Source organism: Hyaena hyaena, unplaced genomic scaffold (assembly GCF_003009895.1).
Source record: "Hyaena hyaena isolate Hyena2069 unplaced genomic scaffold, ASM300989v1 scaffold_647, whole genome shotgun sequence".
NCBI lineage: Eukaryota > Metazoa > Chordata > Mammalia > Carnivora > Hyaenidae > Hyaena > Hyaena hyaena.
The window spans coordinates 877,032-1,133,168 of NW_024081281.1; the positions used below are offsets into that span (position 1 = coordinate 877,032).

The window sequence follows — 256,137 nt, forward strand, 5'->3', positions numbered from 1 at the left end:
AATTCCCGATAAACGACGTTTATGTTCGTTGTCTATCTGTCTACGATGACTTGAACATGGAGGCAAACATGAGAGAATGACTACGAGATTAATAAACTTGGGCGGATCAGAAGGAGGAAGGGGAAGGAAGCCAAGCAGAGAATGAAAGCACGACGCCCCAGTCCAACAAAGATGGTAACGGTTGTGGTGGCGGTCGTGCTAAAGCTGGCACTGACTCACACAGCACCCAGGTGTAGACAGACCCTGGAGAGATGTCTACCCTCTGAGAACCTGCTGCAGAATCCACATCCCAGAGCCAGTAGGCACGTCCCCACATCCCAATATTGCCCTGCACCTGCCATGGTAAGGAAGGACTGAGATTGGGTCAAGTGAGCTCTTAGGGTCTCAGGTGCCCAAATTCCAATCTGAGAGCCCCAGCATGCACCGAGAGCCGCGCTCAACCCCATCACAGGACGCTGTCATCTCCGAGTATGACTTCCTGCCTTGCTTTAGTTATCTACTTCACAACAAAGCCTTTATCGTGTGTAAGAATGCCAGAAAATGTATAGGTTAATTTGTTTTTTTAAAGGCTCTGAAACTCCAAATGTTGTCCTCAGCCACCCCCCCCAGCCACCCCCACCCCCCACTGAAATGATCAGGTCTCTTTCCAGGAAGAAAAGTTCACTTAAAGAAAGCTTTGTGAAAGCTCTGCTGTTTCGTGTCGGGATTCTTCCACAAGCAACTTTACAAGCTTTGGAGGAGATGCCAGCAAAGGCAGGGCCGGGTTCAAGACACACAGGACGGGGGGGGCAGACACTGAAGATACGCCATGGGTATACATACCAGCCTCTGCAACAGTCTGACCTGCCTTGGCTCCCTGAGAGCAACCTGTAAGAAGAAAAGAGCCATGAAATATGATTGTGAGGCCATTCGTAAATGAATTACACGAGGAGGGTTAAAACCGAGCCAAGCTACGGGAGAGATTATCCATCCTGAAAAGTAGATTGGACCCTTAATTAAACCGCTGCCAGGCCAGACTAGACTCACCCCCTTAAGTCCTGGTTGGCTGCTTGACCCATGATGTCACTACCTCACCTGAGGGTTCTTCTATCTGTTACAACAGTAAGTATGAAACAATTGAAAACAAAGAATTCATCAGAATATCCAGATTTGGTTTCGCCGTATTTCTGACTTGAAAATAAACCTCTTTTTTGTCTATTACAATGAGCGAATGTATTCAGTTCTACTCTGATGGGTTCAATTCTCCAACTCAAAACTTTAGGACACTCTGCAAGCAAAACCGAATTTACCTTGAAGTTTCTTACTGTACTTTTTCTGGCTTAATTATGCTTTCCCACATGTGGAAGAGGGGCAGGAGAAGGTGATAAAATCCTCATTGAAAAAACATTGTATTAATTAATCAGCCACTATGGACTCATTTGAAAGTCTTATTAGCTGATTGTTGAACATCATTCATAGCAAATCACTGTTTAAACAAAGTGTTAACTACCATTGCTGTGGGTAATAAATCATCCTTTCCAGAGGACAACTTGATAACGTAGATCAAAAACTTGAAAAATACGCCTAGACTTTATGAGTATCTTTTTATAACAGAGCTACAATGTGCAATTTACAAATATAATTCATTCACTTAGAGCGCACCAGTTAGTTTTTTTAGTATATCCACAGGGTTGTGCATTCATCCCACCATCAAGTTTTTTTATTATGTCAAAAAGAAAGCCTGCACCTCTTAGCTGTCACCTCCTAACCACTAATCCACTTGGTCCCCGTGGGCTTGCCCATCGTTGGCTGACGTTTCATAGGAATGGACTCTTACGGTAGACAGTCTTTTATGACTGGCTTTTTTCACTTAGTGTCATCTTTTCAAGGTCATCTCTGTTTTGTTTTGTTTTTAATTTTTTTTAATGTTTTATTTAATATTGAGAGACAGAGACAGAGTACAAGTGGGGGAGGGGCAGACAAAGAGGGAGACACAGAATCCGAAGCAGGCTCCAGGCTCCGAGCTGTCACCCCAGAGCCTGACGTGGGGCTTGAACCTGCAAACCGCTTGATCATGACCTGAGCCAAAGTCACATGCCCAACCGACAGAGTCACCCAGGTGCCCTGAGGTCATCCCTGCTGTAGCATTTGTCAGTACTTCATTCCTTTTCATGTCCAAATACTATTCCTTTGTACAGATAGACCATATTTTGTTGATCCATTCACCAGGGGATAGACATTCAGGTTATTTCCATTTTTTGGCTTTTATGAATAATGCTAAACTTTTTGAACAGATATCCAGGAGGGGAGTGCCTGGGCCATACAGTAAAGTTAAGTTTGACTTTTTAAGAAATTGCCAAATTGTTTTGCAAGGTGGCTGCAACATTTTTACATTCCCACCAGTAGGCATGTCTTTAACTGAAAAACCCTACTTATAGAAAAGTACTGTGGGAGAAAAAAAAAATAACAGAAAAAAATAAGAAAATTCTTTACAACTTTTAAAACAATTGTTAATAATTAGAAATGGCATAAAATATTTAAAAAGAGGTCTGGTTAAGTATATTATGATACACAGATCAAGCACAGAAAATAATGATATGTATCTATATTTATTGGCATCAATAAATGTTCACTTTACTGAACTTTGATGCTCGTCACCAAACATTTATCTAGCTGTCTACAGGAGTATTGCATTTCCTCGGTCCGTTGTGGGAAGGCAGGGCCATGTGACTGGCTCTAGCCAAGAAGTTATGAATACAAGTAGCATTTGTCACTTCTGGGTTAAATGATTTAATTGCAGATGTACCGTCCCACAGAACTGCTTTTTCTTTCTGGCACAGTAATTAGCAGTGTTTGAAATGGTAGCTGCTCCTTCAAGCCCAAGTTCCCCACCACCGGCCCAGGACAGACGAGTTGTACATGCTCGGTATCTAAGACATTGAGATTTCGAAGCCATCGTTACCACAGAATGACCTAGCCTCTCCTGATGAATAAATCCATGACTCGTTTTATGTGATTAAATCTGGCAACAAAACATCACATCTAACATGATCTCGTTTTGTGTAAGTCCACGTGTTTGTATGTGTAGAATGTGTACCGAAATGTAATGGCTGTTACCTGTGGTTGGCTCAACTTTTTCTCTTTACACTTCCCTGTATTAACTCACATTTTGACAAATTCCTGTGTTTTACTTCCATAACAGAAAAAAAAGACCAATAAAGAGATTTCCATTTGGGAAACTGAACTCATAACAGTAACTGCTTTAATCCCTATCCTCTCCTGATCTCCCTGGGGAAAAATATATATATATGTGTAATATATGCTATTATAAATTATCATCATAAGCCAGTACAGAGTGTCCTATTCCATAGAGCACGGAACAGAAGAAATGCCACAGGACTCACACTGACTCCTACTGCCCTGACTCCAAATGAGAATCCAAGAATGAGTAGGATACACTGGTTTCTCTTTCTAAAACGAGGGGGGATGTCTGAGACGCTCTCCACGGAGCTCATAATAAGCATTCTGGGCCAGCCTCCCCCCCCCCACCACCACCACAACCAACCACTGCTGCAGGTTCATCTCAGGCCTTTCCCTTCCTCAAACCGTGGAATAGTCTGGAGATCGCTGAACACAGCTATGGTCAGAGGGAAAGCCCAGCCTCTCTCAGGTATTATGATCTGTGATTGATCTAAAAAGTATTTTCTTTGAAGTTCCCTCCTCTGTAAAATAGGTCCTCCAAGAAAATAAACAAGCTTTACTGAGAACAAGAGAAGTTGGTTTTTCATTCTTGAGATGACTATCTGATGTCTCAGGGGATCACCATGGCAGCACTTCAGTCCAAGTTTAAACGAGACTGAACCAGAATCAAAACTTTCTGGTACAGACAGACTCCTGGTGCCAGCTAGGATTGGCTCTGGAAATTACACCAATGTCATCAGCATTGTTTTTAGTTAGGAATTCCTGATCCCTTTTATTGTTCAAGGGTTTCCCATTGGCCTCATAAGAATCTGAGAGTGGGATTCAAGACCAGATACGTAGGGGCGCCTGAGTGGCTCAGTCGGTAAGGCATCCGACTTTGGCTCAGGTCATGATCTCATGGTTCGTGGGTTCAAGCCCCACGTCGGGTTATGTGCTGACAGCTCAGACCTGGAGCCTGCTTTGAATTCTGTTTCTCCCTCTCTCTCTGCCCCTTCCCTGCTCCTACTCTGTCTCTCATTCTCAAAAATAAATAAACATTTAAAATTTTTTTTAAAAACCCAGATATGTAACTGATTCCAGCTCATTGTCAAGGACTGCCATGAGCAGTAATCTCAAGAGCTTGGGGCTCCAAATCGTAGACTTTCCAGATGGCTCAAATAAAATTCTTTGCTCTACTGAGCTGAGCTTATTTCTCAAGCATCAGAACAGAAGATGTCCAGGCTGCAATATTTACTGAGAAACATAAGCCATGATCCTTGCCATCGAGGACCATACTATGTAACTTGAAAGAAAGCAACGTGCTCTTGCAAACTTAACTGACAGGGTAGTTTTTGTAAGTTACAAAGGAAACAGACAAAAGTAGAGTTTGCTCTGCTCCCAGTGGCCCTTGAGAAGCTTTATGATGGAGGTATGGTAGAACCAGTCATGCAGGGGCTTGGGGAGTGGGGTGAAAGGGCAGGAGAAACTGATGGACAATCAGTACAGGAACTATGTGGAGAAATAGCTTCAGAGATCTCCCACCGCCTCTCCAACCCGTATGGGCCAAGCAGCAGGGTAGAGGGTAGGTGAAGGTTTCCTTTGTGCAAAGAACGTAGCAATCACAGTCACAGCTATGGAGTCTAGAATCCCCCATCTGCATGATCAGTTAGTCCAGCTCGAGGTAAAAGGTGGCAGGTACTGCTTAAATGTTCACAATCTGAATAGCAGGGAGTGTTTTTTTCCCCCAAGATTTATCACAGTGTTGGATCACGAGTAGAAGAGAAGAGAAATACCCTTGGAGCATTCCAAAAAGTCCATAAATGGGAAGGGCATGGGGAGAGAGGAAGACAGTGAACTCTAATTCTAACCAGGGTGAAAGATACCCAGAATATGTAGAGCACAGGCTTCCCTCTTAGCAGAGATGCTTTAATGACCCAGGATGACTCAAGAGAGGCATAAAGACAGGCTTCATTCCCTCTCCTCTTCCCTTTGAGCTCTATCACTAGGTCTGTGACCCCAGGTCCCATAACAGATCCAAAGGACGCTGCATTTGAGCCAACCTCAGCCACACCACATCAAGGGACTGAAGACGTGAGTTCCTACAGGGCTCTGTGCTAGGAACCTACCTACCAGTTGGCCACCATCCCTGAAAATATTCTGAAATCCTGACACCAAGATCCAGGAACTCATATGTCAGTGCCTCAGATATCTCTTATAGGCACTGAAACAAGACCTAGGCCTACAGGTTGGAAAGGCACTGGAGTCACCAACTGTCACCTGGACTGAGGATAATTCACCTGAGAAGACCCCTACTTGGGTAAGTCTACATGGCTCACACACAGAAGTTTTACTCCTTGGGAGTGATGTTGCTATAGGTAGTTCAGCTATTAACCGTTTTCAATTCACGGTGCCCATAACCTCAGCCATGGAAGAAGAAACTTCACCTTCGGGTTACAATGCCAAACAATTTCCACGTAGGTTTAAAAAAAAAAAAATGGCCACTGGGCTTAGGCAATTCACTGTTTCTTTTCTTCACCTGTGAAAAACAAGGCTGATGGACTTTGCCTCTAGGAAAATAAGGAGGGGATTCAGGACACCCTCCCACCACCACAAAGAGCTCAGGCCTCCATCCCAGGGCCCCACCTTCCTAAATGCAGCCAGTCACTCCTTAGCAAGAGAGAGCTCTCTGGGGTCTCCAAACCGAAGCCTGAAAACGCGGGAGGCGAGACTGCTTTCAGTGGAGCATCCAAGGCTTGGGAAGGAGTGCTGGTTGGAAAAAGGACCCAGTTGTCTATACGTCCTTATCCTCTCTCCCCCTCCCGCTCAAAGAAACGAGAGATGGCTGGCTTGGCAGTGAGTAAATGTCTGCACTCTCTCCGGAGATAAGCTCCTTCTGGTTCAGCCTCATGACTCCATTTCTCCAATCACGCCCTTGCACATGAAGGAGACGGTACAGAGTGGCCTGGAGCCCACAAAATCTCGTATGGACTTTACTTGTTAACGAGTTAAGTCCAAAAACAAGAAAAAAAAAATGTGTCGTCTCGATTCTTGCTTCGTGTTTCTGACTCCAAAGGTTTGGTGGCACGTGACAGATCATCAAAAATTAACACTCCAGAAATTCTCAACTCAGGGGATCAGAATAGTATCCCACCACAAGCCTATCCTAAACACTATCCACATGCCAGGAGCCACAGATAAACATCACATCAAGACAAATTCCATTAGGTTATAAGTATGAAAGTGGCTTTGTCTTTGGAGGAGACCTTGAAAGCCTGGCTTTGGCATTGAGCACACCTGGGTTCTACCCCGGACTCCGCATATATCACTCGGGTATGTCTCCTGTGGGCAGATTTCCATGGCTCTCCTGGAAAGTACGCACCCAGAGACTTTCCTTACCGTGGTAGTCAGAGGTTTAACCAGGCTGTCCAAAGACAACAAAAAGTAGCTCATTTTACTTTAGTGCTTACTGAATACACGTACTTTGCCTGAATTAACCCACTTCATCCTCGCAACAACCATAAGAGCAGAAGTGGGTTTATTATCTTACTGTTACTTAGAGGCTAATAAAATGTAAGCTTCAGGATCTCTCACTTGTGCGGTCCCTTAACAAAGGGGGACACCTGTGGTGTTTGTAAGCCTATAAAAACGAGGCATTTGTTGTGATTTATCGTCCTAAATAAATGTTCACTTTGGCACCTAATTTTGTGGCCGTAATTTGATATACCTTTTCTCCGAGAGGGCCCTGCCAATTATGTAAACTTTATTTGCCTCTGAAAACCTAGATCCATTACCCTGCTGATGAGAGTAACAATTCTATCCTGCAGATGATGAAACTGAGGCCCAGAGAGTTTAAGTCACTTGTCCAAGTACACACAGCCAGTTAGTGCTGGGAATGCACATTTGAACGCAGGCAGTCTGGTTCGGGATGCTCTTACTCATACCCTTTTATGCTTCTTCTTATTTTTACACAGAGCCACTAGCAAACTCTTTGGGACATTTTGAACATGCAATAATTGGTCACTATCATTATTTTGTAAATGAAAAACTGCTTTTGCACCAAGAGGAATACAGCCCTATCCTGATTTAAGGAAGCCACATCATTTTGAAACTTGGGAAACAGATAAACCTGTAACAGGCTGATTTTATACAAGAGACTTCCCTTTTAACATTATTTTCCTGGAAGGTTCTTTTAAAGCAGTACTATTCTAGGTGTGGTCCGCAGATCATGTGTATCAGGATGCCCTGCGCCCCACCCCAAACCTAATGGATCTAAACGGATGGGAGTGGGGGCTCGGGAGTCTGCATATTTAACGAACTCCTGAGTGTCTTGTTTGAAGATCACTGGTCACCAATGCCCCACTCTGGGTGACATTGTTTACAAATGGGGCGGAGGACCAGAGGGCAGAAAGGAGCTTGAATTTGAGGTGTCATTAGTGATATGGCCAAATGAAGAGAAATAACAATAGCAGGTGCAATTCTAGCGAACAGACAAGTTCATGTAAGTTAAAATTTACATAAAATTCACCTACTCATTTACAGTAAAAAATTAAGTTTGTATATCACTTTGAACCCATGGGGAATAAGCATCAACTACACGGCCACAGACTCTTGTTTTAAGTATATTAATTCCTTCAATCTTCAAGCTCCTTTTAATTAATTTCATCATTGTCACTCTCGAGATGAGTAACTAGAGATGCACAGACAGATGAAAAGTAACTCTCCAGGAAGTGCAGAGCCAGGATTTGGACCCAGGAAGTCTGGTTCTGGAGCCCGTGTTCTTAAATCCTACGTCTCACACACACACACACACGCACGCACGCACGCACACACACACACACACAGAGGTTTGTTCATTTAATAGAGATAAAAAGGTAAAATTGCAAACTTTCATAGGACTTCGTATCTTGCAGTTTTTGTCTGAGTTAGTCATTTTCAAGATGAATAAATAGCGCTGTGGTTTGAATGCAGCAGGAAATCCTTGAAATGGGCCAAAGCCAGTCTGTGCAGGGAAAGTTTCGAGCTCACTTGCTAAGCTCACTTGCTCTGGCCGATGCTGGCGCCCTCATCCCTCCTCCTCGCTCCCTCCTAAACGGAATCCTTGTTTCAGTTCCTCCCACACTTTCCTCCCTCCACCCCTTCCACAAAAGTTTCAAGCTCTTTACCCCAAATTCCTTCCCTCTGCACTTCAGCCGTCCAAGCCCAGCAGCAGGAGCTAATGTAAGTGCGGACACCAGGCCAAGCCCTCCAGGCTTATTAACTATCAACCCTTAACACCCTAGTATTGCCCACATTTTACAGAATTGGACGTTGAAGCCCCCAGTGACTTGCCCAGCATCACAGAGCTGGCTAGTGACAGGACCAGGAATCGAACCCATGCAGCCTGACACCAAGCCTGTGCCCTTGATGACTTTACTACCATGTCTACCACTTATTGAGTGCCCGCTGCACACCAGGTCCTTTACACCAACTAGCAGCTGAATCCTTACAAGTCCGCTCGAGAGGAGGGGTATTCTCTGCGGTGACCAACAGACAGCAAGGCCCAGAAGGATTACGCAGCCTGTCCAGGCCACACAACTGTAAAGGGCAAAGCAAAGACCAGGTTTTCTTTTCTGGATCCAAAGCCTGCACTTTCTCCACTCCACCTCTCACCCTCCTGGAATTTTTATTGGTTATTGGTTATTCCTCCTGGCAACCGTACAAGCAAACGATCGCCTAGTTTATTCTGCAGAAAGCACATCCATGTGCAGAGTCGACCAGAGAGGACCCATTTTCCAGATCTGCTCTTCAAACCAAAGTGCTGGAAAAGGCCAGGGCCAGTATGCCTACTTATCACCTGTTCCCATCGTGTGAAACATGCTTTAAGCTAAACAATTTTAAAATAATTTAAATGGCGCATGCGTGAACAGCACCCAGAGATGCAGATAAGCATTGCCTGCTTTAACTGGGACACGGCCACTTCCCCCAGGAGGTCTTTACATGGATATCTGTTGTCAGTTCGTCTTATGTTTTTCAATAGGCTTTTCTGTTCCTCAGACATGGCATTGAGCATTCATACATGTATGATTTATTCACCTGTGAGGTTAAGTCTTTTTTTTTTTTAAATATTTTTATTTATTTCTAGGAGAGAGAGAGAGACAGCGTGAGCAGGGGAGGGTCAGAGAGAGAGGGAGTCACAGACTCTGAAACAGGCTCCAGGCTCTGAGCTGGCAGTCAGCACAGAGCCCGACGCGGGGCTCGAACCCACGAACCGCGAGATCATGACCTAAGCGAAAGTCGGACGCTTAACCGACTAAGCCACCCAGGCGCCCCAGGTTAAGCCTTTTAAAACGTGAATTCTTGGGGGGCACCTGGGTGGCCCAGTTGGTTAAGCGTCTGATTTTGGCTCAGGTGGTGATCTCTCGGTTCATGGGTTCGAGCCCTGAATCGGGCTCTGTGCTGACAGCTTGGACCTGGCGCCTGCTTCGGATGCTCTCTCTCTCTCTCTCTCTCTCTCTCTGCCCCTCCCCCATTTGCATTATGTCTCTCTCTGTCTCTCAACAATAAATAAATGTTTAAAAACAGTTAAAACATGAACTCTGGCAGATGGACAGAATATTAGCTAGGGGAAGTGAGCCCTTGGTGTTTGGTCTTCCCCCACCACCAGGCCACCTTTAAACTGCGAACCCATTGATAAAAACCTGATGGGAAAGTCGCGTTACCCCGGTTTTCAGATGGGGAAAGTGGAGGCTTCTGGGAGTTTGGAACTTCTAAACTGCTTTTCCCCTGGAAAACTAGGAGCAACAGCAGTAACACACAACCACTACATGCGTCCTAATGAAGAAACTTTGTAGCTAACTGGGGGCTCTCGCTCAACAATGAACACCGTCCACAGCAACAAACCAGCAGAAATCCGCGCAGATAACAGGAGTCCAGATCTGGTCGTGCAGGACGTCAGGTCCCAGACACAATTCTGCAGGAAGTTCACCCCGCGGGCGACGGCCAAGAGCGGCCGGCAGATGGGGGAGCTCGGGAGAAGGCCGGGGAGCGGAGAGGAGACGGGTGCTGTGCGACAGGAGGCGGGGTGGTCCCCCGTCCTCGCGTCCAGGACCCGTCCACCGGAGTCCGTCCGACAGCCACGCGCCACAGAAGCGGGTGGGAAGGGATGGCAGCCCGCGCCCGGGGCCGTGTCTGGGTCCTCCCGCCTCTACTTACTTGCTCCGAAGTGTCACCCCGGGGCCGAGCCTCCTCCGGCGACCCCGCGCAGAGCGGCAGCCCCAGGCACAGCCCCAGCAGCAGGAGCATGGCGGGGGCCAGAGCGCGGCAGGGTCCGGCGGGGCGCGCTCGCTCGAGGGCCCGCTCCGGGGCTCCGCGGCTGCACCGCGGCCGGCCCCGCCTCCCCGCCCCCGGCCCGCCCCGGCCCGCCCCGCCCCCTCCGCGCCCCGCCCCCGCGCCCCGCCCCCGGCCCGCCCCGGCCCGCCCCCTCCGCGCCCCGCCCCCCGCCCCGCCCCCTCCGCGCCCCGCCCCCGGCCCAGTCGGGTCTCCACTGCCCCAGGGGGTGGCTCCGCAGGCCGGCCTCCCTGTGAGCGCGGCTGGCCCCCGGGTCCCCTCCGCGGCCCGCCCTTCAGCCCTGCCCTCCTCGCCCTGTATCCCTCTGTCGCCTTCTGCCGCCCCCTTCCGGGCTTATGACACCTGCCACCCCATCCCCAAATCTTTCTCTCCGGCAAGGTGTGCAATGCTTCTTCCTGGACTAGCTAAAATTCCTGTTGCAGGAGAATACGGGAGTGGCCAGCCTGACCCGCAGGATACAGCCCACAGCCCCCCCCCCCACATGAGCTATATATCACCCCCTCACCTGCTGTGTATACACCCCCTCACCTGCTGTGTATACCACCCCCTCACCTGCTGTGTATACCACCACATCCCCGCACCTGCTGTATACACTCCCCACCCTTGCCTGCTATATATACCAATACTCTCATCTGTTAAATATACCCCCTTCCTGCCGTATATGCGACCACAGCCACTCCCTACCTGCCAGCATAAAGCCAACATGTGACCTTCTTACCTCTGCCCAGAGAATGGCATATGCCTCTTGGCATCCTGCACTGATGCATAAAAGCCAAATTAAGGGACACTAATTAGTAGTCTAATGCAGAGGGCACTAGCAGTGTTGTCTCCTTTGATGAAGTTCTGGCTTAAAGGGGCAGAAAAGGAGAGGCTAGAATGGGCCCTGTGTAGTAGCATCTCTAAATTTTTGGTTATTAATCATGAAAATAAATATCGTTGTGGATGTCAGTTACAAACTATTGGTGATAATTCTGTCCTGCCTTAGGAAGAATGATCTGGCAGGCACCCCCACACGGGCTTTGAGAGCCTGGACACCAAGTTTTTAACTGGTAAACACACAATGTAGCTACTAGAGCTGCTTGTTTCTTTCAACTTTCAAAAGACAATCGCTTCAAAGACATTTTCTCTGTCTTTGTAAGAATTATATTTAAACCCATGTGCTGAATGATACTGAGAGGTCGCAATAGCCCCGATGGCGAAGAACTGGGAAATGGCTAACTCAAACAATAGAACATCCATCCTGTGGAGTCTATAAAATTTTTTTTAAATGTTTTATTTATTTCTAGGAGAGAGAGAGAGAGAGAGAGACAGCGTGAGCAGGGGAGGGTCAGAGAGAGAGGGAATCACAGACTGAAACAGGCTCCAGGCTCTGAGCTGGCAGTCAGCACAGAGCCCGACGCAGGGCTCGAACCCACGGACCGCGAGATCATGACCTAAGTGAAACACTTAGTCGGACACTTAACCGACTAAGCCACCCAGGCGCCCCCATCCTGTGGAGTCTTATACAGCCAGTAAATAGAATCATAAGGTCTGTGGAAATGGCGGGGTGTGGGGGAAGGTTGACAGTGTAATCTAAAGGAACGTATTAACAGTATGGTTATAATTAGGTTAAAATACATATTCACGCACACAAGAACTAGGAAAAAGACATGGAAAATGAGAAGAACGGGTGGTTAGTTTATGGTGACACCCCTTCTTCTTAAAATACCTTATTTACTCTTATTGAAATGCTGTTTGTTCAACACAGACATTAGGAGAAGGGAAAGACCATGTTGCCATTGTAAAATAAAGGAAAATCACTGGCAATAGCAGTTAATCATGTCTAAGCCTGACCACCGACTAGGTAAAATACACGCAACCAACAAGAAGCAGCAGCAGGTGGTCTAGCAAGGTTTTAAGACAACCTCCCTCGGAAACAAGAACGCTGCAGAAGCGTCAAAGGCTTTTTGTTTTTAGTTCTTTAACATAATCTACCAATGAGGTTGCCCATGCACCCTGTCCCCGGGCTGACTCAGAAACTTGGCCGCGTATAAAATACGTGCACCCCTTCTCCTCGTCTCTAACTGAGGAGCATAGTCCCAGAACTTCTGGAATCAAAGCTTGCCTATTCCCCTTCTCCTCCCAAAAGACAAATACCTACTTATGACCCGAAGTTGAACTGGGGCAAAGCCGGATGATTTGAAAGGGGACAACAGCTACTGTTGTTTCGATCCTCCAGCCCAACTGGGACCTCATCTTTGACCCCCCTTCCTGCTACCCCCTCGCCGTCTCAGCTCTCTCTGGCCACATGGCTGCTCTTTCCACAGTTGTCATAACTGGTCTGCAGAGGTCCAACGTCAAGAAAAAGGACTTTTACTTCCCTCGTCTTGTAGGACTCTCCAGTTCTACTGTCCGCCATGGTGCTGATGCTTTGTCATGTTCGGTTTAAGGACGACTTTACCCATTGGATCGGAAATGCCTGGAGGAAAAGCATCTTCCACAACTTCTAGCACTGTGCTAAATACGTGGTTAGCCCTTGCTCAACATTTGATGAAGGAAACTAGGAGATGGGAGGCTGGGGGGTGGGAGCCCGGGCTGGCTGTGCTGGGAAACAGGGCTGGGCTATAGGCCCAGCGTGGCCGCGGTCTAGCCTCGTGACTTGAGAGGCTTTCAGAAATTCCTGGTATTGCAATACCGTAATAGCCCTGGCTTCTTTGTGACTTCTGAGCATCTGTATGACTGAATAGGTTGCTCTTTAAATGGTTTTAATGTTTATTTATTTTTGAGAGAGAAAAACAGAGAGTGAGCAGGAGAGGGGCAGAAAGAGAGGGAGACACAGAATCTGAAGCAGGCTCCAGGCTCTGAGCTGTGAGCACAGAGCCCGATGCGGGACTCAAACACATGAACAGTGAGATCATGACCTGAGCCAAAGTCAGACACCTAACCAAGTGAACCACACACACCCCCGCCCCGGGTTGCTCTTTAAAAACTATGTAGGTGTAATAAGACCCAGTGAAAGTTTTCCAAAACTGTTCACAAGCATGGGTCATGATTTATATTGGCCTTATAAATACAGATGAAAAATTAACCGTTCCCCCAAAAAGAGGCTGAGGTGCACCCTCCCATATTTGCCTTTTGAGCCCATGTTTCTCATTTCACCTCCAGAGGAGCTGGTTATCCAGTCTAAGTCTCCTGAGCTCTTAGAACCTCAGAGCTCACAGCTCAAACCTCCAAAGACCCTAAAGGACATCTTGCCCACTACTGATTTTTCCATCAAAGACATGTCACAGGACTTGCCCAGGACCTCACTCCATTAGAGACAAATGTCTGGCAAGGCCCCAGATGTTCACTGACAGAATCTAGTGTGCAGTTCAGCAACAAGGGCTTCAGAGAGAAGGACCCACATGCGTCTGAGACGCCTCTGTGCCAGCTCTTGCTAGGAAGTGGCTCCCCGAATCACTGAAGGATGGGCCAAGTTTCCAAAATGTTAGCATCAGACTCATCAGGGTCACAGGCTTTATCCTGGTCTCCTGCTTGTGACTATCAACCAATGGGCCAGCAGCCATGGCCAAGCCAGTCAAGGCAGCGACGGAAAAGGAAAAGGCGGGGGTTCTGTCTCTTCCTCGCCCTTGAATCTGCACCCCGAAGCCCCAGGCTCCTCTACCCAGCTTCGGTGAGAATCAAGCCCTCCCTGAGTCCTCTGGGCTCCCCCTTCGATCCCTCCCATGCCCCACGCTCTTTCTTGAGTATCTGTGAGGCCCCTGTCCACATCTGGGCCAGCCATTTCTCCCCTCCTTGCTCGCATCTTTTTATCTACTTGTATGGCCCTGTGTTTCTCTTGGATCCCTGACAAGTTTGTATAATTGCTACAGTTTCTTACAACCTTGGCTTTTCTTCCCCCTAAATTAAAAGGACGAGAGAGGAAATGGATTCCCTTCAACTCTGGCTCCATATTTTCAGGAGCACAGGATATTTGGGAGTCTACTCACACCCACTTTTTACCTTCTTTACCAACCACTGAATGTTATCCAGGGAGGAGATTTATGAAACCAGAAATAGAGAACACAGGGTTTCTAATTTCTTCTGACTGATGATTTGCTGAAATTATCGACTATTCACAAAGTGTATTGCATCATATCTTAAGTATCTGCATACAGATTTGATTCTATATTGGGAAGGACTGGCTTGCGCTCACATGTTCTGGTATACAGTAGACACGCATTATGTTTGATGGATGCATGAAAGAATGTGTACCTGTCATTATGCTCCCCTGTACTAGCTGTGTGCGATACAACAGAAATTGTAGACATGGTCCATCACTGGAAGAGCTGACCATTTGGATGCAAAGATGAAACTAACAAGCAACATAATCTGAGCTCAAACGTGAGATGGTAAGTATAGAAGAGTGTGGGACACAGTCCCAGAAGAGGGTGATTGGAGAAAGCTTCACGAAGGATGTGGGAGTTACTGGCGTGAATCAGATTTTGGAAGCCAGCGGAGAAGAGGGAGACTAAGGATATGGAGAAAGGAGAGGATACAAGAGTAGAAATGGCTTTGATGTCGGGAAAATGACCATACAAGACATAGGGCAGGAAGGTTCCAGTTTGGGGAATTACCTATAGAGTTTTCTTGAGCTGCGGGGTGGAAAAGGCGCGTTCATGATCCCCAAGTACGAATCCGCTGACCAGTAGCTCATGACAATGTTTTCTCCAGCTTCTTGCAAAAGGGGAAAAATGAAGGCATTGCAGTCCACCTTTTTAATAAAGTTATTTTTTTTTAAAGAACTGTCCTGTGCTCTAACGGTCTTTGTTATTCCCATCAAAGACAGTGTCTCACTGTGGGCTCATGGGGTGGAAGAGTCAAACGACTATATCCCCAGGGGAGGTCTGTATATTGTGGGGTGAGGAGAACGGTGAACCAGAACTTAGGAAGGTGCTTGGGGTGTTGCCAGGGGGCACGGGGGACACGCCATTGAAGCACCTGCCCACATACCCCACAAACATTGCACCATACCCCTAGAAGTTGTCAAAAAACTACCATTTCACTTACCCATGCCTGCTCCCTGTATCAGTACTATAAATTGAGTAGTTGAATACAAGTACTTTTTACAGACATCGGTGCCAGTGACTCTCCACCTCAGACTGATCTGGCTAAGTGACAGCGAGCCAGTCCGCCTACGCAGAAAGCTCTACCGATGTACGTGATACGCCCAATAATGAAAGCCAAAGAAATGTAAGCTCCGGCAGCAATCTCTAACAAATCTTCATCTCCATCTGCTCTTTGACCCATCAAACCCACTTTGGGGAATTTATCATAAAAATAAGCCCGCTCACATGCAAAAGGATGTAGATACAATGTTATTCGTTACAGCATTGCTTTCAATGCCCTGGGTCTGGAAACAATCCAGAAGTTCATTAATAGGAGTCTGGTTAAATATAACATGATACTATGAACTTGTAGGAGAGAATGAAGAAGCTTTCTATGTAGTGATATAGAAAGATACTGAACATATTATATAATTAAGAAAAAAAGCAAGTGTAGTATGAACTGAATGTGTAGTGCAGGATATACTGTCTTTAGTGTAAGAAAGGAAGAAGGTAAGATACATCATTGCTGAAGGGAATTTGCACAAAGGAATCCCAGGAAGGATGGACATTGAAGAGCAGTGTTTGAGGAAGGCAGATTGACGAGAACACAGAAACAGGACAGAATCTAGCACAAGGAAGGGAGATTCTGTTTTCACATTTAATTCATTTTTTATTTTCAAACACTGTAAATGCACTACCTATTCAGGATTAAGCAATCCGTTTAAAATTGTAGCTACAACAAAAAGAATAATAACAGGGGATGAGCACTGAGTGTTATGTGGAAACTAATTTGACAATAAACTATTTGTAAAAAAAAAAAAAAAAAAAAGAAAATAACAGAAAACCTGACTCGTGAGGTTTCTGTCCCATCATTCATCTGACTTGTGATTGTTGGGTAGATACTGACTACAATAGCGTACAGTGGGAGGGAACTGTACTCCCTACATCCAGCTTCACCTCCTGGGAGTTCCCCCAAAACATCCTCACAGACACACACACACACACACACACACACACACACACATGCTCAACAACTTCTGGTTTCCTAAACACTCTTGTTCATTCCTGCCCCCTTGCTTTGCATGGATTCTTCTCTTTTCGGGAATGCCTCCCATCGACTCCCTATGCAATCCTGCAAATGTCGCCTCCTCCATGGTCCTGGTTAAGGTGAAAAGTGCTATTATTCATACCTCCGATGGCCCTCACCTCTTTGTTTATGTGTCTGTCTTTCTCACTAAATCACGACCCACTGAAGGACAGACTCTGTGTTTCATTCATCGTTATAAATGCATTGTCAGTGTCCAGCATGTCATCCGAGCCTGAGAAATGTTATTGAATGAGTAAGGAAGACTCCGTTATAATGGTATGCTTTCCATACTGTACATTTCACTGAGCATTTCCATAACACCAGCAGGCAGGGCCAGTGACTCGATGCAAAACCGTAGACAAGCATGGATGTCCCTGCAGATGCACATTCCCAAAGAAAAACATAATATCGTCTCCTCAATGGCCAAAAACATTTAGCCCACAATTATCTCTTTTCATTACTTATTTATCTTTGTAAGAGCTATAATGACATTCTGGGGGGAAAACAAGTGTATTTTAGACTCTCAATATAATATTCTATGTTACACTCAATCTTCTCTTAGACTATTAGATTCCTGATAGACTTGAGGTCTACATGGTGAGAGAATCAAGTTTGAATCCAACAATTCTCCACTCTACCTCTAGTTTTCTATCCCAGATGCCATTGCTCCCCCCAGAAAATCTGCTTTCAGAAACCGCTACAGTCTGTCTCCAAGCACACACATCAGAAGCATCCCTTGAAAAATGTTAAGGTTTATACGTAGTAATAAGTTTTAATATTTCTGAGGTCATCAAAAGGCACAGTTATACTAATGTTGCCTCATTTCCTCAACTTGCACACACCACAAACCAAAGCCAGTCCTTCACTCTTTGGCATCAGCTGGACATGGCTCTTTGTCTTCTGCATCTGCATTACTATGAAATTCAAAGCCAGCAAATAGTTCTGAAGAAATATTTGACAGCCGAACAATGCTCTGTCCCTACCAAAGTGCTCATTAAACAGTGAGCCCTCTCAGCACAAGGCTAAGGACCATTTTTATTTTCTTTTGGAAGGATGCCCAGAGCAACGAGCGCTGTCCTAGTTTTCTGGGCTTTAACCTGGAGCACGGAAGGCCTGCGATCGCACAGAGGACCCACTGATGCTGTGATGGAGACGGACATCCAGTTCAACCTGCCTCAGTGCCCCAGGTTAATGCCCCCTCCTGCTACCGTCTTTCACTCCAGGGCCTGAAGACGGAGAAGCCAGCAAAACCTGCACTTGATCCACAGGGGGAGTTTTGTCCCCAAAGACCCACCAGATCCCTTCCTGGCCGAGGCTGAGAGAAGTCTGGAGAACTTTCCCTGAAGGCCACAGGTGTGTCTTCGGAAGGCTTCTGACTGAAGCCAAACAGTGTTGTCGTACTCCATGCATCAGATCTAACAACCAAACCGTCATCAGGGTCTTCCAGCGACACTCACGGGCTTGTCCCCTGCTGGCAGGCGGGAAAGCCTCTTGTCTATGGAACATACGCAGCAGGTTTGGATCCCACGGGTGCAGACTCGCTAAACAAAAACATGTAATCCTTTCTTCCCTGTATCTCGGGTGCTCCCATACTGAGTTCCCACGTTCCCACACAGAACAAACTTTACGCTTGCAAAATCCATGATAAAACATCAATATGGGTTTTTTAAAAAATTAAATTATTATTTTCTTAGTCAAGCTGTAAACAAATAATCCCTATTAGAAAATGGACGTTCACAAAGAGGATATTTGGACTGCAGATAAAGACATGAAAAGTCGTTCAACATCTTCAGCTGTCAGAGAAATGCAAATTAAAACCACATCGAACTATCACTACACACCTATTAAAAGCACTACAATAATATTAAAAAAAAAACAGTGACAATACCAAATGCTTGCAAAGATGCAAAAGGCTAGATCTCTCAGAATCAAGGGTGGAAATGTAAAATGGTGCAGCCACTTTGGAAAACAGTGTTGAAATGTCTTTTAAAAAAAAAACACTTACCATTCAATACAGGAATCCCACCCTTACACATTTATCCCAGAGAAATAAAAATACAAAACCTGTGAATAAATATTTGTAGCAGTTTTATTTGTAAAGATCAAAACCCAGAAACGTTTCATCATGAAACCCATGATGGTACATTCACCCCAGGGAATACTACGCAGCAATAAAAAGGAACAAAGTACTGATACATCCAACAACCTGAACGGATCTCAAGGGTATCGTGCTGAGTGAAAAAAGCCAGCCCACAAAGGTTACACACTGTATGATTCTATTAATATGATGTTCTTGAAATAACAAACTTCTAGAAATGGAGGAGAGATTAGTGTTTGCCAGGGTTGAGGGATGTGAGGAGGGGTGGGAGGGAGGCACTGGGGTAATAGTTTCAGGGACATCTTTGTGGTGAGAGAACAGTTATGCATCTTGGCTGTGGTGGGAGTTTACACAAATCTACATGCGTAGATTGTGAGAGAGGGAACACACCCATGTGTAAGCAGGGGAAGGGCAGAGGGAGAGAGAGAATCCTAAGCAGGCTCCATGACAAGTGGACCCCAACATGGGGCTCAATCTCACGACCATGAGATCATGACCTGAGCCAAAATCAGGAGTCAGATGCTTCACTGATTGAGCCACCCGGGCGTCCCTACGTGTATGGTAAGTTGCAGAGAATTAAACACACATGTGCATGTACAGCTAGGGAAATGGGAGTAAGTGTGTGGAGTACCAATGACCACCTCCCTGACTTTGATGTTGTGCTCTAGTTACATAAGATGTCCCCAGTGAGGAGACTGAATGAAGGGTGCATAGATATCCTGTATTATCTTTACAACTTCCTGTCTCTATAAGCATCTCAAAATAAAATAATAGTTCGTAAGTAGAGTTTAGTATAATTCTATGTCCTTGTGTAAAAGGGGGCTCTAGATGGAGAAGACAGTGGGCAGAGGAGGGAGGGTCTTTTCCTGCTACTGTTCCAGCCGTGTGTTTGTGTGTGTGTGTGTGCGCGCGCACGCGCACGTGTGTGTGGTCATCTTCTACCTTCTCTATATCATAGCTACCACCTTTATTTTTGATCTGTCTAATCAAAAATAGAGAAGGAGGTCATCATATTTTAGTGTATTCTATCAAACAGACATGACATATCTACTAAATGAAACTGTTGACTAACGAAATCCCACTGTATGCGTTCATTTCTCAGCTCTGCCACTGGCTATATAAACTAGAGTAACTTTTTTAAAAATATTGCCATGGTTTTACCACCATTTAAGTGAAAATGCCAGTACACGTTCCCCTTCCATCACGAGTCCCGCTAAGATAACCTTATAAGACACAAGCGGGAAAGCCAACTTGCCGACATTATGCTAAGTGTTGTATGTGACATATCTTATTCTCTCCTCGGGACAATCTCCACTGTCCTGGCTCAATGAAGGTGAAGGAACTTGTCCAGAGGTGGAGCTGGGATCTGATAAATCCATGACCATCTGAACCTCACAACAGCTACACGGCCCAAAGAAGATGAAAACACAAATTGAAAAAGATGTAAGCACTCCAGTGGTTTTTGTAGCATTATTTACAATAACAAAGAAATGGAAGCAGCCCAAATGTCCATCCATAGATGAATGGATAAAAAAGATATAACACACACACACACACACACACACACAACACACACACAGAGGAATATTACTCAGCCATAAAAAAGGACAAGATCTTACCATTGGCAACAACATGCATGGACCTCTTAGAAGGTATTATGCAAAGTGAAATAAGTCAGACAGACAGTCAAACACCATATGATTTCACTTGTATGTGGAATCTAAAAAAATAAAACAGATCAAAAAGCAAACAAAAAGCAGAATCAAATCTATAAATACTCAGAACTCATGGTTGCCAGAGGGGAGAGAGTGGAGGGAGGGGAAACATGGGTAAAAGGGAGTGGATTATACAAGCTTCCAGTTATGGAATGAATAAATCACTGGAATAAGCGTCCACGAGTGGGGAATACAGTCAATGGTACTAAGAGCACTGCACGGCGACAGAGAGAAGCTACGTTGTGGGGAGTAGAACATAACATATAGACTCGCTGAGTAACTATGTTTTCCACCTGAAACTAAGGTAACACTGTGTGCCAATTATACTTAAATAAAATAAATAAATTCAAAACCCCAGCTACGTAGTTTATATTTCCTCATAAGCTGCTGTACTTTTATTAAATATTTGGTCTTTGTCATATTCTAGTCTAAATCTTTAAAGTCACTAAATATATCATAGAAAATGCCACTGGCCATGTAATTTAACCTGGTAATGGAGTATCCTTTTATTTTTTTATTTTTTTAAAGGATTTTCTTTTTTTTTTTTAAACATTTTTATTTATTTCTAGGAGAGAGAGAGAGAGAGACAGCGTGAGCAGGGGAGGGTCAGAGAGAGAGGGAGACACAGACTCTGAAATAGGCTCTAGGCTCTGAGCTGGCAGTCAGCACAGAGCCCGACGCGGGGCTCTAACCCACGAACCGCGAGATCATGACCTAAGCAAAAGTCGGACGCTTAACCTACTAAGCCACCCAGGCGCCCCAGTATCCTTTTAGTTTTATACGGCCACCGTTTGACCACCTTTTCAGAAGGAATGCCGATAATGCTCCCCTTATATTAAGAGTCTTGTTGGGGTGCCTGGATGGCTCGGTTGGTTGAGCGTCCAGCTTTGGCTCAGGTCATGATCTCACGGTTCGTGGGTTCGAGCCCCGCGTCAGGCTCTGTGCTGACAGATAGTTCAAAGCCTGGAACCTGCTTCAGATTCTGTGTCCCCCTCTCTCTCTCTGACCCTCCTCTGCTCACGCTGCCTCTCGCTTTCTCAGAAATTTAAAAAAAAAAAAAAGAGTCTTGCTAAGATAATTTTGTAATCACAACACTATAAGATCGTTTTCTGTATTTGTACTGTGCATAAAGGATAGAAGACATCACCTGTGCTAGTCTCACAGAATTGTTGGCACAAATGGCAAAAATTTAGTGTCTTCAAACAACACAAATGTGTCCCCTGCAGTTCTGAAGGTCTGAAGCTAAAACCACAGTGTCAGGTGTCCTTTCTGGATGCTCTAAGGGAGAAGAGTTGCCTTGCCTTTTCCGGCTTCTAGAAGCCACCTCCTTCGGCTCATGGTCCCACATCAGTGCAACCTCTGCTTCTCTCATCACATGTCTCTGACCCTGCCCCTCTGGCTCCCCTCGTTCTCTTACAGGGACTCTCATGATCACATTGGACCCACCCAGATAATCCAGGGTCATTTCTTCATCTCAAGATCCTTAATCACATCTGCAAAATTCTGTTTGCCATGTCAGGTGGCCTATTCACATGATCTGGACATTGGGACGTGCCGATCTTGGGAGGGCTAGTATTCAAACTACCACATCTTCTGCATATTTACTTCATACCCTGCCCTAAAGTTGTGCTTCTGAGGAGAGAAGAAAAAGAAGTGTCTTCTACAAGAATTCTTTCTGTGGATTCCCAAAGATCAAGGACAAACTGATAGGTCCCACCACGTTCCAACATGAGTACTGCACTCACTCTTTGTCCCCAAGCCAGTTTTGTGCCTCTTTGCCCATCACCCTCCTTAAGGGTCAATGCTGGAAAGACAGAAGTAAGGGATCCCTTTGGAGAAGGCTGTTTGGTGGCCTTCGTGTCTCCCCTCCCCAAGCGGCTGGCTGAAGCCATCATGAGGGGAGAAAGCAACCTCCGAAGTGAGCAGCACATTCCCCGGGATACATGTGCGCACATTCGGCAACTGGCCTGGACTCGCGTGGTTTTTGTACAAAAGGACCGCGTGCAGATGCTCAACGTGGCCCCAACGGGGAGGAGGTGGAGTGGTAAATAGCAAAAATCCAGAGGCTGAGGGAGGCACTCTCAGCACCTGAAGGCCAGACGTGGTAACTAAGAGATCTGCAGCTGGAGGTTCCTTGCTGGAGAAAGGATCCAGAGAGGCGACGTTAGTCAGGGTTCTCCTGGAAAACAGAACTCATAGGATGGGTGCATATAAGAAAGAGATGTGTTATGGGAATTGACTCCCATGATTGTGGAGACTCGGCGAGTCCACAGTCTGTAGGGTGAGACTCAGACAGGTGCAGTTGGAGTCCGAAGCCAGTCTGCTGGAGAATTCCCTCTTAGTGGGGGAGAGGGGGGTGGTCAGTCTTCGTGCTACTAAGACCGTCCACTGATTGGATGTGGACCACTCACAGTGGGAAGAGCATTCAGCTTTATGTAAAGTCCACCTATGTAAATGTTAATCTTATCAAGAAAGCATCCTCACAGAAACATCCAGAATAATGCTTGACCATATATCTGGGCACTGTGGCCCAGCCAAGTAGACATGCCAAGTCGACCATCACAGTGCGTCTGCTGGGCTACAGCTGTGTCTCTCCTGGGCCTCACCTCCCATGTCTGTCCTGTGTCCCAGAGGACACCTTTGGTGAGACGACAGGGACCGAGGGTGTGATAGGGAGACAGGAGAGCCGCTTGCCCCACAGATGGCTTCGAGCCTAATGCGAAACTGGCACGAACCCAGGGACTGTGGGCGCTGCCGGCACTCACTTAGGGATTTTGTGTCCAACTTCTCCATCCTCGCTAGAAGTGGTGGTTGTACCGCACTGTGGATGCACTAAATCATTCACTTCCAAATGCTTGATCTATGTTGCGTGAATTTCACTTGAATTTGAAAAAAATTACTTCTACAAAAACAAAAACAAAACTCAACTTTCCTATACTCCAATAACCTTCGTACGGTGAATTGACATTTAGGGGAACTTGGAACTACAAATTTACAAGTACAGGTATGCTGAGGCGAAAATGTAGAGAAAATAAGGACACAGCGGAAATGTGTTTTTTCTGTGAAAAGTAGTCATGATGGGCACTCACGTTAGTCTTTCTTTTGCTTAAATTTTGAAATATTCCATAATAAGAATTTTTATATCCATAATTGTGTATTTTAATTTAATTTTTAAACATTAAGTTTTTTATTTTAATTCCAGTCTAGTTAACATGCAGTGTTATGTTTCAGCAACTCAACAATTCTACACATCACTCAGTGCTCATTATGCTAAGTGTACTTTTAAAAAAAATTTTTAATGTTTGTTTCTGAGAGAGGGAGAGAGAGAGAGAGAGAGAGAGGGAGAGAGAGCCAAGCACGAGCAGGAGAGGAGCAGAGAGAAAGACGCAGAATCCAAAGCAGGCTCCGTGCTCCCAGCTGTCAGCACAGAGCCCGATGCGTGGCTGGAACCCACAAGCCATGAGATCATGACCTGAGCCGAAGTCAGCCGCCCAACCAACGGAGCCACCCAGGCGCCCCGTGATAAGTATACTCTTAATCTCCATCACCTATTTCACCCATCTCCTCATTCACATCCTCTCTAGTAACCACCAGTTTGTTTTCTATCGTTAAGAGTCTGTTTCCTGGTTTGTCTCTCTCCTTTTTTTTCTTTGTTCTTTTGTTTCTTCAATTCCACATATGAGTGAAATCATATGATATTTGTCTTTCTCTGACTAACGTATTTCACTTGGCATAATACTTTCTAGCTCCAGCCATGTTGTTACAAATGAATTTCATTCTTTTTATGGCTGATAATATTCCGTTGTGTATATATACACACCATCTTCCTTATCCATTCATCAGCTGATGGGCCCTTGGGCTGCTTCCATATCTTAGCTATTGTAAATAAGCTGCCATAAACATAGGTGTTCTTTGGGTAAATGCCCAGCAGTGCAATTACTGGATCACAGGGTAGTTCTATTTTTAACTTTTTGAAGAACTTCCATTCTGTTTTCCAGAGCAGCTGCACCAGTTTGCATTCCCACCAATAGTGCAACGGGGTTCCCCTTTCTCCGCATCCTTACCAACATCTGTTGCATCTTGTGTCTTTGATTTTAGGTGTGAAGTGACAAATCACGGTAGTTTTGATTCGCATTTCCCTCATGGTGAGTGATGTTACATGTGTCTGTTGGCCATCTGGATGTCTTTTTGGAGAAATGCCTGTTCACGTCTCTATCTATTTTTAATTGGATTACTTGGTTTTTCTGGTGTTGAGTTGTATACATTCTTCATATATTTTGGCTACTAACCCTTTATCAGATATGTCATTTGCAAGTATCTTTTCCCTTTAGTAGGTTGTCTTTTCATTGTGTTGACTGTTTCTTTTGCTGTGCAGAAGATTTTTATTTTGATGTAATCCCAGTAGTTTATTTTTTGTTTGTTTGTTTCCCTTGTCTCAGGGGACATATCTAGAAAGATGCTGGGATGGCCGATGTCAGAGAAATTACGCGTGGGCTCTTCTAGGATTTTTATGACTTCAGGTCTCACATTTAGGTCTTTAACCCATTTTCAGTTTATTTTTGTGTGTGGCATACAAAAGTGATCAGGTTTCATTCTTTTGCATGTAGTTTTCCAGTCTTCCACAATAAGAATTTTTTTTAAAGAAGACTTATTGGGGCACCTGGGTGGCTCAGTCGGTTAAGCATCCGACTTCAGCTCAGGTCATGATCTCATGGCTCGTGAGTTCAAGCCCCATGTCGGGCTCTGTGCTGACAGCTCAGAGCCTGGAGCCTGCTTCAGATTCTGTGTCTTCCTTTCTCTCTGCCCCCCCAAAATAAATAAATATTAAATAATTTTTAAAAGAAAACCTTGATTCCACCAGACATGATGTGTTTGGCTCCCTGTAACAGAATACCTAATGACCAGTGGCCAACTTCATAATGATATTTATTTTTCTCTTAACAAACATGCCAAACAGAAGGTTGTGAGCATTGATTCAGCTCTCCCACCCACTGCCCACATTCTTTTTATCTTCCTGCTTTTCGTTGACTTATCATCCTCTTCCTTGTTGCCTCGGGGTCTCAAGGAGTTGCTGTAACTGAAGATGCTATAGCAAGATCCAGACAGAAAACACAGAAGAGACACTGTCCAACTGTATCAGTCCCTTTTGTCAGGAAAGCAAACACTTTCTCAGAAGCCACCCAAGCAACTTTCCCTTACGTCTTATCTGCCAGAACTGGATCACGAGGCCACACCCAGCTGCCAAGGGGATGGGAAGTCCAATAGAGGGCAAAGCGGCATCAAACTGTCATGATATGTATTAACAAGTCATGATTCATCACTTTCTTAGCCGGGTCTTGTTGGCCAGGAAGAGGGAGAAATGACTGTTGAGTAAGGAAGCAATATGTCCACCTCACTGCCTGTTGCCTATTGAGGGCCTGTTGCCTAGTGGGGCCTCCACGGGCCTCCATGGGCCTCACCGGGGTGCAAACTCCCTTCCCAGCATGCATCCTGCAGTGTCCATGCTTCATTCACTCCAGCCTTCTCTGAACCCTACAGACACGGCCATGTGGCCCCTGCTTTTGAGTGTTTGTTGAGGTTGGCACTTGGCTGCGAATGCTTTCCCCATGCTTCCCCCTACGGAACCCCTTCCCATTTGGGAAAGCTCCACTTTAAAGCCACTTTCCCTTTCCGGACTATTGCAGTCACCAGCATCACTCTGTTTTTCTTCATGGTTTAGTTATTTGGGCGATTTCACCTCTTCTATGAAATTCCTAGATTCTGCAAGGCAGAAACCACGTCTTCCACATTCTCGTAGCCTTCTGATTCACCCACGGTGACCAGTACTGTTTCTCATACATAATGAGTACTCGATACATTTTTTTGTTCCATCAAACCCTATAGTGAGTTCCTTTGTAAAGTGGAGAAACGAGTGATGATAATGATCATAAGGACCAGCACTTGTATAATTATAGATTCCAGGCAATATTTGAGATGCTTTGCAAAGATTGACCCTTCACAATAACTCTGTGAAGTACATATTATTATTCCCATTTTACAGATCAGGAAACCAAGGGAAAGAGAGGTGAAGTAACCTTCCCGAGGTAGCAGCTAACCAGTGACAGATTCTAAGGGCACAAATTCAAGGTGTCTGGCCCTAAAGCCTACACCCTTCACCACTCCCCCAGGATGGCCATATGTGCCATAAAAAGTCTAACAACATAGTTTCATGTAGAAAGTATTCAATAAGTATTGGTTGGTTGACTGGCTGGTTTGTTTAGTGTAAATAATTACCCACATCTTTTGTTTTGTAAGTAAAGTTTCTGAATAATACTTGTAAGTGAATCGCTCTTGTATATATTCATTATGTACATGTATCGTATATCAGAATTGTTCAGTAGTTTTACTACACGACTACTTACAGGTGTTTTTAGAGAGGAACACTACAAAAGTGGCTCTAGTGATATCAGATGTATGCTTTCTTAATGATGCTACAATAAAGCTTCTGATTATAGTATTTTAGAATGATGTAGTGGTTCATATCCACCAAGTGCCTGGTCAATATTTGATGTTCAAGTCCGTCCCTTACTTTGTACAACGTCCTCTGGATCAGCTCAAAATAGGCGAGCACGTTACGCCATCTAGTGGGGACCCATTCTGTAAAACATTTCCAGTGAGTCGCTTCCTTATCAGAATTGGATACTGCTCCCATCCAAAGCCACAGAATCACAATGAAACATAAACTTGGGATCTCTGCTCCAATAAGCAGCAGTTCTAAAATCATTCTTCCAGACTCTTCCTTCCGGACTGCTACCCCTTTTTTCCTGATTCTGCATAGCAGCTCCCTACTAAAAACACTCCAGTGTTTCCTGTAAGGGACGATTTTCCCTTATCAGTTGACCCCAAAGATTTATTTCCTTCAAGATATGATGAAACGGCTCCTGGGAAAGTCACGCTTGATGTCTGGTGCCTAAAGGAGAGGTGTGCAAGGTCAGGTGGAAAGTGCAGATTTGTGATTGCAGTAACCCTTCGTCAGCTGGTCACCTGTGCTATTTAGGTAAATGTCATTGGAATGTGCTATTCCAGCTGGATGGGGAGTTCAAGCCCCCTCCAACCAAGAGTTACACAAATTCTGGGGCTAATATCTATGGGAACATCTACTTTTGTTCCCACTGAGCTCCTAACCTCCACTAGCAGATACTATTCTACATGAAAATCTAGTTTCCTTCTTCCAAGCATACAGAAAGATCGCAATGCCCTGGCCCCTGAAATTAAGCGTGGCCATATATGCGCCTTGCTCTGGCTAATGAATGGTGAATGGAAAGGACACGTGTCACCTCTAGGTAGAAGCATTTAAACAAAGTACTCTTCGTCATTTTTCCATACTCCCTGCCATGGCTTTCTAAGCCTGGGTCTCTGAGTGAGGGGACCAGAGTGCATAACTCTCTGCCACCTGAGATGGACAGGTAGTAAATATGCCCAAAATCTGTTGTTTTAAGCCCCTGGGATTTGGGAATTATTTGTTACCTAACCATAGTCGAACCTATACTGACTTATACACTTCCCAAACTAATATTCATATTCTCTCTCTCTTTCTCTCTCTCTCTCTCTCTCTCTCTGCCTCCCCACTTCCCTCCCTCTCTTATTCACTGATTTATCCATGGAATATGCCTCCTTTGTTTTAAAACATTCTCTAAAATACCACTTTGAAACCTTTCATTAAGTATAGGAAACATTTTTAAATAAAGCGTCATACATTTTGTACTTAAAGATTCTCTGTCCACATTCCCATCTCACTCTTTTCTCTCTTCTTCCCCCAACTTCTGGTGCACACAGCATGTTATTAATCCCTTTGTCTTGTCTCCTTCTAAACCCCTTGTTCTCAGCTCTGTCAGATTCAATATCCTGTTTCTTTTTTTTTTAATTTTTTTTTTTTTTTTGAGAGAGAGATAGAGTCAGTGTGAGCAGGGGAGGAGCAGAGAGAGAGGGAAACACAGAATCTGAAACAAGCTCCAGGCTCTGAGCTGTCAGCACAGAGCCCGACACGGGGCTTGAACCCACAAACTGTGAGAAAATGACCTAAGCCAAAGTCGGATGCTTAACCGACTGAGCCACCCAGGTGCCCCTAAACTGTTATTTTAAAACAATGGAACATTCCAGATGCAGTCCTCTGGAAATATGGTGATGAGACCATCTCCACAGGACAGTCTGGCCCAGTTTATCACCAATGGACCTTTGTCTTGGCCCTGCAAATCCTGCCAATTGCACCTTAAAGGAAAGTGCTGTCAGGCTCTCAGAGTTCTAGAATGGCCTGGTTTTACCCACTTGAACTCCCCCTGCTCACAGCCTCCCCATCCAGGGCTGATCTTGCTCATTCTTCTGCCACAGGGACGGGCTATCTGCTCAGCTGCTTCCGACATGTGATTCCCCAGATTCCAACTTCTTTCGTCCATTTTGGTGTGTAATCTCCGAGGGACGATCACCTCATAATGAGCTTCCTCTTTAGCCAAGAGCTCTCATATTTGGAGAATAGTCACATCCTCTCCATCTTCTCAGTTTTGAATGGCCTTTTTCTTGAGCTGTGTATTAACTTTATGTCCTCACGTGATTTTTTTCAAATCCCTAACTATCCTGACTACCCACCATGGCTTACCTCGAATTTAAGTCCTTTGTGATAGTTCATGTAGAATTGGATGTGGTAGTCCAAGCATAGTCTACCTTATGCACTTAGCCCATACAAGATTGCTTGTAGAATTTATTTTTGCCTGTAAAGATGCCTTTCAATTCTCAATCTGTCTTCCAAAATAGTAAGCATCCTTCCCAACTCCCTGTCATCTGAAGTTTTGTTCAGTGTTTAATTCAAGTTTAGTTCAAGTGTCTTTTATTCGAACAGGTTCTGTGAATTTTAGGACCCTGTGTCTCACCACTAAATTCATCGCTGCAAGTTAACCTTAATCAATTCATCAAAGCTTTTCTGCCTGGATTTGTTCAAACAACTGGTTCTATAATTACCCAGTTGAAAAATCACTCTATTTTCATTTTCTACTTCATCCACGATAAGCACATTAAAATCCATCTGTACTTATGACAAATCTGGGTCTCCAGTTTAGAAACACCATGGTAAAAAAAAAAAGTAAAATTAGTTCAACTTGACATTAATCAAGCACTGTGTAATCACTGCTCCTTTAGGCAGTAAATGGCTCTTTGCCATTCACAAGCTCAAAAATCAAGGGGAAGAACTTGGCTATGACATAGGGGAGGTGTTCATAGATTATATGTGTTACCAGCTTCCAGCTCTGCTGAAGAATTAGTTTGCCTCTCTGTGCCTGACCTGGATCATCGGGCCTGTGTCTCCTCTGACTGCCAACGTCAACATACACTGGAGGATGGCTTCCTGCGTCCTGACCCGTAAGCATGTCTGTACAGCATTTTGTCCCCTTCCCTTGGTTCTCAAACTTCTCTCGTGCTCCCCATGCAGTCACTCCTAGGATTTCAGCGCCCAGGCTATGCCCTGCCCTCTGTGATCTGTTGACCCTCCAATTCCACTGTATTCCTGTCCCACAAGTATGAGCCTTACTTGTCAAAGCCCGTCCACACAGATATAGTTTTTTGTTTTTTGTTTTTGGTAAAATAAAGCCAACTTCAAGTTCCCCAACCTGGGGCACCTGGATGGCTCATTCGGTTGAGTTTCTGACTCTTCATTTCAGCTCAGGTCATGATCTCAAGGTAGTGAGATCAAGGCCTACCTTGGACCCCATACTAGGTGTGGAGCCTGCTTGGGATTCCCTCTCTCTCTTTCTCTCTTTCTTTCTCTCTCTCAAAAATAAGTAAAATTTTTTTTTAATTTAAAATAGGGGCGTCTGGGTGGCTCAGTCGGTTGAGTGTCTGACTTCGGCTCAGGTCATGATCTCATGGTTCGTGGGTTCGAGCCCTGCGTCAGGCTCTGTGCTGACAGCTCAGAGCCCGGAGCCTGCTTTGGATTCTGTGTGTCCCTCTCTCTCTGACCCTCCCCTGCTCATACTGTCTCTCTCTCTCAGAAATAAAGAAAACATTAAAAAATTTTTAAATAAAATAAATTCTCCTTGAAAAACCTAAAACAAAATGACTTTATTATGAGAAGAAAGGTATCAAAGTTCAAATATGTGTAAAAAAAACCAGACCTTCACCATATTATGCCTCATCTGAACCAATGAGCAAGCAAGTCAGGTGCAAAGAGAGCTATTCGTAAGTTAGTTCACTTTTGACTTTGGCCTTTTAAAAATGCACTCTTTTTTAAAATTTTTTAAAGTGTTTTATTTATTTCTGAGGAAGAGAGAGAGAGAGACAGTGTGAGCAGGGGAGGTTCAGAGAGAGAGGGACTTACAGAATCCGAAGCAGGCTCCAGTCTCTGAGCTAGCTGTCAACACAGAGCCCGACGCAGGGGCTCGAATCCACGAACCACAAGATCATGACCTGAGCTGAAGTCAGACGCTCAACCGACTGAGCCACCCAGGCACCCCTAAAAATACACTCTTTAACAATGAAGAAACTAGAACTGAATTCTATATATGCATGCTAGCTTTTGCCATACTGTTAGCTAAGCTACAATGACTTACATTCAGAGTCATGAACTTCAGGTTTATTGATATTCCTTAGAATTCTCTCTGAGCACTCCATGAGTTATTACGTGCTATAAGCACGATAGTACAGGAGATTCTCCTCTACACTTCCTATTCACTTACACAAATCTGAAAGCGAGTATTCCTGTGGCATTTGCAGGAGTGATTTCCATCCTATAAATTAGGAAGCTTTATGTAACAGCAGATACTTTCAATTCACCAGCTACAGCTGCCCAGGCCCAAGGCTGACTAGGAAAGCCCCAGGTTCAGGGCCCAGTGACCTGAATACACATTACCCTGATAGGGGAGCCATGGTGCCTCTAAACATGATGAGAGATCAAACGTGGTGTTTCTCTGAGACCTTGGGATTCAGAGATAGGCTATCAGCATAAAGAGAGAAGAGTGACCCAGGCCGCCCTTAGTATGGTCTGCTCTGAGGTCATTCTGAATATCAGATTACAATCAGGAGGTGAAATAGCTAGCGGAAGGAGTCATAATGTTGGAAATCATGATTATTTCTGGAAACAACATGCCGCAGGGTTTCAGGATAATGCTCAGAGGCATTATCTCACAGAGAATGTAAAGCTGTGGCACCCTTTCTCAGTGAGGGTTGAGCGGGGGGTCCGCTTGGCCGAGAGCTTGCCCAGCCAGTCCTACACACGGAAGGGGAAGGTTTGCTTTCTCCCTTCTGTCATTCCAGGAAGCACATTTTCCCAGAAGATACACCGCTGTGCGATTTACAGGATGCGGGAAAACCTGGACAGAAAAGTAGACACAACTCTTAGTTCTAGGCTCTTAGTTGGCATTCCGAGCTGGTTTTCTTTTGCCGTCTAGTAATGATACAGGTACAGCGGCAGACACCGTTTGCCTAACCCCCGCTCCTCGATTACCCCCTCATACAGCTGCCTGTGACACAGACTTTATATCCCCATTCTACAGACGAGGAAACTGATTTACAGAGAGAGAAAGTAACCTGCTAAAGCCACACATCTAGTAAGCAATAGACTCTTGAGAACCAGAGCATCATGGTAAAATGTGAAAGTATTTTGAAAAGTGAGAGAAAAAGTTATTACTTTTATCGCCTTCCAATAGTGAATCAAGCCAGGGCTGGTGAGTTAAGTGCCAGCCGTGTTCAGAAACCTGGTGGCGACCACTGTATGCAGTGCCTGCCTGCAGGCAGATGTTCAGCGAAGGTGTGGTGCGCGCCTTTGGGAAAATTCTGCAAGGCACATAGTACATCTCCCTGTAGAAGCTCCCAGATGACATGAGTGACGATTGTCAGCCACAGGAATCTGCCAAACACCGGTGACTGAAGTTGCAACTAAACGGGCTTTGGAAGATGGACAAGATTTTAACAGGTAGACGCTGGAGAAAGAGGGGGCTGTCAGGTAAAGGGAACCCAGTGAGGGTTTTGTGTGTTTAGAAATTATACTTTTCTTAATGTTTATTTATTTTTAAAGACTGGGGAGGAGCAGAGAGAGAGGGAGAGAGAATTCCAAGCAGGCTCCACACTTTGAGACAGAGCCCAACGTGGGGCCTCAACTCATGAGCCGTGAGATCACGGCCTGAGCCGAAATCAAGAGGTGGACCCTTTGCCGACTGAACCACCCAGGTGCCATTAAAAATTATACTTTTTCTTTCTGCAGTAGCTTTCCCTCCAAGGCCCTTCAAACAGTCAGTGATGGGAGGCTGTGAATAATGGCTGAGAAAGTCTCTTTCTCTGATAGAAGCGTGGCATTCAGAAAGTGTGGCTTGGTGACTCCCCTGTGGTGTTACCTGAGAGGCTCTCCGGCCCCCGCTTAAACCAGATGCTGTGCATCTATACTTCCTGAGCATTTGGATAAACGTCACTCAAATGCCCATTATCAAGCCGGGAGAGTTTGGTGCTCCACTTTTAACTCTGTGGGTTCCCTGCTGTGAATCTCATTGGCTTCCATGTTCTTGGGCCCTGTGGCCACGTGGGCAACTCCCCAATCTTCCTGAGAAAGGTGGAAGACAAGATCGATCCCAGGAGCCTGTAGCCACCTGCACCCCCCACTTCTCCTCTCTCTTAACTCTGCCTGAAATACAAGAGGTGCCTAAATACATACTGACTTCTTTGCTTTCCCTCTAAACCCCCGACATCAACAATTCCAATGGATATAAGACATAGGGGCCCCCCAGTCAGGTCCCCTCTTCCAGCCCGCTACCTCACCAGAGTGGGGATGACATTAAATGTAGCAGGAAGCCCCAGGCCACTAGAAGCTGGGCCCAGGATAAGACACACTTGCTTTGTCAGATAATTCTTCCCAGGGCTGGAGCTGCCTAGGTCAGGGCCGCACCAAAGAGGCCACATTTCTTGTTTGTTGCGAGGAAAATAAAATTCTGCCACGATCGACTCATATATAAAATTTCTTCTGCATCAGTCTGAAACATGGGGATGGTTTTATGTGCTATTCTTACAGGGAAAGTTTGATGACAAAGAATAAAATCTAAGGTACATTATGACTGCCCTAAAAATAGCAGCAGCTCTAAATAGTTTATGAAGGAAAACTTCATAAAGCGTTTAGCAAATGTGTAAGGAGGTGTGCCGATAGACGCCGAGTTCAGATTCACTGGCACAAATTTGAAAAATAGGAGAGGTAACTTTGTGGATAAAAAATGGTTCAATAATTATTTTTTTAAATAGTTTATTTTTGAGACAGAGAAAGACAGAGTGTAAGTGGGCGAGGGGCAGAGAGAGAGGGAGACACAGAATCCAAAACAGGCTCCAGGCTCTGTGCTTCAACACAGAGCCTGATGCGGGGCTCGAACCCAGGAAGATCTCACCTGAGCTGAAGTCGGACACTTAACTGACTGAGCCACCCAGGTGCCCCGTAAAAAATGGTTCAATAAGTATTAAACTCTATTTTTTGTGTGCCCTAAATTTCTTTACAAAGAAATCAACCTTTAATGATAAACGTAATGCCTAGGGCGCCTGGGTGGCTCAGTCAGTTGAGCATCCGACTCTTGATTTTGGCTCAGGCCATGATCTCATGCTTCATGAGTTTGAGCCCCACGTGGGGCTCTGCATAGACAGGGGGGAGCCTGCCCGGGATTCTCTCTCTCCCTTTTTTTCTCCCTTTCCCCTTCCCCCGCACTCACAACATGCTCTCTCTCTCACTCGAAATAAGTGAACTTAAAAAAAAAAAGGAATTCTGGGGCACCTGGGTGGCTTAGTCGGTTAAGCATCCGACTTTCGCTTAGGTCATGATCTCACAGTTCGTGGGTTCGAGCCCCACGTCGGGCTCTGTGCTGACTGCCAGCTCAGAGCCTGGAGCCTGTTTCAGTCTGTGACTCCCTCTCTCTCTGACCCTCCCCTGCTCACGCTGTCTCTCTCTCTCTCCTAGAAATAAATGAAACATTAAAAAATTTAAAAAAAAAAAGGAATTCATAACTAGAGCTAATGTTTATTGAACACTTAGTATATGGCGAGTATTTTATATGCTTTATTGTCCTTAACACTCAGGAGGACCCTGTAAGAAGGCATGAGTGACTTGGCCTGCTGGGCTGCTCTGACGAAATACCACACTGGGTGGCATACACATCAGACAGTTTTATTTCTCATGTTTCTGGAGTCTGGGAAGTTCAAGGCCAAGACTTAATCAGCCAACTGGGCTTCTGGTGAGCGGTCTCCTCCAGGCTTGCAGGCAGTCACCGTCTCACTATGCACCGCGTACTCAGCAGGAGGGAAGTGGGGGTAGAGAGGAAGAGAGAGAACTCTCTGGTGTCTCTTCTTATGAAGACACTAATTCTGTAGGATCAGGATTTTATGGGCTTTAAGAACCTCTTAGGCTTAATTATCTCCTCAATAGGCCCCATTTCCAAATACAGTGGCACTGGGGGGTGGGGTAGGACTTCAACACATGAACTTGGAGAGCACACAATTCAGTCCATAACGGTGGGGAGCTTTCTCATTCTACTGATAAGGCTCAAAGAGATTAGGAGACCAGCCTAAGGACTCACAACTAGTAAGTGAAAGAATGAGAATTAGGAACACAGGACGTCAGACCGAGGCACACCCATCGCCCCAAATGCCCCGGCTGCCTCTGCGCACCCTATGCTCCCTTCCTGGGTGGCATTCTCCCAGCGTCAGCCTGGACGAATCCTGCCCGTCCCGCTAGACCCATGGAGGTGCCCAGTACGCCTGACAGAGTCCATCAAGGGGTTTATGTTACATGAACCAGTTCCTTAACCAACGAACCCTTCTCTTAGCCACCCCCCCCCCCGATTATTTCTTCGTTTGCCGTTTGTCCATGTTTCATTGGTATAAACTTTGCTATACATTTTTCCCTTTGTATTATTTCCTGGGAATTTGTTTCCCAAGTAGAGGTAGTGTGGCAACATGTTGAGAGCTCATGGATTATATTTGTACCACATCACCGGTCAGACGGGGCAAGTCGCTGTGCCACCAAGCAGTCGGTGATCATCCATTTCCTCTAGAGCTCCCGGTACTGTTTGTACGACTCTGGCTTAATTTTTGGTGGAATACCGGGACCCCCCCCCCCACCCCACTTATCCAGAGTTCCAGGTTCCCGGTTTTGGTTTCCGTCATTTCAACCACGATCTAGAAGAAATCTTCCTCTGACACCTGTGAGAAGATCAACAGCAGCCTCACACTACGTGGCGACCCCTACGTCACCTCACTTCATGTCATCACGTAGGCACTTTGTCATCTCACATCATCGCGAGAAGGGTGAGTGCAAGGCCATGAGGCGTTTTGAGAGAGAGAAGAGACCACATTTACAGAACTTTGCTATATTGTTACAACTGCTCTATGTTATTCTTACTTATTGTTGTCATCTCTCACTGTGCGGAATTTATATGTTAAACTGTATCATAGGTACGTGTGCATGGGAACAAACTGTGTATGTAAGGCTCAGTACTATCCATGGCTTCAAGCATCCACCAGGGATCATGGAATTTGTCCCCACGGATAACAGGGGACTAAGGCACGTGTTCTGTAGTAAGTTCAAGCTGCTTTCATTTTCCTTATGAGTAGTGTCTACCGTGCGTAACGTAACATCTGCATGTCCTTCTCTCTGCTCATCATGTGCCCGGTGTGGATAGGAGCCGCGTCTTCTGTGGGGACGTGCCAGCCCCATCCTGCCTCCAGCCCCCTGGAGCAAGTCACTTAACCTCTCTGAGCCTCAGCAATTTCATCCATAAAGGACCGATATGGACAGATTACAGCTTTCATCGGTCCTAGTAAATCTTAACCAGTTTTGCTAATCATGTATATTTTACTAGTTCCATTGTTTTCTTTTTTAGGTGCTTCCAAAAAACTGGCTAGCCTCCAGCACACAGTAGGCTAGCCAGTTTTCATTACTGTTTTTGACATGAAATTCTTCAAACCATTTGCATTTTTGTTGTATATCACATGAGGCATGGATTGAAGTTGATTCTTTTTCATGCCATTATCTAATTGTTGGGGGAGCATTTTTTAAGGACTAAATTCATTCCCTAGTGTTTTGTTGCTATGGGGCTATAATATATTCTATATGACATGTATTTTCAGACTCACTATTTTATTCCATTGATCAGTGTCTATATTTTTAAGCATCAAACCATATATATATTAACTTGTGCTTTGTAATGTATTTTAAAACCTAAGTGTATATATTATTAGCTAATGAATTACTAGCTCCTTTAACTATGAGCATTAACTATTACTATTTTTAGGAGTAGAGTGTTCCATTTACTCATGTCTGCCTTTATTTTACCAGAGTTTAAGATGTTTCTTGTTATAAATCTCTGTCCTGACTTAATTTTTTCTATGTGGTTTTGATACAATTAGTAAAAAGGTACTTCTTTTGTGCTATTTTTAGTGCAACCACTAGTAAAGAAAAATGTAACTGATTTTGTGGGCTCCCCTGTGTACAGTGCCATTTGGTAAACAACTTTGCTACTTCTAGTAACTTTTTTTAGGAGAGTCTCTAAATTTTCTACATTAGGAATCACACCCTCAACAAAAACTAATCTGTGGTTTCTATTTTTAAGAGAAGTGACTTTTCTGTGTCGTGTTTCTTGATTTTTTCCAACTTGAGTCTTGGTTTGTTTTTTTTTTTTAAATGTTTTATTTATTTCTAGGAGAGAGAGAGAGAGAGACAGCGTGAGCAGGGGAGGGTCAGAGAGAGAGGGAGTCACAGACTGAAACAGGCTCCAAGCTCTGAGCTGGCAGTCAGCACAGAGCCCGACGCGGGGCTCGAACCCACAAACCGCGAGATCATGACCTAAGCGAAAGTCGGACGCTTAACCGACTAAGCCACCCAGGCGCCCCTACGTGTTATTGTTTTAAACAGCAANCAGGCTCTGAGCTGGCAGTCAGCACAGAGCCCGACGCGGGGCTCGAACCCACGAACCGCGAGATCATGACCTAAGCGAAAGTCGGACGCTTAACCGACTAAGCCACCCAGGCACCCCAAGTCTTGGTTTTATATACATGCGCACACACACACGCATACTTCCTGTCAAGTTAAAAAAACAACAACAACAACAAAAAAACTGCCTCCTGAGACTTTTAAGCGCTTTCACCTGAAACAGATTTTGTAATTTATTTGATGGCTTCTCAATAGCTATTGAGACAGTAAAAAACTTTTAGTATTTTTGTTGCTGTAGCTTTAATTTGATAAATTTTCTTGTAATGACAGCCTCAATTCCCTAGGCAAATCCACTTTTCACACTTATGGAATATTCTTTCCTGGTATGAAAATGTTGTCCAGGATAATATTGATTATTTTTAGTAAGATAAATCAGTTGTAAAACTTTTTTAGTGTGTAACTTCAGATTTGTGGGTGAAAACAACAGCTGCTTCATTAAATTAATTAAAAACCACAATATCACTTTCAGTATATTGTCCAGATATTGTATATCCTGTGAAGTTCCGAAAAATGGTCAGGCTCAATTATTTTTTTATGTAACTTTTTCTATTTCTCTCTCCATTTTTTTGTTCTATTTACCTCTATATTATGGGCTATGTTAATAAATCTTTTACATTTCATGTAAAATAACTCATAAATTTGACATACTGGTCAATTAATGCTAATACTGTACATCTTGGGGCACCTGGGTGGTTCAGTCAGTTAAGTGTCCGACTTCGGCTCAGGTCATGATCTCCCGGTTCGTGGGTTTGAGTCCTGCGTCCGGGTCTGTGCTGACAGCTCAGAGCCTGGAGCCTGCTTCGGATTCTCTCTCCCTCTCTCTCTGACCCTCCCCGGCTCTTGCTCTGTCTCTCAAAAATAAATATCAAAACAAAATTACAAAAAAATACTGTACATCTCATCTTCATTTTTAATTTATCATCATATATTCTGCATTTATTAATCAGATCGGTGGATCACTATCTTCTAATTAAAAATCTATTTTATTATCATTTTTCTTCAAACTCTTGATTTCCTAAAAAAATTATTTTAATGCTTATTTATTTTGAGAAAGAGAGACAGCTTGTGAGTGGGGAGGATCTTGTGAGATCATGACCTGAGCCGAAGTGGGACGCTTAACTGACTGAGCCACGTCGGCACCCCTCCAAATTGTTCATTTCTAATCTTAGGCTTAATTCTCTGTTCTGACTTTCTTTTTGTTAGAATTTGCTGCAACATCTATTTTAACCCGATACCATCTTTGTAACCCCTCTTTGTTTTTGAGTCTTTGAAATAAACAGAATTTTAATGCAGTATCAACTCTTAGTCTCTTTCTGTCCCATGGAGATTAAGTGTCCCACGAGGATGGCATATGGTTGACTTTTTTTTTAATTGTCAGTAACTCTTCCTAATCTTGGGAATACACTTAATCTATTTGCATTTTATATTCTACTTGAAACTACACTTTGAATTATTTTTGGCATGAGCTTGGGTATTATAAATAAAACTGTAGTGTTTTATGTACCATCCATACATATTTCAATCTGAATTTCTCTTTGGGGCGTTGTTTTTTGACTTTCTTTCTTCCTCTGCATTGTTTCTGAAATAAACTCTGAAACCATTTCCCTTTAAACAAGTTCCAAAGGCTGTCTCAGACAACGGTCATGTGTTCAATGTAACTCTCACAGTGAAACTCTGGGTTCAGGGGCAGCCACTGGCCGAGGTCAGAATAGGATCCACTGGAAAGAGTGCTACAGCATCATGTTTCTGAGACCAGAGCAGACTTCCTATTTCCACGCAGGTGCAAGTTCCCTCGTGTGGGTGGACTTCTAGAGAGTGCTCATTCCCAGCTCCTGGTCCACGGCCAGGTGTCAGATCACAGAACATTGGGCAGGAAGCCCTGGCTTCTACTGTGAGAAGGAAAACCAGAAAAGGCATGGGGGCTCAGAGGTCCCCTGTGTCCAAACTGGGGTCCACGGCATGGCCCTTGTTCAAGCAGATGTCTGGAATAGAGCCTCAGGAACAAAGACTCATCAGTAGGCTTCCCACACAGGTTGGGGATTACAGGTGAATTCGAGTCTACAGTCTCACCAGGAACACTGGATCCCAGTGATGGAGGGAAGATTGCCTCTCCTGAACCTACATGGTCCTGGAGAGCAAAGCCGTGGGCGGGGGAGGTGGGGGGGGAGGGAGGAGGAAGGCCACCCTTGCTGGATCTGTGTCTCCACTTACTCACCATGATATGTGGAATCAATTACTTATCCTTATTTTCTTCAATTATAAAGGAAGATAAATATAGCACCTACCTCTCACAGTTCTTTTATAGAAAGAAAAAAAAAAAGAGTTGAAGATAATACAAGTGAAAATGCCTGGCACCAGGAAGGCTCAATACATCTTAGTTAATGTTATGTTATTGTCTCTGGCCCACAAATGGGAAGGAATCATCCGCAGTGCTTCCTGGCTGGATTTTCTCTGATTCTGGAACTCAGGAGAATTGATTTTTCCACTGACCTGAGCGAGGCTGAGCAGGGACAGCCCCAAGGACAGACACCGTTCCTGAATCAAAGACGTTCGTGAAACACCCCCACAGAAGAGCATTGCCTTTGTACTTGGGGCAGCTGCGTGCCCGGTTCCTTTACTGCAATGGATCCTCAATTAGCAAAGACAGAGGGGGAAAGGCTAGCAGTGAATGCTTTGCTCAGAACACCATTGTGTTTCTTTCTCTCGACACTTTTGCTAAACCTCTCCGGCTTTCATTTAAATAAAAAGATATCGTTTCAGGAAACCGTACACTGACTTTATTCCTCTGACTTTATTTCTTGCTATAGTTCCCCACCTGGTCCATGATGGAGGGTGATGCTCATCTGTGGGTCCCTCTGTGTCTGAGATGGACAGAAACCAGCAAAAACCAAAGAAAGCACACACGTGTGGCCCTGACTTGTCCTCACAGCCCACTGACTACCTCTGGCTTTGCTGTTTGAATAACCTCTGGGTGTCCGATCCACCCCCACAGCACAAGTTTGAACTCCAGAACAAATATTTGTCCCGTTTTGGAACAAAGTTTGAGAGCTTTCTTCTTCTCTTTTCTTCTTTTAAAAAACGAACTCTTCTGCTGTTCCTTTGGACCGGGTTCAGCGAGGAGTGGGGTTCTCCCCCGAGACTCCACACCGAGAGCTTGGCAAAGCCATCCAGCAAAATGAATCGACTCACATGCTTCCTCATCTGCTTCTTCATTTCTGTAACACAAGGCTTCGAAATCCCCATCAGTGGACTTCCAGAAGTAAGTACTTCCAGAAAAGCTCTTGCTGGTGCCCTGTCCATTTGCCCAGTAGATAGTCTGTGGCCATTGCTATTCAAGGACTGTGGTCTGTGCGGAAAGGAAATTTATGATAAAATTCATCTGAGTAGGAGTGTTCACTGTTCTAATGACTGGAATTCATACTTACTTTGAAAGCATTCATGGGATTTGCAGTAGTATTAAGTCAAATTCAATGGAGCGTCCCCAGAGTGCCACATCTATAGAACACAGCTGCCTACTCCTTATCTAAAAAATGGGGATCCTTGATCTACCCCAAAGGTGCTAGAAGAATTAAATGACGTCTGTAAACTACCCAGAGCAACGCAAGCACTAGGAAGCACTTAATAATTATTAGCTGTGATAAGGATGCCACACCACTATCAGTATAAGGAAAGTCATTAACACCATTGTTTTTCATACCTGTGTGAACCATGAGTCCTGTAATGAGCACATTTTAAATATTCCTGTTGTGGGGGAGATGGCCAGTAGGCTGGCAGGTTGCAGGAATTATTTCCAGAGAGTTCAAGCCTTCCACTTTGGATCCTTGGCCATCCCCAACAGAAGGAAAGTTTTGGACTGAGTCATTCTGAAAGTCATGCAAGAGTTATTCTGGTGCCAGAAAAGTGACGTGTGTTATGGGAATATCGTAGGAGATGGAGAGGCTTTGCAGAGTGGATTTCCCACAAAAATGCCAAAGAACAGGATGGCATATTTGCAGGGGGAAAAAAATCACTCTGTCTGCTTAGAAACGGTCTTATTTTCCAACACGTTAAGAACCACCAGAGGGTGTTGGAAATCTCATTGACGGAGCCAGGGATCAAAGTCAAGACATCCAAATGTGTTTGTGCTTTTTCAGTCACTTCTTTCTGGCATTTTAAATTGGAGGAGTCCTATGGCCGCATTTATCCACTCGCACATTTGCTGATGCCAAGATCCAACCAATGCCTCCCCCAGACCCCACCTGATCACTGGGTTACAGTGACCCCCCACCGGAATGCACCATCGTCTTCTGGCAAACGAAAGAATGTATTCGTCCAACAAATTGGAGGATAAGAGCCCCCATTTAGTCACCTCTGAGACATAACTAGCAAACACAAAAACATTAAAGAAGTCATTTTGTTAAAAAATGGGATTTCCCAGATTTATAGGAAATAAGATAGCAGAACATAACGGATGCCCTTAGGCCTGTCCCTCGCAGCCTCCTTTGTTCTAAATCTTTTTTTTATTAATAGAAATAAATATCCTAAATTCCTTTCTAAGTTTGCAGAATATGGCGATTTCATGGAGCTGGCCCCAGGGAAATTTCAGTTTGTACCAGAGACGCGGAGGTTTCAGGTACAGTAAAGCTCAGTCTTCAAAGGGACAACGAGTGAAAGAGATAACGACTGAAGAAGGAGGGAAAAGATTAAGATGCTTTTCGCTAAATTTTCTCAGAGCTTTTTTGTTTTTTTATCACAATGGTCACCTTAGTTCCTTAAAGGATGCATAGCTATGTGTTTCCTTCTAATGTTAAGATTTTGGGATGATATTACTCCCTCATAAGGAGAGATTTCCTCTGAGGAGGGCATTGCTTCTCCCGGGGGAAGCAGACACTTCCCACGGAGCGCACATGCTCCTGGGGCAGTCACTGCAGCCCTGGGGAGCAGCCATGTCCAAGGCTGCATCCTAGAGGCCACCAGCAATAGCACAGGTGAGTCCTCTAATTCGTAGGGGTGAGTGTCCAGCAAGGCCAGCCAGGGTGTGGATTCTCCCACATGGAGCCTGTGTGCTGAGAAGGGGGCTGTTTCGTGGAAACCACACAAGGCTGACCAATGGCTTAGTTTGTGTGGGTGTGACTTTTGGACTCCCTAGAAGTCCAGGGTTTGGGTAGACCAGTAGTGTTGAAACCCCACAGGCAAGTTCTCATGCCATCTAACCACAAGAGAGAAAACCTCTTCCCATCACTGAGAACTGCATTCAATAAGTTCAGAAGAAGGTAACTGTTGACCTCATGATGTCACGTGACACCCCCCTAAAGCTCCATTCATCCCAAATTAGCATAACTAGCCTTATATCCAGCACCTGACTTATCCTATTGCAGTTCAACAGACATTAGATGTTCGCCCTTTGCTTTAAACCCATTCAGCTTTCCGTGTCCAGAGGACAATCTTCATGTGGGTAACTCCCTAGCATGGCAGTTGAAGTACAGGACTTTTCACATGCCAGTCACTGCTCTTGGCACCAGGGCTACCCCAAAGACGAAGTACCTCGAAATCCCTACCTTCACGTAGCTGAGTCCAATGGAAGAGACAGACATGCGTTCCCACTGTCTTCCTTGGAAGGAAGAACTTAGCCACCATGAAAACTTATTAAAAGAAGCTTACCCAGATTTGGGGGTGGGCATGAGAGAGCTAGACTGACAAAAATGCTCCCAGGCTGAGGTCTGAAGGATGAGAAGGAGTCGGGGGAACAGGGAGCCTGGAAGGCAACACACTTAGAGACCTTGTGAATGGCATTACCAGAGCCCCAGCGTCCAGATTACCATTCGACTAAGTCAAAAAAATAAGTCAAACAGGATAAAGGTGACATAGGCCACTCAGCGTGTGTTTGGTTGAATATTTTCACTTGAAAATATGTGTTTATATCAAAGAATGATGTGCTCGCAAAGTGGCTGAGAAATGTGTTCAGAGAAACACCAGTGGAGAAATAGTATTCGAGAATATTTGGCATTTATGTCTCGGATCCAGTGAATAAATTATAGATCAGTATTGAAGAGAAAAAAATTTTTTTGATGGAGAGAAAGGAGTTTTTGTCCTCTAGGTAATAAGTAACACACTTTTGAAGAATGATTATCTAACTTCTTTTCACAGAGAAGCATTTCTGGAGAATCTGGAGAAATGATGGTGAGTTTACTTTGATTTTGTTAAAAATTAATGCCTGAATGATTTTCCTGTTACCTATTATCTGGAGATCGATACGGTTGCCTCCTTTGTCTCTATCCCTGAGAGCATTTACCTGACTTTCGAAATAGCCTCTTGCCCAATTCTGGTTAGAAGTGTGTCTGAAATCCAGCATGAGAGTGTAGTGCACACATAGCCAGGACAGATGTCACCAGGAGCTGAAAATGTCGTGTCTCTCAACTGTCCCAAGTTTTGCCAACACCATGGGTTTCATCCAAGCATACGTATTCATTCCAGCTTAGCCGTTTTAACTTAAAACATGACACCTAACGGCTTTGGAGGTGGGAAGAGACTGTGAGATAGAGCTCCCAAACATGAAGTGGCCCGATTCCCTGAGATGTTCAAAGAAGTCCTTCCTGTGGCGAGAAAACATCAAAAGGAAGTGGTTTACGTTGGCTTCCTGCTCTGAACAGGCATCGAGAAGCATACACTGAAAGGGTGGGAAGGACAAGCTTGAGGTTTGCTGCCTGTTACTGAGTTGAAAGGCTTAACCTTGGCTAACGAAGTCTGGCAGATGACCTCTACTATCGAAATAAGCAAATCCTTTTGGAGAAACAAGCAAAATCTCATGATGGGTCACGTCATTGCCATGGTCCTGAAGAAGCTTGGCAGTTCTCAGGCATCTCCTGACAGATGTGGGCTTTTAGTACCTTGCCTTTGAGCACACTGGCATGCTAGAATTTTTTACACTGGAGCTGCCTTAAATCTGTAGAGAAGGATTGGGAAGGGAGGTCCGGAGCCCTGGACCAATCACTGCATCCACATAGCACTCTCTCTTCATACTCCATTTGCTGCTCACACCCATCAGTGTGTTATAGTTTGTATTTTGTTCTAATTGGGGGAAGGAGAAGAGAAGTGGAAGAAGATAGCGCTGAAACAGATAAGGCAGAAGAAGGCAGATGGCAGTGTGGGGACCACACAGGCACTTCCACCCCACCGTACCCTCGGCTGAGCCCCTCTCTGATGACACAGCCAGGGTTCCCTAAAATCCCTCAATCCTGTATCCTTTCCTCTGCTAGGGTCCTGCATTTGACGTTATTTCTTGAACTTTCTCGACATAACCTTGCTTCCCACAACCATTTTCTACTTGCCTTCTCATTTTAAACGTCATTATTAATAGTCTCATTGAGCTGAAAGGCATCGCAAGAGATCTTAAAACAAGGCAGGCTTCTGCCTGGAGAATAGTCAAAGTTAGGAGAATGCCTAATAATACCTGAGTTATAGGCCTCACAGCGCTTGAGGATTGTTCATAATAGAACGTAGTGCTCTTAACAAATACGTTCTGTATAATTTTCCCATGAGTACCCTTATGCTTTCTTACCAATTACAGGACGATGTTGATCAAGTGACTCTATATAGCTATAAAGTCCAGTCCACTATTACTTCTCGTATGGCCAACACCGTCATCCAGACCAAAGTGGTGAACAACTCCCCACAGCCTCAGAATGTTGTGTTTGATGTTCAGATTCCCAAAGGAGCCTTCATCTCCAACTTTTCCATGTGAGTAACTCCTATATAGACTAGAAACTGGATACCCTCTACTCATAGAATCAAACCCCCTCATAGCTAGAATGGACCTTAATGGCCAATGCTCCAGTCGCTCTCACTTTCAGAGCTGTTGACCCACTGGATGTGAAGAGTCATAGTGGGCTGGGTCCTCAGAATTTGTCTCTGTTCAGAGTATCAGAATTTGTGAAGGGTTTGCTTTTAATGCCTAATAAAGGAAAACAAACTAAGCTATCTCTCTGGTAACAATTCTTACTTGTATTTGAATGCACTTTCTTGCGGGGGGAGGGCTATATGCAGTTGCCCTGGCTTATAGGAAGCCAAATACGTGTGCAGAGCAGTTCCGTGTCACCTGTCATTTATTTCTCCATGAGGAAAAGACATGAGAACTACTGATTAAATCCAATCATGTGTCCAGTGATTGGATTCTTCTATTACACTGAGGACAAATGGCTTATTCAGGTTTGACTTGAATATCTCCTTAATGATAAACTCACTACCTCCCAGAGCAATCCACTCAATGGTTGACAGGTCTGTTAGAATTACTTCTCATACTTAATTGAAATCTGTTCCGTTTCTACCCAGTGGCTTCGGTTCCAAGCACAAAAATTTTTTTTTTCCTAATTCTCTACAAAATACATAGTGAAGTGTTGGAGGATGAAATGATATGCTGTCTGAGATTGGCTTCGAAATAATCGAGTAGGGGTATAGGTGAAGTGAGACCAGCTGAGTGATGACTGATAATGGTGTGACTCGGGGATGGAGTCACGGAGGTTTCTTATACTGTTCTATTTTTTGTATGTTTAAAGATTTCCATAATAAAAAATATTTCTCAACCACTCCAATGCTTTTTAAAATGAATCGCAGTTATCTTGTCCTGCCTGGTGGCTTCATTTATGAAGGCTAAACCTTTCTTCTTCTTCCAAGTGATTGGGTGGCTTCTACCCCTGATCGCGTAGGCGGCCACCCCCAGAATGCGTTCCACCTGCCCATGTTCTTCCCATGTCCTGTGCCCGGAACAGAGCACAGTCCTCTGTATACAGTCTGCCTATTTTTTTTTTTTTTTTTACTAAGATACTGATTGAGATACTTCTCATCTGCTTTGGTCTTTCATATACCAAAATCACCGATACCTGTGAACAAATAAAGTGTTCAAATACCATGCATGTTGGCTTCTAAAAACTGCAGAGTGTGTTAACCATATTTTCTAAACAAGGCAAAGTAGGTGGGGAAGAGGTGTTAGGTGACTTTGAATTGGAATCCTTTGAATTTTTTATATTTTTTAAATTTATTTCTGGGAGAGACAACATGTACAGGGGAGGGTCAGAGAGAGAGGGAGACACAGAATCTGAAGCAGGCTCCAGGCTCTGAGCTAGCTGTCAGCACAGAGCCTGATGCGGGGCTCGAATCCACGAACCGTGAGATCATGACCTGAGCCGAAGTCAGCTGCCCAACCGACTGAGCCACCCAGGCGCCCTTGAATTAGTATCCTTTGAAATGGCTTAGAAATCTATTTTTTTAATTTTTTTATTTATTTAAAAATATTTAGTGTTTATTTCTGAAAGAGAGAGAGAGAGAGAGAGCAGAGGAGGGGCAGAGAGAGAGGGAGACACGGAATCTGAAGCAGGCTCCAGGCTCTGAGCTGTCAATACAGAGCCCGACGCAGGGCCCGAACTCAACAAGCCATGAGATCATGATCTGAGCTGAAGTCAGACGCCTAGCCCACTGAGCCATGCAGGTGCCCCAAGAAATTTATTTACTTTTTAAATTTTAGGCTGCCTGCTCTAAAATCAAAAATGTAGAAGGAAGAGCTTTTACATAGCGGTATTACATGACACTGCGTCTGAAAAATTGTATTTAAAACTCTTCTAATACGTTTTTATTTTTCACCCACTTAACCAGCATTTATTCTAGGCATTGCTTCTTTCCGTTTTCCTTCATTCTTTTCTTTCTTTTCCATCTCATTTTATAGAAGATTTGAGGTGACAAAGGATAGAGCTGTGACATATACATTTACTTTGGTCTCTCTCCACTCAGAGGTGACTCTGGAAGACCAGAGCAGCCGGCCAGTTCTAGCACCACCATTCCATGAGTTGCCGAGACCTCCTCTCTGTTCAAAATATTTCTGCTTCTTTTACCAAGGTTTCAAATATTCTCCCATTAGAGATTACTTCCTTTGCTCTTAAAGACTTTTGGGTCCTTGAACCTGAGTCTGGACTGATGGGAACAGGGCAGACCTGGACACGTGGATCTAGTTCTAGCACTGCTTTTGACTGACTGTGTGACCTTGAGCAAGTAAGTTCCTGTCCTCTGGCTCTGATTTCTCGTATCTGAAGAGTTGGCCTTCAAGCGTGCCTCACCCAGCATGCCAGTGGCTTCAGGGACGAGAAAGTGGCCCTCACGCCTGCAGAAGGTCTAGCGTTCTGGGTCGCCTCCCATAATGCCAATAGTACTTTCAGTCATCAGAACAACAGAAGACTTCTGCACACGCTTCTAAACCCCTCCTTGGTGAGGGGCACTGTTTGTCCATGGGAGTGCCGTGGGCTCCATTTGACTTCTGAAATCCTGTAATTTGATGGCTCTGACCAATCATTGCTTGGTACGGATTAGATGACAGTCACTTACAGAGAGGCGGGTAGAGGCGAAGATGCAAAGGAAGCCAGAGGGCCTCAAGGGCGGTGTTAGAGGGGTAAACATAGATTCGCTAAGGGACCCCCACACCTTCCTCCATCTTCCTTCCTCTTTTCCACCCTTGCAGGAGAGCATGATGTGCCCAGGCTATTAGAAGAATCATTTTCTGAACGAACGTAAGCCAGATAACCAGTGATTTCTCAGTCACCTCTCGTGGGCACATTTGTAATTCAAAAGGGTTACCCAAAGAGAACAATGCTTAATCTGAAGGGCAAAACTTGAAGATGGGGAGCAATTTTAAACACACGCAGCGACACCCGAGGGAAGCTTTCAGGGTGGGCACCTGCCTCTTAAATCACACTCCCAGACAAAGGGACTCCTGGCCATGATGTAGGCAGATGTGTCTCTCCTTGTTACCGCTAGGTGTGAAACGGTAATTGCCCCCATTCACTAAATCCTCCAAGGTGGATTGTGTGTCCTTAGTTTGTTTGGCTAACACTGCTACTTGGGACAACTCGGTGGCCTCCTGTCATTTTCTAGGACTGTAGATGGCACGACATTCACAAGTTCCATCAGAGAGAAGACAGTGGGCCGAGCGCTGTACTCTCAGGCGAGAGCGAAGGGCAAGACGGCCGGGCTGGTGAGGTAAGGGCGGGCTCACTCCACGCTGCTCCCTCTCAATCCCATTTAATTATTAAAAATCATTCACTGCCGATCCTAAGGCCCCCACCATCCTCATTTGCCAACCCTGCGGTTTCCTCTTCAAAACTAAACACCTCGATCAATGATCACGGTACACGTGATAATGTGTGTGTTTACGTAAGGGCTTGCGCTGGGAGTGCATATCCCATTTGATGCAATAAGAGATTTCTTCTTTCTGGAACTTTCGCAAACATAAAGGATCTCTGGAATAAGTCTCAAATGCCACAGAGGAAATGCATGCGGTCTCTGGAACCGTCTGAGTTTGGGTTTGAGTCTCGGCCCCACAATTAAGTAGCCGTGTGGTCCTGAGCAGTTGGCCAGTAATCCATTAGCTTCATTTGTTATCATCTGGGAAATGAGGGGAATGATATCCGTCCTGCAGGGTCGCTGTTTTAGAAATGACACAGGTCAAGTTCCTGGCATGGAATAGGGATCGATAACTAGGAGCTTCTTGTAAAGGACTCAAATCTTTAAGAATCTCTGGAAGAAAACAATCAGGCAGGAGAGAAGAATAAGCTGTAGGTGGGATTAAAATTACCCAGAAGTTTCAGTGATGTCTATTGTACCTCCTGTTCATTGTCATGAACACTGGAGCAGGCACGATTTCCCAGAAAAGCCTAGATGCCCTCTGCATAGATGCAGGGTCTTGCTCTCCATCATGCCTGTGGTGACTTACGTCTGGGATGTTAAACCTTCAGGAGCAGAGCTCTCGATATGGAAAACTTCAAAACCGAGGTAAACGTCCTCCCCGGAGCAAAGGTGCAATTTGAACTTCATTACCAGGAAGTAAAGTGGCGGAAGCTGGGGTCCTATGAACACAGACTCCACCTGCAGCCGGGACGACTGGCCAAGCACTTGGAGGTGAGCCAGGAGGTGCAGGGTATGCGGTGACGTCATCTGCTATGCGTCCTATCCCCCACGGGTGCTTTTCTCCTGATCATCACTCTTTGGGGATGTTGGATGCATTTAGCTCAGGAAGACAGTGAGGTGCCCTGAAAAGCTTATGGGTCTGGGGTCCCCCAGGACACTGCCTTGTGGATTTCAGCGCCAGCCTAGCTCCTTACGAGCTGTGCTCGTTTCCTGGGGTGGCCAGCACAAATGACTGCATCTGGCTGGCTTGAAACAACCGAAATTTATTTTCAGGACAGAAGTCTGAAATCAAGGTGTTAGCAGGGCCTTCCTTCTAAAGGCTTGGAGGGAGAATCCTGGCTTCTCCTGGTGTGTGATAGCCACTGGGACTCCTCGACTTGTGGCTTCCCAGCCACACCGCTCCAATCTCTGCCTTGGTGGTCACGCCGTGTTCTCCCCTATGTGTCTCAAATCGCCCTCTGCTTTCTTCTTATAAGAAAACTTGTCCTTGGATTTAGAGTCCACTGAGTAGTACAGGAGGATCTCATCTCAAGATCCTTATCTTAACTCCATCTATGAAGATGCTCTTTCCAAAGGAGGTAACATGCACAGTTTCCAGTGATTTGATGTAGACATGTCTTTGGGGGTTATCGCGGGAGGAGTGCCCTTCAGTCATGACACTAGCCTTCTCACATGGGACGTGTTATCTTGAGTGCCCATGTTTTCATCTGCAGGAAGAGTATATAACATATTTTCCACATAATTTATAGGAATAGGTGGCAAATAATAGGGACTCAATGAAGTTAGTTATCTTCCTCTGCCCCCGCCCCCACCGCCTTACCAGTACGAACTCACCTTTACTGTCTGACATCTTCACCTGTTGGCTTATAACCCGAGACACTGCCAAAAGGGAGCTTGAAGCTTTGTGACTTCACGTGAACGTTTTGTGTAAGAGGCAGAGCAGAGCCCGAAGCAGCCCAGGGGAGCATACAATCCAATCTGCCTCTTCACTTGACAGACAGGAGATTGAAGCAGACTTGCCCACAGACAGAGAAGACTCCCAGGGATGACTCGATCATGGCGAAATTTGTGCTCTAATTTGGGAAGTTGCGTATCTGACGAATAGAACACACTTTCTTCTCATGACCACTATGTGGCACCAGCTTGCTATCGAGGTATATACCACTAGGTGTTTTTAGTGTCCCTTCTGGCACATACGGTGCCTTTGTGAAAGTTAGGATGAGATACCCTTCCTTCTGGCAAATGCTGCTGCATGTCAAGACACATGACTTGGCGAGTGGGTTATGAGCTACATCCCAGCATCCTTTATGGTCCTGGCACAACTCACCATGTGACCCTGGCTATTTTTTTAGGAGTGATGGAGAATGTATGCCCGTCACCCTCATTCTCTTGCTCAATGCTATGAATCCATGATAAATAGATATGATTAGCATCTTGCCTATAGTGACGCAAGTACTGAGGTTGTTAATAATATTAACAGTAACTGAGTTAATGATAGGAGAATTGACTCCTATGTCATTGACTCCTCCCCACAAGTTATAAAGTAGGTCTCATTAGCCCTGATGTACAGGTATATATAAATAACTTGCCTAAGGAAACAGAGCTGAGAAACCATTAAGACTTGGGACTATGTCTAACTGCATCTAAAACCACATTCTATGCTATCAGTCGAAGAATTTGAATTTGATTCCATGAAGATAATGATTCTGAACACACATACCACATAGCACATAAATCTTATGTTTCTGAAATTTTTGTTCATCCTTAAATTCCCTATGCTCTTAGGAATTCTTTGTTTTTAAAACAAGACAGGTGTTAGCAAGGGTGTTAGACCCAATGGCAAGTTTTCCGGGTTCTGGTCCAGAGCTGGCACTCACAGCAGTGGGATCTGGGCAAATCTGCTTCCTGGCCTTCAGTTTGTCATCTGTGAAATGAGAGGTTGGACTAGATGATTTTTAAGGTGCTTTCCAGCCATAATAGTCTATGAAATATTTCAGTTTCTAAAGAGGATTGATCTTATCCAAAGATACATTAAGGAGAAATCATAAAATTAGATCTTCTCCTTGTGCTTAATCCAGAAAAGGTTTCTAATCACCATTACCCAACCGGAAATACAAGAATCGTGAGGAACACATCCCTTTTTAACCCCCACTCTTAACTCCAGTTGTGTGTATCAAATCTTGGGGGAAACGTTTTATTCCAACTCCTGCATTCCTTACAGAAAAGCCAACAAACATGGCAAGTGACTCAAAGCCACCATGGACTTGTCCCAACCTGTCAGCTGAACCAGCTGGGCCATAGGCACACCCCCAAATGCATGGTGTCCTACTAAATTTGGGGTCCTATGTCATTAAGCACAGGATTGCTAATAGCCTCTGTGACACTCAGGGAAAGGTCTTCCTGCCATTTTTATGTTCTTATGGAGAGACTGAACTTTGTCCTGAGTAGTCTACACCTGTTCACAGAATCTTATGGAAGAATGAAAGCAATGGCCCCAGTTTTCTGTAAATTCCTGATTTTCTCCCTGTCCTCCAAGAGCTGCTTAATCAACTACCAGCAATGGCTGGATCAGACTGACCTAGGATGGCTGATCCACCTGATTCTGTGTAGATCTAGTCCTTACCAACACAGAGAATCTGGAGCCAATGGGAGACTTGGAGGCAAATTAAGTTCACATCTTATGCCGGAATTTGTAACCACCAAGAAGGAAAATGTTGGCTCTGCCTAGATAAGTGTCCAGGACTTTGTGAAAGCAGATGAAAAAGAAATCAGAGAAAATGTTGACATGATTCCAAAGCCAGGTACGTCAAAAGGAAGATAGCTCATCACTGGCGCAAATGATCCTAAATGAGGAAGAGGCAGTAAGGGAACCAATATGCACATGACTCTATCTGATGACCTCACATTTAAGTGGGTACGTGTGAAAGAAAGGAAATCTCATGAAAAACAAATAGGCTACTGTGGCATGGGGCTAACAATAGTTTGGCGATAGCTACTGAAAAGAAGGAGCAGAAGCTATTGGAGGTCAAGAAGCAGTGTACAAAGTATTAGGAGCATGGGCCCTGGGTTTGAAGCCACTTATATAACTGGATAACTGGATATCCATAACTGGATCAGCCACTTATGAACGGGGTCACTCTGAATCTGTTTCTTCAACCACAAAATGAGCAATAACAAATAAAATGATAATAGATAGTAACATTATTGGTAAGAGTTAAATGAGTTCATACAAGTGAAGTGCTTAGTGGAGCATGTAGAGTCTATAGAGAGAAATAGAAGCCATGATTAGGTTTTTTCCAACGATCACCCCAAGGGATTTCCTTCTACTTAGCTCTGCCCAAAGCAGGTAGATAGAAAAGAAATGAAAAGGCCCAGGACAGGTCTATAAAGTAACTACAGAATCATTTAGGAATGGCTTTTCTTCTGGCTATGTGTAGCAACATGGATGGACCTTGAGGGTGTTATGCTGAGCGAAATAAGTCAGGCAGAGAAGGACAGATACCATATGTTTGCACGTATAGGAGGATCAGGAGGAACTTAACTGAGGAACAAGGGGGAGAAGAAGGGCGGAAATGGTGGGGGAGAGGGAGAGAGGCAAACCATGAGAGACTCTTGAATGCTGACAAAAACTGAGGACTGATGGATGTGGGGGGGAGGGGGGATGGGCATGGAGGAGGGCACTTTGGGGATGAGCACTGAGTGTTATGTGGAAACTAATTTGACAATAAACTATTTGTAAAAAAAAAAAAAAAAGCTAAAAAATAAAATAAAGAAAAAATTAAAAAATTAAAAAAAACAAAATGGAAACATAAAAAAATAAAATAAAATAAAATAAATGAAGAGAGAATGGAAAAAAAAAAGGAATGGCTTTTCTTTTTTTTCCCTTTAACAAAATGAATACTCTTATAAACGACAACAACCCCCCAAAATAGAATAGGATAGAGATGGGGCATTAAACCCAGAGGAAGGATGTACTAGAAAGGAAGCACTGAGTTGCCCATCACATGAGATGGTGGTGAGATGAATCGTATCCCATGGAAGTTAAGGACCACACAGAAGTGATCATGGGAACGGGCTGGGTTATCTCTGGGAAGACCTGAAGATGAGAAACACAGCAGAGAATGTAGTAATTGTACTTTTTGCTCAAAAAGCCCTGAAAGATATTTGTTTTCAATTTTTTTAAGGTTTTATTTCTGAGAGAGAGAGACAGCATGAGCAGGGGAGGGTCAGAGAGAGAGGGAGACACAGAATCTGAAACAGGCTTCAGGCTCTGAGCGAGCTGTCAGCACAGAGCCCGACACGGGGCTCGAACACACAAACCGTGAGGTCATGACCTGAGCCGAAGTCGGCCACCCAACCAACTGAGCCACCCAGGCGCCCCAAAGCCTTGAAAGGTATTCTGATGCTTCGAGTAATTTTCTTTCCTATCTCCAGGTAGACGTGTGGATTGTTGAACCTCAGGGAATAAAATTTCTTCATGTTCCTGACACATTTGATGGCCATTTTGATGGCGTTCCGGTCCTGTCTAAAGGACAGCAGAAGGTATCATGAGTATTGCCTATTGCAAAGGATCTAAGTGGCTACTACTGGCTCATGGGTTCTTTTCCCTTCCTGAGATCTGGGGAGCAGAAAAGAGGTCAGGTGGTGTTGAACTCTGGGAAGGAATAGAGATCCCTGGGGAAAATCTAGGGCCTTCCACAGGGTATACAGAACACAACTCCCAGCTGTTTCATTGCGTTTTGCCCAGTGACTTTCCCTTTTGGGACCCCATCTCCCTCAAGTCATCTGCTTGGCCACTAGCCAAAAGACAGCTTTCACACAATATATGGTGGATCTTCCTTAGTCATGGTGAGAGATCCTCAGCTTAATTCTCTTTGCTTCATGACCAATAATAACCAACAGTGGAGGGGTCCAATTCCTCTAAGAAACTTTCACAAACTCATTCTCAAAGCTAGTAGCCATCTCTCTGATGGGAGGAAGGGAGGCATTCTTTGACGATCTTAAAAAGTCCTAAACCCTGGGCCACAACGCCACAGGCTGACAGATACCCCTCACATGCCCGGCACTGTCCCTTGCATTGGAAATGGGACGATCAGTGGTTCCTGGGTATAAGGTGACCATGAAGCCACGGGCAATCCCTCTTTACCTGTGTGCGGTTGTCAGCCCTCCTCTGGGGAGGGATAGGCACAGGGCCTGGGCTCTGACATCACCATTCTTTGCAGGCACATGTTTCCTTCAGGCCCACTGTGGCGCAGCAAAGGAAGTGCTCTAATTGCTCTGAGACTGCAGTAGATGGTGAGCTGGTGGTGATGTATGATGTGAACAGAGAAGAGAAAGCCGGTGAACTTGAGGTGGGTAAAAACAGTCTAGGAGAAGCACTGTGCTGAGGCCAAACAACTGTTCCTTGTTGAACAAACGCCCTGGCTTCTGGGTGGCTCCTCGCTGCCAAGGCAAGTGTTGAGTTGTGTAGATCGGACTATAATCATATTTTCCTAAGCGTTACTAAGCATTACCTTTTCATGTCAAGAAAACTAAATAGAGGCTCGTTGAGTTTCATGTCCTTGTCTCAGGAAAGTTCTAGGCCTTCTATGAAGGACAGTAGAAAATCACAGAATGGGAGTTTTGGATAACCTTTGAAGGTCCTTTGTAATTAAACTGTCCATAAAAGCTGGGAGGTTATGGAGCTGGGTGGATGGAACAGCCAAGAGGAAGACTCAGGCTACTGGTGAATTCCAGGGCCAATGTTCCTTGTGAGATTTCTCAAGTTTCCTTTCCCCTTTCGTCATGTCTTAGGTGTATGTCTATATTTCCCTTGTGCTCAGGTAAGAGCCCACAGAGGGTAAGCAAAAGCCTGTGCTTCTCTCCAGCACAGGGACATCGAGAAGTGTCCATAGCTCCACCCTCAACAGCTAGCCACCGTACTGTCGATAGCAGCGACCAAAGGGCAGTGGAAAGGAACTGGGGAAGGCGGGCGTTAGAACCTGCAGTAGAAGACAAAGACAATGACCAGGAATCTGGGTGGAGTGGCCTTCTAATAACTTCAAGAACAATCCAAACCTGGCACCCCGCGTGCTAGTAAAGGTCCTTCATGATCTGTCCTGCTGATTCTCTACCCTAATTCCTTGAATTCCTGAATTCTCTAGTTCTTGTGGTGCGGGACCACTTAAAGAGCCCGTAGGGTGTTATATTTTCCTCACCCTTGTCTAGAACTCTCCTCCCCACTCACACCTTACCCCTAAGCGCTGCCCAGCTCCTGCACTGGCGGACCAACTCTAAACTCATCCTCAAGACCAGTGTAGGTACCATTCCCTTGGGAAAGACTCCCCCATGTGAGCAAGATCCCATCCGCTGGGCATTCTCTGAGCCCTTTATTTTCCTCATCGTGGCACATGGCACTTGATGTTTTTGCCTCTTTACTTGTTTGTATCCTCGGCCAGCCTACGAGCCCCGTGAGAGCAGAGACTGCCTGCTTCCCAGCTGGCCAGCAGGGTGCCTGGGACACAGGCTGTCCGTGAAGACTGGGTGGATGGAGGGGAGTGGTGGAAATGCACTGGGGGTTAAACTACCCTCACGGGGAAAGAATGGGGGAGAGAAGGAAGGGGAAGGGAGAGACACGGGTGGCCTCCAAGCCTCTGTTCTCTCCTCTACGACCAGCATGCTTCCACGCCTCTTCTCTCTTAGTCTCTCAACCCCCAGTCTTCCTACACGCTAAACACCGGGTTCTGTTTTCCAGGTATTTAATGGGTATTTTGTCCACTTTTTCGCTCCTGACAACCTGGACCCAATTCCCAAAAACATCCTCTTTGTCATTGACGTTAGCGGCTCGATGTGGGGAGTAAAAATGAAACAAGTAAGTATCCCCCTTGTTGGCAGTGGTGCGTGGGACTCCCTGCCTTCCTTGGTCGCCTCCCAACACTGCAGTCATTCAACGCACCTGTTCCATCAGGCATCGCCTCGGTCCCCTTGGGTGTCCCTGACAAAGCACCACAGACACGATGGCTGGTAAACAACAGACATGTGTCTCACAACTCACCATTCTGAAAATATTTCATCTTGGTTTCTTCTCGCACTGATCACTCTTGTGTGTCACTCTTGTTCTTCTGCATAACATTCTACTTCAACACCGTGCCATTGTTCATTGATCCTTATAAGCGCATCTTTTCTAATTACACAGCAGTTCCTTGAGGGAGGCCATTCTCTGTCTCATGTCTTCCAGGCTGGAGTTCAATAAGGGCTAATCCTGTGCTAAATGATACAGATGAGGTTCTATAGAGCCAACAAGGAAATTTTTTAAAATGATTATTTATTTTTGAGAGAGAGACAGAGACAGAGAGAGAGCAAAGGGAGGAGGGGCAGAGAGAGAGGGAGACACAGAATCTAAAGCAGGCTTCAGACTCTGAGCTGTCAGCACAGAGCCAGACACAGGACTCAAACCCACGAGCTGCAAGATCATGACCTGAGAAGTCAGACACTTAACCAACTGAGCTACCCAGGCTCCCCTTCTTTTTTTATCTTAAAGGGGAGTGTATTAGGAATCAGGAGAACCACTTGTAGGTGATTAAAATTTTAAATAGTTTTGTCATCTAAATAGCTGCTTCCATTTAGAAGAGCTTGAGGAAACGCTTAGAAGGTGTGGAGAGAGGCACACAGCTCTCTGGGGGCAGTTGGTCATATGTGGCAGGGACAGCCAGGGCAAGGGCTCTGAGTCAGAAGTGTGCCAAGTGTTCAAAGAGCAGAGAGCAGCCCAGCAGGGAGGAGGAGGGAGAGGACAAGGGAGACGAGCTTCAAAAAGGGAGGGACCGGGGGGCGCCTGGGTGGCTTAGTCAGTTAAGCGTCCAACTTTCACTTAGGTCATGATCTTGCAGTTCGTGGGTTTGAGTCCCGCTGCAGGCTCTGTGCTGACTGCCAGCCCAGAGCCTGGAGCCTGTTTCACAGTCTGTGACTCCCTCTCTCTCTGACCCTCCCCTGCTCACGCTGTCTCTCTCTCTCCTAGAAATAAATAAAACATTAAAAAANAAAAAAAAAAAAAAAAAAAAAAAAAAAAAAAAAAGAAGGGAGGGACCGGGCAGATCGCATGAAGCCCATTAGGTCACTATGAGAACACTGGCCCCATCTTTGAGAGAAATGGTGAGCTGCTGGGGGGTTAAGGTGAAGGAATGACATGATCTGACATGCTTTAAAGCATATCCGTGGCCACTATGTTGATAACAGACTGGCGTGGAAGTGAGGGTGGGAACCGGGAGGCCAGGAAAGCAGCTATTGCAATAATCCAGGCAAGAGATGATGGTGGAGTGGACCTGAGTGGCCGTAGTGGATATGGCAAGGAGCCACTGGATTCTGGAATCTTTTTGGAATGTAGAATAAACAGAATTTACTAAAGCTGTGAGGTGTGAGAAGAAAAGAGGACTCCAAGATGCTCCGAGCTCTTAGCCTGAGCAGTTGGAGAAGATGGGCGGAGTGAGACTTTGTGGGGAACACTGGGGGTTCAGTTTGGGATTTGTGATGTTTGAGATGCCTATTAAGCATCCAAGCAGACATGTCAATGATGCTATTGACTATGCAAGTCTGGATTTCAAGCATAAGAAATCGACTGGGGCGCCTGGGTGGCTCAGTTGGTTGAGCTTCCAACTTCAACTCAGGTCATGACATCATGGTTCATGGGTTCGAGCCCCGCATCAGGTTCTGTGCTGACAGCTCAAAACCTGGAGCCTGCTTCAGATTCTGTGTCTCCCTCTCTCTCTGCCTGTCTCCTACTCGGTCTGTCTGTCTGTCTCTCTCGAAAATAAAATAAACATTAAAAAATTGTTTAAAAAATGAGAGAGATCAGATGTATAATCAGGACTCACTGGTATGTGCAAGGTATTTGCAACAGCAATGAGACTGACTGAGAAGTTCAGTGTAGATAGAGAAGAAAACCGAGAGTGAACTGAACCCTAGGATATTCCCATAGTAAGAATTTGGGGAGAAGAGGAGGAACCATCAAAGAAGACTAAAGAAAGGCAACCAATGAGAGGAAGAGAAAACCAAAGGAGTCTGAGGTTCTGGAAGATAATGAGGAAGTCGAATGAAGGAAGGTGGTGTGATCAGTTGGTTCAAGTGCTGCTCATAGATTGAATCTGATGAGAAGTGAGAATAGTCCATTGAATGTGGCAATCTGAAAGTCACTGTGACCTTGATGCAAGCAATTATTTTATTTTATTTATTTATTTTGAGAGAAATAGAGCGAGCGAGGGAAAGGCAGGGACAGAGGGCGAGAGAGAATTGCAAGTAGGCTCTGTGCTGTCAGCTCAGAGCCTGAAGGGGGGGGCGGGGCTCAAACTTATGAACCATGAGATCATGACCTGACACAAAACCAAGAGTCAGATGCCCAACCAAATGAGCCACCCGGGCGCCCCTTGATGAGGGCACTTTTACTGGAGTGATATGGGCGACAATCTGAATGGAGTGGGTTTGCAAGAAAATAGGAAGAGAAGATTTGGAAGTAGTATGTTTAGGAAAATCTTTTGAGGAATTTTATTGCAGAGGGAAACTGAGAAGGGATTTTTAAAGGGATGAGAAATAACAACATGCTCTTATGTTTATGGAAATGCAACGAGAGAGGGAAATTTTGAATGTAGGTCCATTGCTAGAGCCGTGTCCTCCAGTAGATAAGAGAGAATGAAAGCTAGTTCACCAGTGGAGGGATTTACATTCGATAGAAATAGTACTTGTTTTCCTATATTATCTGCCAAGAAGAAAAATGTGTGGGTACAAATGCTAATAGGTACGATCTTGTGGTGGTGGAAGTTTACGGAAGTCTTCTTCTAATTGCTTTAATTTCTCAGGGAAATTGTAATCCAGGTCATAAACTGAGACAGGAAGAGGGAGGTGTTAGTAATTTGAAGAGAAGGGAGATGAGAAATGGTCATTTAAGAGAGAGGGTGAGTAGCTGGGCTTGGAATATACATTTAATTTGCAGGTACTCCTAAGAGGGTACCTGAACTTTGTGATTCTTCACTAAAAGTGAGTCTAGTCAAAATGGTTGTGTGTAACAAAATAAACCAGTAAAAGTTTAAGCATCGAAATGCTGACAATACACATTCAGGGTAAGTGAGAGACAAATCGGTGTTGACTGAGATGGATTTAAGAGGTTTTCTGGAAGAATTACAGCTTGAGTTGGTACTTGCAATACGATTGGGATGAATTCTTGGTCTTCCTCAGTTCTTCTTGGGCTTCAAGCTTATGTAATGAGACCCCTCTTCATTCTTTGTTGAAAACAGACAGTGGAAGCCATGAAGACCATATTGGATGACCTAAGAGCTGAAGATCAGTTCTCTGTAGTTGACTTCAACCACAATGTTCGAACCTGGAGAAACGATTTGGTCTCAGCAACTAAAACACAGGTTGCAGATGCTAAGAAGTACATTGAGAAAATCCAACCTAGTGGTGGTGAGTGACTTTAGCCAAGAGCCCACTAAGAAACCTTCATAGGGCTCAAAACTTCATTCACTTAGAAAGTATCCTTTCCTATCACAGTGGTCTGCAGAGACCACCCCCAATGGCCTGCCTTAAATCAGACACTTATCATTACACGATGAGTACTGAGTTCGTGTGAAGGTAGAAGGCAAAACCCGTTCCACACAGCTCTGTAGCCATTTCAATCCTTCTCAGAAAGGGGTGTCAGCAAAAGACACCAGCCTTCATATGACTGTCATAGCATAAAATGCAACTGTCCACAGACCAGTGTCCCAGCATGTCAGTAAGGCTGACTTAGGTACCTTCAGTCTGGTGTTTAACAAAGCGACAGATGGGTGCTTTGAAAAGTCGAATTCATCTTTAAGGGAGTAGTTTGTACGAAGTGAATACTTGACTCCACTGGGGAATCTTGACCAGCCTGGGGGAAATTTGTGTCACTTGGAAAGTAATTGAAGGATCTGGGTGCTGAATAAATTACACATGAGTGATTGTGAGACAGATGAACCTGAACCCAGGATGTGATCGTTTTGCACAGAGCAAGAGTACATAACAGAACCGCACATAACGTTACTCTAACAGGAACAAATATCAACGAGGCGCTGCTACGGGCCATCTTTATCCTGAATGAAGCCAACAATTTGGGAATGCTGGATCCTGAATCAGTCTCTCTGATCATTCTGGTTTCTGACGGTGACCCAACAGTAGGCAAGTAGCATGTCACTTTTCTAGTGACAAATATTTTACTCTTGTTTCTCGGGAACGTGATTTGCTTAAAACGGGAAATCTAACAGCACTTGCCTGAGTGTCTATACCATTCTAGCCCCAAGCTTTCTAACAAGAGGCTTCTTTTGACCCGGAAGCGCTCACCGTGCTGAAACCCAGTCCCAGACATTTTTTGGCGATGCTCTTGAAAGCTCAGGCTTCGCCTGCACCATGTGGGGGATACTTGAATGGGGCTCATCGTAGCCTGCTGTTGCACACCTCTGGTGTGTGAGACAGTGTGTGCAAGTGTGTGCAATGCGTCTCCGTCCCCAAGTCTCCAGCACACCTCGGGAGCCTGTAATGACATGCACTACTGCTCTCCACATTCCCCCAGCCACCGTGGCAACTGGAGAAATTGCTCCTTTCTGATACATCCTGCACATCGACCTTCTTCTCCACAAAATGGCCCAATGCCTCCTGGCTTCTATCAGGTGCCGTCAGTTTTACCTGCTTTAGTTGTGTCTCTGCGCTGACAAATACAAGGAAGGTACATGCTAGATTGTGTTACAGTCTGACGTGTGGGCAATGGAAGGAAGATGAGTGGCCAGTCAGGAGAATGGCAACTGGAGTTCTAGAAGGATGAAAAGCAACCATTTTACTAATACTGGTACTAGAAGGGGAGCCGTTATGTAGTATTTCCTCCCTCTCGGATCAGATTACTTTTAGCATTCAGTTGGACGGGCACCTGGCTGGCTCAGTCAGTGGAGCACCCAAATCTTGATCTCAGGGTCGTGAGTTCAAGCCCCATGTTGGGTGTAGAGATTACTTTAAAAAAAAATAAATCCTTGAAAAAAAATAAAAAATAAAATTGAATGTGAGAATAAAATCATAAGGAAGAAAAGGAAACATGGTAAAAAACTAAGTCTGTTCCTCACTTCTATCCCTTAACTATCCAGTTCTTGTCCCTGGAGAGTCTTTGGTCACCAATTTCTTGTGTATCTTTCCAGAGATACTCTGTGCCTATCTGTAGATTACATACACATATATACACACTTAAATGTCAATATATATACACACACATACACGCATGTGTATATGAAAACACACCCTACATATACCAATCTTTACGTTGTTTTTTTCCCCTTTAAAAATGCATCTTTGAGATCATTCAAAAGAAATACATAAAAGTGGCCTTGCTCTTTCTAATAACTGCTTAGTATCATCATCGGAAGGACCTCCCTTACTGGCGTACGTTTGTTTACAATACGGTGCTATTCCCAATAATGTTCCTATATATGATGGCCCAGACTGCATTTCCATTTGTGTGAGTGCAGCCATAAGAAAAATTCCTAGAAGCTGAGTCTCTGGGTCAAAAGGTAAGTGCACTTTTAATTTGACAAAAATTAGGGGCTCCTGGGTGGCTCAGTTGGTTAAGCATCCAACTTCAGCTCGGGTCATGATCTCATGAATTGTGAGTTCAAGCCCCGTGTTAGGTGCTAGGCTGACAGCACAGAGCCTGGAGCCTGCTTCAGATTCTACGTCTCCCTGTCTCTCTGCTCACATTCTGTCTCTCAAAAATGAATCAACTTAAAAAATATATTTGAATTGACAAAAATTTAGCTCTACCTCCCTCTGTGGATTTTTTTTCAAAACCATTATAATAACGTGGCCCCCTCGTTCTTTTCCTTTCTGTCACCATCAACTTTAGGTGAACTAAAATTGTCAAAAATTCAGAAAAACGTGAAGCAGAGCATACGAGACAATATCTCCTTGTTCAGTTTGGGGATAGGGTTTGACGTTGACTATGATTTTTTGAAGAGACTCTCCAACGAAAACCGTGGAATTGCTCAAAGGATTTACGGAAACCAGGACACGTCTTCCCAACTCAAAGTAACTTTCTTTCTGTTTCTTTGCCATCCTTCACCCCAAATCATTCAACTAGCCATACCTGCTGTCTAAAAGAAGACTGCTGAGTTTAAGCCCACACTGTCATCATGTCAGCCTTGCTCAGCTGTGAGAATCAGAACCGAGTGCCCTCTCATGCAGCCCACCCTGCACGTATATCCACACTGAGAGTGAGGCGGGAGGGGGAGGTGGGGGACAGGGGTGGGGGGCTGGGCACATGCCTCCCCACCCCCTAAGTAAGTCTCAGTGAGGCATTATCGCTGCTCCTGGGCTCTCGCATCCTGCTAAATGGATCGTCCGCCTCATCTTCAAGGCCATGGTTTTCCCTTTAAAGTACACTGGCATCTCAGTGTCAACTTTTTATAACACAACACAGATCAAACTACAGCCTGGAAATTTCCTTAAATATAAAGGAGATAAGTTACTTGTTTATCTTGACTAAATGGATAAGAAAAAGATGTCTTTACCCCACCCTCTGTCAGTACAAGGTACCATGTGTCAATGGCAGCCACCACATTTAAAGTTGGGGAGAGGTGGGGCACCTGGGTGGCTCATTCGGTTAAGCGTACCACTTTGGCTCAGGTCATGATCTCATGGTTCGTGGGTTCGAGCCCCACGTTGGGCTCTGTGCTGACAGCTCAGGGTCTGGATCCTGCTTTGGATTCTGTCTCCATCTCCCTCTGCCCTTCCTCCTGTCTCTCTCTGTCTCTCAAAAATAAATAAACATTAAAAATTTTTTCTTAATTTAAAGTTGAGGACAGGAAAGAGATAAGGGGCAATTTGGGAATATCAACCCAGCTGACTTCTCTTATTAGATGTATTTATGAGTTATATACACTGGTTACAAAAGTTTTTAAAAATGCTGGGCTCTTAAGTCAAGGGTAATAGTTTTAATGATTTTTTATTTTCTCCATATGAATTCATCTGATAATTGTGAGTTTTTCTTGTCCTATGGCTTCCCACAGAAATCCCATGAGAACAAATTAAGAGATATGAGCTAAGCCTTTGAGGCATCTCAGAGAAAAATGCTTTAGACTTGCGAGGTGGTAGAAAAATAACGATTTCTCTGTTCTTTATGGATTGTAGAAATTCTACAACCAGGTCTCTACCCCACTGCTCCGGAATGTCCAGTTCAACTATCCCCACACGTCAGTATCGGATGTCACTCAGAACAGTTTCCATAACTATTTCGGAGGCTCGGAGATTGTGGTGGCAGGAAAATTTGACCCCGAGAAAGCCGAGCAGCTACAAAGCATCATCACAGCCACCTCGGTACTTCTGTTTATCTACTTATTTATAAAAATACGAATTGGCTCCCTCGATACAGTCTGTCTTGTATATTAACAGGCTAATATTTTGCATTTCAAGAATGTTGCACATAGAGTAAAAGCAATAATTGCAAGGGGAGGCATGACAATATCTATGCCATTGTCCTCAAACCATTCTGTAAATCCTTACCTTTCCACCCCAAACCTTGAACGTTTGCACTTACTTCTGCTCTTGTGCTCTTTTGAATTATTCTGCATTCCCCTTGAAGTTACGTCACGCCTTGATTCACGCTCAGTAGGTATGAAAAATGTGGATTGATTAACTATAGTTCTGTTCCCCTGATGTTTTTCAATGGAATCTTCCATCGTCCAGGCTAACACGGAATTAGTCTTGGAAACTCTGGCCGAAATGGATGACCTGGAGAAATTTCTAGCAAAGGACAAGCATGCAGATCCTGATTTCACCAAGAAGTTGTGGGCCTATCTGACAATCAACCAACTTCTAGCTGAGCGGTAAGAAGAAAAGGGTGTAGGGCCCCTGGGTGGCTCAGTTGGTTAACTGTCTGACTTCAGCTCAGGTCATGATCTCACAGCTTGTGAGTTCAAGCCATGCTGACAGCTCAGAGTCTGGAGCCTGCTTCAGATTCTGTGTCTCCCTCTCTCTCTCTGCCCCTCCTCCTCCTCCTCCTCTCTCTCCCTCTCAAATATAAATAAACATTAAAATTTTTTTAAAAAGAAGAAAAGGGTGTATATAACAAGGATTTGCAAAAGTAAGAGGTTTGCCTTAAACATTTGAAGTAATATACAAAAGGATTTGGAACTAAGAAAGGCAGCAAATTAATTCAGGATTTGGACTGTCAATGTCCACTGCCTTCCAAGCACTTTACGTAAAGCTGCGTTCAATCTTTTTCCTTTTTTCTTGAGGTATAACATACATAAAGTGTGTGAGGTGCATGAATGTTAAGACTACAGTTTCCTAAATTCTTACATGTGTCACCCATGTAATCACCACCCAGATCATTGGAGAACACTTCTACCTTGCACACGTCTGCCCTGTACACCTTCTACCCTGCACACGTCTGCCCTGCACACGTCTGCCCTTCAGTTCCCACCAAACACCTACCCCCACCTGCAGTGGGAATCACTGTCGCCATCAATTAGTTTCCTGTGATGAAATTCATTTCATGATACAACCTGTATTCTCCCATTTCTGGCTTCTTTCATTCAACAAGATATCTGTGGAGTCCATCCGTGTGGCCGGGAGTATCAGTAATCCATTTGTATTTTCTTTTGAAAACAGTCTATTGTTCAAAGAGAAATTTACGGGGTGCCTGGCTGGCTCACTTGGAAACGCATGTGACTTTTGATCTCAGGGTCATGAGTTCGAGCCCCACTTTGGGCATAGAGATTATATAAATAAATAAAACTTTAAAAAGATTATTAAAAGAAACAAAGAGAAGTTTATGATTATAATACACATAAGGATGGGTGACATACTAGTTACATATTTCATTGTTGGCTTCTTAGGTGACCTACTCTTAAACTCTACAGTGTAAAAACTGCACTTCTTTTTTTAAAAAATCTTTTTTTAATGTTTATTTTTGAGACACACACACACACACACACACACACACACACACACACACAGTCTGAGCGGCGGAGGGGCAGAGGGAGAGGGAGACACAAAATCTGAAGCAGGCTCCAGGCTCTGGGCTGTCAGCATAGAGCCCGACGCGGGGCTTGAAGCTATAAACCATGAGATCATGACCTGAGCTAATGCTGGGTGCTTTACCAATTGAGCCACCCAGGCGCCCCTAAAAACTATACTTCTAAGTAATGTTTAGCTCTTTGACCACATGCATCAGAATAACATGCAGGTGCTGAAAGGAGAATTATGATGCCCTAGCCCCATTCTCCCTATTAGATCAGAACACTGGTGAGACGGAACAGAGTCATGTGATCTGGGGGGGGGGGGCCAGAAATGAAATCCGGTTGTATGACCTACTCACAGAGAAAACCCATGATGTTCGTAAGATCACAAAACAGACATGGTGCTTTGAAATGAGCAAGAAATATCCCTGCCCCTTCACAGAAGCATACTGAGTGCATTCACAGCAAAATTACACACAGACAGCAAATTGCTGAAGTTAAATATTGATTTTTTTAAAAAAACGGTCCCTGTAAAACAGATCAGCACTTTGTCAGGGATTGGGGGGCAGGAAGGATGGGCAGGCAGAGCCCAGGAGACTTTAGGGCAGTGGAACTGCTCTGTGTGATACCACAGTGGCGGATGCAGGTCGTTACACGTTTGTCAAAGCCCCCACCACCAAAGACTGTCCACCACCATGAGCAAACTGTAATGTCAACTGTGGACTTTGGGTCATGACGATGTGTCAACGTCAGTTCATCAGTTGCAACAAATACGCCGCTCCAGTGGAGCATGTTGACAGCGGGGGGCACTGTGGAGCGTGGGAAATCTCCGTACCTTCATCTTGATTTTATTGTGACCCCCAATCTGCTCTGAAAAATAAAATCTACTAACAAAATATCCTTAGGACTGCATGGCTGAATACACTACTAGCCTTGTGCAGCCAGTTAGCTCTAGTTTACCTTGTGGTCCGCGGGGTCCTGGTTGAGCCCAGAATTGGTGGGTGGTGTGTGCGTGTGTGTGTGTGTGTATCTTCATGTTGTCAAATGCATCTACTTCCTAACTACAGAAGCCTGGCTCCCACAGCTGCCGCCAAGAGGAAAATCACAAAATCAATCCTGCAGATGTCTCTGGAACATCACCTAGTGACGCCGCTCACCGCCATGGTGATTGAGAACGAGGCGGGGGATGAGCGCATGCTGGCGGACGCCCCCCCGCAAGACCATTCCTGCTGCTCAGGTGGGTGTTTCTCGCGGCGGAGGAGGACGCGGGCGACCCTAAGTCGGGGTCCCCCCGCCTCTGCTCCTCTCCCCCTGCAGCCTGCCTCTTGCTCCCAGGCCCGGGGCCCCACGTGTCCGAGCTCTTCCTGCCCAGTTACCTGGGATAGTTTATCGCTTTGATCTTAGAACATTTTTGCTCACTTAAGTCCCGCAGGAATGCTTAAGACCTACCTATCCTGCATGCACGTTTTAAGTGAACATTGAACCCTGTCCCTCCATGATTAAATAGTTGCAATGAATGTACTTTGGGGCAAACTATAAATATTGAACTTTAAAATGTTTTTAATGTTTTATTTATTTCTGAGAGAGAGAGAGACAGCGTGAGCAGGGGAGGGTCAGAGAGAGAGGGAGACACAGAATCTGAAGCAGCTCCAGGCTCTGAGCTGGCAGTCAGCACAGAGCCCGATGCGGGGCTCAAACCCACGAACCATGAGATCATGACCTGAGGTGAAGTCGGAGGCTTAACGGACTGAGCCCCCCAGGCGCCCCAATGTTGAACTTTTAAAGTAACACTTTTACATCACGGTTTTAAGTGTATCCAATGAAATGGAATAAGTACTCTCCATCATCCATTAAAAAAATACATGAACGGGGCACCTGGGTGGCTCTGTGGGTTAAGTGTCCGACTCTTGATTTGGGCTCTGGTCATGATCTCATGGTTCAGGAGTTCGAGCTTCATGTCGAGCGCTTGACTGACTCAGCCCCCCAGTCGCCCTAGAACTCTTACTTCTGACATCCCTGTTATAAGAGCCTGGGGCCCCACGGCTAAATTTATCTAGGGGGAAGCTCACCCTAGATCAACAGGCAGTTGTAAGTGATTTTGTATCACCCAGATAAAATGCTTAGGCGGACTGCCATTTGTTTCCCGAAGACAGGGAGACTGCCTATACGTCAGAGAGCCAAAAGAACTTTTGGTAACCAGTAGGGGAAACTCGTTAGTGGAGAAACCAGATTTTTCAGACTGCTGTTTGGTGAGGAAATAGGAACAGATCCAGGCAGAGGCCGACTGTAACCCTGGAATTTGCCAGGGGCTGGCCTGGACGTCACCCCCTTGGCTTCTGCTGAAGACACAGGGACAGCCCCAGCCCCGTGCTCCGCGGAGAACCCCATAGCAGGCCCACACGGCGTCAGACAGGAGGAGCTGGAAGAGAGAAAATTCGGGGATAAAATTAATGCGAGAAAACCTTAGCTGAGAACCTCTGGGGTCTACATAAAACAGTCTTGAACTTGTAAGGAATCTCTATGGGAAAATAAGCCCGGAATCTAATACATGCAGCGTTTTCTACACAGGCGCCCTGTACTACGGCAGCAAAGTCGCTCCGAGTTCAGTCCCCTCGTGGGTCCACCCTTCCCCAACGCCGATGATCCCGATGCCTGTGCTGGGGGCTCAGGTGCTCGAGGCAACTCCTCCTCCACATGTGATGAGAGGTAAGAGACCTTCGGCGCCACGTCCACGTCCTAGCTCCCAGTCGGTTCACAGTCCTGTAGAGCATTTATGTAGGTGACCAAAGTCCTGGGAAATCAGGCGGCTTTTCCAGGCATCATTGCCTTCCCTTGAAAGATCATTCCGTACAATTTTTTTTTAATGTGTATTTATTTATTTTGAGAGAGAGAGAGAGAGAGAAAGCACAAGCAGGGTAGGGGTAGAGAGAGAGAGGGAGAGAGAGGAGAGAATCCCAAGCCAGCTCCATGATGTCAGCAGAGAGACCGACTCGGGGCTGAAACCCACAGATCTTGAGATCATGGTCTGAACTGAAAACATGAGTTGGACGCTCAACCAGCTGAGCCACCCAGGCGCCCCATTGTCCTGCATATTAATCAGCTTGTGCCGCCATAACCAGATACCCTAGCCTAGGGCGTTTAAACCTCACAATTCTTTTTTTCTTTTTAAAACTTTTAATATTTAGTTTTGAGAGAGAGAGAGAAACTAGCTAACTTAGTTTTCAGTATTCTTTTCAGTGAGAATGCAGTGCATCCTCGGGGTTTGCAGCCTGCTGGATGATACGGGAAAGGGGACCGGGCTTTGAGAGTGAGACTGCTTGTTCTGGGGTCAGACTCTGCCCACGGGACAGTGCGCCGGACTCTGAAACCTCTTCAGGTCTCAGTGAGCCCGCCTGTAAGGTGGGGATGATGATAAACTGTATGATGGTTATGAAGTCAGTTCCGGGTTCCTAGTAGAAGCTCACAATCAAGAAGTCTTTACTCAAGGGTGGCTGTTGTGATGGACCTGGGGTCCCTGCAATGGGGTCTAGTTGGGTGGGAAGGATGGGACTCAGCTCCAAGTACGGCATGGGAAAGTGGGAGCTTATAGACAAAAACAGGGTGGAGGCAGTGGGTAGAAAATCACCAAGAGGAAATATCAGGAGTAAAGGGGATTCTGACCAACAGGAAGGCAGCCAGGTGGCCAGACAGCACCTGGATGACGATGAAGGATGAGGGACCTGGTTAGATACCAAGGGTGATCCATATGGAGGATGGGGATTCTAGCTAAAGCAATGTAGTCAGAGCCTTGCTAAAAAGGACAATGCGGAGACAGACATGTTAGTCCAAAAGTTGAGGCATAGTTGAAAAAGTCGGGGGATCCCAAATGGAGTTTGGTCAATGAGAGAATCTCGGTCACTCCTTCATGAAGCTGCACCTTTCTTGAAGGTATAAATAAGACCACGATTTATTTATAGCTATACCAAGCATTGCCTAATTCAGTGCTTTGGCCATAGTTGGGTTTTTTTCCCTCACCAAATATTTGTTGAATGATAAACAAACAAACAAATAAGGAAGATAGGCCAGAATAAGTTGTCCAGTAATAAAGGACTTCTTTCTTGAGTAACTTGATGCCTCGTTGCTGCTGGATTTGATTAATATCAATCTGCATGCCAACAAATAATATTATGTCTTCTTTACCTTTATGTACTGTATATGGTTATTTTAAAAATACATATCTCTTTATCTATCTATATAATACTCACTGTGTGTATATACACATATGTAGTGTATGTATGCATAGTGTATATATATGTTATATATATACATGTATATGTAGTGTGTATTGTGCATTTCTTATTCTTTGTCTTTTTTTAAATCTCTGGCCTGATAGCTTCAGAATAAGTATACACCACATTTGTATGATAACTTAGAACTCTGACTAAGCTCCATAGGGAAGGGACAATGGGTTTGGGCTACTGGGTCCCCAGCGCCGAGAACAGAACCCTGCAAATAGTAAAGGCACCATAGATATTTATTCTTGTCACATCAAAGGTGTTCAGGAGTAAAGGACCGTGTGCAAAGCCATCTTCCTCTCTACGGTTTTGTTTGATTTCCTTTTCTGTTTATTTTCCAGTTGAAAATGACCCACACTTCATCATTTACCTACCAAAAAGTGAAAAGAACGTTTGTTTCAATATTGACTCAGAACCTGGAAAAATCCTCAACCTTGTTTCTGATCCAGAACTAGGTAAAATTAAAAGATACTATATTGGAACTAAACAATTAGATCATTACCATGCTGCACTGTCACTATGTGGGAGTTCTTTCTTTCTCCCCTTAATAGAAGTCCTATACTTTTCAAGCTCTAATAATTAATGAGAAGTGAATTATAAATATATTCCTAAGTGAACTACAGTAGCCAAGAAACTGAGTGTAAACTAGCAGATCTTATCGTGATACAATTAATTTGTATAGAAAGACATAGAAATAAAGTGAGGGTTGCATAGAAAAAGTGTTACATAAGCCGTGAAGCAAAAAATAATAATAATTTTCCCATACTGTCAGGTTTTATAAATTTGAATTATGGTACGCATAGGGCAAAAGAATGGTGCATGGAGAGACCAAAAAAAACCACGTTTTGTTCCATAGGGATTTTGGTCAACGGGCAGCTCATTGGTGCCAAGAAGCCCCAGAATGAAAAACTCAGAACCTATTTCGGAAAACTGGGGTTTTATTTCCAAAGTGAAGACATGAAAATAGAAATCAGCACTGAGACCATCGCCCTGAGCCGGGGCTCCCGCACGTCCACCCTGTCCTGGTCTGATACGGCTCGCAGCATTAATCAGAGGCGAGTATTCTCACGTCTGGACTCGGGCCTGCCCTCCACATGGGACTACATAACAAATCCAGAAATCCGTGATATAAACCAGAACTTAGAATCATCATCTTAAATGTGAAGACCTTGAGGTTCAGAAAGACCTTTGTTACCTGCTTCCCCGTTCCCGGCAGCAGGGTCCATGTCTTTTGGTCACTGTGTGTCTCAGTGCCAGCCTACAGCCTGGCACATAGTAGGTACTCAGTAAATATGCATTGGAAAAGTGTATGAATCCATCAAAAATCCACAGTCAACTCCATGTCAGACTGTGCCCAGAAGCACTGTGATTGTATCTTATGAGTAATATTTTCCCATTATTACCTGTTAATTGTTTTAATTTTAATTTTAGGGAGAGCATGAGCAGGGGGAGGGGCAGAGAGAGAGAGAGAGAGAGAGAGAGAGAGAGAGAATCTTAAGCAGGCTCCACACTCAATGGGGAGTCCAGTGCAGGGTACAGGGTTCGATCTCACCACCCTGGGATCATGACGAGCCAAAATCGAGAGTTGGATTCCCAACTGACTGAGCCTCCCAGGCTCCCCCCTGTGAATTGTTTTTCTACAAACATATAAATTGACAGAATTCCAGAGCTGGGAGTGAAAACATTCAGTGACAAAAATGTTGTAAAGGACTTAGACCACTAGCGAGATTGTCCAGGGAGGGACGGCCAGCTCGTGTTGGGTGGGAGGAATGGTGTCCTCAGCAGTGCATTCTGGAAACGTTGACCCCATTTTGGCTTTCACACCAGGGTGCTTGTCTCTGTGAAGAAAGAGCAAAGTGTGACCGTCACCCTGAATAAAGACATGTCCTTCTCTGTGTTACTCCATCGCGTTTGGAAGAAGCATCCAATCAATGTAGACTTTTTGGGAATCTACATTCCCCCCACAAACAAGTTTTCACCTAAAGCACACGGACTAATAGGTATGGTGTCCATCGACCATCTGGCAAGTGGGGGGGCGCGTTCTCAGTCTCGAACAACTTTGGAGGTTAGAACTTGGGACAGTGACAGCTATGGACTCAAAAGAAGGGTTGGAGCCACCCTCTGTGACTGGGGCTTGACGTGTAGAGGTGGCTGAGCGAGGATGCGAAAGGGCCAGTGCCACTGACGGAAAGGTTCTATCGGGAGCCAATGCCTCAGGGTGAGGCCAGCACTTCCACGGGGTTTCTGTGCAAAGACACGGCAGAGCAGGGCAGTTTGGGGCTGGCCAGCTTGAGTCATGTGGGTGGGCTTTGGGCTCCACCGTGCTCTCCACGTACCTGGAGCCTGAAACGACTTCCTCTGGGCCGTGCGGGCCAGCGAGCGGAGGTCTAGCTCCGGACGGCCAGCTTGCACACCACGGGCACGCTCCCGTCTGCATCCTTTGCCGTCTTTCACAATTGGGTAGGGAGGGGGCGGTCTCTCCCCAGCCGGTCAGGGTTTTAAGATGTCAAAGTCTCATATACAGAAGGTAACACACATGATTAGCACAACCCCACGTTGCCGTGCCGAGTGACTGGGTCAAGCTGTAGCCAAGACCATTTGAGGGTGCGCATGAGGGTTTCCCAGAACCAGGATTTCAGCATCACTGAAGATACAAGGGCAAGTTAGAGAAACATTTCCATTTTTAGATTATACATTGAAGATTCTTTTTTGATAACTGAAGAGAGGTGAATGGGTTTGGGAAGTCTGTGATAAGAAGCCGGACATCTAGGTCAACTTTCCCTCCTTTTTTTTTTTTTTTTAATGTTTGTTTAGTTTGAGAGACAGAGAGCTCATGTGTGAGTTGGGGAGGGACTGAGAGAGAGGGCAGAGGGAGAGGATCTCAAGCAGTCTCCGAGCTGTCAGTACAAAGCCTGATGCAGGGCTCCATCTTATGAACTGTGGGATTATGACGTGAGCTGAAATCAGTCGGCTTCACCGGCCGAGCCACCCAGGCCACCCAGGCGCCCGAACTTTTTCAGGAATGGTTCCAGTTTAAGCATAGGACTATGACATCCAAACTCGTTTCTATGATGTGAGCGATGCTCGCAGGTGCTCACCTTCACCCCAAGCCATCAGGGCGTTCCTTCCCACCTCTCGTCCAGGCGGGTCAGCCTCGTGTGTAGAATGACCGTGGGGTGAGCAGCCTGCTGTGCTCTTGGGAAGGGCCCATCCCTCCCATTGCTCTGCCCATTTCCTCTCAACATGTCTTTCGGCCCCAGAAATTCTAGAGGGAGACCTAGATGCAGTTTGGGTCAAGTGATGATAAGACTGTTGTTTTTATTTGCCCCTGGGCTTCTATGTAAATCAGTCTGAACTCTGTGTGGCTAGGCCAGTTCATGCAGGAGCCAAAGATCCGGATCTTCAATGAGCGGCCGGGAAAGGACCCCGAGAAGCCAGAGGCGAGCATGGAAGTGAAAGGACACAGGCTGATTGTCACCAGGTAGGCCTTGGATGCGTATCGCAGCGACCCAGAGCGCTCCTCCGGGGTAAACTCACACAGTGAAAGCGAAGCAAGAAAAGCTGTTTCAAGTGCTCCCTGTGTCAGACAAAACAGTTCATCAGGGAGACATACACACTCTGCACAAGGCTGCTTCAGGGACGCCGGCTTGATGCAAACAGGGACCTTAAAATGCCAAGAGACATTGAGCCATCGGTCTCCGCCCCATGCATTATAAGCCCTTATGGTCACAAGTTGGATTATCGATAAAGCTGATCAAAAGAGGAAATCACACAAATGCCTGTGAACCATAGTGCTAGAGAATGAATGTATATATTTTTTAAATCTTTTTCTTTCTTTTCTTTTCTTCTTTTCTTTCTTTCTTTATTTTTTTTTGAGATAGAGAGCGAGCATGAGTAGGGGAGAGGGGCAGAGGGAGAGAGAGAATATTAAGCAGACTCCCTGCTCAGTGCAGAGCCCAATGTGGGGCTCGATCCCGCAACCCTGGGATCATGACCTGAGCCAAAACCAAGAGTCGGACACTCGACCAACTGAGCCACTCAGGCACCCCTGAATATATGATTTTATGTAAGACAGCAGCCACTTTCTTGAGTATGACTCTACTGAACGCATTTTTGTGTAGTCTTTCTTACACAAACCATTTCCGCGTGCTTCGTTCCCAGGTGAGGACTCCATACTTGGAGTGTGGGTTAACATTCTTCTCAGTCTTTTAAATTTCTTCCAGTACTTTACAGCCGTCTCCCCTGTGCTTATCTGATAACAGTTTAAAGCAGATTTTTTGCTTTTGTTTTTTTGCTTTTTAAGGGTTTTTTGTTGTTTTTTTTACAAAGCCATCGACTTTGCTTTATAAGAAATGACTTTCTTTGCACACTAAAGGTCATTGGCTTCCACATCAGCAAGTGAGAACATTGCAGTAATAATAATTAAGCTGTACACACCACCACCAAAATGGATTTCTGAAGTCAGATGATGAGCTCTTAGTGAGGGCACCACTCACTAAGAGGATTCAGCTCACTGGAGACCAGTGAGTTACCAGTGGGCGTCAGTGAGCATGTTTGGTAAGGAAATGGTGAGCACGGTTCACGGTGGAAAAATACATCATCTGAGGTTGGTGAACGCACACCTGCTTTACTCTAATGACAAAGGTAACTGCTGGGCCCCCAGTCCATCAATTGGAAGCACCTCGAAATGCGGAACGGAGATTGAGTTGTCCGGGGCTTCGGGTTGGAGGGGGGTGGTGTGCTTTCAGAGGTATTTTAAAGCTCATTAGTGACAATGTACCATACAACTTTTTTTATTTTTTTATTTAAAAATTTTTTTAATGTTTTATTTATTTCTGAGAGAGAGAGAGAGAGAGAGAGCGAGCGAGTAGGGTAGAGTCAGAGAGAGAGGGAGACACAGAATCTGAAACAGTCTCCAGGCTCTGAGCTGTCAGCACAGAGCCCAATGCGGGGCTTGAACCCACGAACTGCGAGATCATGACCTGAGCTGAAGTCGGATGCTTAACCGACTGAGCCACCCAGGGGCCCCACCATACAACTTTTTAAATCATTGGCTTCTTCGTCCTGTAAGTGAAGGCATGGATTTCTCAGGAATAGCTGGCATCACCCTTGGATAGAACGCTCACCCTCGTGGTGAAGGTTCATTCAGCAGGGGACCTGTGAGGTTCGCCCACAGAGGTTCAGCATCTGCTTCCCGCTTTCTTTCCACTTGAAAGTTAACTTGCACTCTTTCCCTTGCTGGAAGAGTCTATATATATGGCCAATCTCCAAAGGGTTATTTGAATTGTCTAAGGATACAATGCTTATTCTTTGCCCTTCCAGCACCAAGACCAAAAGAATGATGGGGGGGAGCTTGGGGAGGGGGATGGGTGGGCACGAGCAGATGTGGCGCTGGGAGGGGCATGAAGAACAGCAAAGGAGAGTGTCTCCTTTCCAGACACGCAGGCCGGCCCAGCCTAACCATACTCCCCGTCTTCCCCGCAGAGGCCTTCAGAAGGACTATAGAACAGACCAAGTGTCCGGAACAGAGGTGCCCTGTTGGTTTGTGCATAACAGCGGAAAAGGTTTCATCGACGGACATTACAAGGACTACTTTGTGCCTCAGCTTTACAGCTTTCTCAAAAGGCCATGAAGATTTATGGCTTTGGAAAGGATATGTATATACGGCCCTTCCCCGCCACCTGTGCGGTAATTCTTCAGTCCGAATAATTAAACGCTAACCGGCTGTGGTGGTGGTTTAGAAAACCTGTTAACACATCCGAAGAAAATAAATACGTTGCAAAGAAGATTCAGGATTTTGTCGAGTTTTCTGATGTTCAGATGCGTGAATCAGGTCACACAAGGGAAAGCTGGTTTGGAGGCTCGGACTGGCATCCAGACAGAGCCCTCAGTTTGGCGTTTCCTGTGATGATTTCATTATTCTCGAGGGTCTGGGCCTCGGCCCTGTACGCTGAGTGTATGCTGATGCCATCAGGCACATGGGATGTTCAATTACGAGAAGGTTATTTGGCGGACATGGAGTAAGAACAGTGGAGGTTAGTCGATCTTAAGAGCTTTGTGGCGAGAAATGCTAAAGCCCTGTCACCAGCTGCCGGGGTAGGCTCGCCAAGGTCCCTGCGATGGCCCCGTGTGGTTGGTCGGCACTCCTTCCAGTGGTGGCCTTACAGACCCTGTCATCCACGGAGGCTGTAGCAGTCAGAGTGCTCCAGAGAAACGGAACTGTGCATATATATATGGTGCAGCTGGGCAGGGACAGAGATTGACTACAACAGTTTGTTCACATCATTATAAAGGCTGCTCGTTTCAGACCTGCAGGGCGGGCTGACTGACGGGGGAGGAGACCCGGGGAGAGTCGAGGTTTTGATCTGCAGGCTGTCAGGAAGGAAGGGTGCATGCTGCCGAGGAAACCCAAAGGCAGTCAGCTAGAGAACGACCTGTCGCTGACGGCGGGGGCGTCCTGTTTGTTGTACGCAGACCTTCAACTGATTGCACGAGGCCCACTTAGGGGAGCCCACCTGTTTTACTCAGTCTGTGATTTAAGTATACATCTCATCCAAAAACACCTTCAGAGAAGCCCCCCAAATCGTGTTTGACTCACTCCGTGGGTACCCCATGGCCCAGCCAAGTTGACATATATAGTAAACCATCACAAGGCTTTAGTTCACCAAGGTGTTTCTCAAAGCCATGCTGCAGGTAAGATAGGGTGCAAATGGGCAGGCGTCCGCCTCCTAAATTACAGCCTCTCCTAACAGTCCTGCCTTCCTGGTAGCATTCTGAGGTCACCTCAGAGATTTTGTTGTTCCCAAATTCTTCGTATATTTAAAATCACTTGGGATGTAACCTCACATGGCCGACTGCACCTCATGCTAATTGTACCGTGAATTCTGAGACAATCACAGGTTTGAATTCTCTGGAAGCCCCTATGTAGCAACACATCTCACAGACTTAATGACCTCGAACACAGAGGCTTCCTGAGTTCCTTACAGATCTTTTGTCTTTAAGCAATTCCCGAGAGTAATTTAAAATCTTATATGATTTGGGGCGCCTGGGTTGCTTAGTTGGTTAAGCGTCCGACTTTCGCTTAGGTCACGATCTCGCGGTTTGTGGGTTCGAGCCCCGCGTCGGGCTCTGTGCTGACTGCCAGCTCAGAGCCTGGAGGCTGTTTCAGAGTCTGTATCTCCCTCTCTCTCTGACCCTCCCCTGATCATGCTGTCTCTCTCTACCCTAGAAATAAATTTAAAAAAAAAATCTTATATAATCTTATATGATTAGACTGCATTTTGAAACAAATTAACTAGCAAGTTATGTCCTAACAAAAGGTTAATGGCATTTATAAAGCGGAATCAATAAACAAAAAATCGGACTTCATTATGTCTGCATTAATATAGTGGATTTGGGTGATTTGGTGCAAATCTGATTCGTTGTTAAGTCTGTACTTTCCTTAAACTTAACTTCCCTTTAAAAATCAATTCCTAGAATTAGGATTGTTTTTCAAAGGCCAAAGTGGTAAAATTGCACTTAAAAAATGTTTACAGGTGCATTTAAAAAAATATTTTAAATGTTTATTTATTTTTGAGGCAGAGACAGAGACAGAGACTGAGAACAAGCAGGGGAGGGGCAGAGAGAGAGGGAGACACGGAATCTGAAGCAGGATCCAGGCTCCGAGCTGTCAGCATAGAGCCCAACACAGCGCTTGAACCCATGAAAGGTGAGATCATGACCTGAGCCGAAGTCCGAGCCACCCAGGCACCCCTAAAGATCCATTTTTATGTGGCTTTCTCTCTATGATTTGGCAAAAGTCATTTTTTTTACTTCAGAAAGGACACAAAACTGCCTTTTTTTACACACTTAACCTGTACGTACAAAACCAAGTTTTTATCTTTTGGTCTAATTGTGAAATATTAAAGAAATGTGATATTTCTACAATGCAAAGGTAATCTCAGTGCAGAAGAGGTAAATGGCATTGCCTTTTAGCTTTATCCACGGTCCCCTATGGTACAGTAAAAGTCTACTGCATGTTTTCCATTTGCTATTTCAAAAATACTGATCTTAAAATGCTAATATTTAACACAGACTTAAAAAGTGGGTTCTTATAATTAACTCTTACTTGGTAAAAATTTAGACTTTAAAACTACTATCTTTATTTACGTTTAGTTTGATTCCTAGTATTTCTCATGTCCTCTGCAGTTCTAAAAATAACAATGAAGATCTTAGCTGTATATTTATATGCAGATATTGAACAACAGAGTTCTACTGAACAAACGAGATGTAAAGTCAAATCTATGCTATTCAATTACCAAAACTTTTATTAATAGCTGGTGTTCTGAATCATAAAACTAAAATTGTATTGATATTGTCCATGTGTCCCCATCGAGACCAGAACTATGCCTTCTTTATATAAACCAATTTTGAATTACAAATGAATAATCCATTTTGAATTTTGAATGAAGGAACCAAATTAATAGGGAGAGTTGGAAAGGAAGAGACTCTTCCACTCATTACCTCTTGATTAGTTTCTGAAAGTATTATGCTCTCAGCAAGGAAGGAAAGCAGTCTGACAATTACCTATATTAAGTTTGCTTATTAATTGGAGCACTTTGCAACCCACTAGGAGTTGATTGGTATTTAATTTTGTAGAGGAGTAGTCTTCAACATAAACGTCAGCTGGTGCGTCACGGAGCTCCTCTCTGTCGGGTATTAATCATCTTTAGGACTCATGTAGCCTATCTTCAAAGCTTTTCATAAATATCAATCTAAATGTTTTCCTCAAACCAAGCAAATATCTATGTCTTATTGTTGAAGAAATGAGAGCCCACGTTTGAAGAAAAAAGTGATCTATTCCAAAGAAATAGCTAGGGAAAAAAAAAGGAAATTAAATTGTCTCAAGGTATGGTAAAAATGAGTCATGAATCAGGAGTTATTTTAGTACCTCCTGGTCTGAGGTCTTATGCAAATCATTCTACATGCTTTAAAGGATCACTTAATACCATGAAAAGTGGCATTTTTCTCTGCAGCTTTATCCCAACTGAAAGAGACAGAAGTCACTCGAATGACCCAGTAGGATCAAAGTCAAAGTTACCTGGCTGCCTAAGTACAAAAATGCTTCAATAATGCTCATGTGTGCTGGATACATAAACATGCTGTAAGAAGTTAGTATTACTATTCCTAACACTTCTTCACACTGGCCAAGTCTATGGCGGTGACTTTTTATGGAGTATCTATATAAGAGAAAGAAAAATCAAGAATGCTTCCCTTCAATTGTATTATCCACTTAATATCTCTGGGAGCATTTCAGTCAAGTAAGCCAACAACCAACTTACCAACTGAGGCTGATTCATATTCTAATCCCACGATTCTACTGTGGCAGAGGAGGCACTGAGCTGTATCCTGGTATCGGTCACTGGTCTCTTACGGAGGCCCAGCGAGGTCAGGGTGGATTTGTAAGTAGCTGTCCCAGAAGATCAGGTTTGTCTTCATTGGCCAATCATGTCATTCGAATATCAGTTCGCCGAACACTGTCAATTCTTCCACAACACGCATCTTGGATCTATTCAAGCTTCTCACATTTCAATCTCCAGCACGTACTGCAATGGCTTGCTTACTGGAGACACTCGGTAGTAAATGTTGGTTCAATGTTTACTCAAGTATGACAGGAAAAACAGAAATAGGTGAGGAAAAGCAGAAAGGCAGGCAGTCTGAGCCAGGGGCATTCCCAATGAAAACTCAGGGAATTTGGTTTCTCAAGACATGATTACCAATAATTTGACGGGACCTCAAGGAAATGATGAAAAATAGTTATCTAAAAAATGAGAAGGGGCGCCTGGTGGCTCAGTCAGTTAAGTGTCCGACTTCAGCCCAGGTCATAATCTCACGGTTCCTGAGTTTGAGCCCCGTGCTGGGCTCTGTGCTGACAGCTAGCTCAGAGCCTGGAGCCTGCTTCAGATTCTGTGTCTCCCTCTCTCTCCGCCTCTCCCTCACTCATCCTCTGCCTCTCTCTCTCTCAAATATAAATAAACATTAAAAACTTTTTAAAAAGTTTCCTTTCCAGCCCGGGCCCGGCAGAATGGCTACCACAAAGCAGGCTGGTGAGAAGAGGGGCCGTTCTGCCGCCAGCGAGGGAGTGGCTAGAGAACACAGCATCCACATTCACAAAAGCGCATCCAGGGAGTGGGTTTCAAGAAGCGTGCCCCTCGGGGACTCAGAGAGCTCCAGAAACTTGCTGTGAAGGAGCTGGGAGCCCCAGATGTACGCACTGACACCAGGCTTAACAAAGCTGTCTGGGCCAAAGGACTAAGGAATGTTCCGTACCGTGTCTGTGTGCGGTGGTCCAGAAAACATAAGCAGGATGAAGATTCACCAAACAAGCTCTATACATTGGTTACCTATGTACCTGGCACCACTTTCAAAAATCTACAGACTATTCATGTGGACGAGAACTAATTGCTGATTGGCAAATAAAGATATAAAGCTGCCCCCAAAAAAAAAAATTAAAAAAAAATAAAGAAGCTAGGCATAAAAAGACCTATTGTCATGATTCCGCTGATATGAAATGTCCAGACCAGGCAAGTCAGAGACGGAAAGCAGACTAGTGGTCGCCAGAGGCTGGGGAGGACAGGGCGAAGCCACAGGCACAAGCTTTCTCTGCAGCGGTGACAATAAGATCAAACAGTGACTCTGGGTGCACACTTCTGTGCATGAACTAAAAACCACTGAACTGTACGCTTTAAGTGGGTGAAATTATACGGTGCATGAACTCTGTCTCAATAAGCTGTGACTCTCTAGTCTGACTTTTTAAAACGCAATTAGATTTATAGTTCAACTTTACTACTGAAAATATACAGTATATGAAGGATTTCCTCCTTACGATTCTGAATTGTCTTACATAAAACACTTGACGATAACATTCTTTTAATGAAGATAAAAAGTCTTTAAGGCAATATTACAAAGGAAACAAAACCATTAAGAACAAAATTACATTGTCTTGAAACTTCAGGAGACATAATTAGATTTTTCTAGAAGCTTGGCTGAACAACTATACAGTAATATTTAAATAAGTCCATTTGCTTTATACAAAAGAAACACCCTAACACAGTAGAGTCTTATAATGCCTTGGTGAACACCAATTTGATGTTTTAGGATTTTAATGTGTTGACAAATTTTCAAACTCAGGCAAGTTTAGAAATGTCTTCATATTGAATTCCTTCAACTCTGCGTCCTTTTAAAGGGCCCTACAAATTAAAATAATTGAAGAAAAGATTAAAAACACACCTATACTTCAAAGACAAAAAAATGACACCACACTTAAAGATCCAAGCTTGACCTGGACACCCCTGCAACACCATTATGGTGGCGAGCATTTCCAGATGACTGTGACTTTTCACACAGTCTGTGGCATTCTCATTAGGAAGTGGCACGTTTTCTTCAATGATGGGTGAAATGCGTTATCCCTACGTGTTGTGGCAGGGACCTGCTGGCCGTTCCCTGTCTCCTCTGCTCCCTGGATCCCTCCCCTGGTCCCTCTGGGGTGCGGCCACAGAGGTGAGCAGAAGCGATGGACGCCATGGCACCTCCGGGCCCAGGCCATGCGGCGCCCCCGTGCGGCCCACCATGCTCAGCCTTGGCCTGTCTGAAGCACAAGAACACGGGAACTATGAAAGTCACTTGGTGAAGGTGATGGAGAAACGAGGGAAAAATCCCGGGCTCCTCACAGATCATCCCTTGGAAAAGAGCTGTTCCTGGGGCACCTGGGTGGCTCAGTCAGTTGAGCATCTGACTTCAGCTCAGGTCATGATCTCGTGGTTCATGAGTTCGAGCCCCATATCGGGCTCTGTGCTGACAGCTCAGAGCCTGAGCCTGCTTCGGATTCTGTGTCACCCTTTCTCTCTGGCCCTCTCCTTCTAGTGCTCTCTCTCAAAAATAACGAAACTTAAAAAAAAAAAAAAAAAGAAAAAGAAAAGAAAAGGAAAGAAAGAAAGAAAGAAAGAAAGAAAGAAAGAAAGAAAGAAAAGAAAGAAGAAGGAAAGAAAGAAAGAAAAAGAAAAGCGCTGTTCCCTGATCAAGAACACCCTGAACAAGAAGTCAAACTCTACCACGTGTGGGCCACTTGGGGGTTTCTTGTTCAACAGCAAATATTGTTTAGGCAGTGCACGTACTCAAACGTGCTGTATAGTTTGGCTTTGGCAGCCAGGTTGGTCTTTATTACTGAAAACGAACCCAACTTTAAATGTGTTCGCCTTCTCTGTTCATGTCCAAAAGAAAGGGGAAGACTGGGTCTTGGGGAAGACCACCTGTCACCAAAGTGGATACTACCTGGGAACATGGAGGCAAGAATGTGAGCCCAGGGCCCAAATCGCCCAACTTCAAGTCCCACCTTCGGCAAGTGACTTAACCCTTCAGCGCCCACTGTCCCCTGAGGGGAATAATAATAGTACTGAGGTTACTGGGCTGTTGGGAAATAGAAATGAGTAAATAAAGTGCTTAGAGCAACATCTGGAACATCATATGAGTATGAGCTCAATAATTTTCCCCTCTTATTATTAAATCTTTTGGTTAAAATTTGAAAGCTGGTCCTCTCTTGCAAAATATAAAATGATGATGATGATATTGACTCTAACCTTGAAGTGAGATTTTAACGTTGTTTGTTAAGAATCATACCTTCCTGTAACAACGCTACTCTTTTAATATATGATAACGACTGTAGTTAAAGAAAGTAAGTTCCCAGATAAAGCATGACTCAGGCTGCCTCTTTCGTTACCAAATGTAAAGGCCCAGGGTCAAAGAGGCTTTTAAGAGAAGAACACAAAATCGGGGACGAAGAAGGGAGCCACTCATGTGGTCAATCAGTCGAACAGCTGGGTGAAAAGGCTGAGACTGTTTCTGAACAATTTGTTAGCTATTTAAAAATCTGCTTAAGAAATGAATAAATTTTGGGGCGCCTGGGTGGCTTAGTCGGTTAAGCGTCCGACTTTCGCTTAGGTCATGATCTCGCGGTTCATGGGTTCGGGCCCCGCGTCGGGCTCTGTGCTGACTGCCAGCTCGGAGCCTGGAGCCTGTTTCAGAGTCTGTATCTCCCTCTCTCTCTGACCCTCCCCTGCTCACACTGTCTCCCTCTCTCCTAGAAATAAATAAAAATAAAAAAAAGAAGAAATGAATAAATTTCAAATACTTTGATAATGATGCTGTAATCTAAGATGTCAGAAGAGATAAAAAAGCAGGAGAAATCACCTGGGAAGTTTGTGTTTTTCGTGGCAATGACTTGAAGCGATTGTGTGGATGGAGACGAGTGCACACATGCATACACACAAACACAGATTCTTTTTAAATGGGGGGAGGGGCGGGCTACAAAAGAAAGAATAATAGCAGGTGGGTTTCCTCTTTTACAAGTACATGCTGCCCGGCAGCCAGCCAGGCCCCTTCTGCGGACGCCCTCCTGGGCCCTGCCTCAGCACAGCTGTCTGAGCCACGCAAGCTCAGAAGCCCCAGGGGGGCACGGCGAGGGAGGAAGAAATGAACCCGGAAAACCACAGACTAATACCCGAAGGTATCTGGATGGAACCCAGAAACCCCTTAGTGCTAATTAGTGGTTTTGCGTTTCCCTGAGACGAAAACACGAGTTGAGGCGGGATCTAAGTTGGATGGTACTGTGAATTTAAAAAGTGCAGGAGAATCATTTTGCAAAGGAAATGCTAGTTTTCCGTGACCTGGATGCCGCCTGGGTCAGAGAGAAAAACTGAGTTTAAAAAAAAAAAATTCTTTAATTTAGTCAGATCAATAACTTTCTCAGTAACAGAGAGATTCCTGTTCCTTTTCTTCCCTTCTAGTTTGCATTAGTGACAGTTGCTGAATTCGTGTTGTCAGAGACAGGAAAAAAGTGGTCAATTTACTTAAATATGGTTTCTCTCAAATAAGGACCCACATGAATTTTCTGGAAGGCAGTCCAGGGATGGGTCCAGGTGCCTGCGACCCCCTTCAGGCAACACATGAGAGTGGGCAGTGGGCCCCCAAGTCCTGGGGGGTGCTCAGGACAGTCATCAGACTCTCCACGGGGTCTCCTACCCCCCAAATGCTGACGCTTACTGCACGGGGTATGACAATGGGTTTCACTTGGAGAGCCACTGCACCGCCGCTCAGAGTTCCAAAACGCATCCGGCGGCGAGGGCAAAGCCCGTTTCAGGCCCTGCCTTCCCTCAGGGGACGTCTGAGGCCCCACGGGGCTGCACCACAGACTGTCAGAGAGCCATCCAGACTACTTCAATCAACAACCTTACCTGTACACCTTTTAATTTACTGCCTTTTCTTTATGAAAGAGAGGAAGGACTATGTAAAATAGTGATCTCTGGGGCACTCCCCTCTTTAATTCTGATTCTATACTCCCCGCTAATCATATGTCCAACTGAGTTTCATACTGGATGTGAGAGAAAAAGTCAAGATGTTGTATATACAATTTTATAAAATACAAAGACTGGAAAGGAACAGGCCAAAATATTAATGGGAGTTATCTGGCTGGAGAATTATGGGTAATTTCTGAAGTTATTTATATTAAATTGTCTTTTTCAGTTCTTACACAATGAGTGTTGCTACAGACTGAGTGTGTCCCACCCGGAGTTCGTAGTTGTGACCTAACGCCCAATGGATGGTATTTGGTGGGCAGCCTTTGGGTAGTGATTAGGTCATGGGGGTGGGCCCTCAGGAAAGGGTTAGTGCCCTTGTAAAGAAGACCCCAGAGAGCTTTGTCCCTTCCACCACAGGAGGACACACGAACCAGGAAGCGGGCCCTCACCAGACACTAAGTCTGCCAGTGCCTTATCCTTGGACTTCCAGCCTTCAGAATGGCCGAAACAATGTGCTTATCAGCCATCCAACCTACTGTATGTTCTGTGATACCAGCTCCAGGGGACTAGGCCACATATACATTTCTTTTGAAATCAGAAAATCAGCAAGGGCAGAGTTAGAAAAACTAAGCTTACAGATTTCTGAACAGGAAAGAAGACAGACCAAAAACCCAAACTCTAAAACAAAGACCAACCCAATGAAAAAAAACTAAGGCACATTTTTAAAGCATTTACACGTTTCTCTGTGGAAACATATTTACCGTTTCAATGACGATAGTAGCTGAAAAGGTCTTCTCATTGATGGATTCTAAGGTACCTTCATTTCCTCTATAGCCTCCATTTAAAACGAGAATTCTTTTTCCTACAACAGAATAGAACACTGAACTCAAAGAAATGTTTGCTTCTTTCTTCTACTTTGTCACAGCAAAATGCAATTACAGTGAATGAACAGAACAAAACCCAAAATCCCTCTGAGAAGTCTATAATTGTTTCAGACCCTGCAATATTCTAAAGTATAGTTTGTAGATCCCTGTCACATTATAAGACTCCTCATGTTTTTTTTCACTTGTCAGACAGATGTTTTAACTTTAGTCTGCGAGGAGTAGGAGGGAAAATGTCCAGAGTCCAGAAGTACTTAGAAAAAAATGTAGATTGCTTTCACTCTTCTTAAAATTACAAGATGGTCTGACAGTCTCATAAAAATTGAGATATATCCTACTATGAAGGGGCATTCAATTTCTAAGTATCTTCAATATCTCCTCAATAGAAGGGAAACCATACGTCTGTATAAGGACTTGCATATGAATGTTCTTGAAAAATTCTATTTGCAACAGCTCCAAACTGTAAATAAGCCAAATGTCCATCAGCGGGTGACTGAACGGACAAGAAGACGCATATCCATAAGGGGAAACGCTACTCGGCAACGGAGAGAAGGGAGCTACGGACATATACATGTGACAACAGGCAAGAGTCACATGCACTGAAAGATCCAGAGCAAAAACACAGCACACAAGTATGATTTTATTACAAAATTCTAGACAGACACAAACTAACCTACAGTGACGGAGAGCAGAAAGGTGGTTGCCTTGGGGACATGCGAGGCAGCAGTGGGGGGTGGCAGGGAAGGATTATAAAGGGGAGTGAGGATATTGCAGGGCGGGGGATGGACACATTCGTCACCTTGATTGTAGGGATGGTTTCAGGGTATTCGTGTCTTAAAACTGATCAAATTGTATACTTTACACAAGTGCAATATATTGTATGTCAATTACATCTCATCAAAGCTGAAAAAAACGTTTTTTTCAACCACAAAATGAGTTTTATTTTCGGGGGAGAGAAGAAGGGACCTGATAAGAGGCAGGTTAGGGGCTAACGTGGTCACTGCGTCAGCACTGACCACTACGGAGGGCGGGGCCGAGGCAGGCAGCCCAACCCAAGCAGCACCCATACGAGACGTCGTAACTGCCCAAGTGATAAAGACAACTAAGGGAGAGAAAAAGCCAAACAGTGGAGACTTTTTACTTTACTATCTCGGGTAGCCAAAGAGATATATTAATAATAACCTGAGTCTGACTGACTTCTTTTCCCTATGAGTTTGTGTTTTGCGTCCGGAAAAACAAGGATTCTAGGAAGGGAAAATTTACCCATGCCACAAGAGTGCTTTCGCAGAGGACTGGTAAGCAAACCACTGTGTCACCTGAGATCAAGAGCGTCTGGTACACTGGCAGCTGTGTGTTTCTAAAAAGGAAAGCCGCATCTACAACTATCAAGTAATGTCAGAAAACTGTGGCTTTAGGGATGGAATCGCTCATCACAACAGCATACGTGTTAAATATTCCGCAGAAAGATTTACCTGGTGCTGGAATTACGGTTTCTAAATGAGTCTGGTCAAGTTTCAGCTTGTCTCCGGAGTCGATCATCTTTACGACAGCTGTGTATTTGTCAATCACTTCCTGTCATGTGAAATCAACACTTTTATAACGGCGGAAATGCGTGAACACGAATTTCAAAGGACAGAAATAGGTAAGATGAAAACAAACAAAATTCCAGTCAAATGGGAAGACGAGCTCCTTCTATAACTGACAATACTTTATAGATGTTGTATATGAATTCTCCTCGGCTTCCTTTAAATTTTTTTAAATTGCATTACGTTTTCTATTTTAGTTCCAGTCTATCTGACACACAGTTCTATGTATCAGTTTCAGGTGTACAGTAGTGGTTCTGTGCTTCCTAATAAAGAATTCAGTTCAAAGCCTAGTGGGGGTTTCCGTCTGTAAAGAATAAAAGACTGGGTGCTGATTGTGGAACAAGACTTGGATACACACGTCGAGAGGGACGAGGCCGGCCTCCAGCACGACTGCAGGGCGCTTACAGTGCGTGATGCTGGGTGCCAGGACGGAGCTCTATTTAGGGATGGAAGAGAGAGGAGGGCTGGAGCGCTCCTGTTCACATTTTAAAATCCCAGAGCAGCTGAAGGTCTCCCAGGCAAAACACAAGGGAGCCACCCTTGGAAGTCTGGGTACATAAGCATAGCTATCGCCCATTGTTACCCGAGGATGCATCACACAGATTGGCAGGGGCTGCACCGTGGATGAGTTAAAGCAGTAGCCGCGAGGCTTCGTACACACTGTTCCCTGCGGTACGAAAGCACTGCCAAGCTTAAATGTAAGTTACGGCTGCAAAGGAATCACTTTTCCACCAGTTATGAGGTCAGTTCTCCTTTGACAGGACCATCAAGAACCCCAGACACCAAGCTTCTGCCCTGAGGACTTGCCCTTTCAGGAATGCCAAAAAGGCTTCACTCAGTTTCACAAAGTCCATTCACAGCCTCACATCCTTACCTTCACAACACCCTTTTTCTTATGGTATTTCTCTCCGAGTTTTTTGGTTATAATTTTCACAACGATTTCCTAGAAAACAACAACAAATAAAGAATGAAAGACATAAGTGATCTTTTCTGTTTTACTCCTTCATTGAAACCATGTTTTCGCCAAAAATCATAGCAAAGTGTATCTGCTCTACTAAGGAAAAACTGGAGTTCAAAGCCTTTCCAATTATGGCCAAACATTCCGTTTGTGATCTTTTATTCCTTCTTTCTCCCTTTATTCGGTACGGTTAACCAAGAGGAAAAAAATACCTGTCTCAAGGTATTTCCACACTGAAGGTCACTTGAAATCTAGGACCGTCACTTGAAATCTGTCAATCTCAGCCCTATCAATCCATGTCTTTCCCAGAGACCTGCTTTCTTTCTCTTCATTCAAGGGAGTGAAAAGTGCCACAGATCTTACACTATTGGGGGTCAGTGCTGACAGAAACTCAAATGGCAAGTCTCACTGGGATCTGCATCTTTGAGCTTACGCATGACATTCTTCCACAATGTTCTTTTCTCATTATGTTACTCTGAGTTTTTGATACACACAGGATTCTTCCAGATTAGCTCCAGCTAAAAGTATCGTTCTTCTGAACATCTAACTCTCAAATGGGAGAGAAATCTGGGCTTATTTCATATTCATGCATTCTGGGTTTGCTTCCTCACCATCATTTTGCTGAATTATATTAGCTGTCTAATGGCTGACTGTGAAAAATAAATTGCCTAACTTAATGCTGTAGTCACTAGAGTGATTCTATATTTGCTACTCCAAGTGCATATAACGGAGGTACTAGATGGGCACAAGTACTTCACTAAGCCAGGCCAAAAATTATACCAATCAAAATTCAGTGAGGACTTTGGGGGTAGGGTATGGAATTGTAGAGAAACATGCTTAAGAGAAAACATGAATGGTCTAAAATTTTCTTCAAACTTCAAACTTTCATTGAAGCCAAATGATGCCAAAAGAGCTTCCCTGATTTAGTCAGAGTATTGCTGCTTCAGTTTCTTGAAGGCCCTCATGGATACACACTCGGAATCTGAAGCGAACTCATTATGTCGCTGGGCTTACTGACACTTGCTCACACAATAGATCAGTTCAAAATACTTCTTCAGTATCTCTCTGGGGACTGCTAGTTATTTTACCAAACACACTGCCCATTTCAACCTACAAGACACACTGAGTCCCTTCTGGCTGATCCTTTCAATGGAACACTCTGCAAGCGGAAGTAGGAAGAGAATTTGAATACTTTATTGTGAGAGAATTCTCTAACAGAAAATATAATTGAAATGAAAGTATTATCAATGGGAAGAGAATTTTTGGACTAACTAAAGCATTGTCTTTTTCTTTTTTTTTGCTTTTGGTTTCTTTTATATTTCCTTTAAACCAATGGTTCTTAACGAAGGGCATACAGGCATCCATCAGAATCACCCAGGAGACTGGTGAAAATGTACATTTCACCCCCAGACACAGGATGCTGGAAGCAGTAAAACATACGTAGTTTGTAAAAAAACACTTCTCTGAAGATTTGTGAATTACTCTCTGGGTAAGAATAATTGCTTTCAGAAAAAAAATTGTTTTTCTTCCTTCTTTTTTGAGAGAGAGCGAGAGAGAGAGAGAGAGGACGTGAGTGGGCAGGGGAAGGGGAGAGACCATGAAGCAGGCTCCATGCCCAGTGTGGAGCCCGACTCGGGGCTCCATCCCACGACTCTGAGATCATGACCTGAGCTGAAATCAAGAGTGGCTCACTTCACCAACAGAGCCAGCCAGGTACCTCTCAGCAAAATTCTTGATTACATTTTCATAAATGGTCATCCAAAAGTACCTAAAGGGACATGCCAAGTTCAAAAAGCTGCAAATTGAAAACAAATACTTCTGCTTTCACAATTCTAATCTCAGTCCCGTTTCTGAGAACACAACCCTGGAAATAATTCCAGGGTTAAATTCAAAACGTCCACAAACAAATATGGCATCAAACTCAAGGAATCTTACAAGCCTATGAACGTGAAATTATGCTCTACTACAGGTGTAACTGATTATTTAAGATCAGATGAAAAGAAAGACCTGAAAGTTATATATCTGTCCATAGAATTTAAGTATGTTTGAGAAACTTAGTCATTCATACCAAATGCTCTGTACATCATTCACTCCCTTCGAAGGCGTTTGGAGACCCAGGTGAATACATACCGGCTGCAGCCAGTAGTCTGTTCGGGTGCTCCTTTTCCTTTCTTCCTCGAGCTGTAGAACAGAGAAGACATCCTGAGCTCTCTCATTAAAATTCTCCATTTATTTCAGATACCATTCTACTTCACAAAAGAATACCAGAGAACATATACCTCCAAGGGGTGGCGTGTAACTTACGAGCTCTGGCAAATACAAATAAACCTTTTTTTGCGATTCATTTTTGATTTAGAAAAAAACATTTGCAGGGACGCCTGGCTGGTTTAGATTGTGGAGCGGGTGACTCTTGATCTCAGGGTTATGGGTTTGAGACCCATGGTGGGTGTGGAGATTACTTAAAAATAAAATCTTTTAAAAAAACAAACACGCTTGGTTTGACAATATGTGCTAAAGCAAGTCAGCTGACCAAGAAAACAAACACAAGCGGCCTCGACTTCGGTCAGCACTGCTAGGCCACCTGCCAGTGCTATACTGCGCCCTCCCCGCTTCCCCCACGTGACTGTCATGAGCTGGGAAACAAGCAATGTTTTCATGTGGTAAAACCATAACATGGAGCGCCTGGGTGGCCCAGACGGTTAAGCGTCCGACCCATGATTTCGGCTCAGGTCATGATTCGTGGGATCGAGCCCCGTGTCCAGCTCTGTACTGACAGTCTGGAGCCTGTTTGAGATTCTCTCCCTCCTCTCTCTTTGCCCCTCCCCTGCTCATGCTCTCTCTCAAAATAAAGAAACGTTAAAAAAAAACAAAACACCTTAGTACACACTTAATACCAGTTTTGCACAGCATGGGTATTTCTACAGTCTGACGGCAAGAAGGGGCTTCTCTGTTTGCTAAGGATAATAAATCCTGTGAGTGTAAGGGAAGAAAAACACACCCAGGAGAGATGGACGCAAAGGGGCGTCCAGGAAAAGACTGCTCTCCGGCGGCTGTGGTGCCGTAACACGCCTCCTCCTTTCACGGCTGCCTTGACCCGAAGTACCAACCTTCAATGGGCCAGAACACTGCAATTCTTTGGTTGAGAATAAGTCTCATTTTAATTTCTCCCAACTTTCCAATGTGAGCAAAGAGCATTCTAAATGTAGTGTGTTTCACAAAGCAGGTGGGTCTAGCTTTCCATTTGGCTTTGAATTAAATTCAGAAACTCCGCCACGGCTTGTTAAGACATCTAAGATGTTGCTCCTACTTCACTCTTGAACCTCAAATGCTTCCACTCTTGCACTCATCACGCTCCAGCTGCGTGGACCTTCCTGCGTGGGCCTGAGTTTGAGATCTTTCCTGCCCTAGCACCTTCTCACAAGCGACCCCCCAGGCTGCCCTCTGCCCTCCTTAGCACTTAGCATTTTGTAGTGACTTACTCACTGGCTCACTTGTTCACGGGACGTCCCTCTTACTAGAACGAAAGCCCCATGACACACAGGGACTGCATTTTTCTTCCTACTATACAGACACAGGACTGGGCACGATGCCCAGCATGTAACGGCAACTCAGTGTCTGCTCCGTGACCGAGGGACCGTACCTCCTGGTGCGCACCTTGCCCATTACACTCTCAACTTCTGAGACGGGCCTACACGGCAGGAGCGCCCGGGGATGGGGAAGACCGAATGCCCCCACCCCACCCTTCACAAATGAAGAGGAGGGTTTGGGGAGACTGGAGGAAACGATATTATAGGGGAAAAACGGTTAGCTTCCTGTATCCATTTCTCCCTTCTCTTCACCGCCCCTCTCCTCCTCTACTGTGTAGTCCATACATTGATTGATGAGCGTGCGGCGGGGAGAAAGGAAGATTTAGGGAGACTCTAACAGCCTCCTGCAGCACCGCTCTAGAGTTGCAGGTAGATCTGGAGCCAAAGTCTGGCCCCGGGGCCTAAATCACAGGTTTTCAATGATTCGCCACACAGGTTTGGCATCAGGCTGAGTCACACAGGAAGCACGCCATGGCTTCCTCGTGCCGGCAGGGACGGGCAATGGAGTCAAGGGCGGCGGCAGCGCAGGGTGCGGGAGGGCATCCGTGGCGCGGGCCGATCTCACAGAGCCACGGACAGTACACAGAGCTCCTCCTTCCTAGCCTCAACTACTGCCAACTACGTGAGCCCTGCTGACCGTGAACACATGGAGAGTTCTGAAGCCGGGACTGAGGCGAGAAAAGAAACGCTGATGAGGGATTTCCGACTCTGCTCAGATGGAACAGCATCTAGACCCCTTCCCCCGATCCAGTCTATATACGCTTTTTTAACTTTTATTAATCTAAGAATTGGCAAAACTACTTAACTTTCCTCAGTCTGAACTATGTTATTCTTCTAACTGCTAAAAAGTCAGCACACAGCTGGTAAACTGTACCTCCATGATTTCATCGAGTGCAGATTTCTTTTTTTTCTTTTCTTTCGATTGAGCTGAGCTCTGGGAAGATTCTTTTCGCTTCGCCGATGCTGCATTGCCGACGGTCTTCAGCGCGCTGGGTCCCAAGGAACTGGTAAAGAGAAGAGCCGAGCCTGGTAACAAACACTCTGCACAGAAGGCTTACTAACATGCGGAAGAAATTTGCCACGCGATCCGCTTACAACAGATTAGTCAAAACAGTAAAGGACCTGTGTTCATGCCTGATGGGACTGTAGGCACGGGAACACGGACCCTCTCCTGCCGTAGCGCCCTCCTCCCCTTCACCCCTTCTCTCGGTGCCAACCGTGATCAGCACTGCAGTGGTGACAGCATGGCTTTGGGGCTGGACAGATCAGGGGTTAAGGAGACTTCTGCTTCTGACCGACGATTAACTCTGCTACGCCTCAGGTCCTCATCTACAAATGAGGAGACAAATGTGACCCAACTCATAGCTCAACCGCAAGGATTAAACAAGGTGAATGTAAACAAGTTGCGCATATTACTGCCAGTTCTATTTTTTTAAAGCAAAGATTTCAACGTGTTGCTGAATTTTTGATTGCTCCTAACTGCCCAGAATGGACTATGTAAATTCTAAATTTTTCAGTGCAATATAAAATTGTCACCAGTGGCCCAAGACTAGCCATTCTGAATGACTCGTTAGCAATGGACCCACGCTGTGTTTCATGCCTTTGCAGATTTACAATTTATCTCCATTTGCCCCAATTCTCTTAAGATCCTTTCTTCATGAGGCTTCTTGGATCCTGCTATTGTCTGAGTGCCCTAGCACTCTGTGGCACAGACCACACTCTACTTTATATTATAATCATTTGCATATATGATTCGTACATGTAATCATGTGTATATGCTTGTATATACTGATTTTTTTCCCTGTAAAGTAGCAGTAACTGTCTAGTGACTCACATAAAATACATGCTCAATTAATATTTGCGACTAAACGAATCTCATCAGTGTAATCATTTACTGTGTCATATTTGCAAAAGACGAAAAAAGGAAAATACGTGCATGAAGCTACTATAGAGGTAACCAAGAGAAAAGTGTGATTAACAGAAAAACAATGGAATTATTATTTGGACTTTTTTCTAAGGCATTTAAAGATCTCACTAGACTTAGTGGCAGCCAGGTTACTCTCAGGATTCCCGCTGAGCTTGGCATCAACTACGATCCCTACTTCTCTTCCATACAGGGCACCGCGATTCAGGACTCCCCAACTCGACCTCCATGGAAACTCATGTTCTCTCTTTCCGTAACTGTAAGGTTTTACATTTATCCTTTTGAAATGTCACTTCCTGGGTTTTGTCCCATAATTCAATTCTCTGAATATACTTCTAAGTCCTCATTCTGTTACCTGACAAATCTCTCAGGGCTGTGACAATCGTAAACAATATCCATTTGGTTCGGAACAGATTAAGTCCATATAAAGATAAACTCTTCAGTTTGATGCTTAAAGAAAGGTTCTTTAGGGGCACCCGGTAGCTCAGCTGTTTAAGCGTCTGACTCTTGGTTTCAGCTCAGGTAATGATCTCAGTGTTTGTGACAGTGGCCCTCTCTCTCTGCCCCTCCCCTGATCGTGCTCTCTCTCAAAATAAATAAATATTTTAAAAATTAAACAAGGAAGTTTCTTTAGGTTTAAAAGTACTTCCTGGTAGAAATCCACCAAACTTAGCACTAAATCCAGATCACAATCAACCACAATATGCCTATATAAGAGGCGCTGAAAAACCCAGCAAAAGGGGAATGAGGTTTAAGTGGGTACTTGGGGGTCTAGTGATTATATGTGTACAAACCACCTATTTCCTACTATAATCAGTACTTATTTTTTTGCTTTCTGACTCTTTTCATTCTCCGTAATTCCCCACATTTTATCAATACTGAGTCCTCAAATACACTGATACATTAATTCAGTGTTCTGGTATTCATCTCAACTTGGAATCTTGAGATACTCTTCTTAAAACTAAGCTGCCTAAAAAACAAACAATTCTTTTAATAAATAAGCAAAAGATATTTTTTCCAAAGAAGACATATACATGGCCAAAAAGCCCATGAGAAGATGCTTAACATCACTAACCATGAGGGACACTTAAATCTAAAGCATGATGCGGCCCCACTTCACCCCTATTCGGATGGCTCGTGTAAGAAAACTGCCGAGAAGAGAGGTGATGGGGAGGACGTGGAGCACGCGGACTCAGTGCTGTTGGAACAAGCACTCACTCCGGTGCAACGGCTGTGGGAAACGGCGAGGCAGCGCTCTCATCCAGCCCAGCGTGCCCGCTTCTGCGTCTATACCCAAAGGACTGAAAGCGGGGCCTCGAACAGATATCTGGACTCCAGTGTGCAGAACGGCATTATTTGCGATCGCCAAAAGGTGGGAGTAACTCAAATGTCCATGACGATGAAGAGATGGACAGAATGTGTTCTGTACGTACAGTGGGACAGCATTCAGCCTTAAAAAGGAAGGGAATTCCGACACCTAACCACAACGTGGATGAACCCGGAGGGTGTTAAAGTGAAAGAAGCCCGTCACAGAAGACAACCCCTATGATCCCACTCATATGAGGAGATTAGAACAGTCACGTCCACAGAGACGGAAGTAGGGCAGAGGTCACCAGGGGCTGGTGGGGTGGCGGGAAATGGGAGCTACAGTCTAATGGGTAGAGCTGCGGTTTGGGAGGCAGACAAAGTGCTGCGGATGGAGGCTGGCCACGGATACAACGTGAGTCTACTTCCCGCCCTGACCTGTGCACCTACAAATGGCCAAAACGGCTAGCTTCGCGTTATGTGTATTTCACCCACAAACACCTGAACTGAACAGAAAAACAAGTTTTCTTTCAGGAACATTGATTTGGCATTATTAGATGTCTACAAGGTGACGAGCGGTGGGGATAAAAAGGTGATCAGACAGCAGACGCGGAGGCAAGAAAGGCAGAGCCAGCGCTGCTCGTCGGGGACGGCGCACACAGTGCGGGAGACGCACCAGATCACGGAGGCCACAAGGCAGCATGGAAGAAAGTGACAAGTTATCTCACGGGTGAGGACCAGAGACACTGAGTCTTTAATAAGAGAAAGGGGCACCTGGGTGGCTCAGTCAGTTAAGTGTCCAACTCTCTTAATTTTTTAAAAAATCTTTATTTTTGAGAGAGAGAGAGAGAGAGAGCATGAGCAGGGGAGGGACAGAGAGAGAGGGAGACACAGAATCCGAAGCAGGCTCCAGGTTCTGAGCTGTCAGCACAGAGCCCGATGTGGGGCTCGAACCTACAAACCACGAGATCATGACCTGAGCCACCCCAGTGCCCTAAATGTCCAACTCTTGATTTTGGCTCAGGTCGTGAACCCAGGGTCACGGGATCGAGCCCTGCATTACGCTCCACACCGGGCATGGAGCCTGTTGAAGATTCTCTGGGGCACCGGCGTGGCCTAGTGAGTTAAGCATCTGACTCTTGATTTTGGTTCAGATCATGATGTCACTGTACGTAGGCTTAAGCCCCGTGTTGGGCTCTGCACTGGCAGTGAGGTGGGATTCTCTCTCTCCCTCTCTCACTGCCCCTCCTCTGCCCACTCTGTCTCTCTCTCAAAAGAAATAAACTTTAAAAAAAAGATTCTCTCTCTCCCCCTTTCCCCTTCTCTCCCACTCATGTCCTCTCTCTTTCTAAAACAAAAGTTAATCGTTTATTTAAAAACGAGAGAGAAAGACACGGCAGGGCTTGACATTTAGAACCTTCCACTTGCAATATCAAGATTCTATTAGAGCTAAAATGAATGGTGGAGAATTTAAGAAATGCAGATGGAAGATACTATGAAGGACAGAAATCACCAACACAGAAACCAGGGGGGTTATATTATCAAGAAAATAAAAAGTTAGTATTTTTTTTTATTTTTTTATTTTTTTTAATTTTTTTTTAATGTTTTATTTATTTCTAGGAGAGAGAGAGACAGTGTGAGCAGGGGAGGGTCAGAGAGAGAGGGAGTCACAGACTGAAACAGGCTCCAGGCTCTGAGCTGGCAGTCAGCACAGAGCCCGACGCGGGGCTCGAACCCACGAACCGCGAGATCATGACCTAAGCGAAAGTCGGACGCTTAACCGACTAAGCCACCCAGGCGCCCCAAAAAGTTAGTATTTTTAACGTTTATTTATTTTGAAAGAGAAAGCACACAGGTGAATGGGAGAGCATTAGAAAGGAAGAGAGAGAGAGAATCCAAAGCCCAAGCCAACGTGCAGGGGCGTGATCTCACAAACTGAGATAGTGACCTGAGCAGAAATCGAGTTGAATACTTAACTGACAGAGCCACCCAAGCACCCCAAAAAGTTAGTATTTTAAAAGAATAATGAAATAGGTAGTAAATTTGAGAGCCTAACTAAAAAGGATATTCTAGAAAAATAAAAATGGTACACATTATTGAAATTCGTACAATCAAGATTATATTGCAAAGTTGAATAAACTAAGGTCTGGAACGAAACTGAATCAGTAGTAAAAGGTATTGCCTCGCCTGCAGACCCCAGCACAGTATTTTACCAAGTTTTACCACGCTTTCAAAGAAGTGATAATCCCTATCGTAAAAATACTATTTAGAATCAAGAAAGAATACCTATATAAATCATTTTAAGAATTTAACATCGCCAGAAGCGTTGGAAATTCAATATCAATCTCAATAGTGAACGGTGAGGTGAAATGCGAGAGACCATGTTTTCCAGCTGCACTACATTCAACCTTCCCACTAGCTGCTCTCTCAATAGCCCCCCTCCTCCCCCAGAAAGGTTCTAGTAAAAGGTGACAAACTGAGATGGTCAAGATGGGGCTAAAATCAAGGCAAGGAATGAACAGTAAGAGATTGCAGATGGAATGATCGCTTCTAGAACAGCCCTAGAATTCTGCTGTCAGTTAGTAATAACTAGCGCAATTAAAAAAGAGAAAGAAGAGAAGCCCCAAAACAGAAACGGGAACTGAGTAACCTGTGTTCAAACCCGGGAGGAGCAGGGGCGCCTGTGTGGCTCAGTCAGTTAAGCGTCTGACTTCGGCTCAGGTCATGGTCTCGCGGTTCGTGGGTCTGAGCCCCACATCAGGCTCTGTGCTGACAGCTCAGAGCCTGGAACCTGCTTCTGATTCTCTGTCTCCCTCTCTCTGCCCTTCCCCTGCTCATGCTCTGTCTCTCTCTCACAAATAAACATTTAAAAAAAAAAGCAAAAACAGCCCGGGAGGAGCAGGGCTTTTGTCTGCCTCAGCAGAGCCTGAAACCTCCATGTTTGCTATTGAGATCATTGCACATTCCGAGCTTTAGACACACAAGAGATATAAATCAACAGGAAAATAGATCCCAACCTCTATAAAAGTGGGCCATAATCTCAGAAAAAGAAAATTAGATGAGTCTTAACATTGTATTACCTGTGATGCTATTTTCACATTATTACACATAATTGAGACTGAACACACAGAACTTGGTCGAGTAAAACTATTTTTACCAATGACAGCCGAGCCTGGCATCGGGCACAGGAGGCCAAGCGGCAGACCCCAGAGATAACCCGCCCTCGTCCGCGGAGCTGATAAATGCGACCTTGCCGGGAAAAGGGTGCTTGCAAACGAGATTAGGGTATAGATTCCGAGGTGAGGTGGCCCAAGGCCGCCCAAACGGGCTCTATCTGCAACCGCACGGATCCTTTCGAGAGGGAGACGGCAGACCCGACACGCGGAGCAGGTGATGTGAAGAGGGAGCAAAGGGAAACGTGACGACGCTGCTCTTGAAAACTGCAGGACGCAGCCCCCAGCCGAGGGGCGCCAGCGGCCAGCAGGAGCCACGAGAGGCAAAGCACGGACCCCCGGGCAGAGCCTGTGGAGGAAGCACCGGCCGCACCAGCTCGAGCTCGGCCCGCTCGCTCTGAGTTCACACTCCTGGTGTCCGGAAGCAGATTAACTTCCATTGTTTCAGGACACTTGGTCTATGGTAGTTTGTTACAGCAGCCACAGGAAACTAATACGAGGGAGACCGGTTTGGGGGCCACTGGGACCAGGCTTAACCTCTACCTACACTTGGGAATAACAGATAATGAGGGAGAATGGAGAGAAACACGTACGGGTCTAAACCCAGGAGGCATGTGGGACTTGACACATTTAAACCTGTCCTTCAGGTCCTGTCACAAATAGTCTGAAAATAATTTTCAACTGAACCAGATGTAGAACCCAACTGACCGCTTTCTTCATGGTCTCTAACATGGCTCTCAATTCTGAAATCTTTCACCCAAAGTGAAGACCTCTGGCCAGGAGGTCTTCAGTGGCCTGAAGCAGGAATACGTGGCCACTCAGTCTATTTCCTTCAATTCTCCTCACCACTTACTTCCTCGTGTAAATAAACGCTCACCTATAAATTAACCAGAAAACCTGAGTCAAGTCTTAAATAAACAATATGTAAGATACTAAGTAAAATAACAAGTATTGGCCAACTCAAAACTAATTTCTGGTAGATAAGGGGAAGGTACCAGGAGGAGGTACCTTCGTGAATATCTTGTTTTACTTTGTTTTTTTAATCTCCATAACCAAACTGCACATCACAGATAGTGGGCAAATACTTGGTGGAAGAACGTGTAAGAACTGCAAGAGAAGAGAACGTGAAAAGTGAGCAGAAGTACCTGACAACATGCTATGCAAGGATTTGGCAAACTACAACCTAAGAGGCAAATGGTGGCCTGCTGCCTGTGTTTATAAATAAGATTTTACTGGAATGCAGCCACGTTCATTTGTTTGCATATTGTCTCTGGCTGCTTTCTCGCTCTGGCAGCGGCTAAGTGGTTGTGACAAAGATATAGGGCCAATAACGTCTAAAATACTTACTACAGGGCCTTTCACTGCCTGGCAAGCCCCATTGTGTTACTACCTCGTGTCGCAGGGAAGGCAGTGACCACTGAGTGCAGGCCAGGGCATTTACCCTGTACCGGGGGCCGAGAAGTCAGCGGAATGACCTCGTCTCTGCTCTCACAAGATCCTAACAGAGTACACAGGACAAAACCTGTACCCCAGCTAATCTTAACTTGGTCAGTGGGCTCCGAGAGAAAAACAAACAGCACCGTGGGGAGCACAGAGGGAACCATTAGGTGGAGAAGGACTCACAGAGAGACAAAGATTGGTCACGGGAAGCATGTGAATCATATCAAAAGACAGAATCATATCATCATAGGCAAATAAGGAAAAAAACAGTTGCTGAGAAACACGACAACCATCAAACAAAAACAAAAGAGAAGAAAATTACCACCAGAAACACACACACACACACACACACACACACACACATATTGCAGCTTTTAAAATGCAGTGATCAACATCTCACGAAAAGCCCCAGGTTCTAAGTCACCTGTTCGTGTAGCTCACCTTGACTTGGACGACGCTGCGGCTGAACTACACGCTCCTTTATTCAAATTGAACGTAACTGGAAGAAAAAACAGTGATGCATTTTCTACGCGGGTATTTCATCTCATATATACATACACTTCATTTATATATGTATTATGTTTTCCCGGAAAATTATAAAACATCAGATACAACGCCACCGTGTATGCACACAGAAGTTCACGGGCAATCGGAATAAACGAGAGCAGCCACGCTCTTGTCCAGAAGTGATAACTGCAGAGGAGCACGTCGGGCAGACGCTCCGAGCTAGGAGAGACTGCCTGGCTGCCCCCCACCTCCACTGTCCCCTCTGCCCTGCTAAGGGGACAGGACTCCAATTTGGGTTAGGTGTTCATACTTCTCACACGTGGCTTGGAGGATGCTGGGGCTGAATGTCTGTACCCCCCAAATCCGTATGTTGGAAACCTAATGTGCACAGTGATGGGATTAGAAGGTGGGGGGCCTCGGGGAGGGGTGAGTAAGGTTCCTCTGCTCCAAACAATCAGAATCGTCCCTCTTCCTTTCCCAGCGACTGTCTGTGAGGTGGAGGCTCATAGGGACTGGCCAGTGACATTCAAAAGGAAGTCTGCTGGCCGGAGGGGTGTGTCCCAGGGGCGTCAGGAAGAGATGCTCGCCATCATCCTCTGAACAAAGCCGGGAGTGCCCGCGGCCACCTCATGTCCAGCTGCTGACCCACCTTACCACGGGGACCCTTGTTACAGAGAGGTACCTCCTTACTACTTAGGCCCACTTGGGTCCCTTTTGTTACTTGCAGTGAAGGCGTCCTATCCGGTTCACGGTTACTGCCTTTTCATAGATGGGGGAGAACAATGCCATCCAGGCACATGGCAAGCCTTGCTCCCAAACATGTTGCTAGTTTTGGGCAGGGCCTATACAAAAGCATCCATGTTAAAAGAAGAAAAAAAAAAAAGTAAAACTACCTTTTTCTTCGTCATTTTCTCTGCTTAATTCTGTAAAAATAGGAGCCTCCTAGAAAAAAAGGGAGGAAAAAGTGTGAAGGTTTGGTTCACGGTGCATTTGCCACGGCAAGTTGCGGCAGCTCCAACACGCAGCCCTAAGGTGATTAAGATCCTAGCTACGAAGTCATATGTACTGCAAACAGTCTCCAGCGGAGCCTCATTCTAAAGGGGAAAAAGTAGCTTCTCTGAGCCAGGCTGCAGAAGTTTACCTCCATTTTTCTTTCTACCACAATGTAAAATGGAACCAACATAAAACAAACTAGGGGTCCCTTAAAAAGCAAAACCTTTCTCCGTCATGGGATAGTTTAGTGTAAGATCGAGCGAGGGTCTAAGACTAGCTCAGGAGGAAGTGCAGGTGAGACACCTCCGCACGGGACGGGCCCTGCCGCTCTCACGGTCTCCCTTGGGCCTCCACTGTTCCACCTTTAAAACAGGGGTACGTGCATATTTAGAGGTAGCATAAGGGTTCATAGGATACTATCAAGGAAACACTTAGCATCATGCCCGCAACAGTGTTTGATAAATGCTAATTATGGTTTCTACTAATAAAAGAGATCTTCTTATAAATAAAATGTTTAACAAAAAAGATGTTCTTGAGATCCAGCTGAGATATTCTTTTCTCAGGTAATGTCCATTAAGATCTCACAAAAGAAGGCAAAAGACACAATGTTACTTTAAAAACTTTTTTTTTAGGGGCCCCTGGGTGGCTCAGTCAGGCATCCAACTTCGGCTCAGGTCATAAACTCGTGGTCAGTGAGTTCAAGCCCCATTCGGGTTCTGTGCTGACAGCTCAGAGCCTGGAGCCTGCTTCTGATTCTGTGTCTCCCTTTCTCTCTGTTCCTCTCTCTCGCTCTCAAAAATAAATAAACATTTAAAAAAATTGTAACGTGTATTCATTTTTGAAAGAGAGAGAGAGAGAGGAAGACAGAGCATGAGCAGGGGAGGGACAGAGAGAGGGAGACAGAAACCGAAGCAGGGTCCAGGCTCTGAGCTGTCAGCACAGAGCCCGACTCGGGGCTGAAACTCAGGGACTGTGAGATCATGCATGACCTGAGCTGAAGTCAGATGATTAACCGACTGAGCTGCCTAGGCTCCTCCGGAGGTTTAAATTTTAAAAAGGTGAAAGAATTTCAAGAATAAAACCTTTTCAATCTTAGGCAGGGGTTTAAATTTTACCACTACCGTGGTTTAAACCTTGCTTCTATTTTAATTTAATAAAGAAAACTCCTGAAGATGGTGTGAACACACGCACACAAAAGCAGGGCCATATTAAGCATGCACAGCCACTCACTTGTCAAGGGCAATTCACATGGTATAAAAGGTGACTTGTAAACAACCTTTACTTTCTGATTGCCTGCGCTCTCCTGCATCTCTCTGAACTAAACAGCTTCCATAAGACACAAACAGTAACGATCAGAGCAGCTATAGCCATAGTAGCCAAATCCCGAAAACAAGCCACATGCTTCTCAACAGGAGAATGGATAAATTGTGTGATATTCATAAAATGGAACAGACATCAGTTTTAAAAAGGGTGAGACATTGGTAGAAAAGAACATAGGTGCAGTAAACACAAAGAGCATTCTGTTCGAGTTAAAGATGACAGACACGGTATACTGTATGACCCATTTCTACAAAGTTCAAGAACACACTGGCAAGTAATTAAGAGTGCCGCATCAGAACATGGCTTCCTGCCTGGGGAACGGGGAATACTGGGAATGAGTATGACGCTGGAAAGGCTCTGAATCTTGATCTGGGTCGTTGCCCCACAGGCTATCTGTGCATCTACTATCCAGCCATCCATCCGTCTGTCCGTCCAAAGATGCACACACACGTAAAACTTCACTGAGCTGTAACCTTAAGATGAACGTGCATCATACACTTTATCACACGCGTCTTATGCCACAATAAAGTTTTTAAAACTACTAAGCGGCTAGTAGCGTCACCTATATACTAGGCTAGGCTTTCCCCCACACAGCCTTCCGGATGTAGCACCAGGGCGCAGGGAGCTCTTCTCTTCTGTTTACTGCTCTCTCCCCAGTGCCTAGAAGAAGGCCTGGCACACAAAGGGCACCCCATAAATATTTGTTAAAATAAATGCCTTCTTCTGGTTATTCTAACACCTGACCCACGTTCCCCAGGCCCTGCCTCCCATTGATTCTTCAGGCCCAGAGGATGTATCTGCCTTCCCATATTCTACGCCCTGCTCAGGCTGGCGCAGGGCCGGCACCTCGGCTCCCCCACCGTGTTTAACTGCAGCACTGGGCTACTTACGGCGGTGACGTCATCTGCTATGTCTTCCCCATGAGCTGTCACCTCCGCCGGAGAAGGAAGCTGAGGTTTAGAAGATCATAGAACTCTACAAGATGCTGAGTCAGGAAGTCAGAGATGGGACCCAGGTTGGCCTCGACTCCGGAAGCCGGCCTTTCAGACTCAGCCATGCTTTCTCCTCTCCATTAAGGAACAGCACCTACCAAACCCAACGCGATGCTTAAAAATGCTGCTTCCCGAGGCCTTTCCTGTTGCCTCCCTGACCGGCACGGCTGCCCACCTGCTCTTTCCCTTCCAGACCTCTTCGCACTTGCTCTTCAATAAACTTGGCTGTTTTCTCTTCATCGTCGAGGTCCTGCTTCTTCTTTTTCTCCAGTTCCAGTTGCCGGCGGATAGTTTCTGGGTCCCTGTCGATATACTGAATATACCAGCCCTTCGGAGTCTCGTCCACCTTGCATAAGCCTTAAAAAGGAAAAAAAAAAAAAATAACAAATTCATACACGACCAAAACCAAAGGGAAATACAAATGTGTTTCATCTCCCTGTCATGCACTCATTCATTCAAATACACAGACTCATGCGGCCCACGAGTTTTCCATACTCACAGTCGATAAAATTCAGATATTTTAAGTGGCATATTTAATCTCCTTGAATGGAAAAAATTATCATTCTGATTTTTAACTAGCTGGGTTAGGGTGACTACATATGCAAGGGAAATACACAAAAGAAGTATCATCTTGCTTAATAATTATGTAAGTATTCAACATCCGATGAGTATGTGATACTCTGATACCTTAACTACATAGAATTTTTCCCTGTGAAATGGAATAAAGTAACACACTGATCCCTCTCTTCTCCCAAGCATCATCCTATGAAGATTAGGAATGGAAAAAGCTGCAGCAAATCTTTAAAAAGCTCCTTATGTGGGGGTAACAAAAGCTCCCGAAAGTAAAATGCATATGCGGGGGAGGACTGATAATAATTCTTAACCTGAGGGAGAGGAGGCTTCCGTGACAGACCTGGTTGCTGGCAAATGATCCGTTCCAGATGCTCGCATTTGGGCAGAACACACAGAACCGGTCCTGGAAGACTGTGCTCCCCTCCACCAGGTGTTAACTGCCCCGCTGTCCTCTTCTCCATGACTTTACACAGGGACCAAGACAGGCCTCAGTGTCTGCCCCTGAGCCCCTCAGACCCTGTCTATTCTCACCTTCTCTGCCCAGCCACTTAGTAAAATCGGTCAGCGTCTCCCACTGGGTGGCATTCATGTGGATATGCTCCCGGTGGCTGATGTACTCGTTATACACGATGTTGTTGTGAACTCTCTTGGTGCCTGACGACAGAACAGCACACTGTCAGCCCGGAGCAGCTTTATGGCTTAAGGACTTACTGTGTGTGCGACACCCAGATGCTTACCGAAGCGTCTCCTGAGAAGTTCTAGAAAGTCATTTCGGAATTCCCTGATAAGGAAAGGAAGGAAAGCATTAAGGTAGTTCTACAAATATGAAGCCAACATAAAGTGTGACTGCAAATGATACGTGAAACATCTATGTGACTATCTGTTAGGAAGCTTCAAGAAATGAAAAAGGAAGGAATCCCGAAAGTTTACAGCTTTCGAGGATTTCAGTTAAAGGTCAGTTTGGAGTGGAGACTTCTAGTCTCCACAGCGCGGCTGCAGCAAAAGCGACTACACGTGTCAGGAGAGGTTCCTCCGTGAAGTCTCTCGGCACATCTGAGTGTGGCGTAATGCCACCATTCTGTCCATGATACCAAACTTCCCCAATTCCACGTGAAGCTGGTACTTAATGTGTCCCTTGCACTGAATACACTGTGTTAAGTGCTGGGTAAACATAGGGGAACAAAACCTAAATCTTGACCCGGTTACGATCTAGCAGAACCAATCATAACAGAAGTCAAACTGCAGAGATGTAACACAACGTCCCAGAGTTGAGGGAGATGCCCGCAGGCGATCTTTACCGTGGGCAGTGAAGTGGCAACGGGACTTTATGGGTGGAGAGGGCGATAAGGCCATTCCCGGTGGCAGAGAAACATGGAAATGTCACGTCTGGGAAATGATGACCTCATTGAGCTCATGTGAGTAGACAGAAATGAGGGCACAGTAGGACGGAACAGAGTAACAGGGCGGGGCTGGAAGACACAGCAGGAAAATGATGGCGGGGTTGATCTTCGAAGTACCTTGAACGTCATGCCCAAGAGGGTGGGCTTTATGTGTGCAGTGGAAAAGCACCAGATCTATGAAAATCTGTGATTTAGAATGATAATCTCGAAGTGTGCTCCCCACAAAAGTAGCATCAACATCGCCTGGGAACTTGATAGAAATACGTCTCCAGCCCCGGCCCGGATGTACGGAATCAGAATCCGCCACTGTTCTTAGGAGCCCTCACGGTGATTCTGATGCACGTGGTGGTCTGTGAACCGTGGGCTTAAAACATGTACAGGAGGGACAGAAGCTGCGCCTGGGAGGACAGTGGGGAAGTCACCGAATTAATTTCGGCGACACATGCTGAGAGTGAGGACCAGGGCCGGGAGAACGCAGAGGATGGGAGTTTAAGGACACTGCAGAGGAGAATCAACACCAGGAAGTCCCAGCTTAGCTTTCCGGGTAGGTAGCTGCAGCCAGCACACGACACGCGGGGTGGACAGAACACTGCGTTCGGCCTTAAGATGCTGGCTATGAGAGAGCCTTCAGAAATACAGATCCCAGCTGCCCAGAAAAACCACAGCTTACGACAGATATGAGGAATGAGCAGTAACACTGAGGAGTCACCCCACAGAGAACAGCTGGAAGAGTGACAGAAGCCCTGGAGCCTGGGAGGAAGCCGGGAGGCCACCCTGAGGAACGTGCTTGCGATGGAGGAGCTGGGAGGAAAGGAAGAGGGGCTAAGGAAGCAAGCGGGCAGGAGGAGGAGGGAGGAGGGGGGAGGGGGGGGGAGGGGGAGGGGGAGGGGGAGGGGGAGAAAAGCCAGGAAAGAACGGAAACCAGAGAGGTGTTTGTGAGTAGTTAAGAGCATCATCCCCTGAAGACAAAGAGAAAGACGGAAACCGGACAGCTAAGTGGATGCAGTAAGTAAGCCCCAGTGTAGACTGCTCTCGCCAAGATGGTATTTCCCAAACGTGGCTCGTGTAGCCCATGGCACCCCAGGTGGTTTTATGTGGCTCACAGATCAACACGGCTGCCCTTCTCGCCACGTGACCCGTGCTGCTGGCACTGAACCACCTGCAGGGCGCACCTGTCGGCATGGGGACAGGGCAGGGCAGGGGCGGCGAGGCCGGACCACACAGGCAGCCAGGGTGTTCTTTGTGGGCGCACACTTGCGGCGAGCATCCAGGGTGCTCACAGCAAGAATGTCCCGATGGGGCGGTAGCACAGCACGGAATCTCAGCCAGAGGGGCCACATCTAACGCCCCGGGACGGGGGGGGTGGGTGAGGGGGACGGGCTGGCGAACAGCCCAGCCCCACGGCCGCCCGTGCCCCATCGTGAGCACAGCATGCGTGTAATACTCTGAGCAATGCACTGACTACCCATCACCATGCACCCTTTCCACTTGAAAGAAGGACAGGCCAGTCAACTATGGTTATTTAATAATCGATCTTTAGTGGACGTTTTGTCAAAACCAGGCAAAGTGAGCCTTGTCACATCAAGGAAAACAGCTGACAGTATTTGTTGCCCATGATAAAATTTGAGCTTTCCAGCAAAAATGTGAATCTGGTAAACTAGCATCGGCCACTGTGAGTCTGACATACCTCCGGATACTAAAGGCCTCTTTGATGACACTGATGTTGACATGAATACATGTAACAAAATGTGTCACCATTCGGAACACTCAGTGAACCAGTATTTTCCGAATGGCCAACGCACGATGACATAAAATCATGCATGGCTACAAGGTCCCTTTAAAGTGCAAGACCAAGGGGCATCTGGGTGGCTCAGTCGGTTAAGCATCCAACTTCGGCTCAGGTCATGATCTCACGGTTCGTGGGTTCAAGCCCCAAGTCGGGCTCTGTGCTGACAGCTCAGAGCCTGGAGCCTGTTTCAGATTCTGAGTCTCCCTCTCTCTCTGACCCTCCCCTGCTCACACTGTCTCTCTCTCTCTCTCTCAGAAATTAAAAAAAAAAAAAAAATTTTTTTAAATAAAATAAAATAAAGTGCAAGACCAAGGGATCACTATGTAACAGAGTACAAAAGTTCCCGGATACGGCTTCACATTCCACAAGGCAACTAATCTTTAAGAAATTATCATGCTGATGTGTTCTGGTGTTGTAGCAAAGAAGAACTTCCAAAATTATCTGAAAAAGGCTTTTAAAATATTCCCCCATTCGAACTAGACATCGATGAACTTTATGTGCTTCACCCAAAACATCTGAAGGACACTGAATACAGAAGCAGCTGTGGAATCGGACCGTCTCCTACCAGCCAGACATTGAAGAGATTTGCAAAATGGAAAGCAATGCTATTCCTTTTTTTTTCTATTTTGGAAAATTGTTATTTTTATTAAAAAATTTATTTATGTTAGGGGCACCTGGGTGGCTCAGTCGGTTAAGCGCCTGACTCTGGCTCAGGTCATGATCTCATGGTTTGAGAGTGCAAGCCCTGCGTCGGGCTCTGTGCCGTCAGTGCGGAGCCTGCTGGGGATTCTCAGTCTCCTTCTCTCTCTGCCCCTCCACAACTCACGATATCACTCTCTCAAAAATAAATAAACATTAAAAATTTTTTAAATTTACTTATTTTAACGCGTAATAGTTTTATACTGTTATTTTAAATGAATTAATACATTTCATTTTTTTCATTTTTAATCCCTAACTCACAAGTACCAGTATATCAATATCGATCACAAACAAATGCTCTTTGAGGCTCTTCAGTAATTTTTAAGGGTGTAAAGGGGTCCTAAGACTGAAAGGTTTAGAACTTAGGAAAGAAAGAGACAGAAGACTAAATATTAATAGTAATAACAATTAATAGCTAATAAGAACCCAGTACTGGGTCCTCTTCTAAACACTTTAAAAGCATTAATTAACTCATTAATCTTCATCTAAACCCTATGAAATAAAGAGAACGCTTGGAAGAGGGTGCTGTTTTTAGTCCCATTTTACAGATGAGGAGACAAAGGCACAGACAAGTGTAAGTGGTTCAGAGAGAGTCACGCAGCTCATGAAGGGAGGAGCCTGAGTTTGCAGGGCGTAAAGGCAGGCAGTCAGATTCCACAGCCGTGCTCTGGGCCACAGCTGAGTTAGAATCAAAGACAATGTTTTATTTCCAGGGCGCAAGACTGAATCGTGAGAAACGCTAAATTGTGAGAAACGCTTCTGCAACAAATTTAGACTGTGATAAACTGTCAAAGGAAAACAAAAGCCGAGCATCAGAAAACAGAGCTATTGCGTTTCTGTGTGAGGAACGGACAGAGGTCCCAATGTATAAAATATTAAGCACATGTAAAGGACTGCACGAAGCTTAGGAGATAAGGACGTCTTCAGGTTACTTACTCGGAGAAGTAATCCATGAACTGCTGAGGATTTTCGGAAGCCAGCAGTAGTTGTCTCTGGTGAGATTCAGACATGCAGTGACACTTAAAGCCATTCTACAAAAAACGTTAAGTAGTGGTTAGATTCTGACTTAGGTCACCGCCATGGGCCCTAAACAGAAGTATGTAATTAACTTTAAAAACCTCTTCTTTGATGATAGATTGTAACAAAAAAGAAAGAAAGAAAATCACTAGCTTTAAGCACACAGTCATGTTTTTTAAAAAAAAGTTTTTATGAGGTTGAGTTATGCAACACTGCTACTCGGAGAATAATCCCAGAAGATTAAGGAGACAGAAAGTCGTGCTTTGGAAAGCAGACATCGGTAAGAAACAGGACAGGCCACAGGAAGAGAAGAGTGATTTTGTTGTTTAAATCAACTTACCAAATTCTATTGAACACCTATGGCATGTACCGTGAGGAAAGTGCTTGGGGAAACATAAGCAGGTAACAGAGGCCGTGAGTGAGTGGCCATCAGGGGAACTTTTCTCACTCACTTTTCTCTACTTTAGCTCATCCTCCAAAATACACTATTACGTATTACAGAAGCCTCACACGCTAAATCTGCATCTTCATCAGGTGATTGTAAAAAAAAAAAAATGACAAGTTTTGGCTTTGTGTCTATGTGACTTAACATTTACAGCTGATTCTTCACTAGCCCCGACAATGAAAACTGGGCCTCTCCTCCGTGCTCCCATCTCAGCAAGCGGGACCGTCCCGCGCCCCGACCTTCCCCCCCCTCCTGTGTTCCTCATCTCGGCGATAGAGACTGTCCCACGACTGAGTCTTCCCCCCCTTCCCCCCCCAGGCTCCCATCTCGGTGAGCCGACGACCCACGCCTGGGTCTCTCCTGCGGTGCTGTCCATCTCGGCCCAACACTCCATCTCGCTTAGCTTCCTCGGCCTCAGTCACCCTCAGACGACCTAAACAATGCTCCCAACTGAGTTCTGCCCATGCACTACTCTCACTTAAAGGAACCTAAAAGGAAACTTGGTATTGGCCTCATAAATGAAAAACCAGTACAACCTCCCATAAATTAAAAATAAATCGGTAAAATGAAAACCAAATGAGGTCAGTAAATTCTAGAAACCCAGGAGAGTGGGTGGGCAGGAGGGGAGGACTCTGGATCCGACCATCCTCCCCCTCAATCTTCCAATACTGAGAGAGAGGGAGAGGAACCGGCACTGGGAGGGGTCACCTCTCCTCCTGCAGCGCCCCTCCCAGCTGGGGGTGGGGGGCGATGCGCAGAGTTGAGGGCAAACAGGACAGAATCACCCCAAGTGTCTGACTCTGAAATCGGCCATTAAAGGAACGAGTTAAGCATATATCCCCCTTTTTGCCATAAAGTCTGTATTTAAGGAGAACAAAACACAGCTCTAGTTAATGGGAAAAGCTCAGTTTTACGAAGAATGGTAGCCAACAACAAACAAATTTAGAGAAGTACAGAAAAATTACCACTTTGCAACTCTTAGGGACATAATAGACTCAAGCAAGGATGCTAAGACCCCTAAGTGAAAGGCTGACTGTAAACTAGATACATTCCTTACTAACTGCTCCGCAAGAGGGAAATCGCTACTTTCTAACACAACTGTCATCTGTGCTCAATTATCCTGGCACCAGCTGACATTATGGGTCTCCTTATGTGATGCATAAATGTGCACTGTGTGGTGAGGTGTGAACCCCACAGGATCACCTACCAAGCAGTCTTCCCCCAACCATGTAACCTGAACCTGAGCAAGCCTTCGGCTCCAAGCTCCAGTTCAGAGAAGGAGGGAGAAAGACAACCACAAGGCAACTTAATTGTTTCGTATCAGAAAGTGGGACTGGTCAGGGCACTTACTGGACAAGCCTCTTCAAGTCAACGTCAGAAAAACAACTGAAATAGCAAAGATACGGAAGCAACTCAAATGTCCATGGGCAGGTGAATGGATAAACAGGACACACACAATGGAATATTGCTCGGCCTATGAGAAAGGATGTCATCTCGCCATGTGTGACAATATGGATGGGCCTAGAGGGTGTTATGCTTAGTAAAATAACTCAGAGAAAGACAAACGTCATATGATGTCACCTCTATGTGGAATCTTATAAACAAGAAAAAGGGGCATCTGGATGGCTCGGTCAGTCGAGCGACGGACTCTGGATTTGGGCTCAGGTAGCGATCTCACCATCCTGAGATGGAGCCCCGCGTCGGGCTTTGCCCTGGGTGTGGAGCCTGCCTGAAATTCTCTCCCTCCCTCTGCCCCTCTGCCCCAGCTCACGTGGGCATACACGTGCACTTCTCTCTTTCAAAAAAAAAAATAATAAGAAATAAATAAACAAAAACAAAAGCCCAATGAGACCTATAAATACAGAGAATAAACTGATGGCTGCAGGGCTAAGGAAGGCGGCTGGGCAAACAGGGGACAGGGAGGGGAGATGCAGCTTCCAGTGATGGAACGGGAAGTCCCGGGAACAGACGGTGCGGCACAGGAATGCAGTCGATGGCACTGGTACAGTGCTGCATGGTGGCTGTGGTGAGCCCCGCACAAGGTGTAAATTATGTTGTACACAGAAACTAATGTAACTAATATGTGCGTGGTGAATGACAGCTATGCTCATATAAAAAAATTAATTTAAAAAAAGGAAAAACAATTGGGTTTTGGGGGGATGGGAGGGAAAGGGAAGTGGATTATATATTCTGTTTAGAGTTGAGGGAGGATTAAGAGTCCTAATTATCCAGATTTTTAGGGCAATGAAACTATTCTTTATGATACAATCATGGATATGCCATTGTCCATTTGTCCCAAACCACAGAACGTCCAACATCAAGAGTGAATCCCACTATCGACTACAGATTTGGTGATGACGATGTGCCCATGTAGCCTTACTGACTGTAACAAAAGTCCACGTCTGTGGCAAGATGCTGATAATGGGGAAACTGTACAAATGTGGGGACCGGCTGTGGATGGGAGGTCTCTGTACCTCCCGCTCATTATTGCTGTGAAGCTAAACCTGCTCTAAAAAAATAGTTTATTTTTTTTAAGCCCTAATAAACAAATCTGATTCATGGCTTTTGATTGGGTGTTGGTTTTAAAAAAAAACTTAAAAAAATTTTTTTTAGTGTTTATTCGAGAGAGAGCGAGAGAGAGAGAAGAGTAGGGGCAGAGAGAGGGAGACACAGAATCCAAAGCAGCTCTAGGCTCCGAGCTGTCCGCACAGAGCCCGATGCGGGGCCCAAACCCAAGAACCACAAGATCATGACCTGAGCTGAAGTCGGACACTTAACTGACTGAGCCACCCAGATGGCCCAAAAAACTTTTAAAAACACTTGTGGGAACAAGGCCGTAAATGTAAATATGGTATGTGTATCACATGACATAAAAGAATTTTTATTAATTTTGTTATGGGTGATGACATATATTGTGTCTATGTAGAAAAATAGCCAAATATCTTAGAGAGAAATACTTAAGTATTTAGAGACAACATATCCTGGATGTTTGCAATTGACTTTAACATATTTCTGAAAAAAGCAAAGCCGGCAAGTGTCTTTAAATGTTAAATATGGGTAACAGATATCCAGATGTTCACTGTACTTGCCTCTAGTTTACTGTGTGAGACTTTCACCTTGACTGTTAAAGAACTACAGGGGGCGCCTGGGTGGCTCGGTCAGTTAAGCATCTGACTCTGGATTTCGGCTCAAGTCATGATATTACGATTCATGAGTTTGAGCCCCACAACAGGCTCCATGCTGATGGGTGCACAGCCTGCTTGGAACTCCCTCTCTCTCTGCCCTTCCCTGCTTGTGCACACTCTCTCAAAATAAATAAATAAAACTTTAAAAAAAAAGAAGTGACAGGGCACCTGGGTGGTTCAGTCAGTTAAGAATTCAGCTTGGGCTCAGATTATGATCTTGCCATTCGTGAGTTCAAGCCCCACGTCGGGCTCTGTGCTGACAGCTGGGAGCCTGGAGCCTGCTTCGGATTCTGTGTCTCCCTCTCTCTCTCTGCTCCTCCCCTGCTCGTGCTCTGTCTGTCTCTCTCAAAGTAAAGCATTAAAAAAACAAAAACAAAAACTGGAGAGAAGCAAAAAGAGTCACTGCATCAGTGTTAGTCAATGTGAGTCCTCCTTAAGTATCTAATCCCTCACCTGCAGAAACAATTACCCACCGTTCCGCTGCATGTACCCAATCCAATTCAACCTCCGGAGAAAACCATGACGCCTCACTAGCTTGCTCTCAATTCTTCAAGGGGCCTCACCATCCACCTCATTAATGAGAAAAAAACTATAAACGCCGCTGTACTGTATACAGACCTTTTCAAGATCTGCCCAAAGACCCCTGGGGCCACTGTACACATAATTCACTGATTGAAAACTCACCATCTTCCCGGTGGGTACAATTATTATTCCCACTTTTCAGAGAAGCAAACGGGCAGAGGGAATACAAGTAAGTTGCCCAGGCCTACACAGCTAGCAAGCGGCGCGGCTAGGATGCAGAATCTGACGGTCCGCGATCGTCACCACAGTAAGTCATATCCTGGGCCTGACACCCCGCAGGTGCTCAGTAAACGCTTGTCAGAGGAGGGCTGTGCCAGAACTTTCTCATCTGGTCCCGAAAAGAGGGGCGAATCCTGATCATCCTGTTTCTCTGGCGTCGCATCAAGTCAGAGATGACTGTTACTGTCGCTGGCGCGCACGGGGCACCGCACTATTCAACGCTTCCGTTTATGACAGCTTGAGTAGCATCGCGTCTATGAGAGCTGCGAAGCCTCTTATTTCATTTCTTTCTGGCGGACGACCGTGGAAGAAAGTGTCAAAGGTCACTGGCCCCCCTAGGATCAGGGCTGCAGGGACGGACGGCGGTGCCGAGCCGAGCCGCTGCCTCGCCCGGCGCAGAACCCACTCGGCCGGGAGCTCAAGTTCCACTCCCTCACCCCCGGCGCCAGGGACTGGAACCCGGATTTCCAGGCCCGCTTACCTCGTCCCGGCACTGCTTCTGGCACATCTGGCAATACCAGCGCAGCTTCTGAAGCCCCTTGGATTTGATCCTGTTGGCAATGGCCTTGGGGGTAAGGAAATCTGACTTCCCCATCGCGACCACAGCCGGGACGACTCGGCCGCAGCGCCCGGCCGACCGGAAGCGGAATGAGGCCGACTGGAGCGGGGGCGGGACAAATACCGGCCGCGAGCCGGAAGGAGGTGGGGCCTCGGGAGGCTGGCCTCCGCCAACGCTCGCGAGGCTTCCTTCCGTCTGGCGGGAGGAAGCGAGACTGAAGGAGAACGCGGGGTGGGAGGGCGCTTTGGGAAGGTCCCGCGCCTGCGCGGTGAGGCCTGTCTCGCCGACCTTCAGCCGGGCGGGTAGCACCATGTTCTCTCGGGCGGGCGTCGCTGGGCTTTCGGCCTGGGCCGTGCAGCCGCAATGGTATGGCAGCTGGCGGGAGGAACGAGGGGCTTGCGAGGAGTGGGAGGGCTCGGTCGGGGGGAAGCGGAAGCGAGTGGGACGGGGCGAGGGTCGCACGGCCTGCCCGGCCTCCCGTCCCGCGGAGGCCCCGGGAAGCCCGGGCTGCGGGAAGCGCCTCCGATCCGGGGAGGGCGCGAGAAGGGGCTGCGGCCACAGCAAGGTCCGGCCGCGTCCCCTGACGGGGGGCAGGGTGACGGCCACGAGGAGCGGTCATCCGGGACCCCGGGGTTGAGACTTCAGGCCGAACTGATTTCAGGATTGGTTTCGGATTCATTCCGCTCATACTCGCTTAGGGAGCGCCTGCTGCGGGCCGGGCAGCGAGTGTCGTGGAGTTTTGGCCGGGCCCGCAAAGCGAGGGGGTGGGGGGACCTTCGGTTGTGCTGTGTGCCCTTGACGCCGTTTGAATGCCTCGAGTGCTGGGCAGGGTTTGCATGAGCCAGGAAGAGCTGTTCGATTCAGCCAGGCGTGTGCTAAGCACTGACATGTAGCAGGCTCCTTGCCGGGCACCGCCGAGTCAAATACGTGGCCCCGTGGGCTTAATGGGAGTTGGGGTGCAAAAGGGACCTTAAAAATCCGCCTGATGGGGATCGGAAGGGAAAGACACCTAGCACTATCCTGAAACCAGTGTGCCGAAGCAAGTACCCTGCAAGGTCATGAAATTGCCCCAAGGTCCCCAGGAGGAGGAGGTAGATGGCGGTTAAGCACCGTCTGTTAACTGCCGTGCGCGTTTAAGGATTTTAAACATTGGTTTCTGGGGGGGAATAGTATATTGGAGGGCCAAGCGGTAGGAGGATAAACCTGGTTTGTGGGTGGAACCGTATAATAGGATGAAATGTCTTGAAGCTAGACAGAGGCTGGATGAATTTCAGACACGGTGCTAAGGAGATTATTGGCTGGAAGCGGAGTGTACCAATTCCCCGGTTTTACAATAAAGGAAGAATTCTAACGAGCTGCAGCACTAAACTGGGTTTTTTGTGTCCTAATTTACGTGAAGGGACTCTAAAGCAATCCTTGAAACAGGTACGTTTTTCGTTAAGCAAAGAATTCATAACCATATTCAAAATTTCTAGGGTACTGAGGGAAGGAAATCTGATGTGAATACCTGCATGAAGATGTCGGTGGATTTGCCATCTAACTCAGATTTATTTCTAATATTGAAGAAGAGTATTCCTGGGAATGAAGTCACGTTAGTTGGGTTCTCGGTCATGTAGGCTGTCCCATTTTTTAGTCACTCAGCACAGTTGGGTGCCTGCCCTGCACCACTTTGGTTCCGTGGAAAGTACTAAAAAGTGGTGGTAAACACATACACGTGGCCTTGACTTTGTGGGTCGTTCTCTCCTTCCCATCTTGCTGTGACGTGTGTCCTCTGTCAGTATTTCTACCTGAAGCAGTATCCAAGTTGATCTTTAAGAAATGGAAAGAGTTTCCGAAACAAGGACATGATATTTTGCATAAAATTGTATTTTTTAGAAACCTACAACCTAGAAACAAAAGATAGTTTGACGATCTTATAGTAAAGGATTGTCCTAAATAAATAAGAGTTGTTAGTATTGGGCTCCTAAATTGGAACCCACATTGGCAAATACAGGTTGTAGTCCTGACCTACTTCCTTTAGAATGTTGGTTTTAAATTGGTAGGTTATGAATATTCATCAAACATTGATAGAAGGAAAGCTTTGTCACGGGATTCTGTTACTCTGGGTGCCCTTTGATTCCCACTTATCATTGCCTTTTAAATTCAGAAATAAAAACCATCTTAATGTTTCACATTTCACAGAATTAATTTGGAAGGGGAAAAGTATAGCTTTGCCTTTACCAAACCATGGAGGGGCATTTCCTCCATTCTGTTTTGGTTTTTGGAAACCTTAAAAATGCAATTTGTTATTGTTACAGTTTTTGTTTCAGGGAGGTTAGCTTACTAACATTAACTAAATATTAGGCTTAATTAAAGTCTTAGTGAAATTATTTTAATTGTTTAGGGTATCAGTAAAATACCCTAAATTTTAGGAAGTTAAACTTGTTTTTAAGTAGCATGTAAGGAAATGGAAATAAGAAGTTTGGGGAACAGTCTTCAAATTTGGGGAAATACGTTTCTATTTCCTCATCTTCCACATTCTCTGAAATGGAACTGTTTTCTAATAGGATGCCGATAGCCATAAATCAAATTATATACACTGAAAATAAGGGAGATGGTATTTCAGGAGAGGAAAGGCAGATTGCGTTCTGAGATTGCGGTAGCAGACATTTGCTCGTAAATGTAAAAAAAATGTGAGGCATCAGCGTGTAGTATAGGAGACCCACTGAGGAGCTGACTTCCAGGATTTGAATCTTAACTGCCAGCTCACGGGTACCCTGGGCAAGTTCCTCACCTGTGTCTGCCCCCATTCCTTCATCCATTAAATGGAGGTCATAATCGTGCACAGTTCGTTGAGTTAGCGTGAGGATTAAACGAGTTAGTACTTGAAAAGAACAGAGTGTGGCGGAAGAAATGCTGGTGTGGACCAGATGACATAAACTCAGGTGAAGACGGCTTGATGCAGTTCATGCATGAAAACGTTTACAGTACTTGCCAAACAAGGCTGGATCGTGGGTGGTCATTGGTGAAGAGGTGCAGGGGTCATTGTTTGGTGGAAGGCAGGTGACGGACTTCCATACAGTCATTTATTGTCAGAATTAGATCTACTTCCTAGTTTTCCTTGAGAATTTGTTGCTGCTGCTTTCTTAATCTTTGTATTATATGACAGTACACCCTTTAACATTCTTTCAAACTATAGTTTCTTCAAATGAAGAGTTACTCACCTAGGCACCTCACTGACTCCGTCCTCCACTGCTCTCAGCTTTGCTGATGGAGCAGCATTTGATGGTGACCCACAACCAGTGATTTTTCCTATCCACTGTCTTTGATGTATTTCTCCAATAATCTGAGATTTCTCAAGACATGATGTGCTTTTCCAGAACATACTGCTGATTCGGAACTTTATGTTTTCGTTGGCAAAAATTAAATATTCACAGCAAGCTGCCCCAAAAGGGATTTGAGATCATCTGGTTAGTCTATATGTACTCCAATCATACTTGAAAATAAAGTAACCCACGGGGGCACCTGGTGGCTCAGTCCGTTAAGCATCTGACTTCGGCTCAGGTCATGATCTTACGGTTTGTGGGTTCAAGCCCTGTGTCTGACTCTGTGCTGACTGCTCAGAGCCTGGAGCCTGCTTCGGATTCTGTCTCCCTCTCTCTCTGCCCCTCCCCTGCTTGTGCTCTGCCTCTCTCTCAAAAATAAATACGCAGTGAAATAATAATACTTTAACATAGACATCTTAAGAACTAAACAAAAGCTAACCATGCTGAGAGCAGTTCACAGTGGGAACATAGGGCATGTACACAGCATAAAGAATCACAAGCGATCTTGCCTTTTCATACCTCTCACCTGGGATTCTTACGGAAACCAGAATGTTCTGTGTTCATCCAAATACGGCATGCAATTCAGATTTATTCCCTACCATATTCTCTGACAAGAAACTTGTGTCCGCTAAATTGGAATATCTGCCTAAACCCATAATGTCCAAATGTCACTCTTTACACTCTATAAATTTAGAATGTTTGGGGTGAAAATTTTGATATACCCCCCAAAATCATAAAAAATGATGTTACTTTTCAAATGCCATTATGAAAAATGTTAAGAGAATGGTCAGTTTGTAGGTAAGTCTGTTCTGAAATAGCAGAGCTTGTCAGTATTTGACAGCTCTTAGCTTTTCCCTCAGTGGATCCGTTCTTAAAACCTAATCTAACACTTTTCATGTAGTCTTTCCTTTCTCTTTGTATTTCTTTCTCTATGGCTGTATAATACTAGTAAAATGTGTAAGTCAAGAGATTTTTTAAAATAACGTTCTTGGTTATGACCTTTCAGATTATTTGTATGCACATAAACACATAATCAAAATGGATCATATGATATAATTTCATAGTCTGTTTTTTAAGGTATTAACAGGCTTTATTTTTTCATACAGTTTTTAGACTTACAGAAATACAGAGCCTATAGTATGGAGGGTTCCATACACCCACATCCCACTCTGGACAGACTGTGCACTTACTAACATCTTGCATTAGCATGGTATATGTACTACAATTAATGAGACAATGTTGATCCATTATTAAGGTGCATAGTTTCATTAAGGTCACTCTGTTGTATGTTCTATGGTTTTTGACAAATGCATAATGACAGGTATCTACCATTATAGTATCATACAGCGTAGTTTCAGTGGCTAAAAATCTCTCCCGGAAATCCTGGCAACTACTGATCTTTTAACTCTTGCGGCAGTTTTGTCTTTTCTGGAATGTCAGGTAGTTGGAATCATACAGTATAGAGCCATTTCAGATGGGCTTCTTTGCCTAGTAATATGCAGTTTAAGTTCCTCCTCCATGTCTTCTGTGGCTTGATAGCTCATTTGTTTTTACTGCTGTGTAACTCCACGGTATGGAGGGCCCGGTTTGTTTTTCCATTTGTTTGTGTTTTGAAAGACATCCATTGCCTCTGGTTTGGGGGATGGCGAATAAAACTGCTATAAACATTTGTGTGCGGGTTTTTGTCTAGATATAAATTTTCAGCTCAGTCGGGTGAATACCGAGGAGTATGGCTGCTGTATTATATGTTAAGACTGTTTAGATTTATAAGAAATGCAAACCACCTTCCACAGTGGCCATAACCATTTTGCGTTCCCACCAGCAGGCAGGGAGGGTTCCTGTTGCCCTGTATCCTTATTATCATTTGGAATTGCCAGTTTTTTGTGTATTTTTAAAAAAAATATAGCCAATCTTGGGGTGCCTGGGTGGCTCAGTTGGTTAAGCATCCGTGACTCTTGATTTTGGCTCAAGTCATGATCTCATGAGCGTGAGGTTGAGTCCCACGTTGGGCTCTGCACTGACAGCGGGAAGCCTGCTTAGGATTCTCTCTCTGCTTCTCCCCTGCGCCCCTGCCTGTGTGTGCATACATGCTCCCTTGGGCTCTCTAACTAAATAAAAACAAAATAAAAAGGTAGCCATTCTTCTAGGTGTGCAGTGGCATTTCATTGTTTTAATTTGTAATTCCCTAACGACAGGAAAACTGAGTATCTTTTTGCCGTCTGTCTGCCTTGGTGAGGTTTGTGTTCAGATCTTTTGTTCATTTTTTCACTTGGTGTGGTTTTCTTACTGTTGAGTTTTAAGAGTTCTTTGTATATTTTAGATAACAGCCCTTTATCAGACATGTGTTTTGCAAACATTTCCTCCCGGTGTGTGGCTGGTCTTTCCATTCTCTTGACAGTGTCTTGTAGAGCAGAAGTTTTTAAAATTAATAAAGTCCAGCTTGATCTTTTTTTTTTCCTTTCATGGATCATGCTTTTCATGTTTTATGTAAAACCTTACAGCCATACTATCCAAGGCACCTAGATTTTCTCCTGTGACATCGTGTAGAAGTTTGATAGTTTTGTGTCTTACCTTTAGACCCATGGCTCATTTCACGATAATTTTTGTGAAAGGTATAAGATTAACTACCTAGGTGAATATTTTTGCATATGGGTGTCCAGTGTTGAGTACCGCTGTAGAAAAGAGTATCCCTTCTCCATTTAATTTCCTTTGCTGCTTTATCAAACATGAATCATTTGACTGTTTGTATGGTGCTATGTCTGGGCTTTTTATTCCCTTATGCTGTGTGTCTTATTCCCCTCACTGACTTACTCTGTAACTGGAACCCTGTGTCCCCACTCGCCTTCACCCATTTTGCACAACCCCCACTCCTCCACTCATCAGGTCCTTTATTATAGGTCTCAGTCTACTTGTTGTTTGTATATTCATTTGTTTTTGTTGTTGTTTTCGATTTCACTTTGGAGTGAAATTCTGAGCTCTCTCGCCCTCCACTGATCCCTCGTCCACACAGTCTGAGGATTACTGTAACTTTACAGAAAGTCTTGAGATCAGGTGGTGGGGTCAGTTCTCCGAGTTTGTTCTTCAGTAGTGTGTCGGCCCTTCTAGGTGCTTGGCTTTGCCAAATAAACGTTAAAATCAGTTTGTCGATACACACAAAATAACTTGTTAGGGTTTTTGTCTAAAATTGTATTGATCAAGTTAGGAAGAACTGACATTTTAGAAACATTGAATCTTCCTATTTATGAATGTGGCATTGCTCCATTTATTTAGATCATTTTTCATCAGTTTTGTAGTTTTCTTGTGGCATATTTTGTTGTTTTATATATATTTTTTCTGTGTTTTTTAAGTTGTAAAATGTACATAACATTAAACTTACCATTGTCATCATTTATAAGTCTGCAGTTCTAGGATAGTGTCTAACTTGAAACCGCAATTGTTCATAGCTGCTATTAAAAACAAAAAAAGAAATTGACTTTTGTATACATTGACCTTGTTCCCTGCAACCCTTACTGTAATTGGTTCCAGATTTTTTGCCGATTCTTCGGGATTTTCTACAGACAGTTGTGCCATTTATGAACAAAGGCAGCTTTAGTTTTTCCTTCCCAATCTGTATATCTTTAACTTCCTGTTTTGTTTAAATGCATCAGCCAGGACTTCAGTACAGCGCTGAATAGGAGTGCTGAGCAGATATCCTCACCTCAGTCCCTATCTTAGGGGGAAACTCCTAACTTCTCATCATTAAGATTGTTTGTTTGTTTGGGTAGAAGTTCTTTATTTGCTGAGAGCTTTTCTCTTTTCTTTTCTTTTTTTAACCATGAATGGGAATTAAATTTTGTCAAAAAAATTTTCTGCATGTATTGACTGATTTTCTTAAATGATGAGCCAGCCTTGCATACCTGCAATAAATCCCACTTGGTTGTGGTGTATAATTCTTTTTAATACCCTGTTGGATTCAATTTGCTGTTCTTTATTGAGGAATTGTGCATCTGTATTAATGAGTGTTAATGTCCTCTAAGTTTCATTTCTTACAATGATTTTATCTGGTTGATATGAGGGCCCTGCTGGTCTCAGAGGATTAGGAAGGGGTCTCTCTTCCATTTCTACTTCCCTCCTTTGGCACCACGTTCCATGTTCCATGAGTTACAGGTCCGTACCTCAGTCTCAAAAATCTCATGTGTTTTCCAAGCCCACTGGACATTTCCACCTCGTCCTAGGGTCTTTTTAACTATGTCATTTTCATTAAAAGTTATGATCTCTAGTGAGATCATCCCCACCCCAGTTTTCTGTCTAGGTTAATGTCAACACTATCTATTCGTGTCACGGAATTAGACATCATTCTTATGTTTTCCTTTTCACTCTTAAGAACTTGGTCATAAATCTAGGGTCCTGTTGCTTTGCTTTAGTTCAGATCCTTGCTGCAGCCGCCCTGGGAGTCTCCATGCCATCCATGTTCCAGCGTCATTTTGTGCTTTCCACAGACTTTGTTTGATACGTGTTGTCTTCATTAGTAAGGTGGCAGTCCTCTTGCATTTATCATTCAGGTGTGTGTGTGTGTGTGTGTTTGTGTGTCTACACATTTAAGTCAATTCTTTTTTTGAGAGAGAGAGTGAGCAAGCATGGTAGGGGGAGAGGGGCAGAGGGGGAGAGAAAGAGAGAGAGACAGGGAGAGAGAATCTCAGGCAGACTCCATGGTCAAGTGTGGACCTGATCTGAAATCAAGAGTCAGACACTCAACTGAATGAGCCACCCAGGTGCCCTTAGATCAAATCATTTTTACTTTTATGCATTAGCACTTTAATCGTAAAGACTAGAAAAAATACTTACTGTAAGTTGTATGTAAATCGTTAGTTTTACAAATCTTTATGAGATAGTAGTGCATCTTGTGGTCACAGACCATGTCCTGGAGCATAGGAGCTGCTTAGTGCGTAGCACCTGCGCGGCTTAGTCGGTTTAGTGTCAGCTCAGGTCATGATCTCACAGTTTGAGGGGTTGAGCCACCAGTCAGTCTCTGCACTGACAAGGTGAAGCCTGCTTGGGATTCTTTCTTTCCCCCTCTCTCTGAGCTACCCTGGCTCAAGCTCACATTCTCTCTCAAAATAAATTAATTAAAAAAAACCTTAAAAGTATATATATGTTTAAAAATAAAAAGTAAATAAACTGTACTTTCACACATGATCATGTTACAATGTATAATTGATCTAAGTGTTAATTTGAAAGGGTTTCAGTGACATAAGGAAGTCAAGGTAGCTTTTTTGAGGTGGCTGACCGTGGTTTGAGGTATAGCTAGAAGCCCAACAAGGGGCAGGGCTTTTCTGTTGTGGAAACAGTCTAGGCAGAGGCATCGGGGGGACTGGAGTGTGCGTGAACGCCATTTGACGGCCATGGATGCTTTGTGTTGTTGCCTCAAGCAAACTGAGGCCTCTGGTAATAGGGTTTGGTGTCCATATTAAGGATCAATTATAAAAAAGCGCGTATTTATAAATATACATGTATCAGGGTCCTACACTTGATAGATTGTTTCTTCATGGGGTATTTAAATTTATTAACTTTGAAGGTGTTTCTTGTGTATTACAATGATTTTTAAATAAACTAAAATATTTTTAAAACTTTTATTTTCAGGATCCAAGTTCGAAATATGGCAACCTTAAAAGATAGTAAGTACTTTATCTCAATATGTGATTAAGAAAAACTAAATTTTGACAAATAATCAAAAAAAATGCTGCCTTAGCCCATCGTATATTTGGTCAAAATTGATAAAATGAATCTAGGTCTTAGCATATGACATTGAACTTGTGTTGGAAAAGACCAGTGTGAGGCGACACGTGGTTGTTCTGATGCTGTTGTCTGTAGAATGACAGTAAGGTGACCAGAGAAAACCATATGTAAGTGTTTTAAGTGCCTGAAGCGCTGCTCTCTGCGGCCACCCGCCCACCCTCCATAGCAGCTGGGCTTCGCCTTTGCTCAGTACTCGTTCTGACTCGAAGCCTCATTGAGCGTCATGCGGTTGCTCGGTGGTCTAAGTGCTGATGATCCTACCTTGCAGTTTAGAAAGATACTCCGATAAATTTTACAAGCAAAATTATAACTCCTTTATCGTAACACACCACTTCTGTTTTTCAGTTACCAGACGACTCAAATCGATCAAAAACATCCAGAAAATTACCAAGTCTATGAAAATGGTGGCGGCAGCAAAATACGCCCGAGCTGAGCGGGAGCTGAAGCCAGCCCGGGTGTACGGAACGGGATCTCTGGGTAAGAGAGGAGAGGAGCCTGTCACAGGCCAGAACATGACGGTCAGCACTGATGCTCTTATCTGGTGCTTCCCTGACCACAGGCCCATTCTGAGTATTTGACATCACTCAGTTTTCACAGCAGCCCTGCAAGGGTCTGAGCTGCTAGAACCCAGTTCACAGACGAGAGACCCTGAGGTCAGGGAACTTGCCCTGGGTCACCTCCTCACATGGTTTGGCCTCAAAGCCAGTCTGTTTATTAACCACTGTATGTGACTCCATGAATGTTTAAAATACTCTGAAAATTTTCCTAGATTATTAAATATTTAATCAAGCAATTGGAAATGTGGTGCGTTCAGATCGGGTGCTTGACTTTGTCCTGTTGGGCTGTGACGTGCCGATTTAGGACTGCGGGGCGGGGAGGCGGTCCCTGCCGTGGAGCTCACTGGGCAGGCGCAGAGGGGACCCGTGGCCACACGAGTGGGATGTCTGAACAGCAGCCGGAAAGAAAGCAAAACTTCCCGGTTTCCAAATTGAGGAAAATGTACGTATCATCTGTGTGTTAATGTATCTACATATTACGTGTAAATTGCCTCGTGCAGAAGTTTTCCTGTGTTCTTCCCTGTTTCTTAAACATCCGTTCCTACTGGTAAAAAAATTATTGCGTGAGCAAAAGATAGAGCACTAGGGTGGAAACGGCCACTCGCTTTAACAGCAGCTCCATGACAGGCATGGAGCAGAGTCGGTGGCTTGGGGTCTGCGACCCTCATCACCTCCAGCCGTTTGCTCTCATCAGTCCTGTTCGCCGCACAAGACATACACAGCACGTAGTTGGTGGCTTAGTAAAGACTGGCTGATAAATTACTCTGGCCTGTTTGTATGAAGAGAGAAAGTCATTTCACGATTCACCTTTCTTGCTGCTATGTATAAGTGTAATGAATTTGTTTCTCTCCAAAGCCTATAACCACACAATTATCTAATAAAGAAGAAACTGCCTCAGATATCAGATTAGACTATTTGTGATAAAATATTAAAAATTCAAGCCAAGACCACCATCTGGCCTGAAGTCCTTTGTACGAAATATCAACTGCTAGATATTAAGTGGCTGATCATTGTGAATATTTACGTTAAAGTCTCTCAGCAGGCATGTTAACGCTGCACAATATACGATATAAAAGGAGACTTAAAAAAATAATCTCTCTGCTCTCCTGCACTTTGTGGCTGAGTATTCGCTTCCCCCTGCTTTTTGCGGAGGGTCCTCGGGTACTGGTGTTTGAGAATCTCTGCTTGATAGTGAGGACAGGGCATCAGGACTGGCGTGAAACAGGTGCATGTGGCGGCCGGAGATGCACGTGTAGCGGCGGGGGCACTGGCCGCTCGGGCTCACCCTGCGCTTGCACCTGGGCCTGGCCAGTACCGGAGCTGGCGGGGACTCAGCCGGCGCGTCCCAGGGAGATTGCGCCCCCCCCACCGCCACAGACTTGCTGAACTCGCCCTGAGGCGCACACCCGACCCCTCTTCCCTCCTTCCCAAGGGCCAGACCTGCGTCATAATGCGGTGGCTCTTCTGTCTCCTTCCAATGCCTCCTCCACAGCCATTTCCTCCACTTCCCCCGTAAATCCGTGCCGAGTTCATCCTGTTTGATCCCCTCTTGGCCTATGCTGCTCAGCAGGCTAGACCAACCAAGCGAGGTCGTTAAAGCAGTCCCCAAGATAAGGGGGCATCTGGTATTTTAATGCCAACAGTTTTTTAAGAGCTTGATATGCAGGTTATATGAGCATGTCAGTAAATATTTGCTTCCTACTTTTTTGGTTATATGCTGAATATTTATTTGCATCCTTCAGAGGTCTATCTAGATAAGTTGGTACTCTGTAATTTAGTCCCCTTTACAAGCTCTTCAATTGTACTAGAGATTTCTTTGTCTGTACTTGAGGTAAGTTGGCCATTAATTGGCCCTTATCATATAGAGCCTTTATCATATAGAGATTAAACCTTTATGCTTTTCAACCTGATTGTAAACAGAGTAAGTACAGACAGCTTTGATTAGTTAGATGCCACCTAAATTTAAGTGCATCATTTTGAAAATAGCCAACTTATAAATTAGGGATTATTGCTGTATTTAGTGTGCTTTACATATTTTAAAATTCTTGTCTTTGTTTGTATTTAAGCTCTGTATGAAAAAGCGGATATTAAGGCTCCTGAAGACAAGAAGAAGCACCTCCTTATCGGGGTGTCCTCTGATCGAGGGCTCTGCGGTGCTATTCATTCCTCGGTTGCCAAACAGATGAAACATGAGGTGGCCACACTCACAGCGGCCGGGAAGGAAGTTATGCTGGTTGGAATTGGTGATAAAATCAGGGGTATACTTCACAGGTAATTTAAATAGATAGTGTTTATGTCTAAGTGGGTGCCAGCATGAATAACTGGGGGTGTCTCTGATAACCAGTTAGCATTGACATGGTGGTTTTTTTTGGTTACCTACTTTTATACCCCCCAAGAGGTCTTTGTTTTGTTTTTATTATTTCAGGAGCTTCAGAATATATAGATTTCTTTCCTTGTCTTGTGTTTCTCCTTCGTCCAGCCCCTAAGTGGCATCCAACAAGAGTATCACAAGCTGTTGGCATTTTATACACACAAGGACTCTGAGCAGCCAGCGCAGCCTGGAGATGTCAGAGTGAACCGTGGTTACACTATTCTGTGTGATCCCCTGATTCTCTTGTAGGACTCACTCTGACCAGTTTCTGGTGTCCTTCAAAGAAGTGGGAAGAAAACCTCCTACTTTTGGAGATGCATCTGTCATTGCCCTTGAACTACTAAATTCCGGATATGAATTTGATGAAGGGTCTATCATCTTTAATCGGTTCAGGCAAGAAAAATTTAGTATTCAAACCTTTTCAATGCTTACGTTCATAATTTAAAATAAGTAAATGCTTACTGAGCAGTTTAAAATGCTATTTTGAGGGATGCCTGGGTGGCTCCGTTGGTTGAGCGGCTAACTCTTGATTTCAACCCAAGTCATGATCCCAGGGTCGTGGGATCAAGCCCCACGTCTGGCTCTGTGCCGCGCATGGAACCTTCCTAAGATTCTGTCTCTCCCTCTGTCCCTCTGCCCCACTCGCAGTTTCTCTCTCTAAAAATAAATAATGAAATATTATTTTGAGATTTATATTTGCTTTACAATTTCTAGGTCTGTTATCTCCTACAAGACAGAAGAAAAGCCCATCTTTTCCCTTGACACTGTTGCAAGTGCTGGTAAGTGGTTTTTGTATGAGACGCATTTTTCTGTGTAGAAAGGAGAGACTGGTACGTTCAGGAAAACAATGTTTGTTAGGAGGGTCCGTCTCAGTGGGAGCACGATGATGTTCAACTCTTTCTGTCACCTTCCATCAGTGGCTTTTGTGTCTCTAAGGACCCTCACTGCTTTCCTTCATTAATTGAACTTAAATAAACAAGTCATTCTCAGCGATCGGAACGCCTAGCTAGAACTGGCTTTGCAGCCCTGGGAACCCCGTGGGTCGACATAGCCACAGGCAGGACCCGGGCAGCCACGTGAGTGGTGCTCGCAGCCAGTGCACAGTGACCCCCTCAGTTCTCTCCGGAGGCTGCTCCCCTTCTACAGATAATATTTCATCTGTTAAGATGTACACTTTGTAGCATTTTAGTGTCCCTGAAGTTGTGGGAGGCTTCTGCCAACCAGTGGTGTGTCATCCTTAATTGACGATGTTCTTTCATTCTTAATGGTATACGACAGGGGTTATCGTCATAGTATTTTAAGTTTGATGAAATACAGTACCGTCAAGATGAGTGCAGCTTCTAATTCTGCCCCCCTTCAATATCCCACTTCCCTCTTGTTTTCCTGATGGAGGCGTGCAGATTTCCCCAGTAATCACATGGCTTAATTTGGGAGTTTTGTATTCACTATACGAGTTTCAGTGTTGTCATTAATTCTTTTATGAAAACACACCCCCCAGATTTGAGTATTGCTGACACTGTGCCAGGCACTCTGGTGCCATCCAGAGGACTTCAGAACACTGGGAAATGTAGTGAAGTTATTTCAGCTGTTGGCTTCTTCATTTTTATTAAGTGTTTGCAGCTAAATATCATATGCTTTGTGTACCCATTATATTTTGCTGAAAATCTGCTATAATCGATAGTGTGGAATTGGATGAAACTTTTAGAACTGAGTGTTTTAACCTATCTTACGTTGTTGACTTCTGCTCTGTAATTATTAAGGGTTTTCACTAGCAGGCTGCTTTGATTAAATCACCCTGTGTGCTGTGTGGCTTGTTTTAACAGAGAGCATGAGTATCTATGATGATATCGATGCTGACGTGTTGCGGAATTACCAAGAATACACTCTGGCCAACATCATCTACTATTCGCTCAAGGAGTCCACCACGAGTGAGCAGAGCGCCAGGATGACGGCCATGGACAACGCCAGCAAGAACGCCTGTAAGCGCACGGCGGATCTCTTCCAAGAGCCTTCTCTTCTGAGAGTGGCACAGAGACCTGGCCTCACAGACGTCACCGTCAAGTAGGCCAGGAAACAAGAGCAAGAAGCTCAGCCCGGTGCTGCCACTGGGTCCATGACATTTTTGACCAGTGACCATCTCTTTCCTTGAATTTTCTTACCTGAAAAGATAAATTAATGTTCTCTGCCTTAAAAGAGTATATCTTACTTGGTAGGAAGTAAACTTGCAAGTATTTGGAGAGGTATCCATAGAAGAGGTAACAATGTCTTCCTGAAATTTTTTTGAGAGGCCAATTTTGGTGCCCAAGGACATGGAAATTCTTATTTTTAAATGAAGCAACATACGCCTGTGAACATACCAATGAACAGCTTATGCTCTCGTGGTGTTAGGCTTTGTTGTCTGATCCTTCTGTTTTGTTCACAGCTGAGATGATTGACAAACTGACTTTGACATTCAACCGCACGCGCCAGGCCGTCATCACGAAGGAGCTGATCGAAATCATCTCTGGTGCTGCGGCTCTGTAAGTAGTGGCGGCCACCTCCCGCGCTTCCTTCCTTGTCTTCCGTGTCTGCCGGCTTGCTGCCTGGGGGTTTGAGAGTGTGCGCTCTGTTTTGCTAAAGGTGGAATGATCCATTGCTTAATGTCGGACCGTACTCCTAGGCTGTAATGATTTGGTGAAAATGGGCTGTCTGCTTCATTCCACTTGTCTCAGCTCTAACCTTTAGACTTAGTTTCTTCTTTTTAGAAATCAATAAATTGCTAGCTTTCACTTTCCTAAAGCATTAGGAATAAGGATGTAGGTAACTCTGTTGTCATTATAAAATCTGTCTTTGGAACTTAAAACATCATAAACCAAGCTTTCCAAGTATAGGATTGGTTTGGGTTTTGGTTTCACATAAATCTTGGGTTTTTGGTAAATCTTGTAGAAATTGGTTCTTTACTTACTCAGTTTTTTATGTCAGTATAAGATAATGTACCATTTTCCTCAAGAAAGTTTCTTGGTTGTCTAGATATGTTGACATTTGTGAAATCAGGGTTAAAAACTGAGGATTCTATTTAAACAATGACTGAACTGAACACCCACCATATGCCAGGTTCAGTGCTAGGCAGTGTCCAAGGGTGTGACACTTTCTGTCAAGGGTTAGACACTCTTAACAGCATAACGAACATCTGCAGGTAATTGTGATGAGTGATAAAATGTGTAGTAGGTTATCTTTGACTCATTCTCACCTCTACTAATTAGTTACTAAGGTATAAATTTTACCTTCAAATGTGCCTTGAATTTTCCCTTTATGCCCACTTAACGCAGATCCTTGTCATTTCTCTCCTGAATTAAAAAAGATACCAAGTGCATAATCATCCTGCAAAAACAACTGAGCTTGGCATCTGTGATCCTGTTTTTTCTGGCCACAAGTACTCTCCAGTCTAGCCTTATCGCTGCCATTTCTCACTTCCCTTGAACTTCAACCACATGAATGTACTAGATCTACAAATATGTCATGTGCTGTTGCCTGAAATGCCACCCTGTTCTTCCCCCTGCACCCTGGGTTCTTCAGCTGACAGACTCCTCCTGTCTGGTCTTTCCCGAGCTGAGAGAATCCTTTACCCCCAGGAAGTCCCCCTTCACAGTCTGGGTGGGGTGCCCTTCTTGAACACCCTGTGTCTTGAACACCTTTATCACTGATTACACTGTTTTATTAGGAGTTGCCTCTTGAGCTGCCTGTGTGCTCCCATGGCTTGGGAGCGGCTGTGGCTGACTCGCTTTTGTAGCCCGGTCCCCAGGCATATACTTCCTCAGTAAATATTTGTCGAGCAGACGGGTGATGTACCGTAAGAAGTGGAAGTCCAGGGGCACCTGGGTGGCTCAGTCAGTTAGGTGTCTGACTTTGGCTCGGGTCATGAGATCTCAAAGTTTGTGAGTTCGAGCTCCCATTGGGCTGTCTGCTGTCAGCACGGAGCCTGCCTCGGATCCTCTGTCCCTCTCTCTCCCTGCTACTCCCCTGCTTGTGTGCTCTCATTCTCTCTCTCTCTCAAAAAGAAACAAACATTTAAAGAAAAAAAGTGTAGGTTCAGAAGAAGGAGAAATAATATTTCGTTGGGTATGTGAAGATGTGGCTCCTTGTTCAAAAATCGGACAGATAGGTTCCTCACTAAGGTGGAATTTAAGTTGGTCCTTAAGAATTATCTGTCTCTCCAGGGTAGAAACTGGGCAGAATGTCTTAGAGACACAAATAATACTGTTGGAGGCCATTCTGTAAGTTGTCAGTCGGACCCGTCAGCTTTGCTAGCCCGGGTGTCCTTGGTCGTCTTTTGTTTTCCAAGCCTGACCTCAGTCTAGTCACTGACGTTGTGTTAGCATCACGGAGTGCGGGCAGCGTATCGTTCATTATCCTCCTTGCTGACTGTCCTGCGCGAAGGCTGACTGTGGCCTCCTTGGGTGTCAGGTGCGAGGAGGCCTGGGGGAAAGGGCTGCATTCCGAAGGTTCCAGGGACTGTGGGATCCAGAGAGCCAAGGGTCTTACTTTCTCTTGAAAAAGAGGCACTGGGAATAACGTGAGGCTACGACGTCTGCAGAATTGGGGGCCACACTCTGTGTTGACTAGAAATGTGGGAAACCTGCAGGAGAGGAGCAAAGTCGGGGAACGAGGAGAGGAGATTGGGACAGAAAAACTCAGAATTGGGCCAGAAAATCAGAATATCAGAAACTGACCATTAAATTTTTGCTTTCTAGAAAGGTAGCCTGAATCCTTTATTTAGGGTTGGCTGTGGGGCGCCTAGTGGTTAAGCGTCCAACTTCAGCTCAGGTCATGATCTCATAGCTTGTGAGTTCGAGCCCCGCGTCGGGCTCTGTGCTGTCAGCTCAGAGCCTGGAGCTGCTTCCGATTCTGTGTCTCCCTCTCTCTCTGCCCCTCCCCGGCTCATGCTGTCTCTCTCTCTTAAAAATAAATGTTTAAAAGCTTTTTTAAAAATAAAACAAAAAAAGGGTTGGCTGTGCAATGCAACCCTGGCTGGGGACCCAGGGCACACACACACTCTGTGACCCCCTCAGCTACTCCGTTAGAGATGTTCCTACATACACACACTTGGCGACTCAGTAGTGTGTTATGTGCCATTTGTAGAAAAAGTAGGGGCTTAAATTATACCTTCAGAGTCTTGCCTTCCTGCATGAACGTGGTCTTACTATTCTAACCAGACTGAAATTAGTAACTTTTTGTAACAGTCATTGAATCTGTTTTAAAGGAATAGTTTGGTAACGAATTTACATGATCTGCTCCAGACACTGAGAAAATGGATGTTTTTAGTTGGAAATGATACCTGATTAACTAGCATGGATTGCTTGTTGACTGGCTTGTTTTGTCTTTTTCTTCTAACATAATAACCAGGGATTAATGAAAACCAAGGTTCATCCTCAGACAAGAGGTAAAGTGGTGTTATTTCATACGCTCTCCCCAAACCCTCCAGAAAAGAAATCCAGCAGCTATAATTGAAGCTGATTTAGTAACCATGAAACTGATTCTCTGAGATTTAGATTTTGGCCCATTTATAGTAGTTGCCAGCTTGCGGTAGCATATGGGTAATGCCAGGGGCTTTTTTTTTTTTTTCTTCAAGATTTATTAAATAAATTTTAAGGATAGAGAATTGGCATTATTTTGACATACTAAATATAGAAGAGTGAAGAGTGGTGGTTCTCAAACCTGACGGTGTCAGGACCCCTTCACATCTGACGTAATAGAACAGGGCTAGATTCCCATCGATCTGTGCTCATTCTGTTTTGATATTACAGGCCATGTAGGCTCTGGAACACGCTACCATTTACTTGAGAATTACTCATTTACTCATTACTCATTTACTTGAGAATGAGTAAAACAGGCAAAGAAGAGGTTTATCCTCATGGACCCCATTGAAAGGTCCCAGACCAAAATCTGAGAATAACTAGTATAAAGTAACATTTTATTATGTTAAGTCAGTTCTTTAAATCCCACTTAAATGTGTACTGTCTCTTGAAACATCATTATTTTTCCCTCTAAAACTGAGTTTTATTTGCTCTGTACTGTTTTTCAGGTAAAGAAGGAAAATTCAGCCGGCTGATTCAATTTTAGCATACTGCTGTCCTTGTGAGAAGAAATTGTTGTTTCAACTACGAAAGACAGCAAGGTGTTTGTAAATTATCTTACAATAAACAACTTACCATAAGAAAATCACTGTCTTATTATGTAAGAACAGTAGTTAATAGTTTTCAAGATGAGATTTTAAAGATAAGTGACATACGGGGCACCTGGGTGGCTCGGTCAGTTAAGCGTCCGACTCTTGGTTTGGGCTCAGGTCATGATCTCACAGTTGTGAGTTCGAGCCCCGCATCGTGCTCTGTGCTGCCAGCTCATAGCTTGCTTGGGACTCTCTCCCTCCCTGTCTCTCTCTCCCTGTCAAGATAATTAATTAAGGAACTACATTAACATGCTACTGCTAGTGACGTTTGGTAGGGGGACAACTGAAGAGGCCCTGAAGGCACCGCACTGGAAGAGCCTTCCGGAGCCCCGCATGTTTGGGGTCAGGGCTGAGGGGAGAGGCGACAGGCCCGGGCTTTCGTTCTTCTGCACCTTCATAGAACATCCAAGAAAACGAAGTAAAAATGCTACCATCTATGGGGTATAGACTTCAGGCATATAATTCCTTTACGTTATAAATCTTTTCCAAGCACTGAAAAACCTCACTATGATCATTCACTCCACATTGACAGATAACCAGTAAGATTGGATACCTGACCTGATTACGCACATGTTGGCCATCCAAAATACCAGGTTTTTCCTATTTATCTAAAACAGGGAGTTTAGTGTTATTTACTAACACTAAAGTGTTATTTACTAATTACAAAGTATATAAATTACAAGAAGTATAAGTAATATGTACCGTAATATATAAATTACAGAACTATGAATAATGTATATAAAAATATAAAAATCATTTTAAAACCCCATTTTTAAGAAACCATTAAATACACATAATTTAGAAAGTTCTTCATGGGTGCGTTGGGTGGCTTAGTTGGTTAAGCGACTGACTTCAGCTCAGGTCATGATCTCACGGTTCATGGGTTCGAGCCCCATGTCAGACTGTGCTGACAGCTCGGAGCCTGGAGCCTGCTTCTGATTCTGTGTCTCCCTCTCTCTCTGCCCCTCCCCTGCTCGTGCTCTGTCTCAACAAATAAACATTAAAAAAATAAAAAAGTTCTTCAAATACTTTGTTATTTTACCAACAACTGTTTTCATAAGAATGAACTGAGCAGGGAGTAGTATAAAAACTGGTTAGCTGCTGCAAACCTGTAGAGGACAGTACTGACCTTGAGGAGGCTGCTGGGGGAAGATAAACTGAACAGTATCCACGGTTATTTTCCAGCTTCACTGAGAGTTTACAAGAGTCACTTGAAGGGTCTGTGAATGAGGCTGTGAGGCATCGGACAGACACGGAAGTGGGTTCAGAGTACCAGGTCACTCAGTAACGTTAGCAAGGAATGGGTGCAACATGGAGGGGTTTATTTTGCTTCTAAACGTGTAGGCCTATCTCCAGCTTTGAGGCCAGCAGAACATTCCGGAGAGGGTGGACTGTGTGTTCTAGACAACACAGCAGGAAGAAACACAGGAATTTGAGCACATAGTCCCTAGGAGCAAAAATCTGTCCAGCTGAACATGATGTACCGTCACAGGTTCAGAAGAGAAGGCCACAGTCATGAGGCCTCCTAACAGCCCTCTGTGCGTCTCTGGAGTGTCGATGTTCTGGTCTCTTCGCGGTTCTGTGTCTGGCACATGGCAGTCCTGGGTTTGCCAGCCCTTCCGAGGACTCCCTCCGCCCTTCTCTGAAGTTGGATCTCATTTTCTGTGTCCCACGTTTCCCACTCTGATAATGCTAGTGGGATACATCTTCCAGGGAACTAGGTAAACCTTTTTAAGATCTTGCATACCTTGGGGCGCCTGGGGGGCTCGGTTAAGCGTCTGACTTTGGCTCAGGTCATGATCTCGCGGTTCATGAGTTCAGCCCCACGTTGGGCTCTGTGCTGACAGCTCAGAGCCTGGATCCTGTTTCAGATTCTGTGTCTCCTCTCTCTGCCCCTCCCCTGATCATGCTGTCTCTCTCAGAAATAAATAAAATATTAAAAAAAAGACCTTGCATATCTTAAAATTTGATTCAGTGATGTTTCAGTGGAGCAGAGCGGGTTGGAGTCCCAACTCAACCCCTACCAGCTGGGACCTTGGGCAGAGTCAATCTTTCAGACTCACCACCGACAAGAGGGAGACTGAAGCAGGACTTGCTCCAAGGGGCTGTCGTGAACATCGAATGAGCTAATATTTGCAAAATACTCAGAATCTGATGCAGGGCGAGTGCTGAGTAGAAAGTGATGCCACCGGTGTGCCTGGGGCCCCAGGCCTCTGCTTGAAACCCACTCCTGTCCCAGGGCCCCCAGTACCCAGTGCCTCCATGTTCCACGATCCGCCAGAACCAGGGCTCCCCGGCTCCTGGGTCCTCCCCGTGTGTCAGCCAACCGGCAGACACCCTGCTCTTAGGGACAGCAGCCACCCGCTGTCCCCTCTGCTGCAGCTCTCACAGCCAGTGCTGTTTCCTTGGCACCAACTGTGTCTCCCCTCAAATCCACTCTCTTTTTTTTTTTTTTTTTTTATTTTTTTTTTTTTTTTTTTTTTTTTTTTTTTTTTTTTTTTTTTAATTTTTTTTTTTAAGGTTTTTATTTATTTCTAGGAGGGAGAGAGAGAGACAGCGTGAGCAGGGGAGGGTCAGAGAGAGAGGGAGTCACAGACTGAAACAGGCTCCAGGCTCTGAGCTGGCAGTCAGCACAGAGCCCGACGCGGGGCCCGAACCCACGAACCGCGAGATCATGACCTAAGCGAAAGTCGGATGCTTAACCGACTAAGCCACCCAGGCGCCCCAAATCCACTCTCTTTTAAGATAACGCCTCCATCGAGAGAAAACTCGCAGGTGGTCAAATCTCCCTGTTTTCAAGTGTATATAATTCACGGATTTTTAGTAGGAACCAGAGTTGTGCTCTAATTCTATACACTGTTGCACGATGAATTGTTCCAGAAGGCATTACTCATCCAGCACTGACTACCTGCTAGATACCGGACCATCTACGGAGCATTTATCAGTGAATGGGAGGAAGGCACAGCCAACAACAGAAGGAGGAGCTTGGTCGGAGCATCCATCAGACGTTAATGAAGTTTGTTGTATGTGGGGTATCCAAAGGGACACTAGTTGTTGACTAGATGCAGCCAGTTACACTAGTCTGAACCTCGAGAAAGATTTGGGATACACTGTTATATTGGAGAGTCACCTTTATGTAACCATGAAAATCAATGGAGTGAGTAGTATAAAAAGAGGACAAATACTTAAAAACTAGGCAAAGGCATTAGAGGAGAAAGCAAACATTTGACACAATTGAAACCAGGGTCTAGAACCCAGATCTTGGTGTCTAAATACTGTTTGTCACTGGCAAGAACCAGAACCCCTGGTGGCTGATTCCAAGTCTGGGGCTGGGAAAAGCGTACCGTGAGCCTGGAAACTCGTGTCACAAAATAAGGAAACCCCCAGTGAATGACAGGGCCATGCCAAAATAGAGCAAGTGGCCCGAACGGGCCCCTGCTGGCCAAATATGGGACAATTTAAGCAGCCAAAGAATAATAATGGTTAAGAGATTCTAACTCACTGGATACAAATCAATCTCTGACCACATACTAATATCGTACTAGAAAAAAATGAGAGAACTTTATAGAAAGATCACCCCTTTGTAACCAGCAGTGTAGCCAGCATCTCAAGAAGAGGAAAGACACAGATGCTCATAAAACCAGAGCGGTGAAAGGTTGTGGGGAAGCAGGCAATTCAAACAGTCTCAAAGTATCACCTTATAGATTACTTATTAATTTCAACGTTAAAGAAGAAAAGGACCTCTTACAATGGAGAGACTGGGAGATACTTAGGGACCAGAATTTGTCACGTGAGGGCACAAAATGACCCTTGCTGTTACTGGGCAGAAAGTCCAGATCACCTGCGGAGGAATATTGTTGCCAAAAAGGTTTACCTTGAATCTAATCAGGTGAGAAAGCAACCAAAAGACTGCAAGACATTCTATAAAGTAACAGTCCAAAAAAGAAGTTTTAGACTTTGCAAAAATGTTGTCATAAAAGACCGTAAATAAATAAATACATGAAAGTCGTACATACAACAGTGGGGGGCTGCTCTTACTGGAAAAGACTTTAGAGGTGACAACAAAATGCAATGAATGATTCTTAATTAGTTTCCAGACTAAACAGTTAAAAAGCTAGAAAAGGCATTTGGAAACCAAGGGAAGATCTGAATACGCACTCGATGCTAGATAATACTATGACTATATGTCACATAGTGTGTGACAATGGTAATGAGCTGTAATGGAAAGTATGATGCCCCTCCGAGACCCCCCAGCAGGACACCCCCCAGCAGGATGGAGGAATGTGTTCCCCCAGCTTCTGGAACACCACCCTCCACGACTTTACCCTCTTGGGAGTTGCCTCAGCTGGAGACTGCCCTGCCCAAGGTCACGGCCCCCTCCCTCCTGGGCAGCTGACGCCCGCTCGGTGTGGGAGTACAAAGCCAGTCCTCCCTTGCCTGAACTCAGACAGTGCCTCCCTTCCCCCCAGCCTACCTTCTTCCCTTCCTGGACCAAGACCCCAAGGGCATTCCTGCAGACCAATCTGCACCTCGGGGGGCTGCTTCCCGGAAAGTCCCACCCAGGCAGTTTATACTGGAAGGGGGTGGGGGAGGGGATGCTGGACCAGACACCTGGGGGGCCACGAGACCTCCGCACTGATCGCAGATGGAGCAGAAAAAGCCCGTGGCACAAGGTAGGTAGTTCGGGAAGGCACAGGTTGTAAAACTTTCACCGGCCGGCATGATGTGTAGGTGTTCAGATATTCAAGCAAGGTGGAGACGGCAGGGCTGTGCCTATGCGTGTATCATGAATGCGCTTGTGATAAGAGAAGTCAAGGGGTCAAGAAGGAAAGCTCACCTGGTGAGCTTTGGAGACGGTTCACAGGGCAGGGGTGGGCCAAACAGACGGGCAGCGCAGCAGGGTGTCCTCAATCTGTACCATCCAAGGAATTCACGGATACGTGATTAGGTGGCCAAGGACGGTCGCCTCGATGAACAGCCATGATTCCTTGACCAACGTCTGGAACGGAGGCCATTTTCAGCCTGAAACTCTGGAGTCTGCAGGAGGAAAGACCCTGCAACGCCCAGCGGAGAGGAGGGCGATTCCCCTACTCCTCCGGCAAAAGAAGCGACAGCCACTTGCTGGAGGAACCGTCCACTGGAGAAAGGGAATACTCACACCCTTTGAGGCCTGCTGAACACGGGAGCTGAGCTGAGCCGAACCGGGAGGTGCAGAGCCACTGTTGGCTTCTGTCGCGGGGGGGGGGGGGCAGATGAGGCCCGAAAACAAATGAAGAATTGGATCCCTGGGTTGAGGGGCCCAGTCAACGGTGGATTCCCGAATTCCTGGATGCGTAAGCAGATTAGACGTGGAGGGAGGCGAGCACAACCTCTGCTTGTTCCTTGGCCTGTGGGGTCAGAACTGTGGTAGCGGGAAGGCTGAGCCAGGCTTTTGAGAGTGGCCCCGGAGCTCTGGGGCAGGGGAAGGCAGAAATCAGCGGCATCCTTAAGGCCCCAGAGAATGCCGGGCCGGTGATCCCCACGGTATCTTCACGTATCATTTGACAGTTTGGTCCCTACAAATAAAACTCTTCCAGTGACCCACCTTGGAAACTGTTCTTGTCCCTGCAGCTCTGGCTGCTCCAGGTTGATAGTAATAACTTGCAAATAATAATTTGCAAAAGAGGGAAATGCCCTCACCCTGGGGCACAGCAGGAGTCCCACTGAAATACTAGCTACGGTTGCCAGCCAGGCCCTTAAATAAGGGAGGGGCCAGCAGGCAAAGAGAGAAGTCGTTGTGCAGGTAAGAGTAACTGCCCCTGATCATTGGGAGGCCACACTGCAGGCACACCACGGGCAGCCAGAAGGACTGTCTGGCACCCAAATGGTCTGGTCGGGTGCCTCTTGGTACTCTCTTGCCCAGTGTCGTGGGCCACGGACAGGCCGAGTGGGCACTGTCTGAACAGAGCGTGGAAACAGGGGGCTCAGGCCTCTTAGCAGATACAGGTCTGGGTCAGGCCGCTAGGAAAGCCATGGGGACCCGTAGTGGCGCCAGCTGAAGGCGACAGAAATGGAGAACAGACAGTGGAGGAGGACACCCATAAGCACCAGGGGCCACGGCTGCGGCAGTCGGGGCTGTGACTTGTCTTCTGTCCTTCCTCTTTTGTGCTTTTCCTAGGAGAAGAGGCCTTCTGGAACCCTGGAGGACTTCCTCACACTCACACCAAGAAGTGGATCTCACAGCACAAAGCTGCTATGGCCTGAATGTTTGTGTTGCCCGCAGACTCACGCGCTGGGTATCGTCACTTATTACAGTGTCAGGAGGCAATGAGGTCAAGAGGGTGAAGCCTTCCTGAATGGGATTAGTGCAATTATAAAAGAGAGCCGCAGAGCTCCCCTGCCCTTTCCACCCTGTAAGGACCCACGAGTCTGCAACCTAGAAGAGAACCGTGTGGGCACCCTGACCTCAGACCTGCAGACTCCCGAACTGTGAGAAATCAATTACTGTTGTTTGTAAGTTACCCACTCTGTAGTATTGTTATGCTAGCCCAAACACACTAGGGCAGGACGGGACTGAATCTTGTAATGTGCTGCTCAGATCCCCTCAGGAATGAAGGACTGCAGCTCTCCCTGAATGGCCTCAGGGCAGAGAACACCTTCGCCCAAGATCGCACGCCCTTTTTCCGGGAAGCCCTCGTAGAATAACTTGTCAATATGGGAATGTAAAGTCCCAGCCCCTTTGTCCCAACACCAGGGCAGATCTGAGACGCCAAACCAGCGTTAGAGTTCGCTGGGATTGGCTGAGGTCTCCTTGAACGTGACTGCGATCCCCTCCCCTTGCACAGGTGGTGATTCCAGGAGCACTCCTTAATGAACCTGTAGGCCGATCTCTATCAGAAATGACTTCCTGGGGCACTGAACCTGTGACGTATGGGTATGTAGGGGAATGTCTGTGCTTTGCAGAGATACAAGCTGAAGTGTTTCTGGAGTAAGTGTGATGATGTTTGCAACTTATTTTCAAACTGTTCTGGAAAAAAAAAGTATGTGTATACATGAATATAGTAAATGTAACAAAACATTAGCAACTGATGAATCTAGGTGAAGTATATACCTGTGCTTACACTTTTCTGTAGGTTTGAAATTTTCTGAAATAAAAGATTAAGGAGTTGTGCGCGCGCGCGCACACACACACACACACACACACACACAGAGGCAAATGAAGAGGGGTCTAATATAGAGCTGGAGAGGAGGATCCAGAATTTCAATACTTCTGGAGGGTCAGCAAGAGAGCAAGGTGTTGTGAAATCCAAGGTAGAAGAGAGTTTCAAAATTAAAGTAGTGTTTAACACTTTCAAATGGCCACAAAACGGTCAAGTAAGGCCAGGACTTCAAGTGTCCCATAGAGTTAGTATCCAAAAGGTCCCCGATAATCTTGAAGACACAAGAGTCAGTGAAAAAATATTATAGGCACCCTGCCGCCAATCAGTTCTCTGCAGAACTGTCATTTGGCTGAAGCACCACATTTTTGGCTAAGACTTTTAAAAATTGAGCATCTATTATGTTCAAAGGTCTGGAATACTCCCTGTAGGGAGAATGTGGAACAGGTCTGGAATACTCCCTGTAGGGACAATGTGGAACCACTCAGAGACACAATTTACTGGCAAAGACGCATAAACTCAAATACTAAGTGCACTGTGCCAGGTATAAGCATAAAGAAACTGACAGAGAAATACAGAGGAGACCGATGAGGGGAAGGGAGAAAGGAACACCCCAGAAGCTTGAAGAGGGCGGGGAGCACAAAACGGCATATTTAAGAGACCATTAGCTCATCCATTACAATCAGCTACCCACAGGGTGAGTCTGGCTTCGCTGTGGGATTCGTTTGGCTTGCAAATTAAAACTTTAAAAATGTATGCCGAATATTTACAACTCGAGATATGTATCACAAAGTCTCGACTCCTGGCAATGTGCAGACATTGGGGAAACACTTGGCTGGGGCTGAGAACCCCCAATCTCTCAGCCTGATGCATCGATTGAAGGTACTTGTTCAGACTCTGTAGGCAACGGAGTTCTATTGGACCCAGGGCTGGGATAAGAATGAGGGGGGCAGTCGTTTTTTTTTAAATGCTATATTAAAATACGATTGATCTTCAGTTTTCTGGTGCTCTGCTACATTTTGCACGGAGGCTACTGTCTCCCTCGCCTGACTCTATCTATAAACTCTGAGCAGCACGGACTTGACTTAACCTCTACAATGGTAAGCAGCAGCCGAGGCAAGATCAGACCAGATCCGACCCGCATTTGGGGGGAGCGCTGCAGTTCCCACGCCCCAAACCCCGCCCCTGCTGCACGCACAACAACCTCCCGGGCGCCCACTTCTCTCTACCACTCGGATTTCAGCTGCATATCCCGAGTACGTGGGACAGCCCCCTCTCCCTTCCCCTGCAAGCGCGCCCACCCGCGAAGGCCCCAAGCACCTGCCTCCTCGGGCGCATCCTCCACCTGCGCTCGGCACGGCCGCTCCCTGCGTCCCCCCAGGCCCGCCAGTCGCTCCCGGCACCATCGCTCCGCTCCAACAGGGCGGAGCTTCCTCAGGGGCGCGCTCAGCGTTCGACTAGTGCTGCCTCGCCCCGGCGGCCGTCCAGCGGGAGGCGGAGCGAGTCCAAAATGGCGGCTCTCAGGCTGGCGCGCTCCGTGCTGCTGGCGCTTTGAGGTGGTCGCCAGGGGTCGGGGGGACGATTTCCCCGCCGCGGGGGCCCTAGAGGATGACTCGAGGGCTCTGCTGAGGTTAGGCGCTGGGGGCGGAGAGAGTGGCGGCGAGGGCTGCGGTGGAGTCCACGGAGCGGGATGTGCGAGAGTTACTCCAGGTCGTTGTTGAGGGTCTCGGTGGCGCAGATCTGCCAGGCGCTGGGCTGGGACTCGGTGCAGCTCAGCGCCTGCCACCTCCTCACGGACGTGCTGCAGCGCTACCTGCAGCAGTTGGGACGGGGCTGCCACCGGTACTCCGAGCTGTGTGAGTACCGGGCGGGGTGCGGGAGGGCTGCCTCTGGCCGGTCACGAGTGACACCTCCGCTCTTCCCGTCTCTGCCCCGGCGGCTCCGGGGTGTCCGTCGTCCCCCACCCCCCCTTCCCCGAGATCGGGTGTTTCCTCGGCCGCTGACGCCCCCCGGATCCCGCTGCCGCGCCTGGAAACTCCAGGCGTCCCCGCGGTGCCTCTCCCGCGTCCGCCAAGTTCCCGCCTCCGGCCGGGACCCCCGTCTCCGCGCTCAGCGCCGCAGCCTCCTCCCCTCTTCTCTGGTCGGAAACGGGCATCGGTCCCTGCTCGCCGTCTCCTTGTTCGCTGCGCGTGGAGCCACCCCCGGAACGCCTTGCAGCCTCTGTTACTTCGGTCCTTTCCCTCCCTTGCCCGCAAACTACTACAACTAGTTGTCACAGGCGCTCCGTCTGCCGGCCGGTTCTCACAGGCGAGCACTCCCCGGCTCCCGACAGCACGTCCCCGTTGACAGCTCTGCCCCGGCGGCCGCGCTGCCCGCCTCTCGGTGTCTGCGCCTTTCGCAGGAGCATCTCCGCTCTGCCCCCTCAGCTGTCACTTACGCCTCCCTTACTCATCGATTTCCCCCTTCATGTCTGCATGTCAGTGGTTACCAAAGTGTGGTAGAGGGAGCGTCGGCAGTTTACAGGGGTCCCCAGGTAGCCAGGGCGGCCGCGTGGATGGTTTTTAAGTGCATGTCCGGTGGTATCTATCGCTGATGGCGTTTAGTCACTCGCAGTGTTTAACAGAAACCCCGTCTCACTGGTGTAAAGTGCAGTGTGTGTGTGTGTGTGTGTGTGTAGGGGAAGTACCAGTCGTGTAAACTGCAGGTCGTTACTGGAGGCGCTAAGCGGGAGAAGTGAGTGGAGTGTTTGCTCTCTCAAAGCCGTCCCTTCCTAGACTGGAGAATTGAGACCCGCAGGTAACACTGCTTCTTCTCCCCGAACTCCATTCCGGCTTCCACAGTCTTACCAGGACACTCTGTCCTCAACACACACCCGATTGAGTCATTCTTAAAAATATTTTAATGGGGGGCTGGGTGGCTCAGTCGGTCAAGCATCCGACTTCAGCTCAGGTCATGGTCTCACGGTTCCTGGGTTCAAATCCTGCATGGGGCTCTGTGCTGACAGCTCAGAGTCTGGAGCCTGTTTTGGATTCTGTGTCTCCCTCTCTCTCTCTGCCCCTCCCCTGCTCATGCTCTGTCTCTCTCTATCTTTCTATCTCTCTTTCTCTGTCTCTCTCAAAAATAAATAAATGTTTTAAAAAATTAAAAAATACTTTAATTGGCACACCATCGGTTTGCAGGCGGAAAATCTAAAACTCTTCAGCGGCACGTGGTTTTCTCTGGGAGCAAAGCTTTTTCTCATCTGCTGCTGTTCTACCCGCAGCCGTGCACAGCCGCCCGCCTCATCCAAAACATTTAAAGCTACCCGTCCCTACACGCGTGCGGTTCCCTAGAGTGCCCTTCGCCCCCTGGTCCCCCAGGAGCACTGCTTGTATTTGAGACTCACTTATCGCTTGACTTAGGAAACTCACATCATCTGATCTAAACGGATCTGTGCATAGTCCTGTGTGTTAACATCTGCTTTGTAATCATCTGTGTCTCTCTCGCCCTTTTCTGTCTTCTCTCCAGGCGACAGATTTATTACATCTCTGTTCTTTAACCTAGTACAGTGCCAGAATGTACAAGGCACCCAGGACATATTTCCTGAATAAATGAATGAGCGGATAACCTACTACATAATAGCAGTTCAGTCACCCGACTCTTTGAGTATTTTGGGAATACCTGCTTTCACTGATCCCTCTAGTCTAAGTGTGGAACTGCCCAGTAACTCTCTGTCACTGGTATCTTGAAAGTACAGCACCAGCACACCACTCTCTTGGGTTTTGCTTCTTTTCCCTCCCTCCCCTGGTCCATGAGTATACGGCGGTGGGTACGCGTGGTCCAGATTAAGGTTTTGCTACCAAGTTCCCTAAAGAAGGGCAGATGTTCCGTGTGTTTAGGTGATGAGTGCATAGTCACCTTCCCTGCCCTCTGGGCAGAACCAGAGCAGGCGCTGGCGCTGCAGGTAACCAGGTGTCCCACCGTCTCCAGTAAGTGTGCAATGTGTCCATGTCAGTCACTTTCCTAATTACCCAGTGCCTGTAGTCAGTTTCCTTGCTGTTAGCGAGAATGTGACTATCAGGTTCATTGTCTTCCACCATGGTTTTGTGACTTAGTAAAAATGCTGCTTCCTGGTATATTTATTAGTTACAGACTTTTTTTAGGTTCTTTTTTCTTTCCTGTGCTCATTTTAAACTCCAGTTTTGACCTCCAGTTCCCGCTGTGGAGTCCTGTATTCTCCTTCTTTAAGTTCTCGCTGTCTTTTGACAACACTGACTGAGGACCACTGAGAACTGAGCGCTGTGTCGGAGACCTCGACGTCCTAAGGCCCAGCCCCAGCCCACAAGGTGGGGACGGGTGCAGACTGTAACCAGAACACACTGGTGGTGTTCACTCCTTTTAAAAAAAGATTGCTCTCAAGTTAAAGCAAGTATCCGAAGTGGCTATCAATTCAACAAGTAATGCTTTTCAAAATCCCCCTAAGGTAATGATTTGTGAGCGCATGCAGGGCAGGCGTTTCCCTGTGCATTGTATTAAGTACGTGTGCGTGCACTGAAAGTAGGTGCGGAATATTTCAGGATGACTCTTCAGGACTAGCACTTGTCACTTACCTGGTGTAGGCAGTGAACGCAGAAGGACTAAGGTAAAGGAGAGATGGCTGGGGGCTGGGGGCTGGGGCACGGCCCCTCCCCAGGAAGGCTGAGATTTGAGTTGAGCCAGCGTCATGCTTGTACAGAGGTGGAGCGGACGCCAGGCCAGAGTAAAGCATAACCAAGTGTGACGGAAGAGCCAGGGAGGTGGCCAGCCTGACAGCGTGTTGCCGGTTCATTAGGAAGGTGTTACAGGAAAACGTAAAGCAGAGTGAAATTCAGTTTGGTGGGGGGACTTCGAGGGAATGGAAGCATTGGTGGGGAGCACTGCATGCTTCCCAGGACGGAAACAGTGTGGTGAAAGCGATATTTTAAGACAGTGGTGCTCTTGGGCGCCTGGGTGGCTCAGTTGGTTAAGTGACCGATTTCGGCTCAGGTCATGATCTCAGAGCCTGTGGGTTTGAGCCCTGTGTCGGGCTCTGTGCTGACAGCTCAGAGCCTGGAACCTGCTCCTGATTCTGTGTTTCCTTCTCTCTCTGCCCTCCCCCATTCGTGCGCGCTCTCTCTCTCTCTCTCTATCAAAAAAAAATAAGCAAACATTGAAAACAATGTTTAAAAAAAAAAAAAGAAAGGAAAGAAAATGGTGCTCTCATTGAGTGCAGGGGAGACTCCAGTGAGGAGAACTGGAAACCGAATGAGAGAGCAATGGTAGGAATAGAGATAAAGACAAAGTTCTGGAAATCAGTGGCCCAAAACGGTGGGGGGTGGGGGGGAGAGGGGACAGCCGGAAGGTCTTGGGTTGAAATTGCAAAGCATATGGACGAATTCAAGATGATCATTTTTCTGGACTGAGACTGAGAAAGCTTTTCATAGGAATATATAGAAGAGCTGAAGTGCGTATCGATGTCGTTAAGAGGAAGAATGAATATTAACTTATCCCTTCTGTTCTCTGCATCGTGGAAGTAACTGACCCTTACTTGTAGCAAAATTCAGAGACTACCGAAGTGTTCGAGGTTAGAAGTAGTGCTCAGCCCCTTCAACTGTTAAACAGTTGGATGGATATATCCTTCCAGAACTTTTTCGTGTGGGCCTGAGCAAGCAAATGTCTAATTTTTATACACTTTGGGTTATTTTCATCTTACGGCATGATTTAATTTCAGACATACTGAGTTTGAAGTGATCATAGATTTCAGTAAAAAATGAATGAATAAATAAACCACGTTTGTGTAAAGAGAACCTCACCTTAACTTTGTATTCTGTCATCTAATGACATTTAAATTGTATATATAAATTATCTTCATGACCTAAAGTGTTTTCTGTACATTTTCTTGGATCTAAAGACTTGATTCAGTGGCCTGCATAGTCTCCCGTCCTCCATGGAGGGGGGTGGGGGTGCATCCAAGACCTCCAGGGGCGGCCGAAAGCCACGCATGGGACAGAACCCTCTACATACGATGTTTTTTTTGTTCCTGTGCATACATATCTGTGATGAAGTTTAATTAATAAATTGGAGACATTAAAAGAGTAACAACTGTAACTAATAATAATTAGAATGATGATAATAATAACTTACAATAAAAGTTACGTGAATGATCTTTTTCTTTGTCTCAAAATATCTGAACATACGGCTCTCACCCTTCTTCCTGTGGTGACGTGAGACAATAAAATCGTCCGTGAAGAGGCGCAGTGAGGTGGATGGTGTAGGTATTGTCGTAGGGGCGAGGCTGTTACTGACCTTCTGAGGATAAGTCAGACGAGCGTCTGCTTCCAGACAGCACTGACTAAGGGTAACCCAAACCGGAGAGTGAAACCTGCGATGCGCGGGGTGGGGGATTTGAGGAACCAGCGTGGTTCATCGCACAGATACTTCTTGTACATCTGCTGCATCCCCCAGATGCACAGATACTTATTATGCACCCACTGTATGCCAGCCACTGTGTCCGGTTCCCGGGATGCATCAGTGAGCAGTGGTGGAGGCGTAATGGACATCTGCTTAGCGTGGTGTGCTGGGTGATGGATAGAGAAATAGTGATAGGAGCATCTACTAGGCCTTTGCATTTTGTCAGCACCGTCCCTCTGTCAGCTGCTTGGGATGCGTCTCCTGCGCTAGCTGACTGTTCGCGCAGATGGTCCCGTGGTCAGATCCGACTTCAAGCCGACTTTAGGAATCCCCTTTCCCATGTCTAAACGATACAAGGTTTTCTTTAAAATCTATTAAATTCTTTCCAAAAACCCTTAAATATATATAGTATATTTGACTCTGAGCTGCATATTAACGTAATCCTTTTTCTTAATATCAAAAAAATATATATATTCATGGAATTTTCTTGAAATAATTTGCACGGCTTTTGACTTTGTTCCAGATGGCCGAACAGACCCAATTTTGGATGACGTCGGCGAAGCCTTCCAGCTTATGGGGGTTAGTCTCCACGAACTAGAAGACTATATTCACAATATTGAACCTGTCACTTTCCCACATCAAATTCCTTCATTTCCCGTCAGTAAGAACAATGTACTTCAGTTTCCTCAACCCGGAAGTAAAGATGCAGAGGAGAGAAAAGAATACATTCCTGATTACATGCCACCCATTGTGTCTTCACAAGAAGGTTTGTGATTTCTTGTTTGTTTCTTACTGCCACATCTGTTAACTATCTTAATGGGTTTTTCGTCTTCTTAGTTTTCCTGACTGGATTATATAAAATGCTGTGCCAACGTATAAATTCTAGAAATGTAATCGAAGTATTTTACTGTTATTTACAAATTAGTCTAACATTGAAGCCAACAGAGACTTGCACAGGTGGTACCGAGGCAGAGCCGTGGCCCAGGCAAGGTTATGTCTGATGAGGCATTTGTTTCTTCTGTAAATTTTAAGTAGGGAAGAACGGAATCTGATCACAGAGAGAAGCTTTTCAGTACATGCATTATATGGGAATGGGAAAGTAAATAAGTCAGAAAATCCTTGCAACATAAAGAAAAATCAGGGTAGTTCTTTTCCTCGCCTTATTATTATACGTGTGAGTTGGATGATATTGGGAACAGTGAGTGAGTGAATACTTGCCCATGTTACGCAGTGTTAGCTCCATTTTTAAAGGGTGAGTAGAAATGTTTGTTGCGTGGCCATCTGGAATTTTTGATGAAAAAGTGTAACAGCTAATCAGGAACACTAGTCGATCATTACTGAGCCCCTTTTACCCTGCATGGTTTTACATGGTGAGCCTTTAGGCTCATTGAGGTTCTAAAGAGATACATAAGTAATTCGTGGTCTCGTGCAGGCCGATACACAATATTTTTTTCTTGTAAAAGTGGAAGAGTTGCAGTTTGTCTCCTTTTTACCTTTACACCATTTTACCTTCCACTGGCAATGCCCTAGGGTTCCACTTTCTTGGAGTTCACCTCTCAGAATCTTCTGTTCCACATCAGTAGCAATTGTGGAGCGTTACCCGTCTGTTTCATGGGCTAGCTTTAAACTTGGAATCACTGTTTGACAGTCTGTGCATCAGTGTTGCCTCAGTTGAAAAACCGGGCAAAACCTGGCCCTGCGCTGGAGAGGTTTGTTGTGGGTTGTGTCCTCCTCATGTACCCTGGGTCATGGGTGCAGTGCGGGGACCGCAGTTCACTGTGTGGAGAGGGAAGCTGCTGTCCATGCTTGTTGCTAGCCATGGACGTGTGGAAATTTAGATGGGGAGGTGTCATACTTTTCTTTCTTTCTCTCTTTCTCCTTTTCAAAGTTGTTTTTTTAGTTTTTATTTTTTATTTCAAGAAAGAGAGAGCACAAGCAGGGGAGGGGCAGAGAGAGAGGGAAGGAGAGAGAATCCCAAGCAGGCTCCTCACTGTCGGCACAGAGCCCCTTCCCGGGCTCAAACCCACAAACCATGAGATCATGACCTGAGCCAAAATCAAGAATTGAACTCGTAAACAACTGAGCCATCCAGGCGCCCTGAGAGGTATTGTAGTTTTCTGATGTGAGTTGCTTGGGAAGCTGACTTTGCTTGTCAGCTTAGCACGTCTCCAGCACATGGTCTTGGGGATTTAATACCCACTAGAAGCAGGGCTCAGTATCACCAGTATCGGTACCACACAAAGCATGCCTTCCATCAGTGTTCTCGAACCAAGTTAACTCTTGAACTTAGAAGTTTACACATGCATCTCAGTCATCATAGCTACCCTTCGTAACTGCCAAAAATTCTGTCTCCTCCTCACCTTTAAATTTACTTGTGGTTGAAGCCTGTATTACGTTTGAGGAAATCTTACTCTTTATATATCACCCCCATGGAAAGTCTGTCCCTGTAAACCCTTCATTCCCTAACAGCAGTGTCTTTGACCTTAGAAGCCTGTATTTATTACAACTTCTCTAAGCATATATTTGTTTACTTTAAAACTACAACAGATACATTTCAGTATCAACATTATCAAAGGAGGCTTTCTTGGGGAGAGGCCCTGTTAGTAGCTGGATTGCAGAGAATTCCACGTCTGCTTCCAGACAGGTCATGAATATCAAGTAAACCTGGAATTTCCTTCTTTGCTGTTGTCACTGCTATGATTTATTAAGCATCCTAGACATCTTCATGAAAGCAGTGCTGAGCCCCTGATATGCCCTCTTGTGCTTCAAGAGTCCTCTTTGAGAGGCTCTGAAATTTTTAGCTGGAAGGCCGCTTAGAGGCACACAAGGTACAAAATTGGGAATTTTGCTCAGAAAACACGAGCTGTAATCCGGTGCCGGGAGAGAATTTAAGGTGTTATATGGGAGGAAACTGATGGAGCAACATTGATGTGAATGACTGGGGCTCTGGTGATTGTCTGGACGATGAGGTGATCATGAACTTCATATCCGGGCACTCGTGCTAAGGCGGGCCAGCCGGGACTTGCGTGCACTGTCAGCTGGCATGTTTCTGGGCCGGAGCTACTACCTTCTCCATGTAAAACATTTTAGTCCATTTTCTCTGTGCCTTTTGGAGACTTCTAAATCCATTTTGTGGGTCACATTTTGTCTCCTCTCCTACCTCCTATTTAACAAGTTGCTTAATTTTTTTTTCTGGCCTTTTACAAAATTTGGACTCAGATGGACATTTGATTCATCTTAATGAATCCGTTGGTCCATGCATAACCTGCGTTTATTCACTTAGAGAGTTATTGAGTCATTTCTAAAACTAAGCACAGGATTTTGATAATAATCAACACTTAACTCCTTAGTCCCACTCATTTCATTTCCATAGCATGCAAATGATACACAAGGAAATTCGTGGTTATCATTTTAAATACTGCCAAGGAAAAGTAACTAAAGTATCAGTGAAGGAGTATGAAAAACAATGGAGGAATTTTAGATACTGACTTCGGTCTGAAATTACTACCGTAAATTTTTGAGTTTCTCTTCTGGGTTATTTGAAGCAAGAGGAATCTTACTTCTTTTGAAATTTCAGGCAGTATAAATTATAAACGCTTTAAAAGGAAAATAACATAAGCCTTGAACACTCCTTTTTCAGCTAACAATGATAGATTCTCCACGGAGCAGAAATATTGCTGATTCATAAGGTATGCATGTGGTTCATAAGGATGCGATAAGTGATAGGCAGGACAGTAAGATGCTTCTTGAACCTTCTCCCTCTGTTCGAGGAAGGGATATAGCACTGAGTATTATGTGGAAACTAATTTGACAATAAACTATTTGTAAAAAAAAAAAAAAATCTATATATTTATATAGATATTCCTAATTCACAAGATTTCAAATACATAAAATTAAGAAATCAGATAATGAAAAGTAAAAAAAATAAAAAAAATAAAAAAATAAAAGGCAGTCCTGTGTTTACCATTTTGTGATATAGCCTCCCAAGTCAATTTAACAAATCGTTTACAATCGAGATCTTTTTCCCCCATGGGGACAGCCTATTAGAAAGCTCCTAGTAGTCCAGGTCACGGTGTGGAGTGTGGGACAGATCATGTTATGACACCTGGGATGACGATGCTTGTTCACCAGGGTCTGTGTTTTCCTTAGAGCCACACGCAGGGCCAGACTTGGCTCGCAAAATATCATTAGGAAAGTACTGCCAGGAGACGACCCACTTGCCGACCCTTCCCCTTGGCTCGTGGCGGAGAAGCCTTCGAGCGTCTCATGTACCTGCTGCGGTGGGAGCGCTCTGGGGAGGGGTGGGGACAAGTGCCGGAATGGACAGCACGGGCCTGGGGGGCCACTCAGCTGCGCCTTGCGCTGGTCGTCTTACCAGGTCGCTTGGCCTTTCTGAGCTTCCCGTTCATCTCTGTACAGTACGTTTAATAGTACGCACCGTGTGGCTGCTCGTGAGGGGTCAGTGACGGGTTTTGTGAGACGCTTGGGTGAATCGGGCGTGAGACACAGACACAGCGAGCGTGAGCTCTCTTCCCGTCTCCCTTCCCCACTCTGAAGGAATTTACTCTGCAGGTGACACACCAGACACGTCTGTGAAGTGACTGTGCAGTACGGATGCATCTAGAACGGCGTCAGTCGTGGGCCCAGGGCTGAGGGAGCGCACCCCGGTGGCGGGGCCTGGGCAGATGCCTGGCCGGGGGTGGGGAGTGCAAGTTGACCTTGGCCTGGAGATGATGGTGCGGGACGGGTTGGTGCCTGCTGTGTCCAGTGACAGAACCGAGGCATCTTCGAGAGGGTTTTGCGAGCGCCCGCCGTGCCCGCGCTGCCGCAGCTCTGAAGGCGGTACCCAGGTCTTACCCAAGGGCATTGTCCCCTCCGCCCACTGTGCCTGCGCTGCCGCAGCTCCGCATCAGTAACATGTGTTTTGCTCCCTGTTCCGTTGTGCTGAGGAGCGTCCGGAAATAGCATATTCTGCCAGGGTCACCATTTGGTTGGGAGTGGGGTCACTTAGGTGGTCTGTTGGTGGAGCCGATGCACCTGTGCGGGGGGACGGGGGGACTGGAGGCCCGTGTAGGGACGGGGGGACTAGAAACCGCCTAGCAGCTTTCCTTATTGCAAGGAACTCCCCCACCTTAACTCAGACGTGGTACAGACACTATGATGTTGCCACCTTTAGGGTTTCTAGGTTTTAAAAATTTCTAAGTAGACTTTATTCTTTAGAATAGTGTTAGATTTACCTAAAAACTAAGACGATATGGACAGAGTTCCCTTATATCATGGACCCAGTTTCACCTCTTATTTTTTTTAATGTTTATTTATTTATTTATTTATTTTGAGAGAAAGAGGGTATGTGTATGTGTGTGCACACATGAGTGGAGGAGTGGCAGCGAGAGAGGGAGAGGGAGACAGAGAGAGGGAGGAAGAGGGAGGCAGACAGAGAGAGAGAGAGAGAGAGAGAGAGAGAGAATTCTGAGCAGGCTCCACGCGGTTAGCACAGAGCCCAATGCGGGGCTTGATCCCATGAACCGTGAGATCATGACCTGAGCCAAAATCATGAGTCAGACACTTAACCGACCACTCAGGCACCCCTCCCCTATTATTTTCTTACGTTAGTGTGCTACCTTTGTTATAATCAATGAACCAGTATTGATCCATTATTATTAACTAAAATCCAATATCTTTAGTGTTTATCTAATGTGCTTTTTATGTTCCAGGATCCCATCCAAGATGCCCATTGTTTTATTGTCATATCTTCTTGGCTCTGGTTGGCTGTGACTTTCTCAGACTTTCCGTTTTCGATGACGCTGATGGTGTTGAGGAGTACCAGTCAGATTGAGAATGCGCCTCTGTTGGAATCGGAGGTGATTCTCACGCTCAGGCCAGGTCACTAGCTTTGGAGAGGAAGACCAGAGAGGGAAAGCTCCACTGTCATTACACTGTATCGCTGTGAATGTGGTTTATCACTGTCATGCTGGCCTGGATCACCTGGGCGAGGTAGTGTCTGTGAGGTTTCTCCCCTTAAAGTTACTCGCACCCCCCTTTCCATGCCATCCTCTCTGGAAAGCAGGTGCCCTACGCCGCCCACACGTGAGGAGCTGGGAGTCCCCCGCTGCTCCTGAGGGTGGAGTATCTCTGTAAGTTAAACTCTGTTGCAGATATTGTTTGGAGCTCTTTTGATTTGTCTCTTCTCCTCCAGGGGTTTCTGCTTTTTTTAGGAAGTCCTTTTAGAAAATAAACATTTATAAGTTTAAAATAATTAACAGAAGTAACACAAATGTGTTGAAAAATTAACTATTGCCCAAGTATATTAAAGGGTTTTTTTTTTAATATTTATTTTGAGAGAGAGAGAGTGCACGCTCGTAGGGGAGGGGCAGAGAGGGGGGAGAAAGAGAGAGAATCCCAAGCAGGCTCTGCACCCGACTCCAGGCCCGAACCCACAAACCGTGAGATCATGACCTGAGCCAAAATCAAGAGTCAGGCGCTCAACCGACTGAGGCACCCAGGCGCCCCCACCAAGGGTATTAAGTTTAACATAAAAGCTCCTGCTCACTTTCCTTATACCCCCGTTTCCCAGGAGTAACCTTGTTTAACAAGCACGAATCCTTCTAGATCTTCTCACGTGAGACGCTGTGACTCCTCAAGCCAAAATTCTGCGTCTCCTCTGACACCGACCATTTATTTCTCAGGCTGCTGCCGTCTGACTTCTGCTCCCATCCCTTCCTGGACTCCGCCCTCCTGGGGGCCACCGATTACTACCTAACTGGCTGACCTAAACGAAATGTTTTATCCTAACTGCTCTCTTTTCAGGGAGAGGTAGCTTCATGAATTACTGTAAGGCAGACGCCTTTTAAATCACGTCCCAGCTCAAGACACGAAACTCTCCCAACTATGCCAGAAGCTCCTGCCAACCCCATGTGCAACCGCAGTCCCAGTCCCTCGTCTGTCCCCCGGGAGTGTCCCCCGTGCTCCCCGTGTGGGCGCAGGCGTCACTGCCCGCTGTCTTTCGTCTCACCGGGGAGGTGTGTGTCCCTAGACCCGCTGGTGTAATTGCCTCACCGGCCCCCCTTTAAGTGTACACGTCTCTTCGGTCTCCTTCCATCCGCAGGCCCCCCACACCCTTGCCCCTGACAAACCCCCTTTCTTTTTCTTACCACTTATTTGTCCAGGAATCTGGGTCACTTGACTAGAGCAGTTTCCCTCGGTGGCTTCTGCTGACTGTGCTCGTGGCGCAGGTCAGCGGGTTTTGCACGCCGGCAGCGAGAAGCCGACGATTAATCAGACTCCGGGTCAGTCTCTTTGGCAAGATACGTGGGCCGCGGCGCCTTCATCAGGCCCACGGTGCCTCGTTTTCACTTGTTTGCTGTCAGCCGTGTGGGTGCTGAAGGCGTCGACGCATTAATCCCTTAGGACTTGCAAGGTAGCAGTATTCTATCACTTTGTTATTTCATTCTTTCCTTAGAATAATTTCACAAGGAAAGCCTCTCCTTCCTTCACTATGTAGTTACCTGCTGGTACAGCGCACGCAGGTAAAGGAAGGCAGGTGCTTGAAGATGAGATGCTCTTTCGTGTTATGTACCCAGTTTTCAACATGATGAATTGGTTCCTTTATCATCCATAGAGGACTGATTAGTTATTTTTCTTTTAAATGTCATTATGAACTCATAGATTTAAATATTTAATAGGTTTCTTCCTTTACGGTATTTACCCATACTGCAACTCGACATCCTGTCTTCAGCCAGTGGCAGCTTCAGTCTGGCTTCTGGATCCTTTCTCACGTGACGCTAGCGAGTGTCAGTAGCGTCCTTGCAACCTGGCGCGTGAGAGCGCGTCAGGCTTAGCTTCATGCTCTCGGCCCACAGTTGGGATCGTTGTCCAGGGAGCCCTGGCTTCTGGGAAATGGTATTTCAAGTCCGCAATCTGGGTACTGGGAGCACTTGCTACTACTGGCCACTGCTTCTGGGCGGTAACTCGGAACTGGTAAGTACGTACGTATACCCAAAACCACACCCATCGGTGTATGTGGATAGGCAGAGAGCAGGGAGGGCGGCTCGTGAGTTCATGCAGGTATTTCTGGTTCAGATTCAGGCCTCTAGGGTTTTTTACTGTTAGGTCAGTAGATACTTGTGTCCATAACTAAGAACTCTGGTTCCCAGGGAGAGACAAGATGCTATAGTCAGAACATTCCAAAGTATTCCTTTGCTGTGATCAGACCATATACACATTGGCAGATCACACAGCTACTTTCTTGAGTTCTGTCACCTGTTTTCTTAGTTTTTCTGATTTTGATGTATGTCCTTTCATGTCTTCTAGACCATTTAAAAATAGCACAATGGTGTTTTCATCTGTTTTTTCGAGGATATGTTTCTTGTGAACGTCTGTTGTCTGCAGGGATATTGTTTTGGCATTTAATCTCCTTTTCCTTATAGAAACTGTGTGTGGATGTAGTTTTCCTGAACGTTTAGAAGGAAGTCCCCAGCGCTCCCTCTTCCGGTGTTGGGGGTAATGCTCAGAAAAGGCAGCTTGCTTTCTGAGACTTGCTCTTTCCTTCTTTTGTTTGGATCTTTTCTCTGATGCCCGTCTTGCTTTCATGACGGGGCCCGAGTGGGTGTCCTCACCCAGGCTCTGGCCTGCGCAGAGCAGCGAAGGATTGGGTTTGAAACGTCAAGGCCCAGACTCCGGCAGCCTCTGCGGATCCTGCCTGGTCTCCTGTGCCCCGCCCCTGCTGGTCCCCATCTCTGAAGCAGTCACACCTTCGCAGCTTGTGGGCCACTCTTCTCACGCGAGTCAGCCAGGCCTCCAGGGGTCGCCCCTGGCTCTCTCATGGCTGGTCTCCCCATTGCTTCTCACCATTTGCCCCCCACCCTGCACAGAGAGCTACTCTTGGCCTTTGTGGCTCTGGGGGGTGGTATGGATGGGTACACTTTGGCACCTTGTCATGTGGCTGTGGTTTTTTACTCTTTGGGGAGATCCAACTATATTGCCACCCCTGCCACTTTCTTCCCACGATTCCCTTTATGGAAACTTCTTTGCTGAATTTATCACTGTCGGGCACTTCTTGAAACTACCTTCCTTCAGAGACAAAATACTCTTTAATGCTCTATGATTAATTCATTCTCTGTGCCTTTCATGGGCTCATCTTCCATTGCTCCCCTCCTCTAAGATGTTAGAGCTCCTAAAATTTTATTCTTGACCTATTGCTTTTCTCACTTTATATACTTTCAATGTGTGATCTCATCTACCTTGATGGTTTCAAGAACCAGCCGTGTACGGTGACACCCCCCCCCCCGCCCGACTGTCGCCTTACTCCACCTCTCAGACCCTCCATCCAGCTGTCAGGTGGCCATTTCCACATTTCCCACCGGCACCTCAAGTCGCTATGCCAGAGTGACACACGTTATGTCACTCTTCCTACACGTGTATTCTCTATTTTTGTAAAAATGTTTGTTTATTTTTGAGAGAGTGCAAGTGGAGGAGAGGCAGAGAGAGGGGGACAGAGGAGCCGAAGCGGGCTCTGCGCTGACGGCAGGGAGCCCAATGTGGGGCTCAAACTCGCGAACTGTGAGATCACCTCCCGAGCCTGTCAGCCGACTGAGCCCCCAGGCGCCCGCCCTGTCCTCTCTCTCTGTTGGTGGCAACGTCTAACACCCCATCACTCGGGCTGGAAATGTGTCCTTGACCCCCTCTCTCATTCCGTTCCTTCATTCCCCATACCCAGTCCTGCTGATTTTATTTCCTAAAGGTTTCTAAACTGCTACCCCATCATTCGCTTGGTTAAACCTTTATCTTTGTCTGAACTGTCCTTACCTTCCACAACAAACTGCAAAAAAAGTAAGTCTATTCCACAGCGTAAAACGCATTATTAGCTTCCTGCTACTTGCAGTTACAACCAGCAACCCTTTTTTCTCAAGGAAAACCAATAATGTCAATGGGGAGCGATTGCTTATTTCATTCGAAATGAAAATAGCTCTACTTGTGTAGAGAAACATGTTTATTCTTACAGTTTGGATTACTTCCTGAATGAAGAGAAGAATGCTAATGAGGACATTTGTGCTGCTTTTGAGATGCCAAAATACTAATATTTGTGGTTATTTGAAAATCGAAAAATAAAGGCAGCCTTCAGATAATTTCTCTTAGATAACACGTGATGTATCCATAAGCATTAGCTCATTTCATCTTGAAACAACCCCTAATAGCAGATGCTAGCATCATTCCCACTTTACAGAGGAGAAATCAAAGTTCAAAAAGGGGGGCGTTAAGTTCCATCACCTTGATTTACGTTGTGGATTGGGAGCAGAGCAGGATTAAGACCTCACTGATTTTACTCAGTGCTGCCTTCACGGGCATCCACCCTATGTGGCGTCCCATTCGAAAACTGGGATTGAATTTGTCCTTCTCTGCCTGACTTATTTCGCTCAGCATAACACCCTCAAGGTCCATCCATGTTGCTACACATGGCCAGATTTCATTGTTTCTCATTGCCATGTAGTAGTCCATGGTATAGATAAACCACATCTTCTTGATCCATTCATCTGTTGATGGACACTTAGGCTCTTTCCATGTTTTAGCTATTGTGGAGAGTGCTGCTATGAACATTGGGGTACATGTGCCCCTATGCCTCAGCATTTCTGTATCCCTTGGGTCAATTCCTAGCAGTGCTATTGCTGGGTCATAAGGGAGTTCTATTGTTAGTTTCCTGAGGAACCTCCACACTGTTTTCCAGAGGGGCTGTACCAGTTTACATTCCCACCAACAGTGTAGGATTAGGAGGAACTTGACGGAGGAACAAGCGGGAGAAGAAGGGCGGAAATGGTGGGGGAAAGGGAGAGAGGCAAACCATGAGAGACTCTTGAATGCTGACAAAAACTGAGGACTGATGGATGTGGGGGGGAGGGGGGGATGGGCATGGAGGAGGGCACTTTGGGGATGAGCACTGAGTGTTATGTAGAAACTAATTTGACAATAAACTATTTGTAAAAAAAAAAAAAAAAAAAGAAAACTGGGATTGAAGGTGGATGAGTCAGATGTCCCCTACTGCCCCCTTCTGGCCTCTCTTTTCCCTGGTTCCTGGAAATCCCTGCTTGGGTCAGACGCGCCTATGTGGAGACGTGCCATCACCAAGCCTGTTTTCTCAGTGGATGGACTGGCGGGGTCTCTTCTGGCCCCCAAAGGCCAGCCTCACTTGTAAGCCCTCCGTGAGCACCCTTCCCTGGACACTCAACTTGTTTCCCCTGTTACCTCGCGGGGCTGGAGGACAGGGTCTGGGCCAGGTTCATTCCGTGTTCAGGGTCATTTCCTGGAGGCACTGTGTGGCTTGTTCTCCTTCGTTCCGCAGCAGCTGAGCCCAAGGGTTGAAATGCTCTCGAGGCTGATCCGTGGTGACCTGCGTGTGATGCTCCAATCACAGGTATCTTAGTGAAAACCTAAGGGCCCTCTAAAATCAGACTTCTGTCCAGTTTGCGTGTTAGTTTCCTGCCCCTCGTAGCTTCCGGCTTTCATCTGCAGAATCACAGACTTGCCTTTGTTTCCCCAAAGGAGCTGTGGGCCTGCATATCTTTACTCAGGCTGATTCGGAGCTCCCCGCCCTCGCCACGCTCCTCTGGGCGCCCGTGTAACATGCGTCTCTACTTCCCACTTCATATATTACTGCTTTTATTGGTCTCAAGAACTTAACCCTGGCCTTGCTTCCTCTTTAAATCCTACACTCAGTCTGCATTCCACCTTTTATTGCACAAACCTCAAGTCCTGTGACGTGGCCTGAGAGGTGGATTCAGGACACAGACAAAGTTACTGTGGTCTTCAGGGAAATTTCTTCAGGATGATGGGGAAGTAAGCTGTCTCAAAAAGTAACTTGTCCAGAGTAACACACTGTTCCATGGCAGAGATGACAGCCCCGTCCCAGGTTCCTTAGCCTGGCGCCATCTGTGACCCCAGTGGTATTCTCAGAAGATAGGTGTAAAAACAGACACTGGTCTTGTGACTCTTCACATTTTTCTTTTCTCCTTTCAAATTGACCTCTTGAGTCTGGTTACTTGAAAAAAAATTATGTTTTGATAATATCTTATTTGATTTTTTTTTACTCATGGTATTTTTCCTGCTTATTATTGTTATCCTTAGAAATGGTTTTTATCTACACTATAAGGAATAAAGTTGGTTTTTAAAAAAATTTTTTAATGTTTATTTTTGAGAGAGAGAGAGACATAGAGAGGGAGGGGCAGAGAGAAAGAGGGAGACACAGAATCTGAAGCAGGCTCCCGGCTCTGAGCTGTCAGCATAGAGCCCGATGCAGGCCTTGAACTCACGAGCCATGAGATCATGACCAGAGCTGAAGTTGGATGCTTAACCAACTGAGCCACCCAGGTGCTCGGATTAAAGTAATTTTTTTAAAAATATGGGTATTTCTGGCTATAGATTCAAACCGGCAAAATGAACTCTGAGATAGAGGTGTTTACATCTCAAGAAAGAGAATAAAAGTACCATCATACCCAGATATGATAGACTATAATTTATAGTGGTCTTGGTCACATTTTTCTTCCCCTGCTTCTGTTTTTTTTCTGTAAACTGTCTAGATTTATAAAAATAAGAACACATTTCCAATATTACAGTGAAATAGTTTTTATGTTTCTAAATCAACAGAATAATCATACAAGATATCTTTGGAAAATTAAGTATTTTAATATTGGACTTATTATTTTCTCCTTGCAGGCATCTAAGACAACAACAAAAAAAGATTTTCTGTTTTTTTTCCCCCTCGATTTTAAAATCTCCAGAAGTTTAACATCTCTCTTGTCCACAATTACATTTTTGGAAATTTCCCGCACTAACGTGTGTGTGTGTGTGTGTGTCCAGGGAAGGAGGCCATCAGGCTTAGGGCAATAGGTGTCACGTGGCTGACTTGGTGTAAGACCCCAAAGTTAATGCTTTAGTTACAAGGTAGGGTTTATTCTGCTTTGCCTTACTGAGTTTGAATCTTCTCAGGACACTGCAGTAATTGCATTTTATTTAGCTAATTACCTGCTGTAAGTACATAGAGCTTTCCTGTTTCTTTCTTTTTTTCTAGTTTTTTAAAGTTTATTTATTTTGAGAGAGACAGAGACAGCACAAGTTGGGGAGAGAGGGAGAGAGAGAGAATCCCAAGCAGGCTCCACACTTTCAGCGCAGAGCCCGATGTGGGGTTCGAACTCACAAAACAGCGAGATCATGACCTGAGCGGAAACCGAGTCTGACGCCTAACCGACTGAGCCCCCCAGCTGTCCCAGAGCTTTCCTGTTTCTGTTAAAGTGATATAAAACGGTTTCCTTCATTTACAGTGCTGACACACTGACCTAGCGGTGCTGCTGCTAAAGGGGAATCAAATCACGTTTTCATTCGTTCATGCAGTTGTGGACAGTCTCCTGTATGCCGGGCGTGTTGCTTATTTCTGGAGATACAGAGGCGAGTGAAAAAGAAAGGGCCTTTTTTCCCTCCTGGAGCTCCCAATCTATGTGGAGAAAGAAAGAGTGGGCTAATATTTATGTAGGATTTTAAATTATAATATGGGATATCTACCCAGTATTCTCTCAGGAATGGGGAATCCATGGGTTTTTTCAGTAGCTGGGACAGCTGACTCGATCGGGAAATCCTGGTGGCTGTGAGAAGGATGGACTCCAGGGGGAGGAGGCTGTGGGAAAAGAGTTGTTGATGAGCTTGTTGTAATCACCCCGGGGAAAGAAGCTGGGGCCTGAAATCTGGCTGGGGAACAGAGGTGCAGAGGCAGGGCCTGACCCGAGAGCTATTGGGTGGACGGGATTTGGTGATAGACCGTGGAGAGTATGGTGGAGAGAGGAGCCAGCATGTCAAGCTTAGGAGATGGGGTGGGGAGTCCAGGTATCCGGGTCTCAAACAGATGGGCCTGATCAGGAGTTAAAATTTGGAATGGTTCTCATGTCCATCAGGCAGTGGCATAACATACCCGTGGGTTTTGAAAAAGAGGAATAGGGTAAAGTTCAAGACTGTCATGAACCTGAGACACAGTGCAGATGTTCTTGCTTGTTCAGGGCAGTGGATACACTTCCTTTAGAAAAGGCTAGACTTACTTACTGTTAATCTTACTGTTACTACTACTAGTTCCCACCCTCTGTCAGGCACCGTACTAGGGGTACAAAGGCTCCCCTTTCATTGGCCTCAAGTTCAGGGGATATTTCCAGCCACGGCCCAGTTTGTCTTTGTAGGATACCGACTTAATGTTCTTTGAGTTTTTAGAACAGAAATTGCTGGACAACACTTAACATCAGTTTTTTTAATTAAAAGATTAAACTTTAAGTTTCTGTGTATTCAGGACTTGAAGTTGTGTCCAGCATTTGTGCAGTGTTGCCTGACGTTCCCTTTAGTCATCCAATGTTTCACTTCCAAAGAGTGACCACTTGCTATTTCATTGAACTATGACAATTTAAAGCCATTCTTTTTTTTTTTTCTTTCTCCCGAGTGTAGTGTGCGTACTCACTTTTCCCCTCTCCTGGTTGCCACACATCTAAAACGGCAATAGTAGCCAACATTGGATTGTTACAGACGAAGGAGAAAAATGCAGTCTCCTGTGGTAGGTCTTCAGCGTGATCTTCTTCGAACCCGCCACCTTTGCGGTTTTCCTGAAGATCTCAGTGCCGAGTGTAATGGTGGTCACAGCATTCTAGCCAGAGAAAGAGACACTTGTGTGGTCACACCCGTGCGTGTGTCCTCCCTAGTTCTGTCTACCGTGGGGATCCCCAGCTGCTGTGTGGAGTGCTGTGGCACAGAGCAAGCTCGGTTCTCCTCTGCTCCGGGCGCTTCCCTGCGCTCTGCTGAAGCGAGGCCTGGCTCCAGCTGGCCTGGCGGGGGGCGGTGCTTGACCCTGAAGACCTTCGCGTGGCTGAACATTGTGTACCACTGGTTAGCTTTGAGGGAAACAGAATGATGCCTGCGGATGTGCAGATTGTATTGGCCAGATCTCTACCATTATCTTTTGGATTTCTGTATGTCTCTTCCATTGTTTTTTAGTGATGAGACTTTAGTTTTACTGATCCACATTAAGTAACTTTGAATCAACGTTTTCTAACTCTTAGGCTTACTTGAGAGTCTCATTTTGGGTAATACTTGACTGTAGTTATTTGCATCTCATTTTACCACAGCAGTAATTTTCCTCTTTCTTTTGTTGTGAGCGTTGTGATGTTGTGTGATATTATTGTTTAATTGTCGCTGTTTTGTGCTAATACACTACTGTGTGGACAATCGGTGCTCATTAATTATTTCTCATTCGTGCGGTCAGACTAATTTAAACTTGTAATTCATTTTTATCAAGGATTAATAGTAAAAAGCAATGTTTAAATATACTGAGCAATATTTAATTATCATCCATTTTATTCTTGCTGGAGACCTCGAATTCTGCAGCCTAAAGAAGAATGCTGATTTCTTTTCTTTAATACGAAAGTGATTACAGTTCAGTAGGTGGCACTCTTTCCTTATCTGTTAGTGTTTATGAATATCTAATTAAATGCCAAAAAAAAACCCGTTTTCAAAGTCTTAAGAAAAACCATACGACTTAAAACATTTGCTGGCTTGTTTGAGAAAGAAAAATAACAATTGTGTTAACAATTTCGCCTCTGTGCAATCTCGTTGGAGCAGTTACGCACAAACATATTTAATATTTATTTTCCTTAAGGAAACTTTTGTATCCAGAGAAGAATTCCTTTTACCATTTAGCAGAAGCCTTATGTTGTCTTTTCTGAAACTAGATTTCCTTTTTAAAAATTAGAAATTATTATCCTTTAGTATCTGCTTTCCTTCTGTGTTTTGATTTTTAAACGTGATCTTCAAAGCCCCATTAGAGGATACTCACATTAAAAATGGAAGCACTCTCCCTGGCTTAACATAGCAGTTTTTCTTATTTTTCAGTGTGCCCATCCCTTTTTTAGTGATGGAGAGAATAGTTGGTTAGTTGAAATAATTAATACAATTTTCTTTTACTCTTTTTATTCAACATGATTTCTGTGCTGCTTTTTTAACTTAACGTTTTTGTTGTGTGGTTTCCTTTTCTCTATGCATTTTATATCTACTGTTTTTTAAGAATGTACCTTAATGTTCTTAGTCATTCTTTGAGTTCTAGACACTTTTAAAATTTTAAATTTTATAATCTTTTTTGGCTTTTTTTTCATTTGTATTATTTCCTTAGGATAAATTCCCAGGGTAGGAGTTTTTAGGTAAAAGGTATACACAAATTTATGGTTTTTGACATGTATTACATGTTGCTTTTCACAAGAATTGCATCATTTTCTGATACCATAATGAATGTATATGATCATATCAGGTTCCTGGCATCTCACTGGAATTGAATTTCAAAGTTTAGGTTTTTGTTTTGTTTTTTTTTTTTTACAAACTTAGATTAAACACATTTTGAGGGGTTCCTTTTGTTTAAAATTTTTTAGTTGCACTCTAAAAAATCTCCTGCTGGCACATAACCACTATTGTTATCGCGGTATACAAGTCTGTATATATGTATGCATGCATGTGCACACACAGTCATTTTAACATAGTTTAATAATAGTATATAATTTTACATACTGTATTTTTTCATTAAGTGGATTCCCCCACTATGCTAGCCATTAAATTAAATACCTTCTATTGTTAGACAGTAGGAGTGACCAGGAAATGTATAAAGTAGACTTGAGTGATTTGGTTTGGGTGGTTCTGTCAGTCGTAGTAGGGTGTGCCCAGACAGGATGCTTGGAATAGGAAAGTAGTATGGAGGTAATGCAGTGTTCTTCTTTTTCTTCTTCTTCTTTTTTAATTTTTTAATGTTTTATTTCTAAGAGAGAGACAGCATGAGCAGAGGAGGGTCAGAGAGAGAGGGAGACACAGAATCTGAAACAGGCTCCAGGCTCTGAGCTAGCTGTCAGCACAGAGCCCAACGTGGGGCTCAAACTCACAGACCGTAAGATCATAACCTGAGCCGAAGTTGGATACTTAACCAACTGAGCCACCCAGGCACCCCTGTAATTCAGTGTTCTTAGGTGTTTTGATTTGATATGCTTGGTGAATATCTATGTGTATATGCCTCATCGAAGTTAGCTATTCAGAGAGAAAGGGAGAGTGGGAGAGGTCTCCTCTGAAATAAAGATGAAGAATATCATTCTGCATTGCTAGGTACTCTTTATAAGCATTATTTGAAAAGACCAATTAATGGGCTACCTCCTTGTGCTGAAGGTTTAGGCCTCTACTGAGTTTTAACTTAATGAATATCACTGCAATAAAATTTTCATTCATATAGTTTTCTTAATATTTCAGATCATTTCTTATGATTGAGCTTTAAAAGTTTGATTATTGAGTTAAAGAAAATGAAGTTTAAGCACATTTTTAAAATAAAATTCCTTTTTAAAGTTATTATATTCATAGCACCACTGGTAATATAGAATACCCATTTTACTATAGTCATCATTCATTTAAAATAATACTTGTAATTTAATAGATGATTTTATGCACATTAAAAATTTTTAATGTTTCTTTATTTTTGAGAGGGAGACAGAGTGTAAGCAGAGGAGAGGCAGAGAGGGAGGAGGACCCAGAATCTGAAGCAGGTTCCAGGCTCTGAGCTGTCAGCGGGGCTTGAACCCTTGAACCAGGAGATTGTGACCTGAACCAAAGCTGGATGCTTAACTAACTGAGCCACCCAGGTGCCCCACACATTTAAAATTTTTCATTCGTGTGGTATTAACATTTAACAGAATTTGAGAAAACGTGTTCTTAACGTTTGGTGTATTGTTAGAGTTGATTGGCTCCAAGTTTTTGAGTTTTATTTTTGAGCAGTTCTTACTCTTTGAAAGCATTGGCATTCTATATTTATTCTTTCTTAGAGGCTTTCAAAAGAACAAAGAAAGAATTTACTGTTTAAATAAAATGAATAAAACACATTCTATCTTGTCATTGCCATATAGGTCTATTGAACTCTTTTATAAATCTTAAGTTAGAGTGTGCAATCAATTATTCCCAACCATGCTAAAAAGAATGATGGAATCGCCTAGATAAGGATGATCGAATAATGAAATAAATTGTTATTAACTTCATTTTTCTAATTGTGGGACCAGAGTATTATATTCTACCTCAAGAATATATTAGGACTGGAAACTACGTTTATTTTTTATTATTATTTATACTTTAGTTAGTTAATATACAGTGCAATATTGGCTTCAAAAGTAGAATTCAATGATACATCACTTACATACAACACCCTGGGCTCATCACAGGCGCCCTCCTTCATGGCCATCCCCCATCTACTCCATCCCCACCCCCCATCCTTCTTCAACCCTTAGTTTATTCTCCACTGTTGAGAATCTCTTGTGTTTTTTTCCCCTCTCTTCTCTCTTTTTTTCTCCCTTCCCCTGTGTTCATCCATTTGTTTCTTAAATTCCAGATATGAGTGAAATCATAACATATTTGTCTTTCTCTAGTTCTTATTTTGCTTAGCATAATACATTCTAGCTCCATCCACATCGTTGCAAATGGCAAGATTTCATTTTTTTGATGGCCAAGTAATACCCCATTGTGTATAAACCACAGCTTCTTTACATCACAGCATTCATCTGACGATGGGCATTTGGGCTGTCTCCATAGTCTGACTAGCGTTGACATTTTATTCTACGTTTAGATTCTACGATAGTTGAAAAAGAGAAAAACTGACATGCTTTACAGTTATTAGACAAATCAAAAATAAGTGCAAAGAGGTAGCAACATTTCTGACCTCTGATGATGATAATGAAGACAGAGGAGAAAGAGGAAGAGAAGGAGAGGAGGAAGTAGTTCACTGTATAAAAGGAATCTCAGATTCTGGGTCTTCAGATAATAATGTGCTCAGTGAGGAGTGCCTGGGTGGCTCAGTCAGTTGAGTGCCTGACTCTTGATTTTGGCTCAGGTCTTGATCCCAGGATTGTGGGATTGAGTCCCACATCGGATTCTCTCCCTCTCCTTCTGCCCCTCTCCCCTGTTCTATCTCCTTCTCTCTTTCTCTCTCTCTCTTTCTCCCCCCCTCCCCAAAATAAAAGAATGAAAACAAAAAAATGTGCTCGGTGAATTTTCAACTCAGAATTGACAACCAAACAAGATTTCTCAGGACACACCATAAAATGTTTTTCTCATTCAGTTAGTCGTTCATCGGGAAGGGCTGCATGATGCAATATGTTTGTAACAGGACCCAAGGCCACTTTGCTTTGCTAAAAGGATGGGACAATATTTTTCACCTTTCGTGCTCCTACACACTAACATTTATGTACGTAAGGGATTCGCTGTGTTTAAATTCTTCCTTCTCCTTCTAATAAACTACTTTTCACTGTCCTTTTATTCTTGCTTCTGTGAATTGTGTGTAACGTGACTTAAAAATATAGTGATTCCATTGGACCCAGATGTCAAATGGTAATAGCTGTTTCTCCTGATGTGCTGAGGGTTAAAGTAAAAAATACTTGTCAGATTTAATGGCACTATTACATTTTAACACGTCTTTTTCGTGTGCAGCCCTAATCACGTCCGACAGACACAAGTGGGAATAGCTAGAAGGAAATGGTAGCGCTGGACCAGTCTGAGGTGCAGTGGGAGCCTCAGGAAGTCCCAGGGCAGCGGCCAGGGAGAAAAACTCACTTTCCATTTCCTCTCCCGCGCGCCGCGTTCAGATTAACTTTAAAGGAGCCTGGGCTGTAGGTCGGAGCCGCGTCTGGAGCGAGTGTTACCTGCGTGTGGAGCCCGTCTCAGCAGGCGCCTCGTCCTCTGCTCGAAGACCTCTCCGGGTCCCTCGGCAGCCGCGGGGTATCCTGTTGCAAGTTAAATACGAAACAGGGATACGGGCTCAGGTTTGCATTTAAAGGAGTTCTTGAAGTTCAGCTTCCAGTGAACTGGGGCGTGCACTCACTGCTATTCAAGCTGTCGTCCTCGGGCAGGGGAGGAGGGTCACAACCCCCACTGCCCCCACGTTGTGACAGAAGATGCGCCAGGAAGGTCCGCACCGGTACGGGTGTGTGCGGTGTGTGCACTGCATGCCGTGCGCCCCCTCCATGGTATGGGGTGGCCGTCCGGCCCCCAGCGAGGTGGTTCACGGGCTGTGGCCCCAGCGCCCTACGCTTTCACGGTTGTTAACTATTTCAACACATGCTTCACAGTAGGGCTGTTTTGGAGACTTTATTTTTTCCACTTTGTCTTTCCCAACTTTAGTAGCAAAAAGAAGTAACGTGTGGTGAGTTTATAGCAGCTTGAAGGACAAGCAGCCAAACTCTGGAGTTGGTGAAAGTTCGTAAGCGACAGTGACACGTAGGTGGCCTGACTTCTGTGGACACTCCCCGCACTGACCCAGTTACCTCTGGGGGACTGGTGGTGTCCTCAGCCCACAGATGAGCAGGCTGGGCTGTAGGCATGACAGATCACTTTTACGACCACATACTGGTAACTGGGGGTCCAGGGTGTGAATCCAGGCACTTTGACTCCAAAGCGCTAGATGCTTGGGTTTTTTTACTGAATGAGTTTTGTACTTAAATTCTGTGTCTACAAGAGACATTCTCATCTCTAAGGTTGAAAGCTTCATTAGGAAGGTTTTAGATCCATTACACCACTGGTTTTGGTTTTTTTTGTTTATGTTTTATTTATTTCTGAGAGAGAGAGAGAGAGCATGAGCAGGGGAGGGTCAGAGAGAGAGGGAGACACAGAATCCGAAGCAGGCTCCAGGCTCTGAGCTGTCAGCACAGAGCCCGATGCGGGGCTCAAACCCACAAACCATGAGATCATGACCTGAGCTGAAGTCAGACGCTTAACGGACTAAGCCACCCAGGCGTCCCTCGCCACTGGTTTTATCCTGTAGACCTTGGGCTTCCAGGAAGACTTGGGGTTATTGCAAGGGACCTGTGAATTGATATTGCATAAAGCATTGTGTGTTAGCTAAACAAAAAATACATACAAATGTGTATACACATACGTATATAAATACCTATACTTTATTTTTGAATGCTTGTTTATTTTTGACAGCGCGTGCATGAGCAGGGGAGGGGCACAGAGAGAGGGAGACACAGAATCAGAAGTAGGCTCCAAGCTCTGAGCTGCCAGCACAGAGCCTGATGCGGGGCTTGAACTCATGAACTGTGAGATCATGTCAGATGCTTAACTGCCTGAGCCACCCAGGCACCCCAGGCATTTTTAAAATTGTGTTATGGAAAAATTTTAACACATAAACGTCCACAGACTAGCATAATTCACTTTTACCTATCAATTACCCACATTCAACAATATGTTCTCATAGCCAATCTTATTCTGTCTATACTCCTGTATATCTCCCCTTTTCATGTTATTTTGAGGAAAGTCCTTGACATCATATTGACATCATATTAATTTGCACTTAAATGTTTCAGTGTACATCTCTAAAAGATAAAAATTATTTTTTAGCATAGCTACAATAGTATTATCACACCCTCTAAATTAATAATTCTTTAGCATCATTAAATAACCAGTCTTTTTTCAAATTTTAAACTGTCTCATAAATGTTATAAATATTGATTGATTTATCATTTATTACTTTGTAAAATCAAGATCCAAATAATACATTGTGATTTGTTTTCTGCATGTGTGTGTGTGTGTCTCCCTGCTTGTCTCTCTCTTTCCCTTAACCTTTTGCATTTACATATTTATTGAAGAAACTTGGTTGTTTTGTAGAATTTTTCAGTTTGAATTTTGCTTATGGCATCCTAATGGCTTTGCTTAAAAAAAATTCTTTTTACTGTTTATTTTGAGAGAGAGCATGATCAGAGGAAAGGCAGAGAGAGAGGGAGACAGAATCTGAAGAAGGGTCCAGTCTCTGAGCTGTCAGCACGGAGCCCAATACGGGGCTCGAACCCACTAACCTTGAGATCATGAACTGAGCCAAAGTCGGACCCTCAACCGACTGAGCCCCCCAGACCTCCTTAATGGCTTTGTTTTACATGGTCTTCTGTATGTCTTATAAATATAATTGGATCTAAAAATTTGATTCAGGTTTGATTGTTTTGGCAATACCATTTCACAGTTGAGGGTGTAATTCCATCTGGGGACACATTAACGTCATTTTGTGTCCGTGTGTGTGTGTGTGTGTGTGTGTGTGTGTGTGTGTGATTTTAGAAAACCTGAACCAGTCAATGGAAGTGGCAAAATGGTGACTATCTAATTCTATTCTTTTATCAGCTGGATTGCTTCTATAAAGGAAAGTTTCCCTTCATCTACTGTTTGGTTACCTAATGGTACAGTTTATAAGTGAAAGGCTAGATAAACATTTGATCTCTTTTCTTCATTCATCAACTTTCCAAATGATGAGTTGCTTCTCTAGCTTCTCCTAACAGTCACCAGCTAGTTGTACCTGTGGGGTTTTTCCCTAAGTATCATTGTGAACTCATGGATTTAAAGAAGTTCGGTGGGCGTTCATCCATTGCACTTACTATCTTACTGGTGTTCAGATTGTGCATTCTTTGATGTTTGGGACCAGTAGAGCTGGAGCTGGTCACAATGGGCTCTGAGAACCAATTGTTTAAATAGTCTGGAAGTTTGTGGGTTGGTTGTTAAACACAGCCTTTCTGAAAAATTAAATCATATCTACTTATAATTACATAACATATTAAATGTAAAGGTACTCAAACCTCATCATATCCTAGTTATTTTGTCCTTGGGGTTAAGTTTACGTTGTCTGTATGGTGGAGTGTGCCACACAGCCGTGTGTCCCCAGGCGGAGTGTGCAACGCAGCCACGTGTACCCGGGTGGAGTGAACCGTGTGGCTGTGCGTCCCCAGGCAGAGTGTTCCGCGCAGCCAGGTGTCCCCGGGCAGAGTGTACCACACCCGCATGGCTGTGCGTCCCAGGGGGAGTGTGCCACGCAGCCACGTGTACCCGGACGGAGTGAACCGTGCAGCTGTGCATCCCCAGGCAGAGCGTTTCGCGTAGCCAGGTGTCCCCGGGCAGAGTGTGCCACACCCGCATGGCTGTGCGTCCCGGGCTGAGTGTGCCGCGCAGCCACGTGTCCCTGGGTGGAGTGTGCTGTGCAGCCGTGCATCCCTGGGCGTTTCTTCCCAACTGCACATTCAGAAACATGACTTTGGCAGTTTGAAATCAGCCAAATGCTAATTTGTTGATTGTCTAGAAAGTAATGGTAAAAATTTTTGAAACTATAATTTAACTTCAAACTGTACAGTGCCTGTAACTGTTCCATTGTAAATTGTACACCAAAATGAGAGAGTGTTCTTCCACTATTTTAAAATTGTTATATATGAGTTAGCCAAGGCATTGCTCACATAGTTGACAATCACATAAAGTTCTGACATAAGCTTCTCTTATTTTACTTTAATGTTTATTTTTGAGAGAGATACATAGAACGTTAGCAGGGAAAGGGCAGAGAGAGCGGGAGACACAGAATCCGAAGCAGGCTCCAAGCTGTCAGCACAGAGCCCTACACGGGGCTTGAACCCATAAACCATGAAATCATGACGCTTAGCCACCTCAGCCATGCAGGTGCCCCCCTTGTTTTACTTTCATGTAGACCAGAGGTCAGCAAACTATATTCTGGCCAACAGCCTAACTTAATAAATAAAACTTTACTGAAAAACAGCTATGTCCGTTTGTGCAGCCCAAGATGAAACACCTAAAGATACTGACACCAGACATTTTCCAATTAAGTAGCCCTGTCGGATCTCTCCGACGTCCCCATGTTTACAAGCCCCAAGCCCCACTGACTTACTTAGCGCTCCCAGCTGGCTTTTTAATTCCACTCTGAAGCGTGAGCGGCTAACAGGATGACCGGGCAACTGGGAACGCTTCTAATGGGAAAGAAATCAAAACAAACAAAAATGCAACCTGGAGGAAACCGTCATGCAAGGGGAAACAACTTGGTGATAGTTCTATACCAATATCCTCAGAGAGTTCGGAGGAAATATTGTAATAGTGAGGCAAGAACAGGACACTTTTTAAAATGGATCTGGATGAGGAAACTCAGAAACAGCAAAAGAGGCATTCATTCCAAGACCAGAAGAGCCCTCAGAAATGAAAACCCATAGTAGCAGAAATAAAACAAAAAAGCTCAGGTGAGAATTAGAAGATAAGGTATTGAAAGCAGAACAAAAAAAGGTTTTAAAAGAGAGAGAAACAAGAGCTTTTAAACAGTGTAGGGCCTGTCCGGGAGGCCCACCAGCTGAAGAAGCCACGTTTCAGGGAGGAAGCCCGTGGACAGTGAGCAGCCTCATAGCGTTGAGCACCGTCAGAGCAAGTTGCCGCGCTGAATTTATTTCTCTCTCAAAAGAACCAGGGCTCCCTGGAAAAACAGCGGTTTCCAAGTCTGCGCAGGGTATCTACAAAGTGTTCTGGAACATCTTGTCATTCCAGATAGCAGGAAAACTATCAACGACTGCTAGGGTAGTGTCGAAACGCCTCAGGGGGCCAGTTTAAAGAGGGTCCCATTCACTGTGTCCTGATGTTTCACAGCTCCTCACCCCCTGCCCAGAGAGAGAGAGAGAGAGAGAGGAAAGAAGGAAGGAAGGAAGGAAGGAAGGAAAGAAGGAAGGAAGGAAGGAGGGAAGGAAGGAAGGAAATGCATTCACAAGTTTATTATAAATTTGACTAACATAAAAATGTGTGGTACACAATTTACATAAACACTGCTTTCTATTGTAAGTTCCATGTAGCCGACTGATTTCCAGGGCACGCTCTTGCTGAGTTTGCTGAACTCCTAGATTTGTGACCAAGCTGTAGTTGCAATTGACAAGCGAGTGTAGTTCTGTCATGAATGGTGGTTGGTGTTTTCTCATATTGATGAGGAAGACAGAAGTGAAACAGCAAATGTGTATGTTGAAACTTCACTCTTTTAGTGGTACTATGAGTGACTTCTTTGCTGAGTTTAATACTGGTTTTTGAATTCTGGAAGAATATTTTATTTCATTTTTTTGTGCTGTTTACAGTGGAATGGTGGTAAGCATAATGTGTTTTTAAATTGATTCTGCATTTCAACATGTTCTCTGTCACTTAAGTCTAGCCAATCACTAAATCAGTCTGTGTTTTGTAGCATATACCCATTTCCATGATATAAAATCCTCTCACTGTTGGTCAACTTCAAACACCCTGTGAAGTCACTGAATGCCGTGTTGGAAGAGAGCTTGTGGCTTACATTATTGTACAGTGTTTTTATCATACCGATGCAGTAGATGTCAGTAACCAAAAGAATATCATAATCAGGAGTGATGAATTCTAAGCATTTATTACTTTTTTCATATAATTTAATTAATCATAAGCCTGTAAGATTTAAGTGTAAATCGTATACTTACTCCAGCACACTGGTCAGGTCTCTCTTTGGGCAGTCAGGGTGTATCTGGAAAAGTTGATATGACTCAAATTTCTAAAAATAGAACTTAAAGACAGGACGCTCCCTAATTAAAAGATGCTTGCCCCAAATGCTTTGTAAAGTGACGAATCCTTCTGTCCTTCTGTAAAACAAGTTGTGGTCTCAGTTTGAGTGGTTTTTTGAGGAACGCTATCTGCACACACAAATACATCATAAAACGAGAGAACTCACTCGAACCTCCCTCTCACTAGTGGGAAGATAGATGGTGCTTTGTATTTAGAATGTTACGATAATCATATTATATTCCATCAAGACAGAGTACCTTAAAGACTATGAGTTTTCTGGCCAATGTTCTAAAATTTCTTTTGAATTTCCTTCTTAATGGAATCAAGTCTCCTCTTTATTTGAGTAATGATCAGTGCAAGTAAGCATTTAGTTTCGGCACTGCTGTTATGTGGGTGGTCACGCTGACGCCTAAAATAAATAAAGGTGCAAGTAAGGAAGAAGAAGGACAAAACAAAGATGTATTGGGTGAAAATGCAGACTCCTCAGCAAGCCATACAAGCCTGTTTCTGAAACTCTGTCTTCCCCACGGCAGGCACATCGTTTTATCCCCTTAGCGAGGTAGAACTGTTTCTCAGCACCGCTCTCTCAGACTATATGTCTAGGAGAAAGTTCTTTGGAATTGGAGGAGAAATTGGCCGGGTGCCTGAGGAATAGCAATAGCTACTCCCAGAGAGTCAGGGCTGGTGCCGGAAAGTCTTGGGGACATTAAAGTAGACACTGGATAGTGTATTATTTGGTGGACTGTCACAGGACTCTACTCAGACCTGGTGTAAGGTTTTAAAAGGCATTTTGATTTTATGTTGCTTGAATTCTTCATCCTATTTGCGAGTTATTTCATGAAAGGGTAATTGTATTTTGATTTGAGGGAAATAATGACTTTTTTCTTTCACACGGGTATAAATATCATCCAAGAACAGCTCTTAGCTTTCTCTTAGCTTTTTTACATGATTATTTACCCCAGTATCTTAAGTGATGTTTTGTTAAGCTTAAGAAAAAAAAAAAAAAGGAGAAAATCAGAGAAGTTATGAAACGATTAGCTTTCCAGATTTGGGAGGGGAGAGTTCGCTTTCCTGCCTTGCCGCACGCCAGGGTTCTCGTCAGTATTTCTGGACATTTTTTTTTTTTTCCACCAACCTTAGAGATTTCTCTGAAACCTTATCTATCTGTCAGCTGAATTATTTGGGAGCAGCGAGAATAGGGCAGAGTGGAACGTGAGGGTATTGATCAGGTTAACAGCTTACAAATAGGCCTGAATGCCTTCAGGAGCATATGAACTTTTGAGTTCTGTTTTACTATAAATGGGGACGTGAAATCCTACTACTGTCTCTCATATCCCATAGTAACAAATATACCCTCAACACAGTGACTGATCTGGTTGTTTAAAAAAGGTCTTTCCTGAAGAATTTTTATGGTGGAATAAAGTCTGCCTTTGTATTCTAAAATCTTCCTTTTTATTCGAAGGCCACCAGCTTACAAGTCATCAAAGAAATGAGTGGTATTACAGGCGGTTGCCAATAATATTATATAATTTGGACTTGGACTCTCGTTCTGTCACCGAGTTTCATATTTAGTGTTTCTTCTTGGCACTTGGTGCTTTAGACCCTCCTGTGTGACGTCATAGTTAACGTCAGCTATGGCTGCAGTTATCAGCACTGACAGAGTGGATTTATTCTGGAGAATGAAAAACTACTTAACGAGTTCCTCACGGGCTCTGGTCGTCACTGATTAGTTGGAAGAGTCAGACTTTCCTACCCAAATGTGGCTGCAGACCGGACCACTAAGCCGGGAGTCAGAACCCGGCACCCATTTGCAGACCCCCAGCTCTGTCAGGGTGATCAGCATCTTAGCTTATAACTGAGTGCTGTCTTTCCGCGTGTTTGGCCCGTTAGGGCTACATCTGCCGTTACCTAGGACTTCCTTCAGGGTTGTTGTGAGGCCATTATGCGGAACACACTTAGAAGGGCGCCCAGCACATGCGACGATCGACTGTTCCCACGTGAGCACCGCCCTTCTCCTGCGCCTGTGGGTGCGCTCCCCAGCGCCTCCAAGGCACCGGCCACCCGCGGAACAGGAAGTTCTTGCAGAGCCAAGGCCACTGCTCTGCTCTTCGTTGTTCCGTCCTCCTCCCGCTGACAAGGCGGAGCAAGGCTGCTGCGAGTAATGCGGCCAGGCCGGCGTCGCTGCTGCAGAGAAGCCACTTGCCCTTCCCCTTCAGTGCGCCTTTCGTCGACAGTGCCTTCTGGCCCCGAATGACCAAGGCCCTACGGCCCGCTTGTTTTGAGAAAACTGGTGCCACCAACTGCCAGTCTAAGCACCAAGTTTAGACCGTCTCTTATGGGTTGTCGTAATAAAGCTTGGACTCCGTGTGCCCTCAGATGGTACTTGATTTCCAAGGCTCACTGCCCTCAAGGGTGAGACCCCCAGCAGGGGACTGTTGCTGCAGCCCGCGGCGCGTCTGGGTGGGCATCTAGGAAGGAGCCAGCTTATCCTGAGCATCCGCCGTGCCTTACAGTCTGCTTAGTGCTCCAGATGCATCCTCTGTTTAATCCTCGCAGCCACCTACGAAGCGCATGTGGCCATCCTCCGTTTTGGTGAATGACAGCGGCCTGGACAAGTTAGTTACATCATCGTCCACGGTCCTCCACGGTCCTGCGTGTCTTACACAGCAGGGCCACGGTGTAGAGCCAGGCTTGCAGGACGCCCATGTGTACATTTCTCTTGTTTCTTAATTAATCTCATATCACGTAAGAGTGAATGACAGTTGGGATGTATAGGGATTCTAAAAATTAATGCTCTTCCTCTCCTGTTTTAGGGACTTGTCGGGGCACCTGGGTGACTCTGTCGGTTAAACATCTGACTTCTGCTCAGTTCATGATCTCACAGTTTGTGACTTCAGGCCCCATGTCTGACTGTCTGCTGTCAGCACAGAGCCTGCTTTGGATCTCTCTCTCTCTCTCTCTCTCTCTCTCTCTCTCTCATTATCTCTCAAAAAATAAATAACCATTAAGAAATGTATTAAAAAATAAGGGACTTGGTGGCGGGCACAACATTAGAGCCTTTGCTGTCTTGTATGTATGTTTATGGGAGTGTGTGTGGCACAGAGAGAAAGTGTGCGTGTGCCTGCCTCACTGCTTGCTCCCTCACTTTCCTATGGTCTTTATTCATGGCATCTTCTTCTCACCGAGACCTTTGTACAACCTTGTGAGAATTGTATCCTCTCTTCCGCACACACGCACTCGATCTTCAGGTCCTGGTGTGTGGATTCTGGGCTCCAGGAGGGCAGTGATGATGTCTGAAGTTACCTGGCATGGGAGTGGGCTAGGGAATGATGGGGACCCATGGTCCAACTTCCCTGATCCCGGAGGTCATGTCCAGGGTACAGCTGCTCACTGTTTCCTGCCCTGGTCTTAACCTCCTTCATTCCTACCCTCACCTCTTTACTCTTGATAAAGAAAAGAACCACAGACCATCCTTCATTTAAGAATGAGGTAAGGAAACAGAAAGGGATTTATCTGCCAATTGTGTTTATATTCCATTTTTTCCCCCCTGTGGTGCTTTATGGCTGCACTTTACTGTAATTTACTAATTTCGTTTATCTCTCTTCCTCTACTAGAATAGAATCTGGGAGAAGGCCCATTTTATTAACTCTTTCATTCCTAGCGCTTACACAGTGCGTAGCCCCTAGTAGGCACTCATTAAACGTTTGTTGAACAAATGACTGGTTCCTGGAGAATGTATTTCATGACGATTATGAAGTATGCTGCCCTAGCGTCCTCGTTTTGTGTCTCCCAATTCATTTTACACTAAATATGGTTCATAGTGAATAATGGCTGTTATTTAAGTTGAAACTCATCCTTTGAAACTTTATTCAAGAAATGAATTCTTAGGTGTTTGAGGTTTGTTGTTTGGAAATTTGATTTTTAAAAATGGTTGCTGTGACAGGGAGAAAAGATCCATAATGCAATAAAATGGTGCCTTTTAGTAAATGAATTTGATTTAGTGCCTTCGAAAATATATAGTAATGAGTATAACTGATTAGTAACTAGTGAGAGCTAGTACACAGTAGATATTGTTACCTAAAAAAATATGGTAATTTGTGTAAGTAATTAATAACCAGTAAGAGCAAGTGCTGAGGCATTCTGGGGGCACAGAGAACTGACACGGGTGCCAGAGGATGTTTGGAATTTCCAGCAGAAAACGCCCAGACTTAATATCTTCCAGACACTTGAGATGCCAACTCAAGATAGTTTATAGCTTTAACATTAGATTACACTAAAATTTTTTTGAGTCCGTCACCCTGTATTTACAAAACTAGAGTTTAGTGGTCGCTGTGATTAAAAAGCAAGAACTGTGTGAAAACCCAGAACAGGAGATGAGGATACTTGCGTCCAGCCCGGGCGCAAGGTCGGAGAAGTGGTACGGTGCCGACAGGTGCACACATCCTGTTAGCAGGTAACCGTGTTGTCTGAGCCAAAAAACCAGTTATAAAAAAAAGTATAAACTATTTAATTTAAATAGTTCTCGGGTGCTAAGTTGTTTGAATCTAATTACTGAGGGAATCGGACTGTGAGATGTTTCTCTTGGTCCTGGTGGGCCATGAAAAAATCACCAAAACTTGCTAAGGACAATGTGGAACTGAGATAGTTTGGGTAACTCAGGACTGGGCTGGTAAGTGGTAATGTGCCATCAACAGCACATTTTTTTATGGGATGGGAGTCATATGGGAAACAGTCAAGAGATATATAAAAAACTCAAGCAATTTAAACAATGGATTAGATTTGATCAGCAATTCCTATCAACCTTAGTTTCTATAATTCTGGGAACATTATACATATACATACGTATATATGTATATAGATAATGTATATATATAATTCATGTATATGAATTTATTAAGCTTTGGTTTAAATCTTATGTTGCTTAGTGAACTATCTTCAGTAAATTTTGTGGTAGAACTATTTTGGAATCATTTATAGTTAGCAAACATACGGAACCCATATAGACCATTAGGTCACTAGTGGACTCCTCCAGCCACGTGTGTGTTTTTGTCTTTGGGAAAGTTTTGTTCTGATTGAGCACTCAAATCTCCACATGCTAGGGAAGGCATTGCCAGTGCTGATGCTTTTAAATTGGAAGAGTTCTCCGTATCTATTTTGAGAGCAGTTTTAGAGAAATTGAGAACTGGGAAATTGAAATGACCTATTAGGTTATTTTGCCTCTTCCCAGTCAGAGCGTATGCCTCCCTCCAAAGGTGACTTGTACATGGACTTTTGATTACACATTAAAAGGATATTATAAGGAGACATTTCCCCTCAGGAACTGTTTGGTTACCCAGTAGGATAGTTTACATAAAACAAAAGGTAGGATAAATGCTTGAGTTATCTTATATAATATATTCAGCTTCCAAGTGACTCATTGACTTAAGCATATATAGTGGATTTTAATCTATTTCAGTTCTTATCCTTATCGGAGCCCAATTGCCCAGTCTTCTGCTAGCAGAAGCCTCTTAATATTTGCTCCTTATTCCTTGCGACTTGGTCTTCCTGGTCTTTGATAGATTCCTTGCTGTCTGATATGTCAGGTTGTTAAGGTTCTTAGGGTTGATCTCAGTTGATTGATTGCCTTCTCTTTGAGTATGGATCAGATTTTCCTGTTTCTTCATATGTCTGATAATTTTTTTATTATGGTCTTAATGTTGTGAATGACATTTTATAGAGACTGTGAGTTCTGTTATATTCCTCTGAAGAGTGTTGATTTTTTGTTTCAGCAGGAAGTTCAGTTGGCTTAATTCAGACTCCAGACTGTGCCTTTCAAATATGTTGGGCAGCTGCCATAATCTGCATAGTATCTAATGGTTTATTCCTGTACTGTTTTCTTAAATTTCATTTCTAGCTTAATAGAGGTATAATTGATGTACAGCAAGCTCCACATGTTTAAAGTATACAATTTGGTAAGTTTTGACATATGATTATGAAATCATTGTCACAGTTAAAATAATGAACACATCCATCACCCTTAAAAGTTTGCTCAAGCCCTTTGTAATCCAGCCCTTCTTCCCTCCTACCTAAGCCCTTTCCAGGCAACCACTGACCTGCTTTCTGTTGCTATAGATTACCTCGCATTTCCTGGAATTTTATATAAATGAAATCACAGTATATACTATTTTTCTGTCTCGCTTGTTTCCTTTAACATAATTATTTTGAGGTTCATTCATGTTGTCACATATTTATTTTTATTGCCGAGCAGTTTTCCATGATATGGATATATCACAGTCTGTTTATCCATTCCCTTATTCATGGACAGTGGTTTGTTTCCTCTCTTGGACTATTTAAAATAAAACTACTATGAACATTTATATTTTCATTTTTCTTGGACAAATACCCAGGAGTAGAATGGCTGTGAGTAGAAGGCCATTCTTTATCTGAGTCGGGAATCGTGTCTTCTACCAGAATCCAGGAAGCTGTGGCAACTGACTTCTTAGCTCACAAGCAGGAGAGCATTTCCGACCATTTATGTAAGTTCTTGTCAGTAGGTCGTTTGCATTTCCATATAAAATTTATAATCGACCTGTCAGTTTTTATAAGGAAGACTGTTGGAATTTGTATAGAGCCTGCACTGAATTTATAGACTGGTTTGGAAACAATGACATCATAATACTGTTGAGCCTTCCAATCAGTGCACATGGAATATCTACATTTATTTAGGTCTTTAATTGTTCTCAGCAATAGTTTCCTGTGTATAGCTCATATATATTTTGTAACCTTCCCCATAATTATTTCACATTTTTGATGCTGTTTTACATGGCTTTAAAAAATAGACTTTTATTTTTTTGGGACAGTTTTATGTTCATGTCAAAATTCATCAGAAAATACAGAGTTTCCGTATATCTCCCTCCCCCCCACATGCACAGCCCCCCACGATCACCAACCCAAGCCACAGGGATACATTTGTTACAATTAATGAACCTGTACTGACACGTCATTATTACTCCAAATCCATAGTTTACATTAGGGTTGATTCTTAGAGGTGTAGACCCTTGGGTTTTGGTAGATGTCTAACGATACACAGCATGCGTAATACCATGACAGTGTCCTGTAGAGTGGCCCCACGGCCCTAACCCTCTGGGCGCCACCTGTTCATCCCCCTCTCTCTGCTACTTTCTTCTAACTCTTTTTGGTGTCTTCATAGCTTTGCCTTCTCCAGAGCGTCACAGAGCTGGAATCACATAGTATTTGGCCTTTCAGGTTGGCTTCTTACACTTAGTAATACCCATTTAGGATTCTTCCATGTCTTTTCATAGCTCGATAATTCATTCTTTCCTAGGACAGAGTAAAAGTCCCTTGCCTGGATGGACCGCAGTTTACTTATCCATTCACCTGCCTGAAGAACCTCTTCATTGCTTCCAAATTTTGGCAGTTATAACTAAAACTGTCAGAAGTATCCGTGTGCAGATTTTTGTGTGGACGTCAGTTTCCAACTCACTTGGCTAAGTGTTTAGTCTTGTGTTTTGTGTTGTTGTTGTTGTCATTATCTCCTTGGAGCCTGCCCTGCACTCACAGAGTTCTGCGGTCAGAGGTTTGGGCAGGATTTATAAGCAATGGGGTCCCCCGTGTGCGGCTCTCTCCTCTGTAGGACTCTTCCCCCACTTTCCAGCTACTAGAACTCCAAGCCCTGCTTCTGGGGCCTCACGCTGGTGACACCACCGGCTTCTGAGCGCCAGCCCTCTCGGGAAGCACGCAGCGGGGCCTTCCCTCAGCGGAGAGCTGCGGGGCCACTCGGCCACTCGGTGGCTCTCCCTTCGTCCAGGTGGTGACACCCTTTTACGGCCTGCTTTTGGTCGCTCTCCAGTGCCTTCTGATAATTGCTTTTAATATTTTGCCCAGAGTTCCTCATTGTTATCTGAGGACGGCTTGGTCTGACCCGTGCACTTCTGCTGTTACTGGAAACTGAGCTCCAATCACCCATTTTTCTTTTGGCAGATGGCATTTCAGAACCACAGTCTGGTTGCCATCGGCTGAAGCTGTCGTTTCTGGGTCTCTTCTCTCCCTTGGGAATCACTTGTTCTTTTTGCTTTAGTTGTCCAAAGGATTTTTTCTTTTCCTTTTCTAAAGCGTCTATTGATTTTAACAGAATATCTTGGCATTTGCTGTCTGGGTTGACATCCTCGGGTACATTGAGTCCCCTTTGACTGTGAAGTGAAAGTCTGGAGGAGAATTTTCTTAAGGTATCTTCCTAGTGCCTGTTCTGTTCCTTGACTTTGGTTTCCTTTTTCAGGACTTCCGTTAGCCATACACCAGGGCTTTTATTTTGCCTTTTATCAATGTTCTTTCCTTCTTAATTCTTTCTAATCCTTTAACTTTGATTTTCACAGGTTCCTTTTCACCTGCTCTCTCCCTTCAGGCCTTATTGTGTTATTTGACTTTTGATTTTTTTCTAGTTTAGTCTTTGTTTCTGAAATACTTTTAACAAAATTCTAATTAGTTTTTATCATCTCATTTCTGAGCTTTTCTAATCCTGATGTTATTTTTTTTATAATTTATCTAATTTTTAAAATGCTCCTTAGCTTGTTTTGAGATAGTATGTTTCAGTGTTGAACTGTTTCTGTTTTTTCAGCGTGAATTTGCAGTGTTGGAGTTTTGCCTCCATTTTTGAAGCATTTTTGAAGCATCGTTCATCTGGTTCATCTGCTGCTTCTTGTTTCATGCAGTAACTTTGTTTGGGTTTTGACCTTGATACAACTTTTCTGATGCTCATTTCTGTCCAGGTTAGTTTTCTTGAACTCTTGGAAGAAGGCTGGGTGCAGCTAGCGTTTCTGGCTCCCCAGAGCCCCCTGTTTGGGTGTCCTGTGTAGTGGTAAAGGATCCGGCAGTTTGGCTTCTGAGATTAGCTGGCAGCGTGCCCCTTGCGCGCTGTGTGACTCCGTCTCTCTTTGCTCTCTGTGTCCATGCTCTGCACAAGGGCAAGTCCCTTGCCCGGAGTTTCTCCTTATCGTGGGGGCCCTGTTCTGAGAAGGTGTCCTGGCAGGTCCGTTCCGAGGCTCCACGGAGGCCAAACGTCACCGGCCCCTGTGGACTGTACCCAGGGCGAGGACCCTCTGGTTCGGAATGGCCACAGCCCCTCCGATATCAGCCCCGGTTCTCAGAGTGGCCCCTGCGCTTTGCAGTGCTTGCCTGTTGGCTATCGTGGCGGGGTGGGGGAGGGTCCTTCTGTTCTCACATGAGGTCACGGGGTCTGTTGCTCTCCTCCACTTCTCCATGCCGTGCCGCAAGTAGACGTCCTTGGCGGTTTGTCCACATCTGTTTGTGTTTGGAACTTGTAGAGGGCACCTTGTCCCTTAGTTTGCTGTAAAGACTCTCAGTTGCGGTCTCATTGTTCTGCTGCTTCACGTGGAGCCTTTGAAAGACCCAACCGCATGCCGCTACTGCTATCATTATTTTCCCAGAATTCTCAAGATACTTTTTAAAAGCGTGAATCATCCCAGTACATTTCCTGTGTCCCTTTTTATTCAATTTCCTCTTCTCCTTCCCCTTCCTCCCCAGCAACCACTGATCTGTTCTGTCCCTGTGATTTTGCCTTTTCTAGAACATTGTAAAAGGAATAATTCGGTATGTAACCCTTTGAGTTTGTCTTCTTCTGCTCAGCATAATGCGTTTGAGGTTCATGCATGTAGTAAGTACCCGTAGTCACTAATTTTCATTGCTGTGTTGTGTTCCCATAGGATGAATATGCCACAATTGTTTATCCCATCACATGCTGACGGACACTTTAAGAGTTTCTGGCAGTTGTGATAGAATTTTTATGAAATTCGTGTTGCTCTTTGTGTAGGCGCGTGTTTTCATCTCTCTTGGGTAAATGTCTAGGAGTAGAGTGTCCAGGTCATGTGGCTTGTTCGGTTTTTTTCTTATTGAGTTGTCAAAGTTCCGAGTCTTTTTTTTTTTTTTCAAAATTTTTAATGTTTTATTTATTTCTAGGAGAGAGAGAGAGAGACAGCGTGAGCAGGGGAGGGTCAGAGAGAGAGGGAGTCACAGACTCTGAAACAGGTTCCAGGCTCTGAGCTGGCAGTCAGCACAGAGCCCGACGCGGGGCTCGAACCCACGAACCGTGAGATCATGACCTAAGCGAAAGTCGGACGCTTAACCGACTAAGCCACCCAGGCGCCCCAAAGTTCCGAGTCTTTTAACGTATATATGTTCTACAAATACTTTCGCTCAGCCAGTGTTTTGTCTTTTCGTTTTATTAACGTGTCTTTCAAGGAGCAGACATTTTACATTTTGTGAAGTTATTCTATTTTTTTATTGTCTTATGTATCCTTTTTGTGTCCCATGAAATCCTTGCCTAACCCAAGATCCTGCGGATTTCTTCATAGGCCTCCTTCTAGAAGTTTCGTCGCTGTAGGTGTTACATTTAGGGCTATGATCCACTCTGAGTTCAACCTTGTGTGTGATGTACGTGTAGGTTGAGCTTCACGTGGCGTTTTTGTTGCATGTGGATGTTCAACTGTTCCCGCACCATTTGCTGAAAAGCAACGCAATCTTTGTTGACTTGCCTTGACCCCGTTGTTGAAATTCTGTTGACCAAATGTGTGTGGAAAGATGGTCTCTGATAAAACACGCATCCGTTGCCAGGGTGGATTTGGTGAGACAGGGTGCCGGGTGGAGAGCATTCTGTGGAGTAGAGTCGGGGGTGCAGGGAAGGTGGAGAAGGTGGGAAGGAAGGAAAGGCATGGACACTGGCAGCTCGTGGAATGATTGTGGAGTTGCCTTGACAGTGGTGATCGGCCGCTTCTGACTGGCTGTTTGGATGCAGGTGCGGGGAAGATGGCTGTTGGGTTGGTCTAGATTCAGGCAAGAGGGAAGGAGAAATAGAAAGGTTAGTTGTATGTCTTGACTGGCTGTCACTTGGCTCGAGAATCCAAATGACACGAAAGGTGTAGATTGGGACGTTTTCCCTGGTGGCTCCCCATCTCTGTTCCGTTCCCTCCTCCCACTCCCTGGAGGTACTTCCTCTTAGGTTTCTCCTTGAGGTTGGTCATGCACATGAAAGCACCCCGGACTGTACTTTACATCCCCCTCTCCTTTGCTACACAGATCGGAGTTTCATCATTTTACACCTTGCTTTTTTACTCCCCTTCAAACCCTATCGCTTCCCCCTAGTCATGGTCAAGAACTTTTGAGTCACCTTAGGGATGGATGTGGCAGATTCATCACAGCAGTTTTATTGGAATGCGAAATAATTTTTAAAATGTTCTTTCGTATTTTTTCCGTCCCTTCAGTGCGCATATGTTACATTATGATTAGTGAATTTGAAATGTTAAATTGAGTTCTGTTAACAGATGTACACTCTGCCCCCACACTGTTTTCTCAACACCGGGGAGGTAGCAGTAAGTAAAACAGGCAGCGTCTTGCTCTGGGCACCTGCCCCCTAGTGCGGGCTGATCATCACCAAATACGGAAAGAGGAAATAGCCTGTACATGTGGACAGAGCTAGTGAGAACAGAGGCGCTGTGGTGGTGACTGACTGTGGGATTCGGGGGAAAGCCTCCTGCAAGACGGGCGCATGTAGGCAGACGTGCCAGTGACCACAGAGCAGGCCGTGATGAGGTATAGGCAGGACAGTGAGCTGTAAGGTGAGCATGAAGGTGACATTTTCAGGAAACAGAAGTAAGGCCAGTACGTCTAGAACCTCCTGAGAAGGGAGCAAGGTATAAGATGAAGCCGGGTCAGTTCTTCCCTGGTAATCGGGGAGAAGAATGGCGATTTTCTTCTAACTGCAGTAGGAGACCACCGAAGACTTTAAGTTATTAGAGAGAAAACGGAGCCCCAGGAGAGGCTGAAATTGACAGATGAGTTGAAAGAGAATCGAGAAAGCCCAGTGAGAGCAAATTTCGAGAAAACCTTGCAGTGTTACGTGCATCAGGTGAATGCTGAGATTGAGGACCCAAATGAGGTTTATTCATTTGTTTTTATGGTGCACTCTAAACTCTAATCTACCCAAAATGGTATCTCCAGATGTAAAGATAAATTAGATTTTAGATCAATATACAGTTTAAATTCCAAACGGAAGAAAGCGGTTTTTAAAGATGTGATTTCAAGTATACATTTAAAAGGTATTTTATATTTTAAAGAGTTAGTACTTAGTCACTCCCTTCTTCTAGAATTATTATGCTGACTCTGAGGCTTCAGGAAATGCAGTGCTTAAGTTGGGAGCTCGGAAACAAGTATTTCCGTACTCATTTAAACATCATACTCCGGCCCTGCGTTAGCCTGGATGACAATGTCTGTTTTCCTGTCCCTACATTTACAGCATACCGGGGTGTGCACGGGATCTGGGGCAGGTCCATGCTCATTCTGTGTGGTTTTTGAACATGGAGACAGGACGGCTACCAGAAGTTGAAGGGTGAGGGATACAGTCTTGCACAGCTTTTAATAGGAAGGGAGATTGATGTATCTGTTAGCCACAACGAAGAGTTAGGTTTTGATTACACTGACAAGTGAAATGTCCTGAAAGGAGAACAATAGAAAATCATCCCCCAGCAGTGGTGACAGGGACAACAGTGGCACAACTGTGGCGACCGGAACCTCACGGTTAAAACCTTGAGCTGCGGAGACGCGCCACGGTCTCGAGTTCAGATTCTGCAGCAGCTCTTCAGTAGCCGTGTTTTATTGGAGGGGCCATTTAAACGTTCCAGGTCGCACTTACCTTGTATATGAGCCCTATGTAGTAAAGGGTTAACTGCCGCAGGTTGGTGGAAAAGCTGAAGTGATGATCTGGACAAAGTCGCAGCACCCTGTCTTCAGGCACCTAGAAGGTTCTGTCATATAAGTAATATGACAATTATTACACTCTTCGTTACCTGTTTTACTCATAACCCCTGAAGCAAGTATTAATACCTCCATTTTTCAGATGAAACACCCACTTAGAGAACTTGAAGAAAATTTCCAAAGGCCACACAGCTGGCCAATGCAGAGGTAGGATTTAAACTCAAGAAGACCTGACTCCAGACTTCATGCTTTTAACCGTAACAGCACAGCATCTTCTAGAAAGGCCCTTCCAGGATTGGAACTCAGATTGTCCGGGTTCCGAGTTCAGAGAGAGCAGTTGTTCACATGCAGCAGTCCCCTTTTCTGTCCGTTCCTCTGAAGGTTTTACACCGCGGTCTCCAGTCCGACTCCGATTTTTAAAAAACACTTTTATCACATAAGACAAATACTAATTTTAGTAAACGATCAAAGAAGGACGTCCCTCAATAACTTCACGACGTAGTGGGGCGTACCCTTCGTGACTCCTCTCTCCTGTGTCTGTGTCTGCGTATGTCGTCCTTGTTGGTTCCTTTTTCTAAAATGAGATCACGTCGCACATGTGTGTTCAGATGTGATCTCCTCCCCCCCTTATTTCATGATGAACGTCTTTCCATGTTTGTTACCTTAGCCTAATGGCAGCTAAGTACTGCATTATATAGGCGTGCCGTAACTTATTTACCTACTTCTTTGTTGTAACATTTACATTGTTTAAAATATTCACCATTTAAACAGTTCATTCGTCAACATCCTTGGTCACGTATCTGTTTCTAGTCTGTAATGATTTCCTTAAAAGAAATTCTTAGTTGTAGAATCGTTGGATGGATTAAAGGGTGGTTGCCACATTTTTAAAGGACTTTTAGGGATTCACTTTCCAAATTGCCCTCCAGAAAGGTCCTTACTAGCGTGCTCTCCTGCTGGTATGAGGTCACCTCTTTCCCAACACTTGGATCTGAGGGGAGTATTATTTTTTATCTTTGCCAGATTGGCAAAGAATGGTATAGCTTCCATGCCTTTGATGACCAATACTTTATGAACTATTTGTCGTTTTCCCATTGTAAATTGCCTCTTTTTTTTTTTTTTCCTTTTATCCGTGGCGCATTTTGTCAGGCCTGGCTCCTGAGTTTTGATTGGCCCAGGAAAGAAACAGTTTTCAGGCATCTAAATTCTTTGTGGACTGCATTTGATCCTGCTTTATGAATGTTTAAATTTAGGGATTTCAGGTAAACATCTTTTCTTTTAAGATCATGAGGAGAAATGAAAGATGATCTGTAATATTATACAACTAGTAAGATAGGTATCAGGAATAAATAAACCACTGGCTCTAAGGATTTGTCTTCTTTCCTACTACGTGTTACATTAATTATTAGGAAATCATAAACCGAATAGGGGGCGCCTGGGTGGCTTAGTCGGTTGGGCGTCCGACTTTTGCTTAGGTCATGATCTCACGGTTCGTGGGTTTGAGCCCCCCGTCGGGCTCTGTGCTGACTGCCAGCTCAGAGCCTGGAGCCTGTTTCAGTCTGTGACTCCCTCTCTCTCTGACCCTCCCCTGCTCACGCTGTCTCTCTCTCTCTCTCCTAGAAATAAATAAAACATTTTTAAAAAATTTAGAAAAAAAAGGAAATCCTAAACCTAATAGGATCAGGAAATATAATTCTGATCCCAAGAGTGATCGATAATTGGAATTCTTTCCTTCTTGTAATCCATAATTCCTTCTTCAATTCTGAAATTCTTATCAGTCATTGTTATGCTTTGGAACTACTTATATATCAGAAATCAATTCTGACTTTTTTAGGAAGTACGTCTTTAAAAAGAAACATCTTCAGATCCACTCAGACCTATCCTTTTCATTTTTACTTCTCGTGTAATTCTCTGCTGGTTTCCTGTTTATTTTTGTTTCTTCTCTCCCAGTGGTCAGTTTGAATCCAGCTTCTTTCCTAATTGAAGGTATTATACAATTGGGAATTAGCAGCCAAGTGAGAAACGCAGGTCTCTGCTGCAGAAAACTTGGGATGGTAACTGGTGCAACGAGCCGTCCACAGAACTCTGCCGATTTGAGAGCGGTAGCCCCTACCCGGCAGCAGGACCGGGCACGTTCCAGCTTCCGTCTCTTTCTCTCTAATCTGTTCCTTGGGCCTGTCAACAACCACCCAGGACCTCACACTCCAGCCTGACACGTGGCTGCCATGCTCCTGGCCCCTTCTGTGGAAGAAAGGGTCCTGCTCCTCGATCCCATTACTCCTCCCTTCTCCTTCGCCCCCGTATTTAAGTTGTCGAAACCTTATTGTGGACGTCACCTCTCTTGAGGCTCAGAGGCTTATGTTATATAAAACAAAGTAGTTCCCGGGGCGCCTGGACTACTCAGAAGGTTCAGCATCTGACTTCTGATTTGGGCTCAGGTCATGATCCCAGGGTGGTGGGATTAAGCCCTACATCCAGTTCCTTGCTGGGCGTGGAGCCTGCTTGAGATTCTCTCTCTCTCTCTCTCTCTCTCTCTCTCTCTCACTCCCCCCCTCCTTTCTCTCTCATGCTCCTTCCGCCCCTCTTCCCCCATCACTTGCCTGTTCTCTCTCTCTCTCAAAATAAAATTAAAAAAAAAAAAAAAACAAATTGGTTTCCTATATAGTCATGAAATTCTTGTGCGACTTCTAAGATAAATTTCCAAAACGTAAGATTATATGTATCTACAATACAGATAATCTCTGTATAAGGACAGACAATCTGTGTATAATTTTCTTCAGTTCTAGGGATAAGGAATAGTTCCATTTTGCTAGAAATTTTAAAAAAATATAATATGTTGAGGTCATTGGAATGTACTTGTTTTTAAGCTTTATTTGTTCACTTTTGAAAAGTTTCCCATCTTACAATGTAAGATTTTAAAGTATGTGTAACTTTAAGTCTTATGTTGTGATTTCTTGCAAGTCAGACATTCATATGTAGTAGGGTTTTTACTTGAAACAAAGGAACTATAGGGGCGCCTGGGTGGCTCAGTCAGTTAGGCATCCAACTTCACCTCAGGTCATCATCTCACAGTTCGTGGGCTCGAGCCCCGTGTCAGGCTCTGTGCTGACAGCGTGGAGCCTGGAGCCTGCTTCACATTCTGTGTTTCCCTCTCTCTCTCTCTCTCCCTCTCCCTGCTCACACTCTGTCTCTGTCAAAAATAAACATTTTTAAAAAAGGAAACAAAGAAACTATAGTAGTAATGATGGTTATTTTGTTATTGATATCCCCGTGCAAAGCATAGATTGTTAATTATTGCTGAGACCCAGGGTATTCTTACAGAAATACTTATTGGTTTAAAGAAATACTTGCTGGCTAAGAGAAGTAAATGGGAGAAATATTTTTCTGAATCTAAGGTGGTTTGAAATATCCATTGTTATTCTGACAGTATGGCATTATGTACATGATGGGCTGAAAAGTAGATAAAGATCCATTTTAGGAGTGAAATTCATTTAATGAAAGGAATTCTAGTTTATAATAGTAAATATGCAAATTGTAGATTAAGAAATATTATTGATGAATTATCCAAACACTTCTAATATTCATTCATTGTTTAAAAAGACATAGTTTGTCTTTTAGCCAGATGGTGTATAGTTGAAAACCATAGTTCTTGAATTTAATTCTTTCAAAACTATAAATTTCATCAAGAAGCTTTTCAAATATAAAGTTAAATATTGATTTAGGTTTAAAGTGGCACAAGTTGGATTTCATTATTTATATTAAAGGAAGGCAGCAAGATTTTCATAATTAAAGTTTGTTCTTCCTGGTTTCTAAGTAAAATGTCATGTTCTCCCTGCCAAGTTCGGCACTTACCAGTAGAGGGCACTGTTGTAATGCGATAGAAGTGTCTTGTTGATTCACTAACTCCCTCATCTGCCTTTGCAGTTTGGAAAGTGTTTTTAAAAGCAGTGTTCTCTGTGTAATTAAAATCAGTTCCCTGTATAATTAGCAATGGAGCCTTATTCTTTGTGGCAGAATTTGTGGATGGTGTTATTTTTTTTCAGTCTGTTCTCTTCTATAGCCAATGCCAAAAACTGTCGCCTACGAAAATACAGAAAGTTGTATTGTGGTTTATCAGCACTAAGCAATATTGTAGATGGAAATATATAAAATTACAGTATGTTTCATTTAGGTGCTCTGAGCAAATTATTTGATAGGGAATGTTTAAAATTCCTGGTTCTATCTTGAGAAATAGCAGAGTTAATGTGCCATAGTAATATCTTGTGTTCAGGTGCCCTGAATAATAATAGAGGACAACGAATTCTTGCAGGGCTTTTAAAAATGTATCAGCATTAGTGTACTGCTTTAAAAAACCATGGATCCACTTAGCAAAGTCTCTGTATAATTTCTTTTTCGTGCTTCCTTAAAATCATTAAATATTGATAGAGATATTTTAACTACTAAAATAGTGAATATTAAAGCACAATTAAAGTTATATCTCTCTTTCTCAAAGGAACATAAATGTCATATAAAATGACAGTAACGGTGCGTTTATTTCCTGGCTACCTTGGGAAAGGTTTCGGGGCAGAGAGGTTAGAGGAAAAATCCAAGCCTGAGTTTTAAGTTGTCATAGGTGTGATTCATAAAGTTGTGATTTATCCATAAATCCGCGGGTCGCCATTAGTAGTTTAAAGCCAAACAGAAACCTTATTTCAAGTCAAATTATAGATGATTAGCTCTATAATTTTCAGAAACTTTAAAAAATTTAAGTAATAATTTAGTATGTTCGAGACTAATTTGTTTCTCTACTTTAGTATTTGTAAAGGAAAAGTATTTGAGAATTAGGAATCTTAACTGCTTATTTTTAAACATTTAGTTGGTAGCCACAAGAAATTAGGGAAAACTAACATTTTCTGCAAGAAGTTTTTTTTTTTTTTTTTAACTGTATGAAACGCTCTAGTTAAGGGTCTAATCGACTGTTGAAATTGTGTTTATCTCAAAGCAGGCCTTTATTTTCAGAGGTGAAGAAGGGCTTGCTTTGACTTACTTTGTGTATCACAGACCTTGAAAAGCAGAATAGATAATTTCATGTTGATTTACTCCAACAATAAAAATGCAAGGGTAGAATTTGAGAGAGGAGTAAAAGATTGTTGAAGGAAGCTACCCTGAAATTAAAAAAACAAAAAAGCATTTAGAAATATCTTTTATGCATGAGTTGCTGTAGGTATAATTTTAGAATATTTTAGTTGAGTCGGAGTAAAGCATGAGCTGAAAATTTCCGTGCGCCTTCAGACAGCCCTCTGTCACTTTTTTCCTCACTTCCTCTGGTGGTATAGCTGTCCCCAGAGGAAGAACTTCGGGATTTTTCCCTTCCTCGTATTGGTAGTCTCACACTCCTGTGCTCTCGATGCCTCATGAGATAGATGGGGACAGGTGCTTTGAAGTAGCAGCCAAATATCAGAAGAATACACTAGAAACTGTACCAGTTTCTCGTTAGGAAACTAAAATATATCAGGTCAATAAGAGAAAAATGTAATGCTGTTTATCCATAGATATAAAACTATTGTTTTCCCATTTCCTATTACCCAAGTGGGAATAAAACAAGTTTTCATTTTGTTGAAACATTTGTATTGAGTAGTTACAGTTCCCTCTATCATCTTGGTAATGATTCTCGCTGTGTTTTCCCCAGAGAGGCCATCACAGGTTTTAGTCTAGGCCATTTGTATTCAACAAGGTCAAGATAAGTTTTATCTCTACAGATAAGTCAAGTGCATTTGAATCAATAGGTAATAGTAAAATGTACTGAAAATATTATTGCCAAGCTCTTAATGAATTTTTAAAGCTGGGAGGTTGTCATAAAATATGCCTCTTGTATTGTGTTTATTTATTCGTATGGAGCTCAGGAGTGCAATTAATGTCACAAACATTTTAAAGAAAAGAAACTTAGGGACAGATTAAAGTAACATTTTTAGAAAGCTTAATTGCTCTAGATGTAAACTTGTACTGATGAAGTTTCAGAGGCTAATTTTTTTAAGGAAAAGAAAGACAAAAGAATAAGTATTTTAAAGCACTCATAAATTACAAGGATAACTTGAATTTGCTTGTAAAGATAATCATTTTTAGGAATGTCTATATATCTTATCCATGGGCTTTCCTGAATAAATCAGATTTCTGCTTCCTTAGTTGGGGGAACAGTAGTGGCAAAAAGACCTCTTACACTTATCAAGAGATGATGGTGAGCATTTCATCATTTTAGAATTTCTGTTCTAAACTAAATATATAAATGAGCTCTGTGTCAAGGCAAGAAGGATTTTCCTTTTTATTATTAATTTTTTTTTTTTACTCAAAGGGATACTTCAGTGGCTTATATATTCATGAATGTATTCAAAAATACAGACACTAAAAGATACGTCTTGTCTTAGTTATTTTCAAGTTAGTTTTCTATGGGAAACATGACCACAATATTAGAAATATTGATTGAACTCATTTTCTCTGTAGGTGCAAATTACATGGAAAAGTTGTCTATACAGATTACTTACCTGCAAGTATCACATAACTATTCAGAGCACATAGACAAAAGGAATTATGTGTTGAACTTCACTTCTTTTCCTTCTTCAGGAGTGCAGTTAAAAAGAAAGCCTTTCTAAACATGGTGGGTTTAGCGTTTGGAATTATGCTGTGCCTGTGTTTATACTTGTTAATTTCCCCAAACTCACTGTTTTTCCTCTGACACTCCCTGAAACATACCAGTTTGTAGGTTTTCCTTGTTTTAAATGAGGCTTGCTTATCTTGGCTGTTAATTGAAATAAGGAGACTGAAACCAGTCTTCATGCTGCTTTTAGGTATTATTTATCAATCATTATTTATATGGGAGTACATATAATACTTTGTGGGGTCATAATTGACCCTTCCTATTTTTTTACCCTCTCTCTCCGTGCTTTGTACATTGTTTATTTACTTAACCATTTAAATTGAAGGTAATATAAACATCTGGCACCGTTTCTGGAAACTGTAGCCGTTTTCTTTGAAAGTTCTTATGAATGACAGTCTTGGTGCCTTACATTTATTAATCGTCATCACATGGATCTCCATTTTCACCTACTTAGCTATTTCTCTTTCTGGCCGAAGAACGACGATTTTTCCTCAATGTGAGGTCGGTTTATTTTTTGCGGCCATAGATAGCTCATGCCCTAACAAAGAAGAACTCAGGAGGTGGAGGTGTGGATGAGTGCAGAAAACCACGCTGGAGGCCCGGGCCCTGGAGACCCAGCGCCTCCCGAGCCACGGCCCAAGGGTGTGGCGGGCCCTCGGCTGCAGGGCTTGAAATACAAGTTGACCCGTCTCTTCAAAAGTTATCTTTGTGTGGTGGTCCTCATGCAATTTTAAGAAAATTAGAGCTTTAGTGATAGAACAATGGTCCTTTTAAATCTATCTAGTTTAGTGAATTTACCCCCTAAATGTCTGGTGTCTAATTACTCAAAACAAAAGAGGAAAAGGAGAAATCCTTATCTACTAACGGAAAAGTACATTCCAGAAAGTGGCAAGTTTTTACTTTCCTTTGCGGAGAACATTTTCATTTCATTCTCCTTTCATCAGGAGAGCAACTAGCTACAAACTTGGTTTCAAAAGCAAACAAATTTAAAACTATTACTTTTTCCACATAGGGCTGATTTTACTGACAGCCAGAAATCAAACTCCAAATGATTAACAATCTCATGTTACCGTTAAACTTTACCGTTAAACTTTAAAATTTAATTTGCAAAAAAAGAAACTTTGTTTTCCCTTCTTGCTTATGGTTTATCTGTTCTGTATAATAAAGAGAGAGACACCTAATGACCAAAAGAAAAATGTTCCGTGTATAGAAATTAGTTTGTGCAGGTATTTTTATGCTTTTCCTTTATTCCTGAATAGTCATAAAATAGAAGAGTCTCGTAAGAAAAGATGAGACTTTTTTTAGGGTCAGTTTTCTAAAATAACGTACAGTGGGTGTCTTTTGATTTTGTTTTTGTTTTTAATTTTAAGAAACGGCCCCCTGAAAACAATACATCGGCCTGATGCGTAGGGCCTCGGTTTCTGACTGTGGACTTTGTAACCCCTACGTGTAATAATGAACTGTTTGTAGAGAGGTGTTTTTAATTTGAATGAAATGGGCCACGGGCAGGTATTTTAGTATGAACTGCTTTCTCAAACTTTTCCTGTCGGTTTGTGACAATTACGTTTGAAAGGACAACTTATTTATCGTCTCAGTAGCTCTTGAAGTTATTAGAAATGATTGTATTGTCCCCACAGGAGAGAGGAGGGAGTGGCATTCTTGTGTATTCATATGTGTCAGAGCTGTGCGCCAAACGTGGGGGCTAACTATTCGGTCACACTCGGTGTCTTTGCTTTTCATTTGTTTATTTGAAAATATCAATGTGTTGCCCTAAAAGTCTTAAAACTTATTTGGTTATTTTCTTAATTTGGGGGTCAGAATCTATTGTTTTCCCGAAATCTTCATCTAGGCTTTTCACTTCCCCTAACAGATTGCTTAAACTTTGGGAAATGCAGGATTCTTCCTCTGGATCTTTTTCTAGTCCTGGAAATAAGACAGAGCCAAACCTATCACTTTTACTTTGATTTGCTTCCTTTATCTTCGGCAAATCTAAATAAAACTGTCATCCTGATTTTCAAATCTGTCTTTGAACTTCCTTTACCCAAATTGCTCACTTTCCTATCTGCTCACCACCTTTTTTTTTTTCTTTAAATGGAGATTCTATTTCTGATGTTTATTTTTTCCTGTTACTCTACTTTTTGTTTTTTTAAAAATACCTTTACTTTATAACTTATTACTTGTCACTTCCTTTCTATAGCCACAAATGTCATTGAGAATCTTACAGAATAAGTGAGAAAATTGTCAGTCTACAAGAGTCTTTATGAGTAGTAATTAATAGTGATTTTTATAAATTTTAAAAAAGTACTTGAATTTGTAACTTGGAAAATCACCAGTAGGGCTTGAGGTAGTGGTAGTAAGATTCTGGGTACCCAGGAGTGGGTTTTTTTCCTTTGACATTTGAATATATTTCACATAACTAATTTCTCATTATTATAAAAGCATTGAGTAAAATAGGTAGGCAACTTCTTAGCCCAGAATTATCAACAAACGTTTAAAAAAAAAGGTGGAGTTTCTTGCTCATTTCTTTCCGACACCTAGAAACAAAGTATTATTTAAAAAAAACCTACTTGTTTATTTAATTCCTAAATATGTAGAATATGAATGAGAATGTGGCATGATGTATTACTAGAATTTTCAAGTACCCTTTCGGCAAAACAAAAAATAGAAATGCTGTTCTTTTATGATTATCATCTTACGGTAAGGAACTCTAAGAATTGCAGAGCTGAAGAGATATAGAACCCTTCTGTCTAGAAGACAGGCAACTAGGCCGTAGTGATGAAGTGCCGCGTCCAAGGCTGAAAGACTATTTAGTGACAGGGATAGAGATGGAGTGAGAGTTCTTGGTTTGTACTCCACTTGTTAAAAACCATGTGACATATTCAGCGCCCCCATCTCCCCTCAGATGCCCTCAGACAGTCTGTATGTTGTTTGGGGAAAGGTCTAGCTAGAGAGGTAGTTTCTATAGCATAATGACAGTTCAAATCTAAAATATATTTGAGCTAATGTTTCTGTCACCTTACCTGTCACTGTTGCTTTTGAATGACTTTTCTTGTACTTTCCAAGTTGGCCTTTATTCAGGAGACATTTATAAGAACATGCTGTATACCTTGCAGCATGATAGGGCAGACACTGTGCATCCTGACTTTCTCGTGCTCCCAGTTACCCTAAAACATGACTTTCAAAAAGAACACAGGGCACTTCATCATATGGATGTATGCATCCAGGAGCAGACCCTGGTTTTGTGAGGCCAAGAGCTCACACAATTTTGGGAGCCTTTGTGACAAAAGTCATACAAAGTGACGAACGAAAAAGCAGATTCAAAAGTCTAGCTGCTATAGGATGGATAAATACCTTGTGGAATATTATATAGGGGTGAAAAATTATGTCCAGCTGCACGCGGTGCAGAAAAATCTCCCAAACACAAATGCAGTAAAGAAGTCAGACCCACACAGTACCGCTTGAGTGCTAGGAGGACCGCGTAGGGTGACGGAAGAGGCCAGGAGTGAAGGGGGGCAGGGGGTGGGTGGGAGGGCCAGTGGGGTACCGCTCAGCTTCTTCCCTTGATCTGAGTGTGTTCCGTTATGGGACTTCATCAAGCTGTATACTTATAATATTTGCACTTTGTGTATGCTTATGATATCTTAATAAAACATAGTTTAAAATCAGATACACATGGGTGCCTGGGTGGCTCAGTGGGTTAAACATCTGACTCTTGATTTTCTCTCTCTCTCTGTCTCTCTCTCTGTCTCTCTCTCCCCCCACCCCAATAAATAAATAAACTTAAAAAAAAATACAAAGCTACACAGCTTTAGGAAGGGCTTGTGTAAGGAACCCAAAGGCTATTACCTTCATGGTAAATTCCCCTCCATAATAGATTCAGATTACCATTTTTAGACCCAGGTTGGTTTTTCTGTAGCTATCCCTCTGAAGCTGAAAGTTTACAAATTCACAAATTTATGAAATTTTTTTTAAACTTTTTAATGTTTATTTATTTATTTTTTTACAAATAGTTTATTGTCAAATTAGTTTCCATATAACACCCAGTGCTCATCCCAAGTGCCCTCCTGCATGCCCCTCCCCGTCACATCCATCAGTCCTCAGTTTTTGTCAGCATTCAAGAGTCTCTCATGTTTTGCCTCTCTCCCTATGCCCATGTTTGCAGGGTTGTTGTTATTTTTTTTTTTAAGTTTATTTATTTTGAGAGAGAGAGAAAGCATGCATGCACGTGAGTGGGCAAGGGGCAGAGACAGAAGGAGAGAGAATTCTAAGCAGGCTACACACTATCGCTGTGGAGCCTGACAAGGGGCTTGAACCCGTAAACCGTGAGATCATGACCTGAGTCGAAATCAAGAGTTGGTTGCTCAACCAACTGAGCCATGCAAGTGCCCTGTGTTGTTGTTAAGTACTGTTTTCAAATAGAGTGTCAGGGAACGCTTATTTTCTCTTCTAACACTTCTTATTTCAAGAGGTCCTGTCTTTGGTGTGAAATTTTCACCCCCTATTTTAAATATTAAACTACGGTTGATAACTAACTGCACACTTGTCTGTGAAAGGTTTCTGGAATTATATACAGTTAATGAAAGGCAGTGTTGCATCACTACTGGCTAACATGCTAATTAATACATGCTCGATTGTATATTTTATTTTGTATGGTTTTGAGTCAGAACTACTTTCAGTATATATTAAACAAAACGATGCTCACCCTCATTCTTTGTCGCTTGATTAAAATGAACAACAATAGGCTGACTTTTTTTTAAGTTTCCAAATGACTGTTTTATCCGATTGAGCAACAAGGAACTGTTTTATTTGGGAAATGGCACAGTGTTATTTCAGATGACATTTAGAAATTTTGTATTAATAAGCCCCAGAATGGACTCCTAAAAGAATACAAAATGTTCAACAGGTTCATTTAGTAAAACAATTCAGACAGCATTCGAAATAATGGGAATTGTTTTAGGATATTCACTCCCATCTATTGGGTAAGTCACTTTGTCCTTCTAGTGAACCGTAATTATTTATCTTTCTAGACTTTTAAATATTGTTTTGATTTTGGTGTTCTTTCTTAGTCTTAGTTTTATCAGCCTGTAGCATTAAAGATACTAATGCGCGTAAAGAAAAATACACATTCGGAATAGTAAAATTCACTCCTGAGACTTTTGGGGGAAAATAAAACCTTCACTTAGGAGAAGTGCGTTCATTTGAAACATTTTTGTGCATTTGAAAATAAAAAAATATTTTCTAATTAATGTGATCATCTGTCATAATGTAATATATTAGGTGATAGTCGAGAAATTTAGCAGATGTGAGAAATCAGAAATACACAGTGCTGCTGACCCGTGCCCCCAGCGCTGCACAGCAGAGTTCAGGAGTATTTATGCGAGACGGGAAAACGGTGGTGTAAGAGAAGCCTACTTGTCTCAGAGGGTCTTATATTGCTCCCACTCACAGGTCATATGATAGGTCATCTCACTGCCCTTGTTTCTTTGAGGGCAGTTTCTTATAAATGCATTCATATTCCTAGAATATGTTAGAACAAGTTACATCTTTTCGTGCTTTAAGTCTCTCATCTGTGTGCATTTTCTGAATGGTTTCTATTCCGACCACCAAGGTTACCAGAATCAACTCTTTATTACTCATCACTTAGCTACATTTACTAAGCTGTTTGTAATTTGGCAAACATCATTTTTGATAATGAGCACTGTAGAAGGGATACTATTCAAACTTTATAACCTATTGATAGTATCTCTGATTTTCTGCAAATCCAATACATCAGTGTTCAGAGAGACAGACAAAAATTAGGGAGAAATTCACATCACAAAAGGATCCCTTACAAAGTTAGTTCTTTTAATATACTATTTTCTCACCACGCACTGTAATACTTCGGTGTATCCTAAGAGTCTTCAGTTATCTTTTAATATCCTGGCCCTTACCCTTCGAGAGCTGCCTTAATTAGTATCTCTACATCAGCGGTATATCAGAATTCCAGAATTCCCTTTAAAGGGACCGTATGTTACAAACCAGGGTGGAATAATTAAGTTAGAAAGGAGATAAACAAAAGACTTTTGTCTCTCAAACACAGAATGGACAGCACATTTTGTAATTTTTTGTAAATTTTTATAATGAAGCATGAACTTTATGAACAATTTGTTTTTATATCGAACCTATATCTAAATTTGTTGTACAAATAAAGAGAACAAGGCACACTCATTTTCTAGGGAGCCCCTCCAAATGTGATGGAGCAAGGTAGGTATAAAAGTAACGACATGGTTACCCCAGAGCAGCACTTTCCCATAGGCCGGCAGGATGGCACGCTGGAGAGACCTCGGCCAGGCAAGTTCTACTTCCAACTTGAAACCTAATTCACTGTGTGACGTTGGATAAGATACTTACCTTCTCTGCCCTTATTGACTCTTTAAAAAAAAAGTTATGGAATTGCACTTTGTGATTCTTAAACAGAGATAATACCACTAGAAACTATTTATACTAGATGTTGATTGGCTTTCTTACAGGCTGTTCCTATAAATTCACTGGTATGTCAGGAATGAGTAATGTAAAGAGTTAGAAAGTTCAGTTGAACAGATACTGATTGGGTACCTACGGTGGGTTCAAAACTGTAAATCAAGCTGTTTTGATTTATCCACAAGTTTTTATGAACATAGGTATTTTTTTAATGTTTATTATTTTTAAGAAAGACAGAGAGCAAGCAGAGGGGCAGAGAGAGAGGGGGACACAGAATCAGAAAGCTCTGAGCTGTCAGGTTCTCTGAGCTGTCAGCACAGAGCCCGGCGTGGGGCTTGAATCCACAGACCCTGAGATCATGACCTGAGCTGAAGTTGGTCGCTTAACTGACTGAGCCACCCAGGCATCTTGAACATAGCTATTTCTTAAGGTAATGCATTTTACCGAATTACAGGGAAACAGTTGGAAATGAAAAGGTGCTTTCTTACTTAGATTTTGAAAGGTTCTGTATAATCTGTGGCATAGTGCAGAGATCTCACTGGAGAATATCAAAGAGTCATTGATCTTATTTATTTAGCATTTTAGAGTTGGAAGTTTGATCAGTACGATACATGCAATCCTCATTTATCCTGTGTTAGTGCTGGCCATGCAAATACTCCGTAGTCCTTGCTTCAAAAGGACTCAGTTCCATGGTAAGGATCTCAGAAGCCATTAGTCCATCTACTTCATTTTATGGCAGAGGAGATAATATTGTTAAGGGGGCTTGGAAAGGAATCTTCAGAAGCAAGAGCTGAGAGTGAGAAGCTTGGTCTTTGAAAAAGGAGCTATGTTGTCATTAAACCTAAGGATGGCAGGAAGCCTTTGAAAAAGATTTAGGGGAGTAACATTCTAACCACATAGATTTCATGGGTGACAAATGTGCAGGGATCGACTTGTACTCAGTATAAGGAAGAATTCTTTAATAGCCACGATTGTCTAGAGATCCGGACGTTCATGTCAGGAGGTGGTCGAAGCAGGGAGATGGGCGTTGGCGGTGCCTCCGGATTGTCATTGGCGGTTACCGTCTGTCCGGGCTGTCAGTTTGAAGAACCCTGGTTCTGCCAACTCTTCCCTGTGTTCATACTTTCAGACAGGCCCCCACGCGTGCATTCCATGCTGGGCCCCCCCCCCCTCCCCCGTAGCAGCCGTGTGTCGCGTCCCTGCTCCTGGCCCCACCTGCATCCCTCCTGGCCCTCTTCTGTGTGCTAAATGTGTTCCATGTTTTCTCCTGCTTCTTTCCATTTTGTTTACCATCCTTCCATATTCTCCTTTAATGTTTTTTTATCCTTAATACGGAACTACTATTGTAATTCTTTATTTACTTCACACTAGGTAATAACCAAAGAAAAGTACGGGCTTTGCAGTCATGGATCTGGTTTGAAATTGGCTTTTCCACTTAATAGCTATAGGACTTAACCCCTGTGAACTGAAGTTTCCTTATCAGCAAAATGAGGGTAATGGTATCTCAGGGGGTTGTTCTAAAAATTAGATGAGATAACATGTATACATCATAGCACATAGCAGATATCCAATAAATGTTAATCCCCTTCCTTTTTCCCCCATCTTAATACTAATACCCATTTTACTTTCACACTTATAACCTGATCTCTGCTTTCAAGTAACTTCTGTGAGTCTTATTTAGGAAGTGAAACTTATACTCATGACATTAATAAAAAATAACATAGACTGCAGTAATCTTAGATTGCACCTCCTTTAAATACCTTTAAGATTATCCCCAAATTTTCTTTGAATATTCTCTTTAATACAAGGCATACAACCTGGCTAAGGAAACGGAATCGAAAGCAGTTTGTGGACTGATACCATCGTTAAAGGGGTTGCTAAGGAAAATGAAGTTACTCGGGGACTTGCCACTTTATGTAAAATAGTGTAGCTATGAACCTGGCCTGGAATTTTGCTTAGGAAAGTGTTGCAAGTGTGGAGAGAACTTTCTGTGATCGCACAGAATCAAAAAGGGCTTTATCCTCACAGTGAAAAGACTCCGTATGTAGCTCTTCCCTCTTTTTCTCTTTTTCTCTTCTTTTTCTTTCCCCACTTCTGCTGCTTAGAGGGAGAGGAAGCAGGAGATCAGAGAGCGGAGTAGATGAAAATGCAACATAAGACTTTCCCAGTGATAACTGTGCACTGTTTAGGCAAGATGAATTGACTGCCTGTGACCGAAACAGATAAGAACCCCAGGAGTGTTTTGATGCTGAATCATCTGAAGTCTGAGAACAAACCTCAAGAAAGGCCTTTCAATCCAAGCAAAAATTAGGGGTGATAAAGGAAAAGTTAAGGATTAGAGAGGGAGATACCTGATTGTACCTTTAGGTTATTGAAAGTCTTTATAATTTTAATTGACCATTTACAGCCGAAGGCCAGTGTCAATTAGAGAGTGGAAAGAGTAGGTGAGTGGTCCAGCTCCGCACCCTGGAGCAGCCCTGTGGGAATGACTTGGCGGGGGGGAGGGGGGTTAAAGGAGAACTCTAGGCCCCTGAGTCCGTATTTGAAAATGCCCCCGCGGCCATGGAGACGCGACCCCCCCTTCCCGCGTGGTGTCCCCTCCTCCCACACCCTGTCTCCCTTGGCTTCTTCCTGCAGCCTGCAATTGTGCTCACATCACCCCCAGCTTTAGAAAAATGCATAACGCCCCTCCTCAACCCCATCTTCCTCCAAGCCAAAATCGATACTCCTTCTTTCATTGAGAGTCAGGTTCCCTGAAAGTGCTCAAGTGTCTTTTCCTCACCTGCTCCCCCTTTAATCTTTGCGAAGTGGTTCCGGATGGAATGCCCCCCTATTCTGGATGGTTAAACAGGGCGGGGCCTGTTTAACCTCCACTTACTTTTACCTACATTTATTTTTTCTAAAAACTTTATTAATATTTGATACTTTAACTACATGTAATGTGTTTACATTTCAGACATTTAGTCATTCGGTTCCTCACTGTGGCGGGGCAGTCATTCGCTGCCCTGTTTGTGTGGGGTCTGGGGCAATGTGGGACAGCTTAGGGACGCCCGGTCAAGTGCATTTAGGCAGCAGTAGGTGGGACGAGTGGAAATTGATCATTCCATAGCAGAAGCCTACTCTCACCAAATAGAGAAGTGTCTTTGGAAGACACTCACCTAGAGGGCTTTGATGGCTTACACGGTACTGACTTCACACAAACACAGCCAAACACTGAGCAGGTGACCGTGTTTGCCGCTCTAGCCTGGGGCGTGCTTCCTGCCAGCTTCGTGGCACCATAACAGTCACCCACCGCCGGCGGCCACCTGGATGGCTCGGTCAGTTAAGGATCAGTCCATCCAACTCTCGATTGCAGCTCAGGTCATGATCTTGTGGTTGTGGGATCGAGCCCCACATCGGGCTCTGCAGTGAGCGTGGAGCCTGCTTAAGATTCTCTCCCTTTCCCTCTCCCTGCCCCTCCCCCTTCATGCTCACTTGCTCTCTCTCTCTCTCTCTCTCAGAAAAAAATTTGCTTTTAATTTAAAAAAATGTTTTTAAAGTCACCATCTAACCTGATCTAGCAAGAAATTGTTCCCCACATGATGGAAATTCTTAATAGAACTATTTGAATTGGGTTTTGTCTCTTGCATCTTTGGTGTTTGAAAATGCGATCAAACATATATTGTGCCTTTCGAGATCAGTTAGCATGTCATTTATAACGACAGAGAGGGTAATTGATGTACAAATCTGTTTCTTATATGTGGAGTGTATAATCATGAAAGTTTGGGGGCCAAACTATTGAGACTGCTCTTATTCAAACCTCCAGTAACTTCTTAATGCCTGAACCCAGTAGGCATGTCAGAGCTTTCTTTACGTCCTATCTCTGTGACCTCAATGTTGTGGACTTTTCTCTCAAACTGTGGTTGTGTTCTTTTGTTTTTGTTTTTTTTCTCTGACAATACCCTGCCCTCTCCTTCAGAAATGGTAGTGTTTCTGGGGTTTTTCTCTCCTTCATAGATGGTAGTGTTTCTGAGGTTTCCTCTTTGGTCTCTGAGTCTCCACATTCGCAGGTTGATCTCAGCCATACAGAGAGCTGTGGTTGTAATAACAGCAGCATCGAAAATGAATACACGGTAGCACTTAACACGTGCCAGGCACTCTTGCAAACACTTCATGTACACTCACTCCACCTCTCCAGCCACCCCGGCAGAGAAGTACTGTCATTAACCCTTTCTTACAGATGAGGAAGCAGGGGCACAGAGAGCTGAGTAACTTGCTCCCACTCACAGACCTGGTAAGCGGCAGACCTGGCTCCCAGGACCAAGCTTTTCTCCACTCTTGGATATTGCTAGCCTTCGCCTCTTCCATGAAGCCCCCATCTGTACACCCACTGGCCTACTGGACACGCCCTCTCTCATTCGGCATTTCTAACCCAGGGCTCTTTCGTCCGCTGGTCCGGGGGGCTCCCCACACGCACCTGTTGTCAATGGCCTCCATCGCCCGTCCCTTTGCCAGTGCTCAGAGCCTGCAGATGCTTCTCGTTCACACCCTTCTCATCAGCTCCCTCCCTGCTGCCTCCTGCATATTGAAACGATGGTCTTTTCCAGTCCCTGGAAAAAGGATCCCTGGGATCCTTTCTGATTCGGATTTCTGGTTTTACCGTTAACCTCCTCCCTCCCTGGTCTCCCGTGCAGCACCTGAGCAGTATTTCTGAAAGAGAGATCTGGTTCCCGGGCTCCTTCATCCTTCTTGGTATTGTGCCTTCCTGACAGAAATCAAACTCTTGGCCGTGGAAGGTAAGACCCGCCTCACTTCCGGTCGCTTCCCCTGTGCCTCTTCCTTGCTCATGTGCCCCTGGGGCTGCCGTCTCTGACCTGTCCCCCTGTGTTTCCACTCCTCGGACCCCTCCTCCTCTCATCTGCCTGCTGAACTTCTGTCTGCTTTTCACACTGAACTCAGTCAGGTTCTCCTGAAGCTCTCCTGCCCGCCAGGCCTCCCCGATGCGCTGAGCAGCCTGTTCCTGTTTGCATCGTGGCAAACCCTGGCCAGAGGGGTGCTCTCCGCCGGTGGTGAGCCACTGCCTCTGCGTGCCAGGCTCCAGCATACTGGGAAACTCACCACATCACACTTGGTCACTTAAACACAGAAGTTCAAGCAGGAGATTATGTTTTACAGATCGCACAGGAAAACCTTAAACATTGTATATCCAGTTAAGACATAGAAAAGTACATCCATTTGCCTTTTTTTCTTTAAGTGTTTATTTATTTATTTATTTTTTTATTTTTGAGAGAGAGCATGAGCAGGAGAGGGGCAGAGAGAGAGGGAGCGAAAGAGAGAGAGAAAGACAGAGAGAGACAGAGAGAAAGAGAGAGAGAGAGACCCAAGCAGGCTCTGTGCCATCAGCTCAGAGCCCGATGAGGGGCTGGATCCCAAGAACTGTGAGATCGTGACCTGAGTCAAAACCAAGAGCTGGATGCTTAAATGGCTGAGTGACCCAGGTGCCCTTACCTGCCTTTCTAAGTGGAGTCAGGGCTCTTTTGAATATGGCTTTTCTGATTGGAATTTAACGTGGCTTCTCTTGTGCACACCACACCCCAGTGTATCACCTGGGGACCCCAATGTGTGAAGTCAGAACTCTAGAAACTTGCAGAGTAATCGGTGCAGAGTCCTTCTGGGCTTTAACCTGTCATCCTTCTAGTTTATATTGTAAATCCTGCCCACACTTAAATCAGCAGCCCCCCCCCCCGCCCCCCAGGGATTAGTCTATATTGAGTCTTTCTGAAGTGTTCAGTTTAGTTTTCATTAGAAACAAGTCTCTTTTTGCACTCCCATTTCCTCGGCTAATATTTAATTAAATAACCCGGTAACGGTACCAAATACACCTGACAAAACTGCGTCTGAGAACAGCACGACGGAGTTTTAATAAGCACACAGCTCACCTAGTGGATCTTTGCTAGCTGTGTGCTTCCCACAGACTGGGAGTGTGGGTGGGTGCGGCTCAGAGAAGGGAGGGAACATCTGTTCATTCAGTGCGTCCATCAGATCAAGGCTGTAGGGTTTTGACAGAGATTCATTTATCCCCTTTGATTGGTTGCTGGTTTTAATTATTTTTAGCTGTTGTATCTATTCTGTGATATATAAGAATAATTTGTGAATCAGTTTTAAGCTTTCATCTCTTACGGATTTACTATTTGCATCGCTAGTTACTTTCAGAAAAGTCTTGAAGATGCTTATAGTAAAAGATGCACAGACAAGTTAAATTTTGTTCATGCAACCATTAAAAAATCTCTGCAAGTTATATCAGTTTCAAAAAACTTCATGTAGTACTTCATTTATTTTAAGTGATTATTGGGGCGCCTGAGTGGCTCAGTCAGTCAAGCATCCAATTTCGGCTCAGGTCATGATCTCACAGTTTGTGGGTTCAAGCCCCGTGTCGGGCTCTGTACTGACAGCTCGGAGCCTGGAGCCTGCTTTGGATTCTGTGTCTCCCTCTCTCTCTGCTCCTCCCCTCCTCGCACTCTTCTCTCTCTCTCTCTCAAAAGTAAACATTAAACAAAAAATTTAGTGATTATGTGATTATTTGTATGCTCTGGCCCTGTGGTATGAGCCAACCCGTAAATGAATTGAGAGGCATGCTTGATTCCTATGGTACTCTGCTTACAGAGGAAGTTAGAAAAACATTTTTTACTAAAAATATCAGCAAGCTTTTAAAAAGTATTTTATTTCCCCTCTTTTTTCTCTTTACCCTCTTCTCTATATTTTTGTTAGAAACTTTCTTCTTAAGATATTTGATTATGGCATAAGGCAGCTAATTTAAGCATCTGTTTATCACTGCCTGGCTAGACTGAATGTAAAATTTCAATTGAATTACCTCCCCAGAGAGCCTTGAGCTCTTAGGGTAAAACACATCATTTTCTCTTCTCTCCCCTGGGATTGTCAGCAGAAAGAATTCATCTAAATAGTTTACATGCATTTTGAAAATGTTGTATCTACTGGACTTAGCTTTGTTGTTTATGGAACGTTGCCAATATAAATGGAATATCTACTTTGCTTGTTAACTCCAGCACAATAGTGTTATATGCTATTACAGTAGGCATATAAATTGTAGCAGTGAATTTTTGCTGATAGTTAACTTCTAGCCACTTTTCGTATTAACAAATAAGAGATTTTTTAAAAATTTAATTTCAAAACCCAGATGTTCATTCATTGATTCAGTTCATTCATAAATTTCTGTGTATACAACTATATATATTGCAGAATTCAGGTATACACTGTAAATGCTTATTTTGCCCCTTTTCTCTGTGAGTATTTTGGGTTTTCTGTGTACTTTATCTGTTTCATAAGATATAATTTCATAAGAATAATTGAACTGAACTAAACATATGAATAAGCACATTCAGTGTTTACTGTCTGTCAGGGTCGGGAGCTTGGATTCGGTGTGGGGGGTTCCTGAGCTCGTGGGGGGCTCTTCATGCCCTTTTCATGAGAACAGACCATAATTTTTTTTCTTTGTTCTACTTGATGGCAGAATTTTTGCAAACATCAAGATGAAAAAGACATGAAAACTTGATTGCTCTAATTTTTCTCTTGCAACAAAAAATGATTTTTTAAAAGCAGCACATAGTATTTTATAATGTCTTTAAATATTAAATCTTACCCGGTAAAATAGAATATATTGTCAGATTATGAAAATGAAAACATTTGTTATCTCTGATGATCACTTCTGCTGTCAAATGTAAGTTGGTTTTTGGAACACATGGCTCCTTACAAAATCCCAACAGGGTATATGTCTGTCAGTCAGTTGGTCAGTTGTTTGTTCATCTTTTCTTTGAAATCTCAAAGAGTCCGATTTAGAGATAACTTTTCATTATTTTAATATGTTTTGTCGAAAGTTATAAATAAACTTTAAAATGTAATCTGATTCCAGTTATAAAGTAAGTCAGGGGCGCCTTGGAGGCTCAGTCGGTTAAGCGTCCGACTTCGGCTCAGGTCACGATCTCACGGTTTGTGGGTTCGGGCCCCGCGTCGGGCTGTGCACTGACAGTGTGGGGCCTGCTTGGGATTCTCTCTCTACCCTTACTCCACTCACACATGTGCTGTCTCTCTCTCTTTCTCTCTCTCTCTCTCTCTCCACCCCTCAAAAATAAACATTAAAAATTTTTTGAAAAAAATGAAATAAGTCACAGATAAAAAATAAAAATAAGTACGTCACAGAGACGAAAAGTATAGCATAGGGAAACCCACTCAGTAATATTGTGGTAACGTCATATGCTGATGGATAGTAACTACACTCCTGTCGTGAGTAAGTCCCGTGTAATGTATAGTTGTTGAAGCACCGTGCTGTCTGCCTGAAGCTAATATAACATTATGTGTCAACTATTATTCAACAATAAAATAATAATAATGAAATGTACAGTCTTTGGATATTTGAGATATATATAGGGAAAATTGCTAATTGTCTCTTGCACTTGCTGTCTTCTAAGAGAAGACAGTAAAGGCCCACTTTCTGAAAGAAGGCTTTGTTATTTTATAATGAATTAGTATAGGCCTAACAGCGAGAAGTGTTGTATCTACAATTTTAGCTTTGGTACAACTATCACTTAAGAGATAAGTTGCTGTTCAAGATGAAATAAACGGCAGTAAGCAGGGAGGACCCGTGCAGGGTAAGTTTTGCCAAGTCCGTCCTTCGGGAGCCCTGCTGAGCCGGTGACGGCTCTACGTGACCACAGTCCCCTGGTCCCTGAGCAGTTTCCTCCGTGCTTACGTCTCAGGTGGCTCTGGGCCTCAGCAGCGTGCGTTCCTTCCTATTATTGGTTATATTTGTCACTTCTTTTTCATTCCCGGAGCCACATCTGTCCTGGTCATCTTCCGCTTTGACTGCTGCCACTTGCTCCCCATTGATCCCGTGCTTCTGGCACCGTCCTTGCCTATCGATGTGTGTTCACAGAGGTTATCTTTTCCTCCTGCTCCTCCAGCGTCTGCTTCTTACCTCTGTTTTGCCCGTATCCACCTTTTTATCAGATGTGCTCAATCCTTGTTAGGAACTTTCTTATATAAATTCATCCTCATAATTAAAGTACCATCTCTTTTTATATTTCAATAGACCCCATATCTATTTAATCATCCTTCTCAGAGGCACTCTTAAGAAAAATAGAAAGAGATGGGATCAGTCTCTAGGACTCTCTCTTCCCTTGTCTTTAGCCTGATGCTTTCTCCAGCAGAGGAGGCATAAAACTCAAAATACATTCCTTCTGTCCAACTGAAATCTTCTGCCCTGTATCATCAAAGGAATTACACATATTTTTTTTAAGGTTTTTATTTATTTCTGAGACAGAGAGAGAGACAGCGTGAGCAGGGGAGGGTCAGAGAGAGAAGGAGATACAGAATCCGAAGCAGATTCAGGCTCTGAGCTATCAGCACAGAGCCTGACGTGGGGCTCGAACCCACAAACCATGAGATCATGACCTGAGCCGAAGTCTGATGCTTAACCGACTGAGCCACCCAGGTGCCCCAGGAATTATACATTTTTAAATTAACCCTAAAATTATCCTTTCTCTTTTCTGTTTTTATGTTGTCTTAAACTCTCGATTGACAACTAGCGATTCTAATGGAAGCCATGAAGTACAATCTAGAGTTACAGTTACTCTCTCTAGTTGACTTGGGAGCGTCACATGTTAAACCCTTTACCTTCCCAGCTGATCCACATTCTTCAGGTGGGACTGTTAGCACTCAAGAAACACTTTTGGTCATAGAGCAGATAGGAAAGTGACCATGTAGCGTAGAAAATGATAATGTAGGCAAACAGAAACAAGCAAATAATTATTGCCTGTATCGTTATCTCACTGCTGTCTGGTTTTGGAAGTAGGAGGCCTCCGTGAGCGAACTCATCCCCTCATAAGGACTGCACATCAACCTATTGGAAGTGGAATACTGATTTGCTCTTGGTCAGTCTTCTAAATTGGAGTTTATTTCCTGAAAACCTATTTTCTATTCATTTATTCAGTCAGTTAAGATTTAGTTACCACTTACTTAAAAATATCAAAATCATCTGTGAAAACTTTATATTCATTTGTTGAACATATAAAAGCCACAAACACTTGTCCCTTGAACAACACAGGTTTGAACTGCACGGGTCCACTCCTATGCTGATTTTTGGGGATAAAGACAGTATAGTACTGTAAATATACTTTGTCTTCCTTATGATTTTCTTAATGTCATTTTCTTATCTCTAAGTCACTTTTTCATTAAGATATAGCATATAATATACAAAATATGTGTTAATCGATGGTTTTGCTATCGCTAAGGCTTCTGACCCAACAGTAGGCAATTTGTAAGTAAGTTTGTGAGGAATCAAAAATTATACCCAGATGTTACATGGGGAATCAGTGCCCCCTAACCTTCGTGTTGTTCCAGAGTCATCTATCTGTCTTTAATTTGGAACTATTTTAATACGTATTTCTCCTCAGGGAGTTTTCTTAATAGGCTAAGACTTTATATAAATATGAGTCTGAAGATATTTTGACCCAACCTTCTTCTTCTTCTTTTTTTTTTTTTTTTAACAAATAGTTTATTACCAAGTTGGTTTCCATATAACACCCAGTGCTCATCCCCACAAGCGCCCTCCTCCGTGCCCATCATCCCCTTCCCATCTCCCCACCCCCATCAGCCCTCAGTTTGTTCTCAGCATTCAAGAGTCTCTCATAGTTTGCCTCCATCCCTCTCCCCCACTACTTCCCCCTTCTTCTACCCCACGGTCCTCCAGTAAGTTCCTCCTAATCCTCCTATATGTGCAAACATATGGTATCTGTCCTTCTCTGCCTGACTTATTTCGCTCAGCATAACACCCTCAAGGTCCATCCATGTTGCTACCCATGGCCAGATTTCATTCTTTCTCATTGCCATGTAGTATTCCATGGTATAGATAAACCACATCTTCTTGATCCATTCGTCCGTTGATGGACAGTTACGCTCTTTCCATGTTTTGACTATTGTTGAGAGTGCTGCTATGAACACTGGGGTACATGCGCCCCTATGCATCAGCACTCCTGTATCCCTTGGGTAAATTCCTAGCAGTGCTATTGCTGGTCATAGGGGAGTTCTGTTGTTAATTTTTTGAGAACCCTCCACACTGTTTTCCAGAGGGGCTGCACCCGTTTACATTTCCACCAACAGTGTAGGAGGGTGCCCATTTCTCCACATCCTTGCCAGTATCTATAGTCTCCTTGTTTGTTCATTTTAGCCACTCTGACTGGCGTGGTATCACCTCAAATTAGGGTCTTTGGTTCTTGAAACATCTTTTTGCTTTGATGTACTTGTTTTAAGCCTCTACCTTTCTTCAAATGGTAAGTTTTAAACGAGGGACAATTTCTTTGGTGATTATTTCAGTGAGTCCTTGCTCACTGTTGTAGTGACCCATTAGATATCTGCCTGGAATTTTTGTCCCTTCCTTCTCGGTGATGTCAACTTTTCTGGAAAGTTCTCTGATGGATCTGTAAGGACTTCAGTTTCCTACTAAATTTAGATCTTGTGACAACCATTTCTGTCCTGAAGCTAGCAGACAGTTCCTGCTCGTTCCTCAGACGTCATGTGGTTCTGTCTTAAGCATATTGAAGCGAGACAATACTTTTCCTAAAATCAGCACATCACTTTTCTTAATGCTGACATTGGCCTGGCCCCAGGTACCTTGTCCACCCATGTCAAATCTGCCAGGGAGCCCTGGTCATTGTTACAGGAGGCTCGGTCACAGTAGAAGGGAAAGGAAGATAAAAGCAGGGGTTGCTGGTTGAGTCTTGGTAGGTTGGGCCATGATTCTCACTGGAAAGAAACAGAATGTGTGGGCTTTGGGGTAAGACTTGCCCTGGCACACATCTGTGCCCTGATTGCATGGCCCGCACAGCCATAAAGACTGCTTTCTCGCCCGTGCTGCGGGGGTAATGGCGCCCACTCCGTAGGGCTGACGTGAAGATAGAAGGTCATTTGTGCAGTTTCTCTGGCACATGATGGACATTCACAGCGCTGCTGCCGCCCGATGCCCCTCCCGCTCCCAGTTATGACACGAGTGGAATCCCCAGTGTCTTCAGTGACTGCCAGGCCGAGCACGGGAAGTGGGGGGAGTAGTAAACTGGGCAGGTAACTGTACTAGTGACAGTAGGGATTTCACCTGGGACTCGGGGATGGGAGGGGAGAACACAGCACTGGGGCAAGAAGAGAAAAGCCACGGGGCTGCTGACAGGTGAAAGAAAGTAAGTTACGTCTGTGGCTGCTGATTGGCCCTGCGTCTTGAGTACCCAACCCTGGAATGGAATATTGGAACGTTGTTCTGTTCTAATACAGAGCTAGGTAAAAAGCGGGTCTGTTTCAATCAACCTTCCAGTTTTCTAGGAGAGTAATAATGCTTCTCTATAATATTTTTCTCTTTTTTTTAAAAAGTGTATTTATTTATTTTGAGAGGGGGTGGTGGTGAGGGGCAAAGAGAGTGGGAGAGAAAGAGAGAATCCCAAGCAGGCTCCGCACTATCAGCACAGATCCCGACGCGCGGCTCGAGCTCACGAACAGTGCGATCATGACCTGAGCTGGTGTCAGATGTCTAACTGACTGAGCCACCCAGGCGCCCCTCTGATCTTTTAATACTGGCTTTTGACAGGGGTGGGAGGGGGACAGAGGGCAAAGCCAGGTCCTGCTGGGCCTTCCTCGGTGTGGGTGTGGGTCCCCAGAGCTCTCCTGGGGGAGTGCTCCCGGGGAGGAGAGCCTGACCCCAGGGGCAGGCTTCAGTCCCTCGCAGCCGTACCACCGAGGCCCCGGCCCCTAGCAGCTGGCCGCCAGAGGCTGCCCTCGCTTCTCACTGCATGTTCCTTCCCCTTTATCCTCAAGCCAGTAAGGGCCCATCACACTCTCCTCATGCTTTGAATCTCTGATTTTTTTCTCCCCTCCTGCCAGCCAGAGAAAACTCTTTAAAGACCTGTGTGATTACATTAGATCCACTGGGCTAATCTCATTTTTGCATCATCAGGGGAGTGCTATCTGCTCACATTCCCAGGTATCCCCCACACTCAGAGGGGAGATTATACACAGCAAGGATCATTTTTAGAGTTCTGCCTGCCACAGTCATTTGGCTAAATACAATATTCAGAATCAGTATTTACTTTGCTGTGGAAGTTTTAAAGGAATTACTCCATCATAGCATTTAGACATACAGTTAGGGCAGCCTGTGCCATTCCAAACCCCCGGTCATGTTCACAGTGTTCCTCTAGCAAATGTAGATTCGTCTCTTTATCACGTTTTTTTAACCTTTCTCTGTGATTTGCCTCTGTATGGGGGTCTCTCTCTCTCTCTCTCTCTTTCTCTTTTTCTTTTGTGCTACAGGGGAGTTGGTGGACTCTTAATCACCTTCTCTGATGAAAACCTCACGTCTTGTGCCAGAGTGAAGGGGGGGTCCTGGCTGCGTAGGGTTGGGCAGGCCATCAGGTGGCTGAGCTCCGGTGCCTTCAAGCAGCCCCCTAGCTGGCCCTGTGCTCCCCCTTCCGAGGGCCTGACCCTCTGACTCCTGAGCTCTACCATGATCTGTCCTGGGAAACGGCTCATTTACTCATTTGTCTTTCTCTGCACGGCTCTTTAAGGATCAGCTTCTCCTTTCCCTGCAAAGTTACATACAGTCTCACGTCCACCCCTGGTCCGTCTCCTGACACCCAGCCATCCTCTGTCTATCTTCTCCTCTCCTGTTTTCTTTGTCATTGTGGACTTAGCGCAGTGTTAAGTTCCTCTAGTGACTTTTCCTTTGGCAGGAATATTGGATGGGAGCAAAGATAAAACCCTCTTTTCCTTCTGCCGTGTTGATCCAGAAATTCTCCCTTCTTTGATTGTTTAATCATCATCGGTTAATCTTGGTTTCACTATGAAATGCAATTTTGTGACATTGAGGACCAGATTACAGCATGATTCCTCTTTAAGTCAGCTAACGTGTAAATGTGTGTGCTGTGCACAGCAGCGTGTAACTAGAGGGGCGCCAGACAAGCAGGCAGAGGCCTTCAGTCCTGGCGACGCTGGAGCGCACCGGGACGCAGAAAGGAGAGACCTGGGGGGAAGCCTCAGTGCTCAACAGCAGCAACGTTACCGAATAAACGGCCATTGAGTGCTCACTACGCAGTGTTTCCGAAGATGAATTAGGGACGTGCTCTTCATACTGATAAGTGAAAATAGGATGTAAATTGTTTAGTAGGATTGCAGTTACGTAGGGAAAAAACAAATATGTGTAGAAAAATGGTAAATGAAAATGAAAACCCTCATAGTAACGGAGAATTTTTTTTTTCCTGTTGTAGTTTGTAGAATTGCGGTGATTGAAAAAAAATATCTTTTGGACTATAATTAGGATATTAGGATTGCCTTTCTTCTCATTTCTTCAATTGCCACATTAACTAGCATCTGCTTATATCTACTAGTGTATCAGCACTCTGTAATTTGCTTCCTCATTACTTGTCTATTAGAATATTTTGGAAAGTAGTAGATATTCCTGTAACAGTGTGAAGCTCATAGCAGTAAAATCCACTGATGGGTGTGACTCTGGATGGCTGGTTAGATAACATCGCTTTTGCCTTTACCTTAAGGCTTTTAATACCATAAATGTACCAACTGCTTACCCTTTTTTTCTGTGTTATTTCTTATTGCCAAAATAAGCCTTCTATTCTTTAAAAAAAAAAAAAGGTCAAGAAATGATGAAATGTGAAAAGTCTTTTATAGCAGTTATTTCTAAATTATACTTTTAATTGGGCAGTTGTCTCAAAATCATGTTAATGAAGAAATAAATAGAATACTGTATCATTTCTTGAGGGTTTGATTGGTTTTGGTAGCTGGAATATAAGATATAAAATAGGTAGCTTCTTTTTTTCAATATAAAGACATTTTTATTTCGGCAAAAACATCCAGGATTTTGATCCACTTCCACCATTTAAAAAAATTTTTTTTTAATGTTTTATTTATTTCTGAGAGAGGGAGAGGTGCCATGAGCAGGGGAGGGTCATAGAGTGAGAGAGAGAGACACAGAATCTGAAACAGGCTCCAGGCTCTGAGCTCGCTGTCAGCACAGAACCCGAAACGGGGCTCAAACCCACGAACCATAAGATCATGACCTGAGATGAAGTCGGACACTTAACCGACTGAGCCACCCAGGTGGCTCCCACTTCTATCATTTTTTTTAATGTTTACAGTTTTTATTTAAATTCTAGTTAGTTAACATATAGTGTTATATTAGCTTCAGGAGTGGAATTTAGTGATTTATCCACTTATATGTAACACCCAGGGCTCATCACAAGCACCCTCCTTCATGCCCCGCCCCCCAGGTCCCCCACCCTCCAGCTGTCCTCAGCTCATTCTCTGTAACGGAAAGTCTCTCTTATGGTTTGCCTCCCTCTCTTTTCTTTTCTCTCCTCTATGTTCATCTGTTTTGTTTCTTAAATTCCAGGTATGAGTGAGATCACATGGTACTTGTTTTTCTCTGACTGGCTTACTTTGTTTAGCATAACAACACTGTAGTTCCATCCACAGTGTTGCAAATGACAAGATTTTATTCTTTTTGTTGGGTGAGTAATATTCCTCTGTGTGTGTGTGTGTGTGTGTGTGTGTGTGTGTGTACACAACGTCTTCTTTATCATCAGTCAATGGACATTTAGGCTCTTTTCATACTTTGGCTATTGTTGATAGTGCTGCTATAAACATTGGGGTGCATGTGCCCCTTCGAACCTGTATATTTGTATTCTTTGGATAAATACTAACTAGTGCTATTGCTAGGTTGTGGGGTAGTTCGACTTTTAACTTTCTGAGGACCCTCCACACTGTTCTCCAGAGCGGCGGCACCAGTTTGTATTCCCACCAGCAGTGCGGGGGGCTCCACTTTCTCCACATCCTCGTCAGCATCTGTTGTCTCCCGAGTCGTTAATGTTAGCCATTCTGACAGCTGTGAGGTGATATCTCATTTTAGTTTTAGTTTATATTTCCCTGATGATGAGTGAGGTTGAGTATCTTTCCATGTGTCTGTTAGCCATCTGAAAAAAATGTCTGTTCATGTCTTCTGCCCATTTCTAAACTGGATTATTTGTTTTTTGGGTGTCAAGTTTATTAAACCCTTTATAGATTTTGGATACCAAAACCCTTTACCAGATATGTCACTGGCAAATATCTTTTCCCATTCAGTGCATTGCCTTTTAGTTTTGCCTTTTAGTTTTGCCTATTGTTTCCTTTGCCATGCAGAAAAAAAGCTTTTGATCTTGATGGATTCCCAGTAGTTCATTTTTGCTTTTAGGCGTAACCACTATTGCCAGGTGGGCGGCTGAGCAGTGAGCCAGCCAGCCAGCTACTATTTTGTGACTCTGAAAAGAACCAAGAAAACAAGTGCAAACATTGTAAGCTGGTGTCATTGAAGACTCGTGTGCCCTTATCATGAGGCCTGTGAAATCCAGACTCAGAAAATAGAAAGTAGAGAGTTAGGAAATGATTTTGATTCTTTGAATTACCACAACGGAAAACCTAATTTTATAAAAACCGTCACTCCTAAGATACATGTAAGTAACATTTTCCTCAACTTTCAGGGAGATTACATAAGGAAGGTACACCTATGTATCATAGGATATTGTTTATTTTTAAGTTGCTCTGTTTCCTAGAACTTTTTTCTCTTTAATATTCATATTAAGAAAATTAAGGTTTTGATTGGAAGTGTGTGAATTTTATCCTAAGTTAGCAACAGAGCATAAAAGTGTTTTTAATCAACAAATTCATCAGAAAATAATTCATATTTCAGATGCCATTTTAAAAATTATAAGTTAATTTTTATGTTTTAAAGTCAGGCTTCATGAAATAATAGTGTATGTGAATATTTACAATTTTTGCCAGCATGGTTAAGGCAGCTTCCCAGATGTTCTTTTTTTTTTTTTTTTTACCCTAGACTCATAATCCCAAAACGAGTGCTTAGGTTACACATTTGAAGTTACTAAGATCCATTGCATTTGATTATAATTTACTTAAGAATGCCTCCTATTATAAACCTCTTTCCTTCATGGGGCTTTATTTAGGCACATACTGTCAATGATATTATAAAAAGTATTTGTAATGGAGCTGAAATATCATACCATCATAATGGATATCCTTAAGATAGAAAAACACTAGAAGAAGTACGATTTTAAAACAAACAAAAACATTTCTTGGAATGTTTCCAAACCTAAGCATAGTCCGTGCCACAGAAGTAAGAAGTCCTTCTTGAATAAAGTCAATTACCCACGGAGAGCATGTTGGTCACTCTTTAAATTTCTTACAAAAACAAAGAAATTAATTATCCAGTATAAAAACGAGTCATACTCTTTCTGGCGAACATTCAATTAACTTTTTAGTGCTTGCTGTTTAATGCTGTTTTTTGACCAACCAACCATTGAAAACGACTTTCCTTTGAATTTGGGCCTGAGTGGAAACCTGTGTTTGTAGCTGTTTAGATGGCCAGTTGAATTTAATCGGCAAAAGGTCTTTGAATTCAATGGCTCGTTATATTTTAGACTCACTCACTGTGAGGTTTGCATTGACCAGTTATTCTGTGTGTTTGTGCCTAATGGAGTTAATCTCCAAAATCTATTGGGAATAAAGAAATAAAGAAAAATTCGTAATATTTAATTTTTTTTTTGAGACAGAGAGAGAGAGCACATGCGTGAGAGAGCATGAGCAGGGGTGGGGCAGAGAGAGAGAGAGAGAGAGAGAGAGAGAGAGAGAGAGAATCTCAAGCAGGCTCTATACCCAGCATGGAGCCTGATGCGGGGCTCAATCTCCTGATTTCACAACTGTGAGGTCTCACGGTTGTGAAATCATGACCTGAGCTGAAATGAAGAGTCAGACACAACTGACTGAGCCACTCAGGCGCCCCAGTATTTAATATTAAAACATTTCAGCAATGTCCTAGTATTGAGAGAAAATTTTCCACCTGATAAATACGGCCTGTGGTAGTTACAAATAATTTTTCCCCAGAAAACAGTACTTATATTGCTTTTCTTCTTGATGTTTTGATTGATACCTTTTGTATTATGGAGGGTGCAAATGGAAGATATTATTGACAACTGAATTTGTGTTTTGGAAGGTGTACTGTATTTGGAAGGTGTTATTGATGATTTTAACAATTTGCTACATTGTTTTTCTCTTTTTTTCTCTTTGAGTGTGTATGGTTGTGCATGCACACACATGCACACACGCGCGCACACACACACACACACACACACACACGCCAAACTTTCTTTTCTGAACCACCTGAGACTGCAGATATGGTGACACTTCACCCCTGTATATTTCAGCATGTCTTTCCCCAAAAAGGACATTTCCCCTGTATAACCACAGATGAACACACTTAGGAAGTTTAACATTGGTGCAATATTATTGTCCAATATTTAGTTTTCCCCACCTTCCCCAATAATGTGATTTGTAGCTATCTTTTTTTTACCATTCCATTCAGGATCCAATCAAAGATCATACATTGCATTTCTGTCTTTTTAGTGTCTCACAAGGTCTTAGCATTTTCCCCCTGAGTCTTTTATTGCAGTGATATTATTGAAGAGCCCAGCCCAGTAGGTACGTGTGTAACTATTTTCCTCATGATTAAGTTCAGGTGAAAAAGCTTTGGCAGGGACACTGCCTGGTGGTACTGTTTTCCTTCCGCCGCATTACATCGGGAGGCACACAATGTCAGCTTATCCAGGTTGGGTTTCCGGTAATAATCATTAAGTTAAGGGTGTGTCTGCCAAGTTACTTTCAGGGTAAAGGTAACTTTCGCCCTTGGTAATGAATGCGTGGTCTGCTGGGGGTTAGGTGAGTCTGTGTGAACACTCAATTCCTCAGCATTCACTGACGATTCTTATGTTGATGTTGGCTGTAAAATGCTGATTTCCATTGCTGTCATTTCATCTCCAGAGAAATTCTTCCGTTTCTGTCCCCCTCCTGTCCCTTTGCTAGTTGTTAGACTGGACTCAGGATTCTTTCTGTATTCAATTTGTAATCCTCTCTTCGTGTCATGAAATCACGGTATGTCTTACTCCTCTGCTTCCGCCACGTTAGCCCGTGAGCGCCCCTGGCAGCTGCCCAGGGACATGTCCTGGCAGCTCTGGGCCACTGCCGTCGCCTCGTCTCAGCCTCTGAAGCAGCCGTTTCTCATGAGGCCCTTGCTCCTTGTAGCGGAGAAGTGGTAGGCAGCGAAATTTATGATTTTTAATAAGGTCAGAAGTGTTCAACTGTGTTATAAATGTGTGGTTTAATATGCCTTTATCTTGGGGAGTAATTTCTTATCTACGAAGCAGGGAGGTGCTATGATTAGTTGGTATTTGAAATTGCTTAGATGATCCAGAAGGTAGTACTATATAATATATACGATGTTAGAATTAATTGTAAAAGCACAATTTTAAGAGGACTATTAATATAGTAAAAATGAGAATATTGAGCTTCTCTTTGAATTTAATTATCTTTTTCCAGGAAGACGAAATTATTTTTTTATTTAGCATGCATTTGTTTAGGAGGCATTTATATTGGGGTGCCTGAGCGCCGACAGCACAGAGCCTGCTTGGGATCCTCTCTCTGCCCCTTCTCAGCTCTCTCTCTCTCTCAGCTCTTGCTCTCTCTCTCTCCCTCTGTCTCTCTCTCCCTGGAAATAAATTTTAAAAAATAGATAAAACAAGCATTTTAAAAGAAGGCACTTATTATTGTACTAGAAAGGTCCATAAGTACTAAGGTGAGGAGGACACAGGTCTTACCCTTGAGGAGCTTACAGTCTGAGTATTTAGACACTTTGTGAGACCTTTATTCAGAGATCTATAGTGTGCACTTACTACGATAAGCATCACAAAATATGTTAAATTGTCGTGGGGTCTCAGGAAGCAGAGATCAGATCCGAGTGAGGGCGTCAGGAGGGTTTCACGGTGTGTTTAGAGCACAGTCCAGTCCCGCCAGGGCCACAAAGAGGGACGTATTACAAATGCCTAAAAATGGGATCGAAACTGCCCTTGGGAGGCCTTAAGTTGCAGGCTAAGTTTGTTCTGACTCGGTAGACAGTAAGGACTGTTCGGTCCTGAGCAGTGATGCTTGGACTTGCTCCTGAGAGCTAGCGGGTGGTCCCAGTGCACCTGTCAGAGTGAGATGGTAGGGACCCCACAGTGAAGTCTTTCCGAAGTCTTTCCGAAGCACAGGGCTGTGTCTTACCTGCGCGTGTGGCCCTAATACAGGTGACATTGTCATCTTTGACATGTTTCTTCTCTAACGTCTGCCCCCTCCCGTTATAAGTCCTGTAAATGCCACACGCCTGTCCCGTTCATAAGTGAGCATTCTGTCCTTAGCGCGGTGTCCGGCACACAGGAAGCACTGCCCCGTATTTGCTGAATGCTTGAACGATTAGAAACTAAGTACAGAACAAAGTGAGGGAACACCAGAGGGACTGGCAGACGAGCGGCTGCACACACAGTAGGGCTGGAGAGGCTGGGGTGCAGAGAGCGAAGGCCTGACAGAGGTCGGCCTGACAGGCTCCGTGTGTTTTCACTTTCAGTGTTGGCCTTCGTGCTGTTTTCAAGACATTTGAACTCGTTGCCAGCATTTAACACTTGGGACTCAGCTGGCGTCTGTGGGGAGCTGGCAGATCTGGTGATGCGGGCGTGCCGGCACCGGCCGGGGCCCGGGGGAACCAGGCTCCCCCCAGCGCACCGCAGCCTCCCCTCTTCCTGTAGCCCCTCCGTGAGCGGCCACTTGCCGTTTCCCTTGCACTGTCCCTTTTTTCTCTTTCCCTCCCTTTTTGGGTAGAGTTGAAAGGAAAAGTGAAGTATTTTCTTGTATCCAGGTCTTTTAAAACTCAAAGGAAACCAAAGACAGAATGAACTGGGCCATCTATTCCTAGAACGATGGGAACATCTTTCTTTGCAGAAGTGAAATTATTCTTAGTCTTTACTATGCAAATGAAATGTGTAAGTATTGAAAGAATACAACCCAAGGGGCTATTTATGAAGCAAACCCCACAGACTTCCCCTGAAGCCTTAGACTTTGAGCCTCCCCCCCCCCCCCGGAGCACTGTACAGAAGCTGACACGGTCACGGGGCACCTGAGTGGCTCAGTTAAGTGTCTGACTTCAGCTCAGGTCATGATCTCGTGGTTCATGTGTTCAAGTCCCGCGTCGGGCTCTGTGCTGACAGCTTGGAGTTCTGAATTTTTGAGCTTTTCCTAATTTTAATTCAAATAAATGATTGGTTGAGTGTCTGCTGTCTTTCCGGCCAAATCCGTTTACTCTCATACCCCACGACAACCCAAGTATTTCCTGCGGTCCAGCTTTGTTTACGTTGGAGTTTGGTTGGCAGGAGTTGAGGTGGCTAGGGATGCCTGTGGAATAGTCTGTTCTTGCGTATTTATTATGAAGTTTACAACTCAAGGGGTACAGATATTACCAGGAGGTAACATTCCTTTGGAAACTTAAAATTAGGCAAAAAAAAAAATCTGCCTTGTATAGTTTATACTTCTCAAAAGCTATGGTAAATGCACCAATTTTAGGCAGAAAGTCACATTCCAAAGGCTCTTTGACAACTGCCGAACGCGTAAAAGGAGACGTGGTGGAACATGACGTAGTGAATTGCAGCAGGGCTGTTGAAGGTGCTCTTCGGGCAGGAGTGATGCTGCGAAAGCACTTCCTGATTCTTTAGACTGTGCAGGCGATGACTCTTCCCTCCCTCGTCCACTTCCTCTTCCCCTACCTTTCCTTCAGGGTTGCCAATAAGTGATTACTTCACAGTCCTGTCTTGAAGTTCAATGTTGGATGGTAACATTGCTCTTAACCGTCGAAACATCATCCTAACCAAGAAGTAGAACAAGTAAGGCAGGTGATTAAGCCCTTATTTAAAGACAGCAGGATTGCGTTTCTGGCAAAACCCTCAGAAACCAGTGCTAACTATGGCTACGTGAATCTCACTCGAAGGAAAAACCTTTTGTTTGGTCAGAGAAGGGGTCAGTTTGCTGATTAAGATTCTACTATGAAGCTCTCTTCTTTCAGAGTTAAACTTTGAGTTTGAATAAACAACAACAGGAAAATACAGAAAAGTTTAGAAAACATTTATCGAAAGATTTAGAAAGGTGGTTGTTTTACGAAACTTTAAAGATTTCCTGTTAATTTGCTCTATGGAACCAGGGCCACGTGATCAAAACATCGTACTCTTTGTTGGTCTCCTGTAGCCTCTTGACACCCTGACCTAATAGCGTATTTCTTACCGAAGACTTCATCCCTGAGCGCGAGTGTTTACTTTTACTTTTCCCCGTGTGTTTTATGCTGAAACTTAGGTAAGTGTCAGTCGGGCGAACTGGCTCAGCTTCCTGTAGATTTGAGTTGCTTGACTAACTTGTAGCAGTTTCTGCACACTCACGCCCAGGCTCTGGCCCGTGCAGAGGCCCGCCAGCACACACAGGCTCTCAGGGAGCAAAGCCTAGGTGCCGTGTTATCGTCTTAGGCCTTCAGAGCACCAGTGGGCCAACAGCCCTCCAGGAAGTGCAGAATCGTAGAGCCAGTGACATCACTTAAAGCCAGTGGTTTCCAAAATGAGAGATACTGGCAGGCCAGGTGACATTGGGTGACGGACAAATGAGTATTGTGGTTTTTTATTTATTTTTTATACTGCTTATGTGTGTGTATACACACACACGTATACACATATACATGTATATACATATACACACATGTATATACACGTGTATATACATATATACACACATATATATATGTATATATATATAATTTTAGAGAGACCGAGGGAGGGGGAAAGGGAAAGAGAGAGAGGATCTTAAGCAGGCTCTTGTGATTCCTGAGTTTGAGCCGCGTCAGGCTCTGTGCTGACAGCTCAGAGCCTGAAGCCTGCTTCGGAGTGTCTCTCTCTCTCTGCCCCTTCCCTGCTCATGCTCTGTCTCTCTCTCAAAAAATAAATATTTAAAAATTTTAATAGATAAATTTGATAGAGTAAGCAACTTGTTTTTAGATCATTCCTTTAAAATACCAAAAGATTTGGGAACATTGAGCCTCTATTCCAGTAAAGAGCACAATTATCTAGAACTGGGATTTGCTCTCTCTAGTCTGCACGGTGGCCAGGACTCCTCTCTGTCACATCGTCCATCTGGCTCTACTTCCTGCTCTCTTCCTGCCACTTGCTTCCACTTCTTGACTACATTTTTCTGGTCCCTAAAGGCATTTGGGTTGGGACCCCTCCTTTAAACAATGCTTGTGCTGTCACATGGAGTCACATTCACTTTAATAATCTTGTCATCTAGAAGTCTGAAATCATAATTATTAATGATTTATGATTTAGATGCACATTTGTTTGTTTTTTATATTAATAGAAAACATACTGTGCTCATTGTCTCATTGCTCAGGAAGCATATCTTTGAGGAATTGAAATAGAAAAATAAATAGCCAGTAAGTAGATACAATAAAATTTGAACTTGACGCTATCCATAATAAGTAAACCAAGTACAATTAGGAGAAAAATTCTTAAATGGTAATTTTTACGAGTAAGAAACAACATGGTTTAATGAAAAGAACAATTTATAATTCTTTTGTTCTGGGACCAGCTACATGCCCAGTTTTATAATTTCAGTAACTTCAGTTGATCTTAGTTTTATCTGCAAAATCAAGACTGACCGACCTAACCCTTCCAGGCATTAAAGCTACCATTTTCTTGATTTCTGGAAATCTGTAATGATTCTCAAGGCAGAAACTTTCAGAAATCTTGGGGAATTGGCAAGTCTACCAGTGAGAAACATTAGGAGATGATCCTGTTAATACAAATAGATCAGTTAACGTTTTCCCCCAAGTCCAAATGCAGGGTCTGCCCCTGTCTGCTCAGGTCATCTGTGGCTGTAGGAGCACTCCGTGGGGAGTCCGCGCATCCGCAGGGCTTCTCTCCTTCTCTCTGAGTTGGGCCTCAGAATGCCCTCTGCTAGTCATTTTCACCTGCCAGGGTTTTAGATAGAAATGAAGAGTGAATGACGGGTTTCTTGTGAACGCAGGAGTCACAGGGACCATCACACAGCAGCTCCTTCCATGTGTCCCTACTTGCTCCGGGCAATTCCTGGTATCCCGTCTCTGCCTCTTTATTTGATAAATCATGGAGACATCAGGAGCACGCTCTCCACTTGTAGAAGGTTGCTGACCCCATTACGCCAGAGCATTTTAACATTAGTATTTAAAATCCTTTTTGATGAGGAGCTTCCCACCCAGTGTACAAACCTGTCTGTATAAACACACCTTCTTCAGCGTCATTGGTGTCCTTTATCTCCCAAATAGTCCCCCTGGCTCAGAAACTCTGTTGTCCCCCGTGCCGGGGACTTTCTTCCACCTTCTCTTCAAGTCATCCCATTGATGAGTCGTGACAGTTCCCCAAAGGGGACCAGCGTGGCCTGGCGAGAAGGACATGACCTCACCTATGAGGCGTTCTTGCCAAGTACCTTGGACTTGAGAGTCACCAAGACTTTAGGTCCAGCTACAAGCTTGCAGGAAGCACAGGACGTAAGGACAGGAGAATGGGTACCATGAGGATGAAAACCACTCCGTCTGGAATGGATTTCCTGCAGAACAAATGACCCACCACATAAGTGGCACAAAAAAGGAGAGGGGGGGAACTGTTACTGCTCAGAGGAGACGTGACAGTTCAACTATTTGCAATGCGTGGTCCTATGTTAGATGCTGACCCAAAGAAACCAACGATAAAAAGAGTTTTTGCAGTTTTGGGGGATATTTGAAGCTGAGTTATATATTAAAATTCTCATTAATTTTCCTAGGTGTGGCATATTCTTTAAATGTCTTTTAATGGTCCCTGCGGAGGTACTTACCGGCAAGCATGTGATGTCTGTGATCTGTGTGGAGGGAGGCCGGGGGCACAAGAGGGGGGCTGGTTCCTTTGCCTCTGGTCTCAGTCTGTGTCCCCTTCTTGGCGGGGCCTCCAGCCAGGGCGGGAGTGTGCCCCCTCCCACTGATTTCAGTCACGTTTGCTTCACGCGTTTGCATAGTTGTCCTGAAGCATTTATATCTTTTTACTGTCTTTCTGGCCGCAGACTGTAGACGTGAGAGGACCAGAGACTGTCTCTGGCCCCCACCTTCTACTCAGCACCAAGCACCCTCTACAGAACGTGGTAGGCTTTCCATAAACAAGTATCAAAAAAATAAAGGACAGAAAATCTGACTTCATATCACGTTTGCATTTTAGTGTTTCTAAATCTGGACTTGCGTGTAAGCTGTTGCCATCTGTTGTCGGTGTCCAGAGCTGCTCTGCTCACCTCTGCTCGGCGGGGTTGGAGGGGACAGTAAGTGCTGCGTAAGCTTTTGCACTTGAGAACTCAAACATGAGACAAACACAGATAATTGAAATAGCAGCTGTTTTAACGGTTGGTACTTTGTTATCAGTATTGAAAGTAGAGTAAAACCTTTATTGCTAGTCACTGACCCATTAGGCCTTTCCTCGTGTGCAATAAACACACACTTACAACGTGCCCCTGTTATATCCGTCTGTGCACACACACGTGCCCTGCTCCTCAGGCTCTCCTGAAACCCTGCCGCTCTCACCTGTGCTCTTACTTTACGACAGGTGCGTGAATTCTTGTTAGAGTTTGGGATGAGGGCTTTTTAGGCTGCTGAAGAACTGTGTCATCCTGAATTTATTAATGCCACAGAGCTTTTAAAGCCCCAGTCTCCTTAAGAGTCCATATGGTCCATGGGGCGCCTGGGGGGCTCCGTCATTTAAGCATCCAACTTCAACTCAGGTGATGATCTCGCCATTCATGGGTTGGAGCCCCATGTTGGGCTCTGTGCTCTCCTTCTTTCTCTGCCCCTCGCCCACCCTCCTCTCTCTTTCTCTCTCTCAAAACTAAATAAACATTAAAAAACATTTTTTACAGGAATCCAAATGGTCTATCAGTGTATGGTGTGTTGTATCAAAATGAATGAATCGTTTGTAAATTGTTTCAATATAGTTTTGTCAGCTACCCCAGAAGTGTTTAGTTTGGGTGCTACACAGGAGTAATGGTTAAGGTGCAGTATGCTAATAGAAGTCCTGCTTTCAATCCACTAGGTGTTTTCCTTTGTAGCCGCAATATTACATAGTGTCTTTGTCTTAATCTCCTTCAGATCATGAATGTAGGTATCCCTATTTTGACCATGTTTTTAAGTTGCACACACATGTAGAAACAAAAGTGTGTATTATTCAAATTTGTTTAGAATGTTTTTTTTCTAACTTTTTTTTAACTGAGCCAGCCAGGTACCCCTTTTAATTTTTTTTTTTAATGTTTATTTTTGAGACACAGAGACAGAGTGCGAGCAGGGGAGGTACAGAGAGAGAGGGAGACACAGAATCCGAAGCAGGCTCCAGGCTCTGAGCTGTCAGCACAGAGCCCGATGTGGGGCTTCAACTCATGAACCGCGAAATCATGACCTGAACCGAAGTTGGATACTCAACCAACTGAGCCACCCAGGCGCCCCTAGAAAGTTTTTTCCTGGGAACCTTCAATCATGTGAGAAAGTAGAATAGTGTAATTAACTTCACGTACCCATCCATTTCATATATAGATCTTTCATATGTAGATCTTAGCTGTAAGGTGTGACAAACAATTTTAAGAATATAAGAACTGAATTAATTCTAAAAATAAGTGAATACATCTATTGATATACCAACACATATCTTAGTTTTAGTAAAGTTTCTCCGAATAACTAACTCCACATCTGATACACACTTTTCTGTTTAACCTAACTTTACAGATAACTAAACTTGTAAGGCTTGTAAGGTGTGTCTTTCATAGCAAGTGAGATTTTACAAATTAGAGCTTGTGGATTTAATTTGTAGATCAAATCCCAGCGGAATTGGTCTGTGTAATTTCTTATTTAAAGGAATCTTTTTAAGATTTTATTTTTCAGTACTCTGTACACCCCACGTGGGGCTCAAACTCACAATCCTGAGATCAAGAGTCAGATGTTCCAGTGACTGAGCCAGCCAGACATCCCGTAAGGAATCTTTTTAAAACTCAGTTTTATTTTTGTGCTTATAAATTTGAGCTGTCCCGTATCTTGTTGTCTTAAACCAACCCAGGAGTATATGTAGTTTTCTTCTTCCAACACATTTTGTTTACTATTTGAGACATATTCTTTATCTTAAAATATAATAAAGTTTTGAAGTAAGTTAATTGGCTGATAAAAAAGTAACTTAATTGGGTTTTTACTCATTTATCTAAGTCTCTTGAGTAATATAGGCAGTATGCTGTGTCCTAGAAAGACCTTAAGCTTTAGAATGACAGGGACCTGCGGGCTCCTAGGTGGCTCAGTCGGTTAAGCATCAGACTGCGACTCCGGTCATGATCTCATGGTTCGTGAGCTCAAGCCCCGCATCGGGCTCTGTGCTGACCTCTCAGGGCCTGGAGCCTGCTTCAGATTCTGTGTCTCCCTCCCTCTCTCTGCTCCTTCTCCCACTCATGCTCTGTCTCTGTCTCAAAAAGTAAACATTAAAAAAAAAAAACAAAAACCTCTGAATGACAGGGACCTGGGTTTGAAGCCTCGCCACTGTTTACTGTAAGCTCACTGGGTCAGCAGGCGTTTACTGACTACCCAACCTGTCTGCTCAACACGTGGGAGAGACATCCGCAAACACAACAGACGAGGTTCTTTCCCTCGTGGTACCACACTTTACTTGGGGAGACAACCATAGGAGAGCAACTAAAAAATCCTTGATAACATTTCATAGAGCAGTAGGCGCTGTGAGAAAAAGCAAGGAAGGAAAGAGAGTGAGGGGGAGGAGTCAGGAGAGGAGTTACTTTTGATGGAGTACTCAGGTCCTCAGAGCACACCTAGTGAAGAAATCCACAGGGTGTCTCGTTTCCCTCAAATCCATGGATCCCTTAGGTGAAACTTCCTGAAGCAGAGGGTGCGGCGGGCACACGTGTTCTCCCACAGAAATGAGCTTTCTACTTCCTGGGAGTAACAAGGTGGCCCGTGGCGGAACAGAGCCCAGAGTGACTGCAAGGAGGCCGGTGTGGAGAGGTTGATGAACTTGAGACGCAGGCCCGAGCCAGTCCATAGAGGGCCTACGGCCAAAGCATCGAACAGAGTTTGGATTTGTTCTGATCTAAGAAGAGCTCTGATCTCAAGCGAGCAGCATGATCTAATTGATGTTTTAACAAGACCACTCTGGATGCCATTTGGAGACTAGCAGTAGGGGCCAGGGGTCGCGCTGTGAGGCTGTTATCAGGCACGCGGGAAAGTTGGTTCCCACTCAGAGCAGTGCGAGGGGCTAACAAGTGGACTCGCCAATGGATCGGATATGGGGAATGAGAAGAGCAGACTAGGAAGCCAGTGAGGAGAGAGGCAACTAAGAAGGAAATACTGAGAAGTTGCAGAAGATGAGGACTGAAAATGGACTGTTGGATTTGGCAAGATAGACCCTATTGTCGACCTTGACAGGAACAATTTCGAAAGCAGAGGGTTGGGGATGCAAGTCTGATTGGAGGAGCCTGGAGAGGGAACAGGAGGTGAAGAAGTGGAGACATGTAAAAGCAATCTCAGAGCATGTAGACATAACAGGTTAGACACACGGGAAAGTAGCTGGGTCATCAGGAGCCTTTTGCTTATTTTGCTCTTAGGATTGGAGACAGGACACCATGCGTGTATACTAACGGGAAAGACCTGGCTGGGAAGAGTCAGGTGATAGTTAAGACAGAGCATATTGAGAGGAGAAAAGTCTTTGAGTAAATTGGCAGAGATAGTTCTCATTGCTTCTACTGGTAAGATGAGCAAAATAAGAGGCAGTTAAGGACTGAGAATGAAGGAAGGAGACGCAGTGTTGGAAACTGGAATAGAGAAGAGAAGGCATGAAAGAGCCTTTAAGAAAGATGGCAGAGAGCAATATCTAGAGAAATGTGGGGTTGCAGGCAGCACTGGGGGTGTATTTGAAATGCGTGTTTCTGTGTTAAGAGAGAGGTAGCTGAGGTATCGGAATTAGGCGTTGGCCAGTTAAGTGTGATGCTGGGAAATAAGAGCTAGACAGTTGAGGGACGGCAAGAGTGATTCGGGAGTGGTCTGTGTGTCTAGCCTGGCAAAGAGCGGACCTGAGAACATGAGGGGAGTATTGGATTTGAGTATATAGTTGGGTCAGAGCCCGTGATTTCCCTCCCGTTACAGGGAAGGAAGGCAACATGCCCATCTGGTAGAGGTGAAGTGGGGATTCAAAACCTGGCATTGAGCCTTTGAAACCATCACATTACCTTGCGTGGGTTCACTTGGGCAGACGTGGAGAGACCAGTAAACCAGATACTAAAGAGAAGATGGCCACAACAAGGGAGAGTAGCAGGTGGGGTTACCTGGGGCATGTAGAGGGACTGGAAGAAGGGCAGAGGAGTGGGGAGTCCACAAGCAAAATGAGGAGCAGAGAGAGATTTATTTCCCGTTGGGACACGGTGGCATGTGGTATGTCTAGAGAAAATGGCCGCAGTAGAGGGGCTGTGATGGCAGCAGTACCCTCAGAGAGGCGAAGGGAGCATTTGGAGAAGACCCTGGGCGTCTGCTAATGACAGAGGGCGAGTTTCCGAGGGCAGGGAGTCTGGGCAAGATGGGAGGCTGCGCCAGACTGGAGGCTAGGAAACCATTCACGAATCAGAATCCAGGTGATGATAGAGGGAAGGCCTGGGAGGCGTAGGCTTTGGGATGACAGACGACTGAGGAAATCAGGGATGGCAAGTGTACAATATCGGCCTTGCTTTTCTCTTAGAGGGAGGTGACAGCCTGCTTTCCTTCAGGCCCCTCTGGTTTGGTCTCTTCCATGGTGTGTGGCAAGGAGGTGGATGGTATTGAGCCGGGAGGAGCGTGTTAGCAAGTCCTGTAGCCCCCCCCGCCCCCAGGCCTCTGTGTTTCCACCTGTAAAATAGAAAGTCTGCTCTTGCAGTTAAGATTTAGAGATGATGTGTATATAGATCTGCCCCCGACAGGGACTGAGCTTATAGTAGAAGCTTAAGGACATCTTTGCCCGTGTGTGTACTTAGAAAACTGTTTTATACACTTCTGGTCCTTAACGAGAAGTGCATAGTTAGTTCACTTGATGGTATTTTCTTCAAAAATAGACACAGGACCCCCCCCACCCCCACCCCGCCGCCACCATGCACATGCTTGGTTTGTTTGTTGGCGTTCTCCTCCACTGGATGAATGCCGTGTGCGAGGTGTGCGATCCCAATCTTTGTTTATAACGTTGAGCTTTACATGCTGTCCATTTTGTTCCCAGATATAAATGATAAAGTGTGTTTCTAGCCATCTTACACCAAATAAAGTCATATTGATTTTTGTGTCGCATATAATGAAATAGAAAATAATCTCCTGGTGTCTCTCCTGTATTATTCACAGAAACAATTTCTAAAGAACAGGGGCTGCATCTGTACAATAGAAATGCCTTATCTTGTTTACTTGATATAAATTGGCATTTTTGAAGTCAGAAGGGAGATAAGCATCACAGTTAATTGTTGTCCCTCTTTAACATAATGTGACCACACCGAGAAAGCTTTTTGATGTACAGGGAACACATCTGTGAAATAAAGCTTATCTTTCCACCAGATATTTTAAGGAAATTTGGCGGCATTGAAATAGAGTGAAATTGTGTTTGTCAATTTGGAAAGTTAATAATTTTGTTAACAGTGATTTATACTGTAGCTAAAAAGCTGTTGTGAGTCTCCCAAATCTTAAAGCGTACTGACCTTGCATTTGAACCCAGATGTAATGTAAACATTCTCCTGCTCCGGCGAGGGGTGGGGCCACTCAGTCTGGAGGATATTAGTGGTGTTGGGGTGGAGGGAAATCGGAATCCCTAGATAATTCTCAGGAGCTATTTTTTAGGTCAGAAGCTGTCTTATACATTACATATTTCTTAATTCTTCCTTGGTCTTGTTAACAATGCATACTATTTCTCTTGGAAATCTAATTAGTAAAAGACATAATTAACTTTACTTTGAAGTAGGAAGTAAGGGTAGTTTTCCTTTGGTAGTTTTTCTATTCTTTCCACTTTATTTGGTTGCTAAAAAACATAAGGTAGTATTCAGGGTACTGAGATTTTTGTTCTAGTGCTTTTAAAATGTCTTACTTTTCAATATCCTATTACTGATCCAAAATATTTTTTTTAAAACTAAGGGCTATATCAACTCCCTTTGACACTCCTCTCCCTTTTTTCAAACTTTTGAGATGTACTGAGCAGTGTTTTTCAAAATTCAGGTCATGACCCATTAATGGTTGTTAAATCAGTTTAGTGGCTGGAAATCAGCATTAAAAAAAAAATAGAATAGATCACTCATCGTAGGGGATAGGAATAGTTTCTTGGCACCTGGGTTTATTACACGTATGTATCTATGTGTAATTTCAAAAGTAATCTTCTTTTTACCGTGGGTCACCTTCAAAGTTTGAAAACTATTGCTACAAGAGTATTTCAGATAAAGGTGTCACTGTCTCTTTTTGCATAAAGTTTACATTTTAAAATCCTGAACTCTCAGCTGTATTGCCAATGCTATTGTTAGTTGGATATTTTAGAAGGAAAACACAGTGACTTTTTATTAAACTACCATATTTTTTGAAGTGATTTTTAGTTTCTAATTCTGACATTGTCATATGATCAAAAGCTGAAATGCCAGAGCTACACAAAAGTCCTATTTTTCTTAATTCAAGAAACATTAAGGCTGTCTTGCTAGTTAAAAAGCATGTTGAACTATATAAGGTACCATTTCCCATCTCCAAGAAATCGCAGTCGAATTTTTGTTGGCCTCATGTTGAAATACATATGTTCATATTCATTTTAATTGCCTTCTTCTTTAAAGTTGTGACCCATTTACTTAATAAATTCAACTCTCAGTATTCAAACTCCTAGGAATTAAAAAAAATATATATTTGCCCCAGGAATCTTGTCAGATTTCTCAAGGCTATAATTGAGTAGTTCTTCCTATTTGAACTTTTTTCTGTGCATTAAATAAACAAACTATCATTGAACCACTGTTAATTGTTAAAAAGTTTTGGACTTGTTTGTATCTGAATCCTAATTTGGTGGGTATCTTGAGGTTTTTTTTTTTTTTTTTTTTTCCTGGAATCAGGGGAGGACCAGTTTGTGAGTTTTAAACATGCAGGGTTTTCTGTTGGGATATTTGTACTATCTTTTTTTTTAATAGACTTTTTTAAAGTTTATTTTGAGAGAGAGAGCGAGAGCAAGCGTGCTTGCACGCATGAGCTGGGGAGGGGCAGAGAGAGAGGGAGAGAGAGAATCCCAAGCAGGCTCTGCACTGACAGAGCCCAACACGGGGCTCAAACTCACAAACCGCAAGATCATGACCTGAGCCAAAATCAAGAGCAGGCTGCTTAACTGACTTCAGCACCCCTGGCGGCCCAGATAATATTTGTACTATCTTGATCCCACTCCTTAATTTTGCCAAGCCTCCCTTTCCTCTTCTGTAGAACGTAGATGATAATCAAGTCAAACCCCAAATATCAAACAGATGCCTCGGTATCTAATTTAAAATAATCTGAAAACATTTCAAATCACGACATTGCTGATTTATAACATGGATCAGACTGTTTTAGGGTCATTACTTGTGTGGCTGAAAGTGCCGCATAACTGGATTACTGCCTGGAGGTGGAGACCTGATTGTTGGCTCAAAACAGTAGTTGTCCCCTGTCCTCACTTAAGTTATTAGGTTTAAAACAGATGGCCGACAACCCCCTCTCATAGTTTATTACTTAGTTATTAGTGTTTCCGTGTGTGTGTGTGTGCGCGTGCGTGCGTACTACCTAACACCAGTTTTACATACCAGAACATGTAAAAGGTGTTCCATTTTCAAGCAGTGTTACAGAACAAAGATGTTGCTCCTTGGAAACACTTAGAAATCACCCGGAGTTCATACATCACTTTAGAGAAAACAAGAGCAGATTTCAGTGCATAATTGGAACGGTGCACTGGTCTGTCATAAATAATAGGTTTATTAGAGAACTTGTATCTCCCAGCTTATACATTTAAACCACTTAGTAACACTAGTTTCTCTTGAATGTATATAAATCTCCTGTAATATGGTTTCTGGTCTGCCCACCAAACAGTTAATTTCCTCACACTGTCTTTAGTAAAAGTTTTTCTTCCTATGGGAGTACACAGAAGTCGTTAAAATGAGCAACTGTGTTTAAATCCTATTATGATTATGACAGGAATCTCCAATAGCAAAAGCGTTCAGTGTGAAGGCTGATAATGTATACCCTTGATTCATGGCATGTGAACAAAATTAGTCGTAAGAGCAGGGTATCAGATAGAATTGAAAATTGCTTTATGTCACATCTTAAATAATGATATATAGCTTGGCTTTTTACTAACCTTTTTGTTGCAGTGTGGTGTGCGTGTGTCATGAAATGGACCCCCATGGTGTTTGGAAGGGGGGGCTTCTTGACTGTCCATATCTCTATGTTACTTGCATGGAAATTCACACTTGTTCTTACTGTTCCGGTTTTGCCACATCCTTAGGTTTAAAATGCTCAGAAGGCTCTTAATCACTTTTTTCTGACTTTATTTTTGAAGTTAGTGTTACTGCGTTTGCTATATAGCAAACAAGCATTTGTTTCTTCCAACCTGGTTTCCCTTCAGTGTCTAGTTGCTTCGGTGTTTGTCTTGAATGAAGCATGGTAGTTGAGGCTTGAGGATCTGTGAGGAACTTTTTTTTTTTTTTTAACTTTCCTGCCTTCAGTACAAACAACTATGGACTCCCTTCCCCAGTTTTTTGGATTCCTGTACAAATACAGCTGTAGTTGATAGCTTGCTGTCTCTGAATAGATGGGGAAAGAATTGAATTCTTACACACATGATTGGCTTTTTATATAAAAATCAAGGTTAGATGTCTTGAATAAGAAATTTGTGTGGAACTACCATTTGATGTGAAGTAATAATGAAACTGTTTATTTTCACTTTGAAAATAAAGGGACGTCCCCAGGTATAAAGTATATTTCATACTTGAATTTTATAAATGTCGATAGAAACAGAAAAACGAAGACAGTCGAACTAAGCAGTTAATATTTAGACTATAATTGTATTTTAAAAAATTGTGAGTGGCCTCATGCCAGCAAAAAGCATTCTGCATAAGTCTGAATGTATCATTCTTAGACAGTGTTTATTATTTACTGTTCCGGATTCAGTACCAAGGTATTTGAGAGGCGAGGTAGAAGCAGAAAGCCAAGGCTGATTTTTTTTTTTTTTTTTGGTAGAGCACACCCAGTTTGTTTTACTTTGTGCTAGCCTGATGAGAAAATATATTGATACAATAATATTGAAGAAAGCAACAGCTCTCTGCTGGCGTCTTTCACGTTTCCATTTTAAAGGACGTCTGAGTAGTCTGAGCTTTCTGTCCTGTTAATGTAGCTGCTTTCACTTGGTATCTGTGCTTCATTTATCATTCAGGAGTTTGAAATTCCCTGTGAGCCTTGCTTGTTAAGTCCAGTGGCCTATCAAACAATAATAAACATAGGAGCCAAGCATGCAGGGCAGTGCACGTGTTTATGGGTTATGTCTACCGTTTTCTCTTGAACCTTTTTCAACTAAACGCCTTTCTGTCGGTACAAGTTAAGAGTTCTCTATCGTGGTAGTGACCGTATAAGCAAGATCAAGCATTCTTTAAAAATCTATTCTTTTGGGGCGCCTGGGTGGCTCATCGGTTAAGCGGCCGACTTCGGCTCAGGTTATGATCTCACAGTTCGTGGGTTCGAGCCCCGCGTTGGGCTCTGTGCTGACAGCTCAGAGCCTGGAGCCTGTTTCAGATTCTATGTCTCCCCCTCTATCTCTGATCCTCCCCTGCTCACACTGTCCCTCTCTCAGAAATTAATAAAAAACATTTAAAAATTTTTTTTAAATCTATTCTTTTTTTTCCTTTTAAAATATATATAACATTATAGAAAAATTGGAAGGAAGGAAAGAAAAACACCCATAACATCGCCTCCCCAATGCAGCATTTGCCTTTGGGGGCCAAGGGTGGGGGAGAAGGTAGGTCGATTTTAAATTTTAGAGGAAAATCCCTAGTTCTCTCATTGTCATATTAGTTTCATTCTGTCATAGGACACAAGTGTGTCCCAATCTCATTTACAAGATAAGCAATTCAGAAATTAGAGGTTGCTGAAGTTTCTGCTTTTTGGATAATCGTGTCAATTTAGTTTTTCCTGATAACCTTATCTTATGACTGTTTCATGCTTTTGAGAGTAAGAAATACCCTAGAGTCATGATGTTCAAATTATAATAATTTTTTTCAAAATTCATTTGTTCAAATGTGTAGGGCACCAAATTTTAACCCTCAGGAGTCCACCAAGACAGTAACTAATTCTGGCAACCTAGCATGTTTCCTCTGAACCTTGGGATAAAGCTCTTGTTATATTTTTATTAGTTTTAAGCTTCATAAATGTAGAATTGAGTCGAATTCTAGTTCTCTATTGATGTTTTGAAGAACTGTGTTCCTTACGCATTTGCTCTCATCAAAGCGAGCGGGATGCCCGTTTCTCGTGCGTGTTTGTGTGTGTGTCTGTGTGTGTGTGTGTGTGTGTATGTGTGTCTGTGTGTCTGTGTGACACTGAGCAGGGGATGCCTGTTTCTCGTGCATGTGTGTGACACCGAGCTGGCCAGGCAGGGCGCTGCTGCTCACGCCCGCGTAGACTTTCCACGTTGCCCGAGTGCCCCTCTCCGCGTCCCTGTAAAACATCGAGGAGACTCATCTGGGTGTATTTGGTCACAATGACTTTGGAGTAGGGAGGTTCGTAGCTCCTTTTATAAGTATGGAGCACATCTTCACTCGATTCATATTTTGTCATTATGAATAATAACTATGATAACGGACGCAAGCAGTTTTCTTTGAAAACCCAAACTTCTTTTTATTTCAGTACCTTGATTACTTTAACTGAAGCATATCCTGAGTTTACAAAGTAAGCTGTCAAACTGTTAGATCATGCCTTCCGTAGTTGTGTATAAAGTTCTGCTTTAAAAAGGATTTTATTGTTTATAGAAATTAAAAATCTCTGATATAAAAAAAGGTAGAAATGACAAATATAGATATCGCTTTGATCTAAAAAATTATTTGTCCTATGGAAATAATATTTTAAATACACCAACCAAATCAAGGGTAGATATTACTGATCTCAATGAGAAAAGGTGATTTAATTTATAGGCATTTCTGTGAGTGATCCAAGTAATGTTATGGCATTACCCCCCTCTTTACTTACGACCGCACTGGGTTATTAATTTATCTTACCATATAGCAAGGTTCCTTTATTTGCTTGAAGCAAGGGAAAAAGTGGGTTGTGGCCGCCACAGTATCGTACGTGCTATTGTTCAGCAAGTGCTGTTTTACTTGACTGAGTCAAAGTTAAACTTCATTCATTCAGAATTTTGATGATTAATCTGGCTGCAAATTATTCTTCTACCACCCTAATTAGGAAGAATATTACCGGGCATATTACTTTACGAACAGAATTGCACAGGGCTTGTATTTGCCAATTTAAAAAAATGTTTTTAAAGACTGTGTTTTTAGTATGTGAGCAGTCCTTGCTGCTTGCTCTATTTCTGTTTATGAAGTAGCTTCAGCCTCACATCTACCCAAGATCTTTTAAAATCTGTAGTTACTCCAGTCATTTGAAGATTAAAACAAACTGTATCTTTAAAATGTATCCTCTATTATATGTACTTCACTAATTCTGTACATTCTTCCTTTTCAGTTTCTGAATTTGAGCTTATTATGTCTAAAATAAAAATTTCTGTTCTTCATGAGGTAAAAAACTAGTAAGTGGTATTTTAAAAACTTTACTGCTTTTAAATCATGAGTAAAGTAATCTTATTTTGTCAGCTTATGGCAGTAGTTTAACATTAACGTTCTCAGAGGGGCACCTGGATGGCTCAGTCAGTTAAGCATCTGTCTTCGGCTCAGGTCATAATTTCACAGTTTGTGAGTTCAAGCCCCATGTCGGGCTCTGTGCCGACAGCTCAGAGCCTGGAGCCTGCTTCAGATTCTGTGTCTCCCTCTCTCTCTGTCCCTCCCACACTCATATTCTCTCTCTCTCTCTCTCTCTCTCTCTCTCACACACACACACACACACACACACACACACACACACAAATAAATAAACATTTAAAAAGAAAATTCTCAGAGAATTAGGGTCAACTTCCGGTTCAGCTCAGTGTTATCGATGGCAGTGAGTTAGATGTTAAGGACCCACAGGTACAAATGGCCTGCAGTTGGAAATATTACAGAGACAGGACAGACACAGAAAGAGTAGCCTAGACATTATAACATGTATTGAAAGGTAAACTGAGGCCTGTTAAACATTTTAAGCATTTATTTGAGCAAAAATGGATTCAGATTGGGCAGCATCTTACCAAACAAGTAGAAAGGAGCTCCAAGGAGCTGCACAGAAAAAGAGACTATTCTAGCCAGGAGGGAGTGGGAACAAGGAAATTCTACGAGACAGAAAGGCATGTTGGTTATTGCAAGATTACCTTCCCTTAGCACGTGGCAGGGGTCTGTCGGGCAGATGGCCGAGCTGGTGCTGATCAGGAGGTTCCTGACTGACTGGATCAAGACTCTGTTTCTGGGAGAGCCCACTGTAAATCTCACTTTGGTGACATGGGGCTTGAGCATAAGCAACGCCATTTTGGACCTGTTGTCTTATTTTTTAACTAGTGGTAACGAAAGTGGCTTATCAACTGATAGAGACACAAGGCATAGGGCATTTGTAGGTACTGCGAAGGGGCCCTGAGGCAAACTGAAGATTCAGAGAAAGTCTTAATGAAGTCTGGCATATCACTTATCTCTGTCGTGGGTCATCCCTTGGGTGCTACATCTGAAAAGTCATCCCTGGGGGCACCCGGGTGGCCCAGTCTCTTGAGCATCTGCCTCTTTTTTTTTTTTTCATCTTTGTATATATATATATTTTAATAGTTTATTGTCAAGTTGGTTTCCATATAGCACCCAGTGCTCATCCCCACAAGTGCCCTCTTCCATGCCCATCACCCCCCCCGCCCCTCCACACCCATCAGTCCTCAGTTCTCAGCATTCAAGAGTCTCTCATGGTTTGCCTCCCTCCCTCTCCCCCACTATTTTCCCCCTTCTCCTCCCCCACAGTCCTCCATTAAGTTCCTCCTAATCCTCCTATATGTGCAAACATATGATATCTGTCCTTCTCTGCCTGACTTATTTCACTCAGCATAACACCCTCAAGATCCATCCAGGTTGCTACCCATGGCCAGATTTCATTCTTTCTCATTGCCATGTAGTGTTCCATCGTATAGATAAACCTCATCTTCTTGATCCATTCATCCATTGATGGACACTTAGGCTCTTTCCATGTTTTGGCTATTGTTGAGAGTGCTGCTGTGAACATTGGGGTCCAGGGCTCTTATGCGTCAGCACTCCTGTATCCCTTGGGTAAATTCCTAGCAGTGCTATTGCTGGTCATAGGGGAGTTCTGTTGTTAATTTTTTGAAGACCCTCCACACTGTTTTTCAGAGGGGCTGCACCAGTTTACATTCCCACCAACAGTGTAGGAGGGTGCCCGTGTCTCCACATCCTCACCAGCATCTAGAGTCCTCTGATTTGCTCATTTTAGCCACTCTGACCAGCGTGAGGTGGTATCTCAGTATGGTTTTGATTTGTATTTCCCTAATGAGGAGGGATGCTGAGCATCATTTCAAGTGTCTGTTGGCCATCTGGATGTCCTCTTTGGAGAAGTGTCTGTTCATATCTTCTGCCCATTTCTTCACTGGATTGTTTGTTTTTCAGGTGTGGAGTTTGGTGAGTTCCTTATAGATTTTGGATACTAGCCCTTTATCTGATATGTCATTTGCAACTATCTTTTCCCATTCTGTTGGTTGCCTATTAGTTTTATGGATTGTTTCCTTTGCTGTGCAGAAGCTTTTAATCTTGACGAGGTCCCAATAGTTTATTTTTGCTCTTGATTCCCTTGCTTTTGGGGATGTGTCAAGTAAGAAATTGCTGCGGTGAAGGTTGAGGATGTTGTTTCCTGTTTTCTCCTCTAGGGTTTTGATGGTTTCCTGCCTCACGTTCAGGTCCTTTATCCATTTCAAGTTTATTTTTATGTATGGTGTGAGAAAATGATCTAGTTTCATTCTTCTGGATGTTGCTGTCCAGTTCTCCCTGCAACATCTGTTAAATAGGCTGTCTTTTTTCCATGGAATACTCTTCCTGCTTTGTCAAAGATTAGTTGGCTGTACATTTTTGGGTCCAGTTCTGAGTTCTCAATTCTTTTCCATTGGTCTGTGTGTCTGTTTTTGTGCCAATACCATACTGTCTTGATGATGACAGCTTTGTAGTAGAGGCTAAAGTCTGGGATGGTGATGCCTCCTGTTTTGGTTTTCTTCTTCAATATGACTTTGGCTATTCGGGGTCTTTTGTGGTTCCATACAAATTTTAGGATAGTTTGTTCTCGTTTTCAGAAGTATGCTGGTGCAATTTTGATTTGGGATTGCATTGAATGTGTAGATTGCTTTGGGTAGTAATGACATTTTAACTATATTTATTCTTCCAATCCATGAGCATGGAGTGTTTTTCCATTTCTTTGTGTCTTCTTCAATTTCCTTCATAAGTTTTCTATAGTTTTCCATCATACAGATCTCTTAAATCCTTGGTTAGGTTTATTCCAAGGTATTTTATGGTTTTTTGTGCAATTGTGAATGGGATCAGTTTCTTGATTTTCTGTTGCTTCATTGTTGGTGTATAAAAATGCAACCGATTTCTGTACATTGATTTTGTACCCTGCAACTTTGCTGAATTCTTGGATCAGTTCTAGTAGGCTTCTGGTGGAGTCTGCCGGGTTTTCTATGTAGAGTATCATGTCGTCTGCAAAAAGTGAAAGTTTGACTTCTTCTTTGCCAATTCTGATGCCTTTGATTTCCTTTTGTTGTCTGATGGCTGATGCTAGGACTTCCAGCACTATGTTAAACAACAGTAGTGAGAGTGGACATCCCTGTCATGTTCCTGATCTCAGGGGGAAAGCTCTCAGTTTTTCCCCGTTGAGGATGATGTTAGCTGAGGGCTTCTCATAGATGGCTTTTATGATGTTTAAATAAGTTCCTTCTATCCCGACTTTCTCGAGGGTCTTTATTATGAAGTGATGCTGTATTTTGTCAAATGCTTTTTCTGCATCTATTGACAGGATCATATGATTTTTATCTTTTCTTTTGTTGATGTGATATATCACATTGATTGATTTGTGAATATTGAACCAAATATTGAACCAGCCCTGTAACCCAGGAATGAATCCCACTTGATCTTGGTAGATAATTCTTTTTATGTGCTATTGAATTCAATTTTCAAGTATCTTGTTGAGGATTTTTGCATCTGTATTCATCAAAGATGAAAAGGACTCCTTTTTTGCTGGGTCTCTGTCTGGCTTGGGAATCAAAGTGATGCTGGCTTCATAAAATGAGTCTGGAAGTTTTCCTTCAATTTCTACTTTTTGGAATAGTTTGAGAAGAATTGGTATTAATTGTTTTAAACGTCTGGTAGAATTCCCCAGGGAAGCCATCTGGCCTAGGGCTCTTATTTGTTGGGAGATTTTTGATAACTGATTCGATTTCCTCACTTGTTATGGGTCTGTTCAAGCTTTCTATCTCTTCCCATGTGAATTTTGGTAGTGAGTATGTGTTTAGGAATTTGTCCATTTCTTCTAAGTTGTCCAGTTTCTTGGCATATAGTTTTTCATAGTATTCCCTGATAATTGCTCATATTTCTGAGCAGTTGGTTGTAATCAGTCCATTTTCATTCATGATTTTGTCTATTTGAGTGCTCTCTTTTCTTTTTGAGAAGCATGGCTAGAGGTTTGTCAATTTTGTTTATTTTTTCAAAAAAACAACTCTTGGTTTCCTTGGTCTGTTCAACTGTTTCTTTGATTTCTATATTGTTTATTTCTGCCCTGAGTTTTATTATTTCTCTTCTTCTACTGGGTTTGGGGTGCTCTTGTTGCTCTCCCTCTAGTTGCTTTAGGTGAGCTGTTAGATTTTGCACTTGTGCTTTTTCTAATTTCTTGAAATGGGCCTGGAGAGCAATGTACTTTCCTCTTAGGACTGCTTTTGCCACATCCCATAGAGTTTGGATTGTTGTATTCTCATTTTCATTTGTTTCCACTTATTTTTTAATTTCCTCTCTAATTGCCCGAGTGGCCCATTCGTTCTTTAGTAGGGTGTTCTTTAGCCTCCATGTTTTTGGGGGTTTTCCAGACTTCTTCCTGTGATTGATTTCGAGTTTCAAAGCAGTGTGATCTGAAAGTGTGCATGGTATGATCTCAGTTCTTTTATATTTATTGAGGGCTGCTTTATGTCCCAGTATGTGATCTGTCTTGGAGAATGTGCCATACACACTTGAGAAGAAAGTGCATTCCATAGCCTCAGGATGTAGAGTTCTAAATATATCTGTCAGATCCATCTGGTCCAATGTGTCATTTAAGTCCATTGTGTCTTTATTGATTTTCTGTCTAGTTGATCTGTCCATTGCTGTAAGTGGAGTATTAAAGTTCCCTGCTGTTAGCACATTCTTATTGATAAGACTGTTGCTGTTTGTGATTGTTTTTAAATATTTAGGTGCTCCCATATTTGGTGCGTAGACATTTATAATTGTTAGCTCTTCCTGATGGATAGACCCTTTAATTATTATATAATGCCCTTCTTCATCCCTTGTTACTGTCTTTACTTTAAAGTCCAGTTTGTCTGATATAAGTATAGCTACTCCAGCTTTTTTTTTTTTTTTTTACTTCCTGTAGCATGATAGATATTTCTCCATCCCCTTACTTTCAATCTGAGGGTGTCCTCCTGTCTAAAATGAGTTTCTTGTAGACACCAAATAGATGGATTTTGTTTTTTTATCCATTCTGCTACCCTATGTCTTTTGATTGGGGCATTTAGTCCATTTACATTCAGTGTTATTATTGAAATATATGGGTATAGAGTCATTGTGTCATCTGTGGGATTCATGCTTGTGGTGTGTCTCTAGCATCTTGCGTTCCTTGCAACATTTCCCTCAGAGAGTCCCCCTCAGGATTTCCTGTAGAGCTGATTTAGTGGTGACAAATTCTTTCAATTTTTGTTTATTTGGAAAGACTTTTATCTCTCCTTCTATTCTGAATGACAGGCTTGCTGGATAGACGATTCTTGGCTGCAGCATCTGCCTCTTGATATCAGCTCAAGTTGTGATCTCACAATCATAAAACAGCACTGAACCTGGAGCCTGCTTGGGATTTTCTCTCTCTCTCTCTCTCTCTCTCTCTCTCTCTCCCTCTCCCTCCCCCCCCTTTCCGCTCACCCCCCCCTAAATAAATAAATAAACACAAAAAAGAAAAGTCTTCACTGTACCCAAGACTATGTAGGTTTTCTCCTGTGTTATCTTCTGGTCATTTACACTTCTGTGTTTTACGTTTAGGTCTCTGAACCATTCGAGTTAATCTTTGTGATGGCTGTGAGTCTGTCTCGAGTGTGGACGTCCTGTGCCCCAGCACTGCGGGGCAGGGAAGGGAAGAAGGAAGGAGGCTTGAAGGCCTCTTCCTCTCCTTCCCCCGTCCCTACAACCTTTAAGTCCCCAGGCATCCTGCCTTCTGGTGCAGGTTGGGACCATCGGTGACAGCAGGGTCACTTGCCGATTCTGAGGAAGAAGAGAAGTGGGAAAGGGGCCCAGGCACGGAGCCGGTGTGAGGAACGCAGATGTCAGGCCAGGTGGGAAAACAGGTCCCCGGGGTCCCCAAGCTCCAGGAGGCGGCTGCAGCCCTGCTGACGGGTGGTGGTGAGTTCTCAGCTCGAAGCAGATGGGCCTGGGAGCCTGGGCTTCTGCGGCTGGTTGGGGCCGATGTACCGGAGAGGCACGTGGGTGGGGGCCGTGATCCGATTGGTGCCGAGGTAGGCTGCAGGGCAGGGGGCACGAGGACCGAGCTGTCTTCTTGCTGGTTGCTCTCCAGGAGGGCAATGAGGAGGCGCTGGACGGCACAGGCTGTGGCGGTTCAGGAGACCGCCTCTGCTCACTGTGTTGCTTTTGCTCTCCTAGCATGGATCGTTTGACTGTATTTATGGGGGTCCGTCATCAGAGAAGTTTTTCTGAGTTCATGTTATCGACTTAACCTTTCAAATCCACAAGGTTAACATTAATTTTTAATGGTCTTGAAGTTAAGTGTACAAAGGAGAGTATAGTGAACACAAATTATTGCGTCCTTGCTGGTGCATGTGGCCCATGAAACTTCTGTTACCCACCTTCCTTCCATTCTCCGTTCACGTTTTCATTTTCCCATATCTTCTTCTGGACGTCTTCCAACATGTGCGTGATGAAAGGTCATTAAGGAAGTCCTTGCTGGTGGTTTTGCAATTTTAAAGAATTGTCAGCTCAAGAACTAGGGCATGGAAATGTGGGGAGAAAGTCTCCGCTTTGCCTCCCTTGTGCCTCCTCTGGTCCCCCATGCCCACCGGTGTTCTTTTTGCTCTTCTCCACCAGTACGCCAGTTCCTCAGCCATGGCTTTAAATAAGGTGGAACCAGTCTCTCATGAGTTGACCAGTAACCCATTCTGTATGCTTACAGCAGATATTGAATGTATGAATCTCTTTATGTTCCCCCTTGTGAAAGTCCATTATGACCCATCCCTTTCTGGTCAAACTGTGGTATAAAATAAATGTTAATGTATGTAGTTGATGATATATTGTGAGCAACACCTAACCAGCTTTATTAAAATGACTGTTAAAATTATGCTAATGAAATAACAATTATAAGTGTTTTGCTAATGAAGAGGCATAGTTCTCTCTCTCTCTCTTTTTTTTAATAAATGTTTGTTTATTTTGAGAGAGAACGTGAGTAGGGAGAGGCAGAGAGAGAATCCCAAGCAGGCTCCGTGCTGTTAGCCTCACACAGGGCTCAAGTCCACAAACCAGGAGATTGTGGCCTGAGCCCAAATCAGGAGTCAGATGCTCAACAACTGAGCCACCCGGGCACCCCAATCATGAGTAACCAGGAAGTTGTGAAAATAGTGGTGTTTCTATGTTTAAAGTGCAGTCTGCCTTGCCTTCACAGGGAAGGTATGTCTTCCTCTAAATCTGGACATTGTTTTCTTGGCCTTTTTTCTTTGCAGTTCTGAATTGTTGATGAAGAATTACTTGTTTTATTCTAGCATTTTATTTCATAAGGAGAATGATCAAAACTTGATTTTGAAACAAAGGATCAAGAGCTCATTCATTTGTTCTGGTGTGGGCTGTAGAAAGCAGACATAAAAACACTGATTTAAATACCTTTGACATCTTCTACAGTAAAAAGACCATAGAAATAAATAGAAACTACTCTTATTGTTTTGTCTACCTCCACTGGGATGTAAGTTCCACATGGACAGACATTTTGTCTGTTTCATTCACTGCTGTGAACAGCTCTGAAACAGCACTTCACACACAGGAAGCGCTCAAGTAACTGTTGCGTGAGCTCATCGGAGGAGTTAGCACACAGCGCAGGTCCATTGATCCTGTGTCTGTGGGTAATCAGGGCGGTTACACAAATGGATTCTCCGCAAAACTTTACCTTTTGCATCCAAATTGGGATTTTAATGTATTTATGGATATTTTCAACTTATATGTTTTATTAATTTCTTAACTAGAGTACTCCAAACATACTTCATTTGCTAATTCAGGGATGTCATTATGAATAATAATTGCTATTTTCTAGATAATGGCCTACAGCTGGCTCTCTTTTTCTTATCCAAGTAACGCGGACGATCTTTTTGGCAGATAGTTACTATTTTAGTAGCTTTTGTTTTCAAATGCAGAGAACTATCTTCTGGAATATCAAGACTTTTTTGCTGCCTGACCTGTAGAGAAGTAGGCATATTATAAAATAGGTTATACTGTGTAGTTGAAGCTATGTGCTTAGGGTAAAAATTTCACTCTAAAGCAGAGTTACTTTTTAGGGTTCTGTATTTATTTATACTGTTTGAAATGGCATGTTAAAGAGAATATTTACTCTTTGCACAAACTTGAATTTAACGTAGTAATTCTATTCTACAATGCGTAGTTATGTTTCAAGGGAAGTTTTTTTGCCTTTCAGATTGTTTTCTTTCTGCTTTTTCTTCCACTCAGAGGATTTAATTTATAAATGTTAGTGTTTTATAGAGAGACACGTCTTACTAAATGTAACTAGAAATACAAGAGCCTCTTCATTTGTATTTACTGGGAGAAGTAATTTTTTACCTCTATTTTTGATAACAGTTTTCCAAAATCTCTATTATTATTATGAATTCAGTCCTTTCCGGTTAAAGACAACTGTGTGCATTAAGATGGGCACAGGAAGTGGTACCTCTGGGGGTAGGGATTATGTTTGGTTTTTGTTTGTTTTGTCTGTTTGTCGGTGTTCCACATTGCTTATCTGTTTTCTCTACTTTTTAAAAATATGAAGTCTCTATTTTCAAGCAAAACATTACCGATAAGTAAGAAAACTGTAGGATACTGTTCATGCTTACTTAAGAGTTGGGTTTTACTCTAATTTTATAGCGGTTCTAAAGCACTAAGATACAAAACAAGAACAACCAAAACCATGTCCAGAAGTGGCGAGAAAAGGGAAAAATAAATCAGAGTGAATAAACCCACGGAAGAAGTGTCAGTGTAAATATGAAGCCTCCAGCTTAAGAGAGACCCTAAAAGGGGAACGGTTACACGGACAGACATCTGTTGTGGTAGGAGGTGGGTAGAGAGAAAAGGAGAAAAAGATTTGCTCGAATTTTATGTAACTGATTCTCGATCACCCATGAGTAGGTTATTGAGGTCAGACGTTCCCATTTGAAAAAGTAATTTTGAATAATTAATTTTTGTAGGCAGTAATGCTATAGATGGACTTAATGCTGGCATCCAGTTTATCTCACTGCCAGAAGATTAGCTTAGAGAAATTTAGGGGTTCTGGTGTTTTTTAGCACATGTAATATGCTAATATCTCTCTGGAAGAAGAAAGATCTTTATCTTTAGAAATCCCACAGCTCTCCCTTTCCAAAACTGCACCTACCAAATCTGCGGACTAACTAGAAATACAGCGAGGATGTAAGGTGAACATATATTGCCAACTGATGAAATCTGTTGCCATCTGATGCCAGTAAGTGTGGCTAATTTAATTGGTAGCATTACCTGCCTTTTCTGGCTGTTTTTGATTTTCATTCAGGTTTTGTTTTACTTAATATTACGCTTGATTAATCCACCAAATAACCCATGTAACAGTTAAAATATATTTAGTGTTTAATATGTATCATGTGTTGTCTCAGTTAAAGTCAACTCTTGGTAGGGCTCCTGGGTGGCTCAGTCGGTTAAGCGTCCGACTTCGGCTCAGTTCATGGTCTCACAGTTGGTGTGTTCGAGCCCCATGTCGGGCTCTGTGCTGACAGCTAGCTCAGAGCCTGGAGCCTCCTTCAGATTCTGTATCTCCCTCTCTCTCTGACCCTCCCCTGCTCACGCTGTCTCTTTCTCTCTCTCAGAAATAAATAAAACATTTTAAAAAATTAAAATAAATAAAGTCAACTCTTGGTTACTCTAAAAAGTGAGTTTTTATTATCCCCATTTTGCTGATGATGAACAAGGATGTGGAGAAGTCAGGTTACCTCTTCCTGTTCTCTGCTGATCAGTAAAGAAGTTGGACCTTGAGTCCCAAGAAACTCTGTTCTTAATCACTGTGCTATGTTTCTATTTCTGTTGTGCCTGACGTTCATTGAAGACAGAGCTCCCTTACTTTTCCACCCTGGGATAAATCTGCCATGGGTACTGACTTGTGGTTGATTGTGGGCCTGGGGCCTGGGGAATTAAAGCTCACAACTTAAATTCCGATAGAGCACAGGGACAGACCCTCAGTTATTTTCTGTTTCTGATACAATGAGATTTTGTAAGTAAACAGGACACAGATTTTCATGAAGGTTCTAAGATATAAGAAGATGGTAATTATAACCTGAAGATTTCAAAATGGGAGCTCAAAAGCCCATCTATTCAAGTCTTAGATTATGATAACATTTTATGTACCACAGTTTAATTGTGTTCATGGATTCTGGGCAATCAGGCAGTCGGTACTAATACTGAGCGCTTATTTCCTTTGTTCAGCAGACATTTGTAGGGAGTTAGTACATGCCAGGGATGGACACGCAGACATGATTGTGATAGTTCCTACCTTCTCAACTATTATTGTATTGTCTCTACCTTTGTGAATAAGGCAGGTACATCAGTGGAGTGTTTCTCATGCAGTACAGTAGGTGAAATAACAGAAATGCGCTGGGTTTTTGAGGAGGCCGGGGCACTCTAGATACGGCACTCTGCCACGATATATTTTTCATATGGTGTTGTTAGTCCAGGATATTATTGTATTACCCTACATGGGGATGCAGAAATTAAAAGCTCCTCTGTGGATTTGTGTTTTAGTTACTTTTTGGAAAGAATGAGTATCAGAAATTTAATTAGGGCCACATTCAATACTGAGAATATAGCCAATCTTTCTAAAAGTAAAAAACAGGATAAACACACAATTAACTGCAGCTCTGAGCCCATTCTTGCTTTTCTCATTGATCTCATTTTCTCTTGACTCTAGACTCCTTGCCTTCCCCTCCCTACCACCGCTTACTTTCTTAGAAAGGAGAAATGACCTGTATCGATCATTGTGACAGTCGGGCCTATTTAAAATAGTATGAGGGATAGATCTGTGCACTAAAGTGGTATGTTTTCACCTGGGCCAGTAATTCACTCTTTCTCCCCTCTTCTTAGAAACCGCGAAGCTCAGGGAATATGGAGTATACCAGCCAAGCTTGCGTTCCGCCCGATAGAGAGAACGGCCTCTCAGCTAGTCAGTATTCTATCAGATAGCACAAACCCTGGAAGTGTTGGGTAAATGTTTTCTGCAGTAAATATCCAAAAGGACAGGGGTGAGAAAGAGGGCTGGCATATGGCTGCTTGATGGATTGATTGATTATTGTGGAACCAGAATTTAAATGTATAGTCAGAATCACCAGTAAAACCTTTATATTCTTTAACTTACAGCAGTCCCAAATGCAGACACCATTTGGGGTTAGCCTCTTTCTTAGCCCAAAATAACAGATGTTCAACTGATGCTGATTTATGTTATACTTGATATTAAGTGAGCAATACTATGAAACCCAATTCTGCCTAAATCTTTATAGTTGGAGTTTGACAGTCTTTGCTGCCTAAAAAAAAAAAAAAAAAAGTCTTATAAAGTTAACCAGAAACATAGCTGGTGGCTCTGAAAGGAGAAGGCATCATATTGTCCTCCAGATTTCTTTCATCTCTTGCGTAGTTCATGTTACTGAAATACAGTTACTTAGAGCAGACACAGAAATTTACTCTAGGAGCACAAACACTGTGACATTTTGCTTTTCAAAATGTCAGTTCACTGAAAATACAAGTGGTTCCATGAAATAAATTCCAGATCAGAGACACACAATGGAAAGAGTTTATCTCGTCATGCTCACGTGATAATGTCCTCAGCACAGCAGCTTTGTGGAACCTACCCGAGGAATGGAAATACCCGGCCCGGAGCCAAGGGCACCTCACAGGCTCTGATGCAAGCGCAGATGAAGCGGCGCCTGCGCCTTCAGAGAGCAGATCTATTACCGAAAATAACTTTTCCGGCAGTGATAACATCTCTGAGGGGAATTTCTGTGCTGGGTTCCCTCTCCTGCCTCTCGGCCCCCTCCCCTCCTCCTTAAATCCAAGTAGACAGAAAAGTAGGACACTATTCGCAGTGATAAAACGACAGTAAAATCTTCCTCTGCATTCTTACCACAGGCGTGTGTGCGCGCGGGCACACACATCTGCGCTATCTTTTATAGATCTCTGCAGATGATTCTTGTGCTGTAATCCTCGGCAGGGAAAAGAGGAAAGAAAATGACTGAATGTAAATAGTGAATACTGGGGCACCCAGTCGGTTGGGTGTCCGACTTCGGCACAGGTCATGATCTCATGGTTCACGCGTTCGAGCCCTGTTTCGGGCTCTGTGCTGACAGCTGAGAGCCTGGAGCTGCTTCTGATTCCGCGTCTCCCTCTCTCTGTCCCTCCCTCCTTGCACTCTGACTCTCTCTCTCTCCTTCAAAGATAAATAAACATTATTAAAATTTTTTTTGAAAAAATAACGTGAATATACAATACTAATGACAAAATTACAGAAAACATATTCAGACTATTTCTTGGCTATTGTGTGTTAGGAAAAAAACGTTTTCTGGGTCCCAAGATGCATGTCTGCAACCCAGGTGCCTCGTACGGTCCCTGCCCAGCAGCTGTCCTGACATAGTCGTCATCGCCCGCATGTGTGCACCGACACGTAGCAGACGTGTGTCCTGGCTCGTGACAAAATCCCAGAGGTGCCCAGCAAACACAGAATGCTGTATGTGTCACACTCTTGGTGGCAGAGATTGACATTGTGTGGGAAGGCATGGATTTTGACAACTCCGGGTTGAAAAGTAATTCAGAAGAATTAGAAACTGAAAGTAAATTTCAGGAGTACCTTAAACCTATTTCACATTTCTTTTTAATGTCCATATGAGTGCTATATTAAAATCTACCTAAACACACCTGGAACAGCCCGTCCAGTTATCCCAAAGTAAAATTTCTAAGTGATGAAAATGCATTCTCCTAATTTAATTGCCAGGGTTTCTTTTCATGATACATACGTGTGTCTTATAATTGGCATCTTCCATTTTCAAAGAATCCAGTAGTTCTTTCCTTATATAAAGATCTTCATCTCCTTCCACTTTTTCATATTAAAAAGTACTGTGATATTTTTTGAGAGGTGGCAGCTGCTATTAAACACCCAAGTGCTAGCAGTTTGTTAAGCGGCCCACCCGTTCATTTCAGAAATAGCCATCACCCCTTTAGGAGAGGCAGGCACCGTTCTAGAAGCTGGAAGCCCAGCAGTGAGCCGAACTGAAGCCTGCTATCGTGAAGCGTGTGTCCTGGGGGTACGGTATACATTAAACAGCAGATATGGATGTCAAGCGATAAGTACTAAGAAGAAAACTAAAGCCAGGCAGAGGGACGGAGAGTGCAGAGGCTTACTACCTTAGACGGGTCGTTGAGCAGAGTTCTCACTAAGAAGCCATGATTCCAAAGGACTGGAAAGAAAGAGGGGAACAGGCCAGGCAGTCACCTTTGGGGGCCAGTCCGGACAGAGGGAACGGCACATCCAGAGGCCTTGCACCTGCAAGGCGTTTAGCTGGTCCAGGGAACAAGAAGACAACAAGCATAACCAGAACTGAGTAAGTGGGAGAGAGCACTGAGCGGTCCAGGAGGGCAGGCATGGGGGGCAGGGGGAGGCCGGGAGGCGCAGGAGGGTGGGTGTGGGGGGACTGTGACAAGGACCTGAGCTGGTCTGTGGGATGGGAAGCTTGAGGAAGCTCTGGACCGAGGAGGAAGATGATCTGGAATGTCTGGAGGCCTGTTCGGAGGCAGTGGGAACCGTCCAAGAGGGACAGTGACATCTGGGACCAGTGAGCTAGTCATATATGAAGAGGAGTGATGTGATTCTCACCATGGTTTTGAAGTTGTAAATTAATCCAAAGAATAGGGTAAATTAAGAAGGATTCTGTAAACAGAGTATTAGTGATGTGCTCATTTCTTGGGACACATGGGAAATGAAACACTGTGGGTAACAGTGTTTTTGGAAATAAAACGAGCCTTGCTTAATTTTTTAAAAGTAATTTACTAGGCATTGTGGGGTCATCTCCAGGAGTTTCTAGTCAAGGAGATAAGACATAGGAGAATTTCAGTAACAGTATATATGCTTAGGGCTTATGTGTCAGAATAAGAGTCAAGAATAAGAAAATTCTGTGAAAAGCTTCACAGAAGAAGACTTGAACTGTGTCCTTTTTTTTCTTTAAATAGACTTGTTGTTTTAGGACGTTAGTTTTAGCTTTACAGCAAAACTGAGCAGAAAGTGCCAAGGCTGCCCATACACCCCCCAACCTGCAGCCTCCCCTGCTGTTAATGTTCCCACCAGAGTGGCACATTTGTTACAGTCGTTGAATCTACATTGACATTATCATCCAGGGTCCATGGTTTACATGAGTCCATATGCATCCACCATTATAGTGTCCTGTACAGTCATTCTGCTGTCCTAAAAATCCTTTGGTTTTGAAGGATTCCTTCTATTCATCCATCCCTCAGAAAGGGTCAGGAACTAAAAACGGGAATTAGTTGTAAGTCTGTAAAGAGCCGTGACCCTCAGGTGCTCCCTGACTACTGGGTGACTGACCATTTACGCATCTTTCTGCACAAGATGAGAAGTCTGTTTGCTGGTGTTTGTTTATGGGCAACGGCAGGCGAGTGAGTGAGTGAGTGAGCGAGCGAGCTCAGCAGAGCACAGGGATGATGCTCAGTACTGAAAGTGGGGGTAAGTCTGCATTCCTACCGTACAAGAAATCAGAGGAGCCTTCTCTCAGGAGACAGAGTAGTCCCAGGGAAATGTCTGCAGATGATACCATTATCATTAGTGCCAACTTGTCTTAAAATGAAGCGCACCAGTGAGCATAGCTCAGCTGTGCCACCCAGAACTTCCAGCAAGCTTTCTATGGACTCATTATTTCTGTGGACGCTTGAGCCAAAGACAGCCAGTAACTACAAGACATTGGAGGAAAAATAACATGAAAAAGAGAAAACAAAACAACCAGAAATAGAGACAATAAGGAGGAGAAAACTGCACAGGTGCACACACCCCTTCAGAGAGATAAAGGTAGAAACTGTCCAAGAGGAATAAACAGCAAGTTGGAAACTGAAAATAAGCAATCAAAATAAAAATTTCTATAGAGGGGTTTTAGGATAAAGTCAGGGAACTCTAAACAGTTAAGTAAGGAGAAGTATAGAGGAGAAAAGAGTGAGAAAACTACAGAATCAATTTAGAAAGTGCTGTAGCATACAAAAAGGAATTCCAGGAAGAGAATATGAAAACAAAGGAAATGAAATTATCAAAGAAATAATACAAGAAAATTTCCCAGAACTAAAAGTTACAAATCTCCACAGTAAGCAGGCCTAAATGGTACATATAACAATGAATGAATTAAAAACGTGCAACAAGGCACATTATTAGGAAATCAGAAGGCACCGGAAATTGAGAAACAATCATATATGCCTAAGTCACTTACGAAGGATTGCAGTTCATAGTGGCATCTGACTGAAGGAGCACTGTCTTCTAACTGACAGTGGTAACATGCCACTGAAATGTAGGATGAAATCATGTCAACCTCAGCTTCCCTCTGCAGCCCGACGATCAGGGCAGATGGTAAAACAGGAATGTCTTAGACTTCTGTTACTTCTCACACAGCTCTTATCAGGAAGCCACCAGATGATTCGGTCTAAACTCAATGAAATCTAAAAGGTATTTGAGCACTCGCTATGTTTTTGAGTGTGACGGCATGCATATAAGAATCTATGAATATTTATAGATTTGCATGAAAAGATTCAAGAAACAAAGATGATTTAAGACACACTCCATATCTTCAACAAGCTTTCAGTTTTCAAATCTTGAGTAACTCAGGTGAATCATGGTATATGAAACACAATAAGCACAGGTATTCTCAGAAAGTTAGAAACTGCCATGGACATTTGGAGAATGAAGAACTCAAATCAGATTGGACGCGGGGTTTCATGAAGGAACTTATTATCTGAGACAGTTCAGGCTACACAGATGAGATGGGGAGAAAAGCATTCAGACAAACATTATAACCAGAAGCACAGGAATGGAAAGCTTATGACTTGTTGAACTAAGTAGTTCAGAAGTACTGCTGGAACGAAGGAAAGTTACGGGGAAAAAAGAGTGAAAGTCAAGGTCATACCCTATTATAGACAGCCACAGAAATCGAGCTCCAAGTTAAAAGGGTCATCTTCAGGTTAGTAGGCAAAATGGGAATGGTTGAAAGATTTCAATCTGGAGAACCATCTTTCAGGAAGGCGAATTCAGCGGATTTATCAGGGTTTGCCTTCTAGATGTAGTTCATTGACAGCTTGAAACTCTGGGTCCAATACTTACCTTACCTCTTGACATTGACTCAATACACAATACATATATGTTGACCTAAAGTTTAAATGAAAGTAATGAAAGAGAATTTAGCAGCCATTCTTCTATAGAAGTCAGGCAGGCTGAGGATTCTTTGTAATGGAAATGAGAAAGTTACAAAGGACCATGGGAAGGCATTTAAGGTGAAGGGTGTGTCAGTCAGAGGAAATGAGTGGTGAAGGGAAGTGGTCAAGTAAAAACGTATTCTTCAGAGCAATTTGATAAAGGACTACACAACCCTCTTTTCTGATTTGATAGTACCCTTGCCTAACTGTATTCTGATTTTTTTTTTTTTTTTTTTTTTTTTTTTTTTTTTTTTTTTTTTTTTTTTTTTTTTTTTTTTTTTTTCTTCCCTGATGGACTGGATTTCTTGGAGCTGGAAAATCCTTTCCCCGAGTGTCTACATACATTACATCTGGAAAGCAGTAACTTCTCAAGGAATCACAAAAAAATAAAGCATTAACTTGAGTTGGATAGAAGTGTTGAGCAAAAGTAAAAAGCTGAGTTTTTACGATCTTGGCTGTTGTAATAGAGGAGCATAGAACCTGTTTGTAAGCAGTGACGGAGAAAGAAAGAAGTATATTGTGGGATCCGGCATTCTGTTCCTGCTTTCTTATATTAAATAAAATTTTACTTTAGAACATTGTTTGTTCTAGGTAATGGGTCCCATTTAAGTTACCTCTTTTCGTTGCCCCCCAAAGTGTCAGATTGAGTTCAGCCCAAGGAGGCAGGAATATTTGTTCTGAGGCCGGTTTCTTCACAAACGGGGTTGTGTCCTATGGCTCCAGTTCAGTTATATTTCAGAAGATGACAGGTTAACGTTTATTACTAAGTTGTGTCATGTTCTATCATGTTCTCACAACTCATCGTTCTGATTTGGGAGAAGTCTGTAAGAGCCAGAGAAAAGGAGAGTCAATGTGGCAGACGCCCGTGAAGATACATAAATTGCCTTCATAGCTCTCAGTAGGGCTTTCCCTATAGAATGAGTATACGGTATAAATATTACTTCTCTGAAAAGATACTTAAGATAAATATTTTACCAAACCTATTTCTAGCCTATCTGTTTTAATTCAGTTTCATCGGAATTTTTAATAGGACTTGTCTCTGATAGTTCAGGTGTTTTTTTTTTTTTCAGTTGAAAATTATAATACTTTTTTCTTCCAGCCAGCAACATTTTACAATGTGTTTTTATATTTATGTGACAGTGCTTCGTGCAGGTAAGAATGCTATAAGACATTCTTGTTGATGGACCTTTAAACCAGAAGTTTTTCCTTTCTTACTTAAACCAAGTTCCAGAGAATACTTTGGGGAATCTAACCAAGTCCTAAGTCAGTGCCAACCGGTGGGGGTGGGAAACACAGATTCCCAAGAAGAGCTGAGGGATATGGTGACAGGTGGGCAGCCCTACTGTGCCCCGGGGAATGCGGGTGGAGCATTCTAGATCATCCGACCTTTTAGTAAAGGCAGGAAGTTCAGACTGGGGGGAAGGGGTTGCTTCTGCATTCTTAAATATTGGCAGCTAATTAAAAATGCTTAGGGGGCGCCTGGGTGGCTTAGTCGGTTGGGCGTCCGACTTTCGCTTGGGTCGTGATCTCGCGGTTCGTGGGTTCGAGCCCCGCATCGGGCTCTGTGCTGACTGCCAGCTCGGAGCCTGGGGCCTGTTTCAGAGTCTGTGTCTCTCTCTCTGACCTTCCCCTGCTCACGCTGTCTCTCTCTCTCTCTCTCTCTCTCTCTCTCTCATAGAAATAAATTAAAAAAATATTAAAAAATAAAAAAATAAAAAAATAAATAAAAATGCTTAGAAACATGATGTACGAACCCCCGCCCCTCAAAGAGACACTCCCAGGCCCTTGGGTGGACTGCGGGGACCTTCTGGTCTCAACAGGAATTTGACCACCAGTCATGCTGTCCCCTCCCTCCTGGGCTCCTGCAGTCATCTCCCAGCTTTTCTCCGTGACCGTGTTTGCGCCCCCAAAGTCTGTTCTCAACACAGCAGCTATTGGGATTCCGCTGAAATCCAGTGTCATCCAGATCCTGTCGGAGGGCTGCGGGCGGCTGTCAGCCATGCTGGGGTAGTCCCCTCGGGGTAAAAGAAGCTGCTGGAGCCAGCCTCGGCCTCCAGGATTCCTACTTCCTACTTCTTCCGGATCTTGGTCCTGCAGACACAGGCTCCCTGAGGCTCTCTGAGGCCTTCAGAGAGATGAGAGAGAAGGAGGAGAGGTGGGGGGAGAGCTTGCCCAGTTTCTGGTCGGGCCTCGTGTGGTCAGCCAGTGTTGGCAACAGACTTCTGAGATACCCGCGTTGTCAATGGAAATCTCCCTGCTGTAGCCCCATGACTTTCTACAAGGGAGGGAAACTTCCAGAAGATGAGGCTATAAGAAACAGCAAAATAAATGTCTAGACAGAAGCAAAAGTAAAAGGGATGATAATGAAGGTAAAGAAGAGGTGGTAAGAATCCAAATGTCCTCCCTTAAAAAAAGGAGAGAACGTCTGAGAGGGGAGAGTCTTGGAAAGCTCACAAGATAAGAAGCATTAAATGCAAATATTACATTGTCACCTCTGCAAGTACCACTTAACATCCATTCTAAAGTGCTCGAATCAACTGTAGTGAGGGTATCACTTACACAGCAAATAAGATCTCACTGACTTCTTGATGTGTGTTGAATACCTAGAAATACTTAAGGCATTTCACAGAAAAGACATTTCCTTGGCCTGTGGGCTCGCCGTATAAAACAGTGAGAGAGTGGAAGTCAGTTGATAATTGATGAGCTAGTTTTCTTTCTTCTCTGTCTCTCTCTGGCTGAATTTTTTACTCTACCGTTTAGCCAGAGCAGGACTGAGAATATCAAGTCCATATGGTAAGGATTTTTTAAATACTTATCATCAAAATTCCTAAACTGACAGGAAGAGAAAGTTATCTGTTTACAACAGTGCTCTTTAGTTCACTCTGTTAGGTCCTTGACCGAAGGATCCAGTGTGGAAGGTTTCTGTCCACGTAGGATCTCTAGATTCCCATTCTACACTACTGGCTGACTATGAAAGCACACACACACACAAGGTCACAACACATGAGTGTGGGCTAAAACATCCCATCATCCCTTCCCCATTTAGAGTAGCAAACCCCATCAGGCTCTGTTCCTTAACCCTGCCTTTTATTGCCCCCATACCATGTATTTTGGGGGGTTTTGTTTGTTTGTTTTCTATCCCAGTGAAGTTGGGAACTCTCTGTGTTTCAATCACTGCTATCTCAGCACTGCCAAGAGGAGTGCCGGCCACCCAGACCCCCGCATCATCATCGAGTGAATGATAGTTGTAATCTAACAACTTAATTGAGATAGCGTTCACGTACCATACAGCTCACGTGTGGTGGTGTACACAGCTCGCTGGGTTTAGTATATTCATTGAGTCCTGCAACCATCACCACCGCCAGTTTTAGAATATTTTCACCCTCCCCCATGAATAAACCCAATTCTGTTACCAGCCAGTCCTCATTTCCTCCAACTCCTGCCAGTCCTAGGCAGCTGCTAATCTTCCTTCTGCCCCTATAGACTTGCCTGTTCTGGACCTGACATATAAATGGAATACTGTAATAGGTGATCTTTGGTTACTGGCTTCTCTCACTTAGTGTAATATTTTCAAGGTCCATCCATGTTGTAGGATGTATCAGAACTCTAGGCCTTTCTGTTGCCGCTGAATATTCCGTTGTACGAACATGCCACATTCTGTTTATCCAAGAGTGAATGTGTTTTCAATAGCAAATAAATACTCCAGAGTTGATCTCTCCTACCTACAGAGCATATTTCTGACCAGTGCACCGCCCCCCGCCCCCATCTCCAGTGTGCCTTCTAGTGAATTCTCAGCAAAGACCATGTAGTTTTCATATTAATCTACAATACACATGATTAGATACTGTACATTCCGGGAAAGTGTGGTTCGTTTTAATTCAACAAAGACTTGTTAAACCTAGTGCCTGTCATGTCTCAGGCACTATAATCTACATTAGAGCTTCAGGGTCAGTAGGTCAGGTTTTCTGACTAACAGGCTAAGAAGAGGAACAGTGATATAAACAAATATCTTTTATTCACAGAGGAGGGAATTATTGCCGAGAAAAGAGGAAGGAAGCTAATCATTAAGTGCCTTCCATTTATTAGGTACTATAATAAGGTTTTCACAGCAACTCTGCAAAGTATATGTTAGAGAAGAACATGAAACTTGGAGAGGTTAAGCACTACACCTAAAGTTTCAGAGCTGATATGTGTCAGAATCAGACTTCTAACCTGGGTCAGTCTGATTCCAGGACTCTTGTTCATTTTTGTGCTCTTTGGGAAGAAGACTAAAGGGATCATTCTCCAAGGAGAGGGTTGGGTAAGGGTGTTTCTGAATTCTTAAGATGTGTGTTAGGTGTCTTCTTAAAAAAAAAAAAAAAAAAAGTCTTCTATAGTAAGGAGGGTATTGAAATTTTTTTCTATCCCAGAGCTGTATGAAGAGTTGTATGGTCAAGTACAGAGTCATGAAAGTCATTGAAGCTTATTTAGCACAAGAATAGGCATGATTAATGTCCTTGATTTCAAAAGATAATTCTGTTGGCAAAGTAGATGTTGGAGTGGAGGTAGCAAGAAATTGGAAACCTAAAGACCAACTAGTATTTCACTTTAATAATCTAGGCAAGAGATGGTAAGGATCTGGTCTGTTGGATTAATTATAACAACTTTTATTGACCACTTTTTGTGTGTAATAAATGTCACACCACGTGCTTTGGCGACTGTAACTAGTTATATCCTCACATAAACCCTATGACATGGATATTATCCAGATCAGCTCCATTTTGCAGATGAGGCTTAGAGAAGAGACCTCCCCAAGTTCACACAGGTAGCAAGTGATGAAGACAGGATGTGACATCAAACCATCTGACTCTCAAGCCCACACACTAATACTGCCTTATGTTGTATTCTAACAAGTAGACAGAGGAACGGAGCAAAGTTAGCTGATTTGACGAGTACATACGTGGGTAGGGGATTTAAAATCTACTCTTGTTTGACACTGAATACACTGCTATCTGGGAGAAGCACAGATTATGGTTCTAGAGTACCAAGTTGCTGTGTAACTCTGACCCCCAACATCCCCTTCTTAGTGTACAGTCCACTGGAGGCCATTAATAAATGTTGCTTTTTTGTTGGGTTTTGGTTGGGGTTTTTTTTTTTTTTTTCCTACCCCCATCTTTATAAACTGTGAGTATTCTGCAGCTATTTCTGATACTGCCTCCCTGGTTTTCTTTTAATTGCACGTAGTCAACCACATATTCAGTCTTTGTCTTTCTGCTTCTCAGTTCCCATTGATCCTTCCCTTAAAAATTTCTAGTTCTCCAACCCAACTTACCCTAATGGATTTCTAGACCTGCACGTCCACCGTGGTGGCCAGTAGCCACAAGGGTCCATAGAGCACTCAAAATGTGGCTCACCTGACTGAGGACTGAATTTTTAATTCTGTGTAGTTTTTTATTATATTTATATTATATTTTATTTTATAGTTAGTATTTATTTAGTTTTACTTAATTTAAATTTAAAAACTAATTTATTCACTATTAAAAAATTTCTAGGTATGTTTGGAACAATTCAGGTATGTGCATCTACTTTTCAACTGTAAATTTTATGTAATCTACACATGGCTCAAGTATTTCCAGTGAAGATTTAGTATCTGAATTGATAGGTGCTATAAGGATGAAATATATCTCAGATATTGAAACCCCAGTATGAAAAGAAGCTAAACTATCTCATTAATAATTATTTTTTAGAGTGATTACATATTGAAATAGTATTTTTTATATATATCAAGTTAAAATATTACCTAAATTGGTTTTACCTGTTCTTTTCAATATTTCAATGTGGCTACTGAACAATTTAAAAAAATTTTTAATGTTTGTTTATTTTTGAGAGAGAGAGAGAGAGACAGAACATGAGTGGGGTAGGGACAGAGAGAGAGCAAGACACAGAATCTGAAGCAGGCTCCAGGCTCTGAGCTGTCAGCACAGAGCCTGACGTGGGGCTCAAACCATGAGATCATGACCTGAGCCAAAATCGGTGCTTCACCAACTGAGCCACCCAGGTGCTCCACAATTTTTAATTCCATTATGTAGCATGTATTAAATTTCTACTGGACGGTGCTGTTCTTGCTACTTATTTCTGAGATGCCTTAGGGCTCCATTTACTATTTATTATTGCAAACCACCTCATTTTAAATGATGTTTGCATCTCAGTTTGCAAATTTCATGTGGATGAGCCTTTTGAGGGTCTTTTCCTTATTAGGATTCTCTTAGTACCTGATACCCAGCACACAGTATCGCAAGCACTTCCTGAATGGAAGCCTCTCTTTGGTGGACCTTGTCTACGTGGCTTCCGAACCATATACCGCTCTTCCCTTTCACTGCCGATTCCCTTCTAGCTGCCAGGAGGGTCTCAGAACCACCAAGCATTGGACTCTGCCAGGCACAAAATTCATATGGCCTTGAAGAATACTTTTCAGTATTCCCTAAGCTGAAGGCTTACAGATGGTAGGTGCCCAGGAAACATTAGACGCATGTGTGTACCTCTTCACTCCTTTTGTTTTATGCCAATTGACGTTCTAGAGAGAGCTGAAGGGATGCAAGAGTTCATTGTGGGGTTTTCAGCTTCTTTAGCACGCATTCCATAGCAGTTACTAATGAATTTGGAATCATTGTCCCTATCATGGTCCTCTATTAGCAGCAGTAGTCAAGAAGTGATGTGTGTGATTTGTTTTATTTGGGAGTTAGGTAATTAAAAACAACTTTACCCCTTTGTAGACCCAGTTTGAGTCAGCATACTAGTAGAGGGCTCTTTGTACTTTGAAAATTGGATGGGTGTTCTTTTTCTCTCTACAGTTGATATTAAGACCATAAGTATGGTAGACCATACGTCTATTATATAGACCATAAGTCTTTTCACAAAATCTACTTTTAAAACGATTTGCTCGTTTTTAAAATGTGTGTGTGTGTGTGTGTGTGTGTGT

The 256,137-nt window shown here is 44.0% G+C and overlaps 5 protein-coding genes and 1 pseudogene across 7 annotated transcripts in view; 4 read left to right on the plus strand and 2 right to left on the minus strand.

Annotated features, from left to right (window-relative positions):
* Positions 1-10,493, minus strand: part of ITIH5 (inter-alpha-trypsin inhibitor heavy chain 5) — a 79,977-nt gene extending 69,484 nt beyond the window's left edge. Inside the window, exons 1-2 of the mRNA XM_039216651.1 lie at positions 10,351-10,493; positions 823-867 (exon numbers count right to left, since the gene is read on the minus strand). Of these exons, the coding sequence (XP_039072582.1) occupies positions 823-867; positions 10,351-10,440 (135 nt within the window). The 5' untranslated portion in view covers positions 10,441-10,493. The remainder of the gene's footprint in view (positions 1-822; positions 868-10,350) is intronic.
* A 30,032-nt stretch (positions 10,494-40,525) lies between these two features.
* ITIH2 (inter-alpha-trypsin inhibitor heavy chain 2) lies at positions 40,526-75,393 on the plus strand. The gene is made up of 21 exons (XM_039216653.1): positions 40,526-40,685; positions 41,964-42,038; positions 43,553-43,585; positions 44,973-45,142; positions 48,320-48,424; positions 49,180-49,342; positions 53,786-53,893; positions 54,574-54,702; positions 56,085-56,201; positions 59,611-59,779; positions 60,386-60,511; positions 62,217-62,398; positions 63,500-63,685; positions 64,055-64,194; positions 66,399-66,568; positions 67,900-68,037; positions 69,947-70,060; positions 70,462-70,660; positions 71,433-71,605; positions 72,975-73,086; positions 75,090-75,393. The coding sequence occupies exons 1-21, from the start codon at positions 40,602-40,604 to the stop codon at positions 75,235-75,237; spliced, it is 2,841 nt and encodes a 946-aa protein (XP_039072584.1). The 5' UTR covers positions 40,526-40,601; the 3' UTR covers positions 75,238-75,393.
* Positions 75,394-79,589: 4,196 nt separating this feature from the next.
* Positions 79,590-80,078, plus strand: LOC120219788 (annotated as a pseudogene).
* A 418-nt stretch (positions 80,079-80,496) lies between these two features.
* Positions 80,497-113,143, minus strand: KIN (Kin17 DNA and RNA binding protein). 2 transcript variants are annotated; one of them, XM_039216646.1, is made up of 13 exons: positions 112,992-113,143; positions 107,999-108,093; positions 103,912-103,955; positions 103,706-103,828; positions 102,777-102,958; positions 100,190-100,238; positions 99,231-99,288; positions 91,822-91,951; positions 89,491-89,541; positions 87,277-87,345; positions 86,289-86,388; positions 84,697-84,797; positions 80,497-80,833 (listed from the first exon to the last, which is right to left on the minus strand). In XM_039216646.1, the coding sequence occupies exons 1-13, from the start codon at positions 113,103-113,105 to the stop codon at positions 80,771-80,773; spliced, it is 1,179 nt and encodes a 392-aa protein (XP_039072577.1). In that variant the 5' UTR covers positions 113,106-113,143; the 3' UTR covers positions 80,497-80,770. The 2 variants fall into 2 exon arrangements, with proteins under 2 accessions (XP_039072577.1, XP_039072578.1); XM_039216647.1 differs by lacking the exon at positions 89,491-89,541.
* A 159-nt stretch (positions 113,144-113,302) lies between these two features.
* ATP5F1C (ATP synthase F1 subunit gamma) lies at positions 113,303-131,275 on the plus strand. 2 transcript variants are annotated; one of them, XM_039216649.1, is made up of 10 exons: positions 113,303-113,435; positions 121,994-122,028; positions 122,495-122,626; positions 124,773-124,977; positions 125,327-125,470; positions 125,792-125,856; positions 126,901-127,056; positions 127,500-127,596; positions 130,460-130,496; positions 131,139-131,275. In XM_039216649.1, the coding sequence occupies exons 1-9, from the start codon at positions 113,380-113,382 to the stop codon at positions 130,464-130,466; spliced, it is 897 nt and encodes a 298-aa protein (XP_039072580.1). In that variant the 5' UTR covers positions 113,303-113,379; the 3' UTR covers positions 130,467-130,496; positions 131,139-131,275. The 2 variants fall into 2 exon arrangements, with proteins under 2 accessions (XP_039072580.1, XP_039072581.1); XM_039216650.1 differs by lacking the exons at positions 130,460-130,496; positions 131,139-131,275 and having other exon boundaries at positions 113,380-113,435; positions 127,500-127,600.
* Positions 131,276-139,919: 8,644 nt separating this feature from the next.
* LOC120219791 (transcription initiation factor TFIID subunit 3-like) lies at positions 139,920-241,647 on the plus strand. The gene is made up of 3 exons (XM_039216652.1): positions 139,920-140,274; positions 145,350-145,592; positions 241,584-241,647. Exons 1-3 carry the CDS (start codon positions 140,109-140,111, stop codon positions 241,598-241,600), a joined length of 426 nt encoding a protein of 141 aa, XP_039072583.1. The 5' UTR covers positions 139,920-140,108; the 3' UTR covers positions 241,601-241,647.
* Positions 241,648-256,137: the final 14,490 nt, after the last annotated feature.

Bases quoted from the DNA above. Each gene is read 5' to 3' on its own strand.
- ITIH2 (XM_039216653.1), top strand. From the start codon at position 40,602: ATGAATCGACTCACATGCTTCCTCATCTGCTTCTTCATTTCTGTAACA. The intron at 40,686-41,963 runs GTAAGTACTTCC...TTCCTTTCTAAG, and splicing joins CCATCAGTGGACTTCCAGAA to TTTGCAGAATATGGCGATTT. The intron at 70,061-70,461 runs GTAAAATTAAAA...TTTGTTCCATAG, and splicing joins TGTTTCTGATCCAGAACTAG to GGATTTTGGTCAACGGGCAG.
- KIN (XM_039216646.1), bottom strand. From the start codon at position 113,105: ATGGGGAAGTCAGATTTCCTTACCCCCAAGGCCATTGCCAACAGGATC. The intron at 103,956-107,998 runs GTAAGTAACCTG...TTTCCTTATCAG, and splicing joins TTCATGGATTACTTCTCCGA to GGAATTCCGAAATGACTTTC. The intron at 84,798-86,288 runs GTAAATCTTTCT...ATTCTGTTGTAG, and splicing joins AACCGTAATTCCAGCACCAG to GAAAAAGAATTCTCGTTTTA.
- ATP5F1C (XM_039216649.1), top strand. From the start codon at position 113,380: ATGTTCTCTCGGGCGGGCGTCGCTGGGCTTTCGGCCTGGGCCGTGCAG. The intron at 124,978-125,326 runs GTAATTTAAATA...ATTCTCTTGTAG, and splicing joins ATCAGGGGTATACTTCACAG to GACTCACTCTGACCAGTTTC. The intron at 127,057-127,499 runs GTAAGCGCACGG...TTTTGTTCACAG, and splicing joins CAACGCCAGCAAGAACGCCT to CTGAGATGATTGACAAACTG.
- LOC120219791 (XM_039216652.1), top strand. From the start codon at position 140,109: ATGTGCGAGAGTTACTCCAGGTCGTTGTTGAGGGTCTCGGTGGCGCAG. The intron at 140,275-145,349 runs GTGAGTACCGGG...ACTTTGTTCCAG, and splicing joins CCACCGGTACTCCGAGCTGT to ATGGCCGAACAGACCCAATT.